The following is a 236,947-nucleotide window of genomic DNA, read 5'->3' as shown; positions in this document are numbered from 1 at the left end:
CATTTAGGTTCCCTGAGGCTGAGCTGCAGAGGGGTATGTGGGGTCCAGAACTGGGTTGAATGCTGGCTTCTTACCTGTCCATCCAATCTGCTGGAAACTTCAGGGATGGAAGGCTTGGGCCTTTCTTTAATCCTAAACCCAGCCGATTGGGTTCTTCCTGGCAGGAACAGAAGTAGATGTTTCTTACAATAAAAGTTACATCAGTTAAACTTGCAGTACCAAGACACCAGGTGTGCTCAGCCATCCCTGCTATGCAGCTGAAGAAAGGTGAAGAGCCAAGTCACCTGCCCGCAAGGTGGAGCTTTTCCTCTGAGGCTTCTCAGAGCTAGTCTGTTGTTCAGCCTGTCAGACCAGAGTCATTAAAGAGCCCATATACCCAGAACATCCAGCAGCCCCTTTTCAATCTCACCCACCCATTAAAGGGGGGGAAAAGTGGAAATGACGAAGAACATTGCCCTGGAAATCTCTTGGGTCTGGGTAGCAGTGTCTCTAGCTAGGCTCCTCCGAAGCTTGTCTAACCCAACCTTCAACATAACCCTTTACTTGTACAGATACAAGGGATAAAATGGCACTATACTGTCACCTTCAAATTGCTCTCCTCTGAGATGGCGGTATCTCCTTTTTCAGCTGTGTCACACAGGGCAGGAGAAGGCTGCGTGCCTGAGATAAGAATGCCTGATAACTCACTGACCCATCAGTTCGTACCCTGGGGCATCCAAGGAGGGAGATGGAATCGGAATCAAAATGAGTGGGAGGCCTGGCATCCTACCACCTCCAAGAGTTTGCAGTTCTCTGGGGCTATTACTTGCAGGTGATAAAAAAAACCCCTGGGTGGCAGCTATTATTGCCTTCTGTCCATTGTTGAGGCCATCTGTACCTGATCATTAGACCCTCACTCCCAGCCTGGCTTTTTAAAATAGAAGTCCCTTCACCCTGAGGACAAGATTTTAGAAGAATAGGGGGGAAGATGCCTCTGGGGACAGCTGGAGAGAACAGCTATACACATGTTCTTCACTCCCTGACAAGATGGCAGGAAGGTACCCCTCCAACTTCCCACAGAGAAGAAAGCAATGCAGTCTGGCCGATAGGACAACTCTGAAAATTCAAATTTTCCGTCTAAAGGTTTGAGTTTAAAGCTATACTTGATGGTATAAAGACACATGGCGACAAAAAGAATGGCTGGGAAGTAGAAGGCCTAATTCCTAAAGCAGGTCCAGGGAGGGTAGAACTGGGAAGATGTTTGGACCTCGGAGAAAGGGGATTGAAAAGCTGTTCATAATCAATCTTTACCTGCAGTCATCTAGAATCACCCAAATGACTATACAGCATGAACACTGTCCCCTCCTGAATTTACCCAGTACTGACCTGCACACCACAGATGAGAAACTTGGGAACAGCAGCTCTGGGAGGTGGGAGGAGTTAGGGTCCAGGCCTCCCCGTATCCAATTTCTCTATGTCAGCTGTGTCACTCAGCTGTCCACTTCACTCCAGCCCTGTCATTCCAGCTCTGACACCAAGGCAAGACGCTAGGTCTACAAATACCGTCTGGGTGGCTGGTGTGAGTTCAGAGGATACTGGGGGGGCTTGGCCCCCAAGGAAGAGGACCAGTCTTCCTCCAGTGCTACCGCCAAGGCCGCAGGGGCTCCTCTTCCCTCCACAGACTGAACTGACAGGGAGTCCCAAACGTGAGTTGCCTCTTCATCCTCTTTCCATTTCCAGGACTGCTCTCCCCAACCTCCCCAATCCATAGTCTATTCAGCTTCTTCATTTCTCTTGTCTAGGAGTCGTTTAGGTTTTAGGAGTGAAATTATTCTACTTCAGGATAAAGAGCTAGAATTGGAGTGGGGTCAAGGGAAGGGAGTAGTAAGGGAAGGAAAGGCTCATATTACTCTGAAAACTTAAAATAGCTGAGGCCTGAGGCAAGCTGGGAACTAGGCACTAGGCCCCCAGGGCTCAAGAAAGAAGTAGGGAGAACAAATGCCCCAGCCCATCCCTCCACACATCAACCTCCTGATAAAAGGAGATCTGGGAAGATGTGTGTCATATCTCTACTGCCCATAGATTCCCAGGAAAACAAATACCTAAACCAGGCAGTCTTGAGTACTGACTGTATTGGGGCTACAAATTTGGGGGTTGCACCTCAGAATGGACGGATGGGTTTTGGTTTGAGGAACTAGTGGGGAAGTTCTTCAGTCTGTTGGGCGTTTCTCTGGACCTCCATGGAATCTTCCTATTCATAAGCTCTGTGAAAAGATCTCTAACCAACTTCTCCCAAAGCCTCCCCTTCAAGGACCACCCTACTATAAAGGGACAGAAATAAGGGAGGGAGAATGGCAGTCAGGGATTAGATGTCATAGTGGGGTCCAACCTCTTGCAGGATGACAGAAAAGAAGGTGCTGGAGTCCCCTAAACCCTCCCCAGCAGAGACTCGGCAAAGTGGGGTGAGTCAGGGCCTCTGACCACTGGGTGTGGGGAACCTGGGAAGCCATTGCAGCACGTGAAGAAAGGTGCTTGAATTGATCTCACTTGTATGCGACTCCTCTATTGTTAGAATGCCTGCCAGCATCTGCAGCCCTAATACCCCCTAATCCTGGGGTGTGCCCCTTGCCCCAAGCTAGATAAATGTCTAGTGAGCTTCAGCTTTACCTAGTCTAGAGAGCATGACAATTCTTTTAACATTGGGTTTCCTTCATTCCCTCCTCCCTTCCCCTCAGCTACAGCGGCTGAAGCAGTTATTCAGGAAGGAGTCTGCTGGGACAAAGGAGATGGAGCTTCCCCCAGAGCCCCAGGCTAATGGGGAGGCAGTGGGAGCTGGGGGTGGGCCCATCTACTACATCTATGAGGAAGAGGAGGAAGAAGAGGAGGAGGAGGAGGAGCCACCCCCAGAACCTCCTAAGCTTGTCAATGATAAGCCCCACAAATTCAAAGATCATTTCTTCAAGAAGCCCAAGTTCTGTGATGTCTGTGCCCGGATGATTGTGCGTGAGTCGTGAAGGGAAGGAGAAAGCATGTGATGTTGAAGGCAGGGACTGGGAAAGGGTTTAGGGTGTCGCAGAGAGGCTGTGGCAAGATTTGGCTTTAAGGAAATAACTGTTAGAGACTGAGGGTGTGGGGTCCCATACAGAAAAGGAACCTAAGCGCTATAGTAGCAGCAGCGGTACAAAGGGAAAGAGGAGCAGGAACCTCACCCAAATGTTCTCCCCTCTCCCAAGTCAACAACAAATTTGGGCTTCGCTGTAAGAACTGCAAAACCAACATCCACGAACACTGTCAGTCCTACGTGGAGATGCAGAGATGCTTCGGCAAGATTGTGAGTAGGCTTCGGGGAGCAAGAAAATAGAGAGGGGACATGTTGCCAGCTACACCCCGGCCAGTCTCTCCTCAGGTCACCCCCTCCATATCCCTGCTTTTTCTTTCTCAGCCCATCTCTTACTTCAAAAAGGGGTGAGCACTCATGAGAGAGATGGGGTTCTGGGTCCTGCCTTGCTCTTTCTGATGCTTTCCATCCTACCCTACAGCCCCCTGGTTTTCATCGGGCCTACAGCTCCCCACTCTACAGCAACCAGCAGTACGCTAGTGTCTGTAAGTGACTCACATGGAACCGGAGGGAATGGGCAAGTTTAGAGATGGTTCCAGCACACCTCTAGATTTAGAAACCAAATTCCGAAACAGAAAGATTCTCCATCCCATGGTTCACTCTCAACCTCATAGTTTAGCCACCTTGGATGCAGAGTCGATATTCCCCTATTTGATAGCTGAGGGAGATAAGATTTAGCTAGGTCTCCACACAGCTAGCAAGAGGCAGAGCCAAGATGGAATCTTCATCAAAATCTGTGCTCTGCATATGCAAAACCATTTCTAAATGAACAAGGATTCTCGACTGTACTCATCCTTGTTACAGAAGAATGCCACACGTAAGGCCAGACCCAGAGCTATGGACGTCCTGGGCAGATTCATAGTTTAGCAACCCTTAACATTTATGTTGAGGTGAAGCTAAATTCTGCGAGGAGTGTGGGTGTAAAAAGAAGGGTCCGCTGGTACAAGCACCCCTGCTTGCACATGCCCCTCAGCGGGACAAAAAAAGCCAGCAGTAAAAGGACCACTCTCCTGAGAAGGAGAATGGGAATTCCGAGCATTCCCCGACGCCCAAGCAACTTAGTAAAGTGGACTTTCCAACATCATATAATGAATGCTCTGCCTGGAAGGAGTGCTGGTAAATATTTTTCTCCATTACATTACATTTCCAGTGATGTTTTTAGAGCTCTTTATAGATTGATGATCCAGATATGCCCAGATGACAACTTCCCTGATCCTACACACACACACACACACACACACACACACACACACACACACACACACACACGTGTCCATTCAATCCCACCTCTCCCTTACTTAGGAGGTCTCTCCTTCCTCCAAGCCTTTCCCTGCCTCCCCAGTAATGTCTTCTTTCTTCTCCCATTCCCACCAGCTGCTGCAAATCGTAATGACCCTGTGTTTGAAACACTGCGCACTGGGGTGATCATGGCAAACAAAGAACGGAAGAAAGGACAGGCAGATAAGAAAAATGTGAGCACCATACCTCCCTTCCAGAGACCCCATATCTCCTCTCTGGAAAGCTGAAAAAAGCTAGGGATCCCTTTCCCCTAAAATTGCACATAACCCAACAGACAGATTTTTGCATGCAATTTTAGAGGGCCTCAGGTTAAGAACTCCTGCCATAGCATGCATTTTCTCCAGGAACTCCCTTGTGAAACTGTCAGATTAGTCACTATAACCAACTGAAGGCTAGACCCCGGACCCCTGGCATTGCTAGACAACAGAGGCAAGAGCTGTGCTTTTGGATTCAGGGAACAGAATTTGCCCGGTAATTCTAGAGTCATACAAGGGTCCATGAAGATCGTCTGGTCTGACCCATTTATTCTATAGATGAGGTAACTGAGGCACAAAGCTAGTGGCCAAAAGTAGCTTCAATTCCTTTTATAATAGGACTAGAGGCCCGGTGCATGGATTTGTGCACTGGTGGTGTCCCTCAGCCTGCGCTGCGCCCTCTCGCAATCCGGGACCCCTGGGGGGATGTCGGACTGCAGGTTTTGACATCCCCTGAGGGATGTAGTAGTGCACGAAGTGGCAGGTGGCTGAGTAGGAGCCTGAGCCTGGGCCAGGTGCTGCTCCCACTCATCCCTGCCCTGCTGCGCCTGCCACCATTCAGCACTGCTGTGGAGGCGGGACAGGCTCACACCATGGCAGCTGCGCTCGCCAGCCATGAGCCCGGCATCTGGCGCCCATCGGTCAGCTGGGTGGCGCTCCCACTGTGGAAGTGCACTGATCACCAGGGGGTAGCTCCTGCATTGAGTGCCTGCCCCCTGGTGGTTAGTGCATGTCATAGCAACTGGTCATTCAGTTCAGTCATTTGGTCGCTTAGGCTTTTATATATATATACTAGAGGCCCGATGCACAAAAATTTGTGCACTTGGGGGGGCCCCTCAGCCCGGCCTGTGCCCTCTCGCAGTCTGGGACCCCTCAGGGGATGACCACCTGCTGGCTTAGGCCCGCTCCCCGGGGGATTGGGCCTAAGCTGGCAGTCAGACATCCCTCTGGCAGCCCGGGAGCCCTCAGGGGATGTCCACTTGCCAGTGGAGAGCAGGTCTAAGCTGCAGTCGGACATCCTTAGCACTGCTGAGGAGGCAGGAGAGGCTCCCACCACCACCACTGTACTGGCAGCCATCAGTCTGGCTTGTGGCTGAGCAGAGCTCCCCCTGTGGGAGTGCACTGACCACCAGGGGGCATCTCCTGCATTGAGCATCTGGCCCCTGGTGGTCAGTGTGTGTCATAGTGACCAGTCATTCCCAGTCTTTATGCTGTTAGGGTCAGTTTGCATATTACCCTTTTATTATATAGGATAGATTACTAGAGTCATAATGCCATAGATGCATTCAGTTCAGCAAGGGGTTTGTTAGCATATCCTCATATCTTTCTGGGCAACCAGGATGGACTAATGTAGATAACGGTTACGGTTAGATGGAATCCTAAAATTGACTGAATGACAGTACCCAAAGGACCCTGTTCCTTATGGCAGTGGTTCTCAACCTGTGGGTCGCAACCCCTTTGGCTGTCGAACGACCCTTTCACAGGGGTCACCTAAGACCATCCTGCATATCAGATATTTACATTACGATTCATAACAGTAGTAACATTAGAGTTATGAAGTAGCAACGAAAATAATTTTATGGTTGGGTCACAACATGAGGAACTGTATTTAAAGGGCCAGAAGGTTGAAAATCACTGCTTTAGGAAGTGTATACCTACAGGAAGATTTCTGATGGCTCATAACATGATTTTGTCTTTGGTCCTCACCTATGAAAATTTTTCTCACTGGTGCAAATGAAGATATAAATGGTGTACCCATCAAGTTTGTGGGAAACATAGAAGGAAAAACATATACTAAATAATATATTCAGAAATCTTATAGACTAGAAAAAGACCCAGCACTAATCATTTGAAATTTTGTAAGGAAAAATGTATATATTTGTTCTTGAATCAAAAAGAAAAAAACAAAACAAAACAAAACACACACACACACACACACACACACACACACACAACAACAACAACAACAAATCAACTGCACAAAAACAGAACTAGAAATCTGGCTTCCAAGTAGTTGATATGGAAGTTGGGTACAAATTAGGGATTTCTATGGAGGGAGCTATGACTGTAAGGCACTAACACTGTGATTTGGCTGCTTGCAGAAAGGCTAACACATTCGGGTACTGTTTTCTTAAGGGAATTGTAAAAGCTGTGCTGCCCATTTTTCTCTTATACACTGAAGTATTTTTAAGGACAGACATTATAGTAAAGGACATAGAACTGGGATCTTGGGGAATGATTTGAAGGGTCTGAAAATAATTAGAGAGAAAAAAGGCAGGAAGGACATGTGCTGACATGTCCTCAGATCTTTAAAGGGACTATATTGGTTCTATATTCCTCCAGAAGGCAAATCAGGCCAATGACTAATAGTTACAGGGAGACTGGCATAGGTTTAACATGGGGGAACGTCCTATAAATAAATTGCATGGGCTTATTTTGAAAGGGGGTGAGTTCCCTGTCATTAGCTACATTCAAGCACAATGTGGGTGGCCCACCTGCCAGGATGTTTTAGAGAAAATCTCTGTATTAGGCAGGTGATTGAATAGATATTTTCTCCAAGGCTCCTTCCAACCCTGCCATCCTATTAGCCTCTGTCCTGACTGGAGAGCCAGGGCAAGCATGGGTTCCCCAGACAGCATCTTCCTAACTCTGGTGCACCCTCCAGCCTCTAGCAGCCATGATGGAAGAGGAGCCCGACTCGGCCAGACCAGAGGGAGGCAAAGCCCAGAATGGTGAGTGACTCCCACCTCCATCCACAGAGATGGAGGTGGTCGGGCTCAGCAATGCCAGCGGGAAAGGACAGTAAAGGGTACGCCAGGTTTGGAGAGAAAGGAGGCCCCATAACAGAAGGGTAAGAGGATGAGGGCTACCCTCCAGGACCCAGAGACAATTTGCTGGTGTTTCTCATCCCAGGAAACCCTGAAGGGGATAAGAAGGCTGAAAAGAAGACACCTGATGACAAAGTGAGACTCCTTTCTCCCTGCATGGAGCCCAGTCCTTTTCCCAACCCAGTCTGACACCACTCTCTACCTCACAGCAAGAGTGCAGACTGCCCCGCGGGTTCCCATTACCCTTAACCAGCCTTCTCCACCACCTTACACACACACAACTAATGCATTCCTCTTAGTTCATGGGCCTGGGAGAGTCGGAATGGAGTGTGTCTGGAGAATGCTCCTGCCTTGGTCTCCTGCCCCTCAATGTGGGACGGAGGAGCCCTGAGACTCATCACCCCCTTTCACCCCCAGCACAAGCAGCCTGGCTTCCAGCAGTCTCATTACTTTGTGGCTCTCTATCGGTTCAAAGCCCTGGAGAAGGACGACCTGGATTTCCCGTGAGAGGCCTTAAGATTGGGGTGGGGGTAGACTGGGAGCCCAGCTCCCTCTGGGAAAGGAAAGAGGGGAAGGGGATACTCAGGGCTTGGAGCTTATTGAGGCTGGATGTGGGTACAGCCAAAGGACTGGATAGGAAGGCCCCTAAATCTGAGGCCCCTCCCTTTCCCTGCCAGGCCTGGAGAGAAGATCACGGTCATTGATGACTCCAATGAGGAGTGGTGGCGGGTAAGAGAAATGACTGAGGGTAGGGTGGGACATGGGTTGAGTTTAAAAGGCTGATTCTCCCTACCATCTTCTCTAGGGGAAAATAGGGGAGAAAGTCGGATTTTTCCCTCCAAACTTCATCATTCGGGTCCGGGCTGGAGAACGTGTGCACCGGGTAACAAGATCCTTCGTGGGGAATCGCGAAATAGGACAGATCACCCTCAAGAAGGACCAGGTTAAAAAAAAAAAAAAAAAGACCAGGTAGCTCTGGTGCCCCAACCCAACCCCCGGCCGGGAGGCTCCTCTGCACTCTCCATTAATGACACTAGGAAAGGCCTCCGTAACTCCGGGCTCCCCTGCTCTCCTCTACAACTGTTTTCCCTTGATTTCTCTCCTCCCTAATCCTTTAATCCTAGATCGTGGTGCAGAAAGGAGATGAAGCTGGCGGCTACGTCAAGGTCTACACTGGCCGCAAGGTGGGGCTGTTCCCCACCGACTTCCTGGAGGAGATTTAGGTGTGCAGGCCGGCGCCTGCTGGCGGGAGAGACTCGGGCCGGGTGCTGGCAGGCCCAGTGGAAGGTGGAGAGGAAATGGAGTGGAAGCAACTCTACTGCTGAGTCAGGGAGGAGCGGGAAGGCCCGCCAGAGCGAGACGGGGCTCCTGGGAAGGGACTGGTTCCCGCCCTCCTCCCTGGGCTATGCCATCGGATACTGGTGCCTAGAACAGCCTTTGAGAGCTGGAAAAAATTGCGTTTCCACTAGGAGGCGCCCTGGGTTGCGGGGGTGGGTGGGAGGCGAACTGTTGAATGTTGTGAATTTATTAAAGTTTTGACAAAAGTTAGAAAAGTTTGTTCTTTAACTTGGGGCCGAGGAGGGAGGAGAGGGCCTACGAAGTGGTAGGAAATCCTCCCCAACAGTCACATTTTTCTACCATCGGGTAACCTGAAACCCACCGGGGCTGAGGCCGGTGGGAGGTGGGGAGACAGTGCGTCCGCTAGGGGAGGCCTCTGTAGTCAGTGAAGAAAAGAGCCGGGCGGGGTCTCCGTCCCCGCGCCGCTGGGGCTAGGAACAGGATCTGGTTGCAGGGTAGGTCCCCCTAGCTTTTGGCGATTTAGCTGCGGACAGCGCCTTACATTTCGAAACCTGGCTCAGTGCCGAGCTGGGCCGCCAGGGGGCGGTGCAAGATCTCGGTTGGAGAGCGAGGGACGGGGGCCGAGATGGTGGGGAGAGGAGAGAACCAGAGACAAGGAGCCGGAGACCCTGGGTCTGGGAGGGAGTGGGGTGCGTGCCGTCTCCATGGCAACACTTCCTCAAGTCCTCCGGGAACCCAGCGAGCAAGGCCCGGGGGCTTAACCCCTCCCGCGCGGCTCCGCCCCAGCCCTGACAGGTACCAAGTGAGAGGGCGCTGGGCAGACAGCTAAAGGGCTCGCGCGGAGAACCCCCCTGCGGCGCGCCGTATGCAAATGTTTTCATTTGCATATGTAGACATGCAAATATACCGGCCTTGGTCAGGGTGGCAGGTGGCAGGGAGCGGGAAGGTGTAGGGAAGGGAGCTGAAGGAGGAGTGTAGGGACCTGGGAGTGGACCAGTGAGAGGCAGCCTGGGGTGGTCGCTGGCGTGGAGTCAGCGGAGGGTCTTGAGCTTGATGGCGGATGGGGGGAGGGTCAGCGTGGCCAGCCAGGAGATCCTCTTCTGCCCGCTGTCTGCCAGGCCTGAGGTTGGCACCGCCTAGCAAGGTTGGCAGCGGGAGCCCAGGCACCATCTGCTGCTGGCGGGAAAGGGTGGGGGGAGGACAGAGGCTCAGCTGGGCTGGGGAAAAGGAGGGCCGGGACGGGCGTGCCCCCCTTCCTTCCAGAAGGCTGAGGTGCGGTGGGGGTAGGGAAACACACAAGAGGACTCATTGCAGAGCCGGGTTCTGTCTCCTGTTCCTTTGCTCTTGACTGTACTGGATTCCTTGGGGGGCGCGGGGTCATAAAGGAAGACTCAGGTAGCACCCCTTTAATCTTGCTTGGGCTGGAAGAGCAGCAGACCACAGGCCTCCCACCCCCACATACAAATCAAGCCTTTTGCCTTCATCCCTCCTCGGCAGGATCTGCCTCCCACAAATGGGCAACAACTAGGGCTTGGGTCCTATCTCTTCATCAAGCATTCTGAGGGACTCAAAACCAGAGCCCCCGAGATCCTCGAGTGGGGCCCCCCACAATGCTGAAGCAAAACCAATTTACTGGCTCATTGGGCGGCGATGCTGGTGTGGGGGTACTGAGACAGAGAGAGCGGCTGTTCTCCCCCCCCCATACACTCGGGGGGCACCCCCCTTCCCCGCCTCGCAGAGCCGGCAGCTGTCCCTAATTAGAACGGCGGTTTAATTGGATTTATCAGCAGTTAATAGGAAATTAAGCAAAGGGCCCGAGAGAGGGAGGGCAGAAGGAGCGGGAGGGCTGGCTGTGCGGAGCTGGAAGGACGGGTGCTGGGGTGCCAGGGCTGGGGACACAAGGCCCAGTATCGTGACTGAGCCCCATGGTCATGCCCCGACCCCCAGTACTTGCCTGCTGGTTTAGCCCTGACCGGCTGGCAAAGAGCTGATCTCAGGAGAGGGAGTCGGGAACAACAGAGACCCTGGGGGGGGGGGGACCCAAAGCCCTCTACTCCTGCCAGCGGCCACCTGGGTGATGGATAATGCTGCCTCACGCTGCAAAGGTCATAAGTCTGGGCCAAGGAGCGGACTGAATCAAAAACAGACCGGAGGGGGGGGGTCGGGTTATTAGGGTCCAAGATACAAGCCGCACCCTACTCTTCCTCAGTGCGCACCAACTCATAACAAAGGAAGTGCCTTGAGGTCAGAAGACTGGGCAGCACAGGGGTGAGGGGGACATGGACTGAGCCTCTCTCCCACCCCCTGCCGCCTGGCTGTGTTGAGGATCCTGGGAGTCTCCCTGCACATCCACCAATGTCCCTCTATGGCTTCTGCTCCTGCTTCTCTCCCCAACTGCTGGGGCTGGGGCTGGGGCTGGGGCTGGGGCTGGGGCTGGGGCTGGGGCTGGCTGAGGCCAGAGGGGCCCAGCGTCTGCACCACCTGCCCTGGGGGCCAAGGAAGGAAGCTTCAGGCAGTCAAACAGGGTGCAGGGTCAATAGCCCCGGGCGCCTCCTGTCAGCAGGCCCTCTGCCATCAGGACCTCATTATGCGGCTAGAATAACAAGGCTTCCAGCAGGGACTCCAGCGACCTCTCCACCACACTCCTCCACCGGGGCGCTGCTCCTGCAGGTGTGTGGGTGCCAACCTCTGAACGTGTGGGGGTCTCTGTGCCCTTGGCAATTATGGGTGTCTATGTCCCTGGTGTGTGTGTGCGTGTGTGCTCCAAAGTGTGTGAGGCGTGTGTGCACGTTGGTGTGTGCCCCTGTACCCTGAATACGTATCTGTCTTGTCACCATCCTGCCCCCTCCCAACTTCTATTATTTTCGTCAGTCTAAACCCCTGGGTGTCTAGGTGTGCACATGTGCTTTGGCGTGTCTGTGCATTCTTCACGCCTGGGTGTGCCCGCGTAGGCATTTCCGTGGGTCTCTGCCCGCGGGGACTGTGTCTGTGTGAGAATCAGGAAGAGCCGCTAGCGAGTGTATGTTGCTCTGGCATCTACACTTGCAGGTGTGTGCGCCTCTGTGACAGTGCGTGGGCGTGTGCCTGGGTGTGAACCGCACGGCGGCGGGTATTCGAAAGACAGTGTGACGCAGGCGCGCTGTGTGTCTGCCTGCGCGCGCCCGGCTGCCTCTCCCACCCGCCCCCCACACCCCCTCCCTCTCCGATTTCTAGTCCTCTCCTCTCCGGGCGGGCTTAGCTGCGCCGTCCGCATCATCTCCATCCATTATTGAAGAAACAGCCGCGTCCGCTCCAATCACATCAACAACCCCCCGCCCCCCTCGGTTCTGCTCGCCCGCAGCCCCTCTGGGTGCTGGGAGAGGGACAGCCGAGACGCCGCGGGGGCACCAGCAGGAGCGGGCTCCTGACCTGGTGCCCCGAGCCGGGCCCGGCACCGGGACGCCGGGGTCCCCGGCGGAGAGTGCTTTGCATAAACAGATGGCGCGGGCGTCTTTGTCTCGCTCCCTCGCTCCCTCGTTCGCTCTTCGAGCGGCTCCCGGCTCCTTCGCTGTCTAGCTGATGCAATCATGATCATCTCCGAGCCTCGGGACCCGGAGCCCTTAATAGCGGCAGGAGGGTCAGGGGCCTCGGGGCTCCCGAGCAGATGCTGGGCACCGTGTCTTCCCCCCAGGGCTCCGCCCCCCACGCCCCACAGCTGCAGAGGGAAGACGGAGCCCTGCTGAGGTGACGGGCATGTGGAGGTGACCGGAAAGGGGACCCCAGTCAGTGCCCCGAGGTGTCCCCGGGCTGTCCCGTAGGACTGCTGCAGCCCCCGCCCTCAGGAGCAGCAAGCCAGAGAATAGGACTCCAACTAGTGAATGGGAGGGGAACGACAGAGATAAAGAGCGGCAGAGGCATCTGTAATGAGACACAGCGAGGCAGAGAGATGTGGAGAGAAGGAGAGACCACAGAGACAGAGAAACAGCCGCAGAGGGACAAAGCCAGGTAGAGAGTTCAAAGGAGGAGACAGCCAGCCAGCCAGATGATAAGGAACAGAGACACACAGACATACACAGAGACACCGCGACAGACAGGTCCCCGAAGAGAAAAGGCAGAGAGAGTAGGACGGGCAGGGGCAGAGGGCAGTCCCTGGGCAGAGACGGAGCTGCCCCCGGGCTCTGGGACTGCCCAGCCTGACGAGAGGACTCATCCTAAACCTGGGGTGCCCGAGGCTGGCGAGGCGGGAGCTTCCGTGGCTCCTTTCCCCACCACCACCCCGGCCCACTGCGGAACCCACTGCCTTGGCCGCGGGAGTGGCAGGAGCGGCGGGCGGGGCGTGAACCACACTCTGGGAGCTGACTTACCTGCCGAAATGCAGTGAGGCGCAGGCTCGACGCGGCCCGACAGGGGGCGTCCGAGGCATCGCCCCTGAGCGCTTAGAAGCAGCTCGGCCTCCAGGGGGCGTCCGCGCCCACGGCCCCTGATCAGCCTACGGCGCCGAATCCAGCTGCTTCTAACCTACGGCGGAGCGGTCCGCGCGCTGAGCAGGGTCCTGCGCGCTTTAGCGTTCGGAGTCCAGTAGCGGCGGGACCCCGGCCCCGCCCTGGCCACGCCGAACCCACTGCTAATGACTTCTGCGGCCCCTCAGCCGCTGGGTCAGTTTGGCCTGAATCCTTTTGGTGGGAAACTGCGGGGGGAGCTGGGATCTGGAACCCAAGAGCTCGGTGTTCGGCCCTGGAGATCCTGATCCAGAGGGAGGAGTGGGCTTAGAAACAGTCACAAAGAAGGTGCCAGCGATTGGCACCAGAAGCAGGTGGGAGGTCAGGGAGCCCCGGGGAGTCCAAATCAGAAGCAAAAACGTGAGAAGGAGCTGGGAGAGTGGGCGGAGGCGCACACCAGAGGCTGGAGGCCGGAGGCTCAGGGAAGGGAGCGGGCAGAGGTTTGGGACGTGCTAGGCCAGGTCACTGGGGCGCACAGGAAAGGACCCAGGAAGGCGGGCGATGACCCGAGAATCAAAGGGGTGCGGCGTAGGGGCCAGAGGTCCCGTCGCTTCCTGGCGCACCAGCTGTGCACATACAGCCAGGTGTGCAGCCCAGCCCTGGCCCCTCCAGCTCGAGCTCTGGGATTGATTGTACTACAGGACAGACAGCCCGGGGACACCTCAAGGCACTGACTGGGGTCCCCTTTCCGGTCACCTCCACATGCCCGTCACCTCAGAGACTGGAAGGCTGGGGTGCACGGGTGACAGACAGCCCACTCCCCGGCGAGTGCTCAGGGCGGGTGCGGCCCTGCGCCGCTCTAGGCTCTGACATCCCTTCAGTCAGTCCCCCTTCCCCGCCCCCCACACGCGAGGCGAGTCTGGGTCTCTTTGTTTTCGAGGTGTCTCTGACACTTTATCTCATTATCCGCCGGAGGGAGGCTCTAGCCTGGGACCCCCGCAGCCTAATTACAGCCGCACTTGTCAACGGAGGGGAGAGGGGAAGTATCAGCTCCAGGGAAAGGAAGGAAGCCCCCAGGAAGGGCCCCCTCCTCCCTGTGCCCAGGTCCCCAGAGAGGGGTGCATGGGTCACCCTGGCCCCAGTCGCCACAGGGCTCTGGAGGGAGGCGGGGAGCTGGCCGTGTCTGGGTGACCAGGGGGAGGCAGGCAGGGAGGAGGGTGGAGGTTAGCGTGGGAGTGGGAGAGGTAGTTAGGGTGGGCTCCTGGGTCCCTGGAATCCCAATTCCCCAAAGATGGTGAGTGAGCCTTCTCACCCTAACAGTATAGCATCCGGGGGGGCAATCAATTGCTTGCTCTGCACTTCTGTTTGTGTGTCTTGTTCTCTTTCCTCCTTCAACATCTTGTCTGTCTCTCCTGAACTGGTTTTCTCGCTCCCTTCTCCTCCTCTCTGTCACAGCCAGAGGCAGAGAGTGGCCTCCTTGGATAGCTGCCCCTTCACCTTCCCCAAGGGAGGCAGGGCAAGCAAGTTTCTCAAGCCCCCAAACTTCAACAACTGACTTACTCTGTCCTAAGCCCCGCTGAAGATGCCTCCAGCTCCCCTGGCCTCCAAGCACTGTCCCAGGCCAACCAGAACACAACTGGGAGGAACCACCCAGAACTAGAGGGGGACAGCGTTAGCTCTTCTGTTGGACTGTCCATCCCCCCCTCCTCCCACTGCACTGTGGTGGGGTCAGAACCAGGGCCTCCAGGACCTGCTAGCTCCTGGATGCTCCCGAGAAGTGACTTTCAACCTTTTCATCTCATGGCACACACAAACTAACTAGTTAAATGCTGCAGCACACCGATGTGTGTGTATATATATGTATATATATATATGCGCCAAAATAGGTATAACTTTGATTCATTCACACCAGATGGCTATTGTTGTGTTGGCTGTTGTCATTTTCTTATTTGACAACATAAAGGAAAAGAGGTCGATGCCCCTGACTCAATAGTCAGGTATTGCATGTTTTAAAACTTGCAGCACACAGTGTGCGGTGGCACCCGGGTGGCAATGGCTGCCCTGGCCCTCCTGGTGCCACCTGAGAGCACTCCACACCTGCACTTCTCTGGGGGCCTGCCTGCCAGCCGGTGTGTGGGGAGGGAGGGGTGTCCCTGACCCCTCCCCCCACTTCTGGATCCCCTCTCAATCAGAGTCTGGGAAGCCTGTGAGGCCTCTCCCAGGCTTAGGACCAACCCAAAGCCCCAAGTATGAGGTGTCCCTGTGGGCCCGAGGCGGCCCCGGAGGAGAGAGCGGAGCAGAAACCCCTCAGCTCCCCAGCAGCTCCTCCTGCTCCGAGCCTGGAACTGGGGAAGAAGCGGAATGGGGGCGTGGGGTAGGTTGGCTGCGGCAGGCTGGGCTGGGCAGGGCTGGGCTGACCCCTCCCCAGCGGGGGGCGGGACCCCAGGAGGAGCGAGGGAGCCGAGCCCCAAAGAGGACCAGACACGAAGAGGCGAGATGGCGGGAACCGGTCTCGGGGCCCGCTTGTACCGGCAGATCAAGAGACATCCCGCGGTGAGTTCGGTCCCAGAGCCACTGCTTCTAACGCCTAACTTTTTCGCTGCCCCAGCGCTCCCCGTACCCTCTTGCCTAGACGCCACCCCCCAGTGCTCTAACCTCTCCCAGGGTGTCCTCAACTCCCCCTGCAAGGTGCCCCTCCCTGTGTCCCTCGAATCCCCCTAGAGAGACTCGCTGTGGGGTGAGGGAGACAGGGCCGGGGCTGTGGTGCAGGAGGCTCCAGTCCCCTCTCCCAAAAGGGAGGGAGCACGGGTCCGAGGCGGGGGGTGGGGGGCGCCCGGCAGGAAAGCGTGTCAGGGCGACGGGGAACTGCGGGGAGGGGAGCGGCTGACAGTGTCCTGGGCCTTCCCGCAGCTCATCCCCATGATCGGCTTCATCGGCCTGGGCATGGGCAGCGCTGCGCTCTACTTGCTGCGGCTCGCCCTGCGCAGCCCCGACGTCTGGTAAGGCCGGGCTGGGGTCCTGGCTGGGGCAGGATGGGGCAGGAAAGAGGGGCCTCTCAGGAATGGGGGGTCGGTGGGCCTGGCAGGGATCCCCTGCAGCCCCCACCCCCCAGCATCTCTCCCTGGGCCCACCCAACCGCACTCTCCTCTGAGGCTCCAGACTTGCCCCGGCTGCCATGGCAACGCTGTTGTGCCGCCGCAGGCGGCCTGTGGGTACCTCAATATCCCTGCGGGGCCTGGGGATGTGGCCAGGCAGCTCTGGGGGTGCGGTAGGGGCCGGGGTGACGACGAGACTCCAGAGGCAGTGGGGGTGGGGGTCCTCTGAACGCATCAGGACAGCCCCATGTTGTCAGAATTGGGACACATCGCACAAGCCCGTCGATCTCTGCGTTCCGCTCCGCTCTGCTGGGAGGGCCTCGGGAGGCGAGGTGCAGTGGGGGTCGCTGGGTTGGGTTGTCAGCCCCTCATCTGGTCTCGCTCTGACAAGGGTGACAGCCCTCTAGTCTCCTCCGCAACTGCTAATGCTCCTCCTCCCCGCCAGCCTTGGGGAAATGGCCCGCCCCCCAGGGTAGGGCTGGGGTGGGGGCTGGAGGCAGAGATGCCGGTGTTACCTTAGGCGCTAGGGTCCTACTTCCCACAGAGAAAACCCCCCTTCCCCCCCCTCCACAGCTGGGACCGGAAGAACAACCCGGAGCCCTGGAACCGCCTGAGCCCCAACGACCAGTACAAGGTACCTTTAGGGGGCTCTAGGGTTGCACCCCCATCCTCTCCTTTCTTGGTCCCTGGGAAGACCCCTTGGCGCCTCCCCCCTAAAGGGAGGCCTGGGGCACTCAGTGCATCGCTTCACCACCCCCCCCCCCCCAGTTCCTTGCAGTGTCCACGGATTATAAGAAGCTGAAGAAGGACCGGCCAGACTTCTGAGCCTGGCTGGGACGGGTCCATGTCCTCCACCGACGTCAGCCTCCTCCTTCCTGCCACTCAGCCCCCAGCCTCCAGGGCGCTCTCACCACCCTGCCCAGCTCCTGTGCACACAGGCCTGGTTCCCACGCTGCAGAGGGGAGGCAGCTCCACCCCCACCCTCTTCCCTCGCTCCCTGCAGCGGAAGCACCCCTGACCCTCAGCTGGAGTCCCACGCAGGGGGGAGGGGGTGGGAGAGTCAGGAGGTGGGGCCCCAGAGGGTTGACTCAAAAGGCCCAAGGGGGCCCCCCTGCTAGGCTGCAGGGGCCTGACAGGGTGTGGCGCAGGCTACGTGAGGAGCGTGGCAGACGTGAGCCAGGAGCAGGCAGGGGCCTCTGAGCGCCAGGCGACGTGGCAGGCCCCGCGTTTGCCCAGGCCCTGGCGCCCTCCCAGGGCGGCGCTGCGCTCCCTGCCTGGGCTCCTTGCCTGCGGCCCAGCCTGCTCGGGAGGAGGCACCTCTCAGCCCGGGGAGGGGCAGTGCGCGGCTTCCTGCGACTCAGGAGCCAACCCGCAACCCTCTCCAGCCTCGCACCTGGGCCTCCCCCTGCCATCCACCCCTCCTCGCTCCCCTGTCCCCTGGGATCAAACAGAAGCAGCCATGGGCAAAATACAATTTCATTTAACAAATTGAATTTGCTGCGCCTGCTAATCACGTCTGGTGTCGGCTCTGATCAGAGACAGAGAGGAGGCTGCAGCCCCCCGGGGCCTCGCGGTGGTTGTGGGAGGGAATCCAGAACCACACACGGAGGAGACAAACCACACCTGGCCCCGGGGGACGGGACGGGCTCCCACGGTAATAGAAGCGCGGGGCGGGTCGGTTAGCATTTTATTAGATACAAACAGAAAGGAGGGCGCCCACCCACCCCTTCCTCTGGCTCACGAGGGTGACGCCCCTGTCCCCGAGAAGGAACAGGGGGTCCATAACACTGAGAACGGAACCGTCAGGGCAGACGGCCCCCAGCCTCCTTCTAAGTTTTCTTACAAAAAGGAATTTCAGCTACAAATCCTGGGAAGGGAACTACATTTGGCTTTTCCGCTAAGTGAGAGGCCTTCTCTCCACCAGCAAAACGCTGGAAGGTTCAGGGAGAGGGAAGGAGAATTTCAGTCTCTGAGCCTCATTTCCTTGGTCCCTTCAGTGCTCGTCAAAACCAGGCATGGGGAAAGCCCTGGCAAACTGCTCCACCCGCTGCCTGAGGTCAGCCAGCCGTTGTCTTGTTTCTGGGTCACTGAGCAGGAAGGATTTGAAATCCTGTAGTTTGGCTAGAGAGGGGTGAGGAAGGTGTCAGAGCTTCAGGGAAGGCGGTGAGATTGGGGGGGGGGGGGCAGACAGTGAGTGTAAAGTGGCTGGCAGGGGCTGGTGGGGGGGGGGGGGATAGCCTACTCACTGGTCTTGCTCTTCACATCCAAGCCAACCTTGACCCCTTCATCTATAAATGCCACAACTCTCCGGAAGTCATCCTCACGAAACTGTCGAGAGGTCAAGGCTGGTGCCCCTGGGAGAGAGGCAGAAGAGGAGTAGCATGACCCACGCCCCCGGCGCAGCCACCCTTCCCCCCTGGAACCCCAGGTCTCACCAAGCCGAAGACCCCCTGGTGTGATGGCACTTCGGTCTCCAGGACAGGTGTTCTTGTTGGCTGTGATGGATACAAGCTCCAGCACCCGCTCAGCCCGAGCCCCATCCAGGCCCTTGGGCCGCAGGTCCACCAGCACTAGGTGGTTGTCGGTGCCACCTAAGGCGGGAAGAGTAAACAGAGAATGGTGAGTCCTGGGCCTTTGCCTGAGGCCACAGAGGCTCTCACCCACCCTCCTGGCTCACCGGACACCAGTGAATAGCCTCGATCTAGCAGGGCATCAGCCATGGCCCGAGCATTCTTCAGAACCTGCAGGGAGTACTCCCGGAACATGGGGGTGCAGGCCTGGAGATGAGACAGCAGCACCTGGGATCCCAAGTCCTGCCCCTTCTACTCCTCCACCTCTAGCATAGTTGTGACTCCAGTCTTGAGGCCTCCCCTCCTGGCCCGTCCCTTCCAACAGCTCCATTTTCAGTTAGCAAGAAGCAGGGGCTGAGCATCCAGATGCCCACCACCCGACAATGGTAGGCTCCCCAACCTGCTTTAGGGCCACGGCCACTGCAGCAATGGCATGGTTGTGGGGGCCCCCCTGCAGAGACGGGAACACAGCAAAGTTGATTCGGTCCTCAAACGTATAAGGGATCTCCCGGCCAGTCTTGGGGTCCACAGACTGCACCCCTTTCCGGTAGAAGATGAGTCCTGACCTGTGTGGGAAGAGGATGGTCAGAATCTAAGCTGAAAAGAAAGGGCAAGGGATGGGGAGAGCAGAGGAAGCCGGTTGGCCCGCACCCCCGAGGGCTCTCAGGCCACCTCAGTTGTGCTGGGTGTGCTTGGCTCCAGGGGTTGAGGGGAACAGAACCTTCCTCCCACCTCCCACCCCCAAACTCCCTGCCAGGGAACGGCCACCATGGGCAAGAAAATGAGAATCCTCAGACTGGGTAGAACTCTTTAGGCAGAATGAGCTCCTCTCTGACCCAGACCACCAGTGCCCTGGGAATAAGGCACGAAGGCAGGGAAAGGTAAGGCCTGACCTCAGGGGAGCCTGACCTGGCCCCTCGAAGGGTCTTGTGAGTGGTAGTGGTGACAACATCCGCGTGCTTGAAAGGTGAAGGGATCACCTTGGCAGCCACCAGGCCACTGATGTGGGCCATGTCTGCCAGCAGGTGTGCCTTGACCTCATCACACACCTGGGCAGGTACAGAAACAGGCCTCAGTCTGGGGAGGGTCCAGACAGGCCTGCGCAAGGCTGCCCCTCCTCCGAAATCTCCCCACCACCCCTTGGGCAGCGGCAGGTACCCCAGCCCTCCACCAACCTCCCTCATGCGGGCGTAGTCAATGAGGCGAGCATAGGCACTGGTACCAGCTATGATGAGCCGTGGTCGGAAAAGCCGAGCAGTGATTGCCAGCTGGTCGTAGTCAATGAGGCCAGTTTGGGGCTGGACAGACAGACAAAGAGCTAAAGTCCTTAAAAAGAAGCAGTGCGGCTCACTCTGCTCCTTGACCTTAAAGGCTGCCCAGGGCTTCAGCCTCTAGCTTTTCCCAGGAGAGGTTCCTAGGCCTTGAGCAGCTCCCTCCCCAGACCCTAGAGCACTCACTCACATTCAGTTTATAGGGCATAGACTCAAAGAAGATGGATGTGGCTGAGATCCGCTTGACATCAGACATATAGCCATGGGTGAGACTGGGAGGGGAGGAGAGGAAGTGAGAAGGCTTCTAAGTGGAGTAAGACCCACTCCTCTCCTGCCCTGCTCCGAAGGCTCTGTCTCTGACACCGCGCCTAGCGTGCACCACCCTCACTGCTCTGCCCACTCTGTGCTGAGCACTGGTTCCTGGGGTCTTATCTTCTTCCTGCACTGAGACTGATGGACAGGGAGAGGCCTGTTCCAGCTGCATGGCCCATGGCAATAAACCACTCCTCTCTCATGCCCATATGGCCCAGTGAGCCTATCAGCCACCCGCCGCACCCATACTCACTGGCCACCGTCGGGCAGGTCCAGCCCCATGATTCGGTCGTGAGGCTGCAGAAGGGCTGTGTAGGCAGCCAGATTGGCTGGGGACCCCGAATAAGGCTGGACATTGACTCCCCACTGCGCAGGATCCAGGTCAAAGGCTTCCAAGGCCCGGCGCTGACACAGCAGCTCGATTTCATCCACTACCTCTGCTCCCCCATAATATCTGCCACGGGAGGGGGCATATCAGGGCACAGAGAAAGGGCCCCACCACCCCCCTTGAAGTAGCAAAGGAGCGGGAAGGCTACTCCTCTAAAGGCACTGGGAGGGTGCAGGCCGGCGTCCCGACTGGGAGCACCGTCCCTGAGGCTGCCCTCCAGCCCGCTGGTGCCTCGCCCTCACCTCTTGCCAGGATAACCCTCCGAGTACTTGTTGTTCAGACAGGACCCCAGGGCCTCCAGCGCAGCTCGGCTGCAGAAGTTCTGGGGTGAGGGGTGGGGGCAGTGTCAGAGGTACAGAGCCCCTTCTGAGAGACTCCCGCAGCCCGCCCCGCCAGAGCCCAGGCTGCAAGGAGCTGAGCTCTACAGAAAGCTGTTCATTCAAGGTTCCCTGTCAGGCTTGGGGCGTGGCCAAAGGCAGCATCCTCAGAAACCAAGCTGCCATGACAGGTGTCCCCGGCAAGCCCACCTGTCCACTGGTACCTGTGCTTCCAGGTTTCTCTTTTCTCTTGGGAGGGGGAAGGGACCAGACTTGACTGGAGGGGCCCGGAAGGCTCTGGAAGCTCTCTAATGCCCCCATCCCATAACCCAGACTGGCTCTGCCTTTGCTTCAGAGGACAATAAGAAGAGAGAGAGAAGGCCCAGCAGGAAGGCCCTGAGTCTGAAAGGGAGATCTGGAGAAAGAGCAGTAAGATGACCTGTTACTTCCTGTACCCATGGCGGCCCAGGCCTTGGCCCCTCTCCCCAGACCCCACCTCTGAGGCAATGAGTTCCAGGCCACGACACTGCCTGTCCTTCTCCCTCTGCAGCAGCTCCCACATCTCAGGGTCACTGTCTGACAGACTCTCCTGGCCTGTCCAGCCCCTGGTGGCTTCTCCAGTCTGGGTCTGGGCTGCTTCACTGTGCTGGCACCGCGCGGCCATCCTGACCAGCGGACCACATCTCCGCAGAGGCTAGGGGAGGAAATGCCAGGGTCAAACAAAAGGGTTCAAACAGTCTCCCAACAACCATCAGCCATGCGTATCAGGCCCTCTGGCTCCAAACCCAACAGCCGGCTGTCCAGCCTGCCTGTTCCAGTTTTCGCCACCCCCACCTCCAAACGCCAGTTCTAGAGCCAAGGCTGAGATCAATGTCCAGGGGGTGGTTCTGAATCCATCCATTCACCTCACCTCAGAATCTTCCTCCACCTGGACCCCTGAACTACTCTGCAAAGCCAGAGGACAAAGTTTGTGTTCTAGAAGCTAGAGGTTCCAGAACCTCTCCACTCACTGGAACAAACGGGTCTTCCCTGTAGGAGCTCCATAAACTGATATCCCAGTCAGGGGGGAGGAGACCAAGTTGCAGGGATTAAGAGAACAGGCTTACCATAGTTGGAGGTGGCTTTCAGAACATTGGAGGTAGCCATTCAATGTTCTGAAAACCAGGGTAGATTTTTAGCAGTCCCAGGGGGAGAATGGTGAGGGTGGGAGTGGGGGTGGGGGGCTGATGGCAGGGAAGCCAAAAACCACACCCAGTCCTCTGCCCGGCTCCTTTCCCCCTCCTTCCAGCCCTTCCAGCCGCGGGATCCCTGATGCAAGCAGTAGGGCTCGGTTGCATCATCTGCACGGCTCAGAGCTAGCAGGGAAGACAGCTCGCTTGTCCAGGCTGGGAATCCCGCTGTTCGCCAGCACAGGAGCCGCGGGCAACCGTTACAATTCCCTCCCCAACTGCCACGTAAAATGGATGGTCACATGGCCCTGGGGCTTCTGATTACCGCAATGGAGAGGGGTCCCGTTTACCCCGCGTGCACCCGAGGGTCTCGGGGATTCCCTAGTTGCGCGTCCGCTCCCGGAAGACCCACACCATGTGCGTGGGAAAGCCCATAGTTTGTAAATGGATATTACGGTAGGAGGGGAACTTGCTTTCAACTGATCACCCAGACTCCGGGGCCCCATTCTTACCCGAGTGGCCCAGAGCAAAGAGAAAGACAGCATCGCAACCCGAAGTCGCAGGAGGTCAAACCACCAACTCTAGCTTGGAGAAGCAAGGCGTCCGGAAAGACTGATCCGAGAGCGCATGCGTGAGCACAGCGGCCCTAGAAGCCACAGGATTAAGGGTAGAGCCTACGCATGCGTGAGGCGACTCCTTTATGGTCTTCTGGGAATTGTAGTTTCCCCACCTTTCTTCCGCTTCCTTTCCCCAGGGTCTGTAGCCCCAGGGTCAGAGACTCCAATCTGAAAAAAAAGAGATCTAGTGCCGCCCCTTCTCACTGTCCTGGATATCTTCAGGTGTTCCCTCCCCTACCCCCCCCCCCGTCGTCCAGACATCAACCATTTATTGGTTGCCTACTGAATACCTAGTATTTTTAGGCTCCCTGGGAAATACAAAGACTCCTCTACAAGCTGGAGTGCCATGGTGCACTGGAAGTCACCTGGTTTTGGAGGGGTGGTGAGAGGCGAATTCAAGTTCCAGCTCTGAGACTAACTAGCAAATTAGCCTATCTGGCCTCAGTTTCCTCACTTGTAAACCAGTAATAAAATAACATGTGGTGGGGATTAAATGAGACTTTGTATGTACACATGCTCTGGAATGGATTGTCTTCCCTTCCTCCTCTGACTAACCTGCCTCCTCCTTGGCCATCTCCTCCTTCTCCTGGGACATCCTGGAGCTGAGTGAGTGCCGGGAGCGGGTCCATCCTTGCTGTTTCAAGGGATCTGGCATATATGGCATACTGTTCTTAATATGTTTGCTCACCTTTTTGGCACTATGTGTTTTAACCAAGGTCACCTCTCTGAGAAAGGTTGTTTCCCCAGGTAGGGATTTTCCCCTGAAGTTAGGGAGGGGAAAAAACCCCTTAACTAAGTGCCAGGCGGGTAATTAATCACTTTAACTATGAACAATCATGCTTAAGCTACATAATCTTTACTCCCTGGAATGGAGATAAGAAACGCCCTAACCTTTGGAATAGAGATTGATAGGATTGGAATCAACTGGTATAAATACAGATGTAACAAGACAACAGGACACAGAACCTAGACACAGAGACTGGAGACAGAACTTAGAAGACAGAACCAAGAGAGACAGAACCTAGACACAGAACCTACACAGAACCTAGAGATAGAAACTGGAGATAGAACTTAGAAGACAGAACCAAGAGAGACAGAACCTAGACACAGAACCTACACAGAACCTAGAGACAGAAGAACTTTGCTGGAGAGAACATGGCAAAAGATCCTGGACAGAAACTGGCCACAAAACCTAGCGAGAGAACATGGCAAAAGATCCTGGACAGAAACCGGAGACAGAACCTAGAGACAGAACCTGACTACAGAACCTGGATAGAACATGGCAAGAGAACCTGACTAGAACCTGGTGACCGAACCTGGCTGGAAAACCTAGACAGAACCTGGCTGAAGAACCCGGCTACCGAACCTGGCGACCGAACCTGGCTGGAGAACCTAGCTGGAGATCCTAGACAGAACTTGGCTGGAGAACTGGCTACAGAACCTGGCTGGACACCCTGACAAGAGAACCCGGCTATGATGATCACCTGAACGCTGCCTCTGTGTCATTCTTTCTTCACCGACTCCATCCAGACCTTTGGGGACCCCTGGACCTGCTGGGGTTGGACCCCAGCAAGTGAGATGCCCCTTCTTGTCCTTGTACTTGTTGGATTTTGTTAACTGTTCACCTCTTGCCGTCCAGGCAGTCAGTGAGCTCTCTTTGTTTCCCTGGGGCTATAGATACTTGCAACAGGAAGGGAGCTTCCTTTTAGCCTGAGTTCCTCTGACCTCCTCCTTTGGGGGAGGGACTCCTTGACCTTTCCAGGAGTAGGTTCCCAAACCTGGGCATCAGAATTAGCTGGGAAATCTGATATAAATATGAGTGTGGAGCCTTTCCTCAGAGGTTCTAATTCAATGGAGCTTAAAGAATAGTGGACATCTGTCCACTCACGCTGACACACAATGAAACCTTGCCTCATGATTCTAATAAGCAGTGATTTTGAGAACCATTGCCTCACATAGCAATATTACACATTCATTCATTCATTCATTCATTCAACATACACACTGAGCCTCTACTCTGTGCCAGGCATGCCATGGCCCTGGAGATATAAGAATAGATTACTGACTGCTGGGACATCAAGAAGTGAAAAAAATGCAACAAGTGCAATTCCAGGCAGGGGCACCTCACTCTGCTCCCACAAGTCCAGATGTCTGAAGAAAAGAGTGGGAGGAGGAGGAGGAGAGGATTACCTTGTCGAAGAGGGGAGGACAATCCATCACAAAGCAAGTTCGTATGCAAAATCACATACTATTTTATTATTGCTTTACAAACGAGGAAACTAAGGCCCAGATGGGTTAACTTGCTAATTCCAACCATTCTCACTAGATTCTCACACCAGGCCTCAGAAGCCCCCCCCCCCCCCCAACCCACCGGCCCCTAGCTCTACCTCATTCCCTCCCACTCCTGCTCCAAGTGTTCTCAGGTCTTTCCAGCAATAGGCCTGTGTTAGGAGTCCACTGAGTTCTTCTCCTTCCTCCAATCTCTGACCCAGAACCACTTCCCACCTCTCTCTTCCTTTCCACACCTACCCATCCATTCACCCATCCATGCGATATTTATTTTCCCCTTACTCTTACCGACTTTTCAGTCCCAGGAATGTCGGGGTCAAACGCGCCTTTGACTCAGTTTCCCGCTGGACCCAGTGGGCAATCCCCTGGAGAACACTGGACCCAGGACTAAAGGCAAAGGAAGGCTGAAGAGGAGGCGCCCTTCTGTGCCGCAGCTTGTCTGTACCCCCTCCTAGCCCCCTTCTGGGGTCCCCAGGGGAGGGGGTGACGGCTGAGCTTGAGAACTGCTAATGAAGCCGCAGCCAATTAACGCCCAGGCCAGGGTAGGGGGCGGATAAAATTAGCCGCGGCTGCAAGTGGGAGCTGAAGGTGGAGCTGGAGGCGGGGGTGGAGAAGGTGGGCAGCTGGCTGAAGGGGCCTTGTTTGCTAGCGGCTTGCAGTGGCAACGAAGCCCCACTCTCCGGACTCTCTGGTCCCTTCCCCCACGCCCTCGTCGCAGGCTTCACTCCCTCTCTCCCTCATCCGTCTGCAAACTCAGCGCCCACGAAATTAGGAAGGAAAAGGAAGATCGATGACTCCAGATGCCGCAAACACCGTTCCCCTTCCCCCCACCGGCCGCCTCCCGCCAGCCCCACGGAGCTTAGCAGGTTGTCAGCGCTCTGCTTACGAAGTCCCAGCATCTCCTTGAATGGGAATTCAAGGCTCTTATACCTCCTCCTTCAAATCGTCCCAAATAGCCCGCTAGGAGTCCCCTCTCAGGGTCAGTCCTCATCCTACAGCTGCTGCCGTTCGCTCTGCCCCCTCTGGGAGGAAAATCCCCACCTCTGGCAGGGCTCCGACACCAGGGGTCGACCTCATCTCTATGTGATCTGGTTTTGGATGACCTCCAGGGTGCCAGCTCCATCAATATTTGCCTCAGTTCCCCACGAGCCACGGGGTAGAGGGGGAGGGGGCCCGGCCCGGCGTCTGCCACACATTCAAATCCACACCCCCCCCTTCCCTACAAAGGCCTCACGGAAACTCGTGTTGGATTTCACTTTATTTTGTTCCCTTTATTTTGTTTTGGAGTAGAAAAAATATCACCGAGAGGAAGCAGCCGGGAGGGGGCGGGTGGAGCAGGGCTGCAGAGCCGGGGAGGAGGCAGGCAGAGGGCAGGGGCCGGAGTCAGGAGTCATCGAGGCCCAGGCGTCTGCTTCCACTCCCCGAACTGGGGGCGTTGGAGAAAGAGGAGCCGGCGTGGGGCAGGCGGGGGCGGGGGGCGCGGCTTACACAAGTACATCTTTACAGTTCTTTACACGGGGACAGGGTGGAGCAGAACAACAAGAGCCTGGGGGTGAGGAGGTCAGGGTGGGATGAGGGGACCAGGCCAGGCGCTATTACAGCTGAGGGCAGAGGGAGTGTGAGCCCAGCGCCAGGACGTGAAGGGGACCCAGTGTGGACATGGGGGGCGCTGGGGCCGCCTTTCCTGGGGCTGCGCTCTTGTTCCTTCACTTTGGGGTGCAGCTGAGGGGGGCCTCAAAGGCACTCCCCGTCAGGAAAAGGGGACCCACGCCAGCTGAGCGTCCCCGGGAGGGCTGTTCCTCTCGCCCCCCAGAATGGAAGGGTGCACGGGGCCACAGGAGTTGCGGGTCGCGGGGAGGAGTCTCACTTAGGGAGGCTGGGGCCTGGCGGGAAGCTCAGGGCTGGGGCGAGGGCGGGGCGCACTATCCGAAGTAGGGGTGCTCGCTCTGGAAGTTGTAGTCTGGGCACACCTTCTGCACCAGTTTATAGTCAAAGCTGAGGAAGGAGACGAAGATGCAGATGACTTTGAAGGGCTTGGCGCAGAGCCAGGCGGCCTGACTCTGCGTGTGCTCGGTGAAGCACACCTGCGACGGGTCGTACAGGCACGGGCGGTGCTTGCGCGCGCGGTTCGTCTTCTCGTACTCCACGTGGCAATTGAAAGCGCGCGACTCCTTGGCCCCGGGCACGCCCAGCGCTCCCCCGAGCGGGCCCGCCAGAGCGCCCCCGAGGCTGCCGCCGAGCCCCGCCCCAGCAGCAGCTAACCCCAAAGGGGGCCCCAGCCCGGGGAGGACTCCCTCCAAGGCCAGCGTCGACTGCAGAGGGTGCGGGGCCGGGCCGGGCAGCCAGACGCCCCCGAACTCCACGCGCTTGGACGGTGGCACGATGCTGACGCTGAGGTTGCCCAGGCTGGAGGAATTGTGGCGGAAGTACACGCTGAAGGTCCCGTTCACGTGGTCGACGATCTTGCCCGTCACCAGCAGCGAGAACTTGAGGGTGTGCACCCGGAAGTAGAAGTCCCCCCAGCCGAAGATCTTCTTGGCGCGGGCCGCTTTGATAGACGGCTTCCTCTTGGTGCGCTGCACGGGCAGCGCCCCCACCGCCCCCACCCGGGCCAGGGCCCCGGTGTGGTTAGCGGGCCAGGCCCAGCTCCAGGCGCGGGCGGTGCCCAGGCCGTCGGAAGACTTCGGCGCCTGGAGCTGCTGCACAGGGGCGCCCCCTCCGGCCGCTGCGGGGCGCAGCTCCATGTACTGCGGCCTCCCGGACTCCGGTATCTGGGCACTGACGGTCTGTGGACAAAAAAAGAGGAAGAAAAAGAGAGGCTGGAGCCCTAGCCGGTTTGGTTCAGTGGATAGAACGTCGGGCTGTGGACTGAAAAGTCCCGGGTTCCATTCTGGTCAAGGGCACATGCCTGAGTTGCAGGCTCAATCCCCAGTAGGGGGCGTGCAGGAGGCAGCTGATCAATGATCCTCTCTCATCATTGATGTTTCTATTCTCTCTCTCCCTCTCCCTTCCTCTCTGAAATCAATAAAAATATGTTTTTTTTTTAAAAAAAAAATAAGAGATGCTGGAGTTGTCCCTGGCCACCCTACCCATGGTCACCCAACTGGGGCCTTCACCATGCCAGCAAAGCCACTAGGAGATCAAATGGAATCCAGCAGCCCACAGCCAGTGGGTCAGGGAGTGTGTGTTGGGGTGGATCTGCAGCCCTTTCGAGCTGTGTGGCTTGGCCAAATCACTTCACCTAGGTAGGCCTCAGTTTCTACATCTGAGATGATACCGAGAATCCTCATGTTCTTCCAGACCTCCGATGCGGCTGGAAAAGCCCAAGCCAGTGTGGGTTTGAATATGGGGACAGGGACTCCGTCTCCTCCAGCCGGGAGCCTGGTTGGTTCAGAGCAGCGATTTTCAACCTTTTTCATCTCATGGCACCCATAAGCTAATTCCTAAAATTCTCCAGCACACCAAAAATTATACTTCTTGGCCAATCTGGTAAAAAAAAAAAAAAGGTATATTTTTTATTCATCCATACCAGACAACTATTGTTGGGCATTGTCATTTTTTAACTTGACAATCTAAGGCAGCAGTTCTCAACCTGTGGGCCGCGACCCCTTTGGCGGTCGAACGACCCTTTCACAGGGGTCACCTAAGACCATCCTGCATATCAGATATTTACATTATGATTCATAACAGTAGCAACATTACAGTTATGAAGTAGCAATGAAAATAATTTTATGGTTGGGTCACAACATGAGGAACTGTATTTAAAGGGCCAGAAGGTTGAGAACCACTGGGGAAAAGAGGAGGTCAAAGCCCCTGTCTAAATAGTCAAGTATTGCCAAAACTGGTTTGGCTTAGTGGATAGAGTGTGGGCTTGAGGACTGAAAGGTCCCAGGTTTGATTCCGGTCAAGGGCATGTACCTGGGTTGCGGGCACATCCCCAGTAGGAGTGTGCAGGAGGCAGCTGATTGATGTTTCTCTCTCATCGATGTTTCTAACCCTCTATCTCTCTCCCTTCCTCTCTGTAAAAAATCAATAAAATATATTTTAAAAAAATTTAAATAGTCAAGTATTGCATGTTTTAAAAATTCTTGTGGCACACCAGAGTGCAGTGGCACATCGGTTGAAAATTGCTGGTTCTGAGTAATGAGCCAGGGAGGAGTCAGACTCAGGCAAGTGAGGCCATGACCATTGTCAACATCCAGCATCAAGAAAGAGGTGAAGACCTCCAGATGCTCACCCCGGCCTCACCCTCTGCTCCCTTGTGGGGAGGAGCATGGGAAACCAGTAGAGCTAGGGAGAGCAACGGGGAGTCAGTAAGGCTTGTGGGCTACTGGGGTACATCTCCCCGCCTCTAGCGCTCCTGCTCAGTGCAGGAGGCCACCTGGTGGTGCTTCCCAGGGACTCGGATGGATGGCAGGAGGAGCTGCCCTGGCCCGCCCCCACCCGTCTCCTTGTGTCTCAGGTGGCAGCGATCTGGGAGACAGCGAGGGCTCCAGTACAAGATAGATCGAGAGGCGGAGCGGTGGGGCCAGGCCTGGGCCATCAATTATCTGGTGGGGGGGGGGGGCAGGGGTGGCTGGGAGCGAAGGAGACAGTCGGTCAGAGCGAGAGGAAGAAATATGGAGATGCCGCTCCAGCCAGGGGAGTGGGAGGGAGAGGAGCTGTACATGTCAGAGTGTGTCAGTCAGACTGTGCTAGCTGTGGCTGTTAGGGTGGCCCTTACTGCGTGTGTGTTCAGGCTGGGGAGGGAGTACTGCATGTGTCAGTCTGGTGTGGTTGTGTTTCTGTTAGCCTAGGATGGTTGTATTGCCTGTCTACCTGGAGTGATGCCTGTGCCTGTGTGTGTGTGTGTGTGTGTGTGTGTGTGTGTGTGTAGCTATGGTGATGGGTGTGTGTCTGCCTAGGGTGGCTGTGCATGGTGGTTATGTGTGTGCCCTGGTGACTGTATGTGTGTGTGTATGTGTGTCTGCCTGCTTGTGGTGGCTGAATGTTTGTTATGTCAGTGTGTGGCAGCTCTGTATGTGTACCTGGGTGGTATGTGTGCTTGGGTTGCATGTGTACCTGGTTGGCTGTGTGTGTTCATCTGAACGAGGCTGAGGCTGTGTATCACCCTGTGGTATGTGCATCTGTGTGACCTGGGCTGGCCGTGTGTGCTCACACTTGTCCTGTGTGAGTTCCTATCATCCGGTGTCCATGTGTCAAGCTCCTCCTAGAGGGTGTGTGTCAGTGCCTCCACAGTGATAAGACAAGTGTGCTCTCCCTGATCCCGGGGGTGCGTGTGTGAGATGTATATTAATGGCCCCTGCTGGCTGAGCTCTGGGTAGGTAAAGAGACCTGACACCATGGTGTCCCCTCTGTTTGTCCACACCCGTGTGTATACGCCAGGTGCCCACCGGGGACAGGAATGGCACAGTCAAGCTGCTGGGCTAGAATCTCCGCCGCCTGGTCCCCATCCCCGCAGCGCTGCGATCCTGGGTTATTAATGCGGCTGCCGCCACCCGATCGTCATACATATTTATCGCCCCCCACACTCCTCCTCCCTTCCATACCTCCTCCCAGCTCAGGTGAGGGGTGCGGGGGCGCAACAGTGATTGACTCAGAAGGACGTGCTTGAGCTGGCAGCTAACGCCCTGAGGGTGGGCCTGGGAAGGGCTGGGGGAAAGGGGTCCTGGGCCACAGCAGGAGGGGGAAAGGACCTCCCAGGAAGTGGGTTTGGAGAGAGCAGAACTGGAGCCCGAAAGGGCACTGGAGGCGGGTGTGTGAAGCGATGAGGGAAGTGGAAGGGTGGGGAGGGGGGCCATTTGAACTCTGACACCTGATCTTCTCACCTCTCTGGGCCCAACCACTATTTTTTTCTGGGGACTTCCATCCATCCCTGAAGCCTGCTCCCTCAAACTCCCCCCTGCCCCCAGCACACCCCAGCAGCACCCAGGGTCCTGCCTCCCGCCCAGGACCTGTGGGGGGCTGGCTCAGTCCAGCCACTCCTCCCCGGCGGGGGCTGGACAGGGTGATAGGTTTGGGTGGGTGTTGGGGGGTGCCGGGTGCCCCCCCTCTGATCCCAGACAAATGGACGTCTGTGCTTCTCTGATCCTGGCAAATCCCTAGGCTTTGGGCACCCGCACCCCACTGGCCATAGGAGACAGCCAGGATAAAAGGGAAGAGTTGGGGGGGGGCTTGGACAGGGAGGAGCCGGGGTCTGTGAGGAAGCGAGCCGAGAAATGGGAACATGGAACAAAATAAAATAAAATCCTCCCTCTGGCTTCCTTGCTCGCCTGCTCCCGCTCCCTGTCTCGCTCTCCCTCTTTCACTGTTTTTCCACCCCCCCACCCTCAGTCTCTTTTTCTGTCTCTCAGTCTCTTCCTCACTGTTTCTAATTTTCCTTTTATGATTCTATTTTTCTCCCTGTTTATGTCTCTGTGGTCCTTTCCCCTCTATCCTTCAGGTTGTCTGTCTCCAGCTGTGGGTGGGAGTGAGGGGGAAGCAGGGTGACGACGGGGCCCCTCTTTGTCCAGATCCCATGGTGCTGTCCTCCCTCTTCGAGGACGAAGATGAGAGCAGGGTATTGTCCGAGCAGGGTCCCCCTCAGTCCAGCGCTGGTTTAATTAAGCTAATTAAACGCGGTGACATTTGCGGAGGGGAGAGGCTGGCCGGGCTGCCGGGTGGGGATGGAGGGGGTGCACAGAGGTGTTTGGTGGCAGACAGGGATGTGGGGGTGGGTGGGGTGCGCGTCACCAGGTGCCTCCAGGCCCATGCAGGGTGGGAGCCCAGCCAGGAGCGCTTTGTCCCCAGGCAGCGAGCCCACGCACTGGAGGGGAGTTGAGGCTGCCTCTTGCTGCCTAACAAACTCCATTGGGGGGGGGGTTGTGCTGTTTTGGGGTGGGAAGCTGGGAATAGGGGGAGGATGAGACTGTTGGCCCCCAGCCGCATTGCAGGGTGCGCCTCCCTGGGGCCTCCCGCCTGGCCAGTTGCTTCTCCTGCTTCGTGGGTCAGGCAGGGCTGCTTACGATTCCCACGGGGAGGGATGGCACCCGTGGCTGGGGAAGGAAGCGTGCTCTGGCCTGGGCTGGGAGGAAGCGGGGAGAGTGTCCTGAGACCTTGCACCTAGAAACAGGCGGGGGCACTGCAGTCAGGGCGGGTGGGGCAGCTGGGAGCTGGCTGGGACCCAGGGACGGAGGCAGGAGTGAAGACAGAAGTGGGGAGGACAGGACAGGCTGGAGAGGAGTGGCGCAGAAATGGGGGGCCCTGGGAGTGTGGGCCTGGAAGCCGGGCGCTGGGTACAGTGATGAGGAAGAAACAAGAGTAGGCTCAGGGGTGAAGATGGGAACAGGGAGGAAGAGGAGATCAGAAATGGTGGGTGGGCATTGGGCAGAGCCGGATGCCAGAGGGTGGGGACCAGGGGAATGGGATGGGAACCAAAATGAGGATGGGGGCAGGGATGGTGGATGAGGGAGGGGCTTTGGGGAAGGGCAGGAGTGAGAAAGGGACCCGGGGTATAGGATGGGGATGCCGGTGGGAAGGGAAATGGGGGATGGGAAATGGTTATTGGGCAGAAACGGGGGTGCAGAAGCCTAGGGGGTGGGGTGGGGGTGGGGATGGAGACTGGAAGGGAAACCCGGGACCAGTGGGGAGTGGAGGGAAGGGAGGAGACAGCTGAGGGCAGGTGCGGGAGACAAGCCAGAGGACAAGGTGGAAGCAGGGCAGGAGCAGGCTGTGGGAGGGGCCAGGCAGGTAGGGGTGCAGATACCTCCTCCCAGACAGTGTTACAGCGTGGGGGAGGGGGCCGCTGGGGGCACAGGCTCTGCCCTTGGGCCGGTACCCCTCCCCCTCAGCCCCGCCTGCCCGCCTGCTCTGGGCCTGCAGCGCAAGGCTCACCGTTATCTGAATTTTGATTTTATTTTATTTTATTTCCCTGCTTCCTAGAGCCGGCGCGGTCCCCCCGGGAACGGCGCCCCCCGCCCCCCACCCCGCGCCTCACTTTATTATTGCAATAAATGTGCCTATAAAGGCGCGGGCTCGGGGCGCCGCGCGTGGGGGGGCGGGAGCCGCGGAGCGGGGATGTAATTTCCCGAAGCCGGAGCCGGAGGGGGAATGGGCGGGGTGGAGGGGGAGGAGGGGGAGGAGGGGGAGGTGAGGGACGGGGGAGGCTCGCCAATTTCCAGCACTCCAGGCTGCGCTCCCTGCTCCCCAGCCCGCCCTGAGGTCGCTCCCACCCCACGTCCTGAAACTCCCCATTACTCCCCAAAACGCTTGAGTCCTGGGACCCCTCCCACATGACCCGCCGTCTCTGTTATCTGCCCTGCCCGCTCCTGGACCCCAACCGTGGGGAGTTGCAGGGCTCTGTCCAAAGTTCCCCATCTCCTTGCCCAAGGCTGCATCTCTGACCCCTGCGGTGCCCTCTCCACTGGCTTGGTCTCTTTCAATGTTATCTCACCTCTTCCCAGGGACCCAGTCTCTGACCCTGGGGGGCCTCCTTACCTTGCTCTGTCCCTCAGTTACTTCACCTCTTCTCCACGCGCCCTGTCCTGGGTCTCCACCTCCTCCCCTGTGCCCACCTGAGACCCTCCAAATTCTTTCCAGCGGGTACCCTCCCATGCTCACAGGCTTCGGCCAAAGGGAGGCCAAAGGGAGCTGTCACAGCAACCCCCTCTCCTGTGCCCCTGGCCCAGCTGCAGCCCTGATTACCCCTAAATCCCCACCCACAGCGATGGGCCCAGCCTCGGCTGCACGTGCCTAAGTGGCCCAGCCAGAGATTAGCTGGGGGGCTAGAGAGGGTTATGGGAGCGGGAGGGTAGGCGAGACGTGTGGCTGGGGCCAGCTGGCTCAGAGACTCGGTTGGGCTTAATCATCCCCCAGGCAGAATAGAGCTGCAAGGTCCCCCAGGGCCCCACCCCTGCCCTCCCCCAGCTAATTAGTAATTAGTGATTAGTGATTAGTAACTATTGATCGCCTGCTGCTTCTCCCAGTAGACAGATGCTTTGGCAAGGAGTGGGGCAGACAGAGACAGGGGGAGAGAAGGAGTCGGAGACCTGGAGACCGGACCACATTAGAAAGATCCTGAAGGCCTGGCCAGAGGGCAGGGCTCAGGGTCAGCGGAAGCCAGGAGTCCGGGGTCCTGAGAGGAGACCAGGATTCTGGAGCAAAGAGGAAGGAGGAGGCTCCTGAAGGGCAGGTGGACAGGGTGGGACGGCGGCATGTGAGCATGGACAGTTAAGGCTTCCCAAAGAGCTGTCCTGTAAACTGTCCCCACAGCCTCTTACCCAGTGTCAGCCCACTGCCAGCCCCGGCACCGCCACCGAGACAGCCCTGCCCGCGCGCGTGCGCACACACACACAAGCTCCACTCAGATACATGAACTCATCCTGAGGCTTACAGCCCAATGCCCACACTCAAAGCCACAAACACACAGATCCACACTCACAAACCCTGGACACGCACACAGACCACACATAGGCTGCAGACACAGGTGCACTGGAGATCCAGCCCGGGGTGCACATGTGTGCACAAGCCATACTCACAAGTGCACACAAGTACACACAGATCGGTACTCGGACACACAAACACTTCCCATGCACAGTGAGAACCGTCCTCACACCTACAGTCTGTACACACAGGTAACCCCCTCCTCACACACAAATAAGCTGGACTGAATGGCAGGTACACACTTCCCCACTGACTCCAACACAAAGACCCGCAGCTGCAGCTCGCACACACTCAGCCAGATCCCCGTGCTCACACCCGCATGCTTACTCTCTGTCAACTCTCGACCAGATGTTTCATTCCCCTTCAGGGGGCAAAGGAAATTAAACCAGATCTGTCCACAGGGGAGTTTATGTGATGGGGAGAGGGGAGAGGGAGGAAGTTGGAAGGAGGAGCAGGCGAGTACCATCCCTCCCTACTCTCCCCCAGGCCTTCACAAACAGTGGGGTACGGGCACAGACCCCCCTGCAGTCCTCCAAGGGCAGAGCTGGGCAGCAGGTGCAAACGAAGTCCCCGCTAGTGGAAGCAGCTTCTGTGGAGGGGGCTCCTCGGCCAGCCTTCCAGCCCCTCAAGGTCACCAGGCTGGTTTGGGAGAATCAGGAAGCTCAATCGCCAGCTCCACTGGGCAGCCTCTGCCCTGCGGGAGCAGCTGAGTGTGATTTGGCCCAGCAGGTGGGGGTCCAAGTGTTGGGGGAAGAACTACACCCCTTCACACGCTTCAGGGGCTGGGGGTTGGGTGCAGGGAGTAGGGGTTTAGGAAGCCCCCTGCCTGCCCCCAGAGTGGCTGGGTCACAGTGGGAGTGCGGGAGACAGAAGTCTTGGGCAGGGGAGCTGATTGAAGGAGACCGGACCAGGGCCTAGGTGCCCACCGTGGGACACCCGGTGGGGCACGGATGGCTGCGCTGTGAAGTGGGCACTTGCACTCACCCCTTCAAAGCCAGCACCACACGCCACTCCAGCGTACACATGCACCCGGGTCCCCAGCCCTAGACACCCACGCCTGGCTGCTCCCCCCCCACATGTACACAGTGCACACGCTGCCCCACACTCCACACGCACAGAGGCGCACACCGCTGAAGCCTCCGAGTCAGGGTTAGGCAGGTCAAGTCGGGGCTCCCTTAGCCTCGGAGTCCTCGCCCAGGAGCCCGGGGGAAGAGGCAGCTGAGGGAGGGGGGCATGCAGGGGGGCGGGAGCAGAGACCCTCCCTTCCAGACAGCCCCTGCCCCATCCGCTGGCGCCACCGAGGGTGTGTGTGTCCGCGAGGCCGTGCAGGGGAGACGGGGTCTCCGCGGGAGATGTGCCGGGAGGCTGTAGCCAAGTTCGGCCGCATCGGTGTGCGTCCGTGCGCGCGCGTGTGCTCGGGCTGTGCAGGTTCGGAACACAGCGCCCACCTGGCATGGTGACAAGTGCAGAGAGAAATGCGAAGGCGCGAGCGGAGGGCGGAAGGACAGACAGCGAGGGTGGCGAGCGGGATTGGCGCGGCCAGGCGGCGAGGCTGACACCCTGCCGGCTTGTCTGTCTGTCTCGCACTCCCGCTCCGTCTGGCGCACTCGTGGGTCGTGCTTCGTCCCCTCCCCCGCCGCGTCCCCCGCCCGCGCCGCCAGATCCCACTCGGCCCTCCACCCCGTCCTGCCCCCGACCCCCGCCAACTTGCCCCGGAGAGCCCCGTCCTGGCGGGGAGTCTGTCTGTCGGCGCCCCCACGCCGCGCAAAGTTGGGAGGCTCGGGCTGGGGGTGGGGTGCGCCCGAGGAGCCCCTCGCACTCCGGCACCTGCGCGTCCCGGACCCGGTGCGCGTCGCAGCCCCCTGCCCTTACCTTCTTCAGGAGCCACGGGCCAAAGAGCAGGAGAAGCCATTCCGGGAGCAGCCGCATCTTCCCGGGCGGCGGGCGGGGCGGGCCGGGCCGGGCCGGGCGGGAGCGGGCCGAGGGCGGGGGCTCCGGGCCGGCGGCCGGGGTGACTGCCTGGGCGGCGGAGCGGCGGCGGCCCGCGGACTGAGCGCGGGGAGCGAGGCGGCGCGGGGGGCGGGGCGCGGGCGGGGGAGAAAGTTGGGTCGGACTCGGCGGCGGGCGGCGGGGGCGGGGCTCCGAGCGCTCCAATCCGGGCCGCACCCCGCGCGCCCCCTCCCGCCGGCGGGGGGCACCGAAGGTGACTTTCACCCCGACACGCCCCGGACACGCCCCCGGCGCAGGTGCGAGGCTTGGAGGGCGGCGGGCCCCGGGGCCCGGAACCGAGGGGCTGGGTCTGTGCACCGGCCGGGAACAGGGCTCCCGAACGGTGTCCCCAAAGGGCCCGGCACGACCTGAATCCCTCGATGCTGGGGCCGAGGTGGGTCCCGGGGCAAGATCGGGGCCGGGGCGAGGTGAAGGCGGGCGGGGCCTCCGGCGGCCGCCGCCGCGCGGCGCTGACGGGGATGGATGGGCGCCCCGCGGCTCATTCGGCCGGGAGATGAGAATCATTGATCACGGACGGAAACCCCATCACGTCTGTCAATAGGGCTGACAAACGGCGCCCGCCGCCGGCCCTCCCGCCCCAGGGCACCTCCGCGATCTCAGTCTCCTCGGCGGGACCGGCCTTTCACCTTTGCCCCTCACCGCCCCCCCCCCGCTGACCCCCTCCCCGCGCCCCAGTGCGCCCTGCGTGGGGGTTGGGCAGAAAGCCCCCCAGCGCCGCCTTGCCGGGCCCATTGGTGTAATCTCCGTATCCCTTGCCTCTCACTGTCCCATCTTTCACCATCAGCTCCTCCCATCCCTGTCCCCGTCCTCTGTCCCCGTCCTCTGTCTCTGTCCTCAGCCCTGTCTCTGTCCCTATCCTCTTGGCTGTTTCTTCACCAGCTCCCTCCTCCTCCCAGTCTCTCTCTCTCTCTTTCTCTCTCTCCCTCTCTCTCTCCAGCCCGGTCTTCAGCTGTCAGCTGTTGCTATGCACTGATGCTGTGGCTGAGGTTGTGGTATGACCCACACCTTGACAGCTAGAGATAGGGACAAGCAAAGAGATAGGAACAAACAGAGATAGGGACAAGGAGAGAGATGGAGACAAGCAAAGAGACAGAGGCGCACACCCTGAGACACCCACACACACACACCCAGCCATGCACACAGAGGCAGGCCACAGCACGGAGGTGAGCTCACAGGCAGAGTGAAACACATTCATGCAGAGGCCAGAACATGCTAGAGGCACACGGACACAGGGACACAGCTGGTTTACACGCACTCGGGAGCATACACAGAGACAAATGCAGTTGCACCAAGAGACAAGTACACCCCCCAGGTGTTCAGAGCCTACCCTGCTTCCTTGCCTTGGCAGAGAGGCAAGCGTCGGACAGAGATGGACACACAGGTGTACGCTGGCACTGCCAGTCCAGAAGACAAGCCCGGTGCGTACAAACAGATAGATATAGGGATGTGACAGACACTCACACAAAAGATCAGGGAGGCTGAGAAGATGAGGCAGGCAGCCAGCCGGGTGGCAGGAATCTGGGTGCAAGAGGAACAGAGAGGAGAAAGGGGCAGGAGTGGCCAGACCAGAGGCTCCAAGGCTCCAACCAGAATCCTGAGCCCAGGCCTCAAGCCCAGGGGTGTGGCAACAGTGGGTGGGGCAGTGGGCACACTATGGCCTTGGGTGCCCAGGACAGATGCCCATCACCAGGGTCTTGATCTTCTGGAGCCCAGACCCACCCCATCTATCCTTCTTTTGCTACAATCTCAGGTTGCCCCCTTCTCTCTCCAGCCACACACACACACACACACCACCCCCTCCCTTCTCTGGGTCTTTGCCTGTCCCTGTATTTCTCCATCTCTGTATCTCGTCTCTCATTCTGTCTATATCGTCTCTGCCCCTGGTTCTACTCGTTTCTCCCTCCTGCTAGACCCTCTCCTTGCTGTTCCTGGGGGTGGGGGCAGAGAGAGGATGCTGACTGGAGGGGTGTGCCTTCCAAGCCGCAGCTGGGGGCCCCTCTCGCTTTGCCCAGGATCTTGAGGCGACAGGCAGAGAATCAGTGGCTCCCCGGGGGCGCCAGATGTACGGCTGGCAGAGGGAGCGAGTGAGGGGGTGGGGCTGGTGGTGGTGTGGTGGGGGAGCAGGCGGGCGCAGGGGGAGCAGAAGCGCTGGGGGAGGGAGAGGAGCCGCTGGCGGAGGGTGGAGGGGGTGTGGTAGAATAGCCCCTGGGAAGAAAGGGAGAAGCTGGGCTGGGGTCCGCCCGCAGGTGCATAATTAGTGTGTGTTGGGGAGGGGGCTGTGCTGGGCTTCAGGATGAGCAGCTCCGCAGGAGTACATGCGCCACCTGGTGGACACATGGGTGCACAAACCTCCCTCTCAAAGATCAAGGACGCCCCTTCTCTCAGCAGGATCCCTCTGCCCTTGGCCCTTTAGGGAGACGGGGCAGTGGAAGCTCTCCGAGGTGGCTTGGAGGCCGAGGATGGAGGTGAGATCTCAGAGGTAAGAAGGAAGAGGAACGAAAAGCAGCGCTCCCCTTTGGGAGTTGGGTAAGGGGCCTTTGCAGCCACCCTAAGCTCATATTTCCTGTTGAGGGGAGAGTGGGACTCAGTGTAAAGCTGTGTGACCTGCAAGACGTCCCCTTCTCGGGTCAGGGGTTGAAGTAGACCGGGGACCCCTTGATTGTAGCTATCCTTTCCTGTCCACCCTGGGACGTCTAAACTGATGGATAAACTAGGTCTGTCGGTGGCCCTCAGAGCCTGGCACACTGGTTTTCCCTGCTCTCACTCCAGGACCCCCTTCTCCTGAACCCGGGGTTCTACTCTTGGCATCTGATTAGCTGGTCTCCATGACCTGTGAGATGGTAGCGCTTTAAGAGCACCTTCAGGCAGAGAGCTGTATGGGACCACGCTGAAGGATCGGAAACCCCCTCGCAAACCTAGTGTGTTCATTTCTCATGGTGGGACCTCTCACTGTGGGGGATCATTTGGGTAGGGGTGGTGGTGTCCCATAAAAGTGACGGTGCAGAGAAACAGATCTTGGAGTTAGGACCCCAGAGCCAAGAGAGGTGAAGTCACCTGCTCAAGGCCACACACCGGGAGAAGCAGACCTTTCTTGTCAAGTCCAGTGTCACCCCCTCCTCCTGCCACTGCCCGGGTGGAGGAGGGAAAAGGGCACTCAGACTCTCAAGCCTGCCTCCAGCATGGCGTGGAGCAGGGCTCCCTCTGGTGGCTGAAGCAAGAAAGCACAGCCCAGCTCCCAGAATCTCACACTCATAGGTAGACACAAGTGGATTTTTTTTTCTTTTCTTTGTTTTTTTTTTTTTTTCTTTTTTACAATTTTATTTATAACAATATCTGTTATTTAGTTGTAAAGGAATTCAGCAAAAATTATTAAAACGTTCCTGTCCCCAAAACGGGGCTGCCCGCTTGCCCTTCCTTGGTGGGCCCCACCTCCTCCCCAGGGGAGGGGAGTCTGGGGGACTGTTTACCAAAGTCTCCAGCCCTGGGAGCCATGTGGGGGCACTGGAGATGGGGTGCCTGTCTGGGAGGGGTACTGAACATGGCCATCTCAAGGTTGCCCCTAGAATGGGGGCTGGGGGCATGGGATGCATGCCCCAAGAACTAAAAAACTCCATCCTTCCCTTCCTACCTCAGCCAGAGCCAAATCCTCCAGACAGGGGCAGCGAAGGACTCTCCGCCCCAGAATCAGCCCTCGGGGAGCCGGGAGGGTAAAGGGGGGACCGCAGGGAGAGCCCTGACAAAGTGTCTTGACCAGGAAGGGGAGGCGGCACCACCAGCTCTCCCAGTGGAGGTGCATTTTGGTGGGAAGATGGGAAGTGGGGGTCCCTCATACCTGTGAGCCAAAGGAGCCCCCGGAGGCCTCCATGCCCCCCCTCTCCCCGAAGGCAGCACTGGGGGGCGGGGAGTGCTGAGGAGTGGGCAGGAAGGAGAAGAATGAAAAGAGATAATACTGTGCTCGCTCACTTGCTCACTCACATATAAAAAGTAATTCCTTCATTTTTACATTTATACATCCCGGCAGGCCGGGGAGGGCTGGCGGGCAGGAGGGGCTCACGGAAGGACTTCTCTGGCAGGGGCAGGAGGCTCTCGGGGAAGTCCGACGGGGCAGGGCCGGGCCTACGCCAAAGGGTCCCCTATCTCATCCTCAGGGCCCCGGCCCAGGAGTTCTCTCTTCTCATCCGTGCTGGCCAGGGAGTGGCGGCTGCCGTGGCCCCCCATGTAGAGTGTGGCGTACACGGGGTTGGTGAAGTTGGTGGGCTGTAAGGTGACAGAGGGTTCCGGTGGGACTCAGAGGCTGGGCTCTATGGCCTTGGTATCCCACCCCCCAAACACCCCATCCACAGCCTCTTCTCCCTGCCCAAGCAGCCGCCTCCTGTCCTCCCAGCCCACCTTGTCAGGGTCCAGGGCAAAGTCAGCATCCAGGAGGCCTCCCACATCATCAGGCTCCCCGCCTTCGTACATCTTGTAGGTAGGGTTCCCGATCTCCACGTTCATGGCCCCGTTGGTCATCCGCTGGTGCTGGAAGCCCTTAGCCCTGGGGAGAGGCAGGAGCACAGGGGGCAGGGATTCTAGAGGTGTCAGGCGAGGTGGTAATGACTAGAATTTCCCAGACTCCCCATAACTCACCCCCGGACTCGCCGCTTGTACCAGAATACCACTCCCGCTACCAGAAGCAGCAGTAGCAGCAACAGCAGAGGGATTAGGATGGAGGCCATATCTAGAGGAGAGGAGATGGGAAACAGTTCAAAAGGCACAGGAAGCAAGACCCCCCCCCCCCCCCCCGCCAATTCCAGGTCCCGGCAGCCATGCCTCCCCACCCCCTGCCACCTACGTGTAGGCTGCTGTTGGCTGACCACTTGCTCTTCACACCGGGGTCCTGCCATGTGGGGTGGGCACCTGCAGACGGAAGAGCAGAGCTGAGCAGGCACGACTTCGAGCCATGGCTGCCAGGGAGATGGAGAAGGGCCATGGGATTCTGATGGTCCCACTGAGATTTGGGGAAGGGGAGGATCTAGGCCTGGGTGAGGCTCAGGCCCAACTCACTGGCACTCAGGCATCATTTTGCTGTTCATGGTGCAGGAACCACCATTGCTGCAGTGGCCAACGCAGGTCAGACAGCTGGGGGCCACCCGACCATCTGTGCAGCTGCAAGAGGAAGTGAGATGCTGGGCAGGGCTGGTAGAGGGGTGTCTGAGTGGTTGGAGCAGGGGCAGGGCTGGTAGAGGGGTGTCTGAGAGGCTGGGGCGGGGCAGGGCAGGGCTGGTAGAGAGGTGTCTGAGAGGCTGAGGCTGGGGCAGGGCAGGGCTGGTAGAAGGGTGTCTGAGAGGCTGAGGCTGGGGCGGGGCAGGGCTGGGCTGGTAGAGGGGTGTCTGAGTGGTTGGAGCAGGGGCAGGGCTGGTAGAGAGGTGTCTGAGAGGCTGAGGCTGGGGCAGGGCAGGGCTGGTAGAGGGGTGTCTGAGAGGCTGAGGCTGGGGCAGGGCAGGGCAGGGCTGGTAGAGGGGTGTCTGAGAGGCTGAGGCTGGGGCGGGGCAGGGCTGGTAGAGGGGTGTCTGAGAGGCTGAGGCTGGGGCAGGGCAGGGCAGGGCTGGTAGAGGGGTGTCTGAGAGGCTGAGGCTGGGGCGGGGCAGGGCTGGTAGAGGGGTGTCTGAGAGGCTGGGGCAGGGCAGGGCAGGGCTGGTAGAGGGGTGTCTGAGAGGCTGGGGTGGGGCAGGGCAGGGCTGGTAGAGGGGTGTCTGAGAGGCTGAGGCTGGGGCGGGGCAGGGCTGGGCTGGTAGAGGGGTGTCTGAGAGGCTGAGGCTGGGGCGGGGCAGGGCTGGTAGAGGGGTGTCTGAGAGGCTGAGGCTGGGGCGGGGCAGGGCAGGGCTGGTAGAGGGGTGTCTGAGAGGCTGAGGCTGGGGCGGGGCAGGGCTGGTAGAGGGGTGTCTGAGAGGCTGGGGCGGGGCAGGGCAGGGCTGGTAGAGGGGTGTCTGAGAGGCTGAGGCTGGGGCGGGGCAGGGCTGGTAGAGGGGTGTCTGAGAGGCTGGGGCGGGGCAGGGCTGGTAGAGGGGTGTCTGAGAGGCTGGGGCAGGGCAGGGCTGGTAGAGGGGTGTCTGAGAGGCTGAGGCTGGGGCGGGGCAGGGCAGGGCTGGTAGAGGGGTGTCTGAGAGGCTGAGGCTGGGGCGGGGCAGGGCAGGGCTGGTAGAGGGGTGTCTGAGAGGCTGGGGCGGGGCAGGGCTGGTAGAGGGGTGTCTGAGAGGCTGGGGCGGGGCAGGGCTGGTAGAGGGGTGTCTGAGAGGCTGTGGCGGGGCAGGGGCAGGGCTGGTAGAGGGGTGTCTGAGAGGCTGGGGCGGGGCAGGGCAGGGCTGGTAGAGGGGTGTCTGAGAGGCTGAGGCTGGGGCAGGGCAGGGCTGGTAGAGGGGTGTCTGAGAGGCTGGGGCGGGGCAGGGCAGGGCTGGTAGAGGGGTGTCTGAGAGGCTGAGGCTGGGGCAGGGCAGGGCTGGTAGAGGGGTGTCTGAGAGGCTGAGGCTGGGGCAGGGCAGGGCTGGTAGAGGGGTGTCTGAGAGGCTGGGGCAGGGCTGGGAGGAGCAGATGGGGGCAGGATCTGGCCAGGCGCTCACTTGCAGGTGACGTCCCCACTCTGCCTGTTGACCGCGCAGGTTCCGTCGAGACAGCGGCTGCACTTACTCACTTCACACCTGGGCCCCTCGAAGTGGTTGGTGCAGCGGCACTGCCGGGAGCCGTCAGCAGCCATTTGGCAGGTGCCGGAGTTCTCACAGTAGCCAGAGCACTGCCCTGTGGTTTGGTGGGTGGACAGGAGATGCCTGAAACCCCACCCTCATGAGGGTCTTCCATATTGTGTGTATGTGGGGGGAGCTGGACACCCCAGGTCTTCTGGGCGATCCCCACCTGACGGGCTCCAGGGTACAAGGATGTCCCTGAGCACCCTGACAGGCCCTGCTGTTGCGTGGCCAATCCTGATGCCAGAGGGCTCGCTTGCTCAGAGGAAGCGTCCACACCCCCACCGGGGAGCACCAGCTGCCTGGCCTGGCTGAGCTATGAACGGCCTTCCTCCCTGGAACCCACGCCTGTGGCTCCCCTGCCAGGCTCTCGGGCCCCCAGCTCCCCTCGCCCTTCCCCTGGGCCCAGGGGCGGCTAACTCACGGAACTGGCAGCGGTCACCCAGGAAGCCAGGTAGGCATCGGCACTGGGGCTGGTTGCCCTGGTTGACAGTGCAGGTGCTGTTGTTGGCACAGTAGCCCGCACACACCTGCTGGGTGCACTTGGGGCCCGTGAAGCCGGTGGGGCAGCGGCACGTGGGCACGCCTGTGGAGAGGACGTGTGAGCGGGACCGTGGCCCGCCGAGCTCCCCGGCCCCACTGCAGAGGGACAGGCTGTGAGGCTCTGGGCGGGAGGCGGACAGCAGGGGCGGGACCCGGGGCCCTGCGCAGGAGGGTGCCGGAGGGTGCCGGAGGGCGCAGGAGGGCGCCGGAGGGTGCCGGAGGGCGCCGGAGGGTGCCGGAGGGTGCCGGAGGCAGAGGAGAAGGCAGGGGGCGGGACCCGGGGATTTGCCTGAGGCGGGCCCTGGGTTTGGGGGCTCGGCCGAGGGGCTGGGAGCGTCCCGCTGGGAAAACGGAGGCATACCGGAGGGGGAGGCCGCGCAGGTGCCCCCGTTCTGACAGTGCTCCCAGCACTGGTCCAGCTCGCACTTGTCGCCCGTGTAGCGGGGCTGGCAGCGGCACTTGGGCTGCCTCCGGGCGTTGAGGAAGCAGCTGCCGCCGTTGAAGCACTGCAGGTTACAGGTTCCCGGGCGAGGAGCTGCGGGAGGACCGGGGGCAGAGCAGGGAGGGAGGGTCTCAGGGGCTGTGGGGAGGAGGGTCCTGGGGGGGCCGGGCGGGGAGGGCGAGCATACCATCGGGCGGGGGCGTCGGAGAGGGCACAGCCACGCAGGTGCCGTTGTCCAGGCGCTTCCCGTTGGGGCAGGTGCAGACAGGGCCGCTGGGGCTCAGCAGGCAGAGCCACTCGCACTTCTTGCGGTCACAGGGGTTGGTCACTGCGGGGGGTGGGGGGGGGCAGGAGGCGGCTGAGCCCCGGGGACCGGGACTCTGCCCTGCCCACCGGGAACCGGGAGCCATGGCCCGGGCGGAGACTCGATGCCCCCGGCCTTCCCCGCCCAGCCCGGCCTCCTGCCCACCTTCAGGCTGCTTGTGCTGGTGGTACAGGACCACGTCCGAGGCGTGGTTCAGGCCCCCCGTCAGGTTGATCAAGGGGCTGTGTCCAAACTTATGGATCTTGAAGACACGGTTGTTGATGTAGGTGACCCCGTAGATGTAATCCTCAAAGACATCGATGCTGAAGGGGTGACTCAGGCCTGGGGAGGGGGCGTGGAGGGGACTCAGGCCCTGTCACACTCTCAGGGCACTGGCCTCATGGTTCCCAGGCACCTCAAATCCAACATATCCCAAACCACAGGCCCCCGCCTCTCCTTCCTCCCGGCGACCTCCGCACAAGGCCCATCACCCCTAGCCTTCTGGGGTCAGGACCGACTTCTGCTGCCTCTCCCATTTGCTAAGTTCCTACTGCCACCTCCATGCGGCTCAATACTCATCGATGCAATGAATGAAGGGACAAGTGGGCCAGAGGGTGGGAGAGGGCCGGGCTGGGGAGGGCAGCAGGCACGGGGAGGCCGTGGGCTCGGCGCAGGGGATGGGGCCCGAGGTCGGGTGGCACGGCTGCTGTCGGACACGCACCTCGCTTGCCGTCGGCAGCCACGATGGGGTCAGTGCCATTGAGCCGGATGCTACCGATGACCGAGAGCTTGGCATCCGCCCAGTAGAGCCGCTCGTTGTGATAGTCCACGGCCAGGCCTGGGGAGACAGAGTGGTGAGGCCCCGGCTGGGGAGAAGCAGAACTGTCTGCACGTGGGGACCGCCCCCCTGTTCCCGCAACCACTCCCCATCGAGCTCTGGAAAAGCTTCCAAACCCGCCCGCCATCCCTGTGAGCCCCCCCCCTCCCCCCCCCCCCCCCCCCCGCTTCTGTGTGACTTTGGCGAACCGGCCCCTGCCACCCCCTGTCCGCGGCCGCCACAGACCCGTGGGCCACTGGATGTTGTCCTGAACCAGCGTCTCCCGCAGGGTCCCATCCATCGCTGCCGTTTCAATCTTGGGGTGGTTCCCCCAGTCTGACCAGTACATGGTGCTGGGGAGGGAGAAGGGGTGAGGACGGGTAGGACCTGAGGAGGCCGACCGAGGTGGGCCAGCAGGTGCGCCGGGGGTGGGCCTGGGCACAGGGACCTCGGGGTCTTAGGGGGGTGCTCTATCTGCCTCCCCCAGAGAGAATCGGGGCGCCAGCTCCCTGACCAGGTTAAGACTCTTCTTCTAAAACCACCGTGTGCTGATCCAGGTCAGCTACATGGGCAGAGCCGGCCCCTGGGGCCGGGGAGCAGCCCAGACTCTGCTGCCCAGGACAGCAGCCACATGGCCGTCAGGCCCCGGCGAGCAGGCCCGTGGGAGTCCTGGGCACAGGCAGGGAGGGGAGGGCCAGAGAGGGGCAGCTGGGAAGACCCGAGGCCCAGGCCGGGCTGGGCGGGAAAGAGTGTGCCTGGGGTGCTGGGGCCCCACCCCCGCCCCAGCCCAGACGCCGCCCCCGAGCCCTGCCCACCCCCTCAGCGGGTCCACCACGATGGCGTGGGGCTCGTCGATCATGCCGGAGATGAGCGTCTTGCGGTTCTCGCCCTTCATCTGCGCCACCTCAATCACGTCTCGGCCGGAGTCCGTCCAGTACACGTTCCCGGCCACCCAGTCGATGGCGATGCCCCTCGGCATTTTGAGCCCTGAAATCTGAACGGGGGGTGGGGGGGAGCACAGTGTCAGGGCTACCACCCTTTGTCTTCCTGCCCATTGTCCACGCCCCCCAACTCTGCCAGCCGCTCTCTGCTAAAAACTCATCCCAGACGGAGAGCTAATCCCCGGCTTTGAGGAGACTCCGCAGATAATGATGTTACGGGCCACCCTTCGCGCTCCCGCGTATTTTGCTGGATTAGCTATCATTACGCTGCTTTATTGAGGAACAAAGTGAGGCCCAAAGAGGCCGAATAGGTCGGCCAAGACTGACACAGTGGGTGGCATGGGGATCGGAGTTGGATGTGGCTCCGTACTGCAGGCCTGTGTGCCCAGCGCCCTCTCCGGGGGCTGCAGACTCACTGCTCTGCCGCCTGCGGTCCCTGCCTCCGACATAATCCTGACCGCCCTTGCCCTTCAGTCTCACCTCTGCCCTCCACTGTCCTTTCCCAACTCTGCTCAGAGCCCCCCCAGGCTGGTGCTCACATTAAGGTGGGTGACACCCCGGTCAATCTCTCGCCGGTGACGATTGGAAGTGGTGGGAGGCGCAGCGGGCGGCAGGCTGCGGTAGGAGATGGTGCCCGTGTGCCAGTTGGTCCAGTAGACGCGGCCAGCCTTGACATGCACATCCATGGCGTCGATGCGGACGCTCTCATCGCCCTGGAAGGCCTGCTCGTACGCTGAGTGGGGGTGGCTGGGGAACAGGCTGCGGATCTCGTTGTCGTCGGCGATGTACAGGACCTGGTACTCAGAGCCTGCAGGGGCAAGCGGCCAGATGTTGGGTGTGGGGAAGGCTGGGGCAGGAGGCCGGGCTGGGGGCCGGGCTGGGGCTGTCGGCCCGGTGCGGGGAGGAGCGTGCCCGAGACGTGCGCCTCACCCAGCCCAGCCCCTTGCGCACTAACGTCTTCGCTCCGAACCAGCCTCCTGGTCAGAAGCCGCGGCTCGTCCCAGCGCCCCCGTGCCGGCCTCGGCCCTCAGAAGGTCCTTCCTCCTCTCTCCTCAGCTTATCCAGGGGACCTGCCCCTCTGGAGGCTGTCCCTGCTCCTCCAGCCCCACGGGCGCCGGCTCCTCATGGCCTCTGGTTCATCACCAGGCTCTCTGCTACGCACTGTCTGCTGTGTGCCCGCGGGTGCACATGCGTGTGGCTTATGTGCACAGACACGGAGGGGGTAGGTACGCGTGCGCACGGGAGTGCACTTGGGTGTTGGGTGTGCTTCTGCACAAGGACGCCGCGGTGTGTGTCTAAGCCAGTGGTTCTCAGCCTTCCTGATGCCGCGACCCTTTAATACAGTTCCTCATGTTGTGGTGACCCCCAATTTCATTGTCACAAATTGAACATAATTAAAGCATAGTGATTAATCACAAAAACAATATGTAATTATGTATGTGTTTTCTGATGGTCTTAGGCGACCCCTGTGAAAGGGTCGTTCGACCCCCAAAGGGCTCGCGACCCACAGGTTGAGAACCGCTGGTCTAAGCCCATGTTCAAAAACAAGAAGGTACCTGTGAGCTGATGGCTGTGTTAATTCACTCGGTGGGGGAATCCTTTCACGACTGCACGCGGATCAAATCATCACCTCGTACATTAAATATCTGACAACTTTCTCACTTAATCTCAACAAAGCGGCGAAAAGGAAAGCAGGAAGGGAACACGCAGGCGGGGCACATGTGACTGCGAGCACGGCAATGTGTGTCTGCCTCCCCCGGAAGGGGCGGGCGGGGGCAGGTGTGGGACGTACGTGTGCTGCCCTCACCCAGCCCTCCTCGATGAGCCGGCCCTGCCAGCCCCGCCCGTGCCCGTGCCCTGCCCCCTGCCCCCTGCCCCCTCGGGCTCCGCACCTTCGGCCTTGCAGGTGTTGTGTGTCTTCATGAAGTTGCGGGCGCAGCTGCAGAGGTGGCCGCCCTTGGTGTTGTTGCAGAGCTGGGAGCAGGTGCCGAAGCGCAGGCACTCGTTGATGTCTGGGGTGACACGGGAGGGTCATGGAGAAACCCCATGTGATGGGGGTTCTGCCTCTCCCCGCCCACCCCGGCCCACCTGCCTACCCTGGCACCCGGGCTGGCCTGGCACCGTGTGGAAGCCGGAGCGGCAGGCGCAGTAGGCGGCCTTCTCGGTGCGCACGCAGCGGGCCTCGTCCCCGCAGAGGCTGGCGTTGGTGGCACAGCTGGTCAGCTTGGGGTCTGTGGGGGACAGAGAGTGGGTCCTCTCCCCTGAGCCGCCCCGGGCCCGGCTTTGGCTCTCTGGCCCCAGCTGCCCGCACGCCCCTCACCGATGCTGCAGTCCTCCTCGTCGGAGCCGTCCCCACAGTCGTCGAACATGTTGCAGCGCAGCGAGGAGGAGAGGCAGCGCTGGTTCCTGCACAGAAACTCCTTCTTGTCTTTGCAGTGGGCGGTCTGAGCCGTGGGGGGCTCTGCGGAGAGCGGGGCTTCAGGTCCTGGGCACTCACCCCCCTGCCCTTCCTCCCAGGCCGTCATGGGTGAGGCTGGGACCAAGCCTGGCCACTTGTCAAGCTTGCAGGAGAGGCTGGCTAGACACTGTCTCAACCTCCAGCCCTTGGGCATCAGGAAGCCGCCAGCGCCCCACCCCCCACCCCCGGGACTTCTCCACCCCCAGGAAGGGCCCCCACGCTCCCAGCCATGGAACCTCCCCTTCCAAGGAGCCCATTCCCTGGACACAGCTCCTACTTGGCCCACCCCTGCTCCCCGTGCACCCTCCCCCAGGCCCTGCTCCACCTCACTGGCCCTTGCTCACCACAGTCCTCCTCATCAGTCCCGTCCCCGCAGTTGTCGGTGCCGTCACACTGGCGCCCGATCCACAAGCAGACTCGGTCATTCTTGCAACGGAAGGGCCGGTTCGGGGGGCACATAAACCGGGCTGCGGGGGACAGAGCCGGCATTAGCCCTGGGCGAGCTGCTGGGCCCTGGGAGCCGGGAGCCCTGCCCGCCACCCCCCCCCCCCAGCGCTCCGCCCCCGCCCGCCCTCTGAGCCTCGCTCACCGCACTCCTCCGGGTTCTCGTCGGAGTTGTCCCCGCAGTCGTCCTCGCCATCGCACTTCCACGCCAGGGGCTTGCACAAGGTGTTGTTGCACTGGAACTCGTCCAGCGGGCAGGTCCGCACTACAGGCCAGGGGGGCAAAGAGCCAACAGCGGCTGAGCCAGGCAGCCCGGGCCCAGGGGCAGGACCCTGCCCAGACCCCTCCCTCCACCGTGGCGGCCAAGTCACAGGCAGGCAGTGGGACAGCCAGATGGGACCCAGGCGTAGCTTCCTACCAGTCGGGCAGCTGGGCAGAGCTGCCTCCTCTGCTCTTTAGGGGAGAAAAGGCCTTTTGGGAAGTGACCAGAGGGTCCAGAGGGCCCTGTCTGGTGGTGGCTGCAGGACACGGGCCCCCTCCGGGAGAGGAGCACTGGGCTGGGAGTCGGGGGGCTGGGTTCCAGCCCGTCCTCAGCCCCCAGGGCAGAGCCAGGAAGCCTGCGCTCACTGGGGTCTCACCCGCTTCCCACGGGCCCTGTAGGCTGCGGGAGGGGGCGGGGGCGCCCGCAGGTCAGCGGGGGCAGGTCGGGCCTCATTTCCCTGGGAACGGGGCGTGAGCAGGGACGCTGTTTCTCAAGGCAACCGACTGCCTTCTGGGAACTTATGGTGAGGCCGAGATGGACATAGCCCTCCGGTTTCTGCTGGATTTCAGCCCAACTGGCTCCTGGGCCAGGGCTGTTGTGGGTGGGGGCGGGCAGGGCTCACCACCAGTGCTGCAGGCTTCCTCGTCGCTGCCGTCCATGCAGTCGGCGTCCGCATCACAGCGCCAGCGAAGGGGGATGCAGTGCCCGCTCTTGCACTGGAACTGGTCCATGTCACAGCGGGGCGTGCAGTCCTTCTGTGGGCCGGGGAGCGGGCATCCTGGTCAGACCTGGGTGCCCCGGCGGCCCTGCTCTGACTGCCCCCTTCGGCTCCCCTGCCCACCTCGTCCGAGCCATCCGCACAGTCATGGTCCCCATCGCATTTCCAGCGCCCAGCGATGCAGCGGCCGTTGGCACAGGAAAACTCACTCTCAGAGCAGGGCCGAGGGGCTGGGGAGGGACGAGACAGGCCCCGGGAGGTGGGCATAGGCACCCAGCCTGGAGGGCATCTCCAGCCCTTGGCAGAGGCATACCCCCCATCGGGCGTTCCCGAAGGCCCAGCTGACTGGCCTGATGACCAAAAAGCTCACCCAATCCCGTGCAGCCACTGGCTGTCCTCAGGGGGCCAGCGGGGCACAGAGGGCACTCACTCACCCCTGGGGCACACACACAAGAGAGGGCACGGGTCCCTGGCCCTGCCCTCCGGACACACTGTGTGTGGGGAAGGGAGGGGAGGGACGAGACCACTAAGACAAGCACCAGGGTTTCGGGAGTGGCCAGTAAAGGATGATGGGCTGAGGCACAGCACGGGGACGGGTGGGCTCTGGGCAGAGGCGGGGTGTGGTGGGAGCACAGCACATTGGAGACACCTACCTCTGCAACCCCAAGAGGACAGTGTGAAAATGGAGAGAAACATGAGATGAGGTGAAATGGCACCAACTCAGATACACAGCGTGGAGTGGGGTGGGGGGGAGGGGGGGAGGGGCTCCTGACCCCCAGCCCTGGAGGCAGCTGCCCTGGTGCCGCGGGCCTGCGGGCAGGGCCGGGCGCCTGCTGGGCGGGTGGGGAGGGACGTACTGCAGCTCTCCTCGTCCGAGTTGTCCCCGCAGTCGTTGTCGTAGTCACACTGCCAGCGGCCCGGCACGCACCGGTTGTTCTTGCAGCGGAACTGGTAGGGCTCACAGGTGCGCTCGTCTGGGGGGGACAGGGTTGGGGGCCGTCAGGGACAGCGTGGGGGCGGACGGCAGGGTCCACAAGGGTCCCACACAGGGTGGGAGAGTGGGCGCTGCAGCCCGAGACAGGTCAGCACGGGGAGGCCGTTACGGGGCCGGGGCCGGAGGGACCCGCGTGGGGGAGCTGCCTCAGAGGGATGAACAGGCCTCACAGGCGTGTGCTGAGGCGGTGCTGGGGGCTCCAGGACAGGGAATCCGACAGGAGGCACAGGGAGCCGGGGCGAGGCCGCGTGGTGACCCCGAAGGCAGGCAGCCCAGCTCGGCCCCATCAGCGGACGTGGGCCCACCCCCACCGGCAGGATCGGCCCCGCGGATCTGGGGCTGGGGAAGCTCACCACACTCCTCCTTGGGCTCGTCAGAGCCGTCCCCACAGTCGTCCTCTCCGTCACACTTCCAGCGCGCGGGGATGCAGCGGCCGGAGTCCTTGCAGCGGAACTCATCCACCCCGCAGGTCATCTGGGCTGCAGGAGGGTGAGGGAGGCGCCTCTCAGGAATGTGCTGTGAGGGTGGGCGTGGGTGGGTGGGAGTGGGCACTGAGGGGGCCCCAGGGGGCTCCGGGGCCTGGGAGGGGGTGGGCGGCTCTTGCGGGAGGTGGGCTCCGGGTGCCCCAGGCTGCTCACTGCAATTGGCAGGCTCGTCGCTGCCGTCCACGCAGTCGTTGTCCCGGTCACAGACCCAGACGCGGGGGATGCAGCGCTTGGTGATGGAGCACTGGAACTGGTTGGGGGCACAGGTCACCTCGGCTGTGGGGGGGACGGACAGAATGAGGCCTTGCCCTGTGCCTCCCACCACAGTTCCAGTCTCGCCGGCCCCGCCCCTCCCCGCCTCCTGCGAGCACTTTCGTGGGAGGAAGGGACAGTGTATCTGCCTCTGGTGCTGTGTTCTCCTGGGTCTGCACATCTCTCTACCGAGCACCATGATTTCAGGAGCAAACCAGACACCCAAGACAAGGTACGCTGCCCTCCGTCAACGCTCCTGGGGGGCAGCAGGGCCCCCAGGAGCAGCGGGCGGCAGTTTTCAGGGTGAACTGTGTTTTCCCACCACCCCCTTCCCTGCCACGGGGGGGGGGTGGGGGGGCACTCACGGCAGTCCCGCTCGTCCTCCCCGTCCCCGCAGTTGTCCTGCCCGTTGCAGCGGAAGATGCCGGGGATACAGCGGTTGGTGTTGGTGCACTTGAACTGACTGGGCAGGCAGACGTGGATGTCTGGGGGAGGGAAGGGGGGTCATTCCTGTGGGTGAGGGCTCAGGAGCAGGGCGTGGGAGTGCGGGCTCAGGGCCTGGACGCGGCGGAGGGCTGAGCATGCTTGCCCTCAGAGCGCAGCACGAAACCCCCAGACCCCGGGGAGGGGCGATGGGAGGGGCGGCCCTCACCGCAGTTGGCCTCATCACTGTTGTCCTGGCAGTCATTGTCCCCGTCACAGATGAAGGCGGGGTTTGTGCAGATGCCGGTCGAGCACTGAAACTGTCCTGGGCGGCACTTGAACTCGTCTGCGGGCGGGCGGGCGGGAGGCTCCGCATCAGGAAGGGGTGCTGGGTGTGGCCGCCCCCACCAGGGCCCCTGGCCGCCTGCCCGGGCACTCACGGCAGTCGGGAGGCTCGTCCGAGTGGTCCCCGCAGTCGTCCTCCGTGTCGCACTTCCACCAGAAGGGGATGCACTTGTCGTTCTTGCACACAAACTGGAGGGCAGGCGGGCGAGAGGGGTTGGTGGGGGTCTGGGGAACTCGGAGGTTTTCTTTGAGGGGCTGGGATGTCTCACAGGAGAAGCAGGGTCAGGGTATTTTGGAGGGAGGACGAGCTGGGTCGAAGGCTGGGATGGGATGAGTGCAGGAAGGCCAGGTGAGGGGGTGTCTGTGTGGAGGCCAGGGTTGGGGGTACCAGTGAGGGAGGGTCAGGGTTAGGGTGTGGGGGTGTTTGTGTGAGGTGACGGGTGTAAAAGTATTGCTGTGGGGAGACAAGAGGTAGGCAAGAAATGTGGGGGTGTTAGCGTGGGAAAACCAGATGCGTGAGGACATTAGAGAGGGTGTGGGGGGTCCAAAGGAGGAGTGGGGGCACTGGTGTGGGGGCCGGGGGATCACGGCATGGCTGAATGGGGCCCAGGGGGACCGCCTCACCTGGCTGGCCGTGCAGTTGGACACACAGGTGCGCCCATCGCTGCCCAGGTAGAAGTTGGTGGGACAAGCGCACTTGTGGCCGCCCCCGGGGGACAGCAGGCACAGGTTGCTGCAGCCGCCGTTGTTGACCTTGCAGGGGTGATTGGGCACTGCGAGAGGACAGGGGGGTCAAGGGCGGCGACTGGGCCCAGCGGACGGCCCACCGCTCCCGAGCCCCGGCCCCTGGCAGAGCGAGGGCAGCGCTCGCTGCTAACACTTGCTCCGCCTGCAGCGGCTGCCCAGCCCCTCTCCTGGGCTGAGGAGAGTCAGAGCCAAGCCTGCTCTCCCAGGAGGGAGCTGAGGCCAGAGAGAGGAGCGAGCCTCTCGCGGCCAGGAGGAGGCCAGCCTGCAGCCCACGCTGCCTCCCTGTGCCCTCCCTCAGCTATGGCCGCCCGCCTTCGGGGTCCCTGCGCCCAGGCCCCCCCTGCTTGACTGGCCTCAGGGCCTTGGGGCTGAGAGAGTCCAGGGCGGGACCCAGGTTGGGCTGAGCTGCGGAGAGGCGGACCACAGCCTGTCCACACCTCTCAAATCTTCCCGTGCTGGAGAAGGGGTGGGCAGGAGCCCCTGGGGGACTGAGGGTGCCAACCCGCTGGGATGAGATGGGGCCTTGGGCCGCTCACCTTCACCTGCTCCCGCCCCACTGCGACTCACCGTCGGGCTGGCGCAGGGCGTGGAAGACGTGCAGGTCCATGGGCCGGTGCAGCGTGCTGATGAGGAGCGTCTTGTTGGCGCCCGTGGTCTTGTGGGCTCGGTTGATGGACTTGGTCTCCCAGTCGGTCCAGTAGACGTAGTCCTCAAACAGGGTCAGTGCGAAGATGTGCGGGATGTCCTGGTTGAGCACTGCGGACCGGGAGGGGACAGGTCAGCAGCCCCGCGAGGCGGGCGCCCGCCTCAGCCCCAGATGGCGCAGTGGCTTCCCCAGGTCGCACGGCTAGTAAGTGGCAGAGCTGGAACCCCGACCCGGCCTGTCTGAGCCGGCTCCTGCAGCACAGCATCCATGGTCTGCCGTCAGGAAGGGGGAGCTAGAGTTCGCCAACCCCTGGCCCCACGCCCACCTGCCCCGGCCGGCCATCACCTGGAACTGTGCGCGAAAGGGTCCTCCGGCCGAGGCCGACCCCGGGACGCACCCTGCGGGGCTCGGCCGTGCCCTCTGGCTTTATGCCCACTCTTGCCCCTGGGTCCTGGTCCCTGATAGCGTCAACCCCCAGCCCCATCAGGGCTGCGGTGCCCGGGCAGCATCGCTGGCACACTGACCAACGTGACGATTGGAGCCGTCCAAGCTGGCAAACTCAATGTAGTCCTCCCGAGCATCGGCCCAGTAGATGCGCTGGGTGACGTAGTCCAGGGTCAGGCCGTTGGGCCACGTGATCTTGGTGTCCACGATGACGCTGCGGCCAGACCCATCCATGCCGATCCGGCCGATGAGCGAGTGGTCACCCCAGTCTGTCCAGTACAGGTACCTGGCAGGAGGGTGGGCAGTGAGCCCTAGAGATCCAGCGACCGGTCCCTCCAGCTCCCACCTGCATGCGGGGGGGACGGGGCCTGGCCGCCTGCCACCTGCTTTCACCAGCTCCCAGCTCCCGCCACTCCCGGCTCCCTTACCCGTTCTGCACATCCACCACCAGAGCCCTGGGCTCACGGAGGCCGGAGCTGACCAGCACCGTCCGGTAGGCCCCGTTGAGCTTGGACACCTCAATGGTGTCGCGGCCTTTGTCGCACCAGTACAGGTTGCCGCCCACCCAGTCCACAGCCAGCCCGTCGGGGTTGCTGAGGCCGGTCCGGTGCAGCACCTTCGGATGAGGGGGGAGCCTGAGTGCCCTGGGTGGGCCCCTCAGCCTCAGCTTCCCCGTATGTACGTGGGGAGCGTGGCTGTGAGGACAACGGAAAAGCCCAGCCTGGGGCCTGGGGCGGCCGAGGTGCGAGGGAAGGGGTCTCTACATGAGAGACCCTCACGCCCCCCACGGCACGTGCCTGGGCACACAGGCTTCAGGGAGGCCAGACACAAGGGGGGGTCTCACTGAGGATCAGGGAAAGAGCAAGAGGGGCCCCCCAGACCTTCCTCTGGGCGTGGGGAGGGGGAGAGGCAAGGCCACGCAGAGTCACGGAGGGCTCAGCAGGAAGGGGGAGGAGGTCACTGGGGTAGGTGCGTGGGGAGAAGGGGCGATGGCCTTGGCATAAAGAGCGCCCCCCGGGGAGGGGCCCTGGGGTGCTGGATCTCTGCACCCCGCAGGGCAGCTGGGGGTGGCCCCGGCCGCACCTGCACGTCGCTGCCGTTGAGGTGCATCCTGCGGATCATGCTGCCCTGAGTGGTCACGTCCGTCCAGTAAATCATCTGCTCGCGGTAGTCGAAGTCCAAGGCGACGGCGTTGTTCAGGCCCTGCGTGGGGGGACAGGTCTGAGCAGACAGGAGCGGGCGGCTGGGGCAGCCCGGGAGCTGGGACGCCCACGGCCCCGCGGGAGGACGGCGCTCTGGGCCCCGGGCGGGGGCAGGGCGGAGGCCGGGGCTGGCACCTGCTTCAGCAGCGTGTAGTTGGAGCCGTCCAGGTTGAGCTTGCGCAGGTAGTACCGGTTGGCGAAGATCAGAAATGGCTCCTCATCTGGAGACAGAGGAGCCTGGCTCAGCTGCGGGCTGGGGCCCATTCTGGCGCCCCTGGTCCCCGGGCTGTCGTGAGCTCGCTGTCCCAGCCCTCCCTCCACAGCACCCAGCTGTGGCCCGGGCCACCTCACCGGTCACGGCCTTGCAGCTGTGGGGGTCGCCGCTGCGGGGGGAGTAGCCCTCCACGCACAGACACTTGTAGCTGCCGTGGGTGTTGATGCAGAGCTGGCTGCAGGGGAAGGTGGTGCTGCACTCGTCCACGTCAGCACACGTGCGGCCGTCGTCCTTCAGCCGGAAGCCGGGGCGGCAGCGGCACTGCGGGCACAGGGAGCCTTGGCTGGGGGCCGGGGGCCGGGCCTCCCCGGGGGCTGACGGCTCTTGTGGGGCTCTGGTTCCCTCCACTAGGAAAACCCAGACTCGCCACGGGGGGCAGGCAGCACGCAGACACTGAGCCAACCGTGCCAGCGATCCGGCCCTCACCCGCCAAAACCTCGAGAGGAGTCCCCATGACCGCCACGTGTCCACCTCCACAGGCGGTGCCCAGGCCTCCGCTGGGTGACCCGTGGGCACCACTGGACAGAGCTGGCCATGCTCCTCTCGAAGCTTTCCTCACCTGTTCTCCGCCCCAGGTGCTGGGCCGCCCCAGGTGCTGGGCCAGTTCCCCACCCCTCCCCAGCCCCAGGCGGCCCCAGGTGCTGGGCCAGCTCCCCACCCCTCCCCAGCCCCAGGCGGCCCCAGGTGCTGGGCCAGCTCCCCACCCCTCCCCAGCCCCAGGCGGCCAAGCACCGGGCTCAGGCCCAGGGCTTTTCGTTCCCATCCATGCTCACTCCCTTGGGAGTCGGACCCAGACTCAGGGACTTAAATGTCATCTCCATGGCGATCACTCCCCGTTTCGCTCTCCCTCCCGTGCAGCCTCTCTCTCCGACTGCAGCCTGGGCATCGTCTAAGTGACACCCACATGCCCCCTGCTCTCTCAGCCTTTCTCACGTGGGCTGGCAAAGCCTGCCGCCCGCCCGCCCGGCTCGGTCGCTGCTGCAGGAGCCCTGGGGGTGGCCGAGTGGGCGCATGGGGGTGGAGAACGGAGTGCCCTCTGGCTCGGGGTGAGGAGGGCCGGGGCACACCTTGAAGCCGATCTTGAGGTCCTCGCACTCCTGGCTGCAGCCGCTGAGCTTCCGGCTGAGACACTCGTTGACGTGGCAGCCCCGCTCGTCCGAGCCGTCGCCGCAGTCGTCCTGGCCGTTGCAGAGCAGCGCCTCGGCCACGCAGCGCCCGCTGCTGCACAGGAACTGCGAGGAGGCGTAGCACTTGTGCTCTGGGGGAGGGGGCAGAGGGCCAGGTCAGGGGGTCCCCGGAACGGGTGCGGGGGTGGGGGGGGGCGGGCGCGGGCATCGGCCCACCTGGGCTGGTGCAGTGCGGGTTCAGGGGCGCCTCGTCGCTCTGGTCGTGGCAGTCGTTCTCTCCGTCGCACTCCCACTGGCGGGAGCTCAGGCAGCGGCCGTTGGCGCAGCGGAACTCATTGGGGCCACAGGTCGGGTACTCTGCGGGGGGGGGGGGGGGAGGCTGTTGGCCCCGGGCACACCTCACGGAGGACGGGGTCTGCTCCCCACCACGGCCCCGGGCTCACCACACTCCGGGGACTCGTCCGAGCCGTCGGCGCAGTCGCGGTCATGGTCGCACACGAAGTGCTTGGGGATGCACTGGCGGTTCTGGCACATGAACTCGCGGTCGTCGCAGGTGCTGTTGTACACTGCGGGGGGACAGGCCCTCAGCCCCGGCCAGGTGCGCCCGCCGCCCAGACCTTCCTGCGGCCCAAGTGGTAGAAGGGGCAGAGCACAGACGGGGGTCCGGATGCCCGGGCTGCAGACGGGGCTCTGCCACGGCCCCCTGAGTGACCCCTGCTGCAGCGCTTCCTCTTCTGGACCTCAGCTTCCGCTCTGCCACGTGAGGCCGTGGCTACTCGCTGCCCAGCCCACTCCTCACCACCCACCCCCGCCACTCACGGCAGCCGGCTGCCACGCTCTCGTCGGCGCCGTCGGCACAGTCCTTGTCCCCATCACAGAGCCAGCGCTCGGGGACACACACATGGGTGCCCGGGCAGGAGAAGGAGTTGGGGCCGCACGTCTTGCCCTCTGTGGAGGGAACAGGGAGCTGCTGAGGCCGGGAGCAGGCAGGGCAGGGCGTGTGTGGATGGTGGGGTGGGCATCCGTGGCCCCAGCCGCCCCCCCCACGGGGAGCCCCCCCCCACAGGGAGCCCCCCTCCCCACAGGGAGCCTCCCTCACCACAGTGAGCCGCCTCGTCCGAGCCGTCCCCGCAGTCGTCGCTGCCGTCACACAGCCACTGCTTGGAGATGCAGCGATGGTTCTGGCACTCAAACTGGGCCTCAGAGCAGAACTTGTCTGGGGCAGTCAAAAGCCTCAGTTAGATGGGGAGGGAGGAGGGGAGGGGAGACCACGGCACCCCTCTGTGGGGCCCAGCAGGAGCTGGAGAGGTGACCCCCTCTCTTCAGGGTCTGGGTGGGGGTTCGGGGTGAAGGCCCCAGGTGCCTCCCCCCAGGAGGGCATTTCTGGTGGAAGCCGAGAGCAGGGCCTGGACGGGGTCCTAGCGGCTCCCGGCTTAGGGACGGGATGCTGGCCACTCACTGCAGTGGGTCTCATCCTCCCCATGTTCACAGTCGTCCTCCTTGTCACATGTCCAGCTCATGGGGATGCAGCGCCCACTGGGGCAGGCGAAGTAATTCAGGGGGCATCTGGGGCGCTTCACACCTGGGGGCGAGAAGGGCATGAGGGTCCTGCTCTGCTCCAGCGCCCGCCGCCCTCCGCGCACCTGCCCACCGTCGGAACCTGGGCAGTCTCGCTCGTCGCTGTAGTCCCCGCAGTCGTTGGCGCCATCGCACACCCAGCTGGGCGCGTAGCAGAGGGAGGTGTGCTCACAGGGCTGGAAGTGCACGCCCTTCACCCCCAGGCGGAAGTAGCTGCTGCAGTCGGTGGCGCCTGGTGGGGGGCAGGGGTGAGGGGTGACACCAGTTCCCTCCAAACACCCTCCCAGGCAGCGGCCGGCCGTGCGGGCCTTGGTGCGTTTTGGAAAGTTGGACAGGTGTCCCTGAGGGGGGTGCTGCCCGCACCTTCCGCTCACGGCCCCTCCCTGAGTCCCAGGGAGCTCGGCCTGGAGGCAGGGAGCAGGCTGGGGGGATACAGGCCGCCTGTGGGCCAGAGGGAGGAGGGGGGCGGGAGCATGGCAGGAGCCAGGGCGGTCCCAGGAAGGGCACCACTCACTGCAGTTCATCTCGTCGGAGGCGTCGTCACAGTCCACGAACTGGTTGCAGCGGCTGGAGTTCCCGATGCAGGTGCCGTCCCGGCAGCGGAACTCGCCGGCACCGCAGGCCGTCTCTAGAACAGGGGCCACGGGTGCCATCAGGCGGGTCCTCCCTGGGGGGCCAGGCCGGCCCAGGCCCAAGTTCGGTCACAGAGTGCCCTGAACCAGACCCCCGGGGCTGGGACCCAAAGCTCGGCAAGGTGGGGTGGGGCAGAGGTCGGAGGCCGGGGGCCGGGGGCCAGAGGCTGGGCACAGCGTCCCACTCACTGTTGCAGGGAATCTCGTCGGAGCCGTCCCCACAGTCATCCGCCCCATTGCACCACAGTATGTTGGACACGCACCGCCCGTTGTTGCACTGGCGGAAAGTCTTCTTGCAGCGGCGCGAGTCTGCGGGTGGGGAGCAGGCAGCGGTCAGCAGCAGCTACAGCGGAGGGGCTGCCTCTGCGTCTGATGAGCTGCCCTGCACTCATTCCCTGGACAAAATGCAGCCCTGCTACAGGCCCGCCTGGCACAGGGCTCGGGTGGCTCTGCAAAACGCTCTGGGCCCTGGGGCTTTTGCTCCCTCACTCCCGAGTCCCTGGCTGGAGTGGAGGCTGTGCCTGGAGGCCAGGAATCTGGGGAGTGGCTCCTTAGGCTGGAGTGGAGGCTGGTGCCTGGAGGCCAGGGGTCTGGGGAGTGGCTCCTTAGGTTGGAGTGGAGGCTGGTGCCTGGAGGCCAGGGGTCTGGGGAGTGGCTCCTTAGGCTGGAGTGGAGGCTGGTGCCTGGAGGCCAGGGGTCTGGGGAGTGGCTCCTTAGGTTGGAGTGGAGGCTGGTGCCTGGAGGCCAGGGGTCTGGGGAGTGGCTCCTTAGGTTGGAGTGGAGGCTGGTGCCTGGAGGCCAGGAATCTGGGGAGTGGCTCCTTAGGCTGGAGTGGAGGCTGGTGCCTGGAGGCCAGGGGTCTGGGGAGTGGCTCCTTAGGTTGGAGTGGAGGCTGGTGCCTGGAGGCCAGGAATCTGGGGAGTGGCTCCTTAGGCTGGAGTGGAGGCTGGTGCCTGGAGGCCAGGGGTCTGGGGAGTGGCTCCTTAGGCTGGAGTGGAGGCTGGTGCCTGGAGGCCAGGGGTCTGGGGAGTGGCTCCTTAGGCTGGAGTGGAGGGCTGGTGCCTGGAGGCCAGGGGTCTGGGGAGTGGCTCCTTAGGTTGGAGTGGAGGCTGGTGCCTGGAGGCCAGGGGTCTGGGGAGTGGCTCCTTACTGCAGTAGGAAGGCTTCTCGTCGGACTTGTCCTTGCAGTGGGAGACGCCGTCGCACGTCAGGCTGAAGTGGATGCACTCGCCGTTGGCGCACTCGAACTCGTCTTGTATTCGGCACGAGGAATTCACCGCTGGGGAGGGAGGCGGGGAGCTTCATGAGCCAGGGTCCCTGCAGCATCCCTTTCCCCACCCGGCACGAGGGCATCCTCAGTTTCTCCTCGGTGAAAGGGGAGAGGCTGGTCCCCAGGGTGCACCCCGGACCCCGCCAGCACCCGCCTCCCTCCCGCGTCTCACCCCGGCAGGTGAGGTCCTCCTGGAGGATGCGGCCCCCTCGGCAGGAGCAGTTGACGTGGCCTTGGTGGGTGAGCAGACACAGGTCCTGGCAGCCCTCGTTGTTGATGCGACAGGGGGAGAGCTCACCTGAGGCCGGGACGGGGGGCAGTGGGCTTGAGTGCACAGACGGGATGCGCACCCACTCCCCCAGCTTCCCTGAGCTCCCGGCACTGGCCGTGGCAGGTGTGTGGTGGGGGGCTGGGTGGGGTTTTGGGGTGCCTGAGATGGAGGGTGTGCTCGTAGGTGGGTGTCATATGGAATTCCAGGTGTGCTTTGGGGCGAGTCAAATCTAAGCAGACTTCAGATCATGTATGCAATGGGGCCCCAGGGCCTGTGCGAGAGGCCCGGGAAAGCTGCAGTCCGTGTGGGGGACACTCAGTCAGCCAAGCCCAGGGTGGGGGGGCTGTCTGCACATGATGCAGCTGGTGGTGCAGGCAGAGCCTGGGCGGAGGGCGTGCGATCAGCCTCCGGGGGATTCGCGGTTCTGGGTGGGAGGAATGTCAAGAGCAGGTGCTGGAGGTCCACGGAGTCAGATGAGACCAGAGGAGGGTGGTAGGAGTGTGTGTGAATGTGTGAGTGTGCATGTGTGTGCACACTGGCAGGACGGGCAGGACAGCACGGCTGGTGCAGCGGCCCCACTCACAGCTGTTGGTGTCGTTGGCCACCGCGATGATGCCCATGGGCTGCTGGGGGATGTCCACGCGCAGCAGCTTCATGTCGCTGCCCACGTACTTGTTGGCGCGCTGCACGGCCCGCCGCACCCAGTCGGTCCAGAAGATGTGCTCCCCGTACACGGCCAACCCGAAGGGGTGGACTGGCTCCGACTTCAGGATCACCTGCGGAAACAGCGCCGTTGCCATCCCAGCATCGCGTGGGCCTCTCACCGACTCCACCCCCTGCAGCCGGCGCCTGGCCTAGGCCCCTAGACAGTCACAGAGTGGGGGGGACCTGCAGAGGCACCGTGCCACCTCCCTCACTGAATTGATGGGGAAGCCACGCCTGGACGGTGAGGGCTGCGCAGCCGCACAGCTAAGTGGCAACGTCAGGGCCTGGATGGGGCGCCTCGGGCCCCTCTGGTTCTTCCTACCACGGGACGGGCTTAAATTATGTAGGTGATGCCTGAGGACTTTATGAGGGCAGGATCCATGCATCCCCAGGACCTAGGACAAAGGACTAGGACTCCCCTGTCTGTTCTGCCCTTCCCTGGCCTTCCCACCCCAGGCCCTGGGCCAACCCGCCTCCCTGAGGCTCCCTCTCTGCGACTCTGCGCCTGGCGTTCTCCTCGGCTGACCAGCCATCCCCGACCCAGCCCCCTCGTGCCACCGTCCATCCGCCTGCCCCGGAGACTCACGTAGCGGTGGGAGCCATCGTACTCGCACCGCTCGATCTTGTCCAGGGTGGCGTCGGAGAAGTAGAGCTTCTCCGCACGGTGGTCGATGGCCAGGCCGTTGGGGGTGCGGATGTCCTTCTCGATGAGAGTCAGGGCATTGGCCCCAGACAGGGCCGCTCGCATGATGCTGGGGTGCTGCTCGTTCCAGTTGGTCCAGAACATCAGGCTGCGGGGAGAGAGAGCCTCAGCGGACAGGAGTCAGGCCAAGGGGTCCCCCACGGAGGGCCCAGGCCGGCCAGGGAGTGGACCGGACCCTGGGCCCCAGGCAAGCTCCGAGCTGCTAAGGCCACACAGCCCCGGTGCCGGGAAGGGCCCGGCCATCTGCATCTCCTAAGACAGTGTAGCCAAGTGAGTTAGGCTCTGGGGCTCCAGGTCTGGCCCCACCACTTGCCAGCCAGGGACCTCACCACGTTACATAACCTCTCCATGCCTCAGTTTCCCCCTCTATGATTGGGGAACTACTCCCTGTCCCATAGAGTGGTCTGAGGGTTGAACGAGTTAGCATCCATCTGGACGACAACCCTGTATTTCCTAGTATTTTATTAATGCTCTCTTCTCCCTGCATCCAGGAGACCCTTGCTGAGTGTCTGCTCGGTCCTAGGTCCTGGGGATGCACGGATCCTGCCCTCACAAAGTCCTCAGGAATCACCTACATAATTTAAGGCCTTTGCATATTTGCGGTCTGAGCCCCTGAACGAGCCTCTGGGCCTGCTCTCCATAAAGGAGGTGGTGGGAGGGCCCGCGCGCCGTGCTCCCCTCCGCGGCAAGGCCCCGCGGTGGGTGTGCAAGGCCTCAGGCGGGCCCAGCACCACCGCGTGTGAGGGTGTGGTCCTCACATCGCCTGCACTGGGTCGTGACTCCGGGTTCTCCGTCTCAGAGATTCACTTAATTAGGCCGGGGGTGGAGCCGGGAGCCAGCCGTCCCCAGGCCAGCCTCACGCACCCTGGGGTTCTGGGGTCTGAGAACCGCTGAGCTGCACAGGAGTCAGGTCCGTTCTCCAGTTTTTTTTCAGAAGATCTGCCATCCCCGCCCCCAGTACCTCCGCACCCCCTCCCCCTGCCCCTCTGATGTTCTGGCCACAGAGCTGTCCTCGGCCAGTGGACTTGTCTGGCTTGTGTTCTGGACTCCTTTGCAACCTCAGCACCCACCCCACCTGCTGTGGGAACCTTTGGATTAGGCGTGGGAGGCCCCCTTTCATCCCTCCCTACCTGGAGCTCTCCCTCCTCCAGCTCTTTCTCAAAGTACTCCCGTCTGTTCTGCTCTTCCCTGGCCTTCCCACCCCCAGGCCCTGGGCCAACCCACCTCCCTGATGGCTCTCAGCGATCACAATGGCCCTCCATCATGCTTCCCTCCACGACTTCTCTCCCAGCTGGTGGCTTGAACAAGCCCAGCTCAAGGGGTGCACACAACAGGTGTTCAGTGGACAATCTTTGCCTGAAGCGTGAAATCCCAGGAATACACAGGACCTACTATGTGCCTCGAACGTGGCTCGCTGGTGAATGAATGGACTGATCCCCAAGCCAGAAGGTCCTCTGCAGCCCCCTTTCTGATCCTCCCCTCGGCTCAGGCGCCCGAAATATGATGCTCACATTACAGGAGAGGAAACTGAAGCTCAGAGAGGTCATGTAGCTGGTCCGAGGTCACACAGCAAGGAAGCAGCTGGGCTGAGGTTAGAGCCACCTCTCCGTCATGCCCTGCCTGGGTCTGCTTGGGTGGTTTCTACCCCCCCGAGACCCCCGCCCCACCATGGCCCCTGCCGCCCGAGCCCTCGGCTCACTTCTGGCACTCATCCAGCACAAAGGCCCGTGGGTGGTCATCCCCAGACATGGTGATGACCGTCTCACGCTCGAAGGCCCCCACGCGGGTCTGGTCCACCGTGTGGCGGGTGATGGTGGATGTCGTGTAGCTGGTCCAGTAGAGAGTGTCCCAGGCTCGGTGATAGGCCAGGCCTTCCACGGAGCCCACATCTACGAGAAGGGAGGAGCACCGGGGTTGGGAGGGGGCCAGAAAGCAGGGCTGAAGGGACGGCCTGGGCAAGAGCTAAGGGGCAGCCTCAGCACCCCCTTCCTGACCCACGTGGAGTGGGAAGAGATGTGTGGGAGCTGGGGAGCCGGGGGGGACACAGCCCTCGGTGCCCCCAAGCCCTGTGGTATCACCCTGTTTCCCACCAATGACCCACGGCCCAGCTCCTGGCCCTCTTCCTGCGTCTCCCCGCTGTGGGTAGACAGGACTTTATGTTGCCGCCATAGCCCCCGGAGCTAGAGTTCTGCCGTGTTGGGTGCAAACTGGATCTACTGGGAGCTTCTACTTAAAAAGACCCTGAGCCAGATGTGTTGTCAACATCTTCAACTCAGGTTCAAGAACTGAGTGCACAGTGAGAGACAGGTACCGCCTCTAAGAGAAAAAGACCCAGGGGTTTCAGTGGCTTCACGCTGCAGGACCGCGGCTGCCAGAGGCGGCCGCAGTGGAAGCACGGTAGCCTGGACAGTGGCTGAGGGCGGCCCGCTCCGCAGCCTCTCCGGTCCAGCCCAGGCGGCAGAGGGTCGCGTTCAGTTTGGACGCACCGTGCTTAGACAGGCGTGTGGACTGGACCACGTGAAGCAGAAAGCTTCCAGAGGCGGCTGAGAGGACAGCCTGTTGCTATCACCCCCGCAGACCCGGCCCCCGTTCCCTGTCCGGTTGGGTGAATGAACACATGACCACGTGAATGTGTCTAAGGACCTGGGGTGCCCAGCCTGGAGAAGACAGGACGCAGGGGAACAGACAGTTTCCACAGAGCGGGAAGGCTGCCCCAGGATGACGGCTCCAGCGCCCATGGCCCTTCCTGGCCCGTCCTGTGCTGAGCTGAGCTGAGCTCTCACACCGGCCGCCTCTGCGCTCCTGTCTCTACACAGACAGGAAGTCGGAGGCTCGGGGAGCACAGGAAACGTGCCCAGGTGACTGAAATCCTGTGTCTGGGCGTGAACCCGTGAGCACCGGACACACAGAGGGGAGCTGGGGCTACCAGGGCAGCCTGGAGGCGAACCAGGACCAGCTAGGAAGTGAGAGGGGGGCCAACTCAGCCTCCAGAGAAGGAGAAACTTTCCAGTAGCTACAGCGGCAGAGCGTGATCCGATGGCCGCCTGTCAGGGACTCTGAGGCAGGTGGGATTGGGAAGGTGGGCGGGGGGCCTGGCTGAGGTCTGCCAGCTCTTCCACCCTGAGTCTGTGCCAACCCTCCCTACACATGCCCCCGCGCCCCCTCCCCCCGCTTCCTTGGCAGATTCGGAGTCTGGGCTCACTCTCCACAATGGTGGTCCTCCCGGAGCCGTCGTCATTGATCTGCTGGATGTTCCCAAAGTGGATGTCACTGAAGAAGATGCGGTTGGGGGTGCCCGGCGAGGTGCCTGCTCGGTAGTCGAAGGCCAGAGCAATGACGTTCTTCATGTGCTTAGGGTCCTCGAAGGCCTGCACGGGCGCGTTGAGATTGCGCTCATCCGACAGGTGGATGCTCTTGAGGATGGTGCGCTCCGAGTAGAGCAGGTAGCCAGCATACTCGCGGCACGACGCCCCGTCTTCAGCCAGCATCCCGTGGGCGCAGGCGCAGGCCCGCTGCCCGCCACCCCGGTACAGACACAGCTGCTGGCACCCACCGTTGGCCACTGCACACACGTTGGTGCCTGGGGGAGGGCGCAGGGGAAGGAGGAGGCGATGGAGGGCGGGGCCTGCCTTGGGGGAAGACTCATGGGCGCCTGTGTCACTGAGGTGGCAACTCTGGGCCCCCTCTGCCTCCCCCAGTTCAGACACCCTCCAGCCAGCACCAGTCCGGTCCCAGGGCTCCCCAGCCCCTGCTCGCCAACCCTGGGTCTCCAGGGCCCCGGGAAAGTGCCCCTTGGGGTCTCACTTCTCTCCCAGCCCCCTCGCTCTGGGTCCCTGGGGGTGAGCACGCAGGCCGGGCCCCCCGGCCTCACCTTTCTGGCGGTCCCGGTTGAAGACCTTGATGTCTTTGAGCTGGACACCGATGCCCGTCCGCAGGGGCACCGAGTCCGTGGCATTGTCTTTGCTCCCGCGCTTGATGGAGCCATTGGCGTGAGTCCTGGGGGAGGGAAGGGCCATGAGCAGGATGTCCACTGGGGCCGGGAGGGAGGGCACGGACGGGGCGGATGGGAGGCTGGCACGGACGCCCTCACCTGTCACTCCAGTAGATGAAATCCTCAAACACAGACACGGAGAACATGTCCATGTTGTTGCTGGACAGAACCACCTCGCGGTTCTCCCCCGTCTCCAGGTCGATCCGCTCGATCTTGTCCGTCCGGGCGTCGCACCAGTACAGCTTCCCATCCTACAGGCCAGAGGCACCACCTCACCTCCAGCCCCAGGCCCCCTCCGCCCCACCCGCCCCGTCACACTCACTCCCGCCCTTCTGTCTCTCCTCCTTCCTCCACCTCTTCCACTCCCCGACCTGCTGATCTGCCGGCCTCCAGGGCTCCCTCCAGCCCCCACTCTGGGTGACCCCCCCACCACCTCTAGGGTGGCAGGAGTCCTACTCTGGGGGGGCTGGGCCAGAAGACCCCGTAACTCCCTGCGCCCATATCTTCCTACCAAATGGGGGCTGTTACAGGGGGATTCCCAGGGGAGCAGGGCATGGGATGAGGGGAGCTTCCCCAGAGCACGGGGTCCTTCCCCCGCCCCTGGGCCACGCCTGCATCCACACCTGATAGTCCACGGAGATGCCGTTGGGCCAGCTGATGCTGACGTTAACCAGCACCACGCGCTCGGTGCCGTCCAGCCGAGACCGCTCAATACGTGGGTACTGGCCCCACTCGGTCCAGAACAGGTACCTGTGGGACGGAGGGGCACATGGGCTCAGTCCCCAGAACACGGAGGAGAGGGCCCTGTCAGTGTGGGCTGTGGACTGGCCGGCCCGCCCGGCTCCTCACCCCTTCTCCGGGTGGACGGTGATGGCCCGGGGCTTGTCCAGGCCCTGGGAGATGACCACGTAGCGGAAAGAGCCATTGAGCCGGGCGACCTCGATGACGTCAAAGCCCTGGTCTGTCCAGTAGATGTTGCCTGAGGAAGGAGTAGGTGCTCAGGGGCTGGGGTGGGAGCACGCGCACTGGGGCCCCCCCCAGCCCCAGGTACCCCTGCCGCTTCCCCATCTGTTCCTGCCTGCCCCTTCTCCTCAGATCCCTCCTTTCAGGACCCGACTTCCCCATCCTCTGCCTCACACGGAGCCTGCACCTTGCCGGGGCTCACCTGCAATCCAGTCCACGGCGATGCCCTCCACGCGGCCAATGCCATTGGTCACCACATCCTCACGCCACGTCTGGTCTCGCTTAGCCCGGCTGATGGTGCTGAGGCCCATGTCCACCCAGTAAATGGTGTCATTTTCTGAAGGTGGAGAAGCCAACGTGGGGATGCCGAACAAGTCAGGGCCAGTGGGGGGTCACACTCACATGGGGTCAGGACAGAGGTGAGTGGCTGCTGGGGGGCCTTGAACGGCAGATGGAGAGGGTGGGCAGCTCTGCTAAGGGCCTGAGGTCAGGCAGCCTGACCCTGGACCCCTAAGCACACCACCCCCAAAGGTCATGCTCCACTACCTCCTGCATCGAATGGCTCACCAGCGTGGAAGTCGATGCCGACAGCCAGGGAAGTCCCGGACACTGGGACCAGGGCGTCCGACTTGTCGTTGGGATCCAGGGGGATTCCACGGATGCCCTCATGCACAGAGTACAGGAGGAAAGAGCCCACACCTGAAACACAAGAACACTGCAGGCATGAGCCTCACCGACACCTCTTTAAACTTGGCTTCTGTCACCCTCACACCTGTTCTTCTACACAGCCCCTTAAAATATAATACAAGCATAATATGCTAATTAGACTGGACTGCCAAACGACCTTCCAGACAAAGCTGGGGCTGTGAGGGCCAAGCCCCTTGCACAAATTTTGTGCATGGGGCCTCTAGCATATATATATATATATACATATTGATTTCAGAGAGGAAGGAAGAGAAAGAGAGAGAGAGAAACACTGACTGGCTGCCTCTTGCACGCCCCACACTGGGAATTGAGCCCACAACCTAGGCATATGGCCTGACCCGGTATCGAACTGTGACCTCCTGGTTCATAGGTCAACACTCAACACTGAGCCACGCCGGCCAGGCCTCTATGCATTCCTTTTGATATCCCGCCCCCCCCCCCCCACAGCTATCACGCTTCCCTCTCAACACACATATATACACACACCCTCGCCTGGGCAGGGAGGTCAGCTCTCTGGGAGTCAGGAGAGGGACACACTTGAGGAACTACCTGCAAGACCTCCAGCTCCCACTAGAGGGCGGCAGAGGCCGGGGTTCTCTCCCTGTGCCGGGCTCTCCAGGCCACTTCCCTCAATACAACCCAGCAGCCTCCGAGGCCATGACGGAGAATCTGGGAAGGCTCTGACAAGACACTGCACTGCACTGCAGACTCCCACATTTAGATTCCCACCCTAGTTTCCTCTTTGTCCTTCCCTCTCTCCAACACCTGAAACAGCATTCCCAACCCCTCACCCCTGAGCCGGTCTCATTCCCGTTTCCCATTGCTTATGGGGAGCCATATTCACGCATCCCAGGATCCTCCCTGGCTTTTACCACTTGATACAGTGTGTCCCCAAATGGGCCTTGGTAGCTCAGGCTCCATGAAAAAAGGGACTCGTGGCTGAGTGAGTTGGGGGAAACTCCAAACTCCAGAGTCTTCCCTTGAAAAATGTTCCGCGCAGACGAGCACATGCAAGGCTCTGAGACATTCTGCAGCGAAAGCCCTTAAACTCTGCTCACCCCAGTGTTGGTTTCTGTAACATTTACCCACATCAAAGGGAGGTGCCCGAGTGCACCTCAGAAATGCTGTCTCAGGGCACAGGCTCGTAAATCAGTCACCAGGTTCTTGTGAAAGGTCTCTGACTTTCATCTCTTCCCTGTGGCCGGCCAAGACCCCATCTCCTAACACCGGGATTACGGGAACAGCCTCCGAACTGGTCTGACAGCCTCGGTTCTCCCTCCCCCACTCAGCCTGCGCACGCCGCCAGGTTAATCTGCCCCAAACACCACTTCCCGGGCTCTCCTGGCTGAGAACTCCTGGCCCTGCCCGACCTCACAGCCCGGCACCACGACTGCCCACTCTGCCCAGCACTCGGGCTTGGCAGGCCCGCCTGTTGCTCTGGACCCCTTGCCGTTGCCTATCAGCCCTCCGCTTTGAGCCACACAACACTCAGATCCTACTGGGAGTCAGGAGAGGAACTGCCTTCAAGACCTCCAGCCCCCATTAGAGCACACCTATGCCACAGAGCTGGCCCTGCCTTTTTTTTTCTTCTTTCTTTAAATCCTTACCCAAGGATGCTTACTGGTTTTTAGAGAGAGAAGGAATAGAAAGAGAAACATCGACGTGAGAGAGAGAGAGATCCATCGGTTGCCTCCCAGACACGCTCCGACTGGGAATCAAACCCGCAGCCTGGGTATGTGCCCTGATAAGGAATCGAAACCGCAGTCTTTTCGGTGTACGGGACGACACTCTAACCAACGGAGCCACCCGGCCAGGGAAGCACTGCCTTTTGACATCTTTCTCCAAAATCCTACTGAAGTCAGAGCCACTTCGTGGTCCAGTTTCCCCTGCACGCGAGCGCCCCCTTCTGGTTAAGACTGCAGAGCACGGGGACTTCTGTCCCCCGGCTTCCCCCACGGCACCATGACTAAACATCTGACTCAGAAGGCCCTTAATGACCCATGACGAATGCAGTCCTGTTGCCAAGGCTGTCGGTAGGACGGTCGGGGTTGGAGACCTGGGTCAAAGCGGGCAGAGGTGGGGGCACTGACCCTCACAGGCCTGCTGGCCACTCCGGAGGCTGTAGCCAGCTGTGCACATGCAGGAGCGGGTCGACTCTGACGTGGGCAGGCAGAGCTGGGAGCAGTCCCCGTTGTTGACACTGCAGGGGTTGGTGACCTCGTGCCCTGGGGGAGGAGGCGGGAGGCAGAGAAAAGGGTCAGTCGTCCTCCCTGGGACCTCGGTGTTCGGCTCATGCTGCTCCGGGACAGTCACTGCCTTCACCCTGGGCCTGGTGCGGGTCACCACCCAACTCAGCTCTCAGGTCATCTGTCCTCCAGTAACCGGGTGGCTGTGAGCCTATACGGTGCCTCCGTGAGAATTAGAGAGGGGAACCCCTTTGGGTGGTGAGCGGAACCCACCCCATTTTCATTCCCATCCGCTCCCTTGCCCAAGGGTTCCTGCAGCCTTGACCCCTCTGACCCCACCTCGCCTCCCTGCCCTGGAGCCCTGTCTCACCCAGCTGGATGCTCTCGTCGTAGACCTTCATGTGCATCACTAGGGTGGTGCTGTTCCGCAGGACCACGGACCCCGAGCCGTCAGCCTTGTTGCAGGTGCCCATCTTCTCCGACACCTGATCTGCCCACCACAGCTTGTCGCCTGGGGCAACAGGAGGGGATGGTACCCGGGGAAGGCCCTCCCAGCAGCGCTCCTGAGGGCCCTGGCAGGGCAGGCAGGCTGCCCCCAGGCCCGCCCCCCTCTCCCCAGCCAGTGCAGCCTGGCCTGCTCTGCTCCTGTCCCTGCTCCCGCCGCGGCCTCACCCATGATGGCCAGGGCTGTGGCCTTGCCCAGCTGGTTCCGCATGGCGTCGATGATCTCCAGGTCACTCCCGTCCAGGTTGCAGCGGTTGATGGTGTGGTTCCCGGAGCTGATCCAGTAGAGTTTGCTTTCAGGGAAGTCAATGGCCAGGCCTGGAAGAGGCGGGTGTCACGGCGGGAGAGCCTGACACCCGGGCTGGGGTCCCAGAGCCTACCCAGCCCGCTGCCACCTCCAAGGACGTGTTTTGTGGGAAGGGTGGGAAGGATAAGCACTAAGCCGGGAGTTTGGGGAGACAGGGGGGCAACTGGAAACCCTGAGAGCGTGTCCTGGTCGGGGAACGAGGGAAGGCTGTGGGGCAGGCGGGGCCGGCTCATACCCACAGGGCCCCGCTGGCCGCTGAAGAGCAGGGTGCGGTTGCTGCCGTCCATGTTGGCCATGCTGATGTTGTCACCGTCGGTCCAGTACAGCTTCCTGGGGGGGGAGGGGCTCAGCATCCTCGTCCGCCCCCCACCTCCCGCTCCCTGACCCTGGCCCTGGACTGACCCACGAAGGGGGTGGACAACCAGGCCGTGGGGCTGCTCCAGGCCCTGCACCACCGCGTTCTTGAAGGAGCCGTCCAGCCGGGCCACGTTGATCTGCTTCTTGTTGGTGTCGTAGCTGGTCCAGAACAGGTTCCGGGACATCCAGTCCACGGCCAGCCCGTGGGCGTTCGGCAAGTCTGGGGCACAGCGGGGAGGCGGTGGTTCGGGGTGGCAGGGCAGAGGGTGGGGGGTCGGGGCAGCCTGTCTTCTGCGGGGGATGGGGATGGGGACACCGGGCCACGGTACCCCGAGGGCCGCAGGGGCGCAGGGAGGGGGCACCGGGACGCGGTGGGGGCAGGGCGTGGGCAGAACCTGCCGAGACGACCGTCTCCACGCCGGTGCCGTTGATGAAGGCCCTCTTGATGGCCTGCGCCCGGACGTCGGACCAGTACACGCGCTGCTCGCGGGCGTCGTAGTCCAGCACCGTGACGTTGTCGATGTCGGGCACCGTGAAGGAGATGATGTAGTTGTAGTAGGGGGCATCCAGGTCCACTCCCCGGATCTCCATCTGACGTGCGTACAGCAGGAACTTCTTGAACTCTGTGGGGCGCGGGGTGGGGTGGGGTCACTGCTGAGGGCTTCGAGCCCCCACCCCACCAGATCACGGTTCCTTCTCCGCGTCCCCTCTGTTGGCTGCTGGCCCTCAGCGACCCAGAAGCAGCGCTCCCCCGGGGTGACCTCCCTGCGGCAGCCCCGCCTGTCCTACCAAGGCTGCCCCGAGCCTCCCCAGCGGGCCCCTCCCGCTCACTGTCTACCTGCAGTGACAGGGAGCCCCCGGTGCCGGCTCCCCCTGGGCCTCGGGACCCCCGGCCCTGCAGGAAGGGCTCCTACCGTAGCAGGTGGTGTTGTCCTCCTGGAGCTTCATGAGGTGGGGACAGGCGCAGGAGACCGTCCGGTTGTAGTTGATGAGACACAGGTGGGAGCAGGGGCCACGGCCCCCATTGGCCTCGCAGGGGTTGGGAGCTGGGCGGGGGGAGAGAGGAGAAGCAAGAACATCCTGTGACTTGCGGGGCCCCCCATGGCCTTTCTCTCCTGAACCACCCCTCTGCACCCCTTCCCATCCTCCCTGTTTCAGCACCGCCCGCTGCCCGCCCTTCTCTGCCAGCGGGCTCTGAGCTCCGGTCCAGCACAGACCCCTCCTCTCGCAGCCCCGACCGGCCGCTGGCCCCTCTGGCCCTTACCCATGGGCTGCCGGGAGGGGTGGTACACCTGCAGGTCGAAGGGCTGGGTGTTGGTCCTCTGCACCACGGTGACATTGTGGCCGGTCCACTTGTTGGCCTTGGCCAGCGTGTTTGTCCGCCAGTCCGTCCAGTACACCTCCCCCCCGTACAGCGTCACCGCGAACGGGTGGGACAGGAACTCGTGCCCCCGGAGCACCTCCATGTGGCCGGAGCCGTCGTAACGGGCCGAGTAGATGGCATCCGACCTGCGGGCACGGTCGGGGCGGAGTGAGGGTGCCGGCTGGGGCCGCAGCTCAGGGCACCCTGCCCAGGACGCCCCTCCTCCCACCCCTGCTGGCCAGAGAAGGCAGACAGACTGGCCAAGCCGGGGACCACGTGTGCCAGGGCCAGGATCCAGCCCTGTCACCACCCCCACACCCCCCCTGCCTCCCACTTCTCCTCAGGGCAGCCGTTAGCACACAGGGCCTTGGTGAAGGTTATAAACAGGCACCCCCTCTGCAGAGACCAGTTAGACTGAGCCCCCGGAGAGTGCACAGATCTGAGGGGCCAGGAGGTTGTATTTCAGCCCTCGGTCAGGCACCTGGGGCAGGGGGCAGGGGGCGGCTCGCCTGCACCCTCTTCTATCCGCACCTGTCCCCTAACCCAGCCCCTCCCTCACTGCCGCCCTCTGCTGGGCCCAGCCCTTGGCCGCCTGGTTCTGGACCTAAGTCCCCAGGCCTTCTTACCACCCTCCTCACTGCCAGGTCCTGGGGCCCCGGCCCACCCTGGCCCTGGAGGCGGCGGGGGCGGGGGAGACGGAGGCCTCCCAGGGCCGGTGGAGGGGCTGACCTGGCATCGATCCAGAGGATACGCTTCTCCAGGTAGTCCACGGTGAGCCCGTTGGGCCAGCCACCCGAGCCCGTCTCCCGGTGGATGGTGCGGCGCCCGGCCCCACTCATGGAGGCCGCCTCAATTCGGGGCAGGCTGGCGTCCCAGTCCGTCCAGAACAGGATCCTGGGGGGTGGGGAGGCGGTCAGGAGGGGCCAGGAGGGGCCTGGGGAAGGGGCTGTGGGAGGGTCTAGGTAAAAGGCCGAGGGGGTTGAGAAGCATTAAGGAGATGGGTGCTCTGGCCAGGCTGAACGAGGCTTTGCAGGGACCGTGGGGTGAGGGCTAGGCGGGGTCCTCACCCATCTCGGGGATCCAGTGCAATCGCCCTTGGGTGCTCAATGTCACCCGCCAGCAGGGTGGTCCGAAGAGTCCCATCCAGCTTGGCCACCTCGATCTGGTCCAGGTTGCTCTCGACCCAGTAAATGTTGCCTGCAATCCAGTCTACGGCCAGGCCCTCGGGGGTGGCCAGGCCGTACTGAATCACCACCTCGAAACTGGTCAGGGCTGGAGAAGGGAGGTGGCGGGAGGTTAGAGTCCCATGGGGCCGGCTGGACTCACCTGGAGACATCCTGGCACATTCCATGACCGCCCTCAACCCTGCCTCTGATGGGCCCCAGATTCCACTGGGGTTCCCAGCCCCCCGTTGTCATTCAGGCCCCCCACCCCACAGGAGGTCAGGCGGGGTGCGGCCTGGCTTCCGGAACCCCGGAGGAAGGGGTCACGGCTACCACCTCTGCGTGCAGCTCTCTGGAAGGCTAACCACAGGAGGAGGTCAGGGCAGAGGGTGGAGGCTTTGGGGGACAGACCAGACCCCATGTGAGGAGGAAAGAACTTTCTAGAAGTCACCCCACAGACTGTCTCGGAGATTTTTCACGGAAAGACATATATACATGGACTGCATTATTTCAGAAACTGTCGCACAGTGTGCACACGGTCCCAGTCTACTCAACACCCCCTTGCTGATGGGCATTCGACAGCTGAGTGGTTCCAGTTTTTCCCTACGACAGACTCCTGCAGGAAGATGAGCTTTTCCGAGTCTTTGCTCAGATGTCACCTCCTGAGGGGGCCTCCTCTGACCATCCCATTTAAATGTCAGCCCCCTTCTCACGGTCCCCTTGCCCCTTTCCTATTGGCCCCAGCGATGCCCTCCTCTGTCCCTCCACAGTGCCCTGTCCCTCACAGTGCTTACAGCCGCTGCTACTGGCACGTGAGCTCCAGCAGGGCAGGCATTTGGACCGGCTTGGGTCACTGCTGCCTCCCAGGGCCCCGTGGGCATGGCAGGTGCTCAACATGTGTGTCGACTGGACGAACGAAACCTGTGATGGGTCAGGCCGCCGTGGGATGGAGGCCGAGTTCAGGTACCCCCACCCCTAAATGACGTTTTTGCTTTCAAGCCTGTAATTCTAGGGTCTGGGGAGCCGAGCTGCAGGCCTTTTCAAAGGAAGGCTGATCATTTTGTTAATTATCAGGCTGGCAGCCCTGCCGACGATAATTACTGGGGCGTCAGGCACTGAGACCCACAGCAAAATCGAACCAATTAACCAGAGTGTGGGGGCTGGGGGAGCCAAGGGCCTCTGCTGGGGGCCCCTTGGGCGGGGGAGCCCTTCACCTCCGTTGTCCAGCAGCTTCCCGCGGTAGATCTTGTCCTCCACCACGTCGGTCCAGTAGAGGGCGCTCTGGCTGAGGTGGAAGTCCAGGGCGATGGTGTTGCGCAGGCCAGGCACCAGGACGCTGTAGTCCCCTTTTTGAAGGTCGATGCGCCGGATTTCGTGCCGGTTGGAGAAGATGATGAAGGGCTTGAAGGGGTCTGGAGAGGGGTGCGGTGGGGGTCAGCAAGGGGCTTGCTGCCTCCGTGCCACCCTGTGCAGGGTGTGGATGGAAAACGGGTCGCCTACTAACCCTGGCAGGCATGGTGGGCCCCTCAAACTCAGGGACTGAAAATCGCCACACAGGGGGTCTGAATGCACAAATCCCTACGCGAGACCGACTCACAGCAGGTCGCCACTCCTGGCCTTAGCTTCCTTGGCAAGGTCCTCTACCTGAGTGAGCCTGTGGTCTTCTTGCATCTAAGTTACACACCTTTGGAAGGTCAGAGTGTCTTCTCTTCCAGACCCTCAGGGCACAGCCTGGCCCCCGAGGAGACCACAGAACCCCCCCCCCCCCCCCCCCCCGGTTACTTTGTTCCCAGGATGCCACCTCTATGTGCACACACTTTAGTTATTAACCATCCTGGACCCTCCAACATAAAGCACGTGCCTCTCCATTTACTTTTATTATTATTATTATTGATTTTTTTACAGAGAGGAAGGGAGAGTGATAGAGAGTTAGAAGCATCGATCAGCCGCCTCCTGCACACTCCCCACTGGGGATGTGCCCGCAACCCAGGTACATGCCCTTGGCCGGAATCGAACCCGGGACCTCTCGGCCCGCAGGCCGACGCTCTATCCACTGAGCCGCACCGGTTGGGGCTCCCCTCCCTTTTTGTCTAATCCCAGAGAAGCTCTGCTTTCTCCTGCCACCAGTGGATTCCGTGTAACCTTCCTCTCCCTCTGACTCTAACGAATAAAACAAACTGCAGAACTGCCACCCTCTGGAGCACTGTCTCCATCTACTGAGATTTTACGTCCCAGCAATCGTCAGTTTGACTCAAGTAAACTAAGAAAATTCCCTACAGGTTTGGACGTTTCTTCTGTCTATAGGGAGGCAGGGTGCCTGCTGGCTCTGGGCTGGGCCTGACAGACACCTTAGCCTCTGGCATTCAGCCGCCCACAGCTCAGGGACCTGCCTCAGCCTGCCCAGTGCCCGGCTGCCACCCGCCGCCCTCACCCGTGTTTTACCCAGGCTGCGGCAGCTCTCGCCATCTGGCTCCAGCACCCAGCCCTCGTAGCAGGAGCACTTCACGCTGAACTTGTTCTGGTCGCACTTCTGGCTGCACTTGAGGTGCTTGGCACAGTAGCTCTGGATCTGACAGGTGTGGCTGTCAGGCCCCAGCTCCATGCCCAGCGGGCACGAGCACACAATGCCTTCCCCGGGTGCCACTGAGCAGTTGTGGCTGCAGCCTCCGTTATTCAGAGAGCACTGGTCTGGGAGGTAGGGATCAGGGGACAGGATCAGGGTCAGGATCCCAGAGGGGGCAGGACCATGGCCCTGCTGGGCCCCAAGTCCCAGGCAGCCCAGGCACGCTGCCTTCCCCCCCCACCCCCCCGCCCCTCATCCTTCTTTTCCGTTCCCGTCAACCCTCTGTCCCACTGCTTCCCAGGCTTTCTCAGGACCAGAGTTAGGACCCCAGCACCCACCATCGGGACCCCCCCTTCCCACACCATGTCTGCATCTCTCTGGTCTCTACTTCCTTGCCACTCTTGAGCCCACGGTAGGGGCCTCAGCTTTTTGCCTCTCTCTGGGAGGGTGGGAAACCCATTCCCGTTTCCTCGGTCTCTTCTGATGTGGGGTGAGGTGCAGTATGGAATGTCCCGCCCTGGGCCCTGACACGCCCTGGGATCTGCCAGCCCTCACAGATGACCCCGGCAGCAGTTCTCAGGGCCCGTCCAGCCGCCTTATCTCCCACTCCTCTCCTTTCGGGAACCTGAAGCTCCGCCTGGAGATAAGGCGGCTCCGCTCCTCACCCCCAAGCCGCACCAGGCGCCCCGTCCTGACCCCATTTCTTTTGATCTTGAATGCACACCCTCCTCCCCTCACGTTCTCACTCACCCTGAAAGATCTACCACCTTTGAGAACCCAATTAAATCCCCACCTCCTCTGGGAAGCCTGCCCTGACCACATCAACGCTCAAGCCGGTGCCTTCACCTCAAAAGCCAGCTCTGCAGCACGCGTGTGGGTGAGGGTCTGTGCCTGCAGCGAGGGGCTGCGCGGCACTGTCTCTACTTTAGGAGCTGTGTGACCTCGGACCAGTTACTTAACCTCTCTGGGCCTCCGTTTTCTCATCTGTAAGGTGGAGTATGTAATCGTATCTGCCTCCCAGGGCTGCTTTATGGATGTAATGCTGTGAGAGTGTGACGTGTCGAGCACAGCCTCTTGCGAAGGTGAGTGGTAAATCCACATGGGGTGCTGGGAACTGCTCTGGGCACTACTGGCCCAGCAGCCAGAGCTGCCCTTTCCTAGTCTCAGACCTCTCCCCACACAGCCTGCCCTGCTCCACGTGCTCGGGCCTGGCCCGGACTCCTTACCCAGCACCCTCCCCACCCCTCTCCTGGGGCCTCCCAGGCCTGGGCCTCACCGCAGAGGTCTCCCTCATCGGAGCCGTCTCCACAGTCGTCCTTGCCATCACACAGCTTGTCGGGGGGCAGGCAGACTGAGGTGTTGTTGGCACAGGGGTGCGAGGGCGGCCTGCAGGCCAGGGACTCACAGTTCTCCTCATCCGAGTTATCTTCACAGTCACTGTCGCCATCACATACCCATGCTTTGCTGATGCACCGAGCTGAGGGGTGGGTATAGCATGAGGGGCCAGGCCTGGGCATCAGGCTCCCTATGTCCTTCCCAGACCCAGTGGAGTCCTCCAACAGGGTCATTATTATTATAATGCCTTACGGCAATGCCTTACGGTCCACTAGGAACCCCGAGGCCTTTTCTGTGGAATTCACACAGCGAAGAAGGAGGAATCTGCAGGAGGTGAGGGCTGGGTTCCCAGGGCCCTTAGTGCAGGCTCTGCCCCCTCCCGTCTTCCCCCGCATCATGCACAGCTCTTTCTGTGCGGGCTTTTGCCTCAATGCCCCCGCCTCCACCCCTCACAGTGCGGTGCTATCTCTGCTCTCAATATGGTTTTCTCCTGTCCATGCTGCCCCATTCCAAGCTCCCTGCAATACTTCTCTTTACCAGAGTCCTTGCAGCCGAACTTGACGTTGGGGTCGCAGACGTGGGTCACTCCCTCGCAGCTCTTCTCGTCACTGGAGTCCATGCAGTCAGTGTCCCCATCACAGCGCCACCGCAGGGGGATGCACAGCCCATCCAGCCGGCACTGGAACTCATCACTGTGGCAGCCACCAGGCGGCCTTGTAGCTGCAGGGGGACGGGGGAGGGCATTGGATGGGGGAGGGGCTTCAGGTCAGCCATCCCCACCTCTGCCTTCCCAATCCCCCTGATGCTGTGCCCAGCCCGAGGCTATGAGCAGAGACAGACATGAAGCGCGCCGTCTGAGCACTGCTGACACTCCTGGAAGCACTGAATGAGGCAGGCAGGGATGCTACCACTCCCAGACCCAAAGGTCATCTCACCTAACCTCCCTATTTTACACGCGAGAGCTCGACTGGACAAGCAGTTTGCTCGGCCAGAGCTCAGATGCCCTCCACCTTAGCCTAGCCTCTGTTTCATTCATCCACTCCACAGACACTTAGTGATCGCCTACTGTGTGCCAGGCACTGTTTCAGGTGCCAGCACGAGCAAGACTCCTTGACGGGCCTTTTCCCATCATGGAAGTGAAGCTCTAGCGGGAGAGACACAGACAATGAAACGCAACATAGAAACCCAGGATGGAGTTGCAGGTAGCGGTCGAAGCTGTGGGCACCAAGCCGGGCCAAGGCTGGCGAGGGATGAGGAGGCTGCTTTAGAGGGGACAATCGGGGAAGGTCTCTGAGCAGAGGCCTGAACGGCGTGAGGTGTATCCCAGGCAGAGGGAACAGCTAGTGCAAAGTCCGGGATAGGACGACGCAGGGCACGCTGGACAGACGCCCAGGGCGCAGTTGAGGCTGCACAGCCAGGGCGGAGCAAAGGAGGAGGCGGGCGGCAGGAACACAGGTCAGAGAGTGAGCGGAGCCCTGCAGGCCTCGCAGCAACGTTTGGCATTGATTCTAAATGCGTAGGGCACCAGTGTGGGCTGAGGGCAGGGCTGGGCATAATCCGTCTCGGGTCCGGCAGGTTATGCTGAGCTCTGACCCCGGGGCCAGGGAAGGCGCAGGAACAGGTGACTGCATCCGCCTGACTGCCATCACCACCGGGGCCGCTTCGCCCACCTCCCCGAGCGTGGCCAAGGCTCCCCTCTGCTGCCTGGACGTCAGGAGCAGCCCACACGCCGATTTTCCTTCCTTGGGGCCCCTGAACCGATTTCTAACCAAACCCCCTTCCGGGACCGTCTTCCGAAAGACCTCCTACATCCTATCGCCTTCCAGCTTCGAAATCCTTTGAAGGTGCCCGGCACCCAACTTTCCTTTGCTGTAACCTCCCCGCTTCAAAACAGCCTCATTCCTCCGTCTCCCCCCCCCACCCCCCCGCCGTCCGAGGCCACCCCACCCCCACCCTGCAGACCCTCTGGCTTGTCCATTTACCCACAGTCTAATCCCTCATCAGGCCCCAGTTCAAATTCCGCCTCCTGAATGGTCCCAGCCATTTCAGCTCACAACCATAGTGAAGGATTGCTACCCACCATGACACCCCTGTTCCCGTGGGCCAGGCCCCCAAACCATCTCCTCTCATTTCATAGAGGAGGAAGAGGAGGCTTAGAGGAAGCAACTTGCCTGAGTTCGCCCAGCTTGTAAATGAAGCTTTTCCCACCAGGCCACGCACACGCCTCCAGGGACCCCTTCTCTGAACCCCACGGCACTAGCACCCGCTCTCCTCACCCAGCCTTCGTCAGCGATGGCCCTGCAAACCCAGCAACTCTCCCCTCCTCCCTCTCAGTGCTGGGCCACAGTGCCTGCTCAGCACCGCTCCCACTCTGTGCACCTAACTCCACAGGCAGAGGTTGTAGGCTGGTGACCCGGGGCCAGATGAGGCCTGTGGAAAGATCTGGGCCTGCAGTGTTTTTTAAACTTTTAAAATCAATTGCTAGTTGTTACCATTTGACTTGTGCTCCCTAAAAGAGATGCCGAAGTCCTAACTCATAGTACCTGGGAATGTGACCTTACTTGGAAATAGGTCTTTGGAGATGATCAATTTAAGATGAGGTCATTAGGGTGGGCCCTAATCCAATAAGACTGTCCTTCCATAAAGAGGAAATATGGACACAGAGACAGACACACACCCAGGGAGGATGCCACGTGAAGACGAAGGCAGAGATGGGGGTGCAACATGCACAAGCCACGGAACGCGGAGACTGCCAGCAAACACCAGAGCTGGGAGCGAGGCCGAGAACAGTTCCCCCTCACAGCCCTCAGAGGGGCCAACCCTGCCGACATGTGGGCCTTGAACTCATAACCTTCTGTCATGTCAGGTCATAGATTTCTGTTGTTTAAGCCACTCAGTTGGTGGTACTTGATTGCGGCCGCTCCGGGACACTAATATATGTATTGTAAAATGGGTAGATTTCACATAAAAACCTGCATTTCAGTGCAGACTTCCCTTGAAGCCAGGGCAGTCCTGGGTCTGCATTCTTCCATAGTAACAAGCAGCCGCAGCGAGGCACCCACCTCCCTCGAGAGGGCCTGTGCCTTCCCGTGGGCTGAGCTCCACTGCCCCGGGCTGGGCCTGGGGGCCGGCACTAGGGGCGCTCACGGAGCCAGCCCCTCTCTGCTCTGGTCCTCACTGCACTCATTCATCCCGACGCCTCTGAGCATCCCTTCAAAGCTACGAGGTCCCAACACAAGCCACGGGCTGAGTGCCGCTGTGCACGCCTCACTGAAACCCCCACAGCAACACCGCGATATCGGCGCTATTATTATCCCCACTTTGCAGATGAGCACAGAGGCCATTAAGCGACTTGCTCAAGGCCACCCAGATAGTTAGCAGAGCTGGCGCTCAAACCCACAGCCACGCAGCTGCGAAGCCTGCAATCTTAACAGCGTGTGACACTGAGTTGTCGGCAATCTCCCTCCCACTGGACGGGAAACTCCTGCAGGATAAGAGCCACGGCTGGGTTATCTCTGCTCCCAGATGGCAAGGACACGCAGCGGGAGGACAGATGGATGGGTGGATGCGGAGTGACGGCGTGTGCACCGTCTCGCCCCGCCCTGCGGACTCCAGGTGCCTACCCTGATTGGTGCAGTTGGCGTGGGTCTCGTCACTGTAGTCCCCACAGTCATTGTCCCCATCGCAGGTCCAGTGCTCTGGGATGCAGCGCCCGCTGTTGCATTTGAACTGGGTGCTAGAGCAAGAGTGGCTGCAGCCCGCCTCGTCACTATTGTCCCCACAGTCATTGTCTGGTGGAGGCAAGAAGGGGAGAGGCAAGGAGCGCGTCAGCCAACAGCTTTCTCTGTGACCCCAGGTGGGGCCCCCACTCCCACCTCCCGATTCCCACCTCCCCGCCCCAACCCCCCCACGGAGAAAAAAAACAAACAGAAAAGACACAGAAACTGCATAGACTGCAGCATGCACCATGGCCCACATGGGGGAGGGGGGGAGGGGCGGCGGGCGGGCGGGCTCCAGGAGGGCCCTTCCCTGAGTCTGGGAAGGCTGGGGGAGGGGCACAGGGCATGCTTCTTTTAGGCAGGGTGTGGGAACAGGGGTCTGTTTGCTTTGGGGGCAAGGCAGGGATGTATCTGGTTTTGGAGGGAGAGAGATGGGAGGAGTGTAGGTGAGGCCTCTCGGCAGGGGGTGGGGGGAGGGGAGGGGGGGAGCTTAATCAGGCCCTGCCCTGAACTCAGGCATTGCTGGGCACCAGCTCAGAGGGGGCACTGCCTACAGCGGGGAAGGGTGGGGGCTACAGGACGCTGGGGAAGATGGGGTTTGGCTACAGGGCAGTGTTCCTGCCTCTCTTCCCCCTGGATGAGCTTCTCTAGCTCTCTCCTCCGCCTCAGCCTCAGCCTCCTGTCCCCTCCTCTCTGTCATCTCCTCGCCTCTGAGAGGTGCCTCTGCCACACGGCTTCTCCCTTCCCACTGTGTGCTTTCTCCTTCTGTCGCCTCCCCGCCCCCTCTTCTCCCTTTAGCTTCCCCCCCACATCCTAGGAGCTCTGGGAGGGGCAGCCTGGGCGTCCTGAGGCGGCCAGAGGCCAGCGGGGGCTCTGGGGTGATGGTGCATGTGCTTCTATGCACTGACCGGCAGGCTCAGGACAGGTCTTTTCGTCAGAGCCGTCCCCACAATCCTTCTCTGAAACACAGAAACCGCCAGGGCAACCATTGGCACACGAGACACGGCAAAGGTGAGGGGCAGCATGGCGCCGGCCCAGTCCATCCTCTCACACGTCAGCCAGGGCTGGAGCCACTGTGCAACGCGTCACAACACCACACAGACACAACCCGAGCCCCGAGACGGCACACACACGACAATGCCCTGGCCCGCGGCTCAGGGCGGACATCACCTGGTCCATGGCTGACCGCCAGGTGGGCTCCTGAGCCTAGAGCAGGAGCCTGGAGGGTGCACCAAGGACTTGGGGAGATGGGGTTTGCAGGGAGAAGGGAGCTGGGCCCTGGGCTCTCATCGCTCTGTCCCTCCGGCCCACTCCTCCCAGCCCCGCTCGCTGACCTCTCCCCGGCCCCCCAGCCTCTGCCGGGGGAGGAAGGGGGCAGATGCGATGGGCAGGGTCCCGCTCCGTCCATCTGGGTTCCCCCACGGCATTTCTGGCTTGTCCTCCTTTTCCCCATCCAATCCAGTGGGGCTTTAGTGAACCGGAGGGAGGCCCTGCTTGGTTCTAAAACCCCTTGGGCCTTACACCCGGGCCTGGCTTCTAGCTTTCCTGGGAACCGGGGCCGGCGAAGGGAGTTTGCTCTCACCATTGTCACAGCGCCAGTTGATGTTGATGCATCTGCCATTGTTGCAGGTAAACTGAGTCAGGGGGAAGCAGGTGGGATAGGCTGTCAGGGAGGAAATGTAGCTGAGTCAGGCAGCCCCGATGACACAGCCTCGCAGCACCCGGCACGCAGGTGCAGGTGCTCTCAGAACTAGCAGCCCTTTGTGTGGCCAGACGGGGGAGAAGGCTTAGCAGCCGTGCCTCAGGCCGAGACCCCGCCCCTCCATCCCCACCTCCCTGAGCTACCAAACGTGGGCCCTGTGCTCACGACTGGTCTCACTGAACCCCACATCAGCACTAAGATACCGGGGGTGTTATTATCCCCGCTTTGCAGATGAAATGCACAGAGGCCACCGAGATTAGGTAGCTTGCTCACAACCACACAGCACTAACTTGCAGGGTCTTCCAAGCCCCTCCGCCCTGCCTCCCCCTCCCCCAGCCCGGCCTTCCCACGTCCCTCTTACCGCACGAGGCCGACTCGTCAGAGCGGTCCCCGCAGTCGTCGTCCAGGTCGCAGGTCCAGGAGATGGGGATGCAGCGGCCACTGGCGCAGGAGAACTGGTTGGGCGGGCAGGTCCGAGCTGCGGACAGAGGCTGTGAGTGCTACTAGTCCTGCCCCCTTTCCTAACTTTCCTTTCCTTTCCTATTCTGAGTGTCATAGGAAGTCTCCCCAAGGCAGTGGTTCTCAACCGTGGCTGCACATTAGAATCACCTGGGAATCTTTTTAAAATCCTGATCTCTGGGCCTCATCCTCCGGAAATTCTGTTTCTTTGTTACTAATGTTGTGGTCCCACCCCACAACAAAGAAACAGAATTTCCGGAGGATGAGGCCCAGAGATCAGGATTTTAAAAAGATCCCCTGGTGATTCTAATGTGCAGCCAAGGTTGAGAACCGCTGCTAAGGGCTTCAATGCCATTTCTCTCGGAGAATTCCAAACCACCTCTGCGGCCTCACAGCGGCTGCATCGCCTCATCTCTCGGGGGCCTCTGGCACCCTCCACTGAGAGGGCCCCCTCCGCCTCGCTCTTATCTCCCGTCTAAAGCTGCGCTCTGTCCCCTTCCAGCCAGCCTGGTCCTTCAGGGGAAGGGGGCAGCACCCCCTCCTCCTGCCCGGGGCCCCATCCTCTCTGCCCCCACGTCCTGTGTGCTTTTCTTTCTGCTCAGGCCCCTCGGTCTTCCCAAGCCTGGCTCCCCCGCCTCCCTGACTTAGAGGTGCCCAGGGTGGTCCACCCCGGGTTCCACACCTGAGCAAGTGGCGTTGGACTCGTCCTCACTGTTCCCACAGTCGTTGTCCCCGTCACAGAGCCAGCGGTTGGGGATGCACCGGTTGTTCTCGCACTTGAAGCGGTCCGAGGGGCAGGTGTGCTGATCTGGGAGGGGAACAGGTCAGAGGTCACTGAGAGGGTGGGCCCCGCTCCCCTGGCAGCAGAGCCCTCCACTGGCCTCCCTGCAGGCCCACGGCTGAGGAGCGGGAGGAGCGGGCGGGCGACTCACGGCAGAGGGCCGGGGCCTCGTCACTGTTGTCCAGGCAGTCGTTGTCCCCGTCGCACTTCCAGCGCTCCTGGATGCAGCGGCTGTTGGCACAGGCAAACTCGCCCGGCTGGCACTGGGGTGGGGGCACGTAGGATGGGTTCGCTGTGGGCACCACAGGGGGGTGAGGGGGGAAAGTCAGACCCAGATCACGGGTCAGGCGCTAAGGCCCCTGTACTGTGCGCATTTTATTATTTAAAAATAACGCGCAGAGTACTTTTACCTAGAGTGTAATTCTTCATGAGCAGGTTACCTGGTGAAAACTGCAACTCTATCTCAAGCCACAGGTGACACTCACTCTAACACACCCGCTTACTCTAACGTGCCCAGCACTTCCCAGTGGCCGGAGGATAAGCAGCTCCCACAAGAGAGTGCAGAGCCCCACCCCTTCGTGCCCCTGAGAGACCACTCCTCCCCCTCCCTACTCCCCCCCTCTCCTTGGGAGGTGTTCCTGGGCCTTCAGGACACTGCCCTGTCCCTGGCTCTCCCTTCACAAATGCTCGCCCAGACCCAGAACTCTCCGCGGTCACCCAGCACCTCGCCTCACCACCTCTGTCTGCCCTGGGCTACTAGGAGTAAAAGCACTGCCCCCTTTGTGTCTGCGTCAGTAACCTCCAGAACCCCAGGGCGCCCAGGGCAGCCGTCCCTGGGCCTTACAGCTCTGTGCATCCCCTTTCTGGCCCGTCTGTCATTCCCACGTAAGCCTGCCCATGGGCCCCGTGGGCGCCTACTGTCTCTCCCACAGCCCATGGACTACTGAGCCTGGAGGCGGCCACCTTGCTTCTCGATCCTGCTTCCCGACTGTCCTCCCTCTCTTCTCTGCAAAATCCACACTGACTTTCCCGTTATCTGACCATCCCACTCTGACTTCTACAGGCCCCCAGGCCAATCCCTCTCATCCGTAAGGGTTTTTAGATCCTGGCTCCAGTGTCACTCTTCCCAAAACCACTCTGCTTTAATTCTTGGTGATTTCAAAGTCTGTGGAAAGGATCTTTCCATTACCCTGGCCCCCCAGTTCCTCTCTCTGCCAACGCCAATGCCCTTGCCCTCCATCTGGCCTCAGGCACTCACTCTTCGCTCTGCGCTAAGGCCCCGCTACCCAGTTACACTCTGGGATTCTACGGTCAGGAACTCACTCAGAATATGGCAAAGCATGCAGGTGTGGGAAACTGGAGAGTGGGTGATTAAGAAACGGGACCTGGGTCAGACTTCCTGGGCTCACATTCCTGCTCTAACTTTGGGCCTCAATTTCTTTATCTGTAAATTGGGGATAATAAAAATATCTTTCCTACAGGAATATGTTAAGGAATAAATACGTGACTGCATGGGAAGCGCTTAGAACCATGACTACTGCATAGTCTGTGCTCAGTAAATGTTGGCTGTGATTACAACAAAAAATTGGAGCTAGTCCGGCCAGTGTGGCTCAGTGGTTGAGCAGCAACCTATGAACCAGGAGGACACGGTTCGATTCCCGGTCAGGGCACATGTCTGGGTTATGGGCTCGACCCTCTGTGTGGAGCGTGGAGGCAGCCAATCAATGATTCTCTCTCTCATCATTGATGTTTCTATCTCTCTCTCCTCCTTTCCTCTCTGAAGTCAATAAAATATACATTTTAAAAAAATAAGCAAACAAAACTGGAAACAATCTAAACATCCAACAATAGAGAAATGGTGAAGTAAATTACATAACTTTTACCAATGAAATCTACTTCAGCCATTACAAATTCTGCTGATGTTTTCATGACGTAGTGTCCAGTGACAAAAGCACAGACTAGGACAGGATGTGCAGCGGGAGTCGTCAGGGAAGGTGGAGAGAAACGTTTGGGAGGACGGCTTCCCAAAGGGGAACAGTGGTAGCAGGGGGCGCTGGCCTTTGGGGTGACTTGTACTTTCTCCTTCTATTTTCTATCATGTTTACGTATTTATTTTTACAATGAGCACAGCCTATTTTTATTTAAAAAGTGAGGCTACTTAAAATAATGCAAGAATAACACAGAAAATGCTGTGACACATGTGAACTCAAAAGGGCAGAGGATATGTTGGTAGGATTGGGGCTTTTTTTCTCTAATTTTTTTTTTTAATCCTAATGCGAGAATATGTTTCCACTGATTTTTTTTTTTTTTTTTTTGAGAGAGGGAAACATTGACGTGAAAGAGAAACATCAATCCATTGCCTCCCATATGCACTCTGACTGGGGATCAAACCCCCAATCTGGGTATGTGCCCTGACCAGGAATTGAATGTGCAACCTTTTCGGTGCATGGGACGATGCTCTAACCAACAGAGCCACCTGGCCAGGGCGCTAGTGCTTAGAACTATTGATATATTACTTTAATGGTGGGGAAAATAAAGATTGGTTTCCCCTAATCTTTGTGCCTCTCACACTCCTCTCATTTCCCCGCTCCTGGCCCCCAGAGCCTTCTCTCGCCCCACCACCAGCTCCTGTTGCTCCAACTGGTCCCTCTTTGGCTCCTTCATCTCCTACTGGACCCCGTGGCCTCCTCCTACTGGGGCCTGCTTCCCTGCCTCCCACCCCAGCTGGGCCCCTCGTACCCATGCAAGTGACACCGTCTGCACCCAGCACCTGGTCCTCAGCGCAGGCACACTGGCGACTCCCCGGGGTGGCCAGGCACAGGCTGCTGCAGCCGCCGTTGTTCACCCGGCATTTGTTGGTGCCCACTGTGAAGGAGGGTCGTGGGAGGGGTCAGGGGAGGAGGGGAGGACGGGGGATGGAAAGGAAATGAGAAGATAGGGGACGAGATGCATTAAAGTGAGGAGATGGAGAGGGAGGAAGCATTGAGAGGACCATGAGCATGTTGAAGAGCATGGCAGAGAGGGAGACAGGAAAGGAAGGGCAGACGAGGTCAAACAAGCTGCGGGCAGACCCCGTAGGACCCAGGTCTGACGGCATGGGCGTCTCACTCTAAGGGCAAGGGCTGGGGGCCTCTCTTGTTGAGAGCCTCAAAAGTCAGAGCCTAGGGTCCGGGGGGGTGCCTTCCGCCCTCGGGAGCCTCACCCCCGTCTAGGTCCCACCCCATCACCAGCCCCAGCCCCAGGGGTACCTTGCTGCTGCTGAGCATCATACATGCGGATCTCAAAGATGGGGGGCCGCTCGCTACGCAGGAGGGTCACAGTGGGGGGTGCGCCTCCTGCACCCCGTTCCAAGCGGTAAACACTGCCGCTCCGGTACTCGGTCCAGAAGAGGTAGTTGCCGTGGTGACACAGGCCGAAGGCGTGATTCAGCTCAGGACCTTCGTATACAATCTAGGAATGGAGGGGAGGCTACTAAGGAGCTGGAGACAAACAGGGGGACTGAGGAGGCCCGGAGAGATGGCTGGTTTGGACCCCCATTCATCCACATCCTGGGTGTGGGTCTCATTCCCTCCATTGGCCTGGAGCCCCTGAGGCTCATCGCTCTGCACAGAGTGAGGTGCCAGCCCCTGAGCCCAGCAGGAGACCGATGGCGAGCTTGTCCACACTGTCTTCTCTTGGGCCCATTCATCTCCCTCCACCACCCACGTGCACCCCCATACCCCCCCCCCCAACACACGCACACACACACACACACACACAAAGTACTGAGCAGACAGCCAGAATTCAAACTTGCATTTCTTCTCCCAACAAACATTTGCCAGGATTTATTAAAGGCCAACCCACGGTAGGCACTAAGAGATGAAAAAGACACGGGAATCTGGGGTAGAGGAGGAGGTGGCCCTGAGCAGTGTGCCAGGTGAGGAGGAGCTGGGCAGAGAGAACTGCATGAGCTACAGCAGAGAGGGCAGCGCCTTCGGATGTGGTCCAGCCCCCAGGCAAGAGGCCCAGTCACAGATGTACTTTAACAGAGGCAATCCTCTAACAGCACAACACAGCACGTAAGACATGCAAGCACACAGATGTAAACATCCATGGGGACACAGGTAAACACACAGGAAGCCCACAGGCTTAGCCACACACAGATGCCCACACATTCACACAGGGCCTCATCCACACGTAAAAGTGATCTGGCGACACACACATGAACACCCACACAGAGGCACGCCTGCCCACCTTCCGGTCGGTGCCGTTGAGCAGTATGGTCTCGATGCGGTCATAGAAGGCATCCACCCAGTAGAGGCGCCCAGCTGGGATGTCCAGGCTCAGCCCATTGGGCCACAGCACCGTCTTGGAGGTGACAAAGATGTCGCGGTGTGAGCCGTCCATCCAGGCCCTCTCTAGCCGCCCTCGCCGGCTGTCCTTGGGGTCCTCCTCCCAGTCTGTCCAGTACATCCACCTGTGGGCAGCGACGGGTCAGCACCAAGGAGCCACCCCTGCCATTACAATCCACGCGCGTTGTCCCAGAGCCCCTCACAGAGGTCTTCCTGCTCTGCTCAGCCCTGGCCCACACATTTCATTCATTTATTCCTCCATTCAGCAAATATTTGATGAGTGCCTACTGCAAGCTGGGCACAGTCTAGCACTTGGGGACCCAGAAAAGACCAAGGGCCAAGCTGGTGTGGCTCGGTGGATTGAGCAGCAACCCAGGAACCAAGAGGTCACCCGTTCGATTCCCAGTCAGGGCACATGCCCAGGTTGTGGGCTCAATCCCTAGTGTGAGGAGAGCAGGAGGCAGCCCATCGATGATTCTCTCTCATCATTGATGTTCCTATCTCTCTCTCTCCTTTCCCTTCCTCTCTCTCTAAAAAAAATCAATAAAAAAATTTTTAAGGCAAAAAAGAAAAGACCAAGGTAGCCTGGGCTCCTGCTCTCCCAGAGCCCATATCCCACCCAGGGAGACAGACAAGAAATAAGCCAACCAACAAGATCTCTCACATCAGAGAGATAAAAGCAGGGACACGAAGCAGGTGACGACATGGAGAGTGACCGCAGCAGGTGAGGGAGGCCTCTCTGAGGAGGTGCCAGGTGAATGCTGCCAGGTGAATGCTGTGCAGGGGCTAGACCTGCAAGCACCTGGGAATTCCAGGCGGAGGGACTACAAGAGCAGAAGCTCCGGGGCAGGAACGGCTGGGGTGTCTCTTTGAAGCACAGACAAGGGGCAGTGAGAAGAGAACTTCCAAGGGCAGGACGTAAGGTGCAGATGGGGTCAAAAGAGCTGCATGCAGACCCCCTAGGACCCCGGCCTGATAAGGAATGTGGTCTCACTCTCAGGGCAGGAGAGCCCGTGGAGGGCTCTGGGCTGGGGGTGACGGGATCAGGTTTCTGTGTGTGTTTGAGGCATCACTCCCATTGCACTGAAGATGGGGACATCTCCCCTTTCAGCTTCCCATTCTCGCCTAAGCAGCCCACCTAGGCTGCCCTCTCCTGTTTCCGCTCCGTCTCATCTGCCACTGCTAAGACCCACAGGGTGCCTGGCCCGCCCAGCCCAAGGCCCGAGGAGGGCTCACCCATCGAGTGGGTCCACCACAATGGCCCTGGGGTGTGTCATTTTGCCCTCTATTAAGGTCTTGCGGGTCTGAGCAGCTTTCTCCAGCCTGGCCACGCTGATGGTCTTCTTGGGCCCATCATCCGTCCAGTACAGATTGTCCCCCATCCAGTCCACGGCCACGCCCTCCACATTGTGGATGCCTGCAGGGAGTGAAGGGGACAGCGATGGAGAGACGTAGAAGCTCAAACGGCCTGCCCTTAGGGTGCACGCACCTTTGAGCAACTTGGCCTGTAGGGAGGGCTGGGAGCCTTGTATGCCCAAGACAGTGGGTGGGATGGGGGATGGGAGGATGGAGGAAGGAGCATGTGTTTTTGTGGTTACTTTTTTTAATATATTATTTTTTATTGATTTATTTTTTATTTTTTTATTGAGAGGAAAGCAGAGGGGGAGAGAGAGAAACATCAATGATGAGAGAGAATCATTGATCGGCTGCCCCCTATACGTCCCCTACTGGGGACTGAGCCCACAACTCAGGCATGTGCCCTGAGGGGAATTGAACCCTGACCTCCTAGTGCATAGGGCGACGCTCAATCACTGAGCCACACCGGCCGGGCACAGAGATCATCTGTGTTGCCTCGCTGTGTTGAGGCACAAAGCTGTACGTGACAGCCAGCACACGTCCGTGGCGGATGCAGGCCCTCGTGTGGGGCATGTCTGGGCCTGAGCGAGGGTGGACAGCTGCAGCAATGTGCTCTGGGCACCAGTGTGATGCCACGTCCCAGCCCTAAAACTCCTGAGCTAACAAAATGAATAAATCAGGAAGTGATTCTTCACTTAGCGAAAGGCTTCGTCTTCAGTGCCCTTTAAATAGCAGCTCCCTGTGCATAGGGAACCCCAATCTTTTCGTGATGAGGAATTGCTTTTGATTTCTCCAAAGTCTTATGACTGCTGACTGCTGAGGTTCTCTGGCCTGTGGGGACGGTGGGGAGCAGGGCAGAGGGTGGTAACTGGTGTCAGCTAGTTGCACAGCCCTACCCTGGGGCCTGTGTGCAGCTTGGGAATTCCTCACGCAGGCGGGGAAGTGGCAGAGCTCAGCCCAGACCCATGCAGGTTCAGAAGACAGTGCCCTGGTGACCTGCCCAGGAGCTCAGAGGGAAGAACTGACTCAGTCCACAAAACACCATTTCCTGCCCTGGCAGGTTTTCTCCGTGGTTAGAGGGTCGGCCCTCGGACCGAAAGGTCACGGGTTCAACTTCCGGTCAAGGATGCATACCTTGGTTGCAGGCTCCATCCCCGGCCTGGGTCAGGGCATGTGTGGGAGGAGGCAGCCAATCGATGTGTCTCTCTCACACCCATGTTTCTCTTTTTTCTCCCCCTCCTCTCCCTTCAACTCTCTAAAAACCAACAGGAAAGTATCCTCAGGTGAGGATTTAAACAAACAAACAAGCAAACAAACAAACCACACAATTTTCTCAGAACGTGTAAGCACGCAGCGCTTGGCCGCGCAGACCTTGCCTGTGCACATGGTGCTGGTGTGCCTGCTCTGATTCAAGGCTGCAGGCCTCCCCCGGGGTTTTGTGCTACGTGCAGCTCCAGGGCTCCGAGCCAATGGCTGAGAGACCCTGAGTTCTCCCAAGGGCTGGCAAGGACAGCCCACGCCATCCATCCATCCTCCTGCCTCTTGTCTGCTCAGCCAAGAGGGGGTCACCCAGGGGTCAGCCTGTCATCCCCTCATCTCCATGCCAACCAGCCCAGCCAGCCAGTCAGCAGAGGGCGGGGGCACCGGGACAGATGTCTAGGCCCCAACGCGCTTCCCATCCCAGGTGGGCGCTGCCCTTGGGAGTCCTATCCACACACCTCCCACCCCCGGGGCCCTCACCATCCTTCAAGATGGTCTCGCGCTCAGTGCCGTCGATCTTCTGGCGGCCGATGAGGTAGCTGGTGGTGTCGGCAAAGTAGATGAAGCCGGTCTCAGCGTGGAAGTCCAGGGCTCGGGGGTTCATGAGGTTCTCGATGGGGATCATGTGCTCGTCGGGGACCTTGGCCCCCATATCCATGCCCCGGATGATGCCCGGCCGGCCCTTGCCGTACACAAGGAACAGCTCGTGTTCTGGCTCTAGGGCAGGCACAGACGGAGGCACAGTCAGACACACACCTGCATGTGCACACACGACCGCCTCCCCAAGGGGCTGCAGAGCCCCTGCTGTACCGGGCCAGGGGCTGTGGGGGCAGCAGTGGCTCTGGGTTACAGGGACAGACAGACAGACGTATTAGGCCCAGGGGACACTGCCCTGGAGGTCTTACCTTCCCCAGGAGTGGGAAACGGGGCAAGTGCAGCAAGTGGCATGTTTTTAGTGACGTGCCCTGCTCGGTAATGAAAGCAGTGGCCCCAAAGGAGCACCTTCCGACTATGCTGGCATCTGACCACTTTCCACCGCTTCCTCAGCGAACGTCCTCATCTCAGCCACATCACTTCTTGCCTAAACTGGCCGCGGCCCTCCTCACCCAGCAGCCACTGTGATGTCACTTCTCTGCTTGAAAGTCGCCAAGCCCACACAGCCTGGGAGCCTTGGCGCCTGGGTTCCCTCTGCCCTTCCCGCAGGTAGCTCCTCACTCACGGATTGCTCGGCTCAGACTCCACCTCTGCGGAGAAGTCTTTCCTGGCTGCTCTGTCTACACCGGAGCCCTCAGGTCATCGCGAACTCTACTCCCCATGTATTTTCTTTCTAACACCCACCACCACCTGAAGTTTTATATTTATTTGTCTGTCTCCCCTGCCAGACTGTACGCCCTGGAGGACAGAGATGACATCTACCTGTTCACTGCTGAATTCTTATTTTAGGACAGCGCCAGACACACAGGACATGCTCACGACTTACTTGTAGAAGGAAGGAGGGAGGGAGGGAGGGAGGAGAAAAGGGGCCAGTTTACAGTCTTCTATGGAGCTGGAGTGGGATAGTGGGAAAAGGCTTGTTTTCAGATGTGGGTTCAAGTTCTGTGACTGTCCCTTACTAGTGATGAAACTTTGGGCAAACGCCTTCATCTCTCCTCATCTCAGACCGAAGTGGTAGGGCTGTGGGGAGGCGGGTAAGGACACCCTCCCACCCACCCCAGCAGGCACGCCCGCCCGCCCTTCACTCACTCTTGCATGACTTCCCATCACTGCCCAGGCTGAAGCCGGAGCGGCAGCGGCAGGTCCGCGCCTTGTGGCTGTTGGCCAGCAGGCAGATGTCGGAGCAGCCACCCGGCTTCCCGTACTGGTCGTTCTCACAGGCGTGGCTCCTCACTAGAGCAGGGGTGGGGGGGGGGGGGGAGCTGGTCAGGACCCTCAGAGCCTCTGTGCCTAGGCCTGCAGAGGCTTTCTGACGTCTGCCCACACTCCCTCCTGCTGTGGTCTTTGTGCCCATTGTCCCATTTGAGGAGTTAGAGGCCCAGGACTGAAACTCCTCTGTCCCACCACAACCCAGCCACTCAGGTGGGGGCCGCCGTGGCCAGGGGGAGTCCCACGGCTGCCCATGCCAGCGGCTTCTCCTCTAGACCAACCAGGGGAGGGAGGGATGGGCAGAGCGCTCTGTGTCCTTGGCAGAGGGGAGAAGGGGCCCCCTGGGGGTGGGATCTGGATGCCGAGGGGCAGGGAGGGGCTGTCAGAGGAGTGAGTGGCCAGGGGTGTCATATGGTAGGAGAAGCAGTCATGACACGAGAGAATCGGGGGTTCCCACAGAGGGGCCCCTGGCAGGGCTGGGGAGCTCTGCTCACCTCGGGGCTGACGCCGCTGGTGGTAGATGTGGAGGGCGCCCCCCTTGTCCACACGGGTGACGACCTGGTAGTCAGTGCTGTTGAAGCGGTTCACGCGGATCACGCTGGTCTTCTGCTGGGCGTTGGCATTGTCCGAGTTGGTGGCGTAGAGATAATTCTCAAACACGGTCAGGCCGTACAGGTGCTCAATCTGAGAGAGGCAGGCAGCATGGTCAGCACACGAGAAAGAGCTCCTCCCTCAGTCTCGGAGAGCCCCTCAGCGTCCCATCCAGACGCCATTATCTGTGCTCCTAACGCCATTGCGCCACCGCCTAACGCTACGCTTTCCTCCTCCTCTGGCTGGGCTGCCCCGTTGTGGAGCTCTTCGCGTGTCAAAACCCCACTCATCCTTCACAGAGCGTCTCTTCCAAGAGCTTCCGGAACCAGGGATGCTCTCTCCTTCCGCACTCCATTTCTCTAGGGTTTTTTTTGCACTGCCTGGTGGTTTGTGGACTTAGCCCACCCAGTCTGCTCAAATCCCTTGAGGGCAGAAACCACATCCCCCGCAGAGTCAGGCGTACAGTGGATGATGGCATGATTCCGATTAAATCGGAGTTGGGACCTAAACTCTGTCCACAGAGAACATTCTTAACCCAACTCCAGCGCCCAGCGAGGGGCGGGTGGAGAGGACGGACCGGCCCTGTAACAGCCCTGCTGCCCACATAACTTATCTATTATCTAAGGTAACCAGCTGTCCCAGTTTGTCCAGGGCTAAGGGGTTTGCTGGTTCATGGGACTTTCAGGACTAACACCAGGAAAGTCCTGGGCAAACCGAGATGGCTGTCACCCTCATCATCCCAGAATGGAGTGCCATCTGCGCTGGCAGTGCTTCTAGACGAGGTCCGAGGGCTATTTCCTGTGACCTCAGGCAAATCCCTTAGCCTCTGGAGCCCTGCTATTCCCATCTGCCGAAAACGAACTGTCACCTATCTGCTCATCCGTCTCCCAGGGGTCATTGTAAGGATCAAATCGGAGAAAGGAAGCCAAAGGTATCTCTAAAATGACTGTTCCCATCGGGGTGGAAGCCATGTCCTGTCCTTTCCCCAAAGTGCTCATGACCACCCCGGCCCCCCCGAGGCCCCCCCCCGGGTCCCCTGCGAAGGCCCCCCCTCACCAGGATGCCCTGGATGATGGTCTGCCGGCCCTTGCCCTCGTAGTCCACCACCTCGATGTAGTCCAGGTAGGCGTCAGCCCAGTAGACGAGGCGGCTGACCAGGTCCAGCGTGATGCCGTGAGGAAACACAATCTTGCTATCGACCAGCTTGGTGCGGTTCTGCCCATCCATGTCGCAGCGCTCCACCTTTGGGATCTGCCCGTAGTCGGTGAAAAACACTTTCCTGTGGGCAGATGGCACATTACAAGAGTTCTGGGCGCTGGGTACCCACCCTTCCACTGTAGCTTCTGCCTCGCCCTTTCCAGGGCAGAGCCCTCGTACCCCATGGTAGGGTCCAGAGCGATGCCCTTGGGGTTGTAGAGCTCCAGGTCCAGCAAGGTGACACACGTGTCGCCATTTCGGTTGCAGACGAAGATCCTGTCGTCGATGTCATCCACAAAGTAGAAGTTGCCCGTCAGCCAGTCAATGGCCATCTGCTCTACGTCTGGAGGGAGCGAATGAAGGAGCGATGGGGGAGGTGCTCCCGTGGACATGCCCACCCTGCGCTCCTGCAGAGCCCGCTCCCTCTGGGTGCTCCCCACCACCACCCAGGCCACGGCCGGCTCTGCTCCCCGAGCTCCTATGGGAGTCACCAGAAGCCGTACGTTTTGCCTTGAGATCTTTGCCATCTTCCCACCTTTCTGGTCTCTCCAAGGAGAAGTCTCAAAAGTACCTTCCCACACAGCCCCACGCCCCACGCCGAGGCAGAGCAGGCACACAGGGGGCACGGGGTACAAGCTTCCCTAACTCCAGCCCCTCGCGAAGCTCCTCTTGGAGCCCCCAAAGATGGTGAGGGCAGGGCCACTGGCTCATTTTAGGTTGTTTTTTTTTAAAATCTGCTTTTATTTGAGATAAGAGCACTCAGGCTAATTAAAACATCACGCAATGTTTGGCCACTCACACAATTCTTTATTTTTAGCTGGACTTTCACATATGGTAAGCCAAGCTACCCCATGCTAGCCAGAGCACTGACTGGAAGCTGTTACATGTTGCATGACTCTTAAAAAATGGAAAAGCAAGCACTTGTCAATAAATCCAATCTGAGGGAAAAGAGTGCCAAAACATGGGGCCCAGATGGATGGAAACGGGGAGGTCCGTGGTGGCCGAAGGTTGGATCCAGTGACGGAGGCCACACTTCCTCATTCACCCCCATTCCTGTTTCTTCAGTGTTCCTATTGCTCAATGTCCTTATGTTAGGGAGGGCTGGAGGGGAGAGCATAGGACTCTGAAGGCAAACTGAGGCGTGAGGGGCAGCTCCAGAAGGCTGGGGGGGGGGGGGCGGGGGGGAGACGAGAGCCACACTCAGTCCATAGCCATGGGTCTGGAGAAGGTGCGAGAGGCCAAAAAGCTAAAGAGAGTAGGGGTGGATGAGGGCAGCGGGAAATCTAGGAGGCGGCAAGTCTGAGGACAGGGACCCCGGCTGACCTCCTCTGGGCCCCTCTTCTCCTGGACCCACTGGCCACCCACTGTCTTCTCCAACTACCACCCTCAGAAGTGATGCCTCTTGCAAACTGGAGAATTCCATGACAGGGACTCCCTGGGACCCCTGCCTTGCACTCCACCTCCACCAATTTCCCCAACAGGGAAAGAAACCTCGGGATGACCTGCCTTTGGCCGATCGTACCCCTTTACTCACACTCGACCCAGTGGGACTCATTCTGCCCCGCGCAGCTATAGGTGTGATGACTGGGAATCCAGCTCAGCCCCTCCTGATCCTTCCCCTCCCGACAGGGGCTCAGGGTCCGTTTCCCAACAGTGGGTGGGGGTGGGGGGCAAAGGGAACAGGAACATGGTTCCCAAGGAACTTGGCTGGGCCCTGCCACTGACTCATGGTCACAGGACTTAGGCTGTGGGGGGGAGGGGGGCGGGCGGGGGTGGGGGGGTGGGAGAAGGAGCCACTCAGATTCTCATCAAACTGGTTTCCTCTTCAGGTCCCCCCTGTTGAAACCCACCCCAAGGTGATAGAGAAAGGTCACGTGGATGAGTTATCCCTGTAAGTGCTGATGCCCCCGAACCCAGCCACTCTCTCCTCTGGGCCCTGGTGCCGGCATGAGCGGAGAGAAGGGTGGAGCGGCCTGGGATGTGAGTCCCAGGCCAAGTAGGAAGAGGGCCCGGGGCAGGGGTGAGGTGATCAAAACGCCCCACACACCTTTACCACAGAGAAATCAGATTACAGTGAGCGCTGCTGGGCTGCCTCCAGAGGAAGCCAAAGTCCCAAAGTCCCAAAGGGAGGGGGACCTGCCCACAGCCCCAGGCAGCCAGCAGGGTGGGTGGAAGGCAAACAGGGCTGCTGTGCCCTTCGCTTGGTGGGCGCGGTGGGGGTCTGGGGGCTGCTGGCACGTGGACGAACTTCATCACTGGAAGCTGTTTTTCCAGCACCAGCTGGTGCAGCTGGGTCCTTCTCTCCGTTTCCTGAGGCTTCCCTGAGTCACTGCCCAGCCCCAGGGCTGGCAACACCCTGCCCTGCTCCCCACCTCCCCTCCCTCAGCAAGAGGGGAGGAAGAAGCCTGAAGAGAGCTAGCACCCCCTCATCAGGTGCAGCCCATTCCCGGCTGGGCCCCAGGACAACGCTGACCTTCACCTTCGGGCCTCCCTCCTGGCCTGTGTTCCCTCCGAGTTCCAGGAAGGGACCATCCCGCTCTCAGATATTTACCCTTGGCCGGTCTCCCCTGCCACCTCCCAAAAGCCAGGCAGGGCCCCACTCAGCAGGCCGGTGAGGAGTTGGCAGGAACTGGAGTCCCCAGCCCAGTTTGGCCTCCCCTTTGGTATTTTTGCAGCTGGAGACTATTAGTTGCAAGCAAAAATCCTTTGTTATCCAACCCCCTCCACCACATTATTTTCCTCTCCCCTAAGGTCCAGATTCCTCTGCCCGCCCCACCACACATATGCACACATTCGCATGCACACACACACACACACACAATTCTACGGCCAGCACAGAGCTGGGCTCAGCCTGGGAGAGGGCGCCTTCGCCTTCTTTCAGGGCTCCCTCTGTCCGTGGCATGGGGGGCGAGTGGAGTTCTGGGGTTGTGCCCGAAGACCTGAGCATTCTGGCCCTACACACGCAGAGGGTTTGCTCTTCGTGGCCCAGCCTTCTCAGGGCTGACCCACCGCAGTGCGCCCTCCAGAGGGGCTCTGGCTTAAGGCCCCAAACCCTGAGGACAGGAGAGTCTCAGGTAAACCCCAGTGGAGAGAGGCTGTGTTGTGGGAGGAGTTTGGGGGGGGTGGTCTGGAGTCCTAGGAGTTAGGGATTCCAGCAGAGAGAAGGCCGCTAGGACGCTGGGAGGGAGAGGACAGACCGCAGCCTGCCTGTGATGTCGCAAAGGACTTTCAGTTCCAGGCCCCAGAATAGACCTGGGGTGTGTGCTTTTAGACGCTGCGCCCTCCCTAACCCTGACCCCCGTGCTCAGCACCCTGAGCTCCCCCCAACTCCAGTCTTCTCTCACCGTCTCCGTCACTCACAGTGTTCAAGAGGCATTTCCCTAAATAGTGGCTGCTTTTCCAAAAAGAACAGGCCCCACCCCATTCCCAAGAAGACCCCAGCTTCAGCTGCAGGATTCCAGTCGCACTCCCTAAAATAAATCCCGGGAAGGACGGGGCCTCTGAGCCCTGAGGAAATATCCTTAACACATCCACACACCCAAACATTGTAGGGTAGGGTGCAAGGACCCAGGGTGAGGAAGGAGAATCCCATTAACCATAACCATAACCATAACCTCGGTGAACACATTGCATCTGGTCCTTATTTCAGGAACCTCCCCACCTCACTCATCACTCTGTTCTGCCCTGGGCCCAGCCTCGGTTTGAATCATCATTCTGTCACCTCCTGTGGGACTATGGGCAAATTACTGAATGTCTCTGAGTCTCAGTTTGCTCATCTGTAAAATGGGATGGTGCCTTAACAACAGCACATAGCACAGGGCCTGGCCGACAATAAACAAGACACAAATGGGAGCTATGGTTTGTACCATGGTCCTCCTTCACCTCCATCCTTTCCGTCCCCAGCTTTCCCACCCAGTTACCATCTGTGCCTCCAGCCAGAGTCCTATGGCCTCCTGACTAAAGGTAGATCCTCCAGGTGGGCAGTGTACAGGCTCCCATGGCCCCAGTAGTTCCATTTACCACAGCCTGTTTACCTGACTACAAATATTGAGAGGTCAGGGCACTTTTATCTTTGTCCCCAGCTCTTGACACACATGTACTGATTCATTCAACAAATATTTATTGAGTGCTGAGTCCTCACTCGGTCGTCCTAGCCTCGGGACATCACTTTTTCCCTCCCCTTTACTGCCAGAATCCTCCTTCACTGGCCTCTGGATGCCCAAGACAGTGGGAGAAGACATCTGTCTGGTAATCCTCCTGCTTGGGCGGGGGGAGGGCTGGGGAGATGGTCAGGAGTCTGGGGCTTGGCAGAACATTGCTAAATGGCATGTCCTCACGATCCTACTTCCTGCCAGGTCCTGACTTCAGCTCTTCTTGTTCCACCAGCAAGTCTGGGACTCGGCCACACAGTGTCACCTCTGTCCCCTGGGCCCCCTCCCTGCTCAGAATTCCACCTGGGGGGGGGGGGGGTATGCCCTGCTTCCTTCCCCTGCCTGGCCCCAGTCAACCAAGTATTCAGTCTTGGGATGAGATGGCTGGGTTCTGCAGCTCTGATTCAGAATCAGAACCAGGTCTTTCCGCTGTTGAGAAATCCTTACTGGGCTCTAAAACACATCTCTCTTGCTTAAGTTCCTTCCTTTGGCTTGAAAACAGTAGGGAGGGGGTGTTGGGAGCAGGCTGGGGAGAGAGGCAACTTCAAGGAGACAGCGGGGGAGAAGACAGGGCTGGAGCTATGCCAGAGACACAGGGCTGTCCCTGGCCTGGGAGAGGGGAGGAGGGCTGTTCAATGACAGAAAACGCAGAATGGGAATGGGAAGCAAAGGCACCAGGATGTGGAGGGCCCAAGGCCAGAGCGGGGTGGCTAGAGCCCCTCACCATTCTGACACCCTGTGGGTACGAAAGGCCAAAGGGGAAGCTGGCTTTCTGACATGGCCTGTAAGGGTCCCGGAGGTAGGGGATGGGAGGCTGAGAGGGCGTGGGGTGTCAGTTCAGTGGGAAGACAGCTCCCCTTCCAGCTGGGGAAGCCAGTTCCTCACCGGCTCAGACGCTGCTCTCTGCCCTCTCTCTGCTTCCCTCCAGACAAATCACTACCCCATTTCCTGTTGTGACTTTAAATGCGAGCACACACACACACACACACACACACACACACACACTCGGGAGGGAAAAGAAAATAAGAAAAGTGAAGTTGGCCAGCTGGAATTGGGGACCCATTTCGCAACGTGCTGCCTGCAGCCTCCAGGGCCTTTCCTTCTTCCTAGGGGGTCTGCCTCCTCCTTCCCCGCCAGGAGCAGGGGAGGAGGCCCCAGGACCTCCGAGAGCCCCTCCAGAGCGCCCCCTCATCCACAGGCCAGAACTAAGTGACTCCGCAAGTCTTATTTCCTTCAAGGCTCTGTCTGCAACCTTGGAACCTCCCTGTACCCACCCTGCCCTCACACACACACCTTCTCAGGACCCACGCCTGCCCCTGCCCTTACTCTTCTCACAGTGGAAATAACCTCAGAACTGAAGGGACAGGGCAGGGGAGCTCGGCTTAAGGCATGCCGGCCTGGGCGGAGGGGGGAGCCGGGAGACTGACCTCAACACAGCTCAGGCCAGCATCATCCTTGCGGGGGGTAGGAGGGCGGCCAGGCCTGTCTCAGGGACTTCCAGTGGACCCCTCTGGGCCTCAGTTACCAGAACTTAAAGTCTTTTGCGTATCACTTTCAAAATAGTCACCACGTTTATGTACAGTTGTGCTATTATTTACCTACTAGTTCTTTAAATCAACGTATTTTGCTGCATCCTAAACAACCTACAAAATCATAGATTTGGTATGCTAGTTACAGGAGTTCCCTAATGAGTATTCAATAAAAACATAACTACAATCATAAAAACTGCACATCTTTGTGCGACGGAAAATCAAGGCATCCCTGCGTTGGGAAAGGCAGTATTAAAAACCGAGGGGTTGGCCCTCGCTGGTTTGGCTCGCGTCGACCTGCGGACTGAAGGGTCCCGGGTTCGATTCCGGTCAAGGGCACGTGCCCAAGTTGCGGGCTCGATCCCCAGGAGGGGGCATGCAGGAGGCAGCCAATCAATGATTCTCATCATTGATGTTTCTATCTCTCTCTCCCGCACCCTTCCTCTCTGAAATCAATAAAAACATTTTAAAAACAACGACAACAACCGAGGGGCTGGCCTTGGGCCTCCCTAAGAGTCTCCCGTGGCTCACGGTCATGTTCTCAGTCACGGAATCAGGGTCCTCAGAGACCACCCATCCAGCTGGGAGGATGGGCCTTTGGGCGATAGCCCCGGAGGGCGGGGGAGGGATCACCCCAATCCAGGGCAGTGGGAGCAGCCTCGGCGTGGGTGAGGGAAGGAAGTGCACACACACACCTTTCAGGATGCTGGGGATGTTGCTCATGGATGCCCCCACTCTTGAGTACAAACAGAAGGAAGGAGCTGGGGCCAAGACGGGGGCCAGTCCTGAGCCTGCTCCACAAGCCTCTCCTAGAGGCTGCACTGACCACTGGCCACCGCAGCCTTGGAAGGTCCTCTAGGGCTCTCAGGACTCAGAGCAGGTCTGGCTCACTCGTGCCCCAAGACCCAGGTCTTACTTCCTGGCCTCCTTTCTATTCTATTTCTGTATCCCGAGTTTTCTGTGGGGCAGGCTCCCTCTTCTTCCCACACCAGCAGGCAGGCTTCCCTTGGCCTCTTGGCCTCTGAGCCCCCGCACCTCTCCATTGTCAGACTCCTCCCTCCGGCGGGACTCAGCCCAGGGGTCTGATGGAGGTCACAGTCATGGCCAAGAATGGGATGATTGCAGGGAGGGCTCCCCGAGAGGGCAGAGAGAAAGCAGGAGAAATCAGCAGCCTTTCTTCTCCATCTGCCTGGGGAGCTAATGACAGGCCAGCAGCACACTGCCAGGTGAGCGCCTGGGGCCAGCCACCCTGCACACCAGGGCAGGCCATTCAGCCTCTCCTGGGAACGGGGGATACACTGGGGATGTGGGGAGGGCACTAGGGGAGAGACACTTCCTATTACCTCAGTTCAGGGCCCATAATTAGTTTGTGGGATGAGAGCAAAACAATCATCCTCAGGGTGACAGCCAGACATTCAGGCGGCATGGGGCGTGGGGTGCAGGCAGGGCAGGGGGGCAGGGACAGAGGCTGGGGCAAGAGGAACCCACTTCTTCACCCCCTAGCACTTCTCCCCAGAACCTTGATCTCTTCCCAGCGCTTGGACTCTGCCCCAGAAGGGCCCACTGAACCTAGCAGACTGGGAGGCAAGGCTGTGTTTGCCAAGGGAGGGATACCCGCCTGAGGTTATTTCCGGCTTCTCCTGGGGAGGAAGGCAGGAGAGGGGCCAGGCCAGAGCAAAAGCTGAGAAGGTTCCCATCAGGGCACTCCTCCCCAGCCTCCTGCCCACGAGCCCACGGCCTGGCCTCAGGGCCAGGGAGGGAACTGCTGGAGCTGTTTGCCCAGACAGGCCTATTAACAAGGAGCAGGGAGAGGGGAGATGTCTCACGGGGTCTCCCCCCAACCCTACCCTGTTTGCCATGGGGTCCCCTGAGTAGTCCATCCCCGAGAGCTCAGCCATGCAGGTGGGGCAACCCCAGCTCAGTACCCTAAGGAGAACCTGACCAATTACAGGGGAGCGTTGGTCATCAGCAGCCCGAGGACACCACTGGGATGCTCTGGACCTGAGGTGTGGACAGTACGATGAGGCCACAGAGGGTGGGGCTCTCAGAAGAACATCTGCTGAAGCAGAACTAAGCCCTGCATCTTCTCAGGGTCTCGTCCTCTGTGGGGATCATCACACAGGAACCAATAAGGAACTTCAAGATCTAGACAGGCCCAAGGCTCACAATACTAAGTCTTCTGTTTGCCACCCTCCAGCTACCTCTGACTTTCACTTCAATTTATCTGATCCGAACAGACAATCTCAATCCCATTTTGCAGATTAGAAACCAAAGCAGAGTTAGGGAACGGGCGCTGGTTTACTCAAGGTCACAGATCAAGTTACCCTCCCCAGAGGGTCGGATCAACCACAGGCCCCATCGTTCCCTCCGCCCTGTGGTGCATTTCCTGGGAATGTGATGATGCCAGATGTTTTGTTTGTTTATATAACAGCATCTTGAGCTGAGCAGGCCTGCTCCAAGCGCTGTATCTATGCCCTGGCCCCATCCCCAGGAACACCCCTTAGACAGCCTAGGGAGGGCGCCCCAAAGGGAGCATCCTGAGTACCCTAAAGCACCCAGCCTCACCGCTCCTCCTCCGCTCTCATCCACCGCCACACAGTCCCCCAGAAACAGCCCCGGGATCTCCACACCTGCCACAGCAGGGGGTCTATTCTGGGGACATCATGAAGACAGACCTAGCCGTTCCCTCAGGCATTGCCCGGCAAGGCTTCTCTGCCCTCGCTACCCCTTCAAGGGAAAGCCCCTTGGAAACTTAATCAACACTCTTCTCTCTGAGAAGGGACAGTCCCTGGTCTCTGGAGATTGACCGGTCATTCTTCCTTTGAGGACTTCTCAGATCGGAGCCAGAAAAGCATGGCCTGACTCTGCCCCTGCCCCGGCTTCTTGTTTAGGTTCCAGTGCCTGACAGGGGTCATCCTGTCTAACCGTCAGCTTCTGCCCCAGCCAGGCCCCACTTCCCTTGCCCTTCTGCACCCTCCAAACTGGGAGCAAGCGACTCACGGTGCAGGCTGAGGGAGATGTTGATGGTGTGCTCATCCACGAAGCCCTTCAGGCCAGGCATGCGGGCACACTTAAGCTGCGTCTGGGCGGCACTGTCCCCGACGTGCACCCAGCACACAGTCTCGTTGGCGTAGCTGAAGTCCATGGCTGTGGTCTGCCGTGTGCTGGTGGGCGTGATGGTAGACACCTGGGCCCCACTCAGGTACGTGGCCAGGATGTTTTGAGAGTTGGCAATCAGCAGCACCGGGGGCCGGTCTACCGGCTCTGTATGGAGGAGAGAAGGGTCAATGCAGCCAGGGTCCCTAGGACCTCACAGGCTGTTCTCCACCGAGGAACAACACTGAGGGCGCCTCTCCCTGTGGCCACAGGTGACCCCACCCACCGTTCTTGGCCTTGCAGGAACGGTTGTCTGGCTGCAGCAGGTAACCTTCCACACAGCCGCAGGTGAAGGAGCCATCTGTGTTGGTGCAGAGCTGGCTGCAGGTGCCGTACACCGAGCACTCATCAAAGTCTGCCAGGAAAAAAAATCAAGGGCATGGTCATTGGCAGGGTGATGAGAGCAGGGAAGTGTGTGCCCTCAGACACTACCACTGTCCATCCCTACAGCTACGTTGGAGGACAATTTGGCAGAATATTATAACAATAACTGTGCAAACTCACCCAGCAAGTCCAGACTTGGAGAAAGGCACATATGTGCATACCATCCATTCATTCAGAAAACATTTCTTGAGTGCCTACTCAGTGCCAGAACTGTCCTAGGCTCTAGGGCTACAGCAGTGAATAAAACAAATTCAAACTGTTCCCGCGTAAAACTTAAATTCTGATGGTAGATGGAATACTGTTACAATAATAAGAAATACAAAAGAAAGATAAATTGTATTTTTTGAGCTGCTAGTGCACTGGAAAGTGACTGGTGCTATGAAAAATATTAAGCAGAGACAGGGGAAAGGGCACGCAGGCGGCAGGAGTGTGATTTTAGAGTGGCCGGGGGTGGCCTCCCGGAGAAGGTGGCATTTGTGCAAAGGCTCGAGGGAGGCAAATTTAAAACAGAAAAGTTTGCATTGTTTGTAACAGAGAGAAATTGGGAACATCTTACTCATCAATAGGGCGATGGCCAAGTAAACTGTGGTAACAGTCCTACATCACAGCGGTTTTTAAAAGAACGAGGTGGATCTCTACGTATTAACATGGAAAAATCTCTAGAACATGCTGAGTGAAAAAATTGAAAACAGATATGTACAGGATGACTTTATGTAAGAAAGAGCAGATGCGCATAAACAGTACTTTCACTGGGGTTTTCCACGAGTACATGCGCACAGATGTACAGAAAAAGCCCCCGAAAGAGAGATAGCGAACCGGTAACGGAGCTGATCTCCACAGAGATGGGAAAGGGACCAGAAGTGAAGAGGATTTGTCCAAGTGGACTTTAGTTTTATCTGTCGTGCTTTAATTTTTTTTACAAGAAAACTCACATGTGACCTATATAATTTTAAGATGAATTTTTAAACGTCTGGTGGGAGCAAGTGGGCTCAGAGTCATGCCCGGAGGCTATATATAGGGCCTGTAGCCACGCCTCCTCTCTGGCACCTTCCATCTAACTTTCTCCTACTCCAGCCAGGCCCACTGGCCCTGCCTCCCTCTTCCCACCACCATCACAGTAGCAGCTGCACTCACCTTTGCAGGTCTTCCCATCTGCCTGCAGCTGGAAGCTGTTGTTGCAGTAGCAGGTAGGCCCGTTGAGTGTGGGGACACAGTGGTGCTGGCAGCCCAGCTGAGAACAGTTGCCTAGGAGCTCTGTGAGGGGCAGGAGACACACTCTCAGGCCCTCAGACCTGGCAGCCACCCCCAGACTGTACCCTCCACCCAACTCCCGTCAACCCTTCAGAAACCACATTCAAGGCCTGCAGTGTTGGAGATGAAAGGAGCTTGGGAAGCATCTACCGTATTTTGCAAGTGGGGAAACTGCGACTCAGAGAGGGTATAAGACGGGCCCAAGGTCCAGGTCCCATAACCAACTAGGGCTTACAACCATCTCCCTGCTCTGGCCTCCCTCTGTCCCATGGAGAGAGGAGTGGTAGTTGGTTGGGCTCAAAGGGAATGTGGGCAGTGAGTCTTATTCCCTGCATATGCCTCTTATTTGCACCGCCCGGGGACTACGATGCCGGCCCCAGGGCTGGGGGGGAAAGTGGATATGGAATCGAATCTTTCCCCCACAGGATCCCAGTTCTGGCTTGGAAGCGCCCCTGCAACTTATCCTTGAGCCCTAGAGGCTTCTGAGAGAAGCCTCAGGGAAGTCCAGGCGGGGGATGCAGGAGGAGCAATTTGGTTCCCTCCGGATTCTTCTCTAATCTTTCTCCTGCCACTGACCCACTTCCACGGGGGAGACGCAAGGGAATGAGACAGGAGCGGGAGAGGTGGGAACAGTGGCCCCCCCAAACCAGCGACCCAATTAATGGCCTTGCGTGGGGCCAGGCGGCCTGGCCACAAAGACCCCTTTGTCCAGCTGCCTCACCCCCCCACCTAGGAGTGAGAGCTGCCCCAGATGCTAAGACGTTCAGAAGCACTAAGCCTGCCAGGCAGAGCTGGGGTGGGGGGCCAGACCCCAGTTACTCCTTTTCCTCCCCACCTCCGCCCGAGAGCCCAAATGTGCTGTCTGTCCCGCCTTCCAGCACAGAGCGGGTAAGTATTGTTTCTTCTGGAGAATCAAGAAGAGTTTCTCTTCTGATATGGTTGGGGGGGGGGCGGGGAAGGTGTTTGAGGAGAACCAATGTCTGTAATATCAGAAAGGAAGTTCAAACCCTAGGTTCTTTGTTGTTTTTAAAACCGAAAAGGTATTTGAGGTATTCAAAAGGAAGCAAATTTGAACATGCACCATCCGCTAAGATGGGACGTGCGTGGTAACTGAAGTCAACCCCTGGGCCCACACTGCACCCCATCCCAGGAGCTTCAGACAAGAACATGCAAAACCAACCAAAGGAGAGGATTAAAAACCTTCCACAAACTCCCTGGCTCCACACTCCCTGCCCTGCGTGAACAGGACCCGAGGTGTCTCCTCCCACAGGCCAGGGAAGCAGACGAGCAGAACTTCAGCCCCCCAACCCCAGCTTTCATCACACAGTTGCTCTTCTCTGGTCATACTCATGGTGCATATAAGAAACCATATGGAGAAAAGGTCCCACTATTTACCAAAAAAACAAATATGAAAACACTGATCTCATGTAAAGCTTTCAGTTTACAGGTGGGAAACTAGGGTCTGGAGAGGGGTACCGACTTGTCCACGCACAGAGAGAAGCCCACCCAGGACAGGGTCCATACTTGGACAAGCTCCAAGCCCAAAGGCCCACGGTGGCAATTCTATGAAGGGGCGTAGGACAAAGCCTTATCCCTACTGGAGGTGCAGGGACACTCCTCGGATGGCAGGCCTCCAGACCCCGCAGGTGCCCGGCTGAGAGCTCACTGCTGCACCTGTGAGGGGAGAGGGAGAAGAGCCCTTACCTCGGCAGTGGGCCCCCTCGTCCGAGCCGTCCATGCAGTCCTGCACCCCATTGCAGAGGCGGGACATGGGGATACACAGCTCAGTGCCCAGGCAATTGTGCTCATTCGGCTGACATCGCTGGGCCTTGCTCTGTGGGCCTGGGGGCAGACGGAAAGGTTAGCATCACCACGCTGGCAGAAGCAGCTGTAGTTGGCCAGCTGCTCCCTGGGAGAGGAAGAGGGAACTGAAACTCGGGTTTCAGACATCTGCATTTTTGAGATCTTAGGGGGCCTCAGAGTTGGTTAGACTCTTCCATGTAGAGCTCTTCTACACAGCAGTCACACACCTGGGAGCAGCTAGGTGGAGGGGAGAACGAGGCTTTCAGCCAAGAGGCCACTCTTCCAATGTCCCCTGCCTACGGACCCCAACGCCTCCACATTCTACACTCAGGAGACAGGCCAAGGTTAGAAGTGAAAGGTTTGAATGAGCCAAGGAAAACAGAGTCCATGGTAGAAAAACTCCAATGGCAAAGAGCATCTCCTTCCCATAGCTGCCCGGGCCACAGAACGGGCTGAGAGTCGGACGGACCGGGCCTTCTGGAACGGCACTGTGCAGTGTGTAGCATCAGCCGTAGGTCACTACCGCGCACTTGAACTGTGACTCGTTGAAAATGTAAGCATAAAGTACACACCGGCTTTTGAAGACTTAACGCCACAAACAAAAACGAATGTGGCCCAGCCGGTGTGGCTCAGTGGTTGAGTGTTGACCTATGAACCAGGAGGTCACGGTTCCATTCCCAGTCAGGGCACAGGCCCAGGTTGCTTGCTCAATCCCAGCAGGGGATGGTCAGGAGGCAGCCAACCGATGATTCTCTCTCATCATTGATATTTCTCTCTCTCTCCCCTTCTCCCTTCCTCTCTGAAATCAATTAAAAAAAAAAAAAGAAAAGAATGTGAAAGATCTCATGAATACTTTTATATGAATATTATACTAAAATGATAAAATGTTGGATACAATAAATAACATTAATTTCACCTGGCTGTTTTTTCCTTTCTAAATGTGGCTACTAGAAAATATTGAGTTGCCTTATGCTTTGCATTATATTTCTACTGGACGGCACTCTTCTAGATTCCCCCAACCCCAGAGCAAGATTTGTCTGATAGAAAGATTTGGGAAGGGTCAAAGGTGGAAGCCCGCTGGTGATGTCTCTGGTACTTCCTTTGTTGCCCAAGAAGATGGACTTGGGGTGGCTGTTGAGCTCCTCAGAGAATCGTCAGGCCTTGCAGGCGAGGAAGCTGGCTGAGCCCATGAGCTGGAAGACAGACTACTGTGTACTGGCTCGCAAGCCTGGACGGGGCGTGTGAGAGTGTCTCCCTGTGAGTGAGCTATCCTGTGTGCCTGGGCAGGAGTCTGCATGCACAGGTGAGGGCGGTGTGTGGTGTGCAGTGAAGGGATATCTGTGTGTCTCCATTTCCACATTCTTTGGGGATTGAGTCTGGTTTTGTGTGTCTGAGTGCTTCTGCACCTCCCTGTTTTGAGTGTTGACTCTGTGTTGCTGTAAGAACATGTGCTTTTGTATATGTCGGGGTGGAGGGTGGACAAGTCAGTGCCCAGGAGAGGCTGTGTGTGTGATGGGTCTGAGAGTAAGAGTGGGGATGTGTATAAGGTGGGGTTTGCTTCAAACGAAGAATGGATAAAAAGAGCCAGGTCTGGCCCCTCTGCAAGGCTTTCTTAATCCTTAACACCAAGCATCGGGTCAGAAATGTGGGGGTTAAGGAGGCATCAGACAAGGAGGCACTCCAGGCTGAACCACCCCACCATAGACACTGGTAGAATATCCCTGGCCCCCAGTCCTCCAGGGCAGAGAGAACTGGTGGCTCCCTTTCCGGCCCTAAAATTACCCCTGATAATTACGGGTAAGGGTGTGGGGAGAGCACAGGGGATGGGGCTGAAACAGGATAAACCCAGGAAAAAGAACAGAGACAGACCTAAGAGTGCTCGGGCACCTAGACCCTGCCCGAGATTAACAAAGCAGGGGAGAGGCTGAAGGTGGAGACCCCAACACTCTGCCAGCTGCCCAGGATTCTGGGGTCCAGCCAGCAAGTCCTCCACCCCCCACCTCCCACCCCCACTGGCAAAGTAAAAGCTGGGTGGGGACCTTTCTCCCAGTTTAAACAGCTGCCTCTGATTACACCACTTACTGGGGGCAGGGGAAGGCGGGGGTGGTGGGAAACGCACAGGGGTGGGGCTTCTGGTATAGAGGCTGAGCAAGAGTTGGTGGCCTTTGGCCTGGGACTCTGAGGACAGAAAGGGGACCTGGCTGGACCTGTGGGCACTCAGCAAGGGTCGGGAGGCTTTGAAGTTTTAAAAAGAAGGACAAGCAAAAGAACAGGGAAGTTGGGCTCTCTCCTTCCAGGAAAAATGTCCGTGTGGCCCTGGCTGGTTTGGCTCAGGGGACAGAGTGTCGGCCTGTGGACTGATGGGTCCCGGATTCGATTCCGGTCAAGGGTACATGCTGGGTTGTGGGCTCGATCCCCAGTAGGGAGCGTGCAGGAGGCAGCCAGTCAGTGATACTTTCTCACCATTGATGTTTCTATCTCTCTCTCTCTCCCTTCCTCTCTGAAATCAATAAAAATATATTTTAAAAAAACGTCAGTGCGGAAGACTCGCGGTGCAGCGGTAGCGTGAGCAATCCCACGTGCCATTTCTGAGCAGGCCAGGCACCCTGCCGGGCACAATGAAGGGGGGAGAGGACAGTTTTAGCTGTGTCATGGACAAACAATCACAGAGCAAGGTCTACACCAGGCGAGAGATCAGCTTGTCCTCATCCCAAACTGCCCGGGCCAAAAGGAAAAAGATAAGTCAGGAGCTTTGGGGGAGGGACCCAGAAAAGTACTTACAGATCTCAGGGGCCTCATCAGATCCATCCGGGCAGTCCCTCTCGCCATCACACCGCCAGCCCTTGGAGATACAGGTGATCTGGTCTTCGCAGGCAAACTGCTTGGGGCTGCAAGTCTTGGGGACTGGGGGCAAGGAAAGAAAACGGGGGGTGTAAACGAAGGTTGAAAGCCAACCCGATGGCCCTAAAGCCCCCGTACAGCTCCTCCTCCTTCCCTATCATCAGCCTCCATTTGGCCCAGACTCTGTGAGTCACAGCCCATGGTGGGGGGGTGGCTGTGTGTCCCTCCTAGCACACAGAATACCTGTGGTGGGGGGAGGGGAGGATACAGGGAGCACACTTTACTGCCCTCACCCAGCTCCTTAGCTGCCCGCCCAGTGCGCCCCTCCTCCAGCCCTCAGGGTCAAAGCTCTTGCTGTCTGGGTCACCCTTGGCCACGCACCAACACCTGCAGCTTTGCTGACCCAGAGGAAGGACGGGCATTTACGGAACATTGACATGTTTTCTCTTATCTTCCTCTCCCTCCCACTGCAAGCCCAGAGCTGATCTTTTGTAACCTCTCTGCTCCTCTGTCCTCTGGGAACTCCTGGTCCTAGGAACCCATCACCCTCTCCCCATCTCCAACTCCTAACTAACCACCAGGCCCCCAGACGGGAAGTGTGTGTGTGTGTGTGTGTGTGTCGGGGGGGGGGGTGCCCTTGGTACATTCGTAGCTTGGAGACATAGCTTGGAGACGATATCAACAGAGGTACTGGAGGGCTAGACTGTGGGGAGAGGAGAGGATGGGGGGGCAGGGCAGGGGGCCCCACCTCCACCTCCCGTCTCTAAAGACATAGCCTCCCTTGTGCTTAGACCTCAGGGAGGACTCTCAGCAGATGTCCCCAAAGATAAGAGGCACCTAAAGATTGCTCAGAGTGATGGCGTTGGAAAGCCGAGGCAAGAGAGGGCTGGGGGGACCTGTGGGAGCTGACTTCAGCCCAGCCAGACCATGAGGTTGCTGCATCCGGGGCCTCTTTGCGCCGTCCCTTCACCCCCACCAGCTTCCCTCTGCTCCACGCCATCCTCATGCCTCATTCTCTGAGGAGGAGGAAGTAAGAATGTAACACTAACTCCGATCACGGGCTCAGTATGTGCCAGGAATTGTGGTAAGCCAGTCCTTTCTCTGTGTCGTCTCATTTAATCGTCCCCCACAATATGAGACAGTAGGTGCTACTCCTACCACCATTTTACAGACAAGGACGCCGCGCCTCAAGGGGGTGAGGGGCCACCTGGTAGGCAAAGGACAAACCGGGGCTCACTCAGACCTGAGCCGAGGCCAAGCTTTTAACCGGTGCAGCCTGTACCAGCCTCCCCATTCCCACTAAGAGACACCCCAGCTGTTCCAACCCCATTGCCAGGTCCCCCATGGGAAGGAAAGTCCTCCGGGCCCTTTATCCCCACCCAGGGCTGGCTCCCAGCCCCCCAGCTCTTCATCGCCTTTTCCTCGTCCTGTGTCAATTCCATTTCTATTCAGCTGGCGTGCACTGGAGACCAGCTCTGTGCCAGGCACTGCCTAGGCACCAGGGTGCCAGGGAGGAGTAAGTGCCCCTCAGGAGCCTCAGGTCCCTGGGAAGGCAGCTGCACACCACGACCTCGAATGCAGGGCAGAGCGAGTTCCGGGCTGGGACGGAGTCTAAGTAAAGTATGTCAGGGCTCGCCGGGAGGGACAGAATCTGAGGGGGGCCACGTGGAGAAGATGTCCTCCCTCCCCAACCTCCGTCGCTGGCAGAGGGCACTACACCCAGGCCCTGACCAGGATGAGAGCCGAGTTCAGGGAACACATCAAGGATGGCCGGGCCAGGCCCTCCCCCCCAGAGCCCCCCTCCCCTCCCCCCCACCCTGGGCAGGGAATAAAGGCCCCTTGAGGAGGTGGATAATACTGAGTTCATTGCCCCACTGGGCCAGCTGTGAGGTCTTCCCGGGGAACCCGCCAGCCTAGTTAGCATGCCGGAGAAGGGTCCTCTTCCCCTGGCCAGCCGAGACTGTCTGGGGGGGTAGAGGGGGCTGGAACGGGACTCAGAGGCAGACGGGCTGTTTGAAGCCCAGAAATGGCCTCCATAGCCCCACCGTGCCCCCCCCCCCCCAACCTGGACATAGCCACACCCCCCAGCCTCCTGCGCCAGAACTCACAGACTAGGCCTGAGGTCACTGGTTGGTCACTCCAAACTCCCCTCCATTCTGCGTCCCAGCCATGATCCCCCCTCCTTTGGCCCTTACTTTGTCCCCCCTGCTGTCCCCCACCCCCATTTTTGGCCTGAACTCGACAGAGGAAACAGCAGCTGGCAAACTCCGAAAGCTGGAATGAGAGAGATTCACAAACCAGATGTGCTCTTGCAGAGGGAAGGGAGTGGGGGATGGGGGAGTGAAAGAAGAGGAGCCCTCAGGGCCCCCTGTCCCATATCAGCATCTCTTCAGACCCAGGGACAGAGAGGCTGGGGACGCACATCTCCCAGGAGCCAGGGCAGCGCGAGGAGGATCGTGGAGAGATAAGGGAAAGAACTTCCTTCCTGTCGGGGATGGTGGAGAAGCCCAGGGAATGTGGAGTTTGAAAGCTGAGGTCTGTCTTTGATTTCCTTCAGGGGGAGAGGGGAGGAAAGACACAAACAACCTACGTTGGGGCAGCCTACACAGCCCAGGGAAGCCCCCCGGAGGCGGGAGGGAGTTGCCGTGGGGGTGGGTAGGAAGCCGGTAATCTGTTTAGAGCCTCCAGCCAAGCCCACCCCCCGCCCCCCTGCCCCCTGAGCCTTCTGCATCTGATACCAGCACCCAGAACACCCATCTCTGTGGCCTGCAGCTAAGATGAGGGAGCAACACAGCCCTAAGTTCAGCCCTAAACTGGGGATCAACTACTGGGCTCAGCGGCCGCGGCTGCCTCCTGCCCCTCGTGAGAACTGGGGCTTCGTAATGACATGCGCTACGAACACTTCACATGGCCACTGAGTCAGCCACTGATTGGAAGGAAACACTTTGTATCAACTCATTTAGATCCTCCCAATCCTGAGAGGTGGGTACTGTTGCAATCCCCATCAGACAGCGGTAGAAACCGAGGTCCAGAGCGAGTAATAACTGGGCAGGTGGAGAAGGGAAACTAACCTCAGGGAGCATACTTTGGTCCCCGGAAGCTGGGAGTGGGAGCAGGATCACGGGGTGGTAGTGGCCTTCAGGGCTCATCAGGGAGGAGAGGGACAAGAACAAGACAGAAGAGGGAAGAAAGAGGAGAGAGATGAAGGAGGAGAACTAAAAAGGAAAGAGCAAGCGAGGTTGCAGAGAGAACGCCAGGACACAGGGGCCGTCTGTTCTCAGCTTTGCCTGGAGATGAATGTGACCGCCATGCTAACTCTGGCCAACACCCCTGCCCCCCCTCAGATCCAGGCACTCGGCCCAGCCATGGCCCCCAGGGCCACCAAGCTGGAGCCAGGACAGGAGGCGTAGCGTTGGGTGTACCCGGACCCCACTGCCCGGCTTCAGCCTTGGCTGTCCTCCTCTATCCCGTCCTGGGACCTGGGGGGTGGGGCGGGGAAGGGTGCCTGGCCAGAGAAGAGCGCATGAGGAAAGGACGGGCCCTGAGGAGGTCTTCTCCAGAGGAGGGGACCCATTCTCTGAGGGAGAGGGAGAGAGGTGAGACCTCAGATGGTGCTTCCTAAAGGACCAGGAGACCTGAGGCAGGAAATTCATGAAAGAAACCCTTGAGCAGACACCGGGGGGGGGGGAGAGAGAGAGAGAGATTGTGTGAAGGGATGTTTTCTAAAGGGAACAACGTGATATATCTAAGGGAAGAGGAGCCAGGGGGTGGCCAAGGGGTGGGGGGCAGAACCTGCAGGAATCTAAACTTTCAAACATATGGGGGTGGGGCAGCAAGGGCCTCCCAAACCCAAACCAAGAGCTTTTCACTGAATTTTATGTATTTTGGGTGTTACCCGGTGGCTCTTTCCCGCAGCTCAGCGAGGCTCAGACACATTTTTGTCATTCCTGAGTCTGGGCCTCTGCTTTGCGGCCTGGACAGACGGACAGACAGGATGGCCTGCACTGCCAGGGGAGGGGAAGGGTCTCCCCCTACATCTTGAGTCAATATTGACTCAGCAGCACATTAGCCTGACAAGTGACCTCCCTACCCTCTTTTCCTTCCCCCCACAAGTAAGATTCAGACCCTTCAAATGTCCCCAGAGATCATCGTGTCTCTCACCAGGCCTTGATGAGCCCTGATCATCTATCTACCCCCAACACACACACAGGGCTTATCCTCAGCAGAAGTAAGAGCTCGAAGCCCCTGACCCCTTCCCCACGCCTTTCTCTAGTTCTTAGGTCATGAGGAAGTCCTGCCAGAAGTCTAACCTCCCTCGTTCCTTCTGAAATATCTCCTTTCTCCCTCTTACTCAGTCCACAAAGGGTATCAAGTTCCCTCCTTGCAGAAACATTCTCTCCAAAATCCATTCCCAAAATTAGTGGAGGGGGAAGACGAGAGAGGAACATGAAGGAAAGTGGAGAAGAACTTTCACTGCCAAACTGGATACTCCCAGTCTGGCCTGGGAGGGTACGAACAACTACAAAATTTCGAGCATGTGAGCAAGCCCAGGAGATAGCTTTCGGGATACCAAGAGGCCCGGATGGAAGGGATGGCGACGAGCAGAGACAAAGCAAGCGACAGAGATTGAGAAACGGGGCCGAGAATGCCACGAAGGATGGGCAATAAGAGAGATAAACCAAGAGGATGAGAGAGTTTCTGAAAGGCCAAGAGGGCACACGCCAATGACAGACAGGCTGAAGCAAAAACGACACAGTGGGGTCTCAGCCCAAAGGTTGCCAAGACAATGACACAGTTCCCTTGGGATGAACTCGTGGAATAACAACCCCTCTGAGACCCAGATTAAGGTCGGGGCAGCATATATCCTGATTTAGAGAGACAGAGTCCCTGCCCTCCCAATGTCTGACCCCAGGGAGACCCAGGAGAGGGACTTACTGCCTCCCATAGAACCGGGAGGGTGGGAGGAAGGGAAGATAGGGCTCTTCAACCTGAGGCCAAGGCCTGGGGAGGGTCTTAGCTCCCCAGGAGGAGCAAGAGGGGCAGAGGCCTCTCCTCCACCATCCCTCACCTCTCTCCCAGGGAAGGTTGACCCTGGCGCCCTTCAGAAGCACAGCACGGGAAGTACTCCAGAGCCAACTGCTTCCTTCTCCAAACAATGCAGGATCCTGCTAACCGGCTGAAATCTGGGACTGAACAGAGGGGTGGGACTAGGTTCTCCAAATGCTCACATCCCACCGTTCGCTCCGCCAGGTCAAGGGACCCTTGCATGGGACTCGCCTGGGCGATAAGCACCCCCCGTTCAAAGCTGGAGGACTTGCAGGCTGGAGAGTCCACGAAGTGGGGGGCAGGGGGAGCTCAAAAGAGACTCCTGAGAGGGAATGAGCTTGGGGTTCTAATGTGCAAGGCGGAGGCTGCAACAGGGGGACAGAGAGTCAGACTTGCATAAGGAAGAGCTCCAAAGGTGAGAAGGAGTTTGCAAGAGTTTGGGGCGTTTGGACAAGCTCTGGCTCTGGCCAGGGCCCGGATTGGCATCCTTGGGAGGCCTGGTGATGGGGAAGTGGTTGGGAACAAAAAACTATGGAGAAAATGGAGGAAGGGGAAGCAAGAATGGGGAAAAAAGGAAGTCTTATGAAGCAGCCTCAAACATCAAAATATCCTGCTCCCCCTCCCCCAAATCCCCAAATCAATGTCCTACATGTCCCTGCTTTGTCTTTCGTGTCTCTGCTTTGAAAGATAAGGGTAAAGGGAGATGTTCAAGGAACTGGGTCTGACCAGGGATAAACGGAGTTTGGAACCTTTCCCCAAAGAGCCAGGAGGCAAACACCTCAGTTTCATAACTCACTTCAGCTGTCCAGCTTGTCTGATAAGTGGTAACACGCTGCTCAAGGCTGTGCGTGCAGAGCGGTCGGAGGAAGGAAAGGGGGTCAGCCTTCGTCCCTGAGCCGGATCTGCCGGGGCAGCCCTCCTCGCTACAAAATGTTCTTCATCTCAGCAGGATCCTCAATAACCCTTCCGCACCCCATCTGTTTCCCCATCCTTCCCATAGCAAGGACACTCGACTCTGTCTACTAGCAGGGAATGACATTGCTCCCGAAAGAGAAAGGGACCCTAGGGTAGGTTCAGGCATAGCAGAGAAGGCAGAAGAGGTGGGGGAGACCCCAGGCTGCTCCCCTGGAAGAGCAGCAAGACCTGTGAGAGCAGCAGGAAGGAAGGTTAGATACTAAGTCAGGTAAGCTGGGGCCGGGAGGTTTCCTCCTCTCAAACATGTCTGTGGGCTTGGGGCTTGGGGCTTGAGGGCAGGGGTAGGAAGGATAAGGGAACCCCTTAGGCTGCCTGGATAGCACTGGCCCTCCGGCCTGTGCAATTCCCCTTCCTGACCCAGAGTGGGTGAGACTCATGATTCATAGTCCCATTCCCAAGGTAAGAAGGGTAGTGTGTGATGGGGGAGGGGTCCTTTCCCTGGAATTTTGGGTACAGGTTGGTTTGAGCTGGGATTACAGCCATGAACTGAGTGAAAATTTTAAGAAAGGGCAGGGAGGCATTAAGGAGAATATATCCAGTCTCCCTCTTCCACTAACCACCAACCAACTTGGTGTGGCAAATAGAACCGTTTTAGAACCCTGGGGGTGACACTACCTGGGCCATTCCTGACTGGGCTGGGAAAACTTTCTGTTCTCCACAGACTCCTGATGGTGTCTCTCTCTCTCCCTCTCAAATTTTTTTTCTCTCCCTCCCAGAAGCTGCTACTGTATATCTAAATCCCTCTGCCTCGGTTTCCCCTCCCACCTCACAGAATTGATGACAAGAGGCAAGAACATGCATAAGAGGAATGTCATGAGTAAGGGTTGGCTGTGAGGGCTGGTCAGGAGAACATTCAGGACAGATCCTCTTTACTCCTTTTGGGCAGATAATTGAGGTTGGGGGGTGGCAGAGGAGCAGACAGTCCCCAAGACAGAATTATTGAGGGTCACTGAATATACTGTTTTTCTGGCACAGCTGCTTCCTGACTCCCTAACCTCCCTCTCTCAACCGAAGCAATTTGGGGTAGGGGAAGAGCGGGAAAGGTAATCTGATTTCAGAGAAAACTTTCCTAATCTCAACCTCACAAAATTTAGAAGATGGAGGAAGGGTGCACGATGGTATTAGGCCCAATTTTTCCCGGATGACGGGAAGCGGTGGATCCCACCCCTTCTCAAGTCAGGGGCCCAGCCCAACCCCATGACCCCAGCTCAAAGCTTAGGCAAGACCTGAACCAGTGACTCACAAATAAGAGGAAAAAAAATAGCTGACATAAACGGGGAGGGGGCACTTCCCCAACAGGACACAGTTCTAGCCCAAACCCAACTGTAGTGTTCAAAGTGTATGTAAATGGGGGGAGAAGGGGAATGGTAGAGAGAAATAAACACATTTACCAAAGGAGCAGGGAACTGGGGAGTTGTGGCATAGCCATAACCCCCATCCAACCTCCAGCTCTCCTACCAGTCCCCACTGTGATCAGGCCAGAAGGCGAGAGGGCAGCCTCCTTCCGACCTCCCACCTCAGCATTCCAGGCCATTCTCCAGCCCCCTTACCCAACCATGACATCTGACGTTCTTCCTTTCAAAGCTCCCAGGAATTAAGAAGGAAAATTCAAAGCCACACAGCATCTCCTGCTTCTCCTCTGCCCCCCAAAACAGCCCTATTCAGGCTACTGACAGAGGCCCTGAGAGGGGGAAGTGCTCACTTCGGAACCCAGGCCGGCAGCGGCTGGATCCTGGACCCAGGCCTCCAAGCCTGGTCTCCCAGGCCCAGATTCCACACCCAAGCAGGGGGGCCTCTCCATGGCCCTCCCTTTCCACCCACAGCCATCTCGGGCCTGCCTGCCCTCTTCCCAGTGAGGCACTCTTGACCTGGCTCCCTCTTCCAGATTCAGAGGCCACTGCAAAAGTCCCTCCACCCTCATTTGCAGCCCTGTATTGCAAACCCGGATTCCTTCACCATTCAGATGGGGGTGGAGGGGTGGAGGATGTAGGGGAGGTGGAGGCCCTCCCCAACCAGAGATAGGAAGAGAAGGCCTCTGGATCCCTGGATCAGAAGAGGGGGGAACCCTCTCCTCCCTTCCCAGGCCTCTGGTCTTTGTTTGGGCTGGGGGCCCCCATGGAAGCAGCATTCACCCAGGGCCACATCCTCCAAACTGGACCCCCATCCCCACCCCCAGTCGGGACGCTGCTGTGTCAGCTGGACTGTGATAACAAAAGGCACCCCCTCCCGCGTCTCCCTCCCCATCCAAACGCAGGAGTGGGGGCTGGGGAGTGGGTGTCCCCAGGGGTCCTGGGGGCCGCGGAATCTCACTTACCGTCGACAGCGGCCGCGACCAGAGCTGAGAGCAGGGGCAGCAGCAGCAGCTGCGGCGGGGTCGGCATGGTGTGGGCTGATGCAAGCAGCAGCCCCCTACTCTCCGGTCCTGCTACTTCTCACCGTCGACCCCCCCCCAATTGGGGGGTCCCCCTTTTTCCTCCTCCTCTATTCTTATCCTATCCTTCAGCAACGCGCACCAGGGGCGTGGGTGAAGAGGCAGAGCTCGGAGCCCCTTGTGGAGGGTCTGCTGACGAGGGTACGCCCCCTGACCCCAAATCCAAACCCTTCGCCCCCTGCTTTTCTCTTCGCTCCTCTTTCCCCCCCGTCCCTGGGCAAAGCTCACAGCTCCATCTCCGAGCCGCCTCCGGCTGCAAAAATGCACAATTGGGAGGAGGCGGGGTGGGGGGCGGGGGCGTGGACCGGGTGGGGGAGCCCTTGGAAGGGGCCTGATGGAGCTCTGGGGGCTCCCCTCGTTTCTGCCTCCTCAGTGCACGGGCCTGGAGCTCGCACCACTGTTCCCCCGACTGAGGTGCCGCGGGGCGGGCTGAGAGGGAGAGAGGGAGGGGAAGGGTGGAGGAGGGAGGGAAAGAAGGGGCGGGGAAAGAAGAAAAAGGGAGGGGGGAGAGCTACGCGGCAGTCCTGCGGGTGCGCATGCGCGGGGTTGGCGCGCTGCCCTGGGGAGGGGGCGTCCGGGCAGCTCCGAGGGCTTGCGCTCCGGCCCGCGGTTCGAGATCGGGGTCCCGTGGCGCCGCTAGCGGGCTCGGGGCGGGGAGCGTCCTCTCCCCCGCCGGGGCCTTTCCCTCCCCCGCTGCGAGTGGGTGGAGAAACGGGGGTGCTTGGGCAGTGGGCGCGCCAAGTGGAGTGGCTGCTCCCCTAGGATTTCAGCCGGGTCTGGGGATCCTGGTTTCCTGGAGGTGCCCTGCCCGTGCCCCGCCGGCCTGGGGTGGGGGCAGGGGTCGCCATCGCGGGGACGGTTCGGGAAAAGGCTGAGCTTGGATTCGAAGACTTTTGGAGAGGGACCGGGACCCGGGCCAGCGGCGGGGGGCGGGGGAGGAGGGCCGCGAGGGCCCGCCCCCACCTCGCTCCGGGACTCGGAGTAAACAGGGACACCGCGGGGACACGCCGCAGCTTGTCCGCCCTCCCGGGGCCTGGGGATGGAGCCCACCTTCGTCCCCGCCTCGCCCTGCCCGCCTGGCACCGAGCGCGGGAGGGGCAGGCGCTGGTTTGGAGGGAGGTGAGTCACCAGCGGGTGGGGCTGCCCCCTTCGCCCCAAGAGGTCGGGGCTCGTTTATTTTTTATTTTTTTATCCCTTCTGCCTGGCTCCCCACCAAGTCGGGGTTTTAGATTCCGAGCCACAGGGATTTGGAATAAGATGAGGGACTCTGGACCCGAGTTCTGAGCGGGCGTCTGCTGAGCGCGGGACCTCTGTCCGGCCCGCGGCCGGTCCGGGGAGGCTGCCTTCAGCCCCGGGCGCCGGCGGGTCCACCGCCCCGCGGAGGTGCTTCTGGCCACTGCCCCCTCTGGGCGGTGTTTGCAGCCTGCGCCCTGGGCGTCTGGCTTTCTGGTGTCTGGAAGCCAGAGTGCAGGGAGACAGCAGGCGACTTGGGCTGCCAGAAACTGAGGTTAAGAAGAGAGAGGGTTGTACCCTTTTAAAATTCTAGCCAAGGAAGGGTTCTCCGCCCTCCAGGCTGTCCTTGCAGAAAGCGGAGCAACACTGAGGACTTGTCCCCTGATGGCGGTGCGAGCCACGGAAGAATCCAGAGGGAACCAGACCTTTTCCCCAAACCAGAGCTCCCTCTGGGCTGGGTTTGCTCCAGGCCACGGCCACCTACCTTTCGTCTTCCAGGCTAGAAATCTCAGACGCTGCCAATTCTGTCTAATCTTGCAAGTCTGTGCTCAAGGTCTGTCATTTTTTCCTTTGAAATAAAGCTCCAATTTCCTCTGCCAGAGATTCCTCACACAGCGGTGGAATCTTATTCATCCAATTATACAGCCCTCCTGGGCTAACAGTGACAGACACATGGCGGCAGGGACTCACTAAACGTGTTTAGTGAATGCCTATCAGATTCCTTCCTCTCCCAGGACCTTCTCCCAATGTTATGGTCCAAGCGAAATCAGATTGAAACAGATTTCAGACATCTTTGAAAGGAAAAAGCTAGATGGGATGACCGTATGTCGCTTGTAAGGTGGCAGTTTCATTCCTCTCCCTGCTCGTTACCTTACAAAGGTGAGTCTTTCTACATCCGTTCTCCCTGTGTAGTCTCTTCCTGGATGGCAAACCTCTACTGGGTGTCTGTCTGTAGACAACTAAATCCAGTATGAACTCCTTTCCCAGCCACGGACTTCCAAAATCTGGCCTCAGGCAGCACGTCAACACTTAATTTGCTACCTCCAAACTCCTAGGAGCTCATGAATGTGAATGTGTATTTATTTTTAACTTTATCTTATAAAAATGGTAATAATTAGTGGTTAAAAAAAACCTTCAGCGTATAGGAAGGTACAAGGTGAAAAGTAAACTCGCTGCTCTCCACATTCCCATTCTTCAGTCCCACCCTCAGAGTCACCACTACTGCGAGTTCTGTGGGTCTCCTTCCAAGAGGTTAAAAAAAAAATCCACAAAAAAACAAATAAACATCATTTAAACCACAAATGAGCTCATACAATATATACTATTCTGTACCTTACTTTTTCAGTTATCTTGATCCCTTTCCACTTTGTACATGCACACCTTGCCCTCTTTTTATATTGGCTACTTGCAGTGTCCTTGCTTGGATTCTGCACAATCCATTAGGGTTGTTGGACACTTGGTTATTTCCAGTATGTGAACTGTGAGGGTGTCTCTAAAAGAGAGAGAATGCACATTTCTATCTGAGCCTTTAATTATACTGTTCTCCCAGCCCCTCCTTACCCTCCTTAGAAAAGCCGTCCTGTTATTCTCCCTGTGCCCGTCTCTCCTGTTCCCAACTTGTACTCAGGATAGCCTCAGTACCTAGACCAGTGGTTCCCATCGCGGGGCACACGCCCCACAGGGGGGCAATTTGATTTTTAAGGGGGGCAATTTGAGAATGAGTTACTAACAGTGAATTTTTTGCATTTCTTATGGCTCTAGGGGCCTCATATACAGTATATAAATATATATTGTGACATTTTCATGCACTTCGGTTCTCTATTATATATTTTGAAACTTTATTTGCTATTCTTTTTATATCACTTCATATTATTACTAGAGGCCAGATGCACGAAGTTCGTGCATGCGTTGGGTTCCTAGACCTGGCTGGAGATCAGGGACGATCTGTGAGGGCACTGGCAGGGTAATGGGGGTGGGGGGGGTGCTGGCACCCACATTGGCCGGCCTGCGGGCTGGGGGCAGCTCCTGCATTGAGCATCTGCTCCCTGGTGGTCAGTGTGCATCATAGCAACCAGTCTTTCTATAGTTTGGTCAATTTGCATATTAGGCTTTTATGATATAGAATTTTTTTTAACAATTTCTTAGTGATTTCTTCCTCAGTACTTCAACTGTCCTTTTGTTCTTTTATGTTTCTCGTTCATGGATGCCATGTTCTTTGGAAGTTTGTTTAGACCAAGTTAATGGCCTTTTGGACTTCCTCCACGTAATAGGAGCTCACTTTTTGAATAATAAGAATTATATGTCACAGGGGGTAAGGGGGGGGGGCATTAGGATTTTAGAGGTGCTTCGGTGGGACATGGCCTAAAAGAGGCTGGGAACCACTGGCCTAGACATTAGCACTTAATTGTGCAGGTTCTGTGTCTACCACCACACTGTAAACTCCTTAAGGGCAAGGGTGTCTTTTATGTCTTAGTATCCACCCACTATTAGGAGCTCTTGATTAACTGATGGGAAGGCTGACAGAGTGTCAGGGCCAGGGGTGCCTGTGCTGGTTGAGGAGACCATCATAATTAATTGCTTTCAGGTGGATGTGACTGTAAACATCTCCTCTGTATTTCTCCTATAGCACTCATGAATCCCTCTCTGCCTCAGCGTCTTCTCCCACTTCTGTTGTTAAGAAGCATTTTCAATCTTCAAATCCTTGAGTTGAAATTATAACCAAAATAGTGAGAAATCAAAGAGGAATTCTCTGCAATCCATAATCAGGATACCTAGAATGGTGACCGTAGGAAAAGACGTTAGTGTGGGAGAGGGTATCTTCTTTTTTGGATCTTCCAGCAAATCATGAAACATCTTTTCCTGTCTGAGTGCAACAGGCACTGGGATTGGGGCCTTAAGGGGGCTGCTCTGGGATTGATTGTCAGGCCAGAGACTGACACCACCTAGTGGTCAGCTAAAGAAGTGTAATAGGGAGGCTGTTTCTGAAGGATCTGGTGGAAGATGGGAAGAGACCAAGATTTATTGAGCTACTATTTACCATGTACCAATTCACGCAATGGGTTTTACATGGATTAGCTCACTTGAGTCTCGTAACCACCTTATGGCATAGGTGTTATTCCAGTTTGTAGATATGGGACTAGAGCAGTGGTTCTCAACCTTCCTAATGCCGCGAGCCTTTAATACAGTTCCTCATGTTGTGGTGACCCCCAATTTCATTGTTACAAATTGAACATGATTAAAGCATAGTGATTAATCACAAAAACAATATGTAATTATATATGTGTTTTCCGATGGTCTTAGGCGACCCCTGTGAAAGGGTCGTCCGACCCCCAAAGGGGTCGCGACCCACAGGTTGAGAACCGCTGGAATAGCGGCTCAAAGAGGTGAAGGAAATCTGCCCCAGATCACAATGCAGATTGGAGCCCAGTTTTCATACATTAATAAACATTTATTAGGTACCTCAAATGTGCAGAGCATATTGGTAGGCACTAGGGACAAGAAATGGAAATACAAAGTCTCAGGTTTCAGGAAGCATATGGATTAGTGGAGCTGTGCGATGAGATGACTGACAGTTATAACACAGCACCTTAGTGTCTATAATAAAGGCAAGTGCAGATGGCCATGGGGACCAGGGAAGGATACTTTTTCCAGATAAGGGGGTCAGAGCACAGCAGTGTAGACAATACCCGCTACATGTTGGAAGAGAAGAAGGAAGTGACAGGCAATGGCAGGAGGAAAGTTTGTTTTAGGTTGGTGGGCAAGCAAAGGCATGGAGGCATGAGGAAGTTTAAAACACTTGAGGAAGCTTTCCGATCTGCCATCCATGGTGGAACTGCCTCCAAGGTGCAGATTTTTGTGAAAACCCTTGTGAGGAAGACCATCACTCTCCAGGCTGACCCCTTGGATACAAGAGAGAATATAAAGGCCAAGATCCAAGATAAGGAAGGAATTCCCCCTGATCAGCAAAGACTGATCTTTGCTGGCAAGCAACTGGAATATGGATGCTCTTTGTTTGACCATAACCTTCAAAAGGAGTCCACTCTTTATCTTGTGTTGAGACTACGTGGTGGTGCTAAGCAAGAGAAGCAGTCTTACACCACTCCCAACAGGAGTGAGCATAAGAGAAAGAGGGTTAAGCTGGCTGTCCTGAAATACTATAAGGTGGATGAGATGGCACAATCAGTTGCCTTCCTTGGGAGTGCCCTTTAGATGAACGTGTGCCAGAGTTTTATGGCCAGCCACTTCAACAGTCATTGTGGCAAATGTCGGACCTATTGCTTCAACAAACTAGAAGACAAGTAATTGTATATGGGTCATAAGAGACATCACCTGGCACAGCTGGCATGGCTCAGGGGTTGAGCATCAACCTATGAACCAGGAGGTCATGGTTTGATTCCTGGTCAGGGCACATGCCCAGGTTTCGGGCCCAATCCCCAAAGTGGACCATGCAGGAGGCAGCTGATTAATGATTCTCTTTCATCATTGATGTTTCTATCTCTCTTTCCCTCTCCCCTCATCTCTGAAGTCAATAAAAATATTTTTAAATTTAAAAACATACACACACTACCTTCCTCTCTGTAAAAAATCAATAAAATATATTTAAAAAATAAAAATAAAAAAAATAAACACACACACATGAAACTTGTCACAAAGTAGTTAAAAAAAAAGACAACTAACATTTAAAAAAACAACACTTGAGGAATGACTAATATGATATGGCTAAAGTTTAAGGTACTTATTAGGGAGGGTAATGGGTGAAGTGTTCATGAGCCTAATTATTATTTTTTTAAATATATTTTATTGATTTTTTACAGAGAAGAAGGGAGAGAAATAGAGAGTTAGAAACATCAATGAGAGAGAAACATCGATCAGCTGCCTCTTGTACACCCCCTACTGGGGATATGCCTGCAACCAAGGTACATGCCCTTGACCAGAATCGAACCTGGGACCTTTCAGTCCGCAAGCCTATGCTCTATCCACTGAGCCAAACCAGTTAGGGCTCGTGAGCCTAATTATAAAGGGTGATTTTAGGCACACTAAGTAAGAACTTAGGCTTTTTTTTCTAGAAGTTGTGGGAAGCCAGGTGAAAAACTGATGAAGTTCTTAATGCATCAGCCATAAAGCTGAAGAGGAAGAGGATTCTAGACTAAGGAGATAGGATCAAGTTTACTAATTGGTTTACCATGTTGCCCTAGCGCAGGGATGGGGAATGTTGGCCCATGGCGGCCGTATAAGGCCCACAAAATCATTTGGTCTGGCCCTGCCGAGGCATTAGGGGTGAGTTAATTAAACATTTGACCAAATATAGGAGTCTAATTTTTTTTTTAAATCCTACAAGGTGTTTTGGGCCAGGATTTGGCCAAGTGTGTGCATTTTTGTTTTTAAATGTTTTTATTGATTTAGAGAGAAAGGAAGGGAGAGGGATATAGAGATAGAAACATTGATCAGCTGCCTCCTGCACATCCCCCACTAGGGATTGAGCCTGCACCCGGGCATGTGCTCCGAGGGGAATCGAAATGGTGACCTCTCTGTTCATGTGTTGATGCTCAACCACTGAGCTATACCAGCTGGGCATAGCAGGCTAGTTTTTAAGTTGATAATTTTGTATGGCCTGTGAATGATGTGATAAATATCCAATGGCCCTTGGCAGAAAAAATGGTTCCCCACCCCTGCCCTAGAAGCTAGGGACAGAGAAAGCTGGGTCTGGAAACTTTAGCTCATGTTAGAATGTTCTCGAAGTTCTCAGGTATGGGCTGCACATTAGACCCACCTGGGGAGCTTTTAAAATCTCAATACTAAGAAAAACTGGAAGACTTATACTCCTTAACTTCAAGACGTATAGGCTACAGTAATCAAGACAGCGTGGTACTAGCATAAGGATTGACAGAGAGATCCAGGAAACAAAACAGAGGGCCAGAAATAGACGCACACTTAATGGTCACTTTATTTTTGACAAAGGTGTCAAAGCAATACACTGGACAAAGCAATACATCTTTTCAACAAGTGGTGCTGGAACAACTGAATATCCATATGGGAGAAGTAAGTGAACCTTGACCCTATCTCACACCGTATGCGAAAATTAATTCAAAATGGATCATAAATCTAAAACCTAAAAGCTAAAATCATAAAGCTGTTAGGTGAAAACACAATATCTTTATGACTTGGCGATAGGCAAAAATTTCCTAAGTCATTGAAGGCAATAATCATAAAATAAAAAAATTGATAAAAGAAACATCAAAACTTTGCTCATCAAAAGATACTATTAAGAAAATAAAGCCAAAAAAAGGTAAGCAAAATATTGATCTGACAAAGGGTGGGTATCCAAGATATATATACATTTCCTATAATACAGTAATAAAAAGACTGTAATTTTTTTTTAAGACAAAGGAACATTTTTTTAAAATATACTTTTTTGATTTTTTACAGAGAGGAAGGGCGAGAGATAGAGAGTTAGAAACATCGATGAGAGAGAAACATCGATCAGCTGCCTCCTGCACATCTCCTACTGGGGATATGCCCACAACCCAGGTACATGCCCCTGACCGGAATCGAACCTGGGACCCTTCAGTCCGCAGGCCGACGCTCTATCCACTGAGCCAAACCGGTTTCGGCAAGACTGTAATTTTTTTAAATGGACAAAAGATCTGAGCAGATACTTCATAAAATAACATATATAAATGGCCAATAAACCCATGAAAAGTATTCAAAATCTTTCTACATCAAGAATATGCAAATTAAGACCACAATGAGATAATTCTCCACACTCACCAAAATGGTTAAACTTTAAATAACTGACAATACCAAATGTTAGCAAGAATGTAGAGCCCTTGCTGGTTTGGCTCAATGGATAGAGTGTCAGCCTATGGATTGAAAGGTCCCAGGCTCGATCCCCAGTTGGGGGCGGGGGGCATGCAAGAGGCAACTGATCAATGATTATCTCTCATCACTGATGTTTCTATCTCTCCCTTTCTCTCTGAAATCAATAAAATTATGTTTAAAAAAAAAAAAGAATGTAGAGCAACTGGAACTCTCATACAGTGTTGGGAATGTAAAATGTACTATCTATTCGGAATAATATATAGCAGTAACTTATAAAACTAAGCATATACCTGCCCTATGAACCAGCAATTATATTCTTAGTTATTCAAGACAAATAAAAACATACAGGTGTGAGCAAAAGTAGATTTACAGTTGTGAGTATGTGAAACAGAGTTAATAAAGCTACTATAATAATCATAACTTGCATGTCTTTTTCCATATGAACAACTGTAAACCTGCTTTTGCCTACCCCTGTATATTCACACAAAGATTGGAAGAAGAATGTTCATAGCATTTTCTTCATAATAGCCCAAAACTGGCTACAGCCTTGGTGTCTATCATTAAGGAAAAAGAGGATAGCCTCATTGGGTGGCTCATTTGGATGAAGCCCATACACCAAAATGTTGGGGGTGCAATTTAGGGTACATACTTAGATTGTAGTTTCAATCCCCAGTGGGGTGCATATGGAAGGCAACTTATCAATGTGATGTTTTTCTCTCAAGTGAATGTGTCTCTCTTTCTCTCTCTTCCTCTCTCAAAATCAACTAAAAAAAAACATACCCTCAGGTGAGGATTTAAAAAAAAGAAAGGCCGAAACCGGTTTGGCTCAGTGGATAGAGCTTCGGCCTGCGGACTGAAAGGTCCCGGGTTTGATTCCGGTCAAGGGCATGTACCTGGGTTGTGGGCACTTCCTCAGTGGGGGATGTGCGGGAGGCGGCTGATCGATGTTTCTCTCTCATCGATGTTTCTAACTCTCTATCTCTCTCTCTTCCTCTCTGTAAAGGGTCAATAAAATATATTAAAAAAAAAAAAAAGAAAGAAAGAAAGGATAAACAAATTGTGGTATATCTTTACAATGGGATACCACTTAGTAATCCTATATAATAAAAGCCTAATACACTAAGTGTCCGGTAGTCTGGTAGGCCGTTCAACCAATCAAAGCATAATATGCAAATAATATGCTAAGGCCGTCCAACTGCTTACTATGACGTGCTCTGACCACCAGGGGGCAGAAACTCCAACCGGTAGGTTAGCTTGCTGCTGGGGTCCAGTCAATCAGGACTGAGCAAGTTGGGCCAGACACACCTGGAGCCCTCCCGCGGTCCCTCCCCAGCTGGCCAACCTCCCACGTCCTTCCCTGGCCCTGATTGTGCACCGGTGGGGTCCCTCAGCCTGGCCTGCACCCTCTCACAATCTGGGGCCCCTTGGGGGATTTCAGAGAGCTGGTTTCAACCCAATCCCGCAAGCCAGGCCGAGAGGCCCCACTGGTGCACGAATTCATGCACGGGGCCTCTAGTAAAATATAAATGAACAATGGATACACACAACAACATGGATGAATCCCAAAACACGGTGAGTAAAAGAAGCCAGACACAAGTGCTCAAAGTCACTAATCATCAGAGAGTTGCAAATCAAAAGGACAATGAGGTATGACCTCACACTTGTTAGAATGACTATCATCAACAAATCACCAAAGACATGAGTTGGTGAGGATGTGGAGAAAAAAGAACCCTCATGCACTGCTGGTGGGAATGCAAACTGCAGGCTCTGTGGAAAACAGTTTGGAGTTTCGTCAAAAAATTAAAAATGGAACTCCCATTTGACACAGTGATTCCACTTCTAGGAATTTAAAAACAAGAATTCAGAAACAATCATCAGAAAGAATATATGCACCCCTATGTTCATAACAGGGCAATTTACAACAGCTAAGATTTGGAAACAGCCTAAGTGCCCATCAGTAGATAAGTAGATTAAAAAACTGCCCTAACTGGTTTGGCTCAGTGGATAGAGCATCGGCATGCAGACTCAAAGGTCCCGGGTTCCATTCCGGTCAAGGGCATGTATCTTGGTTTCGGGCACATCCCCAGTGGGGAGTGTGCAGGAGGCAACTGATCAATGTTTCTCTCTCATCAATGTTTCAAACTCTCTATCCTCCTCCCTTCCTCTCTGTAAAAAATCAATAAAATATATTTTTTAAAAAAGGGAATTAATTAGCGGAGATATTTTAATATTGCTATTTGCCCTTTCTCTATAATAGAAGTGTGAGAGATGAAAGGAAATTAGTAAAATGTATATGAAAATAATATATAAATTTATTAATAAATAAACAGTAACAAAAGGATATAACAACAACAGAGGCATGATATAAAAACAACAAAAACATGATATAAAAACAACAGTGATGCAAACAATGACTGATAAAGTGATTAAACTTATTCTAATATCTCCCTGTACACCACATTAAGAGTGAAAACACTTTCAGAGTGCTTGACTAATTTCCCTTGTGATGAAGTACTTAGAACTTTAACTGTAATATCACATGCTCTTCAAACTCGAGAGAAAGCAACATATAACTGACCATGTGCAAAAACAGGTTCAGGTAGGACATGCCTACTCTGTCTAGAGTTTGTCCTTGTGATTTATTAATAGTCATCACAAATGCTGGCATCACGGGAAACCGTCGTCGAATCAATTTAAATGGGAGGCCAGTGTCAGATGGGGACAAATTAATTCTTGGAATCAGAACAGCCTCTCCCTCTGCAGATCCTGTTAATACTTCAGCTTCGATAATGTTAGGTCATAATCTTTTGATAATAAATCTGGTACCATTACAAATACCCCATTTACTATTGAGATTTCTCAGTAGCATGACGATTGTACCCACTTTCAATTTTAATTTATGACACAGCATTCCCGAAGAAATAATACTATTCAGAAATTCGATGGGGAAATTTTCCTTTGTCTCTTTGTTATGGGGTGGGGCCACAACATTAGTAACAAAGAAACAGAATTAAAACTTTATTGTGGGGAGCCGCTACAGTGTTTTGGACAGGTTCAAGCCTTGGACTGATGAGAGGGCACAGTCCTCTCATTGCCACGTGCAAATCCCAGCTTGGAGGGCAGGCCCCTCCCAGCACAATTATAGCCAACAGCTGTAGTTGTAAGCTTGAACCTATGGTCTGAACATGTGGCCCCATGTGCTTGAGTGATGTAGGCTTGATAGAGTTCAGGTGCATGTAGTTGAGTAGGATTGAAACCCAGGAGATGGTTGTAAACATCTTGGTCATGCCCTTACTTTGCCTCGTAGCATCTGCTAAAAAGGCATGGCTGTGGGCGTGGTCGCTGTCTCTCAGAGAAGCAGTGTCCCACTGAGACCCGGCTTTCATTCTCTTGTCTGTCTTTTCTAAGCCTTTCAGCCGCCCCACTCAGGTTCACCCCAGTGCTGGCGCGGCACACTTTAGAAAGATCTGCCTCCACGCTCCCAGAGTGGGTTCCTGCCTCAAACTCCGCCCTTACAGGAAACAGATCCTGGAAACAGCTTGAGGGAGGGCGCGGCCATTGCCAAGACCAGGGTTCCTCAAACTACGGCCCGCGGGCCACATGCAAATACAAATATTGTATTTGTTCCCGTTTTGTTTTTTTACTTCAAAATAAGATATGTGCAGTGTTCATAGGAATTTGTTCATAGTTTTTTTTTAAACTATAGTCTGGCCCTCCAACGGTCTGAGGGACAGTGAACTGACCCCCTGTTTAAAAAGTTTGAGGACCCATGGCCAAGACAACCCCTGTAGGACTGACTTCCTTCCGCTTGGTTGCTCGCTGTTCGTCTGTATGTGACGAACCCACCCATGGTTTTTATATAAGTAGATATGCATGATCCATAGACACAGACAATAGGGTAGTGAAGGCCTGGGTTGGGGGAGAGGTGGAGGAGAGGTCAATGGGGGGAAAAGGGAACATATGTAATACTTTCAACAATAAAAATTAAAAAAAAGGAAGCCAGACATAAAAGCACATCCTGTTTTATTCCATTTATATGAATTCTCAAACAGACAAAAGTAATCCACTGTGAAGAAAATCAGAACAGTGGCTCTCCTGGGGGAGTTGGGGTGTTGAGGATATGACCTACATCTTGATAGGGGTTTGGATGTCATACAGCAACCAAGTGGTAGGGCAGGGATTTGAACCCGGGTGGGCTGACACCAGAGGCCATGGTTTTAACCACCATATTACATTGCTTTATAAGATAACACAGGAAGAATCGCCTGTGAAGACGGGAGACTGAGAAGGAGCACCCTGAGAGGTGGGAGGAAGACCAGGAGAGAGGAATCATGAAAACCAACGGAGGCAGAACTTACTCAGGAGTGGCTGACAGTAGGGAGTATTGGTGAGAGTTCATCAAGAGAAGGACTGGGGCAGGCATCATTCTTTTTTTTTTACTAATGAATGCAGTGATTTTTTAATATATTTTATTGATTTTTTACAGAGAAGAAGGGAGAGGCATACAGAGTTAGAAACATCGATGAGAGAGAAACATTGATCAGCTGCCTCTTGTACGCCCCCCACTGGGGATGTGCCCGCAACCAAGGTACATGCCCTTGTCCGGAATCGAACCCGGGACCCCTCAGTCCGCAGGCCGACGCTCTATCCACTGAGCCAAACCGGTTCGGCCAGGTATCATTCTTGACACCTAGGAGGGCATATGTGACATGGGCCAGACAGTTTCATTGGACTGGTAGAGACAATGGCCAGCTGGCAGTGTGCTGAGGAGGTGAGGGAGGGAAGACAGTGAGCGTGAATAACTTTCCCAAAAGCTTGGCTGGAGAAAGAGAGAGAGAGAGAGAGAGCAGTAATTACAGTGCTAGTTAGAGGGCGGGAATTTCCTTGGAGAGGCTCGATCCTGACCACAGCTGGCACCATTCAGAGAAGTTTGACTTTGCCCACCCACCGGGGCTGCGACTTGTCCCTCTGTGAGATGTAGGTCTGTTGGCCACAGTAAGCCTCTGACAGCTCCAGGACTTCATTTGGAACCTTGAGATCAGCTGACCCCGCCACTGCTCACATCCTGTCGTCCTTGGCAGGCTTCAATGGGCGTCTACCCTTCTCCACTCAGCCCAGTGCTTCCTCTTCCTGACCACCCTTGTACTTCCCACCCCCATCCTTACACAAAGCTCTGGGCCACCTTCAATTCAGATTGTCCTTGCTCCTCTTTGCTTGTCTGAGGACTCTCTTCCTTTAAAGGGATATATGTCTCTTATTCCTCCAAGTCCACAAAACAAGTGGTGGTGAGATCATGGGCAGTCATCCCACTCTGTGCTCTCCATTTCTATAGTTAGTAGGACGCCACCAAGATCTCAGTGAAGGCCCAGCCGACGTTGCTCAGTGGTTGAGCATCAATCTATGAACCAAGAGGTCACGGTTCAATTCCTGGTCAGGGCACATGCCTGGGGTTGTGGGCTTGATCCCCAGTAGGGGATGTGTAGGAGGCAGCCGATCAATAATGATTCTCTCTCATCATTGATGTTTCTCTCTCTCCCTCTCCCTTCCTCTTTGAAATCAATAAAAATATATATTTTTAAAAAGATCTCAGTTAAGGATGCATCTAGCAGCAAGTAACAGAAGACCTGCTTAAAGCAGACAAATGAGGAGGTCTGGAGCAAGCTGAGGACTCATTGAGAGTTTTTTTGTTTTTTACCTCTTTGCCTGTTATTCTATCCCCAAAGGTTGATGGTATCTCTCTTCACAGTTGCCACATGGTTGCAGCTATTCCAGTCTCACGTATGGACTTGCCATTGAAAAAGAACAAAATCTTTCCCAAGAGCCCCCTAAGGTCCTATTGGCCGAGGGTATGGAAATACTGTGATTGGCTAGACCAGGGGTGGGCAACGTTTTTGTGAGTGCGTGCCAAAACCAGCAAAATCTCTGACTCAAAATTCTTCTGCATGCCAACCCTCATTTTTTGAGAACATGTTACGCCTACTTGATATCTCTTAAGGTGTGCTTATGTGAAGAACCTTGAAGAAATAATAAAATTCATTCGAGTGAAAAAACAGTATATGATGATGAAAAACACATTTATTTTTTAATGTATACATGTACACTGATAGTCCGACAGAAAACTTTATAACTCCGTTTGATATTATCAGTGGGACTTTTGCTGCTGTATCACTGATGACAGATTTTACATCAGGTTTATATTTCGTGACCTTCAGAGATATGCACGAGCTACTACTTTCATCCGTCAGGCTACTCCTATTACGAGACTTAACACAATTCATCACTGAGAACAAAGATTCATAAGCATATGTGAATGAAACCAAAACACTGGTTGGATCTAGGAAGGCAGGGAGAGTTAAGGCAGAGACATAGAAATTGCCCTTCCCCTCTCTCATCAATCCATGTCTATGGTCTTTTTTTTTTTTTTTTTAATATATTTTATTGATTTTTTACAGAGAGGAAGGGAGAGAGATAGAGAGTCAGAAACATCGATGAGAGAGAAACATCGATCAGCTGCCTCCTGCACATCTCCTACTGGGGATATGCCCGCAACCCAGGTACATGCCCTTGACCGGAATCGAACCTGGGACCTTTCAGTCCGCAGGCCGACGCTCTATCCACTGAGCCAAACCGGTTTCGGCAGCATGTCTATGGTCTTTAAGATAACTTGTTATGTAAAATTATTTATTTATCTAAGATGCACCTACACTGAATTTATCTGAAAAATAAAAAAGTCGATATTAAGAAAAAAATTGTAAATGGAAGATTATAAGAGAGGGTTTCGCGTGCCAGCAAAAGTTACTGGCGTGCCATGTTTGGCACGCGTGCCAGGGGTTGCCCACCCCTGGGCTAGACCAAAGAGATTCCTCCCCTGGATGCATGGGAAGGGGACACCTGTACAGAATCCAGACTTTGCCTATAAGGGAGAAAGACTTGCTGCTAAGCAGGCACTATCGGTGCTTTCACAGATAGTCCTATACCATAAATTCCTCTTCCTTTATAAGGGCCAGCTATTTCACCTTCCATTGAGAATATGTGTAGCATGCAGCTTAAGGGCAACGCTGTTTGTGCCAGACTAACTGGATTTCAATCCCAGCTTACTTGCCAGTGCTTTGGCCTCGGGCAGGTCACTTAACCTTTCCACACTGCCATCTGCTCATCTGTAAAATGAGGGCTCTCGGTACTATGCAATAGAACTTTCTGTGATGATGGAAATGCCCCATGTCTGTGCTAATACAGTAGCCATTAGCCATAGATGACTATTGAGCATTTGAAATGTGGCTAGTGCATCTGAGAAATTTAATTTTTAAATTCAACAGCCACATATGGTTAGTGGCTACTGTGTTGGGCACATAGTTCTACCTCACAGTGTTGTAGGATAAAATATACAGAGCTCAAGATGTTTTTTAAAATATTTTTATTGATTTCAGAGAGGAAGGGAGAGGGAGAGATGGAAACATCAATGATGAGAGAGAATCATTGAATCATTGATTGGCTGCCTCCTGCATGCCCCCGACTAGGGATCGAGCCCACAATCCGGGCATGTGCCCTTGATTGGAATCGAACCCAGGACCCTTCAGTCCACAGGCTGATGCTCTATCCACTGAGCCAAACTGGCTAGGGCTTAAGATGTTTTTAAAGTAGGAGTTGAAGTAATACATAAACCCTCACTAAGTCCTAGTTATTGTTTTTGCTATCGTGATGGCCTGGTCCCTTTCCCACGCTCCTTGAAGACTATGGCATCTGACTCACTATCTTCTTGTCTCTCTTCAGTTCTTTTGCAAAAACCAGGTGGCTTTAACGTTCATGCAGGTAGTCCAGCAGCACCCTGGCCTCTTGGCTCCTTGCCCTCCTGAGCTCTAATGACTCACCTCCACTGGCTTCTTGGTTCCTTGCCTTCCTCAACTCTAATGACATTACCATAGCCACTCACTCCAGTAGCCACACACTGGCAAGGAAACTGGGCTGAATCTTAGCCCCTTGTCTCTGACCACGACATTCCAGCCCTCCAGATCTTTCTCTCCCTCGCTCCCAGGAAGACTGGTCTTTAGGTCTATGGATACTTCTAGTTCCTTGACTCTATTCTTTACTTACCCACTGGCCCCACATGTCTTTACTTCTCTTCTTAAACCAGCCTCTGTTCCTCACTGCTTCACCTCTATTCCTTCACTAAATGGTCTCCTCCATCTGAATTGTTCTCCTGGCTTCAGACTTACACTTTAAATCCTCCTCTACATTACAGCTAGGGAGGTCTCTCTACTAAATCTCATCATCTTACTCACCTACCCTAAGTCCTCTAATGCTCCCCATTCCTGACTACTACCCATTTCCAGAAGGTACTATGCTCCCATAGTATCCATGCTTTTGCATATGCTAAATCATCTTCCTGGTTTAACTCTTCTCTTGTTCTTTGCCTAAATAACTCCTATTTTCCTTCAAGATTTAGTTGGGGCATCACCTCCTCCAGGAAGACCTTCCTGGTCTCCCCTATTCTCTACTTAGTCTAGGTGCCCCTCCTATGTACTCCCACGGCACCATGTGTTTCAGTAGAGTCATAGTCCAGACTACCCTATACTATCACTGTTAACTAATCAGACTCCCCCTCTCAGCTTTAAGAGTATACGAACAGACACCGAACAAATTTTTGTTGAATCAACTGGACATAGATTCTGGGCAGATTTGTTCTATTTGCTTACTATACTTTTTTTTTTTTAAGGTGGGAGAGATTTGAACATGTTTAAATGCTGAAGGTAAAATGCTGTAATAATTAGAAATGAGACGTTGCAGATTTGGAGGATCGAGGACACAATGAATGGAACTGTGCTTGGGGAAGCAGAAGGGAGGGGCCCTGAGCGCAGGTGGAGGAGTATGCCTTGGGCAGGGGCAGGCATATCCTCTCCTCTGAGCCTGAGGGACGGCCCAGGTGCTGAGGAGCATGTCTGTTGGTCGGAGCCGGAAGCGGAGGGAGTTTCCAACTGAGGGCCTCTGTTTCCTCTAATCTAGGTGGTGGGTTGGTGTTGAGGTGGATGGAAATTTTGGGACAATGGCCAAAGTCTGAGAGACAGAACTGGCTAAGGGCCCACTGCCGCTTCCCACATTTCTTCTGTGACCTTTTCCTTTTATCCCTCAGTCCTCCACACATCCCAGCCTGCTGTCCAGCGCACCTGAACATGGCACCCACTCGTGTTGTCTGTGTAATGTACTGAACTCCTGCCATCATCATTATGTTTAGTCCTTATGTAAGAGAGTGTATGTAAAACATTCAGCCTGGTGCCAGGTACACAGTAAACACTCACTAAACTGTAGTCCTTGTTTTTACTGGCAAGAAAAAATGTTGTCTTCTCTCGCTACACAGCAGCATTTACAAGATGAGATGATCCCCTGTCCTCCAGGAGCTTATGTTCTTGTCAGAGAAGAATGTATCCATAAAACAATTAAAAAGCAATGCAGCCCTACCGGGTTTGGCTCAGTGGATAGAGCATCAGCCTGTGGACTGAAGGGTGCCGGGTTCGATTCCGGTCAAGGGCACATGCCCCAGTTGCAGACTCCATCCCCAGTGTAGAGCATGCAGGAGGCAGTCAAACAATGATTCTTTCTCATCATTGATGTTCCTATCCTTCTCTCCCTCTCCCTTCCTCTCTCAATTCAATAAAAATATTTTAAAAAATAAATAATAAAAATAAAAAGCAATGCAAAGCGATTTGTGGTGGTAACCAACATCCAAATGATGCTTAAAAAGGAAAATCACAACCTGCACTGAAATGTCTTTTCCATCAAGACCTAGAGCTCAGATGCATATATAAAACAAACAAGTTTCACTGAACACTACTTATCCTCATCGCTTCTCGGCCTTTTGGCTAAGATCAAGTGTAGTAAACACTACTTATCCTTACGTCTTTGTGTGATACATTCTGGTATTTTCTATCCTATTCTACTTTGTTTTTTTAAAAAGTGGTGGTCATCAGTGTTAACTGTTATGGACTGAACTGTGTCTCTTGAACATTCATATGTTAATATGTTGAATTCCTATGTCCCTTGAAAATTCATATTCTTATGAAGTACCCCCAGTACCTCAGGATGTGACCTTATTTGGAGATACGGTCTTTACAGAAGTAATCACATTGAAATGAGGTCCTTAGGTTGGGTCCTAATCCAATCCAACAGGTGTCCTTAGCAAACAGGGCAAATTTAGACTCACATACAGGGAGAGCACCCCGGGAACATGAAGACTTCCATCTACAAGCCCAGGGGAGAGACCTGGAGCAGGTTCTCTCTCACAGCCCTCTGAAGAGACCAACCCTCCCAACACCTGGATCATGGACTTGCAGCCTTTAGTGCTGTGAGACCATACATTTCAGCCACCCCGTTTGTGGTGTTCTGTGATGGCAGCCCCAGCAAATTAATACACTCACCAAATTGATTTTGTGACTCGGTTGGGTTGCAACTGACCACAAACTTCTTTTTTCCTATGCTTTGTTTTGTGCAATCTAAATAGCCACTTGATGGATGGTAGGACCTGGAGGAGGGTGTAGCAAGTGTGGCACTCGCTCTCAGGGTCATGCAAGTGGGAGTGTCATTACCGAAAGTCTAGCCAACCCTGCAATTGCACAACCTGAAGATGAGTGCCTCCTTAAATTTTGCATCCTAAACACCTCCTTAGCCCAGTCCATGTAAAGTAGATGTAATTATTGTCTCTATTCAAGGGGTAGACACAACGTGGAATCAGACCCAATCCAATTTGCTTCTAAATTCTGGGTTCTCTCCATGTCATCACACCATCCCCCTCGGTGGAATCAGTTGGAGAGTGTGACAATAAATTTTGTTTTCCTACTAGTATTTGCTCCTCACCTTCCTACCCTCCAAAAGAGGCAAAGTTAGAGACTGCATTCACTCTTCCCCTTCTCTTGCAGAAGTTCGGGGGAACTCGGACCTTCTGAGACCCTTAGTTGATGAAGCCTGAATTCAGCCACTGTCTGTGGACGTCTGCAGGCAGAGTGGGCAGCTGGGAGCACATACATATGTGTGCTGTGAGTGCCTATGTGCACACACCGTGACCTTAGGACAGATTCCCTGCAGGCCAACTCCACCCCTGCTCCCCCTCCTTGTCAATTCACTGCCTTCCAGACACAATAAACACATAAACACACATACCTCCAATAGGCTTTGTCTTAGTGGAGCTAATGTGACCCCCAAACCAGGGACCCCTGTGTAGGACGGAGGCCCTGCTGCCTTCCTCATGTATGGTTTATCCTGGGCCAAACAAATAGTGCCCAATTTTTTAAAATATATTTTTTATTGATTTTTACAGAGAAGAAGGGAGAGGGATAGAGAGTTAGAAACATCCATGAGAGAGAAACATTGATCAGCTGCCTCCTGCACACCCCCTACTGGAGATGTGCCCTCAACCAAGGTACATGCCCTTGACCGGAATCGAACCTGGAACCCTTCAGTCCGCAGGCTGACGCTCTATCCACTGAGCCAAACTGGTTAGGGCCTGCCTAATGTTTACTATGTGCCAGGCCCTGTTCTAAGCCCTCACATGTTTTATCACATTTTACTCTTACAACCTCATGAGTTAAGAGTATTATTTGTTCCATTTTACAGATGACAAAACTGAAGCACAAAGATTAAATTGCCCAGAGTTGTGCAGTTAGCAGTGTTGGCAAGATCTGAACCCAAGCAGTCTGTTTCCAGACTCCCAGTTCTTAACCGCTACCCTCTGTTGCCTGGCGGAGCCCACACATTCTGAGTTCTTGAACTCACGTGCCCATCCACATGGAGCTGAATCCTAGGTATCGGTTCAGACACCAGGGGGCAGCATAGGCCTAGCTTTGGCCCCTCGGCCCTGCCCTGTTTAGGAAGGGGTGTGGGAGGGAGCGGGAGTAGAAACTTCCTCCCACCTCCCGATCCCCCAGGGACCATCCTTTCCACACACCGCTGTCTCTCAGGTTTGGGGGCGTGAAGGCCTCTCTAGGTCTCTTGACCTCCTCCAGCTCCTCCTCCAGCAAAAGCTGCAGAAATTGTCCATTACTTCTGACGATGACCCAGAAGCTGAGCAAGCCTTGCGTGCGTGTCTCCTGTGGCTGTATGTGGCTGACACGTCTGTGAACCTGCCTGCATGTGTGTAAGCATGTGTGTGTGGTCTGTGGCCAGGGAGTTGTTCGTGTGTGTTTGTTTCTGGGTGTGTCTCAGTGTTTACTCCAGAAACAGGAACTTCACGAGGCTGCACAGCAGATTCGTATTCCAACTTGTCCCTTGGGAATCTGCAGGCACCAACTCCAGCCCACGCCCACTCCCACCAGAGTCTGAGGAGTAGCGCCCTGTGAGGAGGGGGCAGTCGGAGGCACTCTGGAGTTTTCCAGAATTCTGACCTTGGGGTCTCTTCTCCCCACCCCCACCCCCATTTCCTCCCATCAGTGGTCACGCGACCTCTAAGGCGTTCCCTGGCAGAAAGGGAGGGGGACCTGGGCGTCCCTGCCAGCGCCAGCTCCCCTGCTGCTCTTCAGGGTCCTCCACTGGAGGGAGTGCAGAGCCCAGCGGGACTGGCTTTTCCAGAGGCGCCGGGGTGCCCCGTCCCTCCTGAGCCCCCGCGCGGGAGCCCCTGTGAAAGTCTGAGAACGGGAGAGGCAGTTTGGGGCCGCATGTCTCTGCTTGATATTAGGTGACTTTCTTGAGAAAAGTTTATCACTTGTGAGGGAACAGAGTAAGTGGGGGGTCCGTCTCCCCTCCTGCCAGGCCCAAGGGCCCCAAGCCCCAGCAGTCCTGTCTCCCCCCTCTTGGCACAGGAGGTACACACACGCACCCACTTTCTTCCTCTTCCTCCTCCAGCCTACTTTCTCTTCTCTGTGTCGTCAGAGCTCCAGGGAGGGACCTGGGTAGACAGAGAAGCCGGAAACAGCAGGCTGGGGCAGCCACTGCTTACACTGAGGAGGAAGGACGAGGGGGAGAGGAGTGAGTGTGTGTGTGTGTGTGTGTGTGTGTGTGTGTGTGTGTGTGTGTGTGTGTGTTTTCTTTTTGGTAGTGGTGGTGGTGGAGGGCGGGTGCTAGCAAGGCCAGCCCTGAACTCGCTGGACAGAGCTACAGACCCATGGCCTTGCAGTGCCTGCCGAGAGAGGGAGAAGACAGCAGAGAGGCTGCCAAGGTGAGGGGATGCCTCCGAGGACGGGAGGGTGGGGGGTCTCTGGCTACCAGTGTGTGTGAGTGGCGGGTGGCGGGTGAGCCCGGGGCATCTGAGGACCCTCCCCTCGGCAGGGTGGACGGGCCCCCGGAAGCTGTTTCAGCTGGTGTTGGTCGCTGGTGGTACTGGGTCTGGGCAGTTTCGAATCTCAGATGAATCTGGAATGGGCACAGGCCCAGCACCCCTACCTCCCGCCTGGGGACACTTTTTCCATCGCCCGGGGACTGTAAACTCTGGGGAAGGAGGGCAAGGTGGTGTCCTCCTGCCCGCTGCGTGGGGGGGGGGGGGGAGTAGCTGCCCCTCCCTGGAAGGTTGATGCCGGTGGGTCCTTGACCAAGCCCTGTCCTTTATTCCCATGAAGGTTCCTGTCCAGGAACTGGGGGATGAGCGAGCCCGAGATATAGACCTCATGGTGCCCCAGAAGAGGGGGAATTTCCCCCTCAAAACTGCTCCACGCTTGGCTGCTGTAGACGCCGAGATTTCCCGGCGGCGCGGGGTTAACCTTCCTCGTGCTGAACTGGCTCCGCCTCCCTCCCCCTCCCCGCCCCGACCGCCACATACACACATTGGGCAACTCAGAGAAGCTTTTTTGACTTTTGATCCTGTGGTCGGTGACCAGAGGACTAGGGGATGTAGGGTTGAGGAGAACAGATGTAGGCCACGAAGCAGCTGATGAGAATCCTGGACAACGGGTTTTCCTTCTCCTTCCCGGTTTGGAAGGGAATATTGGCCCCATCCCTTCCGGCCATGGCTCCTGGGTTCCTGATAGTCTCCAGGGGGCTTTAAACAGATGGTGCTCCCATGCTGACCAGCCAATCCACCCAGCCTTGTTCTTGTCCTAGTCGGGAAAAGTGTGGCTTCCTGAAGTCCGAGGATGGAGTAGGGGAGGAGATTTGAAGCCAGGACCAGGCCAGGAGGCTGGTCCATGACTTAGGAATCACCTCCATTCTCAATGGGGTAGGGGTAGAGGGTCAGAGTCTTAGCTCTGTGGGAAACATGAGAGGAAGAGAGAAGGAATAGAGTCTTCCCTTGGATTTGAAACAGACCAAATGTGCCCCACCCTAAAGGGTGAATAGAGAAGGGCCTATTGGAGGACCCTGAGCAAGAGGGGCAGGGGGAGGGGGGGTGGGCAGGGGGAGATTCTGCTTTGGGAAGAAAAGAGAGGAGGGTGTGGAGGGCTTAGGCACAGGAGGGCAAGAGGATTATACTTTTGGGAAAATAAAGCTGGGGAAGGAGAGGGACTGGGGTTGCGGGGAGGGTCTTGAAGCAGGAATCTCCAGAGAAGAGGCTCCTCTGCTCTCTATCTCTTGGGGGAGTCCTGGGAGAAGGGAGATGCTAAAAGCCCAACGGGAAGATTTGGGGTTACTGAGCTGGGGGAGACCCAGGGAGTTTCCATCCCCTTCTTCTCCCTCAACTCTGGGACAAGGACATTACAAAAACATGAACTGAGAGACCCCTGGGAAACTACGGGTATACCCTAACCTGCAGCCCACTCAGAAAAGGGGCCACAAACATCTCCCCTACTTCTCTCATCTCCTCCTTTCCTCTCTTTTCTTCTCTGTCCTTGGCCTTCTAGCCAAGGTTCTAGCATCCTCTCCCACTCTTTTAAACCCTTTATTCCAGGCTTATCAACCCCACTTTTCTCCGTTCTCCCACTTTCTCCCTGAGTTCTCTCTACTTTCCTCTTTGCTCCATCTCCCCTTCTTCAACCCTCCTCCCTCAGCCCTGCCCCTCAGGATGATGGGATTTGGGTCTGGAAGGGATCCTAACAGTACAGTGTGATAGTTAATCCCCACTTGGATTCAAATACTGATTCCAAATGTGCTTGCTGAGTGGCCTTGGACAGTTAGAGAACCTCCTTTAGACTTGGTTTCTTTCTTTTTTAAATTATTGCTGAAAGTATTACAGATGTCCCCCTTTTTTCCTGCCCATTGACCCCCTCAACCCTGCTCCCACCCCCTCCCCAGACCTTCCCCACACTATTGTCTGTCCATGGACTATGCATATCTATAGTAATAAAAGCATAATATGCTAGTTAGACCAGACAGCTGAACAATCTTCTGGACATCATTCCGGACGTCCTTCTGGACAAAGCCACAGTGGTGGGGGCCGAGGCAGAGGTGGTTAGGGGCAATCAGGCAGGCAGAGTGATTGGGGTGATCAGGCAAACAGGTGAGCAGTTAGGGGCAGTCAGGCAGGCAGGTGAGCAGTTAGGGGTGATCAAGCAGGCAGGTGAGTGGTTAGGAGCCAGCAGTCCCAGATTGCGAGAGGGATGTCCAACTGCTGGTTTAGGCCCGATCCCACAGGGATCCCTGCAGGATTGGGCCTGAATGGCAGTTGGACCAGCAGTCGGACATCCTCTGAGGGGTCCTGGATTGCGAGAGGGTGCAGGCTGGGTTGAAGGACCCTCCCCCCTCCCCGCATGAATTTCATGCACCGGGCCTCTATTCCTATATAATAAAAGGCTAATATGCAAATCGCCTGAACGGGCAGAACAACCGCTTGCTGTGATGTGCACTGACCACCAGGGGACAGACAATTCAATGCAGGAGCTGCCCACTGGTGGTCAGTGCGCTCCCACAAGGGTAGCACTGCTCAGACAGAAGCTGGGCTCATGGCTGGCAAGTGCAGCAGCAGTGACGGGAGTCTCTTCTGCCTCCAAAGCAACGCTAATGATGTCCGACTGACAGGCTTAGGCCCACTCCCCAGGCCCAAGCCCATCAGTCGGACATGCCCTGAGGTCTCCTGGACTGCAAGAGGGCGCAGGCCAGGCTGAGGGACCCCTCCCCTCGAGTGCACAGTTTTGTGCACCGGGCCTCTAGTATGCATATAAGAGGATGGGTTCTTCACCTATGAAAGGAGATAATTATATATTTAAAACATTATTGTGAGGTTCTAATGAGATAATGAGCAATGCCTCATATATAGTGAGTGCTTAGTAATTGGTTGCTATTATTACTCCACCATCCTCTTCTTCATTATCCTGTTGGCTAGTTTTCAAATTATCTCATGGAACCCTGGAATTTTGAGGGGTTTCTCAGGGTCATATTTGGGGTCAGGAGGTGGGGAGAGGCAGGAAGAAGCAGTAGAGTTCCAGGCCTACCACACTTGCTTTCAAAACTCCAATTTTGCCCTTGCCAGTTTGGCTCAGTGGAAAGAGCGTCGACCTGCAGACTGAGGGTCCCGGGTTTGATTCTGGTCAAGGGCATGTACCTCATCCCCGGCCCTAGTCAGGGCATGTGCGAAGGCAAAGTCTACCATTTGATGTGTCTCTTTCACACTGATGTTTCTCTGTCTGTGTCTCTTTCTCTCCTTTCCACTCTCTAAAAATCAATGGGGGGAAAAATGTCCTCAGGTGAGGATTAACCCAAAAAACTCTGATTTTATACCTGTTATATAATTCGGATTACACATATTAAAACTATTCCTTTAAAGAGTTTGGAAAGTTCTGCCCCTATCCAAGCATCATATTTTATAGATGAGAAGATCGAGGCCCACGGAGAGGAAGTTCCTTGCCCACAGAACCAGAGCCAGGTCTAGAGCTGCAACCTAAGGCCTCTGCCTCCTCTCAGAGAGCTTTCCCTAATACCCGATCTCTCCTGTCTCCCCACTCCTCTGCCTACAGCTCCGTTGCCCTGTGTCTACCATTGAAGGGTTCACCTTGTCTCAGACACTGACCAAAAATGTCCCTGGTTTGAGGTGGTCTGGCTGTGAGTGATGGTGGGGATGATCTCTGGGAGAGCTATCTACAGGAGATCCCTGGCTGACCCAGGACGTAGGTCACATTCCTTGGGCACGTCTCAGAGTGGCCTGTTCCTTTCCTCCAGATGCCCTCCAAACCCCAGATCATGTCTCTGTGGGGGTTGGTTTCCCAGATACCCCCAGAAAAACTGCAGCGGCTCTACGTCGACTTTCCCCAACACCTGCGGCATCTCCTGGGTGACTGGCTGGAGAAACAGCCCTGGTGAGTCCCTGCTGCCCCCATGTTAGTCCCCCAGGTCCTTCCTCACCCACTTTTCCTTTCATTAGATTTTCTCTGCACCATTGCAGGACTTGGGACTCATTATTTGATGTTGTGGGAACCTAGATTTAGCAGGGAGTCTGTGTTGCATTAGCCAGACTATGCATGTCGACACCTGGAATCCCCTACCCTTTAGGAGGCTGAACCAAAGAGGAGGGAGGTCAGGGCTGGGGCAAGGGCATTTCCTATCACAGCTGGAAGATTGGGAAACAAGGCATGATGAGGGCTGCAGAGGGCTTGGATGGAGAGAATAATAGAGGAGGGAGCCCTAGCCGATTTGGCTCAGTGGATAGAGCATCGGCCTGTGGACTCAAGGGTCCCGGGTTCGATTCCGGTCAAGGGCATGTGCCTTGGTTGCGGGCACATTCCCAGTGGGGGGTGTGTAGGAGGCAGCTGATTGATGTTTCTCTCTCATCGATGTTTCTGGCTCTCTATCCTTCTCCCTTCCTCTCTGTAGAAATCAATAAAAAATATATTTTAAAAAAATAATCAAGGAAGGAGCCACTGAGCTGTTTGCTGTGGGGTGGAGGGTCCGTAGAGCTGATGAAGCCCGGAGTCAAGGCCTCCTCATCCTGATCTTCCCACAGGGAGTTCCTGGTCGGCTCAGATGCCTTCTGCTGCAACATGGCCAGCACCCTACTTTCTGCCACTGTCCAGCATCTTCAGGCCTCAGCCAGAAAGCAGGGGGAGGGGAGCACCATCTTGCAGCACATCAGCACCCTGGAGGTGGGGGCAGGAGGGGGCGGGGACAAGGCCGGAGTGGGGCTGGGGTGGAGCTGGAGTGAGCACTGGCTGCTGTAAGAAAATTGGTTGGACGCTGGAAACAAATTGGTGTTCCTATGGTTAGCTGTAAGCCAGCATGCAAATTTGATTTTAAAAGCATGCAAATGCAGGAAAACTTCTGGAGTCTATAGCTGTGTTGCCTTCAGAGTGTGTGTGTGTGTGTGTGTGTGTGTGTGTGTGTGTGTGTGTGTGTATGAATTGAGGTGGAGGATTAGAAGGGGAGACTGGCATGGTAAGAGCCAGGCTAACTCTGTCTACCACGCTTCATTTCTATAGAGCATATATCAGAGGGACCCCCTGAAGCTGGTGGCCATTTTCAGACAAATACTTCAAGGGGAGAAAAAAGCTGTCATGGAGCAGGTATTGTGACACCCCATCTCCCACCCCAACTCAATTCCCTGGAACTTTGGCTTGAACCATGAGAAACTAGAAGGAATTTGAACTTCAGGCAAGGCTCAGTGTTCTAGGCCCAGGATGACTAAAGGAGGCTCCTAGGGTCAGAGTGAACCCCAAGCCTAGCTCAGGGAAACTTCAGATGAGGGATTGGGGGTAGAGAGGCCTGGGAGGAGAGCAAGGAGCAAGGAGATTCCAAAAGGTCAGGAAGAGCTGTCAAAAGGGAGGCAAGGGAAGTGGTCCCTCTTTTCTGCAGAGCGTGGCAGCAGGCACCCCTTTACAGAGTGGAGGCCAAGCAGAGAGGAATGAGCAAAGTGTTACAGTTCTGTGTGTGTGTGTGTGTGTGTGTGTGTGTGCTTTTGTTAATCCTCACTGAGGATATTTTTTCCGTTAATGTTTAGAGAAAGTAGGAGGAGGGAGGGAGGGAGAAAGAGAGAGACATTAATGTGAAAAAGACACATCAATTAGTTGCCTCCCACACGCACACCTGCAACCTAGGTACCTGCCCTTGACCGGGAATCGAACCGGCAACCCCTCAGTGCACAGGCCGATGCAGTAACCACTGAGTCACACCAGCTAGGGCAGAGTGTTACAGTTGTTGACATCTGTCCCTCCTGTGCAGTTCCGCCACCTGCCAATGTCCTTCCACTGGAAGCAGGAGGAGCTCAAGTTTAGCACAGCCCTGCAGAGGCTGCGTCACCGAGTGGGGGAAACCTGCCTTCTCCGAGAAGCCCTGAAGCAGGAGGTTGGGGCTGGCCAAGGTGGGAACCTGGGCCTGGAGCTCTAAGAGGGTTTGGGGGAGCGTGTGGGAGTGATTTCCTCTTAGACCGCAACTGTGACTGAACTTCAAATCGTTCTGTACCCCTGATTTCTGCCCCTACCCTCAGTGTCTCTGCACAGCTTGATAGAAACTCCTGCCAATGGGACTGTGCCAAGTGAGGTGAGTAATGGACTGAGAGGTGGAGATTGAGCTCAGAGTGCAATCTTTGATGGATCTCAAATCTATGAAGTGATGGAGATCAGACCTGAGAAAGGCAGACTGAGGTGGGGTCAGGGAATGCCAGAGAGGGAGAAAGACAGTTCTTTCATCAGGAGCTGGGTGAGGAGCTGGGTCTAGTCCTTGCTCAGGCCCTTTGTGCCCGCAGGCCCTGGCCACGTTGCTGCAGGAGACTGTTGGGGAGCTGGAGGCTGCCCAGGCCCTGGTGCTGAAGAGGATCCAGATTTGGAAACGGCAGCAGCAGCTGGCAGGGAATGGCGCACCCTTTGACGAGAACCTGACCCAGCTACAGGAGAGGTGGGGGCAGGGCTGACGGGGAAGGGCCAGGGCTGGGGGGTGGGGGGCAGGCACCTGCTGTTCCTGCTGAAGGACCCACAGGTGTGAGAGAGGCCTTGGAGTGGGCCAAGACTCAGAAGCCAGTCCCAGCAGAGCTATGCACCCTATTGTTCAGAGAGTGTCCTGCACAAAAACGCCCGACCAAAGGGGCGCAAGTGGGAGTTCATCCAACCCACACTTTTCTCTTCAAGCCCCATGCCCAGAGGAATGGGAATTCTTTTTCTATTTGGCCTATTGGGTAGAGCATCTTTTAACTTGTGCAAACGCACCATACATGCTGGCAGCTGATCTGGGTATCAGAGGCCTGGGGAAGAGGCAGCTGGGTTTCCACAGGAACCTCCCACCCAGAGTCGTTTCAGCCCAGGTGCTGGCAGCCACACCCACTGTCCATCCCCCCTCTGCCCCTGTCCATCCACACACATTATTCTGCTTTCTTCCTGGGCTTAAGGGCAGGGCGTCTCGGCCAGAGCAGGTAGCCTGAATCCTGTGCCCCCTGACCACTGTCCTACCCCCAGGTGTGAGAGTCTGGTGGACATTTATTCCCAGCTGCAGCAGGAGGTGGGGGCAGCTGGTGGGGAGCTTGAGCCCAAGACCCGGGCAGCGCTGATTAACCGGCTGGATGAAGTCCTGCGAACCCTCGTTACCAGGTACGCTCTGTGAGGCCCAGCCTGGCCTAGAGCAGACCCAAATAGAAAGAGGGTTAGAGTTGTGGGGAGGGCTCCTGGGAGGAACCCCTGACGCTAACACCTCATTGTCCTCCCTCCTCTCAGCTCCTTCCTCGTGGAGAAGCAGCCCCCTCAGGTTCTGAAAACTCAAACCAAGTTTCAGGCTGGAGTTCGATTCCTGCTGGGTCTACGGTTCCTGGGGGCCTCTGCCAAGTTCCCGCTGGTCAGGGCCGACATGGTGACTGAGAAGCAGGCGAGGGAGCTGAGCAACCCCCAGGGGCCTGGGGCTGGAGTGTAAGCTGGGGTTGGAGAAGGCCAGAGGAGCTTGGGGGACCGGCACCTTCAGGAGGGAGGGAAGGCCATGGGATGAGTGATGAAGGCAGAAGGGGAGGGTCGCATCAGTGTTGGAATAGGGTGGGGGAGGCGCCATGATTCAGCCTAGATGGGATGCCTCGCTTAAGAACCCAGGAGGGAAATGGAGATGTGGAGCCAGAAGTCCATGCCATTCACCCGTGGACTCAAGCTCCTCTCCACACCTGGTCCAGCCCGCTCACTCTCTGACCTCCCCTGGCAGAGAAAGCTCTGGGGAGATCACCAACAACACCGTGCCCTTCGAGAACATTGGTTCTGGGAACTGCTGCTCTGCCCTGTTCAAGAACCTGGTGAGGGCTTCAGGAAGCAGTGGGTGTGTGTGTGGGCAGGGGGTGGGGGGGAAGGGGGGTCGGGGTCCTTAGACTATGGGACTCTCCTTGGAGAGGGTGTTGGGGCCCAGGAGTTTCTGTCCTCACCCCTGCTCTCCCTCACCCCATCCTGCAGCTTCTGAAAAAAATCAAGCGGTGTGAGCGGAAGGGCACCGAATCGGTCACTGAGGAGAAGTGTGCTGTGCTTTTTACTACCAGCTTCATACTTGGCCCCAACAAACTTCCCATCCAGCTCCAGGTGAACCAAGGCCCCAGCCCTGCCCAATCTGGAACCCCAGTGCCCCTCCATGCTACACACTGGGGCCCTCAATTCCCGTACCTTCATGATTGCTTCATACCCTCTGTGTTTGTCACTCATTCCAGGATGCACGGGGCGGAGCAAGGACACGGAGTGCACATACCGTGGAATAACAGTGTAGTAGCAACTAGCACCTTTTACCGGTCACTATTTTAAGTGACACACACACAGTGCTCACAATAACAGTATGAGGAGGGTGGTATTACTAGCCTCATTTTACAGAGGAGGACATTGAGACAGACAGACAGAGGAATTTGCCCCCGTCACACAGCTACTAAGTGTTGGAGCTGGCATTGGAGACCTGGAGGTCTGCTCCATGGCCCTGACTCACAATCACTTCTCTAAACTGAGGCCCTAATGGAGCTTTAGAAAGCATTTGAAAACATACCATGATCTTTTAACTATGCTGTGTGAGTCCAAAACTTCCCCCTCCGAGCCAGCTCTCTAAGGAAGCCCCTTGCCCCAATAAGAAGAAGCCCCTCTCCTCACTCCCTTAGGCTCTCTCTCTGCCCCTGGTGGTCATCGTCCACGGCAACCAAGACAACAATGCCAAAGCCACCATCTTGTGGGACAATGCCTTCTCGGAGATGGTGAGGAAAGACTGAGGGGGAGGGGGGCTCTAACATGGGGATGGGGTACAGGCTGGTAGGTTAGCAGGCATGTTCAAATGGGAGTGACCTTAACTTCTCATGGACCTGTTTTTGCACTTCTGACCTCTTTTCATACCGGCCTTAACTATATCATGTTGCAGCACCGTAAACTGTTGGAAAAGCACCATCTTTGTGAGCGAGCTCAGGGGGACACCTGGGAGGGGCAGCCTTGGGGAGGCGGAAAGAATGAAGGCCCCTCTTGAGTAAGAAGAAGGGTGGTCGCCTGAGGCACCCTCTCCTTTCCCCTTCACCCAGGACCGTGTGCCCTTTGTGGTGGCTGAGCGGGTGCCATGGGAGAAGATGTGTGAAACTCTGAACCTCAAGTTCATGGCAGAGGTGGGAACCAACCAGGGGCTACTCCCAGAGCACTTCCTCTTCTTGGCCCAGAAGATCTTCAATGACAACAGCCTCAGCATAGAGACCTTCCAGCATCGTTCTGTGTCCTGGTCACAGTTCAACAAGGTCATTGCCCTGTCCTTCGGACATCCCACCCCTAAGCTCTTCATCGCTTCAGGGTATCCCCAATCTCTTCCCAGGGACTGACTGCTGGGGTCTTCACCATGCCCTTTCATGTCCATCAGGAAGGCCTTGTCATGGCAGGAAATCCCATCAGCCCAGAGGATGCATTTTCTGGCTTCCCTCAGGGTTTGGATTAGGAACCCCCTGTCTTCCCTCTTTACCAGTGACTTGTATGACTCACCCAGACTGTGTGTAAACACAGCTCAAAATAACTTGAACCCAGGGGTAAAATAGTTCCTATTGCAAAAACAAGGACAAAATCCCACAGGGACATGCAGTAATATCAGCAACCATGTACTGACAACTTACTACATGCCAGGCACTGTGCTTAGCACTTTACATATTTATCTCACTTAATCCTCCTAACATCCCTTTGAGGTAGGTACTATTTTCATCATCATTTTTAGACCAGGAACCTATTGCTCAGAGGGGTCAAATGGTGTGTCTAAGGCCTCCCAGCAGGTGAGTGGCATAGCTGGGATGAAACCCCATATTTCTGACTCTTGCTCTTAGCTACTATATTTTATTCCCTCCAAAATAAGATGGCTCAGATCTGGGTCTGTTACAAGAACAGGGGGGAAAAGAAATCTGGGTGTCGTGGTTGGCCACCAGCTGGGTAAATGCAGTCATGTTCTGCTCACTTAGAAAAAAAAGGAAGAAAGAAAAGCCCACATGACCAGAGAATGTGTTAGCAAAGGAAGCCAGACACTCACACCCAGCAGGCAGCTGCCTTCTCTGGACTCCACCAGGCTTCATTAGGGACAGGTGGACCATCGTGGTTATGAGGAACTCCAGCCCAGACTTCCTGGGCAAAGCTGGGAGTTCACCAGCTGTGTGGACCTGGGCAAGTTATTTGACCTTTCTGAGCTTCCATTCTTTATTTCTAAGACTAGAGGCCCACTGCACAAAATTCGTGCATGGGGCGGGGAGTCCCTCAGCTCGACCTGCACCCTCTCCAATCTGGGAGCCCTCAGGGGATGTCCTACTGATGGCTTAGGCCCACTCCCCGTGGTTCTCTGCTCTCTGTGGGGCCTGTGTGCTCCACACCACGGCAATGGGCAAGCAGGCCCTTCTGGGTGCTGCCTGAAGGCCGTGCCTGCCTGCTGGCTTGCATTGCCGGGCAATGCCATCAGCGTCCTGCCGTGGCCTCTATGGGCGCTGCCATCTTTGTGGTGGAGTGACAGCTAATTTGCATATTACTCTTTTATTAGATAGGATGGGATAGCTATAAGACCTGCCTCCATCACCTTGTAAAGATCAGATAAATTAATTTATGGTACGGGCTTGGAATAATGGTTGGCACATAGTGAACGTTGAGTATTGGCCATTATCATTGATGGTGTCTCAGGTCCAGTTTGGTCCCTCAGCCCTGTGACTCTGTCATGTGGCACTCACAGCCCTAACCAGGCTCCAGCTCTGGCCTTTTCATGAGCTCACAACAGCTCCACCCTCCCCCACAGGAGATCCTGCTGGGTCGTGGCTTCACATTTTGGCAGTGGTTCGATGGTGTCCTGGACCTCACCAAACGCTGTCTCAAGAGCTACTGGTCAGATCGGTGAGTCTCTGCCCCAGGTGGTCTGAGCAGCTGTACCTCCAGCTCCCTCTTCACATCCAGTGCCTCCACCCCCATCCTTTCCTTCATCCTGGCCAGGCTGATCATCGGCTTCATCAGCAAACAGTATGTCACCAGCCTTCTTCTCAATGAGCCTGATGGAACGTTCCTTCTTCGCTTCAGTGACTCAGAGATTGGAGGCATCACCATTGCCCACGTCATCCGGGGCCAGGATGGTGAGGTCACTCCAGCCAGTCCTGTCTGTGCCTGTGCCCTCTGCAATTTCTTCTGAGAAGGATATGTTTTAGCTTCCTTGATGCAAATTCCGGTCTTCAGAAAGTTCTTCCTCAGTTCCAACTTTTCTTCTTCCTTCTGTGGTCCAAACTTCCACTTTCTCACTGTGAGCTTTTTGGGAATGGAGACTAGTGGGCCCCCCTCCCCTCCCCAGGACCCCACTGGAGGTCCACTCCTCCTTGCCTTGGTGGATTGAGTTCTGTGTGGGGGCTGGGAAAGGGGAAGGAAATTTGGACAGAGGGGCTCAGGGTCCCATCCGTGCTGTAGGTTCCCCACAGATAGAGAACATCCAGCCGTTCTCCGCCAAAGACCTGTCTATCCGCTCACTGGGGGACCGGATCCGGGACCTTGCTCAGCTCAAAAACCTCTACCCCAAGAAACCCAAGGATGAGGCTTTCCGGAGCCATTATAAGCGTAAGCTGGAGCCCTGACTTCCCACCCCATTTTTGTAGCTCCACTTCTCCCACTTGCCCATCAGCCATATCCACCTTTCCCACCTCCTCTCCAGCCTAACCCTGGAGCACTCCATAGCTCTCCTTTCTTCCCACAACAGATGAACAGATAGGTAAGGATGGCAGGGGTTACGTCCCAGCTACCATCAAGATGACTGTGGAAAGGTGAGTGTGGTGGTGAGGACGGGTGAGGCCTGGTGCTCACTTGCAGGAAGGGGTGGCCGCACCAACAATTTGTCAGTTACAGGTATCCCCTTCCCTCCTCCAGGGACCAGCCACTTCCCATTCCAGAGGCCCATATGTCTACTATGCTGCCCACTTATGATCTTAGAATGGCCCCTGACCCCATGAACATGCAGCTCAGCCCAGATATGGGGTAAGGAGCATGAGAGATGGGAATGGATGGTCTGTGCAGGAGGCTCCCTGCGTGGGCAGCTGGGAGAGCCGGAGCTGGGGACTGAAGGAGGGAATTTTCCTTCCCATGAAAGGGGTTCCTCATCCTGAGGCAGAGGTTGGGGGTGTCCAGAAGAAGAGCTGGCATCAAGGGATTCTGCTTTCTTTCCCTAGGTCCCAGGTATACCCACCTCACTCGCACTCTATACCTCCCTATCAAGTCCTCTCCCAGGAAGAATCAGTCAATGTGTTGCCAGCCTTCCCGGAGTAAGTGAAGAGCCTCCTAGGGATGGGGTGGGGACACCCAGCTGCAAAGGGGATGGCCATTCAAATGTGTGGAGGGGCTCTTCTGTGAGAAGGGGGCAGCAAGAACTTTGTCTCTTCGCTTCACTCCATTGAGGCTCAGTGGTTAAGACCCAGACTTCCCTGGGTTTGGGACGTCTGGGTCTTAACCACTTAAATAGCTCTGCTATTTAACTGGCTTCAGGCAAGTTACTTAACGCTCGTGCCTCATCTGTAAAATGGAGGATTATTGTAAAGGCTAAATGAGTTCCTAATATGTGTACAGCTGAGCAAAGTACCTGGCTTACAGCAAGGGCTATGTATGTAAGGATTAGTATTCTCTCTCCTGCCCCTGGAATCCACAGTCACTTATCTGCTATCTTGATTTTTATTTATTCATCTGTTTTGGCCTTGAAGTGAACTAGACATTTTTATTCCCCAGGTAACACTCAGGAACTTATAAACTCTTAGTCAAGACATAACATCTCCCTCCCAGGAGTTGAGGTGGGGGACACAGAACCACCAAAGTTCAGAGTCCACATAAACATCAGAAATGAGCTAATCCAGTCCCCATCTCCCCCTCCTCCCAGTCCCCAGCACACACTTTATGGTTGGGAAGACGGAGCTCACGTTGTAGAGATGGCTGGCTCTAGTCAGGATAAGGAGTAGAACATGGTTTATTCAGTGGTCTTGGCTTTGTAACACCCAGCTCTTGCTCAGCTCTCCTTTCTCTGCCTGTACCCTTCTTCCCATTTCCAGACCTCACCTGCAGATGTCCCCCAGCCTGGACCAGATGAGCCTGCCCTTTGACCAATCTCACCCTCAGTGAGTGACATTCCCCATCCTGATCGCATGCGCCCCATTCACTCCCGCGCCACTCCCCACCCACCATGCTACTCACTTTTCTGGTCCCAGCAGGGGCCTGCTGCTGTGCCAGCCTCAGGAGCATGCCATGTCCAGCCCTGAGCCCCTGCTCTGCTCTGACGTGACCATGGCAGAAGAGAGCTGCCTGAGCCAGCCGGTGGGGGGGTTCTCTCAGCGCACCTGGTGAGTGGCAGCCTGGGGGTGGCGGCTGAGTGTGGGCGAGAGGAGTGGGTGCCATGCCTATCCTGTTTCCCTCCTTCCTCCTGGCAGGGTTGGTGAAGACATGTTCCCGCCCTTGCTGCCGCCCACTGAACAGGACCTCACCAAGCTTCTCCTGGAGGGGCAAGGGGAATCAGCAGGAGGGCCCTTGGGAGCCCAGCCTCTCCTGCAGCCCAATCCCTATGGGCAGTCTGGGATCTCAATGTCCCATATGGACGTAAGGGCCAACCCCAGTTGGTGATCCCAGCTGGAGGGGGAGCTCAGAGAGACAGCTTTTCTACCCTGATGGACCTGCTCTGGACACCTGCCCACGCTCCTGCTAAGCAGCAGATGGAGAGTGTGTCCCCCTAGCCCCCACCTACTCCCCGGTGAGGAGGAAGACTTTGCCGGGAGAAGGCACTGCAGGTGGAGCCTATCCACTCCTTCCCTCCTACCACACACTCACCCCCGTCCTCTCCCTTGCTGTGCTGGGAGAGAAATTCAGGTTCCAAAGTGAGACACGCCCCTGCATGCCTGCACACGCAGAACACACAGCTCTCCCTGAGATGGGGCTGAGCAAGAGCACAGGTTAGGGCATGGAGAGCTCCTTCTCTCACTCCCAGTCAGGACCCAGGATGCACATGTAGAAAAAAGGAGACATGTGCACACACTTGCACTAGAGGCTGGGATGTGGGAGGGGAGGGGCTGGGTCCCAGCCCTGGGGGAAGGAGGAAGCCGTTCAGGAGACCCTGGGTGGGAGGACAAGAAGGGCCTGTACGTTTGGCTACTGATGGGTGGGTTTTGCCCAGATTTAAAAAACAAATCCCAGACAGCTCCGGATTCCTGACAGTCAGATGGGGGCTTTCAGTTGTGTATGAAATGGTGCAGAAGTACACGGCTGAGTATCTTGGTGTCTAGCTGTGTTAAAGTGTGTGTACTTGAGACACATTAACATATAGATGTCACACACATTAGTCGTATAGCCACATAGGACATTATCTGATTCTACCTGTGAAAACACAATTTTTGAAGTGTGAGACACTGCACAAAAGACACTGGTGAGTGTGCTAGCTTCTGATACATGCTAATAACCCAGATACACTCAGCTTTGAGGATGACTGTGCTCAGGTAGGTCTATGTGGCTGTGACATCGCCTATGGCTTAGCTTCTGTGGCTCACTGCCAGTCCTGCCCAAGGCAGGGGTGAGTCTGGGGCCCGGCCCAGGTGTGTGGTCCTCTCCGTGTATTAGGGACCCTCCCCGCTGCTTCTTTTCTACTTCCCCAGCCACCGCCAGTTTTCCTCCACTCCCATACTACCCTTTCTCCCCCTTGGGGGCCATAGATCATAAGCCATAAAATAAATTTTATTCCAAAATAACAAAATAAATAATCTACTGTACACGATCTGAAAAGAAAAACGCTCTAACCGCTCAGACAGATGCTGTGGTCCAGCCCCCAGCTGCGGGAGACACTGAGTCCAACCCAGGCCTCCCGTGGGGGCTGATGAAAGGGACCCCACATCCACCCCCCACCCCACCCCCAGAGAGGGCAGGACAGGAGGAAAAGAACTGCTGGGACTTGGGGGAAAAGATGGGCATGGGAGGGTGAACTGCAGCACTTGTTAAATTAAAGAAACAAACTAGAAGCACAAAAATGGGGGAGCAGAGGGGAGGAAGAGCAGGTCCAGTGTCCCCAGGCCCCCATTTCTGGGGGGAAACATTTCCATTTTTAGCTGCTGGACCTTCCCAGGGAAGTTCCCCTTTCCCCCATATCCAAACTGAGTCCAACTGCTCACACCACTGGTTCACACTAGAGGGAATGGGAGTGTGTTGTGTGAGGGGAGAACTCCAGATGCCCTGGAGGCAGAGTCCCTGCCCCCGTGCTGTGGGCAAGGGTGAGGGGCAGAACTCGCCCTCGTCGTGTCCTCTTGCCAGGCCCCTGCTCGTTATTGCTTGAAGCCCCATAGTTTTATGCCCATGGAGCAAGTGGGGAGGCAGGAGAAGGGCAGCGGAAGGATCCAGAGTTGTGACTAGAGACCAGGGATGGAGAGAGTAGGGATCTGTGGGAGCCAGAAACCCCAGGGCCTGGGTGAGAGGGTACCAGTCCACCCCTCACTGCCGGCTGGCCTCAGCCTCCACTTTCACGCTGCTTCTGCGACCTTCCACCAGAGCTGGATGGGGTCCTGGGGCAGGGCACCGGTCCAGCAGCCCATCCTCGAACTCTGCAAGGAGAAGGGGTAGGTTAGGAGACTGTGGGGTGGACACTGCAGAGAGCGGTGGTGGAGAACAGAGGCAGGGCTAGAGAAGGCTGCAGAGAGGAGCTCGATGGACTGCGTTACTGACTCCTGCCCACCGTGTGTATACGGAGGGCTCCGTATCCAAGTGTGTGTGCCCCCTCCTCTTTCTGGCTGTGTGTAGCTCTCTGTCTCTGTATGTATGTCTCTCTTTCTCTGTCTCTCCCGCCTCTGCTCTGCTGGAATTTCTGGTTCTGTCAGGAGCTGTGGGGGTGGCTTGGCTCTGACCTCTCCCCCTCCCCCTTCCTAGGCTCTGCCGCCCCCACTCATCTCTGGCCCCCTCCCAGGCCCCGCCCACCCACCCATGCCCCCCAAGTTTCTTAGAAGCCAAGTGTGGGGGAGGGGGGGACAGGAAGCCAGCCTCCCAGCTCCTCCTCCAAGAAAAGCCCCCCTTCTAGTCCCTGCCCCCACTTCCCACCCACACACAGTTTAAAAATACCAAGCTAGGGTTGGTGGCTTTGTCTGCTGCGTCACTCCCAGCCCAGCCGCTGCCTGGCCCTTTGCTGGCCTATTCCCCTTCCTCCATCCAAGCACTAAGCATCCCCTTTTAGGCTCTTCCACTTTCAGGCTGGGCAGCCCCATCCTAAATGCTAGCCTGCTCCACCCTCCTGCCTTGGTGGAAGTTCTCTCCAAGCTTTCCTTCCTGGTGACCCTCCTTCTGCTCCCCTTCATCTCTCATTCTGTCTCCCTGCTCAGCCCAACCCCCTTTCACAGGTCTCTGTTAGGGTGAGACCCGCCCCAGTAGGAACAGCCCTGCAGGGTCCTCCTCTCCTTAACCCAAGGCCTGGTTGGCTGGAGCCCGGCCATCCTACTTACCGCCCTCTCTGGCCACTATACCCTCTTCCTCCCACCTGGCCCCAGGGCACCAGGATTGCTAAGTGGGGCCTGGGTGGTGGGGGTGCTCGGGGACAGCACTGCTGGCTGCCTCACCTGCGAGAGGCGGCTTTGCAGGCACACAGGGGCTGAGGCGGCCCACGCGGTCATGGGAGACGAGGCGGGCTAGCCGCAGCCCCTCATCCATCAGTGTCTGCTGCAGGATGTGGCGGCTCCACAGCCCATGGGCTGGCAATGCCAGAGGCAGGTCAGCAGGGGGCGGCGTCAGCCTTGGGCATGACCCCACAGCTGTGGGCATGGGCACTGGTCAGTCAACAGAACCCCCACCCTCAACCACGAAGCCAAACCCATAAATCCAGGCCCTTTTGCTCCCATCCAGCCAGGCCTCCCAACCCTGTTCCAGGCAGTTGCCTCCTGGCTCTCTCCCCCCACACCTTCCCCTCCCCTCCCCTCCCCGCCCAGAGGAGAGAAGGGCTCTGATGTACACTCACCCTGCAAGTGTCCATCTAGGCTCTCCCCAGACAGGCTGGCGCTGTCTTCTTCCAGGCTGGGGCGGTATGGGGGTGCATAGGATTCAGGGCCTGGGGGAGGCTGCTGGATTTCAGAGTGACTTTGCTCTCCAACCTGTGTATGCCCCAAATGGGGAAATGAGGATCTGGCAAAGGAGGGTTTAGGGAAAGGCTGTTCTAACCCCCTGTGTGCACCCTGGCAAATCTACCTCCTGTTTCAGCTTCTTCAGTGGTGGGCCTCCCAATTCTTCAGGGTGGAGCCTGTAAAGATGGAGGAATAAAGAGGGTGAGGCTGGGGAGGGACACATGATGGGCTGGGCACAGAATCTAGTGAGGGGCGTGCATTTCTTCAAAATCCTGGGAAGGAGCTGGCTGAGCAAGAGTCCCCAGCTCAGGCACAGAATACTGTTTTGGGGGGTTAGAGGGGACCGGAGATGGATGGGGGGCGCGGGGTCACACCTCACACAAGCGGACTTGGTAAAGGAAGGACATGCAGGTTGGTGGCCAACAGGCCTGGAGGCACCTCCATGGCGGGTAGGACATGGCCCCGCTCCCTGGCAGAATTCTAATCGAGGAAGAACCTGGAGAAGGGTCTCACCTGGAGCCCTTCAAGGACGACAGGTAGGTGCTCTCTCGGGCCACTTGGCGCGATAAGGAGAAGAGTTCCACCCTCCGCAGTAAGAGCGAGTTGTCCCTCATGCAGAACTGGGCAGCAGCCTCATTGATGGTCAGCTGTGGAGAGGACCCCCAGAGCAGTCAGAACCCTAACTCCCCACCGTCTTGCCCAGACATCCTCACATCCCTTCATCATCAGACCAATGAGGCCCACCCATCAGACTCTTGCTTGGGTTTTGACACTACCCAAGAGTTTCCTGAGGGAAGAAGACAGAGGTCAGCACCCACAGACTCCTAGGAATGCCCAGGGCCTCTCCCACGCCTGTGAGGACATGAGCGGCGTGAAGCTGGACAGCTGGGCTCTCACCTGTGCCTCTGTTTCCCCCTCCATTGAGGAGGGAAGCACTGCAGGAGCTGGAATTGGGGGGGAGGAGAGGGAACCGGGGCCTGGAGTCTTGGTCAAAGGGCAATGAAACAGACTTGAGGAATGTGAGGATTCCCAGAGGTGAGCAGGTGGAGGCCTGGGAGCCAAGAGCAATCTTGGGAGACGGGGGTCCTCACCTCATGCAGGCTAAGCTGCTTGCCCTCCCGGCGCTTCGAGTCGAAGCGGCCATAGATGATGCTGTATTTGCGGATCTCCTCCTCCTTCTGGCTGTCATTATCATCCATCTCAAAGATGTGCCCCACGCTCCGTGCCAGCTTCTTGTTCAGCTTTAGCAAGGATGTCACCTCCCCAGCATCCCCTCTCGGGAAGCTCCGGAAGATCCTCTCCACACTCTCCACCACCATGCGTACCATCTCTGGCTCGAGTCTATCAGGAGCACCCCCAGCCCCAGGGGCTGCCAAACCCCCAGCCCCTGTTCCCTCAGGGACTCCTCCCCCTGCAGGTGGGGTAAAGGGGGGCGAACCAGCCTCTTCTTCTCCTCCTGCCCCGACATCAGACTCTGGTGTGCTCCGGCCTGGCCACATTCGGGCATCTCCTGCCCCAGGTCCCCCAGGCACTGGTGACAGCTTCTCTCCAAGTTCAAGGGGACTCTTGGGGCTAAAACTTCGAGCACTGCCAGCCTTTTCCCCTGGGCTGCCATGACCGTTGCTCATGCTCCCTTTCCGGGTGCCCGCGGTCTCAGAGATCTTGAAAAGCGGAATGCTGGAGACGGGCACAGCAGGCACTGGCTGGCTGAAGAGCCCTGGATTGGTGGCCCACTCTCTCAGTGCCTTCTGCAGGCGTCGGACATGGAGAGGCTTGGTGGCCATGCCCACAAGCGCCATGATCTCCAGGAACTCCTCCTCACCCGCTTCGCACAGTTGTTGCACGTCGTCCCCTCCCTGCTGGATGAAGGTCTCATAGTAGGAAAGGAGATTGGCGCGCTGCAGGACCCGGTACAGCTGCAGCTCCCCTAGTGTCCGAGGCAGTGCCATGGCTCGGGCACTAGGCCTGAGAAAGAGGCACACAAGAGAAAGAGGGGGACAGTCAGTGCTAGTGCCCCAGCTTGGTACCAACCCACACTCACAATTGTCCTCTCACTCCTGCCTGCTTCTCTTCCTCTCTCACTTTTGAATGCTCTCCCTGACCAGTGCCCAGCCTGGTAGTGGTACAGACATGTCAGTGCTATCCTAGACTAGCCAGAAGTGCCAAAGCCAGCTCAGTCTCTGCAGAAGTCAGAGGCTCTTAGTCCCCATGCTCAACTTTTGCCTTTCTGGTCTGGGACATGGAGACCTTGTGCGCTGAGGCGAGCTAGCACATCCTGGGATGCCTAGACGTACCTCTCTTCCAGAACACGGTCCTTACCTTCCACCCTAAGCACTAGCAGTCTCACCATTACTCAAGGAGACATCCTGCACTGAGGTGAATACAGGATGGCCCTTTCCTGCCAGTAGTGGACACCTGGGACCACTGCTGGCAGGCTTCACTCCCTGGTGGCATCCTGCCTTATGGCCGAGACGGAGAGGTGTGGCCCTCCCGTGTCCTTTCCCACTCCGTGAGCCAGGTGGACCCCGACCCCCACTCTGCTACCTGAACCTTCCCTACCATTTAGGCATTCTTAGCACACCCTTGCTCTCTGCCCTCAGGGCGGTCGCTTTCCTCCGGCCTGCCCAGCACCCCCAGGCGACCCCTCTCCCAGCAGTGACCTTCCACACCTGCTCAGGAGGTAGGCCTATCCCTTCAACTCAGTCGCAGGGAGGAGAGGAACGCCTCGATTGTTCTGCTCTGGGCCTGCTCCGCCCACACACACTCCCACAGTGGTAGCGTCTGTGGGCGAAAATTGCCTAGGGGCTCCCGCCTACCCTCTCCCTCATTTTCCACCCACATCTCCAGTGGAGAGGGGGAGCGGCTCAAGGCCTCTTGAGGGAGGGGCTGCAGGATGGAAACTCCTCTCCCCACATGGTAATTAGAGGTACAGAAACGAGGGACCCCCTAAGGCATCCCCTGCTTCTCCACAGCCTAGCTGCTGGTCTGGTCTCTTGACTTCTCCCGACCCCGACCCCGGAGGACCGACCCCGGGTCCTCCCGCTCCGTGCCAAGGACAGACTGAGCCAGCTGAGCGACCCCCCCACCCCCGCCGCATTGGTGCCAGCTAGAGCTCCAGGGCTTCCTCCGGCGCTTGGGGGCCCCCCACGTTCTTTGCAGGGGGCTCACAAGCCAGGTCATGCCCACAAAGTAGACGGTGGGATGGAGAGTTTGAATATATTCTTTCATATCCACATTCATCAGATCCCAGGGCCCCCCTAATTCCATCAGTCGCCCCCCACCCCCCACCCCGCCCAACCCTTATCTCGCTTCCCCTCGACCCCCCCCCCCGCCCCGCCCGATCTCCGCCCTCCAGACCCCTCTCCTGAGTCCAGCTCCACCCATCCCCGCTCCCGCCGCTTCCCTTTGCCCACTAACTTGAGTCTGGGCTGCGGTGTCCGGCGGGCGCTGTCCTCTCCGCCCGGCGGCTGGTCGGCAGTGGGCGAGGGCGCTCTGTGCATGGACGGCCGGAGACCACCAAGGGCTGCCCCTCTCGGTGTCCGGCGCCCGGCGCCCGATGCTCGCTGCGATCTTCTCCGCGTGGGAGGCCGTGTCCGCCGCTGTCCGGGCTGCGTCCCTCCCTCCACGTCTCCTCTCCGAGCCTCCGCGACTCTGTCTGTGCCTCTGCCCCCCACCCCCCTCCCCGGCTGCGCTCGCCGCCTCTCCGCGCCTCCGCCCCCGCAGGACGCACGGGGAGCGAGGCCCGGCGCGGCGCTGGCTGCCGGGCGGGCGGAGGGCGTGGGTAGAGCCGGGGGCGGAGGCCGGGGGCGGGGGGCGGGCGCCCGGGCTTCGAGCCCGCGGTGGAGAGACGGAGAAAGGCGGAGACTTGGGGGGAGGGGACGGGACGGGGTGTGGAGCTGGAGGCGGGGGCGTAGACTCAAAGCCGGGGCGCCAAAGTGGGGACTGGGGTGACCGAGGCCAGGCCGGGGAAGGCGGGCTTGGGGACCCAGAGGGCGGGGCGAGGTCGCTCCAGGCCGCCCACGCCGGATGCACCGCCAGCCCTCTCCGCGCCCACGCACCCACGTGAGCGCCCAGCCGGCGACATTCCTCTTTCCCCGCCACCCCTACCCCTCCGCGCGGGGAGCGGCGTTTCACGGCCACGCACAGGTCCACGAAGACACTGAGCGGCGCCCCGTGCGCCTGAGCAGCGCCGCGGAGCCCGTTGCCCACGCGGGCCTCGTGGCGGTGGACGTGCGGGTGTGCGGAGTGAGCCGGCAAAGTTGGCGGCTTCTCCGAGCGCCCTCCTGGGTGCGCCTCTGGCCCGCGCAGAGGGCGCGCGGGTGGCAGGGCTGTGAGCGCGGGGGTCTGAGGGAACCCCGTCGGCACCCCAGCGCTCTCCTCCGACCCCCAGTGGAGTCCTTTGAAGCGGTCGCTGGGAAACTCAGGCCTCCACCATCCCAGCCTCCAGTCCGGGCTGAAGTTTGGGGAACAGGAATGGGCGGGTTATGGCAGCAGCTACCACTTAGACGCGTTCGGTAGACGCGTTGGGTTTTGCTAGCGTGCAGGTCAGGCAGGGATGGGAGGGGTACCCCGTCTTTCCCCACTCGTCGCACCCTACTTGCTGAGGACGAGAACCTGCTCCTGGGGAATTCTGTGTGGCAGAGCCGGGAGATGGAGGACACCCCTTCTGGGATACAGGGATGGCTACCAGGGGACTTTCTCCGCGAGGCTAGTGGAAGATGGACAGGAGGCCAGGAGAGCACCACGCGGCTCCCTACGAGGAGCCGAACCCCCCTTCACAGCCCACCACCCCTCCCCCACCTTATTTCTCCTGGTCCCATCTGGTTCCCATTACACTCCCGCCCACGGCTGGGGAGGGGGGGGGGCAGATGGACAGGCGGGGACTCTGAGCGCTTGGCCCTGCGGCTCTAGGCCCGAGGAAATGAAGGGAGGGGAGCAGTTGGGCGGGGGGGGGGGGAAGCGGGATGCAAATGGACTAGCCAGAGGCAAAGTTCCCCCAAGTCCGAAACCTCAGCCCCGCCCCACCATTCCGCACTTCTGAGTGGCCCGGCCGGCGGGCGGCGTGGGCGGCAGGCTGCTTCTACTTTCGGGCCTGGCCAGGGAACCTTTGTCTCCGCTGGGGACAAGAGGAGGGGTGCATCGGTGGGATGGGGAGCGTTTCAGTAGCTGATTCTTTTCCCCATCCCAGGAAGCCCCAAACACAGTGGGCGGGGGGGCGACGGGGCTGCGCTGAGTCCCGTCCCCCAGCCCCTATCCCGCGACTGGAGGGGCACACCCCACCCCAACCCCTCTGGTGTGTGGGTGCCCCCTCCCCCACTCCCCTTCAGTTATTTTGGAGCCTGGGCTGCCAGCCACTGGCCGCGGGTTCCACGTGCCTCCTCCCTCCCTCTGCCCACGCTCCCCGTGACGCACATCCTCCGCCCACGCAGCCTCTGCTGGAGGCGCCCCCCTCCCACCTGCCCTCTTGGGGTGGCGCTGAGCCCCCGGATCCGGAGGGAGACGCAGGACCCGGGAAGAGGGCGGAGTAGGGCGTGAAGCAAGGGGCAGTGACCAACGGGGCGCCGGGCGCCTGGGTCCCGGCCTAGGGAAGGAGAGGAGGGGCCGGTTCCGCTCGCCGGTCCTGGGGCGGGAACGCGGCCGCGGAGGAAGGAGGAGAGAAAATCCCCGCGGAACAGGACTGCCCCTGCCTTAGGAGGCTGTGCAGGGTCTGTCTGGGCGCGAACCTGTGTGTGAGAGCGACACTCTTGAGCCACGTATCTTTGTTTCTCAGGGTTGTCTTGAGGATCAAATGAGAAGACGTATATAAAAACTTTGTCAATTGTAAAATCCTAAGCAAATTTAAGATGCTTTTGCCAGTTTGTGTCTCTGTACCTGAGGTTGTGTATTGATGTGTTTCTTTACATCTACTTGTCTCTCTCTCTCTCTCTCTCTCTCTCTCTCTCTCTCTCTCTCTCTCTCTCTCTCTCTCTCTCTCTCTCTGTGAGAGAGCCCCTAGGTGTGGATTTAAAAATATGTACGTTTAAAAAAAATCATTGACTTGTCAAACTCCGCCAGAGGCCAGGCAGCCAGAGCTGCTGAGAAGTCTGTTCTGCGCTTCCCTCCCACGCTTACCACCCCCAACACGCCTCCTACTCCCTTCCGTTGAGAACAAGGAATTTCCAGTCTTTAGGAAAAGGAGAGACAGAAAGGCTTAGACTATGAGAAACAAGAAAAACAAAGATAAGGGGCCAGGAGTGGGGAGATGACAGAAAGGTAGGGCAAACACAAGATCTTCATTTCTTTTTCTCTTCTGGGCCCAATTTCCCCATGGTGGCTCAGGACCACTTCCCTACCTGACTCCCCTGCTCGCCCCACCCCTGCCTGAGTTCTCAGAGGCACGCAGAGCTTCGGATCCCATTTAATCAATTGACTTATTGTCTATAAATAATTTATTAATAAATAATTGGCTAATTACCTGTCAACACTGGACTCTTCCAGGAAGGAAAACAGTATCCTCAGTCCCAGTGTCCCCCAAGAAAAGGAAAGAAGTGAAGAGAGTGTGTAAAAGAGGAGGAAATTTTGAACCAGAAGGACTGTCATTCCTAGGCACGTACAGATTTTCATCGAGTGGATTGCATTGCTCACTTTCCCCCTGTCCCCAGTTTTCACCAGGCAAAAGCAAGCTCACTCAGCAAGGTCTGGTTCAAATGTCACCTTCCTGGGCCCTTTCCTTCTTATCCCCACTCTAGGCAGAATTAATTCCTCCCATCTCTCAATGGCCTTATGGCTCTCTGTACACAATTAAATTATAGTTGCTTGTTTCACCCTTAGCCCAGGACACCACCTGGGTAAGTCTGATATCTGGTGGGTCCTCTGAAATGAATGAGTTGATGATGCTCTTCCCAGGCCTGAGCAACTTTGTAAAGGGCAATAGACACAGATTTTACTTCAAAAGGAGCTGAACCTGGGCAAAACTGTTTTAAGTGGAGATACTTGTTTTTCGCGCCTGTCCCCTTCCTTCTTTAAGTTTCCAGTGAATCTCACAACTTTGGCTCCTTGTTTTTCTAAAACAGTGGTTCTCAACCTTCCTAATGCCGCGACCCTTTAATACAGTTCCTCATGTTGTGGTAACCCCCAACCATAAAATTATTTTCGTTGCGACTTCATAACTGTAATTTTGCTACTGTTATGAATCGTAATGTGAATATCTGATATGCAGGATGGTCTTCGGCGACCCCTGTGAAAGGGTTGTTCAACCGCCAAAGGGGTTGCGACCCACAGGTTGAGAACCCCTGGTCTAAGGAATGTTGTCCTTCAATTTAGTCATCTTACAAGAGATGCATCACTCCTCCAGAGACAAAGTAACTGCCTTTAAAGAGCTCACAGACTAGTAGGGGAGATAGACATTTAAACAAATAATTACAACGTAGTGCTATAATAGGGGTATAAACAGTGACAGAAGGATAGGGGGCAAGTGACCTATTCTGCCTGGGGTTGTGAGGGACAAATCCAAAGGAGGTCGTGATGCAGCCTAGGATTTTGATTTCTGAATAGGAGATTTCCAGGAGAAAGAAATGATCAAGTCAGAGAGAGCAGAATGTACACTTACATGGACGTATGAAATAGAATGATACGTTTGAGAAACTAAAAATGGTTCACTGTTGCTGGATGGGGATGGTGGTGGTAAAAAAAGGAGCCCAGGGAGGAGTACAAGGCCATTCCATTAGGATTATAGACTAGGGCCCTGGCTCAGTGGTAGAGCATCGGCCCACGAACCACCCCCAAGGATCTGTGGGTTCAACTCCTGGTCAAGGTTACCTGGATTTCAAGTTCCTTCTCCACCTGGTCTGGGTGCGTGGAGGCAACCAATTGATGTGTCTCTCTGACATTGATGTTTCTATCTCTCTCTCACTCTCCCTTCCCTCCCTCTCTAAAAATCAATGGAAAACATATCCTCTGGTGAGGATTAACAACAACAAAAATTATAGACTAGGGCTTCTCGAACTATAGTAAAGGGCCAATTTAAAAAAATTCCAATCTGTTATCCACTACTTCTATAAAATACACAAAAAGTTAAATAAAATCCCCATTTTTATTAGCCTCAATAAATATAAAATTTCTCTTGAATTGCTGTAAAAGTTCCTAAATGCTTACATTTAATTTCTGAAATTTTTTTCTTTGCAGATTGGTAAGAAACTTTGAATAGCACTGCCGTAGTTGTTTCTTTAGCTCTATGTTTTGGATCATACTAAGAACCCTGGACTTTATCACAGAAGATTCTGTGGAACCATAAAGATCTTGTCATATGGGAGTGACAAGGTCAGATCTGCATTTAGGGGTGGTGTGGAGAAAGGGTTTTATGGCTGCAAAAACATCAGAGTGGCCAGCTTGCAGGAAATTAAATGTGAGAAATCGAAAGGTGGTGGACTAAATCATTGGCATGAGATAGGACAGAACAGATTTCAAAAGATTTAAATTAATAAGACGTGTTGATTGAGTGGCTAAGGGGTTGGGGAAAGAGGAGAAGGGTTAGGGTGACTCTTGAGCTTCTAGCTTGGGTGATGGAGTAAATAGAATAGAGTGCTTCCCAAAACTTTGGGAATTTTCTTCATCAAATACTCACCATTTGCAGTCCTTTTCCTAAATGAAAAAAAAATTATGAAAACCAAGTTTTTCATAACTCATTTGATGACAAGCCCTAATTTGATCTGAACTTATTTTGTGGCAGACCTGATCTAAACTTACACGAGATAATTTATAGTTTTTGCTTATCACACAGGTTTATCCCAGTGTGACTATTCATGTATCTCATTGCAGACATACAAATTTGTTCAATTACAGGGTACTACCCCAGACCCCATTGGGATTGTTGCACTACATTGTGTATGCACCATGTTACCTTTCTAAAGTTCAAAAAAATTCTGAAACACATTTGCTATCCAGATTTCCCAACCCATTTACTCATCAATCTTGGCTTGAGTTCTTTTGGTTATTTGCATAAATCAGATCCACCTGCAGGTAATGAATATTCATTGCAATGTATGCTATACACTCTGAAAATGATTCTCAAAGTTTTGAGCAGTGTCCTCATTATTAAAACAATGCCAAAAACATCTTGAGTAATTACTGCGAAGTGACAGACAGAATTCAATTGGATGGTAAGGTGTGAAGTATTTATGGATAACCAGTCACACCACTGTACATCTCATTGTTAAATTTTAGCAGTCAGTGGTCAGTGATCTGGAATTAGTTCCCAAACCTGGAATTAGTCCCCCGGTTCTCTGGCCTTTAGTCAAAACTAAAGTGTGAGCTCTGAATAATGAGAATTTGGGGCCTGGTAGGAAATGAAATGTGTGTGTGTGTGTGTGTGTGTGTGTGTACACAAATTATATTATTTTTAAAGTTTTAGGTTCACACAAACAAACTGAAAACATAGTCCAGGGAGTTCCCATGTACCCCATATCCAGTTTCCACTATTATTATATTAGTATTGGTACATTTGCCACTATTAATGAATCAGTATTGATATATTGTCATTAACTAAAAATCTGTAGTTGATTCAGATTTCCTTAGTTTCTATGTAATTTTCTTTTCTGTTCCATGATCCCATACATGATACCATATTAGATTTGGTTCTCATGTCTCAGGTTCCTCTTGGCTGTTCAGACTTTCCTTGTTTTTGATGACTTGACAGTTTTGAGGAGTATTTATAGGATGCCTTGCCTCTCTATTGGAATTTGTTTAATGTTTTTCTCATGATTATATTAGTTTTTATGGGTTTGAGGGGGGGAGACCACAGAGATAAAAATGCCATTTTTATCACATGCTGTCAAGGATACTAATATCAATGTGATTTATTACTGTTGATATTGACCTCTCTAGGTCAGCCAAGGGACTATGTGTATGAGACATAGGGTGACCATTGTCTCAGGGGTGGCCTAGACTTTCTTTATGAGGGTAAAATTTCTTCTCTTGCCCATGGATCAGTCCCATATTGACTTTTAAAAAATTCCTCGTTTCTGAAAGCTTGAACAATCCCCAGCAGTTACCTCTTTCCCTGAGTTTCTCTCCAATTCATTAGGTTTTATCATCTCTAGTGTTCCTACGCACCACCACCGCTATCAGCTCCTCTTTAAAAAAAAAGATGCTTTGCCCTGGCCAATGTGGTTCAGTTGGTTGGTCATCATTCCACGCTCTGAAAGGTTGCTTGCTTGATTTCTGGTCAGGGCATATGCCAGGTTTAGGGCTCAAACCCGGTAAGGGTGTGCAGGAGGCAGCCAGACAATTGATGATCGATGTTCTGCTCTTATATTGATGTTTCTCTCTCTCTCCCTCTCCCTTCCTTTCTGTCTAACAATCAATAAAAATATTTTTAAACTAAGATGCTTCAATTTCTACTAACATTTACTGAACACCTGTTATGTACACTCTGCTAAGCCCACACTGTGTGAAATCATTTAATGGGAAGCAGCTTGATGCATAGAAAGAACTCAGGCTTTGTAGTGTTAAGACAGACGTGGGTTGGAAACACAGTCCAGCCCAACTAACTATGCAATCTTGGGCAGGTTCTTCTGCCTCTCTTAGCCTTGGCTTCTTTTTCTTTTTAAATTTCTTTTATTGATTTGAGAGAGAGAAGGAGGCAGGGAGGGAGAGAGAGAAATATCCATTTAATGTTCCACTTAGTTATGCATTCATTGGTTGATTCTTATATGTGTTCTGAGTGGGGAGCATGCCTGCAGCCTTGGCATATCAGGAGGATGCTCTAACCAACTGAGCTACTCCCCGTGCCAGGGCTGCCTTGGCTGCTTCTTAAATGGAGATAATATTTGTCTCACAAGATATGAGGAATAAAAAGCTTTCTCTTAATCCACACATTTATTTCACTTCAGAAAATTATCCTATGACTACATTTTAAAATGCTAATATTTATTCCTATGACACACTGACCACACATTTTTGTGTGTGACTTATGTTTTAAATAATTCAGGGCCTTAGAAAACACAATCATATTTTAAAACTTGCCCCGTCAGGCCCCACTGATAAAGATCTCTCAGTTATAAGTTACCCTCAACAAAAAGATCGTGATAAAAAAGAAAGAAAACAGAAGGAACTTGAGACAGTTTCCATGGAAATATCAAGTTCGGTCAAGGAGGCCTCGCCCATTCTGATTTTCTATTGGCTAAGCTTACCATCAATCGCACCAGTTGTAAATAAACTGGAGACGGAAGCATGTTGCTAAGGGGTGGAATCTTCCTGTCGCCATTGCTAACAGCGAATGCTAATAGGCTGAGAGCTGCTGCTCCCGCCCTCTCGCATCAGTTTCCAAGAGGCGGGATTATACGGTCCGCTAGGGACTGCGAGCTTGAAGCTCCTCCCATCCAATTGGTTGTTATGGGGCGGGTCTTGCAGGGGATAGGCTGCTGGCCCTGCCAGTTCGAGATTAGTTGCTGGGGAGAGACACGTGAGGAGGCGGTGGCGGGAGGCGACTATGGCGGGAGGCATGAAAGTGGCGGTCTCTCCTGCAGTGGGTGCCCGGCCCTGGGGCGGAGGGCCCCGGGGCGGCGGGGCAGTGCGGCTGCTCCTGGTTCTCTCCGGATGCTTGGTCTGTGGCTCAGGTACTGCCCGGGGCAGCAGCTGTCAAGGGGGCTGGTTCCGAGGGAGTTACATTCAGAAAACTGGGGATCGGTCCCGGGCGAGGCCGGTCACTCTGCTGAGTGGCGCGGGCTTCTGGGGAGAAAGAAGCTTGGTCGTCCGAGAATGGGCGCGGGTACTGACTCAGGGCCTGGGGGGCGGCTTGGTGGCGGTGCCCTCAGTGGGGAGGAGCTTGGAGCCTTTTGGTGGAGACAGGAAGGGAGGCCCGAACTGGGCGAGAAGCGGTTCCCGGGGCTGGGTCCGCTGCACGGGCCTCCTCGAGTTTTTTGGTTAAAAGGAGGGAAACTCGAGAACCATTCGGGGTAGGCAGAGCTGCCGCTGGAAAGGGAGCATCTCATTCATTCAGCACATTAGCAACACCTTCTGCGTGTGTGATGTGCCAGGACTCGGGGCATGGGTGGCTGACACGCAGCAGTCATCTCTATCTAATGCAGTGGTTCTCAACCTTCCTAATGTCGCGACCCTTTAATACAGTTCCTCATGTTGTGGTGACCCCCAACCATAAAATTATTTTTGTTGCTACTTCATAACTGTAATTTTGCTACTGTTATGAATCGTAATGTAAATATCTGATATGCAGGATGTATTTTCATTGTTACAAAGTGAACATAATGAAAGCATAGTGGTTAATCACAAAAACACTATGTAATTATATATTGTGAAATATTTATTTCTTAGGCGACCCCTGTGAAAGGGTCGTTCGACGCCCGAAGGGGTCGAGACCCACAGGTTGAGAACCGCTGATCTAATGTCTCCTGCCCTCTTAAGATCCCGGCCCCTGCAGGCCCTATGCAAGGGGCCTGAAGCTGTTACATCCCCATTTCAAAAACATAGATACAAGCGCCATTCAGCATGAATACGTTTCTTGTGGAAATTTAATTCCTCAGGCAAACTTGATACTTACTACTGGATAATTGGCATTGGACTGAGTTGAAAATTTTCCTTTTCTGCTCTAAATCAGAAAAGCTAAAATTTAAAATTCTTCATAAATGCTATTTTTACTTCTATGGATAGATCACTTATTTAATGTTTATGAATTCAACATTTGGTTGCATATTTGTGGTGTTTCCACTGTTGTTTGGATATTAGCGGTGTTTCTCGCTCTTAATTTTAGATAACACTTTGTGTATAACTTTTATTGCATTTGGATATTTTTTAGGATAGATTCTCAGAAATGAATTTACTAGATCAATAGCTAAAATATATTTAAGATCCTTGAAACATCTTGCCAAAGTACTTTACTGAAAAGATGTGCCAGTGTGTACCGCTATCAGCGATATTTACTTGTGACCCTTGACAGCACTGGAGACTGTAACACCTTTGCTAATTTGATAGATCGAAAATGGCATCTTAATGTACTTAGCATTTATTGCATTATTTGTGAGCATATTTCAACTGTTATTAGCTATTTAATTTTCTGTTTCGACTTTCAAATCTTTTGGAGTGTATTTCTGTCCTTTGTTTTTGGCTTATTTGTTGTGATTTTTATTTATTGGAATTTTTGTGGACTTTTAAAATCTTATTTGTATAAAGTTTTTTATATATAAAGGATATAAATGTATTTATAATCTGTTTATTTATTGCCTCCCCCTTTCTTTTTCTTTTTTTAACCAGTTAACTGCCATGTGTCCAAAATGGAAACCATCCCCACACATCACGATATTTTGAATTAAAAAAATCAACTTGCAATGAATATTATAAAAATAAATATATCACTCAAAATTCAGATGTTCTTGAATTATTTCAGCTGGAAATTATCCCGAAAAATGATTTTAAAGTCGATCAGGGCTGCCACTTAGGGAAAACATTTTAAAAAATATATATTTTATTGATTTTTTCCAGAGAGGAAGGGAGAAGGATAGAGAGTCAAAAACATCGATGAGAGAGAAACATCAATCAGCTGCCTCCTGCACACCCCCTACTGGGGATGTGCCTGCAACCAAGGTACATGCCCTTGACCGACTCGAACCTGGGACCCTCCAGTCCACAGGCTGATGCTCTATCCACTGAGCCAAACCAGTTAGGGCTAAAACTTTTTTTTTTTTTTTTTAATAGACGCTCTTGGCATGTGGGGCAGTTCCGTCGCTTGCTTCTATAGACGCTATGGCGTACAATGGGTTAAAATTCTCACCTGTGGACATGCTTAGAGGAACTGGGTGGAGGGCGGGGAGTGAGGGGAAGAGAGAAAGAGAGAAACTTATCGCTTGCCTTTTGCTTTTGCCCTGACTGGGGATTGAACCCACAACCCAGGTATGTGCTCTGACTAGGAATCAACAGGTAACCATTCAGTGCACAGGACGACACTCAAACCAACTGAGCCACTCCAGCCAGGCTGCCCTCTTTTTTAAATAGAAGATTTTTTTTTTTTTATGTGGTCACTTGATTTTATTATTTACGTTTATTTCCATTCATGCTTAAAGTGCCCTTCAGATTGAATTGACACTATTTTTTTGTGTGGTACAATTTGATTTTTTTATTTTACTTTTTAATCTATAATTAATGCTAGTATTTGGTGTGAGGTGAGGATCTAGATAGATTTTCTTTCCCAAATAACCAATCAGTTGTCCCAAGCATCCCATTGAATAATCTTTTGCTAAACTCACTGACTTAAGGTACTAGTTATTTTTTTTAATCCTCACCTGAGGATATATTTTCCATTGATTTTTGTTTTTAGAGAGAGGGGAAGGGAGAGAGGAGAGGGAGAGGGAAAGAGAAACATTGATGTGAGAGAGACACATTGATTGGTTGCCTCCCACATGTGCCCCGAAAGGGGCTGGGGACAACTCTGCAACCAAGGTACTGCCCTTGGCTGGTGGACACTCTAACTGCTGAGTCAAACTGGCCAATGCGTAAGGTGCTAGTTTTTAAGGAGGCTTTTAAGTATGAACTGGATTACCTCCTTACAGAAATGAATAGGGGCTATTTAAGAATTAGAAGAGGTTATTTTCATAATTTTTTAGGGTCTGTTTTGGTCCTTACACATACTATGAATAATTTTCATTATCTACTACCTATAGATATTGATCAGTGTTGTTGATTGAAAAGTATGTTTGTAATGATCATAATTAAATATGAAGTTATTAACCTTTGAATAGCTGCTTTATCCTCCTATATAATAAAAGGCTAATATGCAAATTGTCCCCTTGACCAGGAGTTTGACCGGGGGGCAGGGCCGGCCAGCCAAAGGCCTGCAGCCCTCTCCCCGGCTGGCCCCATCCTGATGGCCTGGGTTGGGGTGGGCCAGCTGGACCCTGCCTGTGCACGAATTTGTGCACCGGGCCTCTAGTAGGTAAATAAATTGAGTAAATTGTGATTCACTAAATTCCAAGAAGGCATTTTTCTGAGAAGTCGATCTTTGGGCTCAGAAAGCATTTTCCTGAATATTTAATTCATTCTGCTTTTTAACATGCTGGCTAACTCACGTTAGGGAGGGAAAGAAAGTGCATGTCCTTTTGCCATCAGAAGCACAAGCTTTAACATGAACATTTTGACAACTTGTATAGGTTTTGGGCTCGATCCCCAATGGGGATCAGTGGTTCTCTCTCATCTTTGATGTTTATGTCTCTCCCTCCCCCTCTCTAAAATCAATAAAAACACGTTTTTAAAAGTAAACAAAACATGTTGCTTTTTATAAAACTTTTATTTGTTTTTTTAAAAATTATGTTTTTTTATTGATTTCAGAGAGAGGAAGGGAGAGGGAGAGATAGAAACATCAATGATGAGAGAGAATCATTGATCGGCCACCTTGTGCATGCTCCCCACTGGGGATCGAGCCTCAATCCCGGGCAGGTGCCCCTGACTGGCAATCAACCTGGAATCCAGCTGTGACCTCCTGGTTTATAGGTTGATGCGCAACCACTGAGCCACACTAGCTGGGCAAAAGTTTTATTTCTTTAGGAAAATGACACTGGAAAATTTTAGAGTTAGTTTTAAAACATTGTTACCTTTTCTTGGCGTTCAGTGTTCCAAATGACCTATGTTAGTGATACATTATATTACCTGGTGCTGTGGGAAAGAAGGGGTTAATAAGTGTGAAACGTATTTTTTTTTAAATTTGTAAATACAGTAGTTTTAAACGTCATATAACCTTACTCTTTTACAATCTCCAGGAGAAAATAAACTATTGATGAGTGCATTCTTTTAGCATATTTATGAGTGTATTCTTTTAGTATATTTATTAGACAAATGTCAACAGGACTTTGAAAAAGTTTCATTTTATGAAAGATAGGATTGGAGGAAATCCAAGTTAATATTGGATTAAATCCTAGTAAGAAATTGATGGATGGGTTTCAGGACATGTTACTCTAAAATACAGTACCTTGGCACCTTGACTGTTTTAAGCCGAGGGAGTTTGAGAAAACAGCAGAAGAGGGAGGTCACTGGAACCTCTCTTACTTTGCCCTTCTTCCCTGAAACAGGCCATAAAATCCTTACGTGAGCCCCAGCCGGATGGCTCAGTGGGTTGGAACATCATCCTGTACACTGAAAGGTTGTGGATTTGATTCCTGGTCAGGGCACATACCTAGTTTGTGGGCTTGATCCCTGGTCCTGGTACTTACAGGAAGCAATTGATGGATGTTTCTCTCTCACATTGATGTTTCTTTCTCTCTCCTCCCTTCCTCTCTCTCTCAAATCAGTAAAAGCATATCCTTAGGTGAGGGTTAAAAAACAAAACAAAACTCATGTGAGAGGTGCCCTCCCTATACCTGGAGGAAAGGAGCACCCTTGTCTCTGAAGACAAATGGACACCAAGAATCCTAACAAACAGGCCTTGCTCAGTCTCTCCCAGTTTACCACATTTACCTCATAACCCTTAACCTGTCCTGTTCTTTCAGATTGTCCACTCTTCATCAACCCCAGCATTAAAAGTATATCGGTTTCGGGCTTCTTCAGGTCCTCCTTTCCTTATGAAGGCTTTTGTGTCACTTAAACATTAATTTGTATGCTTTTCTGCCTTTGTCAGTTTAATTTGCAGGCCCAGCCAAGGACCATAAGAGAGTTAAGGAAGACTTTTTCTCCCCTACAATATCAAGACTGATTTTTTTTTACTTGAGATATGATTCATATACCATAAAGCCCACCCTTTTCAGTGGTTTTTAGTATATGCACTAAGTTGTGCAACCATCACCACTAATTTCAGAATATTTTCACCCATCACAAATGAGACCCTCTACACACCATAGCATTCACTTTCCATTCCTCTCTTCTCAGCCCCTGGCAAATACAAATCTACTTCCTGTTTCTGTGGATTTGCTTATTCTGGACATTTCGAATAAGTGGAATAATTCAATATGTGGCCTTTTTTTTTAGTCTGGATTCTTCCACTAATTATAATGTTTTCAGGATTCATCCATATTCTAGTGTGTATCAGTACTTCTTTTTATGGCTGAACTAGAGGCCCAGTGCACGAAATTTGTGTGGTCACTCAGCCCGGTCTGCACCCTCGCAATCTGGAACCTCTGGCTCCTAACCGCTCACCTGCCTCCCTGCCTGATCGCGCCCCTAACTGCTTGCTCGCCTGCCAGCCTGATTGTCCCTAACTGCCTCTGCCTCACCCCCTCTCCGCCCCCTTGCTGTGGCTTTGTCCGGAAGATGTCTGGTCAGTCTGGTCTAATTAGCATATTACCCTTTTATTAGTATAGATAATATCCCATTGTATGCATATTCCAAGCATGTTCCATTGATCAATAGGTGGACATTTGGGTTGTTTCCACTTTTTGGTTATTATGGATATTTCTGCTAAGTATATTTGTGTACAACATTTTGTATAAACATTATGTTTTCATTTCTCTTGGGTGTATACATAGAGGTGGAATTGCTGGGTCATATAATAACTCGATGTTTAACTTTTTGAGGAACTGCTAAACTGTTTTCCAAAGAGCCTGCATCATTTTACTTCCCCGGTAGCAATGTCTGAGAGTTCCAGTTTCTCCACATCCTCCCTAACACTTGTTATTGTCCTCATTTTGATTATAGCCATCCTAGTTAGTGTGAAGTGGTATTTTATTGTGGTTTGAGTTGCACTTTCCTAATGACTAGTGATGTTGAGCCTCTTTTTATGTGCTTTATTGGCCATTTGTATATCTTCTTTTTCCCCCTTAATTTTATTTTGTATGGTTCAGTTATACAGCTTAGGGATTAGACAATCATATATTTACATAGTTTTCTCAATATTTCCAGTACCCCAGCTGGCACCAGACATAGTTATTGCAATATTATTGGCTATACTTTTTATGCTCTACTTACAACCCCCTTAACTATTTTGTAACTACCGATTTATATTTCTTAATGCCTTCACCTCTATCACCCAACCCCCAAACTTCCTTCCCTCTGGCAGCCACCAGGTTGCTTTCTGTGTCTATGAGTCTTTTCAGTTTTGTTTGTTTATTTTGTTCTTTAGATTCCATATAAGTGAAATCATATGGTATTTGTCTTTCTCTGACTGACTTATTTCACTGAGCATAATAACCTGTAGGTTTGTGTATGCTGTTGCAAATGATAAGATTTCACTCTTTTTTATGGCCAAGTAATATTTCATTGTATATGTGTACGATACTTTTTTTATCCCTCATCTATTGATGGGTACTTGGGTTGCTTCCATATCTTTGTTATTGTAAATAACACTACAATGAACATAGAGGTACATACATTCTTTCGAATTAGTGTTTTGTGTGTGTGTGGTTTTTTTTTTTAATAAATATCCAGAAGTGGAATTGCTGAGTCATAAGGCAGGTCCATTTTCAATTTCTTTTTTTTTAAAATATATATTTTATTGATTTTTTCACGGAGAGGAAGGGAGAGGGATAGAGAGTTATAAACATCAATGAAAGAGAAACATAGATCAGCTGCCTCCTGCACACTCCCTACTGGGATGTGCTTGCAACCAAGATAAATGCCCTTGACCGGACTCGAACCTGGGATCCTTCAGTCCACAGGCCGTTGCTCTATCCACTGAGCCAAACTGGTTAGGGCCATTTTTAATTTCTTGAAGAAACTCCATACTATTTTCCATAGTGTCTGCACCAATCTGCATTCCCACCAATAGTGCATGAGGGTTCCCTTTTCTCCACATCCTCACCATTGTATATTTTCTTTGGAGAAATGTCTATTCATGTCCTTTGCCCATTTAAAAAATTGGGTTATTTCTCTTTTTGTTGTTGAGTTTAGTCTTTTATGTATTCTAGATGTTAGACCCTTATCAGATATATGGTTTATAAATATTTTCTCCCATTTTGTGGGTTGTACTTTCAAAACAACACAGGCTTTTAATTTTTATGAAGTCTGATTTATTTTTTATTTTCATTTTTTGCCATGCTTTAGTGTCATATATAAGAAACCATTGCCTAATCCAAGGTCCCGAAAATTTACTCCTGTGTTTTCTTTCTATTAAGCGTTTTACAGTTTTTGCTCTTACATTTAGGCTTAAGACTGAATTTAACTTCAAAATTAGTCTTAGCTTTTACCCTAAAACAATTTTGGATTGGTGGGCATCATTGCCTTTTTTGTGTGTAACTTTGGCTTCCTAATGTTTGGTTGAGGATTTTGTGTTTTTATGGCTTTTGTGTGTGTTTGTTTTTAGTTTATTTAAATCTACCCACCTTTATATTAAGACCCAGAGAGATAACTGCATTTCTACTTAAAGTAGCACTTAATAAATTGCTAAGTACAATATAGAACTCAAGGGAGAAGTTACTTAAATGTTTTGTGGTAAAGAAGGTAGCTTGCACAATTTGAGTGGGAAGACATGAAAGAGTGGTCACTTTTTTAAAAAATAGTTTTTTTTGTTTTTGTTTTTTTGTCTTTTATTTTTTTATTTTTATTTCTTAAAGTATTACAAAGGCTATCACACATGTCTCCCCTTTTCCCCCACCCTTGAAAAAAAAAAGTTTTTTAATTGATTTTTTTAGAGAGAGAGGGATGGAGAGAGAGAGCAAGAGAGAGAGAGAAGAGAGAGAAACATAGATTGGATACATCCTCTCTCTCACTTCCCACTGGGGTATCAAACAGGCAACCCTGGCATGTGCCCTGACCAGAGTTGAACTGGTGACCTCTTGGTGCAAGGGACAATGCTCAATCCACTGAACCACACCAGGGCTGGGCGAGAGTGGTCAGTTTTATTTTTTAATATACTTTTATTGATTTCAGAGAGGAAGGGAGAGGGAAAGAGAGATAGAAACATCAATGATGAGAGAGAATCATTGATCAGCTGCCTCCTGCATGCCCTCCACTGGGGATCGAGCTCGCAACCCGGGCATGTGCCCTTGACTGGAATCGAACCTGGGACCCTTCAGTTCGCAGGCCGATGCTCTGTCCACTGAGCCAAACCAGCTAGGGCTCACTTTTAGTTTTTAAATATGTTTTTACTGACTTCAGAGAGAGGAAGGGAGAGGGGGAGAGAGAGAGAAACTTCAATCAGCTGCCTCCTGCATGCCCCCTACTGGGGATTAAACCCTCAACCTGGCCATGTACCCTGACCAGGAATCGAACCATGACCTCCTGATTCATGGGTCGATGCTCAACCAATGAGGAGTGGTCACTTTTAAACTTTAAATTAACTGAGATTGGCCGAGACTGGTTTGGCTCAGTGGATGGAGCGTCGGCCTGTGGACTGAGGGGTCCCGGGTTCGATTCCGGTCAAGGGCATGTGCCTGGGTTGCGGGCACATCCCCGGTGGGGGATGTGCAGGAGGCGGCTGGTCGATGTTTCTCTCTCATCGATGTTTCTGACTCTATCTCTCTCCCTTCCTCTCTGTAAAAAATCAATAAAATATATTTAAAAAAAAAATAAAAAAATTAACTGAGATTGAATACAGAACTCCTGAGGGGCAGAATGTTCTGTTTTGGTAAAACCAAAGGCAGTGCATATATTCATTGGCTGTTCTTAAAACTTGAAACAAATAGCAGGAAGAAAGCAACTTTGCAATCTTTTTTGTATTGCTTAAAGTAATATGTGTGTGTGTGTGTGTGTGTGTGTGTGTGTGTGTGTGTATAATCTACACTAATAAAAGACAAAGATGCTAATTGACTGTACCTTTGCTACACCCCAAGCCATGCCCACCAGCCAGTCAGAGCGACTATATGCAAATTAACCCAACCAAGATGGCAGCTGGCAGCCACGGAGCTGGAGCAAGCAAGAGGCTTGGTTGCCCGGGCGATGGAGGAAGCCAAGCTTCCTGCCTGCCCTGAGCCGGCTGTGGCCTCCGCTCATGGCAACAAAGTTTTTATAGAAGCCAAATAAATCCCAGATACCTGCTTCCAGCCAGCCTCCACTGGGAGCTTGGGTGGCTGGGGGCCGTGGCCAGCCTGAAAACAGCCGTCAGCCCCTCACCCAGGATGGCCACACCCTCATGGGGTGAAGGTCCCTGCTGGGGGGCTTAGTCAACCTGAAAACGGCCCTCAGCCCCTCACCCAGGCTGGCCAGGTGCTCCAGTGGGGACCCCCACCCTAAAGGGGGTGTGGCCAGCCTGAAAACAGCCATCAGTCCCTCATCCAGGCTGGCCAGGCACCCCAGGGGGGACCCCACCCTGAAGGGACTGTGGCCAGCCTGCAAACAGCCATCCCTCACCCAGGCTGGCCAAGCAATCCTATATAATAAAAGGGTAATATGCAAATTGACCCTAACAGCAGAATGACTGGGAATGACTGGTCACTATGACACACACTGACCACCAGGGGGCAGATGCTCAATGCAGGAGATGCCCCCTGGTGGTCAGTGCGCTCCCACACGGGGAGCTCTGCTCAGCCACAAGCCAGGCTGCCGGCTGCCAGTACAGCAGTGGTGGCAGGAGCCTCTCCCGCCTCCTCAGCAGCACTAAGGATGCCCGACTGCAGCTTAGGCCTGCTCCCTGCTGGCAAGTGAACATCCCCTGAGGGCTGTTGGGCTGCCAGAGGGATGTCTGACTCCCAGCTCAGGCCCAATCCCCCAGGGAGCGGGCCTAAGCCAGCAGGTGGTCATCCCCTGAGGGGTCCCAGACTGCAAGAGGGCACAGGCCGGGCTGAGGGACCTCCTCCCCGAGTGCACAAATTTTTGTGCACTGGGCCTCTAGACCTATCTAATAAAAGACAAAAAGGGTAATTAACTGTACCTCCGCTACGCTTCCCATTGGCTGATCAGGGTGATATGCAAATTAACTGCCAACAAAGATGGCTTCCGGCAGCCACGCAGCTGAAGCGAACATGAGGTTTGCTTGCTCCAGTGATGGAGGAAGCCAAAGTTCCCCACCTGCCGTGGCCCGGCTCTGAGCCCGAAAGCAACAGAGTTTCAATTATAGAAGCTAAACAAACCCCAGATACCTGCTTTCAGCGGGCCATGGCCTCAGAGCTGGAGCAAGCAGGAAGGCAACAATGTTTCAATTATAGAAGCTAAACAACCCCAGATACCTGCTTTCAGCTGGCCGTGGCCTCAGAGCTGGGAGCGCCAGTGACGGCAACAATATTCCAATTATAGAAGGTAAATAAATCCCAGAATAAAAAAAGAAAAAAAGGAGAGGCTGGGAGCTTCAGTCGCCCGCCAGCCTGAAAACGGCCCTCAGCCCCTCACCCAGACTGGCCAGGCACCCCAGTGGGGACCCCCACCCTAAAGGGGGTGTGGCCAGCCTAAAAACAGCCATCAGCTGCCAGGCACCCCATTGGGACCCCCACCCTGATCTGGGACACCCTTCAAGGCAAACCAGCTGGCCCCCACCCATGCACCAGGCCTCTATCCTATATAGTAAAAGGGTAATATGCAAACTGACCCTAACAGCAGAAAGACTGGGAATGACTGGTCACTATGACACACACTGACCACCAGGGGGCAGACGCTCAATGCAGGAGATGCCCTCTGGTGGTCAGTGCGCTCCCACATGGGGAAGCTCTACTCAGCCACAAGCCAGGCTGATGGCTGCCAGTACAGCGGTGGTGGTGGGAGCCTCTCCTGCCTCCTCAGCAGTGCTAAGGATGTCTGACTGCAGCTTAGGTCTGCTCCCTGCTGGCAAGTGGACATCCCCCGAGGGCTGCTGGGCTGCCAGAGGGATGTCTGATTGCCATCTTAGGCCCAATTCCCCAGGGAGGAGGCCTAAGCCAGCAAGTGGTCATCCCCTGAGGGGTCCCAGACTGCGAGAGGGCACAGGCCGGGCTGAGGGACCCCCCCTCCCCCGAGTACACAAATTTTTGTGCACCGGGCCTCTAGTCCTATCTAATAATAGACAAACATGGTAATTAACCGTACCTCTGACACGCTTCCCATTGGCTAATCAGGGCGATATGCAAATTAACTGCCAACCAAGATGGCGGCCGGCAGCCAGGCAGCTGAAGTGAACAGGAGGCTTGCTTGCTCCAGTGATGGAGGAAGCCAAGGTTCCCCGCCTTCCTTGCTGGCCTCTGAGCTGCACTCTAAGCAACTATGTTGCAATTATAGAAGCTAAACAAAACCCAGATACCTGCTTTCAGCTATCAGAGCTGGAACAAGCAGGACCAAAACAATGTTGCAATTATAGAACCCAAACAAACCCTAGATTCCTGCTTTCAGCAGCCGAGGCCTCAAGCTGGAGCCGGCCTCAGAGCTAAAGCTGGCTCTCAGCTCCAGTGACAGCCATAGAAGGTAAATAAATCCCAGAATAAAAGAAAAAAAGGAGAGGTTGGAAGCTTCAGTTGCCCGCCAGCCTGAAAACGGCCCTCAGCACCTCACCCAGACTGGCCAGGCACCCTAGTGGGGACCCCCACCTTTTAGGAGGTGTGACCAACTGCTAACAGCCATCATCCCCTCATCCAGGCTGGCTAGGCACCCCAGTGGGGACCCCCACTTTGAAGGGGGTGCGACCAGCTGCAAACAGCCATCAGCCCCTCACCGAGGCTGGCCAGGCACCCAGGCGGGACCCCCACCCTGATCCGGGACAACCTTCAGGGCAAACCAGCCGGCCCCCACCCGTGCACCAGGCCTCTATCCTATATAGTAAAATATGCTTCCCAGCACCAGGATTAGCGGAGCCGCGAGGCCCCCTGAACCCAGGATCAGTGGAGCCGCAAGGCCTCACACCCTGGGATCAGTGGAGCAGTGAGGCCTCACTGCCCCTGTGTCAAGCGGAGCCGTGAGGCCTCCCAGCACTGGAATCAGCGGAGCCGCGAGGCCTCCTAGCCCCTGGAGCAGCGTGACAGGGGGCAGTGCCCAAACCCCCTGATCGCCCTGTGGCTCTGTGTGTGACAGGGGGCGGGGCCACAACCCCCAGATCGGCCCTGCTCTGTTCGTGACAGGGGAAGGCGCCCCAACCCCCAGATCGGCCCTGCTCTGTTCGTGACAGGGGAAGGCGCCCCAACCCCCAGATCGGCCCTGCTCTGTGCCTGATAGGGGGGAGCTCCCTAACCCCCTGATCGGCCCTGCTCTATGTGTGACGGGGTAGAGCACAACCTCCCCATCAGCCCTGTCCTGAGTGTGACAGGGGGGAGTGCCCCAACCCCCTGATCGGCCCTGCTCTGTGGGTGACAGGGGGCGGCGCCCCAACCCCCTGATCCGCCCTGCTCTGTGTGTGACGGGGCGGTGCCCCAACTTCCCTATCGGCCCTACTCTTTGCGGGACAGGGGGTAGCTCCCCAACCCTCTGATCGGCCCTGCTCTGTGCGTGACGGGGGGAGCTCCCCAACCCCCTGTTTGGCCATGCTCTGTGTGTGACAGGGTACGGAGCCCCAACCCCCCTGATGGGCCCTGCTCTGTGCGTGACAGGGGGCAGCGCCCCAAGCCCCCTGATCGGCCCTGCTCTGTGTGTGACGGGGTGGCGCCACAACCTCCCCATCGACCCTGCCTTGAGTGTGACAGGGGGCGGCGCCCCAACCGCCCAATCGGCCCTACCCTGAGCGTGACTGGGGGTGGCATCGCAACCTCCCGATCCACCCTGCTCTGTGCATGACAGGGGGCGGCGCCCCAACTCCCCAATCGGCTCTGCTCTGAGCCCGACCAGGGGCTGCACCTAGGGATTGGGCCTGCCCTCTGCCACCCAGGAGCAGGCCTAAGCCAGCAGGTTGTTATCTCCCGAGGGGTCCCAGACTGTGAGAGGGCACAAGTGGGGCTGAGGGACACCCTCCCTCCGCCAGTGCACAAATTTTTGTGCACCGGGCCTCTAGTCCTATCTAATAAAAGAGAGACATGGTAATTGGCGTACGACTGCTACCCTTCCCATTGGCTAATTAGGACAATATGCAAATTAACTGCCAGCCAAGATGGCGGCCGGCAGCCAGGCAGCTTGAAACTAACATGAGGCTTGCTTGCTTCAGTGACGGAGGACTCCAACATTCCCCGCCTGCCACTGCAGGCCTCTGAGCTGCAACTCTAAGCAACTGTATCAAATATAGAAGCTAAACAAAACCGCAGAAACCTGCTTTAGTCCCAGGCTTCAGCCAGCAGGATCGCAACATTGTAAGCAAAGGCCAGAAACCTACTTTCAGCAGTGGAGGCCTAAGAGCTGGAGCCAAGCCTCAAAGCTAAAGCTGGCCCACAATAAAAAAGAAAAAAAGAAAAAAAAGGAGTGGTTGGGAGCTTCAGTCACCCCCAGCCTGAAAACAGCCCTCAGCCCCTCACCCAGACTGACCAGGCACCCCAGTGGGGACCCCCACCCTGAAGGGTGTGTGACCAGCTGCAGACAGCCATCATCCCCTCACCCAGGCTGGCCAGGCACCCCAGTGGGGACCCCCACCCTGATCCAGGACACCCTTCAGGGCAAACCAGCCGGCACCCACCCGTGCACCAGGCCTCTACCCTATATAGTAAATGGGTAATATGCCTCCCGGCACCGGGATCAGCGTGACAGGGGGCAGCGCCCAAACCCCCTGATTGCCCTGCGGCTCTGTGTGTGACAGGGGGCGGGGCCACAACCTCCCCTGTTCGTGACAGGGGAAGGCGCCCCAATCCCCTGATCAGCCCTGCTCTGTGCCTGATAGTGGGGAGCTCCCCAACCCCCTGATCGCCCTGCGGCTCTGTGTGTGACAGGGTGCAGCGCTCCACCCCCACCCCCCTATCGGCCCTGCCCTGAGTTTGAGAGTGGCGGTGCCCCAACCCCCTGATCGGCCCTGCTCTGTGGATGATAGAGGGCGGCGCCCCAACCCCCTGATGGGCCCTGCTCTGTGTGTGACAGGGGGCAGCGCCCCAACCCCCTGATTGGCCCTGCTCTGTGTGTGACAGGGGGCAGCGCCCCAACCCCCTGATTGGCCCTGCTCTGTGCATGACAGGGTACAGAGCCCCAACCCCCCTGATGGGCCCTGCTCTGTGAGTGACAGGGGACGGTGCCCCAACCCCCCAATCGACCCTACCCTGAGCGTGACTGAGGGTGGCATCACAACCTCCCGATCGCCCTGCTCTGCGCATGACAGGGGGCGGCGCCCCAACTCCCCAATCGGCCCTGCTCTGAGCCCGACCAGGGGCTGCACCTAGGGATTGGGCCTGCCCTCTGCCACCCGGGAGCAGGCCTAAGCCAGCAGGTCGTTATCTCCCGAGGGGTCCCAGACTGTGAGAGGGCACAGGCCGGGCTGAGGGACCCCCCTCCCCCCCGAGTGCACAAATTTTTGTGCACCGGGCCTCTAGTCTACACTAATAAAAGAGAAAAATGGTAATTGGCGTACGACGATACCCTTTTCATTGGCTAATCAGGGCTATATGCAAATTAACTGCCAACTATGATTGGTAGTTAACTGCCAACTAAGATTGGCAGTTAACTGCCAACTAAGATTGGCAGTTAACTGCCAACAAGATGGCGGTTAATTTGCATATGTAGGCACAATGCAGGGAGGCACAATGCAGGAAGGCGAAAGGGAAAGCAGGAAGAAGCCCCCTGCCACTGACCGTGATCGGAAACCCAGGGGGGAGCTAAGAGCTGGGGGGCAGGGCAAAGGCGGGGCAGGGCACTTCCTGCCCCCCAGCCATGATCGGAGAATCAGGTGCCTTTTCCGCCCTGGCCAGTGATAGCAGGAAGTAGGGGTGGAGCCAGCGATGGGAGCTGGACATGGTTGAAGCTGGCAGTCCCGGTAGCTAGGGGTCCCTTGCCTGGGCCTAAAGCGGAGCCCACGATCGCGGGGCCGCTGCAGCTGCGGGTCCCCGCTGTCCGAGCCGGACGCCTCAGCCAGAGGCGTTAGGCCTGGGCAGGGGCGGAGCCTGCAACCGCGGGGAGCTGGGGGTCCCCTGCCCAGGTCTGACACCTCTGCCGGAGGCCTCAGGCCTGGTCAAGGGGCCGATCCGGTGATTGGTGATCGGAGGGTGATGAGGGTCAACTCCTCTGGCCGAGGCATCAGGACTGGGCGGGGGGCTGAGCTGGGGATTGGGGGGATATGATGGTCCCCTTGCCCAGGCCTGAAGCCTGGGTCAGAGGCGTCAGGCTTGGGCAGGGGGTGGAACAAGCTATCAGAGGGAGATGGGGGTCCCCTGCCCAGGCATGATTCCTGAGCCAGAGGCCTCAGGCCTGGGCGGGGGCCAGAGCCAGTGATCGGGGGGAGATGGGGGTCCCCTGTCTAAGCCTGACACCTCTGGCGGAGGCATCAGGCCTGGGCAAGGGGCCGATCAGGTGATCAGAGGGTGATGGGGGTCTACGCCTCTGGCTGAGGCATCAGGCCTGGGCAAGGGGCAGAGCCAGCAATCGGAGGGGTCTGGGGGTCCTCTGCCCAAGCCTGATGCCTGGGCCAGAGGCATCAGGCCTGGGCTGGGGGCAGAACCAGTGATGGGGGGAAATGAGGGTCCCCTGCCCAGGCCTGACACCTCTGACAGAGGTGTCAGGCCTGGGCAAGGGGCCGATCCTGTGATTGGAGGGTGATGGGGGTCAATGCCTGAGGGCTCCCAGTATGTGAGAGGGGGCAGGCTGGGCTGAGGGACACTCTCCCCCCCCCCCACCCAGTGCACGAATTTCGTGCACCGGGCCCCTAGTATCTACACTAATAAAACAGAAACATGGTAATTGGCGTACGACCGATACCCTTCCCATTGGCTAATCAGGGAGATATGCAAATTAACTGTCAGCCAAGATGGCGGCCGGCAGCCAGGCAGCTTGAAACTAACATGAGGCTTGCTTGCCTCAGTGACCGAGGACTCCAACGTTCCCTGCCTGCGCTGCAGGCCTCTGAGCCTGCAGTTTAAGAAACATTGTAACGAATACCGCCCAACTTCAGCCAGCAGATTGGCAACATTGTATGCAAAGGCCAGAAACCTACTTTCAGCCAGAGGCCTAAGACCTGGAGCCAAGCCTCACGCTAAAGCTGGCCCAGAATTAAAAAAAAAAAAAAAAAAAAAGGAAAAAAGGAGCGGTTGGAAGCTTCAGTCACCCCCAGCCTGAAAACAGCCCTCAGCCCCTCACCCAGACTGTCCAGGCACCCCAGTGGGGACCCCCACCCTGATCCAGGACACCCTTCAGGGCAAACCAGCCGGCCCCACCCATGCACCAGGCCTCTACCCTATATAGTAAAAGGGTAATATGCCTCCCGGCACCGGGATCAGTGTGACAGGGGGCAGCGCCCAAACCCCTGATCGCCCTGCGGCTCTGTGCGTGACAGGGGGCGGGGCCACAACCTCCCTATCCACCCTGCTCTGTGCCTGATAGGGGGGAGCTCCCCCCCCCCCAACGGGCCCTGCTCTGTGTGTGACGGGTAGAGCCATAATCTCCCCATCGGCCCTGCCCTGAGTGTGAGAGTGGCGGCGCCCCAACCCCCTGATCCGCCCTGCTCTGTATGTGACAGGGGGGAGCTCCTCAACCCCCTGATGGGCCCCGCTCTGTGCATGACAGGGTACGGAGCCCCAACCCCCCTGATGGGCCCTGCTCTGTGTGTGACAGGGGGCAGCGCCCCAACCCCCGGATTGGCCCTGCTCTGTGCGTGACAGGGGGTTGCTCCACAACCTCCCCATCGACCCTGCCTTGAGTGTGACAGGGGGCGGCGCCCCAACTCCCCAATCGGCCCTGCTCTGAGCCCGACCAGGGGCTGCACCTAGGGATTGGGCCTGCCCTCTGCCACCCGGGAGCAGGCCTAAGCCAGCAGGTCATTATCTCCCGAGGGTCCCAGACTGCTAGAGGGCACAGACCAGGCTGAGGGACCCCCCCTCCCCCCCCGAGTGCACAAATTTTTGTGCACCGGGCCTCTAGTATATATATAAAACCCTAAGTAATGGGTTGCTATGACGTGCACTGACCACCAGGGGGCAGATGCTCAACGCAGGAGCTGCCCCCTGGTGGTCAGTGCATTCCCATAGCAGGAGCGCTGCTCAGCTGACGGGTGCCAGAGGCAGGGCTCATGGCTGGCCCTGCCTCTGGCCTCCGTGGCAGTGCTACTGAGCCACCTGGTGCAGCAGGGCTGGGATGAACGGGATTGATGCAGTGCCGAACATGCTGCTTAATGCACTACTACATCCCTCAAGGGATGTCAGAGTGCTGGTTTTGGCCTAATCCCCACAGGCCAGGCCAAACTGGCAGTCTGACATCCCCTGAGGGGTCCCGGATTGCAAGAGGGTGCAGGCCAGGCTGAGGAACCCCACCAGTGCATGAATCCGTGCACCGGGCCTCTAATATATATATACTAGAGGCCCGGTGCATGAAATTCATGCACGGAGAGGGGATCCTTCAGCCCAGCCTGCATCTTCTCGCAATCTGGGACTCCTCAGGAAATGCCCCTCTTGCAATCCGGGACTTCTGGCTCCTAACCGCTGGCCTCTGCCTGCCTACCTGATCACCCCTAACCACTCTGCCTGCCTGCCTGCCTGATCACCCCTAACCACTGTGCCTGCTTCCCTGATCACCCTAACTGCTTGCCTGCCTGCCTCATCTCACCTAACTGCCTCTGCCTTGGCCCCTAGCACTGCAGCTTCGCCCAGAAGGACTTCCAGAAGGTCGTTCAGCTGTCCAGTCTAATTAGCATATTATGCTATTTTTATTATAGATAATCATTGCCAATTCTGTTCATTCTACCTGAGAAAGGGATAGAGAGAAAACACGAGATGAGGTTACTTTGGCTTTGTCTTTTTAATGGATACAGGACCTGGGTGTGAATCTCAATTAAGCTAATTTGACTTTGGGCAAATTCATCTTTTTTTTGTTGTTAACCCTCATCCGAGGATATTCCACCCCCCCCCCCCAATTGATTTTTAATATATATATTTTTTTATTGGTTTCAGAGCGGGAGAGAGAGATAGAAATATCCATGATGAGAAAGAATCATTGATTGGCTGCCTCCTGGGGGTTGAGCCCACAACCCAGGCACGTGCCCTTGACTGGAGGGTTAAATGAGATTGCATACTGTCTTAACACTAAATAGTAGCTTTCCTTATTACTTATTCTGGGTTAATGACTATTTGTAATATCTAAATAAAATTAGACAGAAATAAGACTATCTTATTTCTTCTCTTATTTCAGTTATCTTGTTTCTCAGTCACTGACATTTTAACCTCAACTTTAAGAAAGTGGTCATTTTAAATCATTATGAAATGAGTTAATAGTTATTAACTTGTTCTGTTACATTTAATTCTTATTTTCTTTCTTTGCATAAAGTTGAAATTAATGTGGTCATGCTTCAGGAATCTCGAGTTTATACTATGACTGCCAGGCAACAGTTCTGTTATGAAAATGTGCTTATCCCAAAGTGGCATGATATATGGACACGGATACAGGTAATAATTTGGAGGCCCCGGCAGGGGCAGCTTTTGTGAATGTTTGTCTGTATTAGTGAGTTCTTTGACACTCTTTATCTGTAGCACACAATTTTTATTTAATTTTTAAAAACATGTTTTTATTGATTTCAGAGAGGAAGGGAGAGGGAGAGAGAGATAGAAACATCAATGACGAGAGAGAATCATTGATCAGCTGCCCTCCTGCACACCCCCTTCTGAGGATCAAGCCCGCAATCCGGGCATGTGCCCTTGACTGGAATCCTACTAAGGACCCTTCAGTCCACAGGTTGAGGCTCTATCCACTGAGCCAAACCAACTAGGAACACACACAAGTTTTTATAAAGTATTATTAACAACCTTGACAGGGTTGAGATTATCCTGAATTGTGTTTTCATCAATAAGCATTTTTTCCTATTTATGTTCCTCTCTCTGCTCATTTAAGTAGCTTATATGAGACTGACGCGCTACCTACTGAGTAGCTTATAATACTTGACCCTGAGGTAAACTTCCTCCTTTTCCCAAAGAAACTTCTTTCTTCACACACACACACACACACACACACACACACACACACACCCCTTTTCTTTTTAAAGGCCTTCTGCCTTCTTTGGCCTGGAAACTGTCGTGTGTTTGTCAGGATGTAAATAAACTCTTTTGTCTTGCTGCTCTTTTTTTTTTTTAATTGCTTAAAGTATTACAAAGGGTATTACATATGTGTCCTTTTTTTCCCCTGCCTTGCTGCTCTTATTTTTATTCTACACAGGATGTTTCATAAGCCTCCTGAACTGAAGTTTCCCCTTGATAGAATGAATGGCTTTGGTCTCATTTATTTCATAACGCCATTAAACCACCTGGCAAGGCAAGAGTGTCTGGCTGTAATAGTGATTGAACAAAATGAGTCCTTTTGAAAATGGTGCTACTCTCATAAGCATAGTTACTAATAAGGGCATTTATTGTTCACATCAGAAACATCAGGGTGGGCTTGTGGGTTTCTTTTTTTAATTCTCTTTTTTTATTGTCTGATATAAAAATCATATTCCATCTGGGGCAAATTATAACTAACATGTACCCATAATCAGTGATTTGTGACAAAGGGTTGAATTTCTCAGCCTTTCATTATGGGAAACCTTTTTGGGGCTGTTTATGCTTGGCAATTTTCTTAATATTATAAACCCTGGCTTTGTATGATCTCTTATAAATAGCTGTATTGTGGAAGTCTTTTTTCTCCCTATGTTCAGGCCTAATAGTAGATTCAGATCATGTTAACAACAAGACATTTTAACAGCTGCCTCTCTATACCATGTGCAATGATATTTGTCCAATTATGTTTTAGCCACTGCCTCTCTATATTTCTCATAAGCCGTGTGGAAAACTAGTGCCATTTCTGATTTAGATATTTACTCTAAAGTTTTGTGTTAATTTAAAATATTTATTTGTGAAAAATTCATTCCTATTTTGTGTTACAGATTCGGGTAAATAGTTCCAAACTGGTACGAGTCACCCAGGTGGAGAATGAGGAGAAACTGAAGGAGCTAGAGCAGTTTAGTATCTGGAACTTTTTTTCCTCCTTTTTAAAAGAGAAATTGAATGACACCTATGTTAATGTGGGACTGTACAGCACAAAAACCTGCCTCAAAGTTGAGATTATAGAGGAAAACACCAAGTACAGTGTCACTGTGACCCGCAGTAAGTCTTACCTGTGTTTTTATGATGAATTCTATAGTGAGAAGGGACTGAACTTTGGAGGGTATAATTAGTGAGAAAGAGAAGTCAGCCCAAGATAACTCCATTTTGGTTCTGATTATAACCTGAGTTCACTACTGCTCCACACAGTTTAGAGAAACTCCACCCCACATAAAGCCCTAGAATTGAGACTTCACATTAGATCATTGTAAGCACCTCCTTACCTAGAATTGTGAAGATGCACATTCTTAATTCTTCCAATGGCCCTGACCTGATATTCCTAGTATTTCTCAGAGTATAAAAGATGTATTTCTGCCTCTGGGCACTTCCAGACAAAGGTAGATGTCCCGAAATGTACAGGTCTACATTTGAAGACAGGAACGGTTAAATAATAAAACCTGAAGACCCCTAGCCAGTTTGGCTGCGTGGATAGGGCAGTGATGGCGAACCTTTTGAGCTCGGCGTGTCAGCATTTTGTAAAACCCTAACTTAACTCTGGTGCCGTGTCACATATAGAAATTTTTTGATATTTGCAACCATAGTAAAACAAAGATTTATATTTTTGATATTTATTTTATATATTTAAATGCCATTTAATGAAGAAAAATCAACGAAAAAAATGAGTTCGAGTGTGGTCTCTGACACTCGTGTCATAGGTTTGTCATCACTGGGATAGAGCATCGGCCTGTGGACTAAAGAGTCCGGGTTCGATTCCAGTCAAGGGCACATGCCCGGGTTGCAGGTTCGATCCCCAGTAGGGTGTGTGCAGGAGGCAGCCGATTAAGGATTCTGTCTCATCATTGATGTTTCTCTCTCCCCCTCTCCCTTCCTCTCTGAAATCAAAATATATATATATATTGATTTCAGTTCTGCCTTTCTTCAGAACTGAATATTAGTACTTCATAAGTAAAAAGTATTTGTGGAATGATAAATATGAAGATCACTGCAATTTAAGGCTTACTCAGTGGAACTGGGAGAAGCCCTCCCTTCTCTGAATGTCTGAGAAAGTTTCACAGAGGAGGTGGATCATTATCCTGTTGAATTCTCTGTGACTTTTGGTCTCTCCCTGGTTACCACCCAGGGTCCTGGATTGTTGTGAGTAGTGGAAAGGTTCTTGGGTTTTGCTACAAAATAGTTTGTGCCTTCGAATTGCCCCAGGGTTTCACAGTTCTTTGGATTGGCCTGTTGTGTTTTTTGTTGTTGTTCTTGCTTGGTTGGTTGATTGGTTTTTGTATTTCTTTTACATTTACTGATTATTTTTTTTAAAATATATTTTATTGATTTTTTACAAAGAGGAAGGGAGAGAGATAGAGAGTCAGAAACATGGATCAGCTGCCTCCTGCACATCCCCCACTGGGGATATGCCCGCAACCCAGGTACATGCCCTCGACCGGAATCGAACCCGGGACCTCTCAGTCCGCAGGCCGACGCTCTATCCACTGAGCCAAACCGGTTTCGGCTTACTGATCTTTTTTTATCCTATTCCGTTTGTGGACCTCCCCTAAACTCAGCTCTTGAATGTGAAGGTGTGGGAGGGTCTTGCATGCCCCTGAGGGGCCTCTGCTTGGGCCCTCTGGTCCTGAGTGAACTGTGTTTGAGTGTAGGGTTTTCCAACACAGTTGTTGTATAGCGAAGGGAAGTAAATGGTGTTGGGCCAGAAGAACAGCCAGTTAGAGAACAACAGAAGGCCCTTATCCAAAGTTCTAGGGCTAGGCAAATCTGTTAAGTCCCAGCCTGAGTGACTTAAGGCTTGAAAACCAGAGTGGTGGAGACCTCTTGTGGGCAATTGCATGAAGTGCTGATGCCACTATGCCTGGCTCTATCCAAAGCAACGCTTGGTTTCTTTTAGCCTTGGTGTAGGCAGCCAAAATAAAAATAAGATCTTCAGGAAAGTAGAGGTTAGATAGAGACCTAATTACCCTTTCTCTTTGGAAGGGTGTCCCAGCTTTGTGTGGAATTTATAATGCTATTTAGGTGAACTCTTTGTATTTTATTAGCTGACCAATAATGCCAGCGTTGCCTTTTATTCTACCCAATAACTCCCTCTTATCCATGGTTTCACTTTCTGTGGTTTCAGTTACCTAAATTGTGTGCTGTTCTGGGTAGCGGGATAAAATCTTGTACTATCCCATCTGGATATGAATTGTCCCTTTGTCCAGTGTACCCACGCTGTATACCCTGCCCTCCTGTTGGCCACTTAGTAGCCATCTGGGTTAAAAGATTGACTGTCACGATTGACTGTCCCCATATTGCAATGGTTGTGTTCAAGTAACCCTTAGTTTATTTAATAATGGCCCCAAAGCACAGGAGTAGTGATGCTAGTAATTTGGATATACCAAAGAGAAGCTGTGAAGTGCTTCCTTTAAGTGAAAAGGTGAAAGTTATTGACTTAATAAGGAAAGAAAAAGAATGTCGTATGCTGAGGTTGCTAAGATAAACGGTAAGAATGAATCTTCTATCCATGAAATTGTGAAGAAGGAAAAGAAATCCACGCTAGTTTTGCTGTCACAAGTCAAACTGCAAAAGTTACAGCCACAGTGCATGACAAGTGCTTTGTTAAGATGAAAAAGGCATTAAATTTATGGGTGGAAGACCTGGACAGAAAACGTGTTCCAATTGATGGCTGTGTGTTGCACCAGAAAACATTGGACCTATACTAAGACTTCAAGCAGGGAACCCTGAAATGAATGGCCATATTCACATAACTTTTATTACAGTATATTGTTATAATCTAAGTGTTAGTTGTTGTTAATCTCTTACTTTGCCTATTTTATAAATTAAACTTTATCATAGCTGTTTCTGTATAAGAAAATACAGTAAATTACATATATGCTTCAGTACCGTCCATGGTTTCAGGATTCCATTGGGGGTCTTGGAACGTATCCCCCAGCAGATGAGGAGGGACTACTATAATGCCTTAAACTGTTTGTTTCTCCTATTAAACAGAAGTCTCTGTTTATTTCAGGATTTGACCCCAAACTCTTTCTCGTTTTCCTTCTTGGACTTATGTTATTTTTTTGTGGAGACTTGTTGAGCAGGTAAGTTCCAAGGCTAGAGTGCGGAATGACAAGACTCAGATCTGTCCTTGACTTTTATTGTAAAAACTCCAAGTGCTGCCATTTCCTTTTCCAGGACCTTTATGGCTAGGCCATTATCTGCTTAGATAATTTTTAAAAGCACTTTAATATATGTGTAATGATTTTTGTTTTTTCCTTGTATTACATAAGACTGGCAATAGTGAAATCTTCCCATTAGTTTGACCTATCTTGTGATGAGTCAACCACCCCACCATTGGAAAGAATGTGTTAAGCCCTTATTTTTACTGGGCTATGTATGTGTGGATAAGCTTCATGCCATTCAGAAGTAAAGAGACAAACATTAACTACTTATTCATTTCCTGCCTTTAGGAACTTACCAGCCAAGCTAGGTGACATGTCCAAATACAAAGAAAAGAAATAGAGAAAAAAGCGAACATTGAACAAAGATAGAACCAACATTAACTATGTATACAAGTAAAAAGAGTATTTGTGGAGTAGTGAATGACAGATTAACAATTGGAGTTTGAAGTTGGGCCGAAGTTGTTCCTTTTTTGGAGGGATTCTAAGAGAAACTCAGTGCTGGAGGAATAACTGATAGAAAGAGCCTGGAATAGGAGTAGGAGCTCTCTGTTCTAGGCCCTGTGTTTGGTTTATCCTTCTGGGTAATCAGTTCAGTTCCAGTCTCCACAAGTGCAGTATTGTCCCTTCCTTCTCCCAGAGATGGTGTACGGTTCCTCAAAAGAAAGATTCTTATTAAAAACTAGAGGCCTGGTGTATGAGATTCATGCATTGGGGGGCAGGGTGCCTCAGCCTGGCCTGCACAGTCCGGGACCCCTCGGGGGATGTGTGCCTGCCAGCTTAGGCCTGATCCCTAAACCCCCTAAGCTGGCAGGCACACATCCCTCTCACAGTCCGGGACCCCTCGCTCCTTACTGCCCGCCTGCAGCAGAGACAGGAGAGGCTCCCACCGCTGTTGCTGGGCTAGCCAGCCATCTGGCTAAGCAGAGCTCCCCCTGTGGGAGCGCACTGACCACCAGGGAGCAGCTCCTGCGTTGAGCGTCTGCCTCCTGGTGGTCAGTGTGCATCATAGCGACCAGTCATTCTGCCCTTTGGTCAATTTGCATATTACGCTTTTATTATATAGGATTGGGTTGGGAGAGATGCTGGGGATCAAAGTAGGAGACTAAATAGAGGTTTATTTTGGGGATATACTTGAGGGGACCTCATTGATACTAATCCTCATAATCTGGGAGCAACTATATTGTTATAGTTTCTTCAGTTTTCTGACTTCAAGTTTTGGGCAAATACCTGTTCTAATCTTGTATCTGTTTTCTATCTTTTGACTAGGATAGTTGTCCTAGTTGGAACAATGCCATGTATGAAGAATACACACATAGTCATGAAATACATTTTCTCTTTGCAGAAGCCAAATCTTCTACTATTCCACTGGGATGGGTGTGGGAATTGTGGCGTCTCTGCTAATCATCATTTTCATGCTGTCCAAGTTTATACCCAGGGTAAGTAGCAGAACAGTCATGTGGTTAAGATGAGCCTGGATAGTTGAAGGGTAGTTTTCTTAGGTAATTTAGCAGCACTGAAATTTGCATTGATATCTAAGCCAATGTCCTACTCGTTCCTTGATTCAGAAAGGTACTTACCATGATGAATCTTGGAGCCTGATTACATATAAACTCCCTTTTTATTTAAAATTCCATGCTTAGTGGGGGATTAAAGTCTCCTTCCTATTTGCTAATTACATAGTCAGGCTTTTAAGTTATTTAGCATCTCATTTTCCCAGTGTCCTTAGCAGACTGTACCACTTTAAATAGGAAATCTTTGTCAGAGATGTGTTTTTCAGTAGTTTGAGGTTTTTTTAAACATAGTTTCATTTTGCTTTTATGTATGGAAACCTTTTGTAACTTTTTGCTTTCACTTCTACTCTGTTTTAGAAAAGTCCCATTTACATCATCCTGGTGGGAGGCTGGTCCTTTTCGCTATACCTCATTCAACTAGTTTTTAAAAATTTACAAGAGATCTGGAGGTGCTACTGGCAGTATCTTTTAAGTAAGTTACTGGTTTTGTTTTCCTTTTTATATGTTTATAAACTATTTTAGTTAATTTGGTCATGAAATTAACTTTTAGGAGTTTAATAGTCCATGCCATTTTATTAACTTTTAAGAATCGTAGTTCTTCACTTATTTCTAATCCCTCTTACAGTTGTTACCTTCTCTTAAATTAAAATGATGCTGCCCGGAAGAAGACTTTAATTTGTGTTGTAGATAAGTATACCTTTCTTTATATGATAGGCATCTTTCTGAAAAACTGTAAATTGACTTTATTAATACAATTGTATTTGTTTTATTTATTGTTATTGTTGACAGTATTACAGGTGTCCCTCATTTTCCCTCCCTTTGCCGCCCTCCACCCAGCCTCTGCCCCATCCCAGGCCTTCACCACACTATTGTCTGTGTCCATGGGCTATGTATATATTCATATAAGTTCTTTAGTTAATTTCTTCCTGTCCCTCCAACCCCCCTGCTCTCTGAGATCTGTCAGTCTGTTCCAGGCATCCATGCCTCTGGACCTATTTTGTTTGTCAGTTTATTTTGTTCTTTAGATTCCACATTTAAGTGGGATCATGTGCTATGTGTCTTTGTCTGACTGGCTTATTTCGCTTAGCATAATATTCTCCAGGTCCCTCCATACTGTCACAAAGGGTAAGAGATCCTTCTGTTTTACAGATGAATACATAGGATTCCATTGTGTAAATGCACTACAGCTTTTTTATCCACTCATCAACTGATGGGCATTTGGGCTGTTTCCAGATCTTAGCTATTGTAAACAGCACTATTTACAATATCTAGGGGTGCATAGATTCTTCCTGATTGGTGTTTTGGGATTCTTAGGATATATTCCTAGAAGTGGGATCATTGGGTCAAATGGGAGTTCCATTTTTAATTTTTTGAAGAAATTCCATACTGTTTTCCATAGTGACTGCAACCAGTCTGCATTCCCACCAGCAGTAAACCAGGGTTCCCTTTTCTCCATATCCTTACCAGCACTTGTTTGTTGATTTAATGATGGTAGCTATTCTGGCAGGTGTGAGGTGATACTGTAGTTTTAATTTGCATCTCTCTGATCATTAGTGATATTGAGCATGTTTTCATATGTCTATTGGCCATCTGTATGTCCTCTTCGGAGAAGTGTCTATTAGGTCCTTTGCCCATTTTTTAATTGGATTGTTTGTCAACATAATTGTATTTCTAATATACTTGAGGACTTGAAAAAATAACTCTTCATTGAATCTAATCTGTAAAGCAGGAATCCTTTTTTTATACAGATAGTAACTCTTAATCTACCCTTTGAGAGGTGATTAATCTGGATTTCCATATATTGAGTGGTTTGTTGTTAATCCTCACCCGAGGATCTTTTTCTTTTTCTTTTATTTAATATATTTTTTTATTGATTTCAGAGAGGGAGAGAGAGATAGAAACATCAGTGATAAGAGAGAATCATTGATTGGCTGCCTCCTGCACGACCCCCACTGGGAATTGAGCCCGCAACCCTGGTATGTGCCCTTGACCCGATTCAAACCTGGAACCCTTCAGTCTGCAGGCCGATGCTCTATCCATTGAGCCAAACCAGCTAGGGCCCGAGGATATTTTTCCATTGACGTTTAGAGAGAGTAGAAGGGGGAGAGTGGGAGGGGGAGAAATAGAGAGAGAAACATCGATGTGAGCGAGACACATGGATTGGTTGCCTCCCCGACATGCCCTGACCAGGGCCAGGGATCCAGCCTGCAACCGAAGTGTGTGCCCTTGATCAGAACCAAACCTGGGACCCTTCAGTCATCGGGCCGACACTCTATTCACTGAGCCAAACTGGCTAGGCCATATATTGTGTTTTTAAACAGACTATTCTAGAGTTGTTCAATGTGTAGCAATGCTTCAATTTAATGCAAATAAATTAGGGATAAAAAGAAGGATGGAAGCTTAAAAAGATAAATATATCTGAATGATAGAAAAAATATGAATAATTGAGTAATGGTCTTGTCCATTTTCCCAGTTCAGTCGGTGCTAGTCACTTACTGCTTTGCCCCACAGAGATTATTTTACTAATGTCTTCTGTTAACTCTTCTCATAGGTTATGTCCTCACAGTTGGATTTATAAGTTTTGCCGTCTGTTACAAGTATGGGCCCTTGGAGAATGAACGAAGTATCAACCTGCTGACCTGGACCTTGCAGCTGATGGGCCTCTGTTTCATGTATTCTGGTATCCAGATACCACAGGTTGCTTTTGCCATTATCATCATTGCTCTGTGTACTAAGAACCTGGAGTATCCTATTCGGTGGCTGTACATCACCTACAGGTGACTGAAAGGCAATGTAACTATTGAAATGTACAATGTGTGATACAGTTGCAGCAAAAGGACACAAAAGTGTTGACCTGGGAGCCTCTTTGCTAATGAAAATTTATTGTATTATTGCTTCTGATTTTTGTCCTTCCTGAGTCTCTTTAGACTATAGGCATTTTTATAGTTTTATTATAGTTATTTTATATGAAAGTATCCGCTAAAGTGTGATGTGCTCATGTTACCACTAGATGGTGCAAAGTATATTACTTTTATATCAAATGCCTCAGGTTACATGGTTTCAGAGTCTTTCACATTGGCTCTCAGATTGCGCTGGGAGTCCCGGTCTTTTTCTTTTAATTGATTTTCCCCCCTCTGTAGAGAGAGAAGAGGGAGAGGGAGAGAGAGAAACATGGATCGGCTGCCTCCTGCATGTCCCCTACCGGGGATAGAGCCCACAAGCTGGGCATGTGCCCTGACCAGGAATCGGACCATCAGCCTTTCAGTGAGCCAGACGATGCCCAGCCAACTGAGCCACACTGGCCAGGGTGGGAGCCCCAGTCTCAGATGTAATTCATCGTGCTCTTACCTTGCACAGTGAATACGGAGTGACCTCAGGCTGTCGGTGGCGGTTCTATTACAGGTAGTCAAGGGTGAGATCTTCAGTTTGGGGAACAAAGTTAATGGACCACAATTTTACACCATCATTTTTGGTCATTTTCCCAGTTTTTGGAAAATAAATACTTTGTCTATCATTTATTGGCAAATAAGTGAATTTGCTCACATTAGTGAATAATAAGTGACTATTCTGACTTGTCACTAATAGTCTGACATATCAAGAGTACATTATAACTAAAGATATCTGGCCCAGCCAGGGTGGTCACAGTTCAGTTCCCGGTCCGGGCACATACCCGGGTTGCAGGTCCAATCCCCAGTGTGGGGCGTGCAGGAGGCAGCCAATCAATGATTCTCTCTCATCATTGATGTTTCTAACACTTTGTCCCTCTCCCTTCCTCTCTGAAATCAAGAAGGTCAGGCTCTCTGCTGCATGCCTGGCCCACTGAAGGGAGCTAGAGGTAAGGGTGCATGCAGATTACTGATTAATGATTCATGGTGTTATTTTGATGAGCACAGAAAGTTGTGTAAGGCAACAGAAAAGATTGTCCCCCCTCGTCTCCTGACAGAAGAAGAGTATCGAATACAAGGAGAGGTGGAAACTCAAAAGGCGTTAGAGGAGCTTCGAGAATATTGTAACAGTCCAGACTGCTCTGCTTGGAAGACTATTTCTCGAATCCAGTCTCCAAAGAGGTAAACTCTTGGCCAAATATGCCAAGCATCTGTCACGGTGACTGTGACCTTGAGTTTTAACAGATCATACTTCTAGGTAATAATTTTGTATTTATGGCTTTATTTTCCTATTCATCTAGTAGTCAAGAGAAAGGTATGTATATCATCATATGTTAAGCAGAACTGTCTACTCTAGCATAGACGTGAGAAGATTCCAACACCATATCAAGTGTCCCCTCTGATAGTATTGCATTACTCTTTGAGTGGTGTTTTCTGTTTGTTTGCTTGCAGGGGAGAGGGGTGGGATTTTTTTTTCCCCCTTTTTATTTGGGGGCAGCTATACCAGTGAATATGTGAATCTTCAGTTTGGAATCCTGATGGCATAAAGTTTAGGACCATAAATATGAATGAATGTGTAATGACCCTTAATCTCTCTTATCAGAATTACAGGTGACTAAAGGAACCTTGGCACTTCCATAGCTAAAAAGGATAGGCTAGTGCTTATTAAGCAGGATGAGGTTGCAGGGGATGTTGGCCTATGACCCCAGCTTTCCTTTTCTCCTTGTTTCTTGCTTTGGTCTACTTAACTGCCAGCGTAAGGACAGGGATGCTGTCTGGACTCAGTATAATTTGAGTAGATGAAGGGTTTAAATTTATTCTTATTTTGAAATAAAAATAGAAAGGGCAGAAGGTGCCTAATGAATATTATCTTCTCTTTTCCAGATTTGCTGACTTTGTGGAAGGTTCTTTTCACCTCACACCAAATGAAGTTTCTGTCCATGAGCAGGAATATGGATTAGGGAGCATTATTGCCCAGGATGAAATCTATGAAGAAACATCCTCTGAGGAGGAGGACACAGATTCCTGGTATCCCACTGTCATGCAGAACAACTTTTTGACTTAGGTGGAAGTCAGTTATTTCTATGTGGACTGGCTTGGTCCCGTGATGTGGTCCATGCCGCATATGTTGTGCAGTATGCTTCTCAGCTTGTTGAGACAGAGCGAGATGGTGCAGGAATTCTCCCACTGAAATTAGAAGCCTGAGTAGGCCTCCCTCTGGAAATGGTCTTGGTGGTGTCTGTGGGATCCCTGGGGAATGAGAGTGGGGAAAGTAGTGAGTGCTCCCCTTGGTTAAGCAGTCAGCTCACCTTTTATGTTTCCAAAGAGACTGGATGAGCACAGCGAGCACAGCATTCTAGCTCCTCCTTCGGGAGTTGACTCGGTCATGGCATTTCTGCCACTGTGACTGGCACTCAGAAGTGAGAACTGTTATCTGGGTTATATTTTTCAGAGAGAAAGCCTGTTTCACTTCTACTTTTATTCCAGTGACTTTAGAATAATCCTTGTTTAAAGAGGAAAATGGATTTTTATTTGTCTTATTTTTTAAATGGACATATGTAATTTTAATGTCTTAAAATTCGTGTTCCAGAACCAGCAAGTGCTCCAGTGTGACAAGCCTCGTAGGCCCCTACATATTTATTAATATGGATTATCCACTAAAGCCCCAGAAGCTGTTGTGTTGAGCTTTGAATTGGTTCTCATGCATATGATATTCTGAGTTCTGCTTGCTTTTAGGAACATGCCTATTGGCTCTTCTGTAGGGGAGGTCCGTTGGGCTTTTTATTATAGTCAGCTTTCAATTCCATCTTAAAAATAAATTTGCATTTTTTTCCTTCTCATTCCTCCTCGCTCCCTTTGCCCTTTTACAAAGGGTTTATTCCCATACCTGTGAAGTATGTACAATTCAGAGTTTTTTCATTTCTTATATTCCCTTCCCCTTGGTTTTTAGCATTATTCCTGCTATTTAGGAGAAGCGATCTTATTTAGGGAATTTAAATGGTTTTTACAGGTTCTCCATTGTTTTTGGGTCAGTGAGTCACATATCTTTGAGTTGCTGTGGAATTAGGAAACTATCTCCTTTTTCTTTCCTTCCTTTGTCTACTCATTCTTCCTGTTCCTTTCTGTCTTTCCTTACCACCTATTTTTACCCCCATGAGCTCTGGCTAATTTTGTAAGCCCTAAAACTATGAAGTTTCTTGATACAACATACAAGATGTAGTTATGTAGCTGTGATAGTTTGCATTGCTAGAAAATAGACCTTCAGTTAATCTTCATGACTCTGGATGCTCCTTCAGCCATCAGGATCAGATTTTTTTAAAGATGAGTCATATATACATTTTTAAAAATTGATTTTAGAAAGAGAGAAACATCGATTCGTGTTACACTCATTTATGCATTCATTGATTGATTCTTGTATGTGCCATTGAACCCATAGCCTTGTTGTATTCGGGTGACACTCTAACCAACTGAGCTACCCAGCCAGGGCCAGACACATTTTTCCATGAATTATACTTACTTGCCGTTTCATTTCTGACCAGAGGTTCATGCATCCTTTTCTTTTAGTGGCATCAGTTTCAGATTCTTTTGCATTGGAAAGTACCCCTATAAGCCAGCAATGCATTTATGAGGGAGTGAATTTTTCTGTCTCTGTCATTAGCTGGTTTTGTCTTTGTGATCTTCACCCTCATGCCTTGGAAAAAGCTATAATCACTCTAGCCAGGAGGATAGACACCGATGGTCAGAGCACAGCACAGACTTCCTGGATGACCACGATCATAGAGATGATTTGTTAAAAAGTCTTCATGACTCCTTCAGACCAGCCATTTAGCAGATAAGGCCCTGGGCTCCATGACTGACTTTCAAAATGTCAGTTCTGAGACTCCTCTCCAGGTGGCCAGTTGATTATTTCCAGCAGTGTTTCCCATAGCTTTAAACTGTCTTAAAGTGACAAGTACCTCAGTTGGCAGCAAATAGACATAATAGAAAGTGAAAAGTAAGCAGTTTGGGGGCAGATGCTGTTGGTTAAAGTTGTAGACTAAAGGAGCTCTATAGTGGGAAACCTGAATGCCTTTGTGAGTTATGTACATGGTAAAATTTTATCCCTCTACAGAGAACTGTTAAGACCTTGGGAATGTACTATTTTTGACCTCATTTACAGAAATTGAGGCCTAGGCTATTCGAACCTGAGTTGATTGGAAGAAGTAATTTGGCTGTACAAGTAGTTGATCCCCTGCTTCCAAATACCTACTTAGGGAGGGTGGTGGCTTGCTCCAGGGTGACTTTTCCTGATTCATGTCTCATTTCAGTGAGAAAGCAATGTGAGTTAGGGAAGGATTCCTCTCTCTTTATGTTTAGTAAACTTGTGAAATAAAGTTTCCATCTCAAGACCAGTTACTTTCACTATGTTTGAATTTAGGGTGAGTAAAATCAAACTCCGCTTTTTACTTCCTATCTGGTAGTTGGAGACTGAGCTGTAGGCAGCGGAGATGACAGTGGGTCCTGCAGCATGAGAACTGCTCTCAGTGAAGGACGGTGCCTCTGGTGTGCTGCGTGTCCTTGCCCTGCCTGCCTGTGTGGCTCTGCCCCAGATGCTTCAGAGCTCCCATGTGCCTGGAGATTGCTGAACTTAGTAAACCTTTAGAAGCTGCTCTTGTCTCCCTCTGGCCACTTAGTGTACTGGCTCAGTCACTACTTGAAGCCCCCATTTAATTTTCTCTGGTAGTTGCAGCTTTTGCAATTTCAGCATAGTCTCATTTCTCAGACTGATCTCATCAAGAAGGGTTGAAGGGATAACTATGAAGTGAGCTGGACATTGGAACCAGGTCTGCTGCCATGTCAGCATTTTGCTCTGCAACTATCAAGCTACAAATGGGCCCAGGGATTCATCGGCGTTCAAAAACCTATTGCCTCTCGGCAGCCTGACCAAGTTGTGTAGAGCATGTCTCTCATTAATATAAGAGCCGACTGGCCTAAAACATTTCCTCTTGACTTTCCCACTCAGATTACTTTCATGAGACCAATGACCAAAAATAAGGAAAATTTAGCAGCTTTGATATCTCCCAACAAATTTCTATCAGCCACTTCATCTCGCCAAAACTAGTTTATTTCTCCCCCCAAATTCATGAATTTATGTCTTGTACAAAGGATATTTTGCTGGTAATAGTTCCATTATAGTTTCAATGTTTCATTTTGTGCTAATACATCCCACTCTAGGCCCTAGTCCTCTCTTCATTGACTATGTTCCCTTCAATCCAATCCCCACTGAGCATATATGATAGAGATTTGATTAATAAAAGGACCCAAATAGGCCAGATAGTCCCCCTAGGCCCTGATCCATAAAAGGCTTGGGGTTGGATTATGCAATTGTCCTCAATTTTTTTGTTCTAGGAAGAAAAAAAAAAAAAAAGATGGGCTCAGATGGATGCTTGCGCAAAAATGGTTCTTAGCTGTGTACTCATAACTTTTCTCTGAATTGAGGAGTGAGCGTTGAAGTAGGAGGAAAGGAAATTAAATGTCCTTGTATTTTTTGGACTCAGGTCTGACATATGAGATAATAACCTATATTGAAATGCCAAGAATTTTATCTGAACCAAGGAGAGGACAGTTTGACAGATTTATTATGCCTTCATGTTACACAGGAGCAGAAACTAAGTAATACACATAAAAATAGCCATTTTACAAGGTAAATGCACTTCCAACCTTTTGCGTCTGTTTTGATGTAGCAGAAATTACTTTTTTAGGGAAACCTATGCAATTGTAATCTGGTGGTGTCTCTTGCTAACTTAGCTTATGGACTCAGTTACTGTTGAGTTGGATTCTACATGGTTACTACCTTCGAAAAGGGTGTTCAGTGCCTTATGTGATGGAAGCCAGAGCCTGCTGGGAATAAACAATGCAAATTCACGTGAATGTCAGCGCACAGCTTTAGTGAGGATGGAGTGGCACACAGCCTCCCAAAATATGGGCCTTTGGGTTCCTTGCCCCAACCCATGTGTGTCATCTTCCTCCTCACACTCTTGACAATAACTTGAAAATGATGAAATCACATTCTCTGAACTTTACTAGTATATGGACAACATTTTTATTATGTTAACATAATAGATAATTCATAATGTATTAGAACTGTTACAGCCTGCAATTGCCTCAGTTTCCCATGATGGTGAAATAGCAAGGGTAATGAATCACCGGGTAAGTTTTAGCCTGTGAGTAATGCCTTAGTGTTACTTAAAAATATTTTTCATTTGTATTTAAAATAAATATTCATAAATGTTTGAAAGGAACAAAATGATCAGGGATGGCTCTTTGCCATGGGTCTCATTTTCACTCTTTTCTGTAAGAAAAAATGTCAGTGTTTTATTATATATTTTTTCATTTTTATTGTACAAATTTGTAAGTAATTCCAATTTTAATAAAGTTTTATAGACTATATAGTGGTTTCTCTTAATGAACATGTACTTCTCTTGTTTGGATCTCTTGTTTTCAGTTCATGAGTAAGTAGCTCCTCAGTTTCATCTTTTTAATGCGATCATTTGCATGTCATCTATTTTCCCTTTTCTTTCTTAACCACTGCTGCCCATCTTGGGTATCTCTTGCTCTATTTTCATCCCGGGGCTGAATGATTTCCCAAGATGCCAGATTTCTAAGGGCTATTCTTACAGAAGTAGCAGGTTATACTATTATGCTGTCTCATAAAAAACAATATATAGGGCCCTGACTGGTTTGGCTCAGTGGATAGAACGTCGGCCTGTGGACTGAGGGGTCCCAGGTTCCATTCCGGTCGGGGGCATGTACCTTGGTTGCGGGCACATCCCCAGTAGGAGGTGTGCAGGAGGCAGCTGATGGATGTTTCTCTCTCATCGATGTTTCTAACTCTCTGTCCTTCTCTCTTTCTCTCTGTAAAAAATCAATAAAATATATTTTTATATAAAAAAAATATATAGGTTATTCCTGGTCTAGGGAGCTTCTCTGTGCTTTAGTTCTTTAAATTTTTAAAAATGATATAAAGTATTTGTTTTATTTTCCAATGGGGTGAGGGGCAGACCCATGGATCCTACTGTGAAATGCCTGCCAAAAACTTTGTATAGGGTGGGAGAGGGAGCAGGGCTCTAGTGAGCATTAGGGGTGTGGAATAAAACCAATTACGTCTAGGGCCAGCTTCTGTAGTAGGAATCTGAATCTTCTATTTTTTATGTTTTGGCTTTTTTCTTTGCTCTTGGAATCTGTTATAGCATTTGCATTAATTCTGTACCTGTCTCCTCTTTTCTTAGTTATTTAGATTACATGGAAACCCATTGTCCATTTTTCAAAGATGGTGAAAGGAAGAAAACAGGATGCAGACTGTAAATTTATGTAGATTAGTGCACAGTAATGGCATCTTTTTTCCTTTGCCTTCTATAACTATACTAGGTAAATAAGAGACATAGATGATCATTAATGGCTATTAATAAAAAGTTAAAGCATAATTGCCAGGAATGCTACATCATAGGATTTCAGGGAGGAGAGAAAAAAAGATAAGGTGTTTAAACCAGTTCTTCTCACACTTTAAAAATGCACAGGGAACATCTGGGGAGCTTGTTTAAATGCAGACTTCTGCCTCAGTAAGCCCGATTGGGGCCTGAGATTCTGCATTTCTAATAAGCTCCCAAGTGATTCAGCTGCTGCTGATCTGTGTACCTCACTTTGAATAGTAAGAATGTAAAGCACTTACCTTGTTGCCTGGCACATACTAAGTACTTGGTCAATGTTACTAATTGACACCAGATAATTTGTGAGAGTCAAGGAAATCCTTTGCCCACCAAATAAATGTCTTCACCATATCTGAAAACTGTTTTTATTGCATAACATCTTTTCAAAAATGAGTATCTCTGGGAGAATGAATAAATGTGAATTAGTTTAATCAGATCGTTGGCTTCCAAACTCTGTCAGAAATCTGCACTAAATACTTTGGAAGTTTCTTTTTTTGCCAGCTTTATTGAAGTATAATTTAAAACAATTATTTTTAATTGATGTTTAGAGAGAGAGGAAGGGAAAGGGAGGCGGAGAAATATCGCTGTGAGAGCTGAACATCAATCAGTTGCCTCCTGCATACCTCCTTCTGGGGATCAAACATGCAACCCGGTATGTGCCTGGAATTGAACCAGCAACCTTTTGGTGCATGGAATGGTGTCCAATCAACTGAGCCACACCAGCCAGGGCTGAAGTATAATTTATATACAATAAAATTCACCAGTTTTGCATTTTGACTAATGGAGACAGTTGTGTAATCATTTTCACAATCATGATATAGAGCCTTTCCGTCACCCCCAATAATCCCCTCATGCCCCTGCACAGACAAAAAAAGATTTTTTTAAACACCAGTTTATTGTTTCACTTATTTATGCATTCATTGCTTGCTTCTACATGCCCTGATGGGATTGAACCCAGAATCCTGGTGTGTCAGGATGACGCTCCAGCCAGCCAGCCACCCAGCCAGAGACAGACTAGGACTGTTAATGGGGGAGAGAAGGGTGATTTTGGAGTCCGTGGAGAAGACCTATAAGCTCCAGTTGCTTCAGTTTTGTTTGAGAAACGAGATCACAGCCCCGCCCCCCTTCCCCCCGCCCCCCCCCCCCTCAGCGTCACCTCAGGAATGCTTTAACACATCCTAAAATCTCAGATGACATGGAGGTGTAGTTTACACCTCGTTACTTTAGGGTGACTGACTTGTCCCACTTTGCCTAGAATGTTCCTAGTTTCAGCACTCAAAATTTCCATGTCCAGAGAACTCAGCTTAGATCCCAGACAAACCCTAGCTTGTGATGTTTATGCCATTGTTTCTAAGCTTAAGGTTGCCATCTCATTTTAAAGTTGCTTCTCTTGTGAGCACATAGTAGGCACTCAATAAATGAGTGAACGGGTGGACACACATAAACCCCAGTTGTAGGTGGCTGCAGATCCTGGCCTGGAGAACAGGAGACCTGGGTTCTGGTCCCACCTCTGCCAGGTTTGCAGTGGTGTGATCCTGGGAAAGAGGTTTCTCACTCTAGGTCTATTCATCTGTGTCCTTCATTATAATCGGGAATCTGTAGTCATTTCTGTCTCTGACACTGATACCGTTCTACCGTATTCGGGATTATGTTCTTTGTCTCTACCACTCAGCCTTTTCTCTCTCTTCCTTGCCTTCCACCCGCCCCCCCCCCATAAACTAGTATATATAGTAAATCAATAAATTATGAAAGGGCAGGTTGATAATGGACTGCTGATGGGCCAGGCTTTTGCAGAATGCTTCTGCAAAGCAATAATGTTTGGACCTTGAACCAAGCAGCTGTGACTGCAAGTTGTAAAATCAAGTCTGCCTTCAGCTAAGTGTCTGTATTTGTGCATGCCTGGGAGGGAGAATGGTGGGAGCCTGCTGTTCAGGATTTTCCCTGGGTGGGTGAGGGGGTACCCTGGAAGGCAGGATTTTATAAGCTGCTTACTGTTGAAGACAGGTTATTTCCAGCTGGGCTAGTGCCCAGGAAACATTATCTCGAGGTCTTATTCAGTACCCTAGCACAGAAGGATTAAAATTAGAAATGCCAGGACTTGGGCTGGAACCTCTGGCTGACTTAGGGTCAGCATTCTGTTTGTGGTTCTGCCACATACTGCCTGTGGAAGGATGGGCACACTGTAATCTCTCTGAGCTTCAATGTTTGCCTCTAATTTTCTTTTTTAATGGAATATCTGCACTGCCTACTTCACAGGGTGGTGTAATTCAATATGATGATACAGGTGGGAGTTAATGAAACTGATGTCTTTACAAATGTCAGACATTATACTAACTTTAGTTTTTAGATCTGTATCATGGAGTCTGATTCATGAGGGGGAGGGGGTGGAGAGGAATTTGGGTATTTTGTCTTCTTAGTTCTTAAAGTAATGTCATTGACAACCCCTGACTCAGTAATAAGGAAGGGTAGGTTTGAGGGAGGTACTGAGTCTTCGTTAGGAAGATACCCAAGCCTACCTTTTTCCTTGACAAATTCCTGACTTTGGAAAGCTTATCCTTAGCTATAAATTCCATTCGTATTCTCATTTCCAAATTTTTGGGACAATGGCACAAGAACTCTACTTGAGCTGCTCAGCTAAGGCCAGCCAGATGCTCTTTCCTACTTTCTTGTGACTTTCTTGTGACTACTGTTTCCCTTCTGGGCTTCAGGCCTGTGAAGGGTTAAGCGAACCACACCCTCAGCGGGAACAGCCTCGGACTTTGTGCTGAGCAGCCATCTCTGGCTTCTGGCTTGACCGACACCAGGAGCCCCGGCTGGAGGAGGCAGCACAGACAAGGTCAGAACGGGTGGACACTGGCAAGAGGAGGGCAGCTTCTTTCCTGGCCTCTCAACACCATGGACAGCTCCTGTTAAAGGCACCTCTCCACCTTTGGGGCGGGCATCCTGTGCCCCTTCCTGTTGAATCGGGCTTTCATCCACCGTCCTCCAAGGAACAGTGAAGCTACAGCCTCGTTCCAGTGTTGGGTGAGTCTAGCCTTGACCCGTCACCGCTCCTCTTTTACGTATTGTTCTACCCATCTGGGGGTGGCTTCCTTTTCCCCTTCCCTACCTCCAGCCAGTCATATTTCCACTTCCCTCAAATCCAAATTAAAAAAGATGCCTTCTTCCAGCCCTGCTTCTGCTTCTCACCCTCCCCTGCCAAGTTACTTAACCACTTGTGTTCAAAGTGACAATTGCGGTCTTTTCCTGGAGCTTGGGGAAAGCAGAGTGAAGGAAGAAGGCAGCTGTATCCCCTTCTTGCTCAACCTTTCGTTCCTGCTTTCTTCCCCTCCCCCACGCAGGTTCAGCTGTGCAGGAGAGGAGGAGGACGTGGCTCCTTGATGCCTGTGGGAGTGGCATTGACCATTGTACAGATAGTTCTGTTCTGTACCAGGCCACCCCACCTAGTCAGTGCCACAGGAAACACTGAGGAGGCCTGGGCTTCCTCTTGAGGGGACACTTACTGGGTGCCTACTGCTGGGACCGAGGCAGTGGGCCAGGCTCCCTGTTTCTCTCACTCTGCTCCTCGTTCATTTCCTACTAAAAAGCTGGATGTGTCCACCAGGGACAAAGTCTAGGCCAGGTTATAGGAATTCGTGTGAAAACTGAAAATAGAAAAATAGGGACAGAAGTGTAGGCACATCCACAGGTCCTGAAAGCTCCTAGTTTGTTGGGGGAAACAAAGCTCACTTTGATTTTCTCTGGGGTATTCCGGTCTTCTATGGAGGAACTCCCAACTCCGTCCTCAAACTCTTCACTTCGTCCGGTCCCCATTTAAAAAATGAATCTCACTGTAGCAATGAGAGGGGAGGAGAGACCTTTGGAAGAACCTTTGAAATGGGCGTGTGTGGGTTGGGTGACTGAAATAGGGGCTGTGGGAGGTAGGGAGTTGAGAACTGGGACAGTGGTCAGGGAGTTTAGACCCTAGCAGGGCCTCCGTGCAGGGAGGAGAGAGCTTTTGGTGCCTGGCTGTGGGCAAAGCTTGTCCTCTCTTGCAAGCACAATTGTGCTTCCCCAGGTGCTACCTGTGATGTCTTCCTTACCCTGGTGATCAGAGGCAGGTGGTCCTGTCCCATCTCTGCCCTGTCCCCACCAACCTGACCCTGGGGCAGAGGATCCCCCACCTCCTCCCATAGTTAACGTGGGCTAGTCTAGAGGCCTCTCCCAGGTCAGGGACTCTCTCTAGGGGCTGGAACTGGGGGCCAGAAGGCTCTCCTCGGCCCTTCTGCCTTCCTCTCAGTTATGGGTCTCTAACGCTGAGCAGATACCAATAAACCACCCCCTGACCCCCAGGACCAGCTCCTCAACATGACTCTCCTGGAAGGTTCCGTAGGGGTGGAGGATCTCGTGCTCCTGGAACCCCTGGAGGAAGAGTCTATGCTCAAGAACCTCCAGCTACGCTATGAGAACAAGGAGATTTATGTGAGTGCATGCGGGTGCCCCTGACGGTGGTGGCCAGAGAGTCCACATGCTCCCATTCCTCCCCCCACTCCTTTCCTTCACCTTCTTCCCCGGCTGCAGACCTACATTGGGAACGTGTTGGTTTCCGTGAATCCCTACCAACAGCTGCCCATCTATGGCCCAGAGTTCATTGCCAAATACCAGGAATGTACCTTCTATGAGCTGAAGCCCCATATGTGAGTAGAGAGACCAAGGGAAGGTGACGATGATCCTGATGAGGAGACATCCTAATGTCTTCTCTCTTTTCTCCTGGAGGAGATCTCTAGCTGCCCTCTGGCCCTGGCCCTCTGGAGCCCCCTTCCTAGCCTGTCACTTCCTTAGAATTAGAGGGTGGATGACTTGGAGGCTGGGGATCGAGAGAATGTGGTGTCTTGCACTGACCCCACATTAGCCATTACCTACTCCCCTCCCCCCCCAAGCTATGCATTGGCAAACGTGGCGTACCAGTCACTGAAGTTCCGGGACCGAGACCAGTGCATCCTCATCACCGGGGAGAGTGGAGCCGGGAAGACGGGTGAGGCGCCTGCTGGGGAAAGCTGTGGGATCACCTCTGGAACTAATCCTTCATCTCTCCCATCCAGGTCTAGCCCTGCCCCTGTCCCGCCCGCCCCCCACCCCCAAAATTCCCTCTTGGTTTTCCTGACTCTGAAGACTCAGGTGCTGGGACGAGGGAAGTTACGGAGGGTGGTGTGGAGATCCACGTGAGGATTTTTCTTGCACAGAGGCTAGTAAGCTGGTGATGTCTTATGTGGCGGCCGTCTGCGGGAAAGGGGAACAGGTGAACTCTGTGAAGGAGCAACTGCTTCAGTCAAACCCAGTGCTGGAGGGTGAGAATGCCGGGCTTTGCCCTCTGTCCCCCTCCCCCGGCCAACCCCAGAGTCACTCAGCCCTAGTCACCTTCCCGTTGTTCCAAAACCGCTGTCCTCGTTTAGTCTGAAAAATCTGAAATTGGCACAATGACTGGAAGACCTTCCTCCTTTTCCTTCTCGAGAGTCCCTCTTCTCCCCTCCGCCCCCTCACTGCCCCTCTCCTCATCTCCGCAGCTTTTGGCAATGCCAAGACCATCCGCAACAACAACTCCTCTCGATTTGTGAGTGAACGTCTCAGTCTGGGAGGAGAGGGTGTGGAGGCTTGAGAGGGAAGCATGTGCCACAGACCCTTCCTGGACAGGGTGGTGACAAGGGAAGGAAGCAAAGTCTGTCTCCCTCTCTCTCTCTGGTCCCTGAAGGGAAAGTACATGGATATTGAATTTGACTTCAAGGGATCCCCCCTCGGTGGCGTCATCACAAACTGTACGTGTCTCCCCATTCCGCTTACCGCCTCTCTCCCACCCGCCCCACGGTGTCCCTTTCTGCTCATCTGCTGCTGTGGGTAGAAGGAATATTAGACTTCCCAACCACTAGGGATGTCAGGGATGAGGGCAGAATTAGAGGGAAGCTGAGTACCTCCCAGACCTGCAAAACATTCTTTTCTAATTTTCTGCCAGATCTGCTGGAGAAATCCCGCGTGGTGAAGCAGCTCAAAGGAGAAAGGAACTTCCACATCTTCTATCAGCTCCTGGCTGGAGCAGATGCACAGCTGCTGAGTATGTGCCTGCCCCGAACATCCCCAGCCACCACCAGTCCGCTCTGGGCCCCCGCAGCCTCTTCCCTTGAGCCCCTCAGATTCCTCCATCCATATTCCTCATCTGATCTCACCCACCATTCTTGGGAACAAATCCCGTGACCTCTGTGGGGTTTTATTACTAGGAATATGCTCTGTTGCCTCTTCACTGCTTGTATTCCTCTGTCCTGCCGGAGTTCCTCTTTCCCCGAGCTGGCTTCAAAAATGGAACTCGCATTTCCATCTACTGTCCTTTCCTATCTTCAACTGAAGGGATGTTACTGATAGTTCAGCAAGAAATTGAGCAGGATGTTGAACCTTCACTGAGCTTCCACTGAAGTTGTCCTTGGTCTACATCTGTTTCACCCAGGACCCTGTCCTTGATTTCCTCTTCTTAGATAGTTCCACCTAGGTTTCATTCATTCATTCATTCATTCATTCATCAGACAGCTCTTGAACACCTACTATGATCAAACACTGTGCTAGGGGCATAGAGTTGAGTAAGACATGGGTCCTGTCCCTGAAGAACTTAGTCTCCTGGGGAAGGTAGATGTATGAACAGACACACTGCACTACAGTGTGGTCAGTGCCAATAGGCCTGTGCAGATGCACATAGGGGCAGAAGGCACAGGGCAAGCTGCCTTGTCCTGAGGAAGAGCCCATCCCAGCTTGAATGTTGTACTGGCACCACTACAGGGTCCAGTGACACTAAAGGCCCTGCCAGTCCGCCCTGTAGCTGAGAGCTCTGTGGTATCTGCTCCCTTTGGTTTCGGGTTATTCTGTGCTGGACTTGTACCTATTTCCTTTTTCCCCCTGGCAGATCTATGGTTCAGGTGCCCCCACAGGTCTCATCTCCCTCCTGGCTTAATAGTCTTGGTTGTGTTCCATTTGTCTGAGTCACAGGCACCAGTGTCTTGTTCTGGTTCTGTCACTCATTGGTTTAAATTGAGTCCAAGCGGGCCCTCCCCAGTGTCATCACCCCAGGCCTTTCTGACTCATTCTGTGTTCAGATGTTCCGCTTTAATACACTTTGGTTTCACAGTTGTGTCTTGGGAGAAGCTGCCATTAAATTCTAGTTTGAGAGATACTCACTGAATCTCAGATCGTTTGAATAACAGATCATTGATATCCCTAAAGTTCCATGATTAACCCACTCCTTCCCATCTCCGGTAAATAGCTTTGACCATGCCCTTGATTCATTTATTAAAAAGAAAAAAGTTCCTGCATGCCAGCTAGGTATTCAGATTATGAAGGTGAAAAACATGGTCCCAACATACAAGTTGTTTATTTGTGGGAGAGAGAGAAAGAAAACATAACTTAGTCCACGTGATAGGGGCTGGGATAGAGACTCACCATGGGGGAACACAAGAGAGCCATTTGACTCAGCCTCACAACATCAGAGACCTTCCGGAGAGGGATCAGGGTTGGGGAACATAGCACCTGACGCTCTGTCAGTGCTTAGTGAACAATGAATGCACCAGCAAGGATGGGGGGAGGTGTGTTCTTACCCTTCCTTCCTTACCTTCATCCTCAGAGTCACTGAGACCAGAGCAGTGTAGAGGATTGGTTTGTTTGTTTTTATTGTTCAGAACCCTGAGGATGGGGAGAAGAGTAAAATGAAGCTTTTCTTTCATAAAAGTTGGGAGAAAACCCCAATAATTACAAACACCTAAACCCTGAATACCACTTAAAAGTTTAGTCTATTATAAGAATTAATGACCCCAAAATAAAGGAGGCAAGGGAAGAAACTAAAAAAAAGGCTTCTTTGAGTAATTGAATGAACTCACGTAGGGCTAGGGCTGTGAGGGTCAAGGCTGGAGAGGCTGTGTACTAATCCTGTCCCCACACACTGGCCCTCCCAGCGGCGCTGAAGCTGGAGCGGGATACAGGTGGCTATGCCTATCTGAACCGAGAAGTGTCCAGAGTGGATGGCATGGACGACGCCTCCAACTTCAAGTCTGTGCAGGTGGGTGCCCAGGATGGGGTAGAGTTGTGCTCTTAGGCCATCCCCTGAGCCCAGGCTCTGGCTTTGAGGAGGGAGGCATTGGACTGGCACCACACTTCAACTTCTGACTTCTGCTTGCTCCCTAAGAGTGCAATGACTGTGATTGGGTTCTCCGAGGAGGAGATTCGATGGGTGCTAGAGGTGACAGCCCTGGTGCTGAAGCTGGGGAATGTGAAGCTGTCAGACGAATTCCAGGCCAATGGGATACCAGCAAGTGGCATCTCTGATACGAGAGGTCTGCGCCCCCTGCTGAAGTCCCACCCAGCTTCCCGAATCTCCTGCTGTTCTTCCACCATCTCTAGTATCACTAACTTCACTCTGATTTAGTCCCACCCAGCCTGCTCCTGAGTTCTTCCCTAAACATACTCATGGAGGCACATTGGAATGAGGTTTTGAAGTTTGGTAGACATAGCTTCTGAGACCTTTCCGAGTCTCGCCTATTTCAGGAGATTCTCATATTAAAGTAGATAATGCATGAAAAGTTCCCAGATCTCCCCTCCTCCTCCTCCCCAGACCTTCAAGGCCATGTTCTGAACTGGCTGCCAGGGCTGCTCCACCAGTCTCCCAGCAGCTTCACTTATCTGCTTCCTCCCTCCCCTGGGAGAAAGCCCTCTCTCAGGCCATGTTGTCTCTCCTCATCACCCCAGGTGTTCGGGAGATTGGGGAAATGATGGGTTTGGATTCAAAGGAACTAGAGAGAGCTTTGTGCTCAAGGACCATGGCAACTGCTAAAGAAAAGGTGGTCACTGCACTGAACGTTGTTCAGGTAAGGGGCTGCGGGAGGGGCTGATTCTGAGCCTGTTCTGTGGCTGCCACACTGACCAGCCTGGCCTTGCCCTGTAGGCTCAGTATGCCCGGGATGCTCTGGCTAAGAACATCTACAGCCGTCTCTTCAACTGGATAGTGAATCGAATCAATGAGAGTATCAAGGTGAGAGATTGCCCTCTTCCCTCAACACTCTCCTGCCCTGGTCACCAGCCCGATACCTTGGGTTCTGGGATGGACCGAGTCAGGACAATGAGGAAAAGTGTACAGTGTCTTCCAGTAGTGTGTGATTGTGGAAACGTCACTGGTTTTTTGACTGTCTGGATAGACTGCTTTCCAGTGTGTGGCCTTTCAATTTCACAAAGATTCTGAGCCTCAGTTTCCTGATTTGGAAAATGGGACTTTAATGCCTTCCTGCTTCACAGGTTTAGTGATGATGAGATAAAATTGTGTACATGGTTACCATAGCCAACAGTTTGACTCCTAGGTATATATCCAAGCAAACTGAAAAGAGATATATATGAATGTTCATAGAGGCATTATTCTTAATAACCAAAAAGTGGAAACAACCCAAATGTCCATCAACTGATGAATGAATAAATAAATACAATGTGGTATATTTATACAATGGGATATTATTTGGCCATGAAAAGGAATGACATACTGGTACATATTCAACATAGATGGACCTTGAAAACATGTTGAGTGAAAGAAGCCAGACATAAAACGCCACATTTTGAATGACTCCATTTATATGAAATGCCCAGAATAGGCAAATCCATAGACATGGGAAGTAAATCAGTGGTTATCAGGGACTGGGGGTGGGAGGGAGGACTGGGGAGTCACTGCTAATGGTTATGGGTACAAGATTTCTTTTGGGGGATGATGAATGCTCTGGACTTAGGTAGTGGTGATGGTTGTACACTTTCTGAATATACGTTAAAAGCCCACCAACTTGTATACCTTTAAAGGGTAAATTCTCCGGTATGTGAATTAAATAAAAATAGAACTGTTATTTAAAGATTATGTACATGAAAGTGCCATCAATTTAGAAGCTATTACTGCAGGGTAGTGGGGTAAAATGGGATTTGACTCTAGGTTTGGTAAATGCTTAGCTCTTTTGAAATTTGATATTTTAAATCAGTAAAATGGGAATAATCACTCATTTTAGGTTTATGATATGATTAATGAAATAAGAATATAGGTTTTTAAATAAAATGCTCAACAAATTAAAAGATAGTTATTTTCCTGAGAGGATTTCAATGTCTTTCTACCTCACACCATGGGAGCACTGTCCTGGTATCTATTTGCATCTTCCCTTTCTACCCTCTTTGCTTGTCCTCCAGCATATAGAAGAGAAAGGAGAATAAAATCACAATTCCTGTCAGGCTTGGTCAAGCTCACCCAAGTTCTGTTTGCCCCTTGCTCCAATCACCTCCATCATCACATCCACTGTAGAAGGGCCTGTCCTCAGACTTATCTTTTCCTCCTCTTCAGGTGGGCACTGGGGAGAAGAAGAAGGTAATGGGGGTCCTGGATATCTATGGCTTTGAAATATTAGAGGTAAGACAACCTCGCCCAACCACAGAACCCGGGGATGTGAGAGAGGGAGGTTGGGTTGAGAGGAAGGAAGTATCTTGGGCTGAGCTGGTCTCTCTAATCTGTGTGCCTTCCCTTAGGACAATAGCTTTGAGCAGTTTGTGATCAACTACTGCAATGAGAAGCTACAGCAGGTGTTTATAGAGCTAACACTGAAAGAGGAGCAAGAGGAATATAACAGAGAGGTAAACTAAGCCTTCTCCCCACCTCCTCTCTCTTAAATGACTTCTAGGCACGTGCCAGATTTCTCTTTCTCCTTGATCACAATTTCCTCTCAATTGTTCCCTCGTGGGAACACAGAGGACAAAAGGTTTCCCCTGCACAGCTGAACATTCCAGCATTACCAAGAAGCCCTAATTTTCTGCTCCCCATCCCCCCCAGTTCCCCATACTCCAGGCCAGGCCAGGAAGGGGGGTGGCTTGATAGAAGGGTGTATGTGCTGGGGGCCGGGGGTGGGGGGTGGGGGGGGAGTCATGACAAGAGTGAAGTGACAGCTGTGCTTGGCCTATGGCATACTGTGAGCCACATTTAGAAGGGACATTTCTCCTGGGCTTGGCACCCAACCACATCCACTTTCTGTGCTCTTCTCTGACTCCTCAGAATCCTTTGTCTCCTCCAGGCTCTGATGTTGCCTTCCCCTCTTGTAGCACGCTGACCCCAGACCTTCTCACCAGAAGTGCCCGTGGCTCAGGATTTCCACACTCCTGCCCCTGTTCAGCGGGTCTCTAGGGCTAGGTGTCAGACAGCCTCCGATTGAGCTAATTCCCTCCAAAGTGTGAATGCCCAGTCTCACTCATCAAAGTCCTCCCAGGGATGCTCCCTGTGAGCTCTCAGGAATCTGTTGTGGCAGAACTTCAGGCACTGTGATAACAATGTACAGAGAGGCTTTTAAAAGTATTTGGATGTTTTTATTTAAAATTTTTAAAATTTTTATTTATTGAGTTTTAGAGAAAGGGAGAGGGAGAAGGGGGGTGTGGCTAGAGGAAGGGGGATGGGGGGGAGAGAGATCAATTTGTTGTTCCACTTATTTATGCATTCGTTGGTTGATTCTTGTATGTTCCCTGACCGGGGATTGAACCTGCAACCTGGAGGTATCAGGACGAGGCTCTAACCAACTGAGCTATCAGGCCAGGGCTTTAAATTTTCAAGTGATCAAATAGATAATGTATTTCTGTGCTTTAAAATTCAAAAAGCTAAAAAGGTGTATAAAGAAAGGCCTCTCTCCCACTCTGTCCCCAGCCTCTTTGATTTCCTTCTCGTCTATAGGCACCTAAAGTGGGCCTCTTTCCAGAGGTCTTTGATGTGTAATCACATCAAAGTTTATTCACGCAGCAGTGAATACACCCTCTTCTGCACCTTGCTTTCATCAGTTAACAAGAGATCTTTCTGTATCAGTATATTAAAGATGCTTTTTTAAAGCTACATAGGATTATAAGAATATCATAATTCATTTAATCAGTCAGGGAAGACATTTTTGGAATGAAGTGGGAGGGCAACTTAATTCCACTCTGCATTCCCTGAACACCTGTGAGGGAGGAGGGAGAGAGAAGCTTGCTCCCCAGTCACACCTGGGAATGGCCTGAACTGCTACATCTGCCCTGGGGTGGGATCAGGAGCTATCCTGCCTGCAGGCCTGATGCCCAGCAAATCCCTAAAGCACAGAAAGATTGTCTTTGGGTTTTCTGCTTCTGTACCATTCTTGCTCTTCTTTTTAAGTATACAGCCCAGCTGGTGTGGCTTAGTAGTTGAGAGTCTACCCATGAACCAGGAGGTTATGGTTCGATTCCTAGTCAGGGCTCATGCCCAGGTTTTGGGCTCGATCCCTAGTAGAGGGCATGCAGGAGGCAGCCGATCAATGATTCTCTCTCATCATTGATGTTTCTACCTCTCTTTCCCTCTCCCTTCCTCTCTCTGAAATCAATAAAAAACATACTAAAAAATTATACAGCCCAAAGTATCATGTGGATCCATGGTCAGCTGTGGCCCTGGATCAGCGTCCCCTGTGGACATGTTAGAGTGCAAATTCCCAGGCCCTGTCCCAGACCCGTGGAATCAGAAACCTGCGGGGCGGGGCAGCAAATCTGCTTTAATAAGCTGTCCAGGTAGCGCCGACGCACACTGAGGACAGAATCACTGATGTAGGCCTTTGAAGATGTATCCAGTTAGCTTTGTTGCTTGATGATAAACTCACGTACGTGCTTTGGTTCTGTAGTTTGTTGCCAGAGTGGTGTGGCCCTTTGCTCTTCCATATACTCAAGGATCCCCACCCCCAGAGTTGGGTAATCTCTACCCAGTCTTCACCCAGCGGCTTGCACTTCCCTCTCTACCCTACAGCACCTAGAGGGCTCTCTACATGGACTCCCCCTCACGGCTGCTCTGGGTCTTCCCATGTGTCTCTGTACCCACCCCACAAATTCTCCACGAGCCTTGGAGGAAAGGGGACGCAGATAGAAACCACACCAGGGACCCCTCTGAACTGTAGGGCTTTCTGAGGGTCCTTTGTGGGGTAGGTGAAAGGCAGCCGGAGTCTGGTGGGGTCTTTGGAGACTTGTCTTGGACCTGCTCCCTGTAATTTTTTCCATCTCCCCTTGCTAGGGCATACCGTGGAAAAAGGTGGACTACTTTGATAATGGCATTATCTGTAACCTTATTGAGCATGTGAGTTATCCTTCTCTTATCTTCGGGACCTTCCCCTGGACACCATCCCCCTCCCCTCACCCCACTTGGCAAGGGTGGTAAAAAGGGCAAAGGGTGAGTGGACAGAGGATCTGGACATCCTAGAGGACCAGGTCTAGGTTGAGCTTATTTGTTCCCCTGGCCAGAATCAGCGAGGTATCCTGGCCATGCTGGACGAGGAGTGCCTGCGGCCCGGGGTGGTCAGTGACTCCACTTTCCTAGCAAAGCTGAACCAGCTCTTCTCCAAGCATAGTCACTACGAGAGCAAAGTCACCCAGAACGCCCAGCGCCAGTATGACCACACCATGGGTCTCAGCTGCTTCCGCATCTGCCACTACGCGGGCAAGGTGATATGGCGGGGCTGGAGGTCAAGGCTAGGGCCTGCACAGGCTGCAGGCAACAGGGAAGGAATTGGGAGGATCTGAAACTGGGAGGGCCAAGTGCTGGGACCGGGTCATGGGCTCTCCAGACCAATAGATGTTCTTCTACAGGTGACATATAATGTGAACAGCTTCATTGACAAGAATAACGACCTACTCTTCCGGGACTTGTCCCAGGCCATGTGGAAGGCCAAGCACCCACTCCTTCGGTCCTTGTTCCCTGAGGGTGATCCTAAGCAGGCATCTCTCAAACGCCCCCCAACTGCTGGGGCCCAGTTTAAGAGTTCTGTGGCCATACTCATGAAGAACCTGTATTCCAAGAACCCCAACTACATCAGGTGACGTACTGGACACCTAGGGAAACATGCTACATACATCCGCATGCTGCAGAGCACGTCGGGGTGGGAGGAGGTGTCTCCAGAATAAGAGTTTCAGAGGCCCTTTCCTCAGGGCAAACAGGGCCCGATGAGCTGTGAGAGCCCTGTAGCAGGGAGAGCATTAGATTTGGGTGGGGACTGTACTGGTGAGTGAAACTGTCAAGGCCAGTGTGACCACTTCCTCTGAAATATTTCACCTAAGGGGAATGTATGCAGAATTGGCGTGTAGAGACCAGGATGGGTCACACTGGCAGAGGTGAAGCTCCTGAAGGCTGGACTTTGCTCTGCCTCCCACCAGGTGTATAAAGCTCATGCTCTGCCCCCCACCAGGTGTATCAAGCCCATGCTCTGCCCCCCACCAGGTGTATCAAGCCCATGCTCTGCCCCCCACCAGGTGTATCAAGCCCATGCTCTGCCCCCCACCAGGTGTATAAAGCCCATGCTCTGCCCCCCACCAGGTGTATCAAGCCCATGCTCTGCCTCCCACCAGGTGTATCAAGCCCATGCTCTGCCCCCCACCAGGTGTATAAAGCCCATGCTCTGCCCCCCACCAGGTGTATCAAGCCCATGCTCTGCCCCCCACCAGGTGTATCAAGCCCATGCTCTGCCTCCCACCAGGTGTATCAAGCCCAATGAGCATCAGCAGCGAGGTCAGTTCTCCCGGGAGCTGGTGGCAACCCAGGCTCGGTACCTGGGACTGCTAGAGAACGTGCGTGTGCGCCGGGCGGGCTACGCCTTCCGCCAGGGCTACAGGCCCTTCCTGGAAAGGTACCGATTGCTGAGCCGGAGCACGTGGCCTCGCTGGAATGGGGGAGACCGGTAAGACTCAGTGGGGAGTGCAGGACAGTGCAGGGGCACACGGTGGGAGAAGAGACAATGAAGTCTTCTTGTCCAAGCCCTGAACTCTTCTCCCAGGGTGGAAGGGACTGGGGGAAGGTGGAGAGGCCCCTCCCCTGGGTTGCCCCCTGGCAGCTTTTCCCTTTCGCTCTCGTAGGGAGGGGGTGGAGAAGATCCTGGGGGAGCTGAGCGTCTGCACCTCAGAGGAGGTGACCTTTGGGAAGACAAAGATCTTCATTAAAAGCCCCAAGACTGTGAGTTGGAGAGGGCACCTGTATTCGTGGGGGTGGCTGGGTGGGGAAGGGAGCTTCTATAACCTGGAATGGATAGTGGATGAGGAGGTCTCCTCTCTGCAGGGCTGTGCCTTGGGTTCCCACCCTGACTGAGAGCCCTGGAGTCAGGCGTGCTTGCAGGGCCCCCTCTGAGTGCCTCCACTGGAGGCAGGACTCCTTGTGGGTCTGGGTAATGTGTCTGAGTTTCCAAATCCTAGCATAGTAGCAGCTACAGAGTTAGAGTTCAGTAGAAGCTTGTTAACAAGAATTAATACATAAGTGAATGAACTCAGAGGACCAAGGAATGATCAAATAAAACACTGGCTGGGAAGCCTCTGGTGCTGTGGGGTGCAGGAAGAGAGAGCGCTGTTCCCCTAGGCCAGCTTCTCGGTTCCCCCTTTCACCACTCCACAGCTTTTCTACCTGGAGGAGCAGAGACGCCTTAGAATCCAGCAGCTGGCCACACTCATACAGAAGATCTACCGAGGCTGGCGCTGCCGCACCCACTACCAGCAGATGCGCAAGAGTCAGATCCTCATTTCCTCTTGGTTTCGGGGCACCATGGTACCAGTAACCCCCAAAGTCCCATCCCCTCACTCTACTAGGAGAGTGGGAAATGGGAGAGGTGGTTCAGGAGGTGGGCCTTTTCTAACAGGCCCATTGTTTCCTACAGCAAAAGAAGCGCTATGGGAAGATGAAGGCGTCAGTCTTGTTGATCCAGGCTTTTGTGAGAGGGTGGAAGGTAATGGAAAAGGGAAGAGGGTTCCCTCTCCACATGTGGTTCCTTTTGAATTGTCCCAGTTGCTGGGGGGATGGAGGAGCAGGAAGCATGTCCTACTTGAACCTCGGCCACACCTCTGTGCGATGGCGTGTCTGTGTCTGGGTATTTCTGAGCCTGCTCCGTGTGTGTCTGGGAGTGTGGCTGCATGCTGGGAGATTCGTACATATGTGTGGCTCTGCCTTCTGCTTTGAGTGTCCCCCTCATTACCAACTTGTGTAACTACTCTCTCCAGCTGTAATCTCAGCTCTCTATTTTACTCTTGTTCTTGATGTGGTTGAAAGAATAGAACCTCTTCTAGGTTTTGCTCTGTGTTCTAGGTCTAACTATCTTTATTCTGGCTCCTTTCTTGTATGTCCCTGCCAGGCCCGCAAGGATTATCGAAAATACTTCCGGTCAGGGGCTGCTCTCACCTTGTCAAGTTTCATCTACAAGAGCCTAGTAAGTGGTGGGTGTTGAGGGAGGGAGTGGGCGGTTTGAGGATGGAGGGACAGGTTTGAAAGAGAAAGATGTGAAGTTTGAGAAGAAGTGACTCAAAGTTTCCCCCCCAAGAGCTTCCTTAACCTGCCTGTCTCAGGGCCCAGGGGCAGAATCAGAGCACATTTGGGGTTGAGTGGACAGGGTAGGCCACCTTGTGATAGGAAGGGGTCCCAGCACACCCACGAAGAGACAGCTGTCTGGTTGCCAGCAGGTGAGGAGCTGAGCCTCATTGAAGACAGAGTAAGGACACATAGGGTTAACGAATCTATTTTAGAGTTGGGGTGAAGGTGACAAAATTATATTTTCCTTCTATCTCTTCTGAGACTATAGCAGTTGAGTCTGAAATTAAGCCTCAGGAAGGATCTTAATTCTGGAGGACTCAGGTCAGAGTGGGCAGGAAGAAGCCAGGACCAGGCCTGGACATTCAGACTATGGGCAGTTTCCAGCGAGAGGAAAACAGGGACAGAGAAGAGGTAGAAAGCAGTGGTGCTGTTGAGACAAGTCAGAGGGAAACCAGACAGGGAGGGAGCAGCACTGCCCGGGAGACCTTGGGGAAGGCCAGAGGGCACGAGGGAGAGCAGAGGTCTGAGGCAGAGTGCTGTGGGACATTGGAACTGCCAGAAAGGCAGAACTTCCGAGATCTAGAAAAATCAAATCACTGATTTGATTTTTGGAGGAATAGGGGTTCTGAGGCTCTCCGTTGCCTCCCTGAACATTCGTCCTGTCCTCCCCCTCTTCAGGGAAGCTCCATTTTCCTGGGCCTCCTCAGCCTCCTCTCTCCTCAGCTGGCTCCACCCTGTCTGCTCTCTTACTGCATAACTGCATTCCTGAGACTTGTAATCTGGCTTTGCTCTTATCTCACGACTTGCCCCTCTTCCATCTTTCATTCTTTCTTTTTTCTTCTTCCACCTCTTCTTTCACCTGTATATTATCAGGCATCTGCTAAATATCACCTCAGGAGCTGCCGGGTTTAGATGAGGACTTCACTAACTCAGATCCCTAAGAAGAATGCATGCAGAGCCACTAGGCATCGACTCCCCCAGTGTTTCTGACTAGTCTATATTTTTCAATTGCCTTGCCTATAACTAATACTAGCATAATACCTACTATTGCTTGAACACTTAACTATGCACTAAGTTCTTTACATGCATTAACTCTAATGTGATCAACAACCCTGAGAAGCAGGCCATTTATAGGTTAAAAACCAAGGCCCAGAGAGGCTAAATAACTTGTTAGGAGGCCCACAGTTGGGAAAGGGTAGAGCTGGGATACAAACTATTTGACTCTAGAGTTTTAATCACTGCGGAAAACTGCCTGGCCCCTTCCCCCAATAGAGGCCTGGGCGACCAGGCATACATGGGCCTTGGTAGACCTGGGGATAGAGGGCTACATAGGGAAAGGCAGAGCTTTCTAGATCTAGAAAAAAAAGGAAACCCTTAGAGGCTCCACATCAATTGGAACATGGGGGATTGTGGAAGATGTTTAGGAATGTTTACTGAGGTGAATCGGACCAGACCCAGGACCAGAGACTCCAGGGTGATGAGACCAAGCCCACTAGGTCTTTGTAGTGGAAGATACAAAGAGCTTGGATAGTTCCTAGAGCAATATGCTGTGTGCTGTGCATTTTTCTATTTTAATTTTTTAAACCTAATGTCTTAGGTTTCAAAAAGCTTTCATAAAAATGCCAAAAAGTTGTCCCTGGCCTGCATGGCTCAGTGGTTAGGATGTCGGCCTGTGTACTGAAGGGTCGCAGGTTCAGTTCCGGTCAAGGGCATGTGCCTGGGTTGCTGGTTTGTTCCCCGGCCCCGGTCGGGTGAATCGATGTGTCTTTCACATTGTTGTTTCTCTCTCTCTCTCTCTCTCTCTCACTCTCACTCTCTCCCCTCCTCCCCCTCTCCCCCTCTCTCTAAAAAAATCAATGGAAAAAAATATCCTTGGGTGAGGAATAACAACAACAACAAAATTTCAAAACTTTGAAGTGCTCAAGATCAAGTCATTTTCTATACATTCAATAATACTTCTATCCCATAAATGAAAAGGGTGTTGAGTGCTCCCTGAAATATAAAGACTCATGAGTTCTGGTTCTAGATTGGGGGAGATTAAACAGTCAGATGCCATGACTGGATCCTGAAACAGGAAAAATAAAAACAAAGCTGAAAAGGACATTTTTAAAAATATATATTTTTATTTATTTTAGAGAGGAAGGGAGAGGGAGAGAGATAGAAACATCAATGATGAGAGAGAATCATTGATCAGCTGCCTCCTGCACATCCCACACTGGGGATCAGGTCTGCAATTTGGACATATGCCCTGACTGGGAATCAAACCAGGATCTCCTGGTTCATAGGTCGACACTAAACCACTGAGCCAAGCCAGCCAGGCTGAAAAGGACATTTTTAGTATAAAAGACATTAGGAGAAATTTGAGTGCATTGCTGTTGGATGAGTAAGTCTAATCAATGTTAAATTTCTTAGGTATAGTGATGGAATTGTGATTGTGTAAGTAAATGTCCCAGTTCTGGGGAGATGCATGCTTAAGTTTTAGGAGAAAATGTTATGATATCTGTTACCTACTTTAGGATGATGTGACATGAAGATTTGTATATATGTATATTTATATGCATGTGTATGTTTGCGGGGGCATGTGTTAGAGAATGCCAATAGGCAAGATGTAAACATTATCAATTGGTGAATTTAGGTGAGGGGTATACAGTATACAGATGTTCATTGTAATGTTTTCTTCAACTTTTATGCACATTTAAAAACTTTCAAAATAAGAAAATGTATTAAATTTTAAAAAAATCTTAAGTCAGGCCCTAGCTGGTTTGGCTCAGTGGATAGAGCGTTGGCCTGCCGACTGAAGGGTCCAGGGTTTGATTCTGGTCAAGGGCATAGCCCCGGGTTGCTGCTGGCTCAATCCTCAGTAGGGGTCCTGCAGCAGACAGCCAGTCGATGGTTCTCTCTCATCATTGATGTTTCTATCTCTCTCTCTCCCTTTCCCTTCCTCTCTGAAATCAATAAAAATATATTTAAAAAGCCCTAGCCAGATTGGCTCAATGGATAGAGTGTCGACCTGGGGATTGAAGGGTCCCAGGTTCAATTCCCATCAAGGGCACATGCCCGGTTGTGGGCTCGATCCCCAGTGGGAGGCGTGCAGGAGGCAGCCAGTCTATGATTCTCTCTCATCATTGCTGTTTCTATCTCTCTCTCCCTTCCTCTCTGAAATCAATAAAAATATATTTAAAAAAATATTAAGTCAGATTATGTCACTCTTCCCCTTTAAACCCTCTAGTGGTGTTCTATTTCACTCCAAATGAAGGCCTGTGTCCTCACTACAGCCAACAAGGCCCGTCAGGATCTGTCCTTGACCAACCATCTCTCTGATCTTCTCTCCTTTTACTGAATTTAATTCAGTCACACTGGCTTTCTTTCTGTTTCTGGAATATACTACCACTCATTCCTGTCTTGGGCCTGCTTTTTTTGCATCATGGCATATGTAATGAACTGGCATTACATTATATGTGTTTATTTGCTGTGAGATGCCTCCTTCCCCACCCCCAGTAGAGTGTAACCTCAGGGAGAATAAAGACTGCTGTGTTCACTGCTGTGTCTCCATATCTAGAACAGTGCCAGGCACAGAGCAGACACTCAATAAATGTTGAATGGGGGGAAAACTCAAGACCTGGAGACTCACTCCCGAGGACTCACTGTCTAGAGAGATTTCCATGCAAGTAACAGTACGAAAACAGAAGTATAGACAGAGTGCTAGGGGGCTCCAAAGAAAGGAGGGCTCCCCCGGGCCAGGGGACCGGGAGGTTTGAACGGCATCTGAAAGGATGGGTAGAATCTGGGCTGGCAGTGTTGAGCGGAGAGCAGCATGAGCTAAGGCACAGAGCGGTAATGTGTGGGCTGGGCAAAGGGCGCGGCAAGGCGTCCTCTCTGGTGGGTGTGCTGGGGTCATGCAGGGGATCCTGTGACGAAGTGGGCTCTAAGAAAAGTACCCTGAATGCCAAGTTGAGGTGTTGCCTGTCCGGGGCCTGTCTTCTCATCATTGCACTCTCAATTCCCCTCTTCCAATCCAGGCACAGAAATTCCTACTGGGGCTGAAGAACAACTTGCCATCTACCAGTATCTTGGACAAGAAGTGGCCAGCAGCCCCTTATAAGTGCTTCACCACAGCCAATCAGGAGCTGCAGCGGCTCTACCACCAGTGGAAGGTGAGTGGGGCCCAGGCACCTCTCTTCTCATTTGTCTTTTTTATTTTCTCCCTCTGATTTTTCTCTTCTTCCCTCTTCCACTCCTTTTCTCTTAAAAAAAAAAATTGTGGCCCAGCCAGTGTGGTTCAGTGGTTGAGCTTCAAACTATGCACCAGGAGGTTACAGTTTGATTCCCAGTCAGGGCACATGCCCGGATGTGGGCTTGATCCCCAGTAAGGGGTGTGCAGGAAGCAGCCGATCCATGATTCTCTCTCATCATTGAGGTTTCTATCTCCCTTTCCTCTCCTCTCTGAAATCAATAAAAATACATATTTTAGCCCTAACCGTTTTGGCTCAGTGGATAGAGCGTCGGCCTGCGGACTGAGGGGTCCCAGGTTCGATTCCGGTCAAGGGCATGTACCTTGGTTGCGGGCACATCCCCAGTAGGGAGTGTGCAGGAGGCAGCTGATGGATGTTTCTCTCTCATCGATGTTTCTAATTCTCTATCCCTCTCCCTTCCTCTCTGTAAAAAAGTTAATAAAATATATTTGAAAAAATATATAAATATAAATATAAATATAAGTATATATATATATGTATGTATATATATATATTTTTTAAATTGTGGTAGCCCTGGCTGGTGTGGCTCAGTTTGTTGAGCATCACCCAGTACACTGAACAGTCACTGGTTTGATCTTTGGTCAGGGCACATATTCAGGTTGCAGGCTCCATTCCCAGTCAGGGTGCATGTGGGAGGCAGCAGATTGATGTTTCTCTCTCACATCGATGTTTCTCTCTCTCTCTCCCTCTCCCTCTCCCTTCCTCTCTAAAATCAATAAAAACATATTTTTAAAAAATGTGGTAAAATATGCATAACAAAATTTACCGTTTTAATCATTTTGAAGTATACAGTTTGGTGGTATTTGAGCACATTCACACTGTTGTGCAGTCATCACCACCATCCATCTCCTTACTATTTTCATCATCCCAATTGAAACTCTGTACTGAGTTAGCAATAACTCCCTGTTTCACCCTCCCCCAGCCTACTCTAGGAATTTGACTAGAGTTATACGATGCTTAATGGGAATACATTCTGAGAAATGCATCATTAGGCGATTTTGTTGTGCAAACATCATAGAGTGCACTCACACAAACCTCAATGGAATAGCCTACTACATACCTAGGCTATATGGTATAGCCTATTGTTCCCAGGCTACAGTCCATACAGCATGTTACTGCACAAAACATTAGGTTAAATCAAGCACAGGAGAAAATGATGCAATCAAGAGATGCAGTGAACATGAGATGTATGAGACTGCTGCTGTCGTAATGTGGCATACTGTTTATAGCAAACTTTTAAAAAATACATATTTTTATTGATTTCAGAGAGGAAGGGAGTGGGGGAGAGAGAGAGAAACATCAATGATGAGAGATAATCATGGATTGGCTGCCTCCTGCACACCCCCTACTGGGGATCATGCCTGCAACCCAGGCATGTGCCCTTGACTGGAATCAAACCCGGGACCCTTCAGTCGGCAGGCCGACGCTTTATCCACTGAGCCAAACTGGCTAGGCTAGCAAACTTTTTAAATGTAAGTAGAGTGTTCTCTAAAATAGCAATAAAAAGTATAATATAGTAAATACATAAACCAATAACATAGTCATTTATTACCATTATCAAGTTAATGTACATAGCTGTATGTGCTATACTTTTATACAACTGACAGTGCAGTAGGTTTGTTCACACTAGCATCACCACAAACACATGAGTAATACATGTGCTATGATGTTACCATGGCTGCATTGTCACAAGGTGATAGGAATTTTTCAGCTCCATTATAATCTTATAGAGGCCTGGTGTATGAAAATCCGTGCACTCGGAGGGGGTCCCTCAGCCTGGCCTGTGCCCTCTCGCAGTCCATGACCCTTCAAGGGATGTCCACCTGCCAGCTTAGGCATACTCCCCGGGGGATCGGGCCTAAGCTGGCAGTCAGACATACCTCTGGCAGCTCAGGAGCCCTCAAGGGAGGTCTGACTGCGGCTCCCCTAGGGGGAGTGGGCCTAAGCCGCAGGCAGACCTCCGTAGTGCTGCTGTGGAGGCCAGAGAGGCTCCCGCAACCACCACTACGCTCGCAGCCGTTAGCCCAGCTTGTGGCTGAGTGGAGCTCCCCCTGTGGGAGCACACTGACCACCAGCCCTCTGGTGGTCAGTGTGTATCATAGCGACCGGTTGTTCTGCCATTAGGGTCAATTTGCATATTACCCTTTTATTGTATAAGATAGGACCACCATGGCACATGCAGTCTGTCATTGACTGAAATGTCACTATGTGGCATCCGGCTGTATTTTAAGTACCTCATATAAGTGGACTCATACAATATTTGTCCTTTTGTGTCTGGCTTATTTCACTTGGCACAGTGTTCTATTCAGGACATGCTTATTGAGCACCTTGTCTGGGACTGGGCCTGTACTGGGCATACAGCCCTCAGTGGGTTTATATTTTATTATTTCCACCCCTTCCCCAGCATCCCTCAGTCCCCATTGTCCCCCCCCCAGTGCATCTCCAGCCTCTGCCCTCTCTGAAGTGTCTAGTGCCTGTTCTTTTCCCTCTGTCCTCTTCTCCAGTGTCTGCCCCTCTCCTTCCACATCTCAGTGTGCCTCCCTCCCTCCCTTCCCAGCCCTGCCCCCTTCCTCCATGATCATAGCTTCTGCTCCAACCCACTCACAGTGCAAGAAGTTCCGGGACCAGCTGTCCCCAAAGCAGGTAGAGGTCCTGAGGGAGAAGCTCTGCGCCAGCGAGCTGTTCAAGGGCAAGAAGGCTGCATACCCCCCGAGGTGAGAGCCTCTCAGACCCTGCAGTCAGCTTCATCAAGCGCAGGTGGACAGAGCAATGGGTCTCAAACTCCAGGGTGCACCCACATCACCAGGCAAGCTTGATAACACCCACATGCTACCCCCACCCACTCAGTTTCTGATTCTGCAGGTCTGGGTGGGGGCCTAAGAATTTGCCTTTCTGACAGGTTGCCAGGGGATACAGATGTTGGTCCTGGACCCTGCTCTGAGGATCCCTGAGATAGAGGATGTGGTGGTGGATGGGGGAGGGGCTCTGGAGGCCTAAGATGGGAATGCAGTGCGGGGAGGTGCGGGGCCCCGGGGCCTGGGCCAAGGGCTTTGTCCCCACTGCATACTTCTTGTGTGTCTTCAGTGTTCCTGTTCCCTTCCATGGTGACTACATTGGGCTGCGAGGGAACCCCAAGCTGCAGAAGCTGACGGGCAGGGAGGAAGGGCCCGTTCTGATGGCAGAGACTGTGAGGAAGGTCAATCGTGGCAACGGCAAGGTGAAGGCCGCGCCCGGAATGCCGCCCCACAGCTGGAAGGGTGGGGGCTGACCCCATCTCCCTCACCCTTTCCCGTTCTGTCCCTAGACTTCCTCTCGAATTCTACTCCTGACCAAGGGGCATGTGATTCTCACAGACTCCAAGAAGACCCAGGCCAAAACTGTCATTGGGCTGGAAAGTGTGGCCGGGGTGTCAGTCACCAGCTTCCAGGATGGGCTTTTTGGCTTGCATCTGAGTGAGGTATCAGCTGGGTGGGGCAGGGCCTCATACCGGAGAAGGGAGTGGGTCTGACGGGGCTGGGGTGGGCTGGAGGTGATGGGCCCCCACCTCTTCCTCTGGGCCTTTGATGTCTCCTGAGGAGAAAAAGTGAATCCCTTCCCTGCTGTTTTTTCCTTCCTAAGATATCATCAGTGGGATCCAAGGGGGACTTCCTGTTGGTCAGCGAGCATGTGGTGGAACTGCTGACCAAAATGTACCGAGCTGTGCTGGACACCACGCAGAGGCAGCTTCCAATCGCCGTGGCTGAGCAGTAAGGCCCTGAGCCGGGCTGAGGGGCAGAGTGGCAGGTGGCGAAGCTGTTGGTCATTGTGACCGGGAGAGTCATAGGGTCGGAAAGCGAAGCAGCTGTGTCAGGGCAGGGCGTGGAGGAGCTTCTTAGTCTCCCCACCCAAGTTCTCTGGGGCCTTGAGTTTTCTGACCTGGGCTGGGGGAGGGCGTGTATTTGCCTCAAGAGGGGAAGGGGGAACCATCATAAAAACACGGGCCTAGAGGATGAGGGCACTAGCCTTGCCTTTTGTCTCTTCCCCTCCAGGTTCTCAGTGAAGTTCAAGGAGAGCAGTGTGACTGTCAGGGTCACCCAGGGGCCGAGGGGTAGTGGGAATGGCAAGCTCGGCTGCAAGAAGAAGGGGAGTCATGGCCTGGAAGTGACTGTATAGTGAGGAGGTGGCAGGTTCTCCCTCCTGGACCAGCCCCACCCTCCCACCTCTGTGGGAGGAGCTCATCTTCAACCCTCTGATCAGGGGTGGTGCTCGGAGCCTGAAGAACCCTTGAAGAGGACCTTTCTTCTCCCAGACCATCCCAGTCCTTTCTCCAAACTTCCTCCCACCCTCAGCCTCTCTGCCCACTAATAAAACAAGTGACTTCGCAAAGCGTGGGTGAGTTGCTGTTCCCATCTTCTCACTGGCGTGTACTGAGATCCCCCCTCCCATGGCCCTCCCCTTCCTCAAGCTCCTTGGAGCAGCTAATGCAGATAATAAGAATGGAAAAGAAGGGAATTGTCTCTGGGTCCTTGACCGGCTGAGCTCTGGGTGTCTGGGTGGGGAGGCTGGAGAACCTGGGGGAGGGGGGGGGTGAGGTCCCAGGTGGCCAGTGGCCGATTCATTAAGAATGTCCCTGGTGGGAAGACGTGAAGATCCCTGTCTTGGCGAAAACTGGGATCCTTTGGAGATTCAGGCCCCAGAATGGAGGGCTCGTATGAGCTGGGGAACGCAGGGCCCCCGTACCCAGGAGCTCCAGACCCCTCCATCCCCAAGCTCAGCGCTGGCTCATCACACCTGCCCCACCCTGGCACCCCCTTCCTCTCCAAACACCAGAAATGCCAGGCTGCTGCCAACAGTTGTCTTGCTAATCAGTGTCTGCAGCTGGGGCCTCAGCTGGTGGCATTTGACAGGGAGGCTCCCCACCCCATTCCCCGTCCTTCTGACTGACCCTTTCCTCGTGTCTTCCTTTATTTCCCCTGTCACCGTCATTGTTTCTCAGTTTCCAACTGTCTCGCACCAACGCCTTGTCCCCGTTTCTGTGGGCTCTGACTAATACCAATACGTAATTTTTTGTAAAATGCTGTAAATACCCCCTGTCCCTTTCTATGCATTTCCTCCTACTGTCTGGTCTCAGCCTCTCCCACCCCAGTGTCTGCCTTTAGGGAAGAAGCAGCTCCTGTATTTGCAGTAAAATTTAGATCTGTGCGCTGCGAGTACAAACGGCTGCCTTTGTTTCTGCCCCCGATGTCTCCTTCCTTCCACAGCCTCTACCTTTCCTGCCTCTTCCCTGCTCCACCACTGAGCTCACTGCCCCTTGAAGCCGGGGTCTCCCTCCTCCCCACTTCCCTCCACCTGCAGGCAGCTCAGGGTCCCGGGCAATCATGCTTCGGGGGACCCTATTAACTTCTCTTCTTGCCTCCAGGTTAATCTTGCTCTTGGAGCACAAGCCACGTGTTCTGGCACCGCCTGCACTGAGCTGAGATAGGACCCAGGGTGAGGGGCTGTGTCCTGAGCGGGGGTATCTCTGGCCAGTCTTCTTCCACCCCCAGCACCTCCCTCCTTCCCTGACTTCTCAGAATCAGACTGAGGAGATCCCCTGTGACTGAGGGGGTGGTGACCGCAGCCTGACCGCCCCCGTTCTCGGCTCATCTCCTGCTCCCAGGGCCCAAATTGTCGCCACTTTTCCAGTGAAGTGTCTGGTCATTTTCAGAGGCAATTTCAGGAGAATATGCAGCTGCTGCTGTTTACCCCGCTTTTCCTGTCCCTGGGGCTGAAGGCGCTGTCAGCCCCCTGGGCTGGGGGTGAGGGTGTGGGAGGGACCAGGATCCTGCCCTCCCTCTGTCCCCCCCTCAATCAGGTGGATGGATGCTAGTTTGAGGGATGGAGGGGTTCCTCTCCTTTCCTCTCCACCTCTTCCTCTCTTCTGCCTCTGCCTCTTCTTTTGTGGAGCCCAGGAGTGTGTTTCCCTCCTCTGACGGCGAGAGGGGCTCAGTTTCCCCCTGTGTCGGAGGCTCAAATTGACCCTCGTGATGGGAGAACCTGGAGTTCTGCAGCCCTGAGCCCACCCGTTCTGCCAGCCCAGCATTCTCAGTCTAATTTGTTTCCGCCTCTGAGGGGCACTAACTTTCCTGGCATTCCCCAGGACTCCTTTCCAGCATCTCACAGCTCACACCGGCTCTCCCACAGCCTCTGCTCACCACTTCTTCCCAGGCTCTGAGGGGCTCTGCGAGATCCTCGCTCTGTGGGGGCCTCCCAGCTGTCTCCTGGCTGCAGAGCTCCGTTCTTCACTGGTATCTCCAGCCAGTGCCACCTACGGCCTGGCCCCTCAGCCCCGCCCGAAGCACCCCTCCAGGGTGTGGCACCGGTGTGCATGTGGTGGACGTAGGCAGGTCCCTTGGTACAGGAGCACATGCTGAGCTGGCTCCACCTCTACCCCCGGGAACAGCGAACAGTGACTAACCTGCCTCATCTCTGCTCAGCTGTTCACACCTTTTCCTGGCCTCACCCTCAGCGCTGCCCAGCAGCGAGGGAGGGAACAGCAGAGGGAGGACATGCTTGGGACCCTGCCCTCCAGGCCAGTAACAGCATCTGAGATGGGGCTCAAATAAAGAGTTGGTGGTCAAAGGAAAAGACACCTCTGTGCTCTGTAGCTGCCTCGCCACTTCACATGCCACTGGCAGGTGATTTGTGAGCAAAATGGAGCCTTGCCTGCCCTGAGCATCTGAAAGAGCGAAGAAACAAAATGGAGTCACCATAGCCAAGTTAACAAAATTACTTAAATCAGAATGGGCTGAAGCATGAGGAGTAGGTTTTGTTTTATTTTGACTAGCCTGAGAACAAACATTTCAGTGGTGCATCCATGCCTGGAGATATAAAAGTCCCTATAGACCACCCTCTGAAGAGCTTAGGAAGTTCCCATGTCCAGACCACCTGCTACCCCTTATCTAGACCAGGGACACCTGGAGGGTTACTGTCTTGGGCCAATCCAGAGGCTGAGCGTGCAGAACTGGTTCTTCTCAAGAATGTGCTTTTTACTGTAAGAACTCGCCACTTTTTCCCTCGGAACACTCTGGGTGTTAAACTGGAAGTGTTTTGTTTTGTTCCTCTCCAATTTGCCATCTTAAGACCCTTGAATAAAACGTTTCATCTAATTCTAGCAAAGCCTCCTGATACATTTTTGCTTGGTGGGCACCTCCAAAGACGCCCTCCTTCATCACCTCTGACTTAGTTTAGCAGCAGCTCTTTCAAGTCCCTGCTAATCCCAGAGATCAAGGGGTGATCAGTCCTCCCTGCCATTCCCTTGCTGCCCCCACCCTTGGCTCCTGCCGAACTCCGGGAGACACCACATCATCAAAGAACATTATTCATGGTGAACCTTTGCTGAAGCCCAGCTTCCCTGGTGCCAGGGCTTGGGGGCAGGGTTGGATGGGTTGGTGAGGGGGGGGGGTGGCTGATGCAGAGCTGGGACCCAGGAGGCTTTAATCGTCAGCCTTGACATTCTTCCTCCTGCATGCCCAATTCTCTCCAGCCCGCCCTGCTTGGACCTCCTCCAGATTGGTGGGGGGAGCAGGTGGGAGATGGCTAGGTCCAATTAGAGCAGCCCCTGAGCTTCTCAGAGACATGAGCCAGTCATGCCATTTACATGACAACAGCCTCCCACGTCTCTCCCCCATCCCACCAAAGGCTCCCAAACAGTCCTGGCCCTGTCAGGTGGGTAATGGGGAGCTTTGGATGAGGCCCCATAAGCCTTTCACATCATAAAGGGGCCTTGAGACCCAGCTGCTGCCCTCACTCAGGGGTGAGCATGGGTGGGGCCCTGTGCAGCCAGAGGGACTTTTTTCAATATGACCCAAGTCCCAGGGTGGGTGGGTTGCTGGGAGTGGAGAGCTACGCATTTCAGGACCCTAACTGCACTGCAGAGTCTCTGTGGAGGATCCACATTGTGAATTGCAATGCAAGAAGCTGGGCTGAAGCTTTCTTTTTTGTTTTATAAAGAAATTTTTATTGAGCACCTATTATATGCCAAACATTATGGAGCTAGGGATCCAAAGCAAACAGAACAGGCAAAAGTCCTTACCCTTATGATGCTGACATCCTGGTGCAGGGTGGGGTAGGTATTTAGTATGTTGGATGTAGTCCGTGCATGAAGAAGAGAAACAGGTGGGGGATATGGAGTATGAAATGGTAGTAATTTCAAATAAGGTGATTGGGGAAGGTGTGGGTGAGCAGGAGGCTTTGTAGTAAATACACAACGGAGCTGTGGTTCCCTCCCCTGTGGGAAGCCGTCCACTGTCGATACTCTCATGCGAGTGCACCAAGGAACTCGAGCCGATGGGCCTTGGACGATGGGCAGGGCTAGTACTGTGCACCATTGTTATGTTGAGATAGCGGTGGCTCAAAGCAATTTCCTGACCTGATAGCCTCCAAGTAAATGGACCTTGCTGATTGTCACTGATCTTTATTGACCTTAGAGACAGTCTGTCTGCTACCTGTTTGCCATGCTTTACTGAGGGCAAGATGTGTATCTAAAACTGAATAAAAAGCAGATAAGGCCAGGTTTCAGGGTGCCCTCTCCAAGAGAGAGGCCTCCGTGAGAAGAAATAAGTCATCTTTCCTGTCAAAAAGCAGTGTAGACGGCTGCCATTTTGGCCTGTGTAACTTGGCAGCTGCCGTGTTGGCCGCATGGCTCGCAGCTCCCCCGGGGGCCCCCATCTAGGAACAGCAAAGGCCAGCCCTCCCTTTGAATCAGCCAATCGCAAAAGACTGTGCGCCCGAGCTCCAGTCAAGAGCAAGGGACAGGTCACGTGCGTCAGGGATCATAAAGCCGAGCAGACCACCTGCTGGGTGTGCACCTGCTTCCAGACCACGTGTAAAGATGTTTGCCTTGCTGCCTGCCTCCCGAGTATGTTTTGTGTCCTTCTAGGACCCCTGAATTTGGGGTTTGCCTTATTTATAACAATTTGGGGGTGCATCTGGAATACCATTTGTCGTCACAGGGAAATTGGACCCCTCTCCTGAGGAGGTGCGCCCCGCTGCCAAGTTGCGGTGGCCTGAGTGAGGAGGGACAGCCATTACCCCTGGGCCGACTATGAGCTCGGGATCGAGAGTCAGCCAGCAATGCAGGAAGGGCCCAAGCAAGACCCGCAGCAATCAGGTAACCTCATGCGTGAGCCAAGGTGGGAAATTGGACTGAGTACTACTTTGATGATTGGGTATCTTCAGAGGTCAGGCATATGTGACTGGGATGTGTCTTGGACATAAACCGAGTGCGGAGTTCTGATCTGCGGTTCTGTTCTTTTGCAAGAGAAACGGCCAGAGAGGGATGAAGCAGATTTTGGGGAGTACGGGAAACCTCCAACATGGGGTATTGAGTACATACTAGTCACAAAGGACCTGCTGAGGATGGGAACAGAAATTCTAGGCCTAGGGAATACAGTCTCCCAAAATAGTCCATTGGGAGAATGCTGAGATTCTGGGGAGGCAAGTTCCTGAACCACGGACAGAAGACATTGCTCTTGGTGTAAACTTTCAGTGTTGTGCACACTTGTATGAGTGTTTGTTGATGTTTTGTGTCTCTTTGTTTTTTGTTTAATTTGTTTAAAGATAGGGCAAGTCCCACTTTGGGGAAGCCCAGTTACGGGTGGTGAAGCTGAACACGTGACAGAGTTTGAAGGAACATCCCAGCAGCTGCCAAGAATCCTTATTCTTGGGGATTCATCCTGCTCTCCCTGGCAGGGTGTTGGCCCGCCAGAAACTCTTAGCTACTGAGATTTCTGTCTGTATGTCTGTAATGCAATTTTGGCTAACTTTTAGGGACTTTAATTTGCTCTTCCCTGATTTATGATTTTGCTGTGCTGGGTTAAAATTTTAAGATTCTAAGGTTGATTTAAAAGTGTAATATTTGTGAAGGTTGCAACCTAGGAAGTTAAAACAAAGGCAGCTAATTCCAAGCCTAACAAACCATTATCTTCCCCACCTGAGGCAAAGTGGGAGGGGAAAAAAAGAAGAAGAAGAAGAAGAAAGCCATTTTACTCTGAGCAAAAGCCCTGAGGTTTTTAAGCGGCAGAAAGGGAGGCAGTACTTGTCGAGCTTGGCACGGTGGAGAATTTTGCAAAACACCGCCCAGCATCACATCCATTAAACATCTGCTTGGCAGCATTGGTATCAATGTGGACAGGGACCAGAACGGGACCAGGACGGGAAGCGGATAGCCCACGCCTGCTTGTGATGTCACAAACCCACACAGGCCAGCCGAGGCAGAACTGAGGCTGGCTATGGAGCAGTCACAACTTTGCGGCTTCTGTGCCCTTGAGGGTAGGGCAGCAAGGAAATGGGCAGGCGGCAGGCGTGTCCTCCCAGCGTTTTCTCTGAGACATTCAAAGTATATTGTATCTGTGATGTTACTAAAATATAAAAATGTAATAGCCAAGTTGAAAATAATTAATTCTGTGGTCAAGACCAATTCTTTTTTTAAAAAAAAAATATATTTTATTGATTTCCCACAGAGAAGAAGGGAGAGGAATAGAGAGTTAGAAACATCGATGAGAGAGATCGACCAGCCGCCTCCTGCACGCCCCCCATTGGGGATGTGCCCTCAACCAAGGTACATGCCCTTGACCGGAATCGAACCCGGGACCCTTGAGTCCGCAGGCCGGCGCTCTATCCACTGAGCAAAACCAGTTCTGCAAGACCAATTCTTTAATGCTACAACTGGTTTAAGTTTTAATAATCTTTAAATTGGGTATATTTGATAGCTTTTCCGAATGTAATATTTTGAGAATTTAACTGAGAGACAGCTTTGTGACATCTCAAGGGCCCTGAGGTGACACAAAGGTCTACTCTCTACCTAAAAAGAAATATTTTTGAACTAAATTCGACCAATACAATATACATGAAATTACATAAGGAATCAAGCTACGCAGGCTGGGTTGGGTAACAAGATTAATGCCCCCATGATAATGGGCAGTTCTTGCTTGGGGGCATATGACTCCCAGCCAGATTAGTGTGTACTTTCCTTGAACAGAAAGAGCAATCACGGTTATTGGTCAAGAAAATGCTTTAGGTAATAATTGGCTTTAAAATCTCAAAGTTGTTAAGATATAATAAGTAAATGTAACCAAAATGAAGAATTTGGATAAAACCTTTTCAGTAATAATTACAAATATGTTAATAATGAAAGTCCAGTGACTCAAGAGGAGACAGACTGTGCTCTCTGTTGGAGGAAGGGGCCAGCCTGTTTAAAAAAAAAAAAAAAAGCCTAGCCAAAACCGGTTTGGCTCAGTGGATGGAGCGTCGGCCTGCGGACTGAAAGGTCCCAGGGTCGATTCCGGTCAGGGCATGTACCTTGGTTGCGGGCACATCCCCAGTAGGGGGTGTGCAGGAGGCAGCTGATCGATGTTTCTCTCTCATCGATGTTTCTAACTCTCTATCTCTCTCCCTTCCTCTCTGTAAAAAATCAATAAAATATATTTAAAAAAAAAAGCCTAAAAGAGAATAAGGACAGACAGGAATGAGACCCTTGCCCTGCCTTCCCCTTCCTATGCAACCAGGGGAATGATTTGAAAGTTGGCGATGGCTATCTGGGAAAGGGAGCACCTGGCTGGCCCTGGTGTGCTTCCAGCAGATGTAAGATTTCCAAACCCGGGAGCCCCAGTGGGACTCAGAACCTGAATAAGGCCTTCAATATTCAGCAAGGCAAAGAAGGGTCTTCCGAATTTACCACGACTAAAACATCAAATGAGAAAGTGCTCTGGGCCAGCCCCTCAGGACCTGTTGGGCCAAGAAATAATACAAGTTACATTTTGTCACCAATAGTTGGCCTGACATTTCAAGAAAACTGCAAAGGTAGAGAACTGGAAGGATAGAAGTGCAGAAAAGCTGTTAAAAGAGGCTCAGAAGATCTATGTACATAAAATAAGGCAGAAAGAGAAAACTAACATAATGTTCACAATTTTAAAACAAGTGGCCTAGGGAAGGGCTGGCCACAGCAGTAACCTTAACATGTTATCTCTAAGGAAAAATCTGGCAGTTTAAATCCAAGCGCCTAGAGGCCTGGGAACAGCCTGCTCCCTCCTCCTCCTCCTGCCTCTAGCCTCATATGCCTATACATAATTTTCCAAAGTCTTTGGTAATTTAAGGGCTTTGGAACATTGCTGGATTAAATGATAAACATCTAAATATATTTTTTTAAAAGGGAAACATTAATTGCTAGACACATTTTAATTTGCCTGCTCTTAGTTTTTATCACAAAAGGTCTCTTGTACTTTGTTGAAGGTATATTTTCTTGAAAGTAAAAGTGCATTTAAAGTACGTTCATAAATGTTAATTTAAGAAACGCTGGCTGTTTACTTTTTAGTAATCATTGAAAAATTAAGGTTTCTAAGAATGAAGAATTCTAATACATTTTAAAGAAAAAAAAAAGAGAAAAGGCCTGTACGAGTTGCTGATGGTATGACAGGAAGAAAGAATATTAGAGTAGAAATACTTAA

General features: G+C 54.2%; 9 protein-coding genes, 1 long non-coding RNA gene and 2 pseudogenes across 27 annotated transcripts; 8 read left to right on the top strand and 4 right to left on the bottom strand.

Moving 5' to 3' along the window:
- Positions 1–788: 788 nt before the first annotated feature.
- On the top strand, positions 789–9,003 carry STAC3 (SH3 and cysteine rich domain 3). Of its 7 annotated transcripts, XM_059683354.1 has the most exons (13): positions 789–811; positions 1,506–1,685; positions 2,378–2,441; positions 2,715–2,982; positions 3,213–3,310; positions 3,519–3,582; positions 4,472–4,569; positions 7,316–7,382; positions 7,564–7,613; positions 7,896–7,981; positions 8,156–8,207; positions 8,284–8,361; positions 8,603–9,003. In XM_059683354.1, the coding sequence occupies exons 3-13, from the start codon at positions 2,379–2,381 to the stop codon at positions 8,699–8,701; spliced, it is 1,023 nt and encodes a 340-aa protein (XP_059539337.1). In that variant the 5' UTR covers positions 789–811; positions 1,506–1,685; position 2,378; the 3' UTR covers positions 8,702–9,003. The 7 variants fall into 7 exon arrangements, with proteins under 7 accessions (XP_059539337.1, XP_059539336.1, XP_059539335.1 ...); XM_059683353.1 differs by lacking the exon at positions 789–811 and having other exon boundaries at positions 2,721–2,982; positions 8,284–8,421; positions 8,603–8,998; XM_059683352.1 differs by lacking the exon at positions 789–811 and having other exon boundaries at positions 8,284–8,421; positions 8,603–8,998.
- Positions 9,004–15,089: 6,086 nt separating this feature from the next.
- On the top strand, positions 15,090–17,842 carry NDUFA4L2 (NDUFA4 mitochondrial complex associated like 2). Its single transcript, XM_059683325.1, has 4 exons — positions 15,090–15,748; positions 16,106–16,194; positions 16,864–16,924; positions 17,059–17,842. The coding sequence occupies exons 1-4, from the start codon at positions 15,557–15,559 to the stop codon at positions 17,113–17,115; spliced, it is 399 nt and encodes a 132-aa protein (XP_059539308.1). The 5' UTR covers positions 15,090–15,556; the 3' UTR covers positions 17,116–17,842.
- Positions 17,843–17,967: 125 nt separating this feature from the next.
- SHMT2 (serine hydroxymethyltransferase 2) lies at positions 17,968–22,988 on the bottom strand. The gene is made up of 12 exons (XM_059683324.1): positions 22,830–22,988; positions 21,645–21,842; positions 21,074–21,153; positions 20,697–20,897; positions 20,322–20,403; positions 20,036–20,158; positions 19,770–19,909; positions 19,261–19,426; positions 18,968–19,067; positions 18,726–18,881; positions 18,537–18,644; positions 17,968–18,411 (listed from the first exon to the last, which is right to left on the bottom strand). Exons 1-12 carry the CDS (start codon positions 22,860–22,862, stop codon positions 18,284–18,286), a joined length of 1,515 nt encoding a protein of 504 aa, XP_059539307.1. The 5' UTR covers positions 22,863–22,988; the 3' UTR covers positions 17,968–18,283.
- Positions 22,989–26,484: 3,496 nt separating this feature from the next.
- NXPH4 (neurexophilin 4) lies at positions 26,485–36,712 on the bottom strand. 2 transcript variants are annotated; one of them, XM_059683322.1, is made up of 2 exons: positions 36,516–36,712; positions 26,485–28,009 (listed from the first exon to the last, which is right to left on the bottom strand). In XM_059683322.1, exons 1-2 carry the CDS (start codon positions 36,570–36,572, stop codon positions 27,146–27,148), a joined length of 921 nt encoding a protein of 306 aa, XP_059539305.1. In that variant the 5' UTR covers positions 36,573–36,712; the 3' UTR covers positions 26,485–27,145. The 2 variants fall into 2 exon arrangements, with proteins under 2 accessions (XP_059539305.1, XP_059539306.1); XM_059683323.1 differs by lacking the exon at positions 36,516–36,712 and adding an exon at positions 28,465–28,984.
- A 3,912-nt stretch (positions 36,713–40,624) lies between these two features.
- On the bottom strand, positions 40,625–119,091 carry LRP1 (LDL receptor related protein 1). Its single transcript, XM_059683321.1, has 89 exons — positions 118,543–119,091; positions 110,148–110,270; positions 107,268–107,405; positions 105,447–105,566; positions 104,155–104,283; positions 103,773–104,036; positions 95,273–95,435; positions 94,952–95,174; positions 93,799–93,988; positions 93,185–93,328; positions 91,922–92,158; positions 90,062–90,242; positions 88,728–88,950; positions 87,743–87,944; positions 87,234–87,359; positions 84,646–84,786; positions 84,396–84,521; positions 83,616–83,732; positions 83,135–83,215; positions 81,457–81,624; positions 78,371–78,553; positions 77,775–77,975; positions 76,378–76,623; positions 75,150–75,347; positions 73,840–74,044; positions 73,502–73,666; positions 72,674–72,918; positions 72,324–72,455; positions 71,805–72,032; positions 71,455–71,629; positions 71,288–71,382; positions 70,914–71,063; positions 70,612–70,752; positions 70,146–70,280; positions 67,918–68,049; positions 67,553–67,687; positions 67,237–67,366; positions 67,011–67,137; positions 66,487–66,638; positions 66,268–66,392; positions 65,599–65,976; positions 64,096–64,285; positions 62,280–62,484; positions 61,572–61,764; positions 60,890–61,015; positions 60,598–60,726; positions 59,637–59,756; positions 59,330–59,443; positions 58,898–59,047; positions 58,697–58,819; positions 58,337–58,453; positions 58,057–58,185; positions 57,681–57,803; positions 57,454–57,594; positions 57,178–57,368; positions 56,188–56,371; positions 55,972–56,057; positions 55,718–55,837; positions 55,063–55,250; positions 54,715–54,920; positions 54,112–54,300; positions 53,422–53,570; positions 52,893–52,986; positions 52,682–52,798; positions 52,395–52,514; positions 51,931–52,053; positions 51,646–51,771; positions 51,156–51,272; positions 50,422–50,528; positions 50,203–50,335; positions 49,464–49,583; positions 49,219–49,341; positions 48,737–48,877; positions 48,513–48,647; positions 48,309–48,428; positions 46,956–47,224; positions 46,291–46,469; positions 45,722–45,828; positions 45,380–45,496; positions 44,824–45,000; positions 44,542–44,682; positions 44,274–44,447; positions 43,794–43,955; positions 43,250–43,424; positions 41,697–41,798; positions 41,485–41,549; positions 41,280–41,370; positions 41,043–41,187; positions 40,625–40,910 (listed from the first exon to the last, which is right to left on the bottom strand). Exons 1-89 carry the CDS (start codon positions 118,607–118,609, stop codon positions 40,770–40,772), a joined length of 13,635 nt encoding a protein of 4,544 aa, XP_059539304.1. The 5' UTR covers positions 118,610–119,091; the 3' UTR covers positions 40,625–40,769.
- Positions 119,092–119,224: 133 nt separating this feature from the next.
- LOC132227795 (uncharacterized) lies at positions 119,225–120,502 on the top strand. Its single transcript, XR_009451236.1, has 2 exons — positions 119,225–119,778; positions 120,232–120,502. It is a non-coding gene; the product is annotated as an uncharacterized LOC132227795 (long non-coding RNA).
- A 3,083-nt stretch (positions 120,503–123,585) lies between these two features.
- Positions 123,586–124,410, top strand: LOC132225780 (ubiquitin-ribosomal protein eS31 fusion protein-like; annotated as a pseudogene).
- Positions 124,411–136,545: 12,135 nt separating this feature from the next.
- LOC132228827 (U2 spliceosomal RNA) lies at positions 136,546–136,700 on the top strand (annotated as a pseudogene).
- Positions 136,701–139,645: 2,945 nt separating this feature from the next.
- On the top strand, positions 139,646–154,700 carry STAT6 (signal transducer and activator of transcription 6). Of its 7 annotated transcripts, XM_059683314.1 has the most exons (23): positions 139,647–139,849; positions 143,511–143,595; positions 143,713–143,849; positions 144,494–144,632; positions 144,966–145,049; positions 145,705–145,843; positions 145,970–146,022; positions 146,228–146,376; positions 146,931–147,062; positions 147,186–147,374; positions 147,655–147,742; positions 147,897–148,019; positions 148,577–148,669; positions 148,985–149,191; positions 150,709–150,803; positions 150,900–151,036; positions 151,362–151,508; positions 151,648–151,711; positions 151,815–151,922; positions 152,114–152,206; positions 152,981–153,046; positions 153,137–153,268; positions 153,356–154,700. In XM_059683314.1, the coding sequence occupies exons 3-23, from the start codon at positions 143,713–143,715 to the stop codon at positions 153,543–153,545; spliced, it is 2,565 nt and encodes an 854-aa protein (XP_059539297.1). In that variant the 5' UTR covers positions 139,647–139,849; positions 143,511–143,595; the 3' UTR covers positions 153,546–154,700. The 7 variants fall into 7 exon arrangements, with proteins under 7 accessions (XP_059539296.1, XP_059539299.1, XP_059539298.1 ...); XM_059683313.1 differs by lacking the exon at positions 143,511–143,595 and having other exon boundaries at positions 139,646–139,849; positions 143,761–143,849; XM_059683312.1 differs by lacking the exon at positions 143,511–143,595 and having other exon boundaries at positions 153,140–153,268.
- Positions 154,626–161,582, bottom strand: NAB2 (NGFI-A binding protein 2). Of its 3 annotated transcripts, none has more exons than XM_059683318.1 (7): positions 160,421–161,582; positions 158,095–158,968; positions 157,517–157,650; positions 157,128–157,179; positions 156,901–157,033; positions 156,506–156,712; positions 154,626–155,503 (listed from the first exon to the last, which is right to left on the bottom strand). In XM_059683318.1, exons 1-7 carry the CDS (start codon positions 160,501–160,503, stop codon positions 155,394–155,396), a joined length of 1,593 nt encoding a protein of 530 aa, XP_059539301.1. In that variant the 5' UTR covers positions 160,504–161,582; the 3' UTR covers positions 154,626–155,393. The 3 variants fall into 3 exon arrangements, with proteins under 3 accessions (XP_059539301.1, XP_059539302.1, XP_059539303.1); XM_059683319.1 differs by having other exon boundaries at positions 156,506–156,697; positions 160,421–161,520; XM_059683320.1 differs by lacking the exon at positions 156,506–156,712 and having other exon boundaries at positions 160,421–161,562.
- Positions 161,583–168,430: 6,848 nt separating this feature from the next.
- NEMP1 (nuclear envelope integral membrane protein 1) lies at positions 168,431–202,858 on the top strand. 2 transcript variants are annotated; one of them, XM_059683309.1, is made up of 9 exons: positions 168,431–168,597; positions 187,115–187,233; positions 188,700–188,919; positions 191,882–191,954; positions 193,378–193,471; positions 193,904–194,018; positions 196,098–196,323; positions 197,440–197,613; positions 198,316–202,858. In XM_059683309.1, the coding sequence occupies exons 1-9, from the start codon at positions 168,471–168,473 to the stop codon at positions 198,494–198,496; spliced, it is 1,329 nt and encodes a 442-aa protein (XP_059539292.1). In that variant the 5' UTR covers positions 168,431–168,470; the 3' UTR covers positions 198,497–202,858. The 2 variants fall into 2 exon arrangements, with proteins under 2 accessions (XP_059539292.1, XP_059539293.1); XM_059683310.1 differs by lacking the exon at positions 197,440–197,613.
- A 3,730-nt stretch (positions 202,859–206,588) lies between these two features.
- On the top strand, positions 206,589–231,620 carry MYO1A (myosin IA). Of its 2 annotated transcripts, XM_059683307.1 has the most exons (29): positions 206,598–206,921; positions 208,230–208,358; positions 208,458–208,573; positions 208,817–208,911; positions 209,120–209,224; positions 209,441–209,487; positions 209,626–209,689; positions 209,884–209,982; positions 211,862–211,965; positions 212,092–212,239; positions 212,652–212,770; positions 212,848–212,934; positions 214,267–214,332; positions 214,449–214,553; positions 216,964–217,026; positions 217,191–217,391; positions 217,536–217,762; positions 218,420–218,620; positions 218,796–218,892; positions 219,325–219,474; positions 219,584–219,652; positions 220,055–220,129; positions 224,250–224,384; positions 227,091–227,197; positions 227,568–227,700; positions 227,788–227,940; positions 228,102–228,229; positions 228,512–228,854; positions 229,882–231,620. In XM_059683307.1, the coding sequence occupies exons 2-28, from the start codon at positions 208,245–208,247 to the stop codon at positions 228,633–228,635; spliced, it is 3,132 nt and encodes a 1,043-aa protein (XP_059539290.1). In that variant the 5' UTR covers positions 206,598–206,921; positions 208,230–208,244; the 3' UTR covers positions 228,636–228,854; positions 229,882–231,620. The 2 variants fall into 2 exon arrangements, with proteins under 2 accessions (XP_059539291.1, XP_059539290.1); XM_059683308.1 differs by lacking the exons at positions 228,512–228,854; positions 229,882–231,620 and having other exon boundaries at positions 206,589–206,921; positions 227,837–227,940; positions 228,102–228,231.
- Positions 231,621–236,947: the final 5,327 nt, after the last annotated feature.

This window comes from Myotis daubentonii, chromosome 2 (genome assembly GCF_963259705.1).
Source record: "Myotis daubentonii chromosome 2, mMyoDau2.1, whole genome shotgun sequence".
Lineage (NCBI taxonomy): Eukaryota > Metazoa > Chordata > Mammalia > Chiroptera > Vespertilionidae > Myotis > Myotis daubentonii.
Note: the sequence above shows the minus strand (reverse complement) of the source record. Positions and strands in the feature narration are given on the sequence as shown.

Coding starts and splice junctions, on each gene's coding strand:
- STAC3 (XM_059683352.1), top strand. CDS start 2,379: ATGACAGAAAAGAAGGTGCTGGAGTCCCCTAAACCCTCCCCAGCAGAG. Junction 7,383..7,563: donor GGGAGGCAAAGCCCAGAATG/GTGAGTGACTCC, acceptor TTCTCATCCCAG/GAAACCCTGAAGGGGATAAG. Junction 8,422..8,602: donor TCACCCTCAAGAAGGACCAG/GTTAAAAAAAAA, acceptor CTTTAATCCTAG/ATCGTGGTGCAGAAAGGAGA.
- STAT6 (XM_059683311.1), top strand. CDS start 139,796: ATGGCCTTGCAGTGCCTGCCGAGAGAGGGAGAAGACAGCAGAGAGGCT. Junction 145,844..145,969: donor GGAGGTTGGGGCTGGCCAAG/GTGGGAACCTGG, acceptor CCCTACCCTCAG/TGTCTCTGCACAGCTTGATA. Junction 148,020..148,576: donor AACTTCCCATCCAGCTCCAG/GTGAACCAAGGC, acceptor TCACTCCCTTAG/GCTCTCTCTCTGCCCCTGGT.
- MYO1A (XM_059683307.1), top strand. CDS start 208,245: ATGACTCTCCTGGAAGGTTCCGTAGGGGTGGAGGATCTCGTGCTCCTG. Junction 214,333..214,448: donor ATGGCTTTGAAATATTAGAG/GTAAGACAACCT, acceptor GCCTTCCCTTAG/GACAATAGCTTTGAGCAGTT. Junction 227,198..227,567: donor AAGGCTGCATACCCCCCGAG/GTGAGAGCCTCT, acceptor GTGTGTCTTCAG/TGTTCCTGTTCCCTTCCATG.
- SHMT2 (XM_059683324.1), bottom strand. CDS start 22,862: ATGCTGTCTTTCTCTTTGCTCTGGGCCACTCGG. Junction 21,154..21,644: donor TGGAACTCATTGCCTCAGAG/GTGGGGTCTGGG, acceptor CCCTCACCCCAG/AACTTCTGCAGCCGAGCTGC. Junction 19,427..19,769: donor AAGACCCTTCGAGGGGCCAG/GTCAGGCTCCCC, acceptor CTTCCCACACAG/GTCAGGACTCATCTTCTACC.
- LRP1 (XM_059683321.1), bottom strand. CDS start 118,609: ATGCCGACCCCGCCGCAGCTGCTGCTGCTGCCCCTGCTCTCAGCTCTG. Junction 84,522..84,645: donor CGAGGCCCCGGCCCTCTGCC/GTGAGTCGCCCG, acceptor TTCCCCTCCCAG/ATCAGCACACCTGCCCCTCG. Junction 44,683..44,823: donor CCAGCACAAGCAGCCTGAAG/GTGGGCAGGAGG, acceptor CACCCCCCGCAG/TGACCAACCCCTGTGACCGC.
- NXPH4 (XM_059683322.1), bottom strand. CDS start 36,572: ATGCGGCTGCTCCCGGAATGGCTTCTCCTGCTCTTTGGCCCGTGGCTC. Junction 28,010..36,515: donor GCCCGTGGCTCCTGAAGAAG/GTAAGGGCAGGG, acceptor TTTTGTCCACAG/ACCGTCAGTGCCCAGATACC.
- NEMP1 (XM_059683309.1), top strand. CDS start 168,471: ATGGCGGGAGGCATGAAAGTGGCGGTCTCTCCTGCAGTGGGTGCCCGG. Junction 188,920..191,881: donor CAGTGTCACTGTGACCCGCA/GTAAGTCTTACC, acceptor TGTTTATTTCAG/GATTTGACCCCAAACTCTTT. Junction 191,955..193,377: donor TGTGGAGACTTGTTGAGCAG/GTAAGTTCCAAG, acceptor TTCTCTTTGCAG/AAGCCAAATCTTCTACTATT.
- NAB2 (XM_059683318.1), bottom strand. CDS start 160,503: ATGCACAGAGCGCCCTCGCCCACTGCCGACCAGCCGCCGGGCGGAGAG. Junction 157,651..158,094: donor AGCAGCTTAGCCTGCATGAG/GTGAGGACCCCC, acceptor TCCTCTCCACAG/CTGACCATCAATGAGGCTGC. Junction 157,180..157,516: donor TCGTCCTTGAAGGGCTCCAG/GTGAGACCCTTC, acceptor CCATCTTTACAG/GCTCCACCCTGAAGAATTGG.
- NDUFA4L2 (XM_059683325.1), top strand. CDS start 15,557: ATGGGGGCGTGGGGTAGGTTGGCTGCGGCAGGCTGGGCTGGGCAGGGC. Junction 15,749..16,105: donor AGATCAAGAGACATCCCGCG/GTGAGTTCGGTC, acceptor GCCTTCCCGCAG/CTCATCCCCATGATCGGCTT. Junction 16,925..17,058: donor GCCCCAACGACCAGTACAAG/GTACCTTTAGGG, acceptor CCCCCCCCCCAG/TTCCTTGCAGTGTCCACGGA.